General features: G+C 35.0%; 39 protein-coding genes and 12 long non-coding RNA genes across 75 annotated transcripts; 12 read left to right on the forward strand and 39 right to left on the reverse strand.

The window, feature by feature from the left end:
• Positions 1-31,434: 31,434 nt before the first annotated feature.
• LOC136998256 (uncharacterized) lies at positions 31,435-35,926 on the reverse strand. The gene is made up of 3 exons (XR_010888870.1): positions 34,123-35,926; positions 33,706-34,002; positions 31,435-32,597 (listed from the first exon to the last, which is right to left on the reverse strand). It is a non-coding gene; the product is annotated as an uncharacterized lncRNA (long non-coding RNA).
• Positions 35,927-37,025: 1,099 nt separating this feature from the next.
• On the forward strand, positions 37,026-39,739 carry LOC105670841 (natterin-3). Its single transcript, XM_012364579.2, has 4 exons — positions 37,026-37,181; positions 37,761-37,960; positions 38,992-39,135; positions 39,234-39,739. Exons 1-4 carry the CDS (start codon positions 37,175-37,177, stop codon positions 39,318-39,320), a joined length of 438 nt encoding a protein of 145 aa, XP_012220002.1. The 5' UTR covers positions 37,026-37,174; the 3' UTR covers positions 39,321-39,739.
• Positions 39,740-51,990: 12,251 nt separating this feature from the next.
• Positions 51,991-56,141, reverse strand: LOC105670846 (odorant receptor 82a-like). Of its 2 annotated transcripts, XR_010888852.1 has the most exons (7): positions 55,211-56,141; positions 54,426-54,759; positions 53,595-53,825; positions 53,237-53,350; positions 52,990-53,145; positions 52,697-52,901; positions 51,991-52,619 (listed from the first exon to the last, which is right to left on the reverse strand). XR_010888852.1 is itself a non-coding variant. In XM_067350774.1 (6 exons), the coding sequence occupies exons 1-6, from the start codon at positions 55,486-55,488 to the stop codon at positions 52,854-52,856; spliced, it is 1,206 nt and encodes a 401-aa protein (XP_067206875.1). In that variant the 5' UTR covers positions 55,489-56,141; the 3' UTR covers positions 51,991-52,853. The 2 variants fall into 2 exon arrangements, 1 of the variants encoding a protein (XP_067206875.1); XM_067350774.1 differs by having other exon boundaries at positions 51,991-52,901; positions 54,426-54,804.
• Positions 56,142-56,268: 127 nt separating this feature from the next.
• Positions 56,269-58,670, reverse strand: LOC105670842 (odorant receptor 13a-like). Its single transcript, XM_012364580.2, has 6 exons — positions 58,240-58,670; positions 57,641-57,986; positions 57,169-57,405; positions 56,850-56,963; positions 56,569-56,724; positions 56,269-56,501 (listed from the first exon to the last, which is right to left on the reverse strand). Exons 1-6 carry the CDS (start codon positions 58,524-58,526, stop codon positions 56,451-56,453), a joined length of 1,191 nt encoding a protein of 396 aa, XP_012220003.1. The 5' UTR covers positions 58,527-58,670; the 3' UTR covers positions 56,269-56,450.
• LOC136998248 (uncharacterized) lies at positions 56,624-59,301 on the forward strand. The gene is made up of 6 exons (XR_010888861.1): positions 56,624-56,732; positions 57,754-57,990; positions 58,115-58,337; positions 58,411-58,529; positions 58,628-58,749; positions 58,893-59,301. It is a non-coding gene; the product is annotated as an uncharacterized lncRNA (long non-coding RNA).
• On the reverse strand, positions 59,155-61,453 carry LOC105670843 (odorant receptor 13a-like). Its single transcript, XM_012364581.2, has 6 exons — positions 61,023-61,453; positions 60,424-60,769; positions 59,950-60,186; positions 59,631-59,744; positions 59,350-59,505; positions 59,155-59,282 (listed from the first exon to the last, which is right to left on the reverse strand). Exons 1-6 carry the CDS (start codon positions 61,307-61,309, stop codon positions 59,232-59,234), a joined length of 1,191 nt encoding a protein of 396 aa, XP_012220004.2. The 5' UTR covers positions 61,310-61,453; the 3' UTR covers positions 59,155-59,231.
• On the forward strand, positions 60,535-62,149 carry LOC136998251 (uncharacterized). Its single transcript, XR_010888865.1, has 4 exons — positions 60,535-60,773; positions 60,898-61,120; positions 61,194-61,312; positions 61,412-62,149. It is a non-coding gene; the product is annotated as an uncharacterized lncRNA (long non-coding RNA).
• On the reverse strand, positions 61,914-64,091 carry LOC105670844 (odorant receptor 13a-like). Its single transcript, XM_067350776.1, has 6 exons — positions 63,805-64,091; positions 63,209-63,551; positions 62,737-62,973; positions 62,418-62,531; positions 62,137-62,292; positions 61,914-62,069 (listed from the first exon to the last, which is right to left on the reverse strand). The coding sequence occupies exons 1-6, from the start codon at positions 64,086-64,088 to the stop codon at positions 62,019-62,021; spliced, it is 1,185 nt and encodes a 394-aa protein (XP_067206877.1). The 5' UTR covers positions 64,089-64,091; the 3' UTR covers positions 61,914-62,018.
• An 852-nt stretch (positions 64,092-64,943) lies between these two features.
• On the reverse strand, positions 64,944-67,732 carry LOC105670801 (odorant receptor 4-like). Its single transcript, XM_012364519.2, has 6 exons — positions 67,092-67,732; positions 66,346-66,691; positions 65,901-66,134; positions 65,581-65,694; positions 65,291-65,446; positions 64,944-65,077 (listed from the first exon to the last, which is right to left on the reverse strand). The coding sequence occupies exons 1-6, from the start codon at positions 67,346-67,348 to the stop codon at positions 65,027-65,029; spliced, it is 1,158 nt and encodes a 385-aa protein (XP_012219942.2). The 5' UTR covers positions 67,349-67,732; the 3' UTR covers positions 64,944-65,026.
• A 118-nt stretch (positions 67,733-67,850) lies between these two features.
• Positions 67,851-70,790, reverse strand: LOC105670806 (odorant receptor 10-like). Its single transcript, XM_012364524.2, has 6 exons — positions 70,089-70,790; positions 69,372-69,717; positions 68,797-69,036; positions 68,579-68,692; positions 68,291-68,446; positions 67,851-68,106 (listed from the first exon to the last, which is right to left on the reverse strand). The coding sequence occupies exons 1-6, from the start codon at positions 70,343-70,345 to the stop codon at positions 68,056-68,058; spliced, it is 1,164 nt and encodes a 387-aa protein (XP_012219947.2). The 5' UTR covers positions 70,346-70,790; the 3' UTR covers positions 67,851-68,055.
• A 91-nt stretch (positions 70,791-70,881) lies between these two features.
• On the reverse strand, positions 70,882-73,776 carry LOC105670800 (odorant receptor 4-like). Of its 2 annotated transcripts, none has more exons than XM_067350787.1 (6): positions 73,740-73,776; positions 72,799-73,144; positions 72,353-72,589; positions 71,735-71,848; positions 71,422-71,577; positions 70,882-71,318 (listed from the first exon to the last, which is right to left on the reverse strand). In XM_067350787.1, exons 2-6 carry the CDS (start codon positions 73,117-73,119, stop codon positions 71,268-71,270), a joined length of 879 nt encoding a protein of 292 aa, XP_067206888.1. In that variant the 5' UTR covers positions 73,120-73,144; positions 73,740-73,776; the 3' UTR covers positions 70,882-71,267. The 2 variants fall into 2 exon arrangements, with proteins under 2 accessions (XP_067206888.1, XP_012219941.1); XM_012364518.2 differs by lacking the exon at positions 73,740-73,776 and adding an exon at positions 73,324-73,580.
• A 347-nt stretch (positions 73,777-74,123) lies between these two features.
• Positions 74,124-76,741, reverse strand: LOC105670799 (odorant receptor 10-like). Of its 2 annotated transcripts, XM_067350786.1 has the most exons (7): positions 76,650-76,741; positions 76,406-76,570; positions 75,612-75,957; positions 75,135-75,371; positions 74,811-74,924; positions 74,554-74,709; positions 74,124-74,459 (listed from the first exon to the last, which is right to left on the reverse strand). In XM_067350786.1, exons 2-7 carry the CDS (start codon positions 76,567-76,569, stop codon positions 74,409-74,411), a joined length of 1,068 nt encoding a protein of 355 aa, XP_067206887.1. In that variant the 5' UTR covers position 76,570; positions 76,650-76,741; the 3' UTR covers positions 74,124-74,408. The 2 variants fall into 2 exon arrangements, with proteins under 2 accessions (XP_067206887.1, XP_012219940.1); XM_012364517.2 differs by having other exon boundaries at positions 76,406-76,662.
• Positions 76,742-76,777: 36 nt separating this feature from the next.
• On the reverse strand, positions 76,778-83,327 carry LOC105670802 (uncharacterized). The gene is made up of 11 exons (XM_067349320.1): positions 82,910-83,327; positions 82,378-82,723; positions 81,816-82,052; positions 81,492-81,605; positions 81,207-81,360; positions 79,659-79,920; positions 79,057-79,402; positions 78,660-78,896; positions 78,345-78,458; positions 78,070-78,225; positions 76,778-77,839 (listed from the first exon to the last, which is right to left on the reverse strand). The coding sequence occupies exons 1-11, from the start codon at positions 83,164-83,166 to the stop codon at positions 77,789-77,791; spliced, it is 2,274 nt and encodes a 757-aa protein (XP_067205421.1). The 5' UTR covers positions 83,167-83,327; the 3' UTR covers positions 76,778-77,788.
• Positions 83,328-83,771: 444 nt separating this feature from the next.
• Positions 83,772-88,006, reverse strand: LOC105670804 (odorant receptor 10-like). Its single transcript, XM_067350788.1, has 6 exons — positions 86,158-88,006; positions 85,626-85,971; positions 85,070-85,306; positions 84,746-84,859; positions 84,459-84,614; positions 83,772-84,223 (listed from the first exon to the last, which is right to left on the reverse strand). Exons 1-6 carry the CDS (start codon positions 86,412-86,414, stop codon positions 84,173-84,175), a joined length of 1,161 nt encoding a protein of 386 aa, XP_067206889.1. The 5' UTR covers positions 86,415-88,006; the 3' UTR covers positions 83,772-84,172.
• A 139-nt stretch (positions 88,007-88,145) lies between these two features.
• Positions 88,146-91,544, reverse strand: LOC105670808 (putative odorant receptor 92a). 6 transcript variants are annotated; one of them, XM_067350779.1, is made up of 9 exons: positions 91,130-91,544; positions 90,790-90,960; positions 90,600-90,673; positions 89,867-90,252; positions 89,364-89,706; positions 89,013-89,243; positions 88,735-88,848; positions 88,499-88,654; positions 88,146-88,294 (listed from the first exon to the last, which is right to left on the reverse strand). In XM_067350779.1, the coding sequence occupies exons 4-9, from the start codon at positions 90,139-90,141 to the stop codon at positions 88,244-88,246; spliced, it is 1,170 nt and encodes a 389-aa protein (XP_067206880.1). In that variant the 5' UTR covers positions 90,142-90,252; positions 90,600-90,673; positions 90,790-90,960; positions 91,130-91,544; the 3' UTR covers positions 88,146-88,243. The 6 variants fall into 6 exon arrangements, with proteins under 6 accessions (XP_067206880.1, XP_067206879.1, XP_067206882.1 ...); XM_067350778.1 differs by having other exon boundaries at positions 90,790-91,544; XM_067350781.1 differs by having other exon boundaries at positions 90,020-90,252; positions 90,790-91,539.
• A 1,867-nt stretch (positions 91,545-93,411) lies between these two features.
• On the reverse strand, positions 93,412-97,120 carry LOC105670810 (odorant receptor 4-like). 3 transcript variants are annotated; one of them, XM_067350800.1, is made up of 6 exons: positions 95,138-97,120; positions 94,607-94,955; positions 94,179-94,403; positions 94,040-94,063; positions 93,702-93,857; positions 93,412-93,568 (listed from the first exon to the last, which is right to left on the reverse strand). In XM_067350800.1, exons 1-6 carry the CDS (start codon positions 95,383-95,385, stop codon positions 93,518-93,520), a joined length of 1,053 nt encoding a protein of 350 aa, XP_067206901.1. In that variant the 5' UTR covers positions 95,386-97,120; the 3' UTR covers positions 93,412-93,517. The 3 variants fall into 3 exon arrangements, with proteins under 3 accessions (XP_067206901.1, XP_067206900.1, XP_012219952.2); XM_067350799.1 differs by having other exon boundaries at positions 93,950-94,063; XM_012364529.2 differs by lacking the exon at positions 95,138-97,120 and having other exon boundaries at positions 93,950-94,063; positions 94,607-95,109.
• Positions 97,121-97,224: 104 nt separating this feature from the next.
• LOC105670751 (odorant receptor 10-like) lies at positions 97,225-100,160 on the reverse strand. The gene is made up of 6 exons (XM_012364452.2): positions 99,416-100,160; positions 98,944-99,301; positions 98,436-98,666; positions 97,942-98,055; positions 97,502-97,657; positions 97,225-97,348 (listed from the first exon to the last, which is right to left on the reverse strand). Exons 1-6 carry the CDS (start codon positions 99,667-99,669, stop codon positions 97,298-97,300), a joined length of 1,164 nt encoding a protein of 387 aa, XP_012219875.1. The 5' UTR covers positions 99,670-100,160; the 3' UTR covers positions 97,225-97,297.
• Positions 100,161-100,334: 174 nt separating this feature from the next.
• Positions 100,335-103,879, reverse strand: LOC136998241 (odorant receptor 10-like). 2 transcript variants are annotated; one of them, XM_067350793.1, is made up of 6 exons: positions 102,470-103,879; positions 101,792-102,143; positions 101,296-101,523; positions 101,028-101,141; positions 100,787-100,942; positions 100,335-100,464 (listed from the first exon to the last, which is right to left on the reverse strand). In XM_067350793.1, the coding sequence occupies exons 1-6, from the start codon at positions 102,724-102,726 to the stop codon at positions 100,414-100,416; spliced, it is 1,158 nt and encodes a 385-aa protein (XP_067206894.1). In that variant the 5' UTR covers positions 102,727-103,879; the 3' UTR covers positions 100,335-100,413. The 2 variants fall into 2 exon arrangements, with proteins under 2 accessions (XP_067206894.1, XP_067206895.1); XM_067350794.1 differs by lacking the exon at positions 102,470-103,879 and having other exon boundaries at positions 101,792-102,321.
• A 70-nt stretch (positions 103,880-103,949) lies between these two features.
• LOC105670803 (uncharacterized) lies at positions 103,950-113,089 on the reverse strand. The gene is made up of 12 exons (XM_067349321.1): positions 112,816-113,089; positions 112,137-112,482; positions 111,519-111,749; positions 111,238-111,351; positions 111,006-111,161; positions 110,582-110,628; positions 106,215-106,336; positions 105,743-106,034; positions 105,049-105,400; positions 104,750-104,977; positions 104,463-104,576; positions 103,950-104,388 (listed from the first exon to the last, which is right to left on the reverse strand). The coding sequence occupies exons 1-12, from the start codon at positions 113,061-113,063 to the stop codon at positions 104,134-104,136; spliced, it is 2,505 nt and encodes an 834-aa protein (XP_067205422.1). The 5' UTR covers positions 113,064-113,089; the 3' UTR covers positions 103,950-104,133.
• On the reverse strand, positions 106,965-109,579 carry LOC136998239 (odorant receptor 13a-like). Its single transcript, XM_067350791.1, has 7 exons — positions 109,118-109,579; positions 108,620-108,971; positions 108,068-108,298; positions 107,778-107,891; positions 107,556-107,711; positions 107,123-107,225; positions 106,965-107,043 (listed from the first exon to the last, which is right to left on the reverse strand). The coding sequence occupies exons 1-6, from the start codon at positions 109,369-109,371 to the stop codon at positions 107,175-107,177; spliced, it is 1,158 nt and encodes a 385-aa protein (XP_067206892.1). The 5' UTR covers positions 109,372-109,579; the 3' UTR covers positions 106,965-107,043; positions 107,123-107,174.
• Positions 113,090-114,087: 998 nt separating the features above from the next.
• On the reverse strand, positions 114,088-116,214 carry LOC105670752 (odorant receptor Or2-like). Its single transcript, XM_012364453.2, has 6 exons — positions 115,768-116,214; positions 115,223-115,559; positions 114,788-115,018; positions 114,616-114,729; positions 114,388-114,543; positions 114,088-114,223 (listed from the first exon to the last, which is right to left on the reverse strand). The coding sequence occupies exons 1-6, from the start codon at positions 116,034-116,036 to the stop codon at positions 114,173-114,175; spliced, it is 1,158 nt and encodes a 385-aa protein (XP_012219876.2). The 5' UTR covers positions 116,037-116,214; the 3' UTR covers positions 114,088-114,172.
• Positions 116,215-116,842: 628 nt separating this feature from the next.
• LOC136998238 (odorant receptor 10-like) lies at positions 116,843-120,095 on the reverse strand. The gene is made up of 6 exons (XM_067350775.1): positions 119,713-120,095; positions 119,086-119,446; positions 118,050-118,277; positions 117,684-117,797; positions 117,303-117,458; positions 116,843-117,041 (listed from the first exon to the last, which is right to left on the reverse strand). The coding sequence occupies exons 1-6, from the start codon at positions 120,000-120,002 to the stop codon at positions 116,991-116,993; spliced, it is 1,200 nt and encodes a 399-aa protein (XP_067206876.1). The 5' UTR covers positions 120,003-120,095; the 3' UTR covers positions 116,843-116,990.
• A 681-nt stretch (positions 120,096-120,776) lies between these two features.
• Positions 120,777-126,206, reverse strand: LOC105670753 (uncharacterized). Its single transcript, XM_012364454.2, has 12 exons — positions 125,710-126,206; positions 125,293-125,647; positions 124,689-124,913; positions 124,503-124,616; positions 124,109-124,264; positions 123,926-123,969; positions 122,735-123,019; positions 122,312-122,666; positions 121,707-121,940; positions 121,521-121,634; positions 121,123-121,278; positions 120,777-120,982 (listed from the first exon to the last, which is right to left on the reverse strand). The coding sequence occupies exons 1-12, from the start codon at positions 125,961-125,963 to the stop codon at positions 120,932-120,934; spliced, it is 2,343 nt and encodes a 780-aa protein (XP_012219877.2). The 5' UTR covers positions 125,964-126,206; the 3' UTR covers positions 120,777-120,931.
• Positions 126,207-126,480: 274 nt separating this feature from the next.
• Positions 126,481-128,794, forward strand: LOC136998249 (uncharacterized). Its single transcript, XR_010888862.1, has 3 exons — positions 126,481-126,996; positions 127,071-127,315; positions 127,479-128,794. It is a non-coding gene; the product is annotated as an uncharacterized lncRNA (long non-coding RNA).
• A 4,168-nt stretch (positions 128,795-132,962) lies between these two features.
• LOC105670798 (uncharacterized) lies at positions 132,963-138,372 on the reverse strand. The gene is made up of 12 exons (XM_012364516.2): positions 138,109-138,372; positions 137,540-137,894; positions 136,941-137,171; positions 136,651-136,764; positions 136,201-136,356; positions 136,034-136,063; positions 134,802-135,061; positions 134,246-134,600; positions 133,944-134,174; positions 133,756-133,869; positions 133,230-133,385; positions 132,963-133,075 (listed from the first exon to the last, which is right to left on the reverse strand). The coding sequence occupies exons 1-12, from the start codon at positions 138,360-138,362 to the stop codon at positions 133,025-133,027; spliced, it is 2,307 nt and encodes a 768-aa protein (XP_012219939.2). The 5' UTR covers positions 138,363-138,372; the 3' UTR covers positions 132,963-133,024.
• An 890-nt stretch (positions 138,373-139,262) lies between these two features.
• On the reverse strand, positions 139,263-144,937 carry LOC105670809 (odorant receptor 4-like). The gene is made up of 5 exons (XM_067350814.1): positions 143,908-144,937; positions 143,725-143,838; positions 143,129-143,284; positions 139,590-139,745; positions 139,263-139,450 (listed from the first exon to the last, which is right to left on the reverse strand). The coding sequence occupies exons 1-5, from the start codon at positions 144,037-144,039 to the stop codon at positions 139,400-139,402; spliced, it is 609 nt and encodes a 202-aa protein (XP_067206915.1). The 5' UTR covers positions 144,040-144,937; the 3' UTR covers positions 139,263-139,399.
• On the forward strand, positions 140,471-152,538 carry LOC136998247 (uncharacterized). Of its 2 annotated transcripts, XR_010888859.1 has the most exons (7): positions 140,471-142,088; positions 142,169-142,268; positions 142,390-142,500; positions 145,763-145,974; positions 146,319-147,113; positions 151,399-151,604; positions 152,386-152,538. It is a non-coding gene; the product is annotated as an uncharacterized lncRNA (long non-coding RNA). The 2 variants fall into 2 exon arrangements; XR_010888860.1 differs by lacking the exons at positions 140,471-142,088; positions 142,169-142,268; positions 142,390-142,500 and adding exons at positions 144,535-144,637; positions 144,853-145,050.
• Positions 143,166-143,884, forward strand: LOC136998255 (uncharacterized). Its single transcript, XR_010888869.1, has 3 exons — positions 143,166-143,306; positions 143,576-143,703; positions 143,781-143,884. It is a non-coding gene; the product is annotated as an uncharacterized lncRNA (long non-coding RNA).
• On the reverse strand, positions 148,605-151,406 carry LOC105670807 (odorant receptor 13a-like). Its single transcript, XM_012364525.2, has 6 exons — positions 150,566-151,406; positions 149,945-150,299; positions 149,402-149,632; positions 149,215-149,328; positions 148,963-149,118; positions 148,605-148,804 (listed from the first exon to the last, which is right to left on the reverse strand). The coding sequence occupies exons 1-6, from the start codon at positions 150,817-150,819 to the stop codon at positions 148,754-148,756; spliced, it is 1,161 nt and encodes a 386-aa protein (XP_012219948.2). The 5' UTR covers positions 150,820-151,406; the 3' UTR covers positions 148,605-148,753.
• On the reverse strand, positions 151,787-154,041 carry LOC105670754 (odorant receptor 22c-like). The gene is made up of 6 exons (XM_067350797.1): positions 153,689-154,041; positions 153,073-153,421; positions 152,584-152,814; positions 152,394-152,507; positions 152,087-152,242; positions 151,787-151,917 (listed from the first exon to the last, which is right to left on the reverse strand). The coding sequence occupies exons 1-6, from the start codon at positions 153,940-153,942 to the stop codon at positions 151,867-151,869; spliced, it is 1,155 nt and encodes a 384-aa protein (XP_067206898.1). The 5' UTR covers positions 153,943-154,041; the 3' UTR covers positions 151,787-151,866.
• Positions 154,042-154,844: 803 nt separating this feature from the next.
• Positions 154,845-157,662, reverse strand: LOC105670755 (odorant receptor 10-like). Of its 3 annotated transcripts, XM_067350770.1 has the most exons (6): positions 157,026-157,662; positions 156,480-156,834; positions 156,036-156,266; positions 155,851-155,964; positions 155,125-155,280; positions 154,845-154,969 (listed from the first exon to the last, which is right to left on the reverse strand). In XM_067350770.1, the coding sequence occupies exons 1-6, from the start codon at positions 157,265-157,267 to the stop codon at positions 154,919-154,921; spliced, it is 1,149 nt and encodes a 382-aa protein (XP_067206871.1). In that variant the 5' UTR covers positions 157,268-157,662; the 3' UTR covers positions 154,845-154,918. The 3 variants fall into 3 exon arrangements, with proteins under 3 accessions (XP_067206871.1, XP_067206870.1, XP_067206872.1); XM_067350769.1 differs by having other exon boundaries at positions 154,849-155,280; XM_067350771.1 differs by lacking the exons at positions 154,845-154,969; positions 155,125-155,280 and adding an exon at positions 155,447-155,583.
• Positions 157,663-158,006: 344 nt separating this feature from the next.
• On the reverse strand, positions 158,007-160,787 carry LOC136998240 (odorant receptor 4-like). Its single transcript, XM_067350792.1, has 6 exons — positions 160,031-160,787; positions 159,480-159,834; positions 158,889-159,119; positions 158,695-158,808; positions 158,349-158,504; positions 158,007-158,195 (listed from the first exon to the last, which is right to left on the reverse strand). The coding sequence occupies exons 1-6, from the start codon at positions 160,279-160,281 to the stop codon at positions 158,145-158,147; spliced, it is 1,158 nt and encodes a 385-aa protein (XP_067206893.1). The 5' UTR covers positions 160,282-160,787; the 3' UTR covers positions 158,007-158,144.
• Positions 160,788-160,962: 175 nt separating this feature from the next.
• LOC105670811 (odorant receptor 4-like) lies at positions 160,963-163,907 on the reverse strand. Its single transcript, XM_012364530.2, has 6 exons — positions 163,322-163,907; positions 162,760-163,114; positions 162,217-162,447; positions 162,036-162,149; positions 161,457-161,612; positions 160,963-161,292 (listed from the first exon to the last, which is right to left on the reverse strand). Exons 1-6 carry the CDS (start codon positions 163,570-163,572, stop codon positions 161,242-161,244), a joined length of 1,158 nt encoding a protein of 385 aa, XP_012219953.2. The 5' UTR covers positions 163,573-163,907; the 3' UTR covers positions 160,963-161,241.
• A 321-nt stretch (positions 163,908-164,228) lies between these two features.
• LOC136998242 (odorant receptor 4-like) lies at positions 164,229-168,106 on the reverse strand. Of its 2 annotated transcripts, XM_067350796.1 has the most exons (7): positions 167,981-168,106; positions 166,647-167,855; positions 166,085-166,439; positions 165,542-165,772; positions 165,361-165,474; positions 164,766-164,921; positions 164,229-164,601 (listed from the first exon to the last, which is right to left on the reverse strand). In XM_067350796.1, the coding sequence occupies exons 2-7, from the start codon at positions 166,895-166,897 to the stop codon at positions 164,551-164,553; spliced, it is 1,158 nt and encodes a 385-aa protein (XP_067206897.1). In that variant the 5' UTR covers positions 166,898-167,855; positions 167,981-168,106; the 3' UTR covers positions 164,229-164,550. The 2 variants fall into 2 exon arrangements, with proteins under 2 accessions (XP_067206897.1, XP_067206896.1); XM_067350795.1 differs by lacking the exon at positions 167,981-168,106 and having other exon boundaries at positions 166,647-167,894.
• Positions 168,107-169,106: 1,000 nt separating this feature from the next.
• On the forward strand, positions 169,107-173,029 carry LOC136998252 (uncharacterized). The gene is made up of 5 exons (XR_010888866.1): positions 169,107-169,233; positions 169,467-169,926; positions 170,345-170,654; positions 170,879-171,038; positions 171,550-173,029. It is a non-coding gene; the product is annotated as an uncharacterized lncRNA (long non-coding RNA).
• LOC105670812 (odorant receptor 22c-like) lies at positions 172,566-175,225 on the reverse strand. The gene is made up of 6 exons (XM_067350789.1): positions 174,819-175,225; positions 174,402-174,756; positions 173,861-174,091; positions 173,674-173,787; positions 173,251-173,406; positions 172,566-173,082 (listed from the first exon to the last, which is right to left on the reverse strand). The coding sequence occupies exons 1-6, from the start codon at positions 175,070-175,072 to the stop codon at positions 173,032-173,034; spliced, it is 1,161 nt and encodes a 386-aa protein (XP_067206890.1). The 5' UTR covers positions 175,073-175,225; the 3' UTR covers positions 172,566-173,031.
• Positions 175,226-175,985: 760 nt separating this feature from the next.
• On the reverse strand, positions 175,986-178,284 carry LOC105670820 (odorant receptor 13a-like). Its single transcript, XM_067350804.1, has 6 exons — positions 178,097-178,284; positions 177,684-178,026; positions 177,325-177,546; positions 176,847-176,966; positions 176,498-176,653; positions 175,986-176,239 (listed from the first exon to the last, which is right to left on the reverse strand). Exons 1-6 carry the CDS (start codon positions 178,249-178,251, stop codon positions 176,189-176,191), a joined length of 1,047 nt encoding a protein of 348 aa, XP_067206905.1. The 5' UTR covers positions 178,252-178,284; the 3' UTR covers positions 175,986-176,188.
• A 1,000-nt stretch (positions 178,285-179,284) lies between these two features.
• Positions 179,285-181,950, reverse strand: LOC136996909 (odorant receptor 22c-like). The gene is made up of 6 exons (XM_067350802.1): positions 181,279-181,950; positions 180,846-181,188; positions 180,474-180,695; positions 180,065-180,178; positions 179,642-179,797; positions 179,285-179,436 (listed from the first exon to the last, which is right to left on the reverse strand). Exons 1-6 carry the CDS (start codon positions 181,524-181,526, stop codon positions 179,386-179,388), a joined length of 1,134 nt encoding a protein of 377 aa, XP_067206903.1. The 5' UTR covers positions 181,527-181,950; the 3' UTR covers positions 179,285-179,385.
• Positions 181,951-182,135: 185 nt separating this feature from the next.
• On the reverse strand, positions 182,136-184,248 carry LOC105670816 (odorant receptor 13a-like). Of its 2 annotated transcripts, XM_012364537.2 has the most exons (6): positions 183,992-184,248; positions 183,374-183,707; positions 182,999-183,226; positions 182,825-182,935; positions 182,404-182,559; positions 182,136-182,344 (listed from the first exon to the last, which is right to left on the reverse strand). In XM_012364537.2, exons 1-6 carry the CDS (start codon positions 184,246-184,248, stop codon positions 182,294-182,296), a joined length of 1,137 nt encoding a protein of 378 aa, XP_012219960.2. In that variant the 3' UTR covers positions 182,136-182,293. The 2 variants fall into 2 exon arrangements, with proteins under 2 accessions (XP_012219960.2, XP_067206902.1); XM_067350801.1 differs by lacking the exon at positions 182,136-182,344 and having other exon boundaries at positions 182,440-182,554.
• On the forward strand, positions 183,143-184,070 carry LOC136998250 (uncharacterized). The gene is made up of 3 exons (XR_010888864.1): positions 183,143-183,234; positions 183,378-183,832; positions 183,964-184,070. It is a non-coding gene; the product is annotated as an uncharacterized lncRNA (long non-coding RNA).
• Positions 184,249-184,975: 727 nt separating the features above from the next.
• LOC105670815 (odorant receptor 13a-like) lies at positions 184,976-187,527 on the reverse strand. The gene is made up of 6 exons (XM_012364536.2): positions 186,858-187,527; positions 186,312-186,666; positions 185,920-186,150; positions 185,735-185,848; positions 185,397-185,552; positions 184,976-185,325 (listed from the first exon to the last, which is right to left on the reverse strand). Exons 1-6 carry the CDS (start codon positions 187,112-187,114, stop codon positions 185,275-185,277), a joined length of 1,164 nt encoding a protein of 387 aa, XP_012219959.1. The 5' UTR covers positions 187,115-187,527; the 3' UTR covers positions 184,976-185,274.
• A 1,452-nt stretch (positions 187,528-188,979) lies between these two features.
• Positions 188,980-190,970, reverse strand: LOC105670817 (odorant receptor 13a-like). 2 transcript variants are annotated; one of them, XM_067350773.1, is made up of 6 exons: positions 190,693-190,970; positions 190,196-190,550; positions 189,756-189,986; positions 189,576-189,689; positions 189,216-189,371; positions 188,980-189,118 (listed from the first exon to the last, which is right to left on the reverse strand). In XM_067350773.1, the coding sequence occupies exons 1-6, from the start codon at positions 190,947-190,949 to the stop codon at positions 189,068-189,070; spliced, it is 1,164 nt and encodes a 387-aa protein (XP_067206874.1). In that variant the 5' UTR covers positions 190,950-190,970; the 3' UTR covers positions 188,980-189,067. The 2 variants fall into 2 exon arrangements, with proteins under 2 accessions (XP_067206874.1, XP_067206873.1); XM_067350772.1 differs by having other exon boundaries at positions 189,576-189,986.
• Positions 189,980-192,430, forward strand: LOC105670822 (uncharacterized). Its single transcript, XR_001100493.2, has 4 exons — positions 189,980-190,537; positions 190,666-191,179; positions 191,249-191,425; positions 191,807-192,430. It is a non-coding gene; the product is annotated as an uncharacterized lncRNA (long non-coding RNA).
• LOC105670814 (odorant receptor 13a-like) lies at positions 191,508-194,307 on the reverse strand. 3 transcript variants are annotated; one of them, XM_012364533.2, is made up of 6 exons: positions 193,351-194,303; positions 192,895-193,243; positions 192,402-192,632; positions 192,128-192,241; positions 191,859-192,014; positions 191,508-191,774 (listed from the first exon to the last, which is right to left on the reverse strand). In XM_012364533.2, the coding sequence occupies exons 1-6, from the start codon at positions 193,629-193,631 to the stop codon at positions 191,724-191,726; spliced, it is 1,182 nt and encodes a 393-aa protein (XP_012219956.1). In that variant the 5' UTR covers positions 193,632-194,303; the 3' UTR covers positions 191,508-191,723. The 3 variants fall into 3 exon arrangements, with proteins under 3 accessions (XP_012219956.1, XP_067206878.1, XP_012219957.1); XM_067350777.1 differs by lacking the exon at positions 192,402-192,632 and having other exon boundaries at positions 193,351-194,304; XM_012364534.2 differs by lacking the exon at positions 191,508-191,774 and having other exon boundaries at positions 191,877-192,014; positions 192,106-192,241; positions 193,351-194,307.
• LOC105670813 (odorant receptor 13a-like) lies at positions 194,307-203,109 on the reverse strand. Of its 3 annotated transcripts, XM_012364532.2 has the most exons (9): positions 202,712-203,108; positions 202,031-202,371; positions 200,005-200,235; positions 199,223-199,336; positions 198,895-199,050; positions 195,477-195,707; positions 195,282-195,410; positions 194,675-194,830; positions 194,307-194,448 (listed from the first exon to the last, which is right to left on the reverse strand). In XM_012364532.2, exons 1-9 carry the CDS (start codon positions 203,088-203,090, stop codon positions 194,398-194,400), a joined length of 1,788 nt encoding a protein of 595 aa, XP_012219955.2. In that variant the 5' UTR covers positions 203,091-203,108; the 3' UTR covers positions 194,307-194,397. The 3 variants fall into 3 exon arrangements, with proteins under 3 accessions (XP_012219955.2, XP_067206861.1, XP_067206862.1); XM_067350760.1 differs by having other exon boundaries at positions 195,282-195,707; positions 202,712-203,109; XM_067350761.1 differs by having other exon boundaries at positions 195,282-195,707; positions 202,031-202,358; positions 202,729-203,108.
• Positions 197,039-200,366, forward strand: LOC105670821 (uncharacterized). Of its 2 annotated transcripts, none has more exons than XR_010888858.1 (5): positions 197,039-197,648; positions 197,737-198,191; positions 198,913-199,125; positions 199,205-199,463; positions 199,981-200,366. It is a non-coding gene; the product is annotated as an uncharacterized lncRNA (long non-coding RNA). The 2 variants fall into 2 exon arrangements; XR_001100492.2 differs by having other exon boundaries at positions 197,042-197,648; positions 199,235-199,463.
• Positions 203,110-203,666: 557 nt separating the features above from the next.
• LOC105670819 (odorant receptor 13a-like) lies at positions 203,667-205,941 on the reverse strand. 3 transcript variants are annotated; one of them, XM_067350784.1, is made up of 6 exons: positions 205,466-205,940; positions 204,898-205,249; positions 204,537-204,770; positions 204,337-204,450; positions 204,034-204,151; positions 203,667-203,919 (listed from the first exon to the last, which is right to left on the reverse strand). In XM_067350784.1, exons 1-6 carry the CDS (start codon positions 205,720-205,722, stop codon positions 203,852-203,854), a joined length of 1,143 nt encoding a protein of 380 aa, XP_067206885.1. In that variant the 5' UTR covers positions 205,723-205,940; the 3' UTR covers positions 203,667-203,851. The 3 variants fall into 3 exon arrangements, with proteins under 3 accessions (XP_067206885.1, XP_067206884.1, XP_067206886.1); XM_067350783.1 differs by having other exon boundaries at positions 203,996-204,151; positions 205,466-205,939; XM_067350785.1 differs by lacking the exon at positions 204,337-204,450 and having other exon boundaries at positions 203,996-204,151; positions 205,466-205,941.
• Position 205,942: 1 nt separating this feature from the next.
• On the forward strand, positions 205,943-206,531 carry LOC136998254 (uncharacterized). Its single transcript, XR_010888868.1, has 2 exons — positions 205,943-206,130; positions 206,346-206,531. It is a non-coding gene; the product is annotated as an uncharacterized lncRNA (long non-coding RNA).
• Positions 206,532-206,533: 2 nt separating this feature from the next.
• LOC105670818 (odorant receptor 10-like) lies at positions 206,534-208,699 on the reverse strand. The gene is made up of 6 exons (XM_067350790.1): positions 208,430-208,699; positions 207,845-208,196; positions 207,412-207,642; positions 207,224-207,337; positions 206,887-207,042; positions 206,534-206,704 (listed from the first exon to the last, which is right to left on the reverse strand). The coding sequence occupies exons 1-6, from the start codon at positions 208,684-208,686 to the stop codon at positions 206,654-206,656; spliced, it is 1,161 nt and encodes a 386-aa protein (XP_067206891.1). The 5' UTR covers positions 208,687-208,699; the 3' UTR covers positions 206,534-206,653.
• Positions 208,546-211,748, forward strand: LOC105670782 (uncharacterized). Its single transcript, XR_001100485.2, has 3 exons — positions 208,546-208,675; positions 210,490-210,728; positions 211,049-211,748. It is a non-coding gene; the product is annotated as an uncharacterized lncRNA (long non-coding RNA).
• Positions 211,258-218,124, reverse strand: Etf-QO (electron transfer flavoprotein-ubiquinone oxidoreductase). The gene is made up of 8 exons (XM_012364500.2): positions 217,956-218,124; positions 217,063-217,170; positions 216,642-216,990; positions 216,239-216,545; positions 215,912-216,153; positions 215,438-215,832; positions 215,137-215,358; positions 211,258-212,076 (listed from the first exon to the last, which is right to left on the reverse strand). The coding sequence occupies exons 1-8, from the start codon at positions 217,987-217,989 to the stop codon at positions 211,913-211,915; spliced, it is 1,821 nt and encodes a 606-aa protein (XP_012219923.1). The 5' UTR covers positions 217,990-218,124; the 3' UTR covers positions 211,258-211,912.
• Between the last annotated feature and the right edge of the window lie 13,520 nt (positions 218,125-231,644).

Here is a 231,644-nt window from a genome sequence, read left to right on the forward strand (position 1 = left end):
TCATTCTCGATTTCTAGCCGTTTTAGAGTTTTCCTCGACTATTCTAACTTCTGAGAAAAACCTGAGCCGTTTGAATCCGAACCGTGTACTATGTCCATATTTGAACATAAGAATTTAACCGACTTGTCATTTATTTTCCTCGGTTTTCCTTCAAGAACAGCATGGTGTGATCAGCCAGTCATTTTCGAAGTTAACACCGACTTCCGTTAAGATATCGTTTTTCCGACGCTAGTTCTGTTTGCATGTAAAGAACTGTGAACAAAACGAAACTCAATACAGCTTACTTCTTTAATTTATTTTTCGGTACGACATTCACAATATTTATCCTCTCGCTGCGGGAACGCTTTTAACACTACTACTTTGCTTGTTAACTCTATATAGACTCACTACCGGAAAAATTACAGAATTTTATTGTACGATGAAATAAGGAATAGCAATACTTGTTGAATAGCGCTCTATGTGAATAATCTGTTCAAAAAAACGAGAATTTCGATTTGTTTCGCCGTAATGCTACACGCGTAGTTGCAATTTCCATTAATTTTAAATGGTTTGCTATCATTTAGATTCTTTCAATTTATGCATAAAATTATATAAAAATGACATTTGATATTTTGTTATAGTTTGAGAAAAAACTAAATTGTATTAAAATTATACAAAGTATGGAAAAAATCTATTTTTTTTAATTTGTGATAATTTTTATACATTACTTGCTATTTTAAGAATTTCGCATTTCAGAGATAACGCTTAATTTTCCACGAGAAATTGCAATATCGCGTGATGCATATGTAACATGTTTAACACGTGTCAGATATACGATGTAGATAGGAATGAGCTCAATAGCAGAAAGGAATTGTCCAATTGTCTTAACTCAACCTGCAGTGTTACTTGCCTGTCCTCAATACTAATTTCATTATTTTAAAAACATTAGCATATTTTTATAATATATAAATAATCAGAAATTTTTCTATAATTATTTTTAAATGTAAGAATTGTTCTTGCATTTTTGTAAGCAATTTTTCGAAAAATTGGAATTCTTTTTTAAATGACCATAAAAATAGTAACGCTTTATCAAATCATTGAAATTAATGATTTGATGAATTAATGATCGTTTTGAAAATATTTTTAATATCAATATTAATCTTAGTGTAGATTATTGCAGTAATGCTACACACTGTTGCTATTCCGCATTTATTATAATGTTTGTTTAAAGCGCGCATGAAGTGCCCTTAAGTTCCGTTCGTCGCGTAAATTATGAACTGTGCTTTAATCGAACTCGCAGCCTCAGCGACCAAATTCATCGAAGTTCGATATTAATGCATACAAATACTGTATTTTGGTCTTGTAATTTCGTTACAGATAGCGTTTTCCGTTTTGGTTATACGCTCCGCTTGTTGACTTTTGTGTTATCGCGCTTGACACGTGAATGCATATCTATATGTTAGATATATTAATATGAAATGGTTATGAATTTAGAACGCGCAAATTAATACGTTATTGTTCTCTGTCACCGCGATTACTTTTTAATTCTGCAAAATGGTTAATTGATTGATATTTTGTGGTTTTTTATTTATATTTTGCTACCCGTCGAGAAATTACATTTCCAAGCATTAAAGGTAATTGTTAAAATTGTAGCAGCATTACGTTAAAAGGTTTCTATCGCTTACGTAGTAAATATAATTTTAACCATCTTTCTGTCGTATCTACAGAGAGCATTATTGGACTTTATAGAATTTTGTCACTTTATTCACTCCAACAACTTATCATAAAGCAGCAATTTTAATGTTTTTCAAATGGAATCGTTTTTTATCTAAATACGTTATATGATATAACCGCAAATAAACAATTAAACAATTGAAAAATTGGGAAAGTCGGTTTACCATTTGTTTTTTCCGTTGAATCTCAAAATTAAAAATTGATATAGTGCGCGAAAGAACGATCGATGCACCACGTGTAAGTCGTGAAATGTTTTTAAAATAGAGTTTTTAGAATTTTGATCTTATCTTTTGAATTTTTGTATCTTGCAGCTCTCTTAAAAATAACTGTCTCCAAATTCATTTGGCAATACGCAATTTTATCGAGTGCATAGCGCTTGTACAAACAGTTACGAGCATATCCGAGCGCTTTGTTCTCTAGTAGCAGAGGCGTTTAGCTCCATCGTGCAGTCTGTCCTATCCAGAGCGCCTGCGTCTCTCTGGCCTCCGGGGGTGGCGGCGATGGTGGGGACGGCGGTTTTCGGAGGGTGGATGGCGAATATTGACGTGTCGCAGGCGAGCCAGGGGTTAGCAGGTGGCAGGAGCTTTAGCGAGGCCAAGGGCTCCTGGGGGCAAACGAGGGGTGGAAACAAACTCGAGAGGATGCGGCGTTTACTACTGCGTGTAGGGGTGGGCCCCTCTTGCGCGAGACGCCGGTCGTAAGGTCGCCGAGGAATATCTTGGTGCGTCGATCGATTTTGTTTTGCGCATTATACCAATTTTCAGTCCGCGAGTTCTAACAAGAGAGAAAATTGTAAACTGACTTTATATCAACTTCTGATTGGTGAATTATAATATTTATTTAGTTGCATCGCAAATGTATTTTACGCAGAATGTTGGAACTATTTGATAGGATTTGTTTAAAATTTTCAATTTTAATTCCGCGAAGGGTAAACAATTGAAGAAATCTAAATAACGTTGATATTGTAATCGCTGATGTAATTAATTGGTAATTTTTGCACGTCGAATTGGAACTTAAAACGCTTGTGCCTTTATTTTGGGGAGCTTTACGACTGCGTTGCAATTTTTGCTTTCGGGAGAACGGGAGAAAATCGTTATTTATTTGGCGAATATCCGTTGTTGCGTAGCGAACTTCTATTTTTATTTGTAGCCGGCTGGTTTATCGTTTGCAATAATCGTGTTTTGCGCACAAAAACACGTATAGCGGGTATACGCATCTGTATTTGTTGTCGAATCTGTCAGATATGTTCGATAGGATATTCATAGTGAAATTACAGAGGCGGAGAAGCATTGAGATTGACTGGATTGGCTTGAGGCTTCGGAATAAAATTTTCTATGCTTAGGAGAAAAAAAAATAACGTAACATCATATTACCGACGTGAATCGAGCTTTCAAGCGTCTGTAATTAGGCAAGGACAACTTTGATTTTTCGCTTGTGTAACGAAAGCTGTACTCGAACGAGGAATATCAGATTACTACTAGCATGAATCATTTGAAAACACCTCGTCAGTATGATATTAAATTTCCAATTATGATACTCTGTTTTGCGTGCATACACCTCCGCACTTAATCATGTTATCATTTTATCGATTCTTGTAAGTATCTATTGTCACATGTTATAACAGATGCAATCATAATATCGAACGTCAACATGCAGGGCAGCATGTTGTTGTCGTTTAGAAATAGTTCCTTAATAATATCATATTGCCGCTGCGTAAACTTTACTTTAGGTAATACTTAATGCTGCAATTTTTTTTATTAGTGATACGCGCAAGAATTCTGCTTTTAATTATCTTGCCCTAAAAACCGTCACGGAGGGTTTGTTCTATATTTTTACGGGAAATTGTTCTCAGGTCAATGTGTCCTAATTCATCACAGCACACCTCCCCGTGTTCTTACAACTTTTTTACAACGCCTCCCGCATTGCAGATAAGCACCTTGCGTGGCAAAAGTTTTTCTTTTCGAAAGAAAGAATGCCCTTGCAGCAAAAGGGAGATGTGTTTTCTTAGGACTGACGTGGATGGAGGGATGAGCGAGGGGGGGATGATCATGCGGCGAGCAGTGAAGTCCATGTGTGAAAGTGATCCTTTAGCGGCGAATGCAATTCGAAACGCTCATGTTTCCCCGAAAATCCTCGTAACGAGCTGTCATTCGCAGGCCTGCGGTTCGCTATAGAAGGAAGCGTGCAACATGCGTACAATTCCACTGAGACGAACAACCGTGACAATATACAACGCACAACCCCCACTCACTGCCGGGTCCTTGAAACACCCTAATCGTTCCCGCTTCTGTCGACGGCCATTTCCTCGATTGCCATATTCCCGCCTTTCGCTCTCGCGGCTTTCCTCGCTTCGAATCGATCGTTTCTCTTCTAGTAATTGATGTTGTGTCGCGAAGCTCGCTAAATGTATTAGTAAAAATGTATTGAGTTGATGATTGAATAGAGGAATATTACTTAACACTGAGTGCTATTGTGTAATAGCAAAATAAACTATAATAAAAATGTGATAGAGTTTCGACGATATAAAATAATTCGGTGATATTTCAAAGATCAATCTTTTTTTTACAAGTATAAGAAAATAAAAATTTAATTTTTACATTTACTTATTTTTTGCTTCTTTTATTTTTAGTTTATAATAAAAACAGATTTTTTTGTGAACGAGAATGTGATGAATGCGTATAGTACAGCTTTGTACGAGTGTTTTATGTATGAAATAATAGTCTAAAAAGAATTCACATTTTTTTGATAAATATTCTGTTATTATATTAGTAATACGCACAAATGATATTAAAATATAAAGAGAATTTTCCGAAATTCCGAAAATATAAACTCAATGTGAAAGCGTGCAAGCTGCTTCTACGTTAGTTCTAGAATCTTGCTAACAAGCTAGCCGTGTAGCAAGTAGCAAGTGTTGTAGGATACATTATCTTGTAGCAACTTTGTGAAACTCTATTAGTACTCGAAATTCGGTGCCTGATTGAAAGATTGATCATTAAATTCCTGAGATAGATTTACCGAAGTCGCTTACTAAACTATTTTACCTTGTATCTAAATGTTCAATTTAAAGTAAACGAAAAATTTCACTGCTTTTTTTTTATGTCGAAATCAGCGTCGTTAAAATATTGAAGTCCGATGATCTTGTAGTACATTGTACCTATATTATCAAAGTTCATTGTTCAAGCTCTTCCGCCTTCCCGACCTACGATATACTCCCGATCCTTTATGCTATGACCTGTAATTAATGTCGATCTTGTGGGAACAATTCGGTCTGTCATTTAGAAATTAATTATGGGGACGAGATAAGTACTTTCTCTTTCCGGGAAACTTTATTTTTGAACTGATATCGGATGACGAGAAAGAGTAGATGATACTTCCAAATTCTTCAGAATCGATAAAAATCTCGGGGGAAGCGTCTACGGTTTTCGATACTTTAATTTACCGGGTTCTTTTTATCCTGTTATTCGGTGAATCTTGCCTCGCCAAAAGATGGATATGCGTCTCATTCCTTTCCTTTCGTTCCTACATCGGCTTTTCCACCGTACCGTCGCGCCACCCGCATCTCCGCGCCGTATCTCGTCTATCTCGCGGAAAAAGAGAAGACGAATGTCTAATGGATTTAGTTCCCCACGGAGACCGACGGAGCTGCTTTTGAAAGGAAGGTAAGATTCTCTTCGGCGCTCGCATCGCTCGCGCCGGGCGCGATTCGATGTGCGAAAGGGGAGTAAGTAAAATCGTGAGAAATGCTACGCGTCTGGAAGCTATTCGTGCAATACGATGACGGTACGTCTCGAAAATTTGGCTTAAGAGCTATTCCTTGCGACTTGTTGCTCGTACTATATGTGATTGAAGGCGACGATATGCCGATATGCTCTAGTGCACAGGCTAGATATATAGAATAAATATAACGATTTTTTATACGCGAATTGAATATTATTTTATAATTTTTTACGCAAATTTAAATTTAACTGTACAACATTTATTTACATTAACTTAAATTGTAGAGCTCAAACATTTTTTTTCAATTTATATTTGCTAAACAAATTTGATAATTAATTAAAGGTATCTCTAGAATATTATGATAATATCGAATATTTTAACTTATAAGATTTTCATTTTATTGAACATTTATTTATTCTCCATATATTTGTATAAAACGCATACGTTGTCAAATTTTAATTAAGCGAATGGCGATAAAAGACGACGTTACAGTCGTGAAATATATTAGGGATATTTCATTGATAATAAACTCCGTTTCGGTTAGAATCATTCATTAAATTTTGGTACGACCCCCGGGAATTTACCCAGCTTAAATTCCCTTTGACGTATTTATATACGTCATGTACTTTTACGACTATGTTCATATATTTAGAGGATTCGCTAAAGAAGAGAAATGTTTCGAAAATGTAGGATAACTTGAGGTACACAGCGTTTTCGATATATCACGATGGCGGATTGCTACGTGTAAATATTAACTGTTTGGTATACATAAGTACATATTAATGATGTGCTAGAAGCTCGAAGAAGTTCCGCCACATACTCATTGCTATCATATATATTCTAAAATATATGAAATCGCTTTGAATAATATTTAAGTATTATTTAAAAATTATTATTACCTTCGTTATTTCAAAAGTTTATTAGTACATTTGGTTAAATATACCAAAGAATTACTACACGATTTTTTCTAAAGTTTGAAATGAGATTTTGTTTTGGTATCGCTTTCAAAGCATTCGCATTAAGAATGTAGTTGAAACAACGTTGCATTAAATGGAAAAGAGTTGTCCGGAAAGGGTTTAATCCAAGCGTAATAAAACTGCTGTCGGAGTTGGCGGGAATGAAACATCGAATTTTCCGTCTTTCCTTGATTTGCGCGAGAACGGCGGCACTCCTCGACGATTTATCACAGACAGAAATGCAATTTTCCGCAATGAGTCCACCACGGTTAAGTGACCTGAGCTGTTGGCAGCTAGCAGTGTACGATCCGTGAAAGTAATAGGATCCTTTAACTTTTCATTACGAATTATGCGCGTACATTTGCGTCTATATATCTGTATTAGAGCATACGTTGTCTTTCAGATAAAGAAATTTTATATTGAAATCCTGATATATTACAATATGAATTACGAATTTAGACAGACAGTATGAAACAAATTCTGAAACTTTTGCAATGTATCGGAGAAATTGACTAGTTAGAAAAGTCTTTAAGATATTTGTTTAGAAATGATTATTAAGTTATTAGAATTATATACTATAATTTTACTAAGGAAAAATATTCTAAATTTTTAAAAATCTCATCAAAATATTTTCGTAGATAGTGTTGAAATATCTTACATTATTGTAATTTTTGGCTTTAATGGATATTATTTTAATATCATGATAGTAATAAGAAAGATATTTGTTTTGTGGGCGTATTTTTCCTTTTGTACGTTATTTAATAAAAACGGACGTTGTTTACAATATTTTACAGCGCAGGATTTCACAGGACAATAAAATTCAGAAATATGAAGGAATGTAATTAAAACATAAGAAATGTAATTAAAAAATTGCGAATAGTTATAAGAAATAATATACAAATGTTTTTTTTTTATTAAAGGGTTGTATATGATACACGCAAATTAAACAAAATCTAAAAATGGCAAAGGAAAAATCGTAAAATCACTTACTGTATCTACAAAGCCTTTGTTGTCAGCATCAAAATATATGATCTTTCGTGCGGCTATTCCAAACGACTAGATTTTGTACGTCAATCAGAATTAGGAACACATGAATGCACGCGTACAGAAGCATTGCGTGAATACATCAAAGAACAGATAATTTCTGGAGCGTACTAAAGCATTCCTGCAAGCGTTTCCAAGTTGATTGAAGTTAATTTTTGTTTTAATCGATTTTAAACTTTCATTTTTAGGGAAATTCCTCAAAGACATTTTTTAGAAGTGTTAAACAATTTGACGAAAAATATTATTACGAAAAATATTACAAAAATTTCATCTCTATTTGTATTCAGTGGATTTATTTTCACTAAAAAGATGATACAGTTTTTTTTCACATCGCACATTACACAAAATGTGAGGAGTACATTTACGATTTGTTGGGGCGATTAAAACGTTGCGGAAGTACCAAACGCGGCATCGGATTTAAAGTGTTAAGTTACTCATGAAGAAATAGTTAGCAACGCCGCTCCCCTGAATCGTTCTAACCCCCGGGGGCTAAACGGGGCAGCTCGGTAGCGGCTCGAAATAGCAGCGGTTACGAACATGGTGCCGCTTGCGCCGAACGTACTGCACATAATTGTATGTGCGTCGCGTAATTGCACGTTATTGTGTTCTGCGCACCGAAAGCGTGGAGGCTCGAGAATTAGGGTGGAAAAGAGAGCGTGGCAAAGCGGAGGGGAAAGAGAAACTTTACGAGATAAATTACAAAGCTTCGTTCTTCCGGCGCTGGAAATGAGCCTTGCTGGACGTCTTCTTTATCCCGCAGCACAACACACCGACCGCGTCTCTCGTGCGGAATAAAATCAAATTACGCCGCAGCACGGGCGAATCGTGTGAACACCGAAGATTCGCAATTATCTGACGAAATTTCATTCCGTCCTCATCGGCGTGGCGGCTCTCGCAAAAACGCGCCGCGCGACGTCGTTATTTCTTATTTGCGACGACCGGATTTGACAAGTTTGACAGCGACAGTGAACGGGGATGATGGAATAAAGCGCGCCTCGTTGGGAAAGATATTTAAGACACGGAAAGATATTTAGGACACGGAGCGAATAATCACGGATTCGCAAAGGGAGGGATGTTCGCTCGCAGATGAGCCGGGTTTTAAAGTTTAAAAGAATCGTCACGGGATTTATATTTCTCGCGCTGTGTTTTAATGATTTCACACGCGCGTATATATTTCATATATAATTAATTTTTGGTAATATTGAAATATTCATGATCTGAGTATTCTTTCTAAGCATAGTATCTTTTTATTGCACGATGACGAGAACTTACGTTAATCGATGAAGAATGGTCTGTTTAATTTTCGATGTTTTGCACCGAAGGAGGTAATTCAGTTAAGTACTGGGTACAATATTTTATCGTTAATTAACTTTACTTTGCTGAAAACTTGGTATTTTACTCACGAACAGGATTGCTGCGAGTCGCGTGGTAATAGAATACGGACGATTATTTATTCCCTTAATGTTTGAAAAACATCGTCCGGCGTTTAAAAGAGAGAACGGGGTATTTTGTATTAGCAAGGAGGGGAGGAAACAATGTGGTAGAAAATAAATGGCGCCCGAGGCGGTCCAAGTTGGGAAATAATTACATAAAATATCGCTCTAGTTGTGTACCGGCGTATTTCCAGTACGGAAATGCGTCTATTACGAAATTGTATCAGCTGCTTGAAAACTAATTAGTGATCTTCAATAGACTGTCATACGTTTTAATAAATCTTATTGCAGTCTTATTTCTGAGACGATTTGTAACCATTTAGAAGCGTAAATAAATATTTATAGTTTATTAACGACTTTATATATTATACAATTATCTTGTAATTGCAATAATTTTGCGATCAACTTTATTAATTTTATTCTGCAAATATATTTTTGACATCGCGCGTCTCTTGGCGTTCATTCTAACTGACCATAACATATTCATTTTGCGTGTTTTGAGCTCGATCGACCCGAGAAACCGGTGGAAAATTTATCATTTGCGGTACCTTTCATTTTTATTTTCTCTCCCCGCCGGTTTCCTGCCCGCCATATATTCGTGCGGTTCGCTATTTTCGCTCAAACTCGTCAAATATTTCGCGAGGGTGTCTTTTCATTCGCCACGAGAAATTCTCGCCCCCGCCGCTACAAGCTATTCGATTCAATTTGGTTCGAGTCGACTCGATTCGAAGGGTAGTCTGATTAAATTCCTTCCGGGATAAGAGCGTAGCAAGAGGACGAGGGAGGTGCGCGGGCGACAAACCCTCGAAATCACTGGAGCGAGGCAGCTGCCTGCTTCAAGTACCTCCGGCCTCCTCACGTCGATCGTTTCGGCGCGACGGACGCCATCTAAGAGCGAGAGGTGTGTCGTTTCGGTGTCTAATCGAGATCCCTCGTGCGATCCGCGCGACCTGCCGACCCTCATAAACGAGCTTATCTATGTTCGAAAGTCGGCTTCAACTCTACGAAATTGTTCATTTCTGACCTTCTTGCGACAAGTGACTCTTGTTACACGTCGTTGAAAGTTCTTCAAAATTTCGAATTATTTTATTCAAAGAGAAATTGTTTCAGTAGTCGCAATTATCGCACAGGCGGTATCGCGGAGTCATTAAAGTTAAGTTCGGATTTTGCATTAGATTAATATTTTATGATATTCAGCAGTATTGAAAATATAATCGCCTTTATGGAGCAAAAGGCTTTAAATAATTACCATTTTAACCGATATATAAGGATTGCTTTTTGAATATAATGCACATACGAGATCGAACAATTTCGCTGCTCCGATAATTAGTCTGCGAATAGATTGTGAAGTCACGAATGCATCCAGCTGGCTAATGATCGATCGGGAACGTTTTGCTTCGTATAGAAGCGATTATCGGGCATGTTGCTACAGTGTGTCGCACTCACGACGGAGCTTCGGCTCTCGAGTGGTTAGCTGAGCGTGCGGTACTATATGGATAGGGCACGCTGTATGTATTCCAAAACAATGGCTCATGGTTACGCCGTTAATTGAGGCGATTCCCTGACATTGTATCGGTACCGGTTACGCGAGACGATCGCAGAGAAGCTACGCCACGGGGACGGATCTCTCAGTCCGACAATACGGCGATTCTCTCTTCCTCGCAATTCCCGCGAGACCCGGCGAGATTACATACCTACCGGAAAACAAAGGACTATTACTGCGGATTATTATTCGCGGTTAAGAAGTCATGTAACCCCGCTATATGTAAAGTGAAACAATTCTTCATCGCTAATGCCGATCATGGTTTAGGTCGGGCTACCTCGTTGCGAAACAAATTACTCTTTTCATTAAAAGATCAAAGAGTAAAACTGCTTGTTAAAGAAAACAAGTTTTTTTAGAAATATACGAATAACGTTGTAATACATATGTTTACGTTTTGCAGATTTTATTTCAATTTGGAATCGTATTCCATATCAAAATGATTAAATTGTTAGTTCAGTATTTTTATTTTAAAAAAAACTTGCCAGTCGAACGATTAATTCGTGATACTCGTTATTGATAATGGTTGGAACGGCAAAGTGTATCTTTTACTTTTTTCAATTGGCTAGAAATTTGCATGAGAATTTATTTAAATTCGCTTAAATCTTTTAATTCAATAAAATGCAGCGAAATACGCGGGGGAAACGACATTTGTGGTAAACTATACAGTGAGATTGTGATCGAGGAGAGTTTTTTCTCGCAGTGCACTTTATCCGATAAGGTTAACGACTTCTTGAGGTGTAGACTTTCTACATCTGCATTTCCTCGGCAGCTTACGCGCTCCGCTTAAGCCCCGGGATCCGCGAACACGGCTTAAAGTTGCGGCCGGAATTTCAAGGCTCGCTACCGGCGTAACGTCCGGTTTCTTTCATTGGCTCGCACGTGCATACCGCACTGCGACATCCTGACGTAGTCTGCGATCGGGGTGGCGGGACACGGGCATGATGCAAAAGAGCGCCTACATGGAAATCCCTACACTAATGAATATTTCAACGATCCTATCGAAACAGACGACGCGTACGTAAATCTTATCCGCGAATTTCTATGAAGAAATGTGAAAGTGAAGCAAGTAAAAAATTTACATTATTTTTGGTAGATAGAAAATCATTATATAAATGATAAATCAGTGAACGCAAGTAATCATTTGCTTACTCTTTTTATGATTTTCATTATTTTATTACTTTTATTGCTTACTCAATTTAATTATGATTTTATTTGAGTAGAAAAGCCGATTAAATTGGGCGCATTAAAATTGTGCTCGGTGTGAAGATTATCACATAATCGATTGGCTAATATGCATGATACATACATACGTGCATGTGTAATTTAGATATCACTAAGCCAGATTTTCCGGTTGAATTATATTCATCCGGTTACAAAAGACTAAAGCAAGCGAAGATAAGATTCTGTATTTCGAAGACAATGTTCTACTTTAGAGATAGTCGTGACATGTCATCACAAACAACATTTGAGTACACGAAGAGTAATATTGACTAAACTTGGAACAGTGCGCATTTCGACTTTATGTTCCTTTTGTTCTTATCCTTGAATCATACTGACTAGAGCGCACTCTTCTATAAAGGTATATTGTATATCCTCTTATAACCGAATACATTTGTTTGAGAATAGAAGCAAATTTTTTTTACAAACAATTTTCAAAAAAAAAATTTTAAGTCTATATTCTTTTGATCGATTTTAAGAGTGAATGATTCTTCTAGCAATCTCTTTCCATTTAATATTTCCGTACAATTTAAGAATATTGAGAAAAATCTAAATATAAAAGGAGAAGATACGAAACAAAAGTGGGTTTCGTCAGGTGCGCGTTTTGACCGATACCGCATGTATTAACCAACATGAATTAATGACAGATAACCCAATGTGACATACAGAACCACTCGCTTGTCAATGCAACGGGAGATTTGATTTCAATGCGTCAAGCGAATTCGGACACAAATGCGAATATCACGCCAGAGAGTTGTAAATTATCCAATTGGTATAATTAGACCGCCATTGTGCGCATTATTCCGTTCTCAAGTAAGGTTGATAGAAATGCACACATTCGCAATTCGTTTTTTGTTTGTTGAAGATTGTTTTGGAAAATATATATAATACATTCTGTTTGTGAGTTATTCTATTTGAGAATTGTTCCGAAACTTTTGGAATTTTCACATATTTTTCCCAGAGATAGTTTTTCTCTATGTTTTTCTCTATTCTATAGATATTTTTAACTCTTTTCGCCGAGATCTTTGAAAACAATGTACGTACATCTATTACGGCATTCTCGACTGTTGTGCACTGTGGAAATCGATACCTGTATCCTCATTCTGGAGTGAAGCAGAAACATAGGTTTACACATTCGTACTTTAAATTTAACCCATTAATCAAAGTTCAAAATTTATCCTGTTATCGCTATAGTTTGTTGAAGTTAAAGATAAGCTAAACTCATATAAGTCTTGTTACGTTGCACTTAATAATTCGTATCGGCTCATAATTCCGTAGGGTAAACACATTCAATCGGTTATTTGCTCTGCGTGATTATCGGAGCGCGAATTATACTGGAAGCACACGAAACACGGGATCAATCGATACGCAATGCACGGCGTTCCGGCCAAAATGAGTTTTTCAAGAGGAAAAGAAGAGCGACGGTTCGAACCAACAGCGACGGGGATCGTGAGCGGAATACGTGATTTCGCAAACCACAAAAGCGTTTGCTCCTCTCTTGTCGGGGTCATAACTTTCTTGACGGATGAAGCACGAAGGGACCGTTTGTCCTCGGGGAATGTAGCTCGAAAATTCAATTGTATCTACTTTCATAAAGAATTCTTGACTGTTAAATCAGAATTCGAAAATTTTCGATTGTCGATGGTCGTCGCGATTATACACGAATTGAAAACTGCAACTTTATGGGTGACGGTAATTTTGCGCAGGTTATTTATTTTCGTAATACGCATCTTTTCCCCAATTGGGAATTGCAGATATGAAAAGTAAATAGGATGTTGGAAATAACAAAATTTGCAATTATATTAGAGCGGGAAAAATGTTTCTGTCAAATAAAACTGGACTTTAAATATTGTAAGAAACACATTATGTGCATCTATTTTAAAAATATTTTTTAACTGCGGCTATACATGAAATAGAAGCAAGAGTTAATTCAGAAAATTTTTTAACAATAGAATCATTATATTTTTATCTTTTCTAAAAAAATGTCAAGTCCAGATTTGTTTCGATTGGAATAAAATAAAAGATAGATTATTGAAATTTTCTTCGTAGGAAGGTATTAATAAGAATAGGCGAGATAAACGGAAATGCGAATAGTTGGAAAGTCTCTTCTCGAAAAACACCTTAAATGGCTGGAGTATTGACTATTTCTTGTCGGAAAGGACCGACTACGATACGAGCTGTTCTCTCTTTCTCCCGCCCTCAGGGAGCGGAATCCCATCCACGAAGCAAATAAAGGTGAGAGCGCCGTCCACCCTCTCTATTCAGTATCCAGCCGGAAGTTGCTCGCTCACGTCTGACTTCCCTACGAACGGAAAAGGGAAAGTCTGCCGGGAGCTAACTCGCTATCTTCCCTACCCCTCGGGAGTCTTTTCTCTGAGCGCACAAAGAGAAAGGGAGACATAGGAAAAATGACCTTCACCGCGCGGCGACCTTCGACCCGACACTCAGTCTCATCTATCTAACGAAGTTGGAGCACCGCCCGCGCTTTTTCACCGTCAAAGAAATCCCTTTATGTTCCGATTGAGAAATTTATTTAAGAAGGAGAATGTTATTCTAAAACTTTCTGCGATAGATTCAACGCAGTAGAGTTTATAATAATATCGCTCAATGTTACATATTTATACTTGAACAATGTCTTGCTTTTTTAAGTAGATTGCTTAAACTAATTTTTTTAAAGTGATTCCATTTGTATTAATTATAAATTTATTCGTGATTTCTTTTTCAAAATGCTTTGTGACAATGTCATTTGTGTAATCGAATGCATAATACAAAATTAATAACTAGCAATTTGCGATATAATCAGTCGCGGTGAAAATTGCTCGTGGAAAAATATGTGTGATTTTCGGCCGTGAACTACATACACACTGCGATGTGACTGTGGGATCTTGGTGTCGCGAAATATTTAAACACATGTCACTATAGGTTACTTTGTGGTATACATAAAATATGAGCCAGTCTTTCTGTCGCTTAACATTTGCGTGCATTACCGGGTGCGCCCGGTAACGACGCGGTGGACGCAATTAAACAGGTTTGGCAGACCGTCTAACTATGCGCGCGCGCGCAGAAATAATTTATTGCGGCCCAGTAACACGTCCATCAATCTGTCCGTCGAATTCGGTAATTATTGCAACCGCATTACAATTCGGCGTAATCTCGGCATGGTCCTTTTATTAATCGGCTCGTCGATTCTATGAGCCAGCGGAAAAGCTCAATTATCATCCCGACATCGATTTCCTGCCTTTCAAGCTACATTTTCAAACCTGCTTATTGCTCGACAATGGAATCATTAATGATTAATATTAAATTTTACCCTGATTTCTATCGCCTCATTTCAAAGAGTAATCATCGCCGGAGGCATCTTATTACTAATCACATTTGTCATTATCGAGCTTGGTTGCCTGTAACGGAAATGAAGTCTCTTAGGTAGTTATTTCTTCATTACAATCGTGGTTAGTACTAAAATATGTGCAATAACTAACTTTCGTTTCGAAGACTTTGATTAGTAAGGAAGAAGTGGATAATTCACATGTGTATATAATTATCCTCAAAATCCATTATAAATTTTATTACTTTTATGATGGGATTTATTAAATTTTCTAAAATTAAAAATTCTCTCGTTAACAAGCGGTAGATACTCCACAGTTTGTCAATTTTTAACGAGATTTTAAAAAGAGAAACGTTTTTATCGCTGCATGACAGTGCATTTTAATGGATATTTTATTATCAAATTATTTATTTCTACATAACGATAAATATCGATGAAGCCTTGCGAATAATTGCATGTCTATTAAAGATTTAACCAATTATCTGCCTCGTTACAAAATGTCATTAAAAATTTAACAGATTGTTCTCCCTGCCTGTATTATCTGCTTTAATGAAACTTATTTGCTAGTGAAATTGGTCAGAAATATATTGCAATATAAAATTTAGTTATAATAAACTTTACTTTGAAATTGAGTTTGTTGCACTAAAAATTTTGTTAAAACAAACTGTCACATGTTATGACATTTTTTCTGTGAAAGAATTAGAGACTCTACACTCTCGTTCTCAATTGTAATGTTTATTGTTAATCATATAATTTATTATATCATTCTCATTTACATGAGAAGATTGTATATAGATAGATAATGACGGAAATCGATATATACATTTTCATCGTTCCTGCTCAGACAGGTACTCAAGCCGTTCCGAAACTTGGCAGATGCAATGTGAAAAGTACGCGCGACCGAGCGACGAGTGCTCTTGAATTATGCCGAAACTTTCGCGGGCTGCAGCATTCCGCTCAATATGCATATTGCGAACTACATACGTCTCGTTTCTCTCGTCCCTGCTCGACAATCCTACACGACGAGGACGAGGATCATTCATTATTAATGAAGTAATTTTTTCAGTTTGTACACACATGCTTCTCTCCAAACCGCTAAAATCTGAACGTGAAATGAAACATTCCTTTGCGTATTATTACGTAATCGTGTATTTGTGTATTATTATTATTATTTCAATTTTATTTATGAGAAATTATATTAGAGTCGAAATGTATACACAAACGGAATTATTATCGGAATGAAAGAAATTCTTTTAATTATTCTTTTAATTCTTATAATTTTTATTATTTTATTTATAACATATATTTTCAATTTATAATTACTTTAGTTGACATTTGATATGGGAAATAAAAGATTATAATAAATTAAATTACATTGGTCGGAAAATATTGTTCGCGAAAATATTACATTGGCGAATATTTTACATTGTGATATTTTAGAGACGATGACAAAAACAGTAGATATTCATAAATCTCATAATGTATCGCGCGATGAATGTAAAATAAATTGAAATTCACGATGATAAAAGTATAATGAAAGTATAATTGTATGCCGTGTAATATCGCAATGACAAGAAATTGTCTTACGGACCGTTATAACTGACAATTAAAATAAATAGAGCGAATTTAACATCGGTGAAAGACAGTTATCGAATCGGCTTTATCGCAACGTATTCCGCTTTCCGCTTCGTTTCCGGTGACAAAAAAAAATTTCTCAATACGCTCACGACGGATGAAGAAACGTTTTTGTCTCCGTTTCTATCAGGTCAACTCGAAATCCTACTTGGTAACAGGATCAAATCTACTCCCGTCGGGACGCACAACGAGACGGACATACAACGTACTTACTCATAAAACGTATGTTTCGGTGTAAGAAGCACGGAAGCGAGGAAGACTTAATAACGTCTGCGGGGACACTGTCGCGTTATTATCTTTAAGAGCATATTCCCTCTAAAGTGGCGCGAGTCCGCGCACAATGGCACAACACCGCGAACGAAAGAAGGACAGGGCTTGCGGGACGACAAGTCCTCTCTGCTGGTAATCACCCCGGGAGGATAAAAGTGACCGAGCTTCATCGTTCTTTCTCAGCACATTACGCTCTACCGAAAGCTTCTACGCTGTTAGAAGACTTCAATTTCGTGAGCGAGATCATATATAAAGCGTTTTTCTTCTCAGTGCACGAGCTTTAAACAGTATTTAGATCGATCTGAGGATGCTTCGTCCAACGAAAGCTTCGCTAATCATTTTGAAGACAATTTCGAGGGAGATTATTATTTATCGCGTTCTTCACTCGTAGAGTTTAAAAAATTGTACTTGTTTTTATTTCCGCAATGATTACACTGTCATATATTTAACTTGATGTTTACATCATTTATTAGAATGACAGATTCTATCATTTAAGTCGACGAATTTCCCACGCGTAGCACTAACTCTTAAGGCCTCTTATCTCAACCACCCACGAGGGGCTTTAAACTGTTTCCCCGCTGGTGTAAACATTGTGCCACATGCTACATGTGCGGTGGCTGCTGCGTAAAAAGAAATTCTATTTTTGTGGCACCATCGTCTGCCGCCTGCATCGTCGGGAAGAAACGAATGGTCAATCTCAATCACGGAGAATTTTTCAGATTCTAATATTAAAACTCGAATTTATTATACATGTATACAATGTTCTAAATAGATCCGACAATTGGTTTTACGCGCTCAAACATATTAACAGTTTCGCATATGCCACAAAGTGGTCGGTATTCTGTCAGCGAACATTCGTTCGCTGCTTCTCGTTAAGTGATTAGTAGACGCAACAAATATTCTAGTTAACAGTAGGTAGCATTAAATCCAATTCGCACGTGATAAACTGCTTGGAAATACGTTCTACTCTTGTATATACAAACGTTAAAGAGCAGCACAATGGATTTATTCGCACAGGTGACCGTAATTGACATAATCGAAATACACATGTAGACTTATACGTATCGCACGTATTATATATGCGTGCTTTCTCCGTTCTCTCTCTCTCTCTCTCTCTCTCTCTCTCTCTCTCTCTCTCTCTCTCTCTCTCTCTCTCTCTCTCTCTCTCTCTCTCTCTCTCTCTCTTTCTCTCTCTCTCTCTCTCTCTCTCTCTCTCTCTCTCTCTCTCTCTCTCTCTCTCTCTCTCTCTCTCTCTCTCTCTCTCTCTCTCTCTCTCTCTCTCTCTTTCTCTCTCTCTCTCTCTCTCTCTCTTTCTCTCTTTCCTTTTTTATCTATCGACATGTGCACGAACATACGCGTGAGAGGTGGCGACCAGCAACAACTGCGACAGCTGCAACGCAATGCACCGCCTGCATTGGACGGTGCAATTTATTGTTGAAACGACAGAGCTGGTTTGTCGTCCTTTCGCGGATCTCGATAGAAATGATAATAATTAACGCGACAGTTTGTGAAGACCGTACGGTTTGAACGGCCGATAAATAACTAGAGCGCAGACAGAGATTCGAGCAGTTGCACGGTCGAATTGTTTTATACAATTCGAGCATCGCAGAAAATTTCGGTGAAAAAAATGGCAATTATGATTAGCAATAAAAATAACCATTTTTTAATTTTATTATTTTCTCATCGCGATTATTTCCTCACTGCTCAATTTTATTTATTGATATTTTATATGGAAACTCTACTTGTCAATTGTTCTCTTATCTGTTTGAACTTTTCTGTGCTTCAAACGGTATATTTTAGATTTAGAGTAGTTTTATTTAAGTGATGAATAAATTGTTTCTTTTATTTCTTTTACTGATTCAATAGTAGGTTTATCCATTCGCGATCGAAAGAAAAGTTGAAGGATTGCGCGCGACACAGGGAGAAAGATAAATACGATTGAGTATCGACATGCATGAGATTCATCCGATTGTACAAGTGAAATACAGAGACCACCCCAAAATCCGTGGAAGCGACGACGACGAGCATGATAATTGCTTTACGTCAGATAGATACGGCGTCACGCCGTTTCATTGTGAAAGCGACGTCGCTTGTTTACCACTGTCTGATAGCCCGACGAATGATTGCAATTGTCGGCGACGTTGTTAGCGAAATAGACGATCGGTCGGTATTCCGAGTAATGCTAAGAAATATGCGGGGAGGGAAGGGAGACGCGGAAGAACGGAGAGGGCGAAGCACATCGGAACACATTAAGAGATTCATCGGGCGGATAATGGATTATCCGCGTTATTTTAAACGGCGAAATGGGACAGTTAACATTTTATCATTAAGACGGTCGCGTGTTTTCTTAATGATTAATCACGAGGGAATTCATACAAACTTTTCTTTCGATTTTAACGAGGATTGGCTGGTTCGTAGAGTAGACTTTATTTGTAGAAAAACGAAAGAAATATACAAAAGTTATTTTTACTCTACGAATCTACCACACTTTATCGATATCGAAAATACAGAGTTTACGAACAATTCTTGTTATGGGGGAAAATTTTGTTTCGCGGAACGTGCAAAACTTTTGTAGTTTAAAACATTTCTCATTTTAACTGCAATTACTTGTTGTAGGGAATCTCGGCAAGTTTACATCGACTTTGTCGCATTCTCTTAATTTATTAGTTTCGTGTTGTACGCAAATTTCGCGCGTATGCGCGCAATCTACATTCAAGGCGGATGCACATCGAGAAAACGGTGGAGCGATCGATGAAACTAGGGCAGCTCGTATTAGCCGTACATATCCGCCATAGCCTCAAGGAGATACCTGTCACACGCAAATGACTTTATCCCTTTTCAATTCGTGATTACACATTGATAGTTCTTCACTTTGTTTGATAAAAGCATCCATTATATATGCGTTATACGACATTAGTGAAATTTAATGTGTCTGAATAAGTACGTAATGTCAAGAATCTCTAGAAAATTGTTTTATTTTCTTACGGAAAATGTAACGCTTAGAAATGTTATTCTTTGCAAAAAATAAATTGCTAGAATCTTTTTCAAATATAACAAATGAGTATCTAGTGATTAAAACAAATTATTATATTTAAATACTTGATAATTAAATTTAGTACCAAAGAAAGATTAGCAATACATATTTATCTATAATTTCAATAATTGCAAACCATTCTTCTTCGCTTAATCAAAGAATACCGTATTATTAATAGACTTGCGATTGTCTCCGCTTGCGCGGAGAAAGATTTGAGGTCAGGGAGTTATTGGAACGTTGCTCTTTCACTTTTTGTCTATATGGAGATGCGTTAATCGGTTTTCCGTGGCTATTGTCTCTACCATCCTTTACAGATCTATAGTCACGTCGCGTCGGTCGAAGCTCTCGGAGACGCAAAGCTCTACCCACTTGTTGCTAGCTACTTTTACGGCCGATTAAAGTCTCTAGGCCTTCGCTCGTACGTGTGTGGGTGACAAGAGCCACGTCTGTGTCACGTGCAGCACTCACGTTCCCACGAACGCGCACCGCCGTGATACAATTTCTAAGCATTTAATTATAGCGTCCCAGCTCATCTCCGTCAAATCGATTTTATCGAGCGATTTGCAGCTATTATCCTTGGTTACTGTGTGTAGACCTCAACGGATTAAAGACAGACTGTGATACCATAATTGCACATGATGTTTCTTCAGTCTTTCGTAATTGTAGTTCTCAAAATTTCTTTATAATTTTATTTCTAAATATATTGAAAGACAACTGGGCTAAAATTTGCGATGAAAATGTTTGAAAACATTTTTTCATCGTAGTTTATAATTTCTTTTATGCGAGCTATTACTGTAATATTTTTTGCAAATATTGTTGTCACTTTATTTTCTGAAATTTAAGCATATTTATTTTGCGGCTTTTAAGATTATATTTTATGATGAAAAATGTATTTACGAACATTTATCAGACTTGTCGGTATAAAAGAGGCGATGTCAATACTTCTTTCGTTCCTCTAAAATTATTTGAAAATCTCGATTAGTAAGCTCGAATAAATATCGTTTTAATGCTCCGGGATGTAACAGCTATTAACCTCGCCTTTCCTTCGCGTAGAATCCCAACAATCCTTTCTCGAATTATCAGAAATCGCTCTTTCCTGTGTAATGGAGACAAATAAATAAAGCTTCTCACGTTTCATGCTGGCAATAATATCGATAAATTGCTATCGACGTAGCGATTCGAACATCCTTTCACTTCTCTTCTTGTCGACTCCGCTTAGATCATGATATGAAAGTATCTTGATATTACATGCCATTATGCATAATTATGCAAAGTGACTTGAGAGAATCACTGCAGAATTATTTGAATAATTAAAATAAAGAAAAAAATTGTTATAAAATCAATTAAAAGAAATTGATGTGTTGCATTTATGTGAGCGCATCCGCGAATGAGATCAGATTTGAAAGGAATATAATTTCAAAGTTGGAAGCCTACTAAACAAGTTCTCACAGATATGGAGATGATATCTTCTAATTGTTTAAAGCAGTGTAGTTTCGCCTCCAGTATCCTGATTTTACAGGAAGGTTCGTCTTCTGGGAAATCATCCTGTGTAGTATCTCGCTGATATAATAATGAACTTCGAGGGTTTGAGGAGCACGAAATCTGTGCGCAGCAGTACGCATACCAAAACGCGGAGATTATTCGCGATCGAACGGCGCTATTTCTGTAACCTGCAGAATGCAGAAAATAGCGCGAATTTTGAGCGTCGCGGATAGAAAGAACGACGGGGATGGGAAGAGACAGGTAGTATCGTAAAATCCTCCGGGCAGCTACGGGCGTAACAACATTTTCCCATGTTTATGGACCACCGTAAACGCGAAATGACTTCGCTGGGAAATTTTACGGGTCGCGGTTCCTCCCTGCGGCTCTCCTCGCATTTTTCCTCGCGCCACCGCACCAACTTTGTTGACGTACGAGGCACGATGTTCAATGGATTTATTGGTTTCCGCGATGGCGTCGTCCTCCAGTCATAGTAGAAAAAAAGAGCAAGGGAAAAAGAGAGAGAGAGAGAGAGAGAGAGAGAGAGAGAGAGAGAGAGAGAGAAAATAACTTTCTGCGAACGAAGGGAGGGATATAATTGACGGATATAATCGAGGGATGGAAAACGTCGGGCGATGTGTCGTCCAAAAGCCCAAAACGGATGAGATTTTAGCGAAGAGAAAACAAAAGGGAAAATGGCCGAGTTTGACGTGGATATTTTCGTAATATTAAATTGAGAAATTTTCTTTATTAAATTGTAGAGAATCCTGATAAAAGGATTTCACGGACGGAGAAGGAAATGTGATGCACGGCACATTTTGAAGCTATGATAGGAATGCACGCGTTTAAGATAATCGCAGCGTGGGTGAAGTCTTTATCTTTCATGTAATTTTATAAAATTTTGTGAAAAAATATTAAATTTATCAGTATGTGCACTTTTTAGTTGTATCAGTATTTTTGCATCGAAACGTTACATCTAAAATTTAATATTTGAAACATTTCTCTCTTGCTTCCTATTAGGAAGTTCATTAATTATGTACGTGTCGATGATGTAATCAATATTATGCTAATATAATCAATATCATATTAATTACGCAGTTATATATCTCGGCTTCGTATCTGAAATATATATAATAATTACGGAAAATACTCGATTTTATTTTATTTAATTGTATATTTTTGAAGTAAAAATATTTTATATACGTTCGTGATATACATATGTGTGTGTGTGTGCTAGATAGAATTTAATAAGATGGAAGCGCCGTGGAAATTTTTTGAGATGATAGTGCTAATGAATTCGCGAAAAAAGAAGGGCAATATGCACTTCAATGATGATATAGCTTTCACAATATTAAACTGAAGTGTTTATGTAAAACTTGTATCATGCAACGACACCGCGCGCGCGAATGCATGACCTTTTCTTTATTGTGAATGTAATCTTATATTTTTGAAAATACAAGAAATAGGGTATCAATGATGTTCTCCCGGAGGTGAAATGCGAAAAATTTATAACGTTATCAGCGAATAGTCATAACACGCGATACGCTTTTGACGTTGAGAGATATTTATTTCTTTACGCCCGTCATATTTCCTCCGCTGCGGGCAACGCGGTCTTTGCCGAGTAAAGTCGAATCCGTTTGCCGTGTAAAGTCATGTGAGTAAAAATGCGCGGATTCGACGTCAAGGTTTAGCAGTTTGCGATACTTGAACGATTGGAAATATTTGCGCGTCTAACGGTTAATTAAGCATAATCAGCCGTCGGCGATTTGAAATCAGAGAATCTCTTGATGTTCCGAACACTCGAGTATTTACTCGAAAACACGTTTACCGATTTATACGCGCCCATCTCAAGCGTAATCTTGCAAAAGATGAATATCCAAGCAACAAGTAGAACCGTCACTGCGAGTGCAGTCAATAATATAACGAAATGAGACGCATCAGCCTTGCCGTGAACTCGACATGAATTTACTATGTAGCTTTTTTTCTGATACACGTCACTTACTGCGAACGCCGACGCGACTTTTAAGAGAAGACTCGTCGGCGCAGAGGGAACGCACGTCGTCCCGAGGCGGGTGTGCTTCTAGACCCGTCGACTAATTTGCATCTCGCGCGGCGACAGATGTCTGTGCAACCTGAATTACCTCTCTATGCAAGTCGCTCCTCCCCGGGTTTTTGCGTCCTCCTCGCTCTTCCGCTCTACCCTGCTCGGGCTGTTCTTCTTTTTTATTCAAATTCCATCTCGCGGAATAATAAAGCACCGGAACCCTTGTACCGAGAGAGAAATCGCGTCGACCCCTTGATATTCTCAACGTCGAGGGGTGACTCAAAATTGATCCAGCGAGAAGTCAGCGACGATTTCGATAATGATCATCGCAGCGTGAATAAACATTACATTACAATTGTACGACATTTTGATAATGACGACGAAAGTAGAGAAGTATGTCGCTGACTATTGACTGAGAATTAGTTGATTGTTTGTGTTATTTGGTTAATTATTTTATCAAAATTAGCTTCTTTCTTCATAAATACATGTTTTGTAAGTATAAATTTTAGATTATTATTATATCAAATTATAATCAGCACAAATTCGTGACGTTGTCCCTGTAATTTAAGTGTGACGAGCGGGTAAGGATGCTAACAGTGACACAATATCCTGTCATGTTGGCGGACAGGACCGGTTCATCGGATTACAGGGCGTCCCGTGAGATACGATCCAATCGCGGCCGCTGCATCATGCATCATCGAGTGACATAATTAAGGCAACACGTAGCGTTGAGAAATGCATAAATTCATGGAATAATTCTCAGATTCCAATATAATTCCATGTGTATTCGTATAAAATTATATATTCTGAACATTTCTGATAGTGAAATATGCGCATAGATTTTATAATATAATATAATACCGCTCATTATATTCTGGGAATAATCTTATGGATAATATAACGCAAATCACTTTACAAATTAGTATACAAATGTAAATTTAATTAGAATAAGATATTTTGAACATAATTTTACTACAAATAAGCTTGTTCAAACTAATGATCCTAATTAATCCTCAATTAACTGACACGAAAATATTCATTACTATTGATTGTATATTCAACAGTTTAGCTTGTATCTACATATATAAACTATTGTCAGTAACTTGAGTTTAGAAACCGGGCAATATTTGCGATTTACCGAGCTCGGACGACGGTATCTCGTAATCGCCGCAGTATCTCGTAACAGAAAGAGAGAGAGAGATTTCAGTTGCATCGGCGATGCACCGCCGCGCCGCGTCATACGGTGCAACCGCACACGCCTACTCGCGTCTATACGTTCTCGGAGCTTCGAAGGAATCTGGTCCCGAGTCGGACGAGTGCAACGAGAGGTCGCCGAGGTCAAGGCAGCGAGGGCGTTCACCAGAATTATTCTCCCCTTTTCTTCCTCCTTCTCCGCCTCCTCTTTTACTGCCTCCGCCGTCGTCCTCGGGCGGCAGCGCGGCATGCCTTCGCGCGCGCGTGTACAGCCTGTTTCAGAGCCGGTAAAACCTTCTCTTCCGAGTAGTGGAGAGTCCCTGAAAGGGAGCCGTTTGCGATCGCGGTTCCGCTATGATGAGAGACGTTCAATTATAATAAGGAAATTAAACATTCCTCATCCAATACGAACTTGATTACTTTCCGAAGTCAAGCAGTTTGTTGTTCGCGACGGGAATTTTTGGGACGGTTTTAAACATTTTGCACTTTTACTTTTTTCTGGAAATTAAATGTGTTGTTTGATCTTACGCGAATATAAATCCTGTCAAACAGCGTTTTGTCAAACGTACAGTTTTGTTATTTTATATTTTTTGTGACTTTTTTTTTAGACAATTACATTTCTATGCGAGATGCACGAGTATGCGTGCAGGCTGCGAAAGTCCGCGATATGTTTTAATCGAGCATATTAGTGTTTGTTGAAAAGTTATTCCCTTCGATCACGAACCCCTTTGCTGTTGAACGCCACGGGTCCGTGTCGTGATTACGCCGCCATAAAGTTGGCAAACTGGGTTTGCGAACTACAGCGAACCATCGTAACTCCGCGCCATCGCGAGCATTAAACTTATTGTTTATCGACTCATTACCGCCGCGGCGGCTCCTACATTAATCGACTTATCCTTTATAACTTTTGATTAGCTTCGCGATTGTGTGCGATGCTCCCGTTTAGAATATATCATACACTATGTTTGACATAGATTGCGGTAATTAAAACATCATCGAAGGCTTCGCATGAAAAGGGACGCCCACGGGTTGTCCCGCATTTCGCAACGAGGGACACGAAGGGATAGAAATAATATTTCGGCGAATACTGTATATTCTATGGCCGCGCATCTAATCGGCCGGACTGCGCATCGATTTAATTATCTAGCCGTCCTCGGTCACGCTTTAATTATAATCAAGCAATACGCGCTGAACAGGATCCGGAAATTAATATCCTCCGGATGCATTCTGTTATATAGGTCCCTCTGTGTGCGCGCGCGGCGCAATTTGCGCGAGTTGATACGTATGGATTATCTAATTAAATTTGTACTGGAAATTTCTACGCGTGGGTGCAGTCCGCGCTTTTACAAACGTTTGCGTACAATTAATTAATTAATTTCTCATAGCTAATTCACAATTTTAATGCACAATTTTCTCATAGCTAATTCGAAACCTGCTCACCGGCTGAGTACAGTTTAACTCTATTTTGAGATGTCGCGCTTGAGATGTTACTATTGGAAACGCGCTATTTTGGAACAGACTTGTTATCGCAACTGTGTACAAGTTCTCGTGCCATCGCGCAGCAATATTTGCCGAGATGCTTAATTTGTAATAACGCGTTTGTGGAAAATATACGGAATAAGTTGTACGGTTTCTTGTGGGGAGATAACCATCCTGTTGGGAATAGACAAAGATCCATTTTCGCGGGATGCGTTGGCCTCGCGAACCGGTTTTCTCCGCGGAACCGTCTCGAGATATTTCCTGGAAGGAAATTGCAGAATTCTAATTCGCAGGCTGCAGGCCGTCCCTATCGGGGTTATCACGATGCAACTTTTCTCTGATCAGGAGTAGGAAAGTACTTCCACGATAATAATTACCTCTTCGGCTCCTCCAACGCGCGTTCAATTTTTTTTTACCGTAATCCGTTCTGTACAGCTATTTTCTATAACGAGCGATTGTTTTACTTTTTTTTTTAACTGCGACATAACGTTTCGTTTTCTTAATTGTGTAATACATTATGTTTACTGCGCACCTGCGATACGTGGAAATATTTTGAATGAATTCATTATATAAGCGCATACGTACCGCGAGATTTTTTCAATTATTGAAGAGATAAATATTTCAATTAATATTTCTTTAATAATTTAATTTGATAATATTTTACGAATCTTTAATGTCGATTATGAGACGCGGACATTTATGCTTCGCATGAAATTAACAAGTGGATGCTTTCTCAATAATTCTTATCGCTCGATCGTGATTCAATCGTAATTCTATCGTTGTTATTGCGCGGTCATTTTGATCGTTTATTCTAAACGAATTAATAAGAAATTTCCAACGCGGACAATCTTGGTCGTCGAATAAAACCGTTCAATCGCGCAAATGAAACGAAGAGCTACGCCAAGTACAATTTAAAATCTTTATCTTCAATGAAAAAGGAAGAAACGTCGATAGCATCTGGCTGAAAGGACGTGCTCCAATAACGGATCGTACTTCCTCTTTTTACGGGAAAAAAACCTTCGAGGAGAAGAATTGTCCCTTTCGACGCGAGCTGCTTTTACGCGCGAGCTAGCTTAAAGCCGCCCATGTTGAGACGCTTCCATGGAAATCCGCCGCTAAAGAAGTCGGTGGCGTAAATCCTCGGCCAAGAGTAAATACTTGAAAGGGCAATCGTAAATAAAAAAATCGCGATATAATATGAGAGGAGAGACTGTGTGTGTGTGTGTGTGTGTGTCGGATGGAAAAAAAATATCACGCGGCTCGGTTTCAATCACTATCTCGAGCGTCTTTTTCACATACCAAAAATCTTATCAAAGCAAAGTGCTTGTATGTAAGATCTGCTGGAAAAAAACGGCACGCTTCCTCTTGACAAAAAATTTGGCGTGGACTTTTAGATGTTTCCTTAACGCTATTTAATTCAGCAGCATGTTTCTCCGTGACTTCCTTCCTCCGACGAATTCGCCAATCCTTTTAAGGCGCTCGTTTGTTCGAAAGTCGATGTTACGATTAAACACAAGTAGATCGTGCAATACGGGGCAGAGCGAAAGGAGCGCGGCCGCCAGTAGTGCGCGTTACGTAAAGGAAGCGCGGTGCGCGCTGGCGAAGTATCCACTTGTAAAAAGAGGGAAGTAGAAAAAAAGAAATGACCGACCTGAAATGAAAGTGTCGGCCATTCTGGCAGCACTCTCTTTTTACAAGCTTTTCTTTCGAAAAGGTGGAAGACCACGATGATGATGTCCTAAGTTTTCGACTTTATACGCGTTTGACACTTTTCTTTTTATCAAATAACGTGCGTCGTGAGCGAAGCTGGTATTATTTCAAACAAATTGCGACAGTTTAAGTAATTTTTTAAATCCACTTTATTCCTGAGAATTCTAGTGAGAAAATTCTATTCATAATTTTATACGTCGTGTATAATAGAGGAAATGTTTTTAAAGAATTAAAATACGCACGCACAATAGAATATACGCTAAAATTATAAATTCTATTTCAGATTCTAACGCGAATTACAAACGGTCTAAAATTAACTAAAGTAATTCTATAGCTTTCCGACATATATAAATGTTGAAAATAATAACCGGATAATAAAATAGTAACCCGATCATTTTAGGCAAGATACTTATAAAAATATTTATAATAATATTTATAAATCTTAAAATATTTCATCAGTTGTATTTTCCACAAAAGTATTCAAAAATTTAAAAATTACGCAATGATTCTGACCGATATCACAACACCTAGAAATTACAAATTAATTAATACGTCATAATTACGCTGCTTAAAGACCGTAACAGCGCACATTGTTAACTCAACTACTAGTAGTATTACAACTAATGTAAGGAATATCAACTTTCTATAGTGACCTGAATTGCCGTTACCTTACCGGGTAATAGATCCTTCAAATGCTGTCGATGACGCAAACTCACCCGCTTATCCTCTATAATATCATACAGTCTCTTCCAAAATTACTCTTATATATCTTTTTATTTTAAGAATTATCGTCATTTGTACTCAAGAAAGATTAATTATCTTTGAAAACATTAAGGAAAAATATCTTATATATTTATATTTAATTAAATACCGGCTATAAAGTACTTTTTTATTAGCACTTACTGAAATTTACATACATTGTTGGAATTAAAATATCTGTAAATGAACAGGAATAGAAAATGTAAATGAACATTAATATCGAAGCGTCATAATTTTCACGCCGATATTAACATTTTAACTCGAACGTGCGTAAATATCAATTCGATTCCAATGAACTTTAGCTAGATGAGGAGAAACGTGATTGCGAAACACTCTTTCCCAAGATTGTCGTTAGCGAAAGAGGTTACCTCGTAAAAAATATGAAAGAAGATATTGCACTTCAGTATTGTCAATCTTGGAAATGGTTCACATAGTTTGCACAACTGACGATCATTGTGGATATTATGGCTATCATGCTGAGAGTTCTTGCTTTAGAAGTGAGTTTTGTTACGTTGTAACTTTTCTCTTGGCACGACGCAGCATCGCCGCAATATATCTCTTTTGTATTTTTTTCCTTACGTTTTGAGGAAACATTTTTGCGATGACTGGAACAATTTTAATAAAGATGAAAAAGTCATCTGCAATCACTTTATAATCTTATAATTCATAGTGCATTTGAATTTTATCAAAAATGTAACATATTATTATTATTTTATTGCGCAAAAACGAATTAATATTGAATTTTTTATTACTGAATAAATAGTATTAACTCAATATAAAAAATGCTTTTTGACACGTAGATATAAAAACTTGATAAGATAATCTATTAGACATTTCACTGCACTTTTTCAGACAAATTATGATATCTCCTTTTCTCTTTCTTTCACTTTTTGCGATTTTCTCGTAGACAGAGAGGACAGGAATATTATGTCTTACAATAGAACAATAATCTTACGGTGAAATCACTTCCGCGGCAATTCAGGGAGGAAAACGACGCGGTTAAAGATCGGTCTTGTCGACAAAACGACCGAAGTAATCTCAAGTAAGTGCATATCGGGGCGAAAGATATGAAATCCGGCTGAACCAAGCCAAACTGAGAACGGCGCGTCTGATCATATTGTGCCACCAAATGCATGCATTAAATGCTAAATTACGCACATGCCAGACGTTTGAGTACCTTCAAATTGCACGAAGCTGCGCTGAATGACAATCGAATAATAGGGTGAATTAATTAAGCGGAGAAAATTGTTTTCTACATTTTTAATGGAAAATCGATGATATTAATTTTCAAATTTCAATAATTTAATATGATTTTATTCCTGCTTATCAAAAATTATAAAAAGCTTAAGAAAGTCAACACGTAATTAACATATTGGACGAAAATACAAAATAAAACATATTCTTATTAGGGCAAATTATTAATTTAATTATGTAAATTAATCAATGAAGTGATTAAATAATATATAAAAATGTATGCTAGCAAAATTATAATTTTTAAGTTACATTGCCGTTTTGTTTGTTAACGATAAATTTATTGGAGCATATAGCCGTGATTTAGCTGAATATGCAGCGTTATAATGAAATAGGGGCGTCCTTAGCGAATGTCCTGAAAATAACCGTAATAGTCGTGACGTCAGGATCGCCTGTGGGAATTGCGGGATAAGGCGTATCGGTGAAGTAGGAGCCGGCAAAGTGCAGCACGGGAGGTGTACAGGGGGGTTAATGCATTTAGAATGGAACGTAAGCTCCATAGAAGCTTTCGGTACAAAAGCTACCACAGGGCTGGCGAGAGAAAAGATGGTGCTTCGAGGAAGCCGGCTGTGACTAAACCTGGTTTAAATTCCCGTCTCGTAACCGGCGTGTATTCCTTCCTCTCCGACGTCTAAATACGTCTCGTCGGACCATCTGTAATCACAATGTCGCTCCGCGCGAAACTAGTAAAATTACAATGTCCTTCGTACAATCAGAAATATATCTGCAAATTTGTCTTTCAGTTAGAATCAGTGCTTTTTTAAAAAGTTGACATACATTAATGCATGTAATATTGCATTAATAATGGCACACAGCGTTTGAAAATTAGGATTTTTACATAAATTATTTATATAAAAACGTTACTTTTTTTCATATAAAAACTTTTTGGCTGCAATAAGCAATTTAAAAATTAGTCGAGCATTTCATTTCGTAAAGCTATTTGTGTTTTGCTAAAATTAAACACGCCGCTGCACTTTAAAATCAGCTTCTGATTAGAGCGCTGCTGCAAAGGAGCCGCGCAGTTAACGAGGTCGGCGAATGATAAGGCGAAAATTGCGTATACCAAGGATCCTAGTTCCGTTTCTGCGGGATCATAAAAAATAATCATCGTTCCGGTGTCATGCACTTTCTACGAAGTCTCGCTCGCTTACCGTTGTCTTTTATCTTTCTAGGTTTATTCTATTGTTAGACAGTGCACTTCGCGGCAACTGTACCAGAACGCTGCCGCCGGTATTCTCTTCTTTGTTCGAGCAGGTCCAAGAAACTTCATGACCTGCCGTTATGCGCGATGAAACGTCACTACGAACGCAACGCAAACCGCCGAGTTTTCCCGAGGCTTTAATTTCATAAGCGAGCGCATATCGGAAAGCACTGCGAGGTCGCCTCGTTCATCCTTGACCCGCAACCGTAGCGAATCTCTGATTTCACATAATGGCTTATGAAATAGTAAAATGATATAGAAAGTTATAACATATAATATAATAATAGCGATAAATAATGGATTTTAATTTTCTGCGGAAACAAACAATAAGCATTAAAATTTAAACAATAAAATTAGTGAGAAAATAGCAACGAGCGATAATATTTATGAGTGAAGAATATTTAATGTCTGCAGAAAAGAGATATCAAGTTTTAATTATCAGTTTCATTATTTATTAATGCGATCAGATTTATTAGAGTAATTGTAGAACAAATGTTCTCAAATTGAACAATAATACACACAATAGCGAAGCGAGACGCATCCACATAACCATTGTGCAACTTCGACTGAGAGCATTTATGCGTATCGCAAGTCGATGCGTGCGCAAGTAGTAAGTTCCGCGATTTAGTCAGACCGTCTGGCGATGACTGCTATTTCTCTCCCGCGCTTAAGCGCATTAATCTGATTGTTAGTATGTATTTGCTTTTCACTGGCTTCGAAAACATTCATTTTCGATTACGTGTTCTTACTCTGGAAATAATTTATTGCATTATCTCTAAAGGTAAATTCATTGAAGTATCAGTAGCAGCCGATAATTTGGAAAAAAAAGGATCGAGAAATTGCATCGCAAGCTAACAAAACAACTCCGTGGCTAAAAAAAGAAAGTGGCCTACTGAAATATCTTTATTACGGATAGTATATGTCGACAGATAATTAGGATCGGCAAAGGATTAGATAGATAGAGGATTTACCGCGAGACGTGTACCGAGGTATCGGGCTTGTGCTCACCTCAACGTGAGGCTTAAGCGCAAGGAAATGAGACACGCCAAATCTGCCGTAATTAAGAACGCGCGCGGAAGTAGGAGGAAACGGTTAAGGGATATATGGGTCCAGGAGCGCGGAGGCTGGGGAGGTCGCGCGTCGGTCGACTGGAAGTTTAACGAACTCGAACAAAGAGAAAGAGCCTTTAGCGACGAGGGACGAGGATTGACGAATGGGGTGCTGGCGCTAGTCTCCCCTCCGTCTCCCGCGCCAGGCTAGAGCGGAGGGTGCGCGCGTACATTTTCTCTCTCTCATTCTGCCATCCGCCCCCTCGTACTCGCCCCCTCGCCTCTTCCGCCACAGCCATCGTGGAATAGCGGCGAGCCCCCGTGTATTACGAGCCAGCCACCCCCATAACACTACCCCTTGGTGCTGTATCGATCCATCGCAGCGCCGGCTTCGAGCCCTCCCTCCACAGCGCCGGAGACTTCGGTGCGGCGCGGCGCGTTGCGTGGCGGGATTGCTTGAACAAAGGAAATGCGATGCTGTCGTGGATCCTTTGCGACGTTTCTTTGTTTCGGCGATGTTCACCAGATCCTTTACGATTGTATCTGCCGAAAGAAAGAATGTTGAGCGATTTTAACATTTTTCCTGAAATTTTTCTTTTTTTCTTAAATTAATTAAATCGATTAGCGCATGACAAGAATCTTCAATTATTATTATTAAAGGAGTATGATTCAAATTAAATAACAAAATATTTAGAAATTGTTGACATTTCTCTAGCAGGTCAAGTTATAACCTTTTGTCTTTAAAATAGCATTTGCTGGAGAATTTCTGGCTAGCTAGAATTTTTCAGTTAACAATTAATCACGAAAATTGTTGAACAGGAAAACGATTGTGCTTAAAGCTATCAAATATTTATATATTTAAAAAGATTTGAGCAAAATCAATTATCTAAGTAAAAGCAAGGATTAATAAAATTTAAATAAAGGTGTATTTTCGCAAGATTATATATATATATATATATATATGAACTTTTCGTTTTACACAATCTATGATCGAAGTGGATAGAAAACTCAATTCGCGATCATATAAACAGACATTTAATCGAAACGTAGCTTAAACCGACATCGAAGTTTTGACTTCAACCTTTCCATCTCAAGCATTCCAGATATATGCTAACGAATTTCGACGAACTTTTACATTTAATTCAAAGTACACAGTTACGTTTCTATTCTGTTCGAATATTAAAGAGTCTCCATTAAAGAGGATCTCCATCTCGGAATAAAGGGACCGCCGGAGCAAAGAGACGCACATTTTGCTTAATCTTCTTTGTCGTCAAGGAAGTTTCGCGGTTTGTTCTCCGACTCTGTGGGGTGAAAATATGGCGTGGGCGCGGAATAGCTAGCTTATTGCATATATTTATTTGAGAAAACACTTCACGATCTTTTTGCGTAACATTTTTTAGCTCAGAGATTATTATGATCGTCTCGTAAAAAAATTTATTGCTGGCATTATATGCAAGTAGCGTATGAATCAAGCTGCGAACATTTATAATATAACAAATGCCGACGAAAGAATGTAGTATAAAAATACAAAAATGTCCGAAAAATCAGGAATTATATGGAATGGACCTTTTTATTATGTATAATGTATTAACATTCAGACCCGTTTCAAATAGGACGGAGGATCGCACTTGACGCGTTAACATCGCGTTACCTGTCGTGATAACATGTTGAATGCAACGCGAGGAGCACGATGCGGAATAAGCGCGGGGTATCGCGCGCGCTCGACCCGACGTTTTGTCGGGCGAGACAAATGGATCCTTTTGGAACATTGACTGCCGGCAACGTATTTGCCAGCCGCCATTCTGCCGGCGGAATTGTTTTGTCAGCTTAAAGCGCCGGCCAGAGAGTGTTTTGTTCGGTTCAGCAGCTCGGCGCTCCCTTGTTCAGCGTCTACCGCTGTAGAAACCGGCCCGACATCGCGCTCGCGTACGGTACTTCCGCTTGAATCCTGCGATTTAACATTCGTTAGAAAGGAAAGCACGTTCGTTAACCGTTAAGCAAAATTAAGCAACTTCTGACGTCATGCTAATCAAAGCCGAGGGATTGAAACGTACCGTGAGATACGTACCGTGAAAATATAATATATCGTCTCTTTGTATAAGATGACTTCTCTCGCAATCGATAAGCGCTTTGTGTAACACTGCAATAAATATTTCTTATTAAATATTGTAACACTTTTCATTGCACATATGTTCGAAAAGAACTCTCCTGTGAATCGAATCGTTTTTACGTTGAAGTTTATACGGTCGTGTTTATAATTAATAGTTTATATAGAATTCATATTTTTATGTTGTTTATCGATGCTTGTGAAAGATTTCTGCGATCTTGAAACATTTCACAGTGAAATCTCTTTCTATTTTATTCTATTCATATATAACTCTTTATTTTTTTTTTAACGCAACAGCTTCGATGTACATTGATAATCGCCGACGGGAATTTTCAAATAAATTGAACGTAGCAATATCTTTCCTGTCATGTCAATAGCATTCGGCAAATAGCGACGTGATTCCGATATTTTATGCCGGCCTTTGGTTACATAGCGTATATATCGGGTAGGAAAAGAAAGGGACGATCGTTCGCGGTGCGAGCGAAGGCATTATTCACAAAGGAAAGAGAGGGAGTATATCCGGGAGATACCACTCGCCTTAGCAAATCCATTAAAGCACCCTCGTCGAGCTTAAATCACCCTTCTGCGCAGCGTTCTTGCATAGAAGAGAAACGCGAAGGACACTCCTATCTCATCTCGCTCGATTAAATATCTCAGTTTTCGGACAATGTCCGTCAGGTGGTTCGAACACGACCGGTCGAACGCGCGTCGCGTAATTAATTCGCATGGCATTACGAGAGAAAACAACGAGTGGAATTTTCAAACGAGAGATTCCTCATTAGGCGCTCGCCTCCTTTTTACGCTCGAAGCGGCACGCGCCCGTTACACGTCTCATTAAACGAACAGACCGCCTCTGCTCTAAACGCATTATCTGTGGCACAATTAACTACGGATCAGCGATTAGAGGAGGCAAGCCACGGCGATTCTGACGAAAGAACCTTTTACCTTACTAGTTTTATCGTAGCTTTAGCGGAAATAACACAAGCAGACGTTTTTCCACGCATATCGTTCAAGGTAAATTTGCTTCCACTGCTTTTCAGCAAATTGTCATTATATATTTCTTTTGCCATTTGAAGAGACTTTCGTGGAATTGTGTCATTTAGAGCGATACGCTTCCAGAAAGAAAGATCTTACGATTAGATCAAGACATCAAGGACGCGTTGATGGAACTCAACTCGGAATTCGCATTCGCTGTTTCTTGCTTTCTGCATTTTAGTTTTAATAAAACTGGAAATTAATATATGAATTAATAGAACGTGAATTAGCAAATATAAATTATAAAAAATGTAAATTTAAATTATTTTGCGATAATATTGATTTTTATGTCAAAGAATTATAATTTTTACGTTGATTTTGCAGCGAAAAATTGCACAGTATATAATGTAAATTTTACGGAGGATCTTACGTCATTACGTACCTTCGAGAACTCGTCCTTTTTACATTCTTTCCTTTTAAACCGGGCCAAGCTTGTATTTTCTCTCATTACGTGATACGCGCCTCGGAGCACGATTTTACCTGACGATAATGAGCGAGTGCTCGGTGCAGACGGTCGCCCGACGCGCGAATCGCGAGGACGTAACACGTATTTCTGTACGAAGAGGATACATAAGAGCCGGGTCTCTCCTCGTTTGAGCGATGAGTGCGGCAAATCGCTTGCTTCCTGCTGCGCGCGAGCGAGAAAGTTCGTTCCTTCGCCGACGCATTCCTCGCGATGTATCACGGCGTTTACAGCGATGGAAAAATAGCAGATTTTAGCTTTACGCGATCCAAGTTTTTTCTTTCTCTTTTCTTATTTTTAGTGCATATAATGCACATATTGCGAAGTAATATTTTACGAGTTTTCTGTTAGCGATGGATAAAATGCAATCGTTAAACTCGTATTGTGCGATAAATTGCTCGGTCCTGGAAATCTATTTTCATTTCCATTTATCAGAATTTTAATAGAGAATCCTGTATTTCGTGTGTCGAAACTAGAGTAGATTTAAATCGTTTAGTAAGTCAAATATATATCTCGCCTTTCGACTATTTTATTTGTTTGCGCTGACACGCGCGATTTTATATTGGATCAGTTATATCGGATTTGTCTTATCTCGCGCGCAACGATAATTAATACATCACGTATTGCAGAATTTGCGCTATTTGATATATATATCAAAATATTTTGTCCTAAAATTGCGAAATTGCGAAATCAAAGTAAAAGCTATCCCTGGTAGAAAGTGCCATGCTAGATCCTAATGTCTAGCTAGCTCCCATCTTGACTCTCTCTGTCATGTATCCCTATTTAATATAATAAATTTAGTTTTGACGTGGCGCGAATCAGCGTCAAGCTATTTCTAGCCCTTTGCTATACTATGTTAATAATGTCTGACTAGAAGTAGCCTGGCGCTAGTTTACTTCAGACTACTTTTAATCAGGCGCTATTCAAGGCTGGGAAAAGATCATTTCTGACATGGAATTTCTGGCATGGCTAGATAGTACAATATCAGAACTAGCCACACCACGGCTAGATAGCACTATACTAGAGCTAGCTAACGCCTGACTAGTCGATTAAGTCGGGTATCAGACTGGAAGAATGTGATGATTTTGTGTCTGGCGCTAGTCTGTATGCCATACTAGCTCCTTATCAGGCAGTGGGGCAAGTAAGTTAGCGCCAGCCTAGCACCATGGTGATTTTTCTATCAGAGTATAATAATAACGACATTGATATTATGAAAATTATGTCACATGTAGAAGCACGGTATGTAATATGGCAAATAAATAGCAAAGTGTCGGCTATATGGTTAGGTCTTTCGCGTGCCACATGCGCGACAGAAATTGAGTTTCCGTGCTGATAAGATTGATAAGGTCTCAAATGGTGGGATCGCAGCCCGGGCTCGTTTACGCCCAAAGCATCGACACGTTCAGTTGATAACTCTCGCTTAAACGCGTTGCCACGCAAGCTGTCATTCGTGCCGCTTAATTATTCATTATAGCGTGATTGTGCGCACCAACCAGTTTTGATTAAGAAATAATAATGCCTGGTAAGCAGTGATATTGAATATCGTAAAATCTAGGTTTAGAAATAAGTGGATGAAAATGCGATTACATCGTGTGCGTATAAAGTTTATTTTATTTTGATCTTGATTAAAGAAAAAAGATATGTCAATTACGAAACATTATCTGTCAAAAAATGTAACAATAATCGTAAAATGTTGATTTCTTCTTGAATATTTTTTTCACTCTTTTTTAAATTTGAGGATTGTATGATAAGGAATTATATACATATTTCAAGATCTGTCATGATTTTATAATTACAACAATAATTTTGCCACGGTGTATCTTTTTTTTTTCATTTATTTATTAAGAAAAATAGGTCGACAATTATGATAAATTATAGAAATATGTTACATTTTATTGTTTTAATTTTTTTATGATAGTGAAGAAAATATCTAAATCTCTTAATGACGAGTGTGAACAATAGAGTCAACAATTATGTAACTGACTTGCGAGAATCGATGGATTTGATAAGCGGCGTGATAATTCATCGAAGTGTTTTTATCAACGTTGCAATCGCATCGCGGTTTCGCGGAAATAGCGATCACACGTACGAATATTCACAGGATACAGATGGGTCAGATGGCCGACGTCCTACGCCGATTCTCACATGCTTATCACCATCGGTAGGGATCTGGACGGCCTGAATCTCGTTGTCGGGCGCGCCATGCACGCCGGTGACATGCTGCCGGCGAAAGTGAAGCCGGAGCACAACGTTGCTTACGTATGTTACGGGGGCATCGAGCACACGAAGCACAACTTCGAGGTATATATATGTTTAATTCGCCGTCGCGAGAACTGAGAAATTTAATCAGCGGTTTCATTTGTCACCGAACGTCGACATAATCAGAATCCCGAGCGGCATATCGGCATGTTTCTATTGCAATTATGCGAAATGAACAATCGAATGCAATATGCGATACACAATCGTATTAATATTAACGCTAATTATTTTGATACTTTTGCAATTTAATCAATTCGCAATTATGCAACGCGCGTTGCACTTTTGCGCTTCTGCTTTCGCATAGACGATGCAGACGTAATCGTTTCATAACGCTATCGTGTTTCTTCCGTTAATAATCTTTCCGTTAAGCGAATTAGTTTTGCGCGAAAGCTTACGCAACGGACACTTCATCTCGACTCTCTCGGCGCATTTTGTTTCGACGATAAAGATAAGATTACGTGGCACCAGCGGTGCGAGTTAATCATAGATATTTACACGACGATAACCCAGAAACGATTGAACATACATTATTATTCCAATGAATTTTCCGCTTCTCCGTATTTTCGTATCATTCTATATTCGCTATTTTCTGAAACCAGGACAAACCCGAGATATCTTGCATACGCGCGAATCGATACGGATAATTTTGCCAATAGCTATGATAGCATAACAATCAGTGTATTCCTTCGCTTCGTCGAAATAGCGATGATATAACTTCCGACAATTTTCCGAAGATGTCGGATAAGCCGGGGATAGCGAAGGTACAGCGGGACATCAAATGCGGTATTGATCGGCGGGTTTCGACGCGGTATCGAAGCGTGTCCCTACGAGTCCGCATTAGACGAACCCTCTGTTTGCCGTGGCGTGCACCCGATCTCTCTCGCTCGTTCGAATCAATTTCTTTCGGTTCGACTTATGGCCGCGCGCGATCGCCCGCGGCTTAATCTGTTTGCCTTCGCGGGCGGGATCGAGAGGGGAAGCGCGAAGTGTACCGCTTCGTTGGGCGATTCTAGTCCTCCACCGAGCGAGATCGGCGCTAGTATAATCCGAGACACGCTTTCTTGGTACCTTAGGTACTGATGCCCGCCCATTTCAACTGGATCCGATCGGGTCACGGTCACGTACCCGAACACGCGGTGGAGGCTGGTAGAACCTCGAACGGGGAGATGCTCTACGTCGGACGTACTTTTCACAATGGTATATCTTGCGTAGGAAAGGTACGCTAAGATCGGAGTCAAAGTCTGATCCGATGCTCGACGGCATCGTTGATTCAGCACTTGTGCGAACGGTCACGGATATATTTCCTGTTTGGCAGGTTCAAAGGAGTCACGGAGTCCTCTACATTCCGTTCGACGGCAAGGAAATACCGTGCAAGGAGTACGAAGTTTTGGTACAGCAATGATTTCTCTTTCCACGGTTGCATTTAAAAATAGATAACTTTCATTTCTATGCGCTGAGAGAAAAGAATAATTGCAGTAACCATAATCTACAGTGTTTTGGCGCCAACCATATTTTTATAGGTATTTTAACTATACGGTTGTATGATTGGCAATATTATACGTATAAGATTATTATTGATAGCACATTATAATAACAATTCCTGTAAAAATGGGTATTCTTACTATAATTATAGAGTCCCATGTAATTATAGTTCCAAATATTACATACTTTTCTCTCAATGTGCCAAATTATTGAATAATAAGATTATCTCTCAATCGAAAAAATTCTTTCTACACAAAAATCAATGTTCTGGGTTCGTACATTTCACATCGTACTGACAGATGAAAAATGTGTATAATTAAAATATTCCATCCAGTATAATTTCATTTTTTTTTATTTATTTGTATGCGTTGTAACGAAATATGAACCAAAATTGCATCGCAACTGTGTTTCAAATCGTATCGTCGCATCAATTTATGAGATTTTGCCTAGAAGTTAGATTAAAATTTTACGAAGTTGGCGGCTGAGAATATCGCGTTCTTATCTACCCTTACTTAAGTTCTATTAGTATGCAGGGAAAAGTAATTTATATTTCGGCCTTTAATGCGCGCGCGGAAGGAAAGAGCATAACGAGCCGTGCCAGACCATGCGACGATCAGCAATGGCTTGCACGCGCCCTTTTCTCATAGCCTGAATCGTAACTACGGGCGCGTTACGGCCGAATCACGATTCGTCATGTCATTCTCTCGGGTCTTTCGGTTTTATTCTACGGTGCCGGTGAGAACGCGAGCATCGAATGATTCAGCGATACGTAAAAGCGTGAGTCAGAATACCATCATTTTTGCTGGAATTTTATAACAGGCTCATCTCGCACTGTCGCGATTTTTAATGTAAAGACATGATAAATACTTTAATTAAACTTTAACTTATTTTATCTACAGATAAGATTTCGATTATAGATTTAACACAAAGCAAAATTTAAAGAGGGGAATAATATGATTTAAACAAAATAATTGCATTTGTCGCAAGCACGAAAAGGTAATTCGATTTTAATATTAATATTGAGAAGAGTTTTATTAAATATAAAAAATAATAAATTGCTCGCAAAGACCATTTTCAGCCCAAGTTTAAAATAACGCAGCATAAAATACGATTATTATTTCATATATAATTATGCTATTATTTCTGACAAATTATTATTAATATTTTATTTGAACAAAATTTATTTTATCCCAATTCACTCATCGACACTGAGTGTACCTTCTCGTACACTCTGTATAACTACGGAGTTACTCGAGTCAATTATCACACATTAACTTAATCACGAGGGTGAGGACACAGCGGCTCCCTGTTTTCTCATTGGTGGCCATTCAATTTTCACGGCTCCACGGCTAAGATCGCTCGAAATAGATCCCAGATGCAAATAAATATATCTACCGTGCGGAGGGGAAATTAGAAGGGTAAACGATCGCAATGCAACCAGTGGTCGTTTTCTGCTGGTACACCCGATAGGTGGTGGGCACGTGGCCAGTTCGCTCCTTCATTTCTACTTCCTTCTCTCTCGGTTTTTCTTTCCCCCCTTTCTCCACTTATTGTTCCAGGTCTGATGCCTCGAAGCGGAATTGTCAAAGGAGAGGGACGGGCGGTGTAAGGGGGCGGAGGGGCGGGGGGGAAGGGCTACGCTATTTAATATTTTGATTGAGGAAAAGCGCAGGGGAGGGGAGGCTTGCCCACGTGCGGCCGATCGTCCCCTTTTGATTAATTTCGGCTCGGATCGACTGGCACGAATGAGGATGGCGCTCGACAAAGGAGCTCGAGGGGGCGAGCACGAGCGAGGAGAGACAAAAAAAAAATGGCAACAGCTGGCACGGCGAAACCAGAATCGGCGGACAATGCCGCCTAGATCGAGGGTGAGGCACCCCTCTCGCACCGTCGTTACCGACGCGAGGAGGACGTTCGACACGCGCGCGATCATCCTTGCGTAATATGCGCGTTTGTTCCAATTGCGGAGGACGCGCGAAAGGGGAGCGACACTATTAGGCCGGCGGCGGTGTTCATTAAATCGGTCGGAGAAAATTTTCAATGAACGATAGAGCAACGATGTGGCATATTTGGTGATGTTCGAACTTCGAGAGTGTATTTTACAAAAGATTTAATAGAGAATGATTCTGAAACGAGAATTGGGACGTCATCTTTTCTCGAGTTTGCAATTTTAAAAATTAACTTTTTAAGGAAAAAAAGATTAGTGAATAAAATTGAACCTCGTATGTAGATCGCCGGATGTACATCCGGTTTTAATATTTTATCAATAATCGACTGTGCCTAACGTTTCCAAGATAAAAAGAGTTCTCCGAGTTTACTTTTTGCGTTATCGCATCGGTTTACGAGATATCGATATGGAGATAAGCGGATAGGGACTTTACATGCAAAATAAAAGGCTTCGGCGCCGATCGTTTTCACGTCCGTCTGCAGTTTTCATCGTTCCCATCGAAACTCCTTTACGCTGTCGGTGGTCTTTCTCCTTTTTTTTTTTCCTTTTCCACTCGCGTCTACGGCCTGGACAACATTGCTGACGCGCATCGTCGATACCGGCTCGATAAATCCGCGCTTATTGCGGTTTACGTCAATCGTATCGGTCGTCACATCGTCCAAAGGCAACAAGGGGAAACGAGTTATAGAAATATCCACTCATAATATATATTGTTGTTGTTCGGCGTTGCTAGAAGTTCTCGCACGTCCTTGGAAAGTACATTATCAGGAGTGTACTTCTTAGAAAAGTTAGTAGCGAATATTTCTCGGGCGAGAATTTGACCGCAAACGTTGACTCCAATTTCTGAAACGTATAATATATTAATATAAAAAAACACGACTCATTAATCTGTTATAAAATTTGCAATTATAAATTATTATTATCTATTAAATTTATATATATATATATATATTTTTTTTTATTTATTTTAGATTAGAATAGAAAAAAGCACGCCTCACTGATTATTATAAAGCCTAAAAATTGTAGTTACAAATTTGCTACAATTACTTGGAAAGTTACAATTTGTATTTTGATAGCAGAGATTGAAATAAAGTGTTATCGCGGGGACGCGTTCAATCTGATTTGTTCGTGTGACGTTTCGCACGTCGAAAGTACTATTGCAAGTGCGACGCTTATTTTATTTAGGCAAATCCGCTTTCTGGAAGCTGTGCGAGTCTTCTACGAGGCGACGTAGCCACCCATATGGCGCGACAGATACGCCGAGCAGAACCAGAATTGGGATCGTCAGGTTCGAGAGCGAGGCGGGAAAGAGAGAAAGAGAGAGGACAGCTGCTCTCTCCCCGCTGCGTCGAGAGCGTTGCAGCTGCTGCTTCGAGGATCCACTAATTCCGCGGACGAGCCTATGGCCGAACGATACATACGAGACTGCAGTCGCAACTGGTTTCGACACGTCGCGCAATAATAAAGTCCCGTTTTATCGAGTGGAACGTTAAAGGAGTCAGCGACAGTTACCGCTTTCTGATACATCGACATCCATGAATATGAGCAAAACCGAACGCCTGTGATTCCCATCTATGTCAAATGGCTGTGAATTCGTTTGTGAAATATTATTTATTTTATTTCAAGAGGTAAAGCGATGAATTTCAACGCCAGGAAATTATCTTCTTTTCATAATCCCGCCATAATAATCATGTGCATTTAATCCGTTTGAAAGATTGAATAAGGCGTTTCGCGCGAGCACAGCGGATGATGCAATAAATTGTAATAAATTAAATCATTCTCGATCAGATCCGCGTAATTGAAATGCGTTTCGTTCCGTCAGTTGGGTGGAAGTCAATTTTCGAAAATCTTGATGTACGGTTAGCTTCGAGCGCTTCGTTGCTCTCTGCTCTAATCTGATTACGCTGCACTACCGATACTAATCAATTTACTAAACGACAGAGCGCGCATTTCCCATTTACAGACTACATCGAACCGCGTCGGACGAACGTGGGTGGAGCTGGGGGAGGGGATGAGCGTGCAGGACGACAGCTCGTTTCGCGTGCTTAACGCGCATCCATTTACTCGCACCCGGTGTGCGAGCTTTTCACCGTCGTTCGCAACAGGCGCACAGCACGTCGCGGGTAACGAGATACGCGTTTCTCCCGTATACGCGTCGCGGTATCAAGAGCTCGTTCCGGTTTTTTGACGATCTCCCTTTTTCCTCGTCGGAGTAATAATCGTCGAGTTGGCATGGGCCCAGCTACACCAACAGGTTAGCATTCCCGTTCGGCTCCGGAAAGCAGAACGGAGATAGGGGGGCCCCTACCGGTCGGTTACCGGGGGGTTGGGTGGTCCTCGCGATTCCGCGGCGTCCCTCTCTCCTCCCTCGATCCCCATGCCCTTTCCATATGCAGCTGCGTCGCACGCGGGCCCCCGGCACCATCTGCCATTAGAGGCTGCACGCGTGCACGCGTCGCGTCGGGCCCCTTTCCCCTCCCCGGCCACGTAATGGTCTCATAACAATACAGAGTGTGCTAAGGTTTCGATTGCTCGCGACGACGGTTTGTCCCGCCTGCCTGCCGACTCGGAATTATAAACAGATACCTACTACCCGAACGACTGATATACGCGAGATTATTGCGATTGTGTTTGACTTCCGATCATTTATTAGAGTAGCGAATAATAGCATTAAGAAATAATGCAAACAAATAGAGTAAGACGAAAGTTTTATGAGAAATTAATCATGTTTGTCAAGTAAGCAAAGAGAAAGAGATTTATTGATAACATTTTTTTTTACCTACTTATTTTTTAACCGATAATTTGTTATAAGATTTCAAAGAATCCGCTTAGTTTCATTTGCGAAATGCTTCTCTGGGAGTTGATATATGTATAGCACGTATATGTTGAATAAAATGAGGCATTTATGCAACTTATACGCATATACATAAATGGGCGCGGCAAAGTCTACGAAATCGCTTTCAGCGTATTCTTGCATTTCACGTGCGCGTACGATTTCGCAGAGAGAGCTGCGCGAAAATTAGCATGACGAAGGGCGAGAATAAAGGGGGTGCGAGCGTGACAGAGAGACGACACGCGACATAAGGGGTGTAACAATAGTCGAGGTGATGATCCTGCGTCTGTAGCGCACGGGCGTGGCTCCGGGCGGTTTCGAAAAAAAGCTTCGTCCTCAGCCGTGCAATAACAGACCGGCTTTATAAAAAAAGCTTGCTTTTTTCATTGTAGCCTGGCACGCTATTCAATACGAGACATTGAACGGGGCAGATGTGAGAGTGGGAAATGTAATAGCGAGCGGTATTAGTGTAGCGGAAAAAAAAAGAATAATGATTAATCGATATGCAAATTTGGTTTCAAAGAATTATAAACGAATATGAACGTATAAATTTTATCTCATGCATGTTGAATTTAATATATCTTTAAATTTATATATCTCAAATAATTATATTTGATATTTTTGTACAAATTGCGGTATACGTTTGTGTTTAGTCGAATTATACATTATTCAGAATTCTGTTTTACGTGAAAGTCAACATTCATTGGAAAGCATCGCTCGTCGTCTACTGCATTTCGTTTTTCGACCACTCGTGTTCTCTATACACGATGCGATCACGCACACAAATTGTACCGGCCATCAGAAGGTAACTGCTAGGCGCTTTTACGGGCTTCGCGCATCTGGCTCTCCGGAAGCGGTTCCGCGTTTAAAAAATTAAAAGTTAAGACCTCTCGTGTCCGCGCACTCTTCCCTGTTTTGTTAGTGCTTCGCTGGAAAATACGTGAAAGGTGCAATGTAGTCGATTTTTTTTCCCTTCAGCGCGTTATCAAGCGATGAATTGAGAAATTAAACAAGGTAGGATTGATATTAAATGTTATCATTTTTTGTACGATACAATTTAGAAATTACTCCATAAATTTTGAATAAAATGAAGAAATTATCAGTCAATAATATTATATGCCGATCTTTTATTTTGTCTAATGCGATAATTCTGTTTTTGCCAGCTGCATTTCCTTCGCCAGTAGAACGCGGTTGAATTTTCGTCGCGATTTAATTAAGCCGTAACTTAGAAACACAATTAAAACTGAAGTGTAGCGGAAGTCGGTTGAAGCGCGGCGAGTTATCAGATGCTAGTGGAATCGATTAGTCAGAATTTTTATTTTGAAACCTTTGAAAACCGCGCGAGAGCGACGGTCGTCAATACACGGTGTGATGCAAACGGATGACGAGTCGAAATATCCGTATTGTTTTTGGCGGACTGTCACAATCGCGCGCGGAACTGCAAATGAAATCTTGCTGACTCCATATTCCTGTATCAGATCCGGAGATCGAATATCGCGACGACACTCACAATTGGAACGCTATCATTGGAAACTGCCAGATGTACACACGAGAGACCCTCGCTCTCGTGCCTGCTGTGCGTTTCACGCTCGCATACGTGCACGCTCGTACGCTCCGATCGGTTGTGTGGGTGGCATCGTGCGTATCTGTCACGTGGAAGCCAATCGATAAGGGCGTAAGGGAGCGGGAGAACAAAGAAGGAAGCCCGCATATGTCGCTCCGCCCATCTCTTTCGGTGTAAACGGGCCCTTTTGTGGCCGAGAGAACGGGGATCCGTCTTAGTTGTTTGCTTGCAGGCAGTCTTTATGAATGTATGAGGGATTTAAGGGCCCCCCCTGCGCGTGCAGGAGGGACGCGCAGGGATAGGGGATTGTCTGTATCGCCGAGATAAAATTCGATCCCTTCGATTACTCTGAATTCGCGTACGCGAACAATTTGTCAAAGGATATATTGCATCCGGTTGATTCATCTGAAAAGAAAAGAAATTTGCTCAATCCGATGAACGCAATAATATAGAGAATATTTTTCAAGAAAATAAACCGAAATTTCACCGTGTATATGTTCTCTGTTAATATTTTATAAAATATCTGCGCTTGATTCTGAATTTTAATTCGCCATAATTATTATATAATTAATATCACATACAGAACTGTGAATTTAATTATTAAAATATTTAATCCTGAAGACAGAAAAAAACCACGATATTAATTGAAGCTTTATTTACGAAAAGCGGAGAAATTGCTTTGAAATTCTTTTACCACACAATTTCAATGCTTGTATCTTTGTCACGATATTATACCTTTATAGCTTTTGAAATATTAGTGTAAATTGTGAATAGTTCATTTTCTGCATAAAAAGATTTCCGGCTAATTCTTCAATATAATCTCTCTGATGGACGTCGCGGTGATGTTCACAAGCGTCGCCGTAATTGAATAATTACGGAAGCGGACGTTTTCGCGACGAGCTCGCGCTCGCTTTGTGCGAGCGCTCATTAAAACTCGCGAAAGTCTCGGCGTCATACCTTTGATCTCAATCGTGGAACGATCGCGACGAATATTCCGAAAGAAGATTGAGGAAAAGGAAGGAAGGGTTACGTGGATTTGTGCGCGCGAGTGTACACGCGACGGGCTGAAAGGCAGGGATAGAAAAGAGAAAGACAGATCTTAATTAACTACCCAACCCTCTCGCTGGTGGCTGCTCGAGCGACCGAAGATGTCTAAGTCTCGTTATCGTCGCGTCTACGCGGGGGACAGAAGTCCCTTTCAGTCGGTGCTTGCACTTAATAAACGCGCACTTCGTAGCTGAGGTTGAGTCGCTTCACGATTCGAATGTAAATCGCGCCGAAATTGGTAGGGTGCGAGTCGAGCGACCGACTTTACGAAGTGTCTCGCTTTTGAGCCGAGATAGATCGCGGGCTAAACTGCACCGTAACCGGCGTGTTTGCACTCAGAATTCAACGACAACATTTACGAGGAAACGGTATTCAGATTGGTGCGACGCAATTCTCGAAGTCACGTTCGCCGGCGAACTATATTTTTAGTCGGTAAAAATAGAAGACGAGAATCACGTGTTATTTCCGCCTCGCGCAATTAATTAGTTTCACGGAATTAGAATGATTGTGTAACATCGACGCGTGAAGGCACTCTTTTCACGCGTAGTATTTTCCACATGATAAATTATATTTGTTCACTTCAAATAGCTGTTATTATGCAATATTAATATCGCTCGTTTAACTGAAATTGTGTCATCAGCAGAGCATTTATTTTCTGCCGATGTTTACGCGTAAATCTTACGCGAATAATGCATTGTCGGAAAAAAATTTTTTTTTTGTTCAAAACTTTTCCCGAAAGAGTTAGGCAAAACGTTTGCGCGCGCAACGTTTATGTCATAGAAAAAATTTTATCAACATAACAATGTCCGTGCTTTCAAGCTCGTGAACTTTTTATCGGGTTGTTGCGCAAAAACCGATATAATATTTTAAAAGTGCTCGGCACCGGGATGTTTCGAAACGCGACACACCCACAATTTTAATCCGCATTATGAAACAACGGCGACCACGACGGTACACGGATCCGTGGCGGCAATTTGAATTTAAATTGTTTCAGAATTACGAAGATGTAGCTCCGTGTGTCGGATCTAACAGAGCCTGCTCGTCGATGAATTTTCAAACAGCTCATACGTAAGCGGATATGATTTGAAAATTCAATTGAAACTGGGATTTGTATTTGACATTCAAGCGATCTCCGAAACGTAAAATTGATGCTGAAAACTTTAGCGCAAATTTAAACGTGTGCCAATTTTTGCAACTGCACATTGATATTGGCAGATTGCGAATAATATTTATTTCAAGAATCGATATTATCAATAGCAGTTTGTCGATTTCTGCGCATCGGCCTCGCACAATTTCCCGCGCTATCAAGTGATACTAAATCGGCAATTTTGTTTTTGCGTTACAGAGCGTTTATTTTAGAGAGAGAGAGAGAGAGCTAAAATTATATTATATAATTAAATTTTTACACAGAACGTACTTTTTGTCCACAATTTATGAATGCACCAAACGGCAGCGTCATTTACAAGTGACATCGAAATATGAATATGGCTGTAATTGCAGCTTCAAAATGAATGCAGAAAACACCGTTGAATAGGAATCGGTAAGCTCGAATAATACCGGGATGGTCGCTCTCGAGGTTTCTTTTCGAGTATCGCGTATAATGAGTGCGAGGGTAAGAGCGAGGCTTTAAACGTAGGTGGCTCATGCAGTGCAACATAGTGTGTTTGCACACTCACGGCCAGGCGCATGTGAGAAACGTATCCCATACGATCGTTGTGAATCTCCGGGCTTAACGCGAGCCAAGCGCTCGTTCTCACGATCCGAGCCTCGCCTGTGTGCCAGTGCGCGCGCGATAGGGATCGGCGCGGTATCGCCGTCGCATATGAACTCGGCGTCTCTACGAAGCATAATGGAATACTCCGCGTTGCGTGGCCGCCCTGGGTTTCGAATACGCGTCTATAATGTATGTACTTAGATTATGCACAGACGTTAATTGTGTCGCGCGTAGCCGGAGGGGGGGGGAAGGAAAGGCGGTTACATGGGTTATTCCCGTCCGACCGCGCGGTGAAAAACTGCCTCTGGTTAGCATTAATGCATGTTAATTGCGGTCAGATAATGCACGGTATGAATTTTAATTTTACCGATGCCTGTTAAAAGTAAAGGGGCAAGTAGAGATGCAAGCGTTCTTTTTCCCTTACATGAATGGTAACCGGAGGGTAACGCATGAATTATAAATCAGTTTTTTTTCTTATCACGCTCGTTTCCATATCAGCATTATATTATATGAATTATGAACGGCAGTTCTCGCTCTCTCTTTTGATCGCTCCTGAGAGTCGTTTTCAGACGGAGTTAAGTCGGCCTATAAATTGTGTAACATTAACAGCTTGAAACTGGGGTAACTCCGTGGAGTTTTGCGCTTTAAAGGTAACATTAAGTCAATCGCTATTCATCTCATTCCGACTGTTAATATTTGTGCACGAGAAGAAGTATTTTACTTTCGCGATTTCTTATCACGGAGAAAAAATTGATTTATCATTCGCGCGTTACACTTTCCGACTGCTATTCGTGAAAAAAAGACCTTTAGACTTCTGCAGTCCGATATATTCGCGTAGTCAAATAAAGTATTTTCGTAATTGCTACTTGATAAATCAGAGATTTCGACAAAGAAGAGGTTCTTTCGGGATTATCGAATGAGCGACGTCAAACTTCCTCCCGATACTTTCCTATTTCTACGCACGAGCATTACGTCGTTCGTTTTTCACGAGGGAACAAAGGAGTCGCGAGCCACGTGCTGCGAAGTGAGATTCGATTTACGTGACACCTCCCGCGAGCAAAGTTCCATACTCCGGAATCGATACCGTTGTCTGCTAAAAGTAATCCTTCTTCCATAAGATTTCGAGACTCGCTCGTGCTTGCTAACAGTATTTTATTGTTTGGCAGGATCAAAAATTTGAACTGTTTGTTTTTAAATATTCTGATAATGTATTGTACAATACTTTTAAATCAAATTTATATTACTTTTGACAAGTATCAATGCGAATGCGTCATGTAATTCACCGGTCTTAGACATTATAGTGTGGCGAACGAAGCACGCCCTTACGACTCGAATCGGATTGCTGATTATTCGGAGCAGGGGTAATGGGACACGTAATAACATCTGCGGGGGTCACATAACGATCGACATGTCATCGCTTAATGGATCTAACGACAGAGACGGAAATAAATGAGAGCTGAATAAAGTCGGTAAGGAAAAACGATACATGTCACGCTGAAGAACTCAAAAGCTCAAGAACTAAGAAGGAAAAATTGGGTGTCGAGAAAAATAAGTAATAAAGAGAATCTGAAACAATATGTCATTATGATAGGGAACAAAGGGAATCTTTTAGTAGCGAGATAATGATTCTAACGCAACAGTTTCAAGATGAAAGTTACACCTAGAGAGAAAGACAGAGAAGACATTAAACAAGAAATATATTTAAGTAAAGTTAAATATTTTACCCAAGTCTCTAATATCCCGTGTGTTCTCTGAGAATGCAGCAGCGTTGTCGCGGAAGAAGAAAATGAAACAGTCGCTGAAAGTTTTCCATTGCTGCGGAGAATGTTTAAATTATCCAAGTGTGTCTCGGGGTTGAAATGCGGCTCTTTCCGCTCGACCTATATTATAAAAGTATACGCCGGAATGATTTGATTATTGAAAGGCTATATTTTGGCGTGAAAAGAATCCATTGGCAGCATTAGCGTTTATTATGCGTCGGCGAAACCGATCGCTTTTTTCTTCGCAGACACTTCTTGTTGTCGCGAGTCGACAAACATGTTTAAATAGCGACGGAAACTTTATTCTGGGAACCAGGTGACATGACCACCCGAGCGCGACGGAATAAATGGAAGCGCGCAAATACGGCAAGACCGCGCGCGGTCCAGACAACAAAAGTGGATAAGGAATAAATAAAATGCGCGAAAAGGCGAGGAAAGAGAGATGGAAAGCGCGGTGAGGAATTGCGAACGCAAAAGCAACTTGATTCGGCGGACGGAGACCGGGGCAGACAGACAGAAAGTGCGAGAAGGAGAGCAGATGTCGGAGAGAGCGTAGAGCTGCGCGGGGGATGAGAGCGAGAGAGGGTGCGAGTTTATAGAGATGGAGGAGGGTAGCGCGGGAGGGGGTGCAGACGCGCCACGACAAGGGTAAATGTACGTACGAATGCACCCCGGATTGGCTTCGGGATGGTTTCCATGGAGACCAATTCGCTCGGCCCGGGGAAGTAGTCGCCGCCGCCGCCGCCGCCGCCGCCGCCGCCGTCGCTACCACCGTTGCTGTTACTACCGTCACCGACGCAACTCTCCCCGGAAAATCGTGCTGCTTCTAAACGCCAAAAAGTTGGAAATGACGAGTCCGCTTATTATCCGCGGAAATTCTCGCGCGCGAGAACTCCGTCTGCCGGCGATCCGCGGCGGAGAAACAAAATCGTCAGCGAGTCTACTTCGACGTAAAATTATCCCGTCGCAATTAAATTTGAGTGAAATACTTATTACGGTAGGATTAATTTCGGTCCCGCTAATGAATGAATCGCATTACATTTTGCAACGGTGAATGGCGAAACAATTTTGTCTTTTGATATTTTCAGAGATGTTTTTCAGATTATTATAATGAGCTGAAAAGGTGGAATTTTGTTTACTAGGAATTTAAAATATGAGTGGAAAAGGAGTATTTTTTCCTGTATTTTATGGAATATCTGTATCATAGCAAAATTTACAGTTCCTTTGATATCAATTTCTCATTAAGCGTACCTTAGACTTGCGTGTGTGAAATTTACGCGAGAAAGTCGACACGACTATGAAAAATATAGAATCCTCATAGCACGGCGATGAGACCCTTGAGAAGGAATTTGCGGCGCCAACATCGCGACGTCGATAATTTTGTACTTAGTAAAATGCGGCGACATCGCCGCTACTTGGAACCCGAAGTAAGCGAAAATTCATGATTGTCGGGATATAATTCTCAGACAAAATCGATATCTTACAGCGATGATCATCGGGAATAAAAGGTTTTAATTGGAAAATTGCACTGTCCAATAAATTTTATGTAAAATATTTCCTGACAGAGTTTTTAAACATAATATTTATAAATGACAAAATATACTTACTAAATATCAAAGAATTTTTAGAATTGAACAAAAAATCTGAAAACGAATAAAATAAAAGTATCTGATATTTAATCATTAAATTATATTATAGGCAAAATTTAAAAAATACGTGATAAGTAATGGATTACTTTTCAATTTATTTAGAGCACATTTCAACAAAAATTCAATTTAAGATCTAATCGGAAAAGTAAGTTAAAGTCACGTTTTGCGGAAAATATCACGGCAGGATTTTCTGACAGACGGCAAATTGCATGAAGGGGATAGAGTTACACTACTTACCGATACGTACTTTACCTTGGCATAGTCTGCGCAGCGAGATGTACACTTTTTCTCAAACAAGACAAGGTATAAACTTTCCTCGTTCGTACAAACTGTAAGTTTGAAGTTTGCAAATTGAGCGGTTGCTTGAGGGACGATAGGATTACAGAGTGCAGTTTGCGCGCACTGAGCACCGTCGCTTCTAATAAAATAGTTCCCTTTAGGCTAGTTGTCGTTCACTGCGCGAATGCGTTTTGATTACATGCGTGAAATAGCGCTAAGTAATCCCGGTATAATTTCGCCGACGTTGCGATCTGTTCGCTGGCCATCTGTCACGATCGTGCAGTACGGAGCGGAGCGGAGTGAAGCGGGGTATAATCGAGTACGAGAAGGGGGGAGAGCCATCCCTCCTTGCTTGGTAAGGAACTTCCTCAATTTAACGCGATACGTTCCAAACTTCTTTCGGGGGATGAAAGCCCGTGACGAGGCTACAAGCACGAAAAATATTTTCCTCCCCACAGAAGCAACAACGTACTTTCAGCAAGCTGGCAGTAAATTCACTCACGCGTTTAACGATATTTGCGCTAATATTATGGCAATAGAGAGACGGCAGTCGAGCGAATATTATTCTCGGTTGATATTTAACTTTTATTAAAAATAGAGTAATCTTCAATTATGCAACTTAGCATTTTGCAGCGATACATTAATATTAATAGCTGTTGTTACAACGCGAGAAGCACGGAGATGTACGACGCTGACGATTTAATGATCTACGACAGACATAATTTTGTGCTTGTAAATGTGCATGAGCATCATAATATACAAGGTCTGATGCATAATTTCGCCGATAAAGCTTACGTTTGCGAATTGCTGCAAAGAGAGATTCGTGAATCTGCCGACTGTAATTGTCAATTGTTTTTGCGATCTCATTATCAAGAACAACAGTATTCGATTCTCACTGGGAGTCAAATCGTACCACAGAGATTCGTATGCCGCGTCGCCGATCATTTTACTCTGGAAATCGGAACAGAAATTCGAAACGCGGAGAGCGGAAGGGGTGAAATTAGAAGGAACATGTGATAAAGTCGAAGCAGCGATTGCCCACCTTTATACTTAGATATTCGCCGGCGTAGCAGAAAATAAACGCTTCTAAATTGATGACGATATAAAACAAGAGGGTTCTCAATAGCATAGAGGAGCCATCATCGGCGCCAATTGACTGTAATATTGGAATTATATTAATGCGCGCAATCAGGTTTATTCTATTACATTTCAATTTGCATTATATATGGAGAGATGTCAAAAAATCATAGACTATTAAAAATTCAAAATGTAAAAGATGATAACGTCGTTTATAGGATAGCTTGATTTACATATGTTCGCAATATATTATCGAAATAAATCGGAAATTTGACTATTAATTAATATTGATCTATATAATGAAAGCTGTTGCGATTACTTACATTCACGATGATGAAGCCCAAACAACAAATAACGATGGTGTTCGATATGAATTGCGCCAATGCAATATACGAGTACAAGCTCTCGATTCTCTCCGTGAAAATAATGATATTTTGATGCCTTCGAATTAAAGAGCCTATCGTGACCATAGACACAGTCGGTTTTTTATCCTTTGGTAAAATTTCTAATAATCTGTCACGCAGAATGTCTATCTGACCACCTACGTGAAGCACCTGGAAATTCAATCCTCGTACGTGACAGTTTTGCACTGACAGCACATTTTCAAATTTTTTACTAGAATAGTTTTCAATGAATTTCAAACTTATTTATATATTTAGAATATTGCAGACAAGAATAAATAATCTTACTATAAAAAGCATGTTTATTAACATCATGCAATATTAATATTAGTTTAGAAGAGATAGATAAAACATTCAACATCGAACTTTGTTGAATATACGATTTGATAAAAAAACAATTGATTTAAAAAAATTTTTTTATTTGATAGAACTTTCCATCTGCTTTGTTAAAAAAGTAAAGAAATGTAATTTTTTGCGTATCAGGCCGTAAGATACTATATGTCAAATTTCGAGAAATTAGAATTATTTTACTAAAATGCGTCGTTATTTTTGGTCAAACAGTGTAATTGCAAAAAAATTAGTAATTAATTTTCTAAGTTATTTCTTTTCTTTATTTTTCCCGAATAAAATATTATGAACAATTTCAACGATCATGGAACGGAACAACCCCTCGGGATAAATCCCCGGAGGTAATCTTGTACGGGGAATTCGAAAATCCCTCAGGGAGTGGCAGCTCCCGAGGTCCCAACTCACCAGCGTAACGAGCAGAGCGCTGAGCACGCCGATCATGGTGGCGGCTGTCATCTGATGAAGGAACTGCGTGGTCATGACAAGCTCGTAAGTCGGCGATGTGCCGCTGTCGAAGGGTAATTCCATCTTGAGAAAGAGCTCGCGATCGGCGGGGTCGCTACGCAGAGCGACGACGCCGATACAGTAGACGAGCACGGCCGTCGAGTGCAGACCGATGATCAAATTGGAGAAACGATGGGACAGATTAGCCACGCCGCTCATGCTGCACAGGGCGTCGCCGGCGTTCCCGCATTCTTTCCAGTCCGCCGCGATGCTCGCTACCACGTCGCTGAATACTCTAGGAAGAATCGATTTCGTGGAGCACCGCGTTCCTCCTCGATGACTACGATTAGGAAACTATTTATCTGTATGCGGTGATAAATGATGGCGAGGGCGGGCATATCAACATGCGAACACAGATATCGGGATCATCGTTATTAATAGCGATACTTTGGTGTAATAATGATTGCGATAAAAAAGAGCGATGGAGTGGCAACTGTGTTAAAATACATTATTCATAAGTCGTTTATTTTGCGTGACGAGAAAAAAAATTTTCTAAATATACATATATTATATTTAAATAATAATTTTTGAGTGCTTGCAAAGTTCTCTTACTGATGAATGCAATTAATTTTCCAATTATTTAATTTCGCTATCTGCGATGATAATTACGGATGCACACTTCGTATTACCGAATATTCAATTTTCATGATTCGACGAAATGCGAAAGACAATCTCCAACGACATACCGTTGTTTCGTCCAGAAAACAATCAACTTGACACACAACAAACTGTACGACAGCGTCGCGCTCAGGCCATCCATCAGTCGCGACAAATCCTCAGAATTGAGGTGCACCACCACGTGGCGATATTGAAAAATCTGCGCGGTCAGCATCGTCGCGGTCCAGAAGAGTCGACTGATAATTGCGTAAGACGCGCTTGGCCAGATGCCAACGACTCGAAGTCCGATCTCGACCGAGCGGGTAATCGTGTTTGCGGACATCATTAGACAGCGTAACTTTAACATGTGACGCGAATACACTGCATCTTGACTAACGACGCGAAGCTAACGAGGAGTGTGTAAGCTATGTGATTCTCTTTGAAATTTCTTTCCTCGGAGAAGGGAAGGACTTATCACTCCGAGATAAATTTTTAAATTAACACTTCAAGAAACAATCAATAATTTCCTTTTTTTAAAAACAGCTTATCAACATTGCCGAAAATGAATTAATTGAGAATAAGGGAAAAGATGCTAGCGCGTCACCAGTCAAGAGGCACGTTAATGACATTGACGAACAACGCTCTCGGACACTTGATCGAGGCGCACGGAAGGCACGTCAACGTCGAGTACGAACGGATCTATGGACGGAAACGAGAGACGCGCACCTGTAGACGCTACGGATAGACTGAAGGATGCGGAGGGTCACTTGCCGGGAGCCCTACCTTCGTCCACTGTCGACCGGGCAGGGGGCACGGCTCATTAAATATTTTCATCGTTTCACGTAAGACAAAGTTGCAGCGCGCGCGTTGTCGGCGATTGCCGGATTTTGCGGATGGAAGGGAAATCGTGGGGCCGCCCTTCCGCCTTGAGCGTGCACGCGGTGCCGTGCAATTTCCGATTAAAAATGTACGATCTCTCTCGCAGGACAGACGGTCGACGTGTAGCGCGGACTTATAGTCCGTTGAAAAATCATGCGCAATGATCCGAGGAAAATAAAGAAGTATCGAGGGGTCGCGTCGAGGAGGAAGGAGAAAATCGCCGAAGGATTTGTAGAAATGAGGGATATACTGATATTTTACCGTGATATAGTTTTTCGACCACATTTTGATATTATTCTTTGTACACTATCTTATTGAATTATTTTCTATTACCTCGAAGGATGCATTCGGAAAAATATGATGCATTATAATGTGCGCTTGTCTAATTAGTGGTTTACACATTACATACTTTACGTCAGATGAGAGTCGACGAGATGAATTTTTTGGTGTTTATTGCATCGCCAGCAGCACTGATAAGTATGATGCCGCAGAATTCATGATCTATAACAATAATACATATGTATATTATATAACCAGCAATTATCTCTTATGTGTGAGCAAATCTTACACTTGCGAAGCATCGCAACGAGAGATCTGTCATCTTTCCAACTGTTAGTGTCAGTTGCTTTTGTGATCTTAGTAGTATAAATAACAGTACACGACTTTGCTTAGGTGCCAAATCGTACCACTGACAATTATATGCAGCGAGTCCGATTGCCCTGCTCTACAAAGGTAAAAATAGTCATATTATTTTATAATAAATTTTTCGTATTTTGTTGCAATTTTCTTTTACGATTTAATGATGATAGAATTATTTGTCAGATATTCAACATTATAAACAACGCTAACCTTATTGATCAAATATTCTCCGGCATAACAGAATATGAACGCTTCGATATTTGTTACGCTATAGTACGAAAGAGATCTCACTATTTTCCCCGTCGCTCCGGGACTACCGAGCGCCTGCAATGTATCGAAACGTCAATGCATCGAATAATTTGAATGCGAACTCATGAATAATTGTTTTTATCAGCGCGATATTTATAACATATTTAATGAAACAAGAAATTAACACGCACGCATAACAAAAATAGGCAATTAACTTAATAATTAATTTTGCACAAACATTTAATTCTATTGATTACATTTAATATTGACCGTTACTCACTGTTACAACCAGAAATCCTAATAAACAAATCATCACCGTGTTAGATGCAAATTGCAACAGTGCAATGATTGAATACAGATTCTTAACATTTTCCGAGAAGTAAATAATTTTCTGATGCTTTCGAATGATTTTATTCGTTGCAATAACGAAGGATTCGCGTTTGTTTTCATTGGTTTCAGGCTGAAGTTTCGTGATCCAGCCACGCAAAATGTTTATTTGGCCACCTGTATGTAGAACCTAAAAAGAAAACTCGCCGCCTATAAAAACGAAGATTTATGTTCTAGCAGTAAAATTGAAAAAGAAAATAATTATGATTAATGAATTTGGCAAAATATTCAGATACCGACATATTTGACAAAAAAATGTGGCAATTAATTTTTTATCAATTGCTTTCAAATACAGAGGCATTTCCATCTATTTTTACTAAGATTGCACATTATGTATTAATTGTTTACATATATTTCTTACTTACCAAAGTTAACAGCAAAATGTTTGGTATGTTGATTCCCACGCCAGCCGCGAGCATGTACATTACTTCCGTAATTAATACAATTTTGTACGTGCGTTGTGTGTTTATGTCGAAAGGAACTTCCATTTTGTGAAGGTGAGGTAGCTCGATTGTGCGATTGGTCACATCGACATCAGCCAGGATGATACTGGTGCCGTATGAGAGCAGGGCGAACGAGTGAAAAGCGATGAGGGCATTAGTGACATAATCCGATGTCTTTGCTTTGTCTGCTGTCTCGCGCATTTCGATATCGTTGTTAGAGCAGTCGCTCCAATCTTCCGTCATCATCGTCAAAATTTTACCGAATATTCTATGTACGATTACATCTTTACTTTACAAAATTATACAAACGATGCGAGAGAAAAGGGGCGTATAAAAGATATCGTATTGCCAATATTACAATATTAGATAGAATATAATAATTTGTTCGTTTAATAGATGCACACGAAGCGTCCACGTTCTAGCAAGCAAACAGTTTACAATTTATGGCTTTTGTTTATCGCTATAGAAGTTCTTTGCCTATTGTTTACTTCATCAGTTATGCACCGTATCGCATTACTTACCGCTGATTCAGCCAAAAGCAAACGAACTTAGTGAATAGTTTCCAGTATCCTAGGAAGCTACTAAACCATTCCGTGAAGTCAAACATGTCGATAGAGTGGTAATGTGTTAGAAAATATCGATAATGCCAAAATTGAACGATTGCTATTGTAATGCTCCAAAATATTCTGCAGAACGTGACGCACGACGCATCCGGCCAGACACCAAGCGAGATGAGCATGAATTTCACTACACGATTAACAGTATTCTTACGGCCTACAACGTTATATTTCTTTTCTGTTGCGTTCATGGTGTACGTATTACGTTTATATATTGGAAAAGGTACACTTGAAAAAGTGCAATACAAAAAAAGTAAAAGATTTTATGTCGCAATGTATTTGTCACTGACAGATCGATGTTATATCATGAAATATCTGCGTGAAGACTGGGAGGTCGGAAGAGGTCATCAGACGGGTGTACCCCTGGGCGAGCGACCAATAGAAGCTACTCATTAAATATTTTCATCGTTTCACGTAAGACAAAGTTGCAGCGCGCGCGTTGTCGGCGATTGCCGGATTTTGCGGATGGAAGGGAAATCGTGGGGCCGCCCTTCCGCCTCGAGCGTGCACGCGGTGCCGTGCAATTTTCGATTAAAAATGTATGATCTTTCTCGCAGGACAGAAGGTCGACGTGTAGCGCGGACTTATAGTCCGTTGAAAAATCATGCGCAATGATCCGAGAAAAATAAAGAAGTATCGAGGGATCGCGTCGAGGAGGAAGGAGAAAATCGCCGAAGAATTTGTAGAAATGAGAGATATACTGATATTTTATCGTGATATAGTTTTTCGACCACATTTTGATATCTTCTCTGTACACTATCTTATTAAATTATTTTCTATTACTTCGAAGGATGCATTCGGAAAAATGACGTTATAATATGCGCTTGTTTAATTAGTGATTTACACATTACATACTTTACGTCAGATGAGAGTCGACGAGATGAATTTTTTGGTGTTTATTGCATCGCCAGCAGCACTGATAAGTATGATGCCGCAGAATTCATGATCTATAACAATAATACATATGTATATTATATAACCAGCAATTATCTCTTATGTGTGAGCGAATCTTACACTTGCGAAGCATCGCAACGAGAGATCTGTCATCTTTCCAACTGTTAGTGTCAATTGCTTTTGTGATCTTAGTATTATAAATAACAGTACACGACTTTGCTTAGGTGCCAAATCATACCACTGACAATTATATGCAGCGAGTCCGATTGCCCTGCTCTACAAAAGTAAAAATAGTCATATTATTTTATAATAAATTTTTCGTATTTTGTTGCAATTCTCTTTTACGATTTAATGATGATAGAATTATTTGTCAGGCATTCAACATTATAAACAACGTTAACCTTATTGATCAAATATTCTCCAGCATAACAGAATATGAACGCTTCCATATTTGTTACGCTATAGTACGAAAGAGATCTCACTATTTTCCCCGTCGCTCCGGGACTACCGAGCGCCTGCAATGTATCGAAACGTCAATGCAACGAATAATTTGAATGCGAACTCATGAATAATTGTTTTTATTAGCGCGATATTTATAACATATTTAATGAAACAAGAAATTAACACGCACGCATAACGAAAATAGGCAATTAACTTAATAATTAATTTTGCACAAACATTTAATTTTATTGATTACATTTAATATTGACCGTTACTCACTGTTACAACCAGAAATCCTAATAAACAAATCATCACCGTGTTAGATGCAAATTGCGACAGTGCAATAATTGAATACAGATTCTCAACATTTTCCGAAAAGTAAATGATTTTCTGATGCTTTCGAATGATTTTATTCGTTGTAATAACGAAGGATTCGCGTTTGTTTTCATTGGTTTCAGGCTGAAGTTTCGTGATCCAGTTACGCAAAATGTTTATTTGACCACCTGTATGTAGAACCTAAAAAGAAAACTCGCCGCCTATAAAAACGAAGATTTATGTCCTAGCAGTAAAATTGAAAAAGAAAATAATTATGATTAATGAATTTGGCAAAATATAGACAGATACCGACATATTTGACAAAAAAATGTGGCAATTAATTTTTTATCAATTGCTTCCAAATACGGAGACATTTCCATCCATTTTTACTAAGATTGCACGTTGTGTATTAATTGTTTACATATATTTCTTACTTACCATAGTTAACAGCAAAATGTTTGGTATGCTGATTCCCACGCCAGCCGCGAGCATGTACATTACTTCCGTAATTAATACAATTTTGTACGTGCGTTGTGTGTTTATGTCGAAAGGAACTTCCATTTTGTGAAGGTGGGGTAGCTCGATCGTGCGATTGGTCACATCGACATCAGCCAGGATGATACTGGTGCCGTATGAGAGCACGGCGAACGAGTGAAAAGCGATGAGGGCATTAGTGATATAATCTGATGTCTTTGCTTTGTCTGCTGTCTCGCGCATTTCGATATCATTGTTAGAGCAGTCGCTCCAATCTTCCGTCATCATCGTCAAAATTTTATCGAATATTCTATGTACGATTACATATTTACTTTACAAAATTATACAAACGATGCGAGAGAAAAGGGGCGCATAAAAAATATCGTATTTCCAATATTACAATATTAGATAGAATATAATAATTTGTTCGTTTAATAGATGCACACGAAGCGTCCACGTTCTAGCAAGCAAACAGTTTACAATTTATGGTTTCTGTTTATCGCTATAGAAGTTCTTTGCCTATTGTTTACTTCATCAGTTATGCACCGTATCGCATTACTTACCGCTGATTCAGCCAAAAGCAAACGAACTTAGTGAATAGTTTCCAGTATCCTAGGAAGCTACTAAACCATTCCGTGAAGTCAAACATGTCGATAGAATGGTAATGTGTTAGAAAATATCGATAATGCCAAAATTGAACGATTGCTATTGTAATGCTCCAAAATATTCTGCAGAACCTGACGCACGACGCATCCGGCCAGACACCAAGCGAGATGAGCATGAATTTCATTACACGATTAACAGTATTCTTACGGCCTACAACGTTATATTTCTTTTCTATCGCGTTCATGGTGTATGTATTACGTTTATATATTGAAAAAGGTACACTTGAAAAAGTGCAATACAAAAAACAGTAAAAGATTTTATGTTGCAATGTATTTGTCACTGACAGATCGATGTTATATCATGAAATATCTGCGTGAAGACTGGGAGATCGGAAGAGGTCATCAGACGGGTGTACCCCTGGGCGAGCGACCAATAGAAGCTACTCATTAAATATTTTCATTGTTTCACGTAAGACAAAGTTGCAGCGCGCGCGTTGTCGGCGATTGCCGGATTTTGCGGATGGAAGGGAAATCGTGGGGCCGCCCTTCCGCCTTGAGCGTGCACGCGGTGCCGTGCAATTTTCGATTAAAAATGTACGATCTTTCTCGCAGGACAGAAGGTCGACGTGTAGCGCGGACTTATAGTCCGTTGAAAAATCATGCGCAATGATCCGAGGAAAATACAGAAGTATCGAGGGGTCGCGTCGAGGAGGAAGGAGAAAATCGCCGAAGAATTTGTAGAAATGAGAGATACACTGATATTTTACTGTGATATAGTTTTTCGACCACATTTTGATATCTTCTCTGTACACTATCTTATTGAATTATTTTTTATTACCTCGAAGGATGCATTCGGAAAATATGTTACGTTATAATATGCGTTTGTTTAATTAGTGATTTACACATTACATACTTTACGTCAGATGAGAGTCGACGAGATGAATTTTTTGGTGTTTATTGCATCGCCAGCAGCACTGATAAGTATGATGCCGCAGAATTCATGATCTATAACAATAATACATATGTATATTATATAACCAGCGATTATCTCTTATGTGTGAGCGAATCTTACACTTGCAAAGCATCGCAACGAGAGATCTGTCATCTTTCCAACTGTTAGTGTCAATTGCTTTTGTGATCTTAGTATTATAAATAACAGTACACGACTTTGCTTAGGTGCCAAATCGTACCATTGACAATTATATGCAGCGAGTCCGATTGCTCTGCTCTATAAAGGTAAAAATAGTCATATTATCTTATACTAATTTTTTCGTATTTTGTTGCAATTCTCTTTTACGATTTAATGTTGATAGAATTATTTGTCAGCTATTCAACATTACAATCAACGCTAACCTTATTGATCAAATATTCTCCGGCATAACAGAATATGAACGCTTCGATATTTGTTACGCTATAGTACGAAAGAGATCTCACTATTTTCCCCGTCGCTCCGGGACTACCGAGCGCCTGCAATGTATCGACACGTCAATGCAACGAATAAATTGAATGCGAACTTATAAATAATTGTTTTTATCAGCGCGATATTCATAACATATTTAATGAAACAAGAAATTAACACGCACGCATAACGAAAACAGGCAATTAACTTAATAATTAATTTTGAGCAAACATTTATGTCTATTTATTACATTTAATATTGACCGTCACTCACTGTTACAATCAGAAATCCTAATAAACAAATCATCACCGTGTTAGATGCAAATTGCGACAGTGCAATGATTGAATACAGATTCTCAACATGTTTTGAGAAGTAAATGATTTTCTGATGCTTTCGAATGATTTTATTCGTCGTAATAACGAAGGATTCGCGTTTGTTCTCACTTGTTTCAGGCTGAAGTTTCGTGATCCAGTTACGCAAAATGTTTATTTGGCCACCTGTATGTAAAACCTAAAAAGAAAACTCGCCGCCTATAAAAACGAAGACTTATGTTCTAGCAGTAAAATTGAAAAAGAAAATAATTATGATTAATGAATTTGGCAAAATATTTAGATATCGACATATTTAACAAAAAAATGTGGCAATTAATTTTTTATTAATTGCTTCCAAATACGGAGACATTTCCATCTATTTTTACTAAGATTGCACGTTGTGTATTAATTGTGTACATGTATTTCTTACTTACGAAAGTTAGCAGTAAAATGTTTGGTATGCTGTTTCCCACGCCAGCCGCGAGCATGTACATTATTTCCGTAATTAATACAATTTTGTACGTGCGTTGTGTGTTTATGTTGAAAGGAACTTCTATTTTGTGAATTGTTAGATCGATCGTGCGATTGGTCACATCGACATCTGCCAGGAGGACACTGGTGCCGTATAAGAGCACGGCGAGCGAGTGTAAAGCGATGAGGGCATTAGTGACATAATCCGATGTCTTTGCTTTGTCTGCTGTTGTGCGCATTTCGATATCGCTGTTAGAACAGTCGCTCCAATCTTCCGCCATCATCGTCAAAATTTTATCGAATATTCTATGTACGATTACATATTCACTTTACAAAGTTATACAAACGATGCGAGAGAAAAGGGGCGCATGAAAGATATTGGATTACCAATATTACAATATTAGATAGAATATAATAATTTGTTCGTTTAATAGATGCACACGAAGCGTCCACGTTCTAGCAAGCAAACAGTTTACAATTTATGGTTTCTGTTTATCGCTATAGAAGTTCTTTGCCTATTGTTTACTTTATTAGTTATGCACCGTATCGCATTACTTACCGCTGATTCAGCCAAAAACAAACGTACTTAGTGAATAGTTTCCAGTATCCTAGAAAGCTACTACACCATTCCATGAAGTCAAACATGTCGATAGAGTGGTAATGTGTTAGAAAATATCGATAGTGCCAAAATTGGAGGGTTGCTATTGTAATGCTCCAAAATATTCTGCAGAACGTGACGCACGACGCATCCGGCCAGATACCAAGCGAGATGAGCATGAATTTCATTACACGATTAACGGTATTTTTACGACCCACGTTACATTTTTTCTCTATCGCGTTCATGATGTACGTATTACGTTTATATACTGGAAAATATACACTTGAAAAAGTGCGATACAAAAAAAAAATAAAAGAGATTTTATGTCGCAATGTATTTGTCACTGACAGATCGATGTTATATCATGAAATATCCGCGTGAAGACTGGGAGGTCGGAAGAGGTCATCAGACGGGTGTACCCTTGGGCGAGCGACCAATAGAAGCTACTCATTAAATATTTTTATCGTGCTGCGTGCAGACCACATTTGCTTCTTTGCTCCTCCCCGCTCGGGACAAAAGGAAGGAATAAGGATTATTTCTCCCTCTTGTATCGGTGATGTGATCGCAAATTGTTTATCTTAAATATGCAACGGACTTATGCGGACGTAGGTAGGGCGACGTATATCCGATGGTAAGACAAGCCTCGAGAGCTTTCAAAAAGTTTTCAAACTTAGAAGGTAAAGGGACTTCGACGAAGAAACAGAAAACTGAATTGTGCGGCGCTACGGAAACGTTTCTGTGTACGTAATATTTACTTGGATGTGTATTTTTATATAAATATTTTTGGCAATATTTTGATTAACAATTGCATAAATCTGCTAATAAATGTAAAAATCACTTGTTTGTTATAAAATAAAACTGTAGTATATTGCATGATGTTGCATGATGTGATAGGAAACAATTTAATAGAATTCCAGTATAGGAGAGATATCTTTATTTGAGAAATATTAATCCCCTTTGGATTTGCATTATCTAAATTTAACTAGAAACATCTCTCAATTTTAGATCATAATTATGAACAATTAGACTTTATATTGTCTTGTAAATTATTCTTGTTTTAAAGAATGCAATTGAAAAAATATAACTTAATGTTTTTCTAACTGGTGATTTAATTCTTGATGTAATTCTTTGTGTGCTTAAAAAACAGAAGTATTGGTTGAAGATCGACATGGTGGATTGCTAATTATTGCATCGCCAACATCACTGATAAATATGATCCTGAAGCATTCATGATCTACAACAATGTCGCTCTTTATATTAAAGATAACTGTCTTCATAATTATAAGTAAAAAATTAGAGATAAAGTGCATGCTGTTGCAAAAAAAAAATTATGTAAACCAATAAATTCTAGAAAATGATATTTCACTACGAGCATTATTCACTAGCATTTCACAGGCGCGTCCAACTATTGTGCAAAATTATTACGTATGCTGTGCATAATTCTTACAGTTGCAAAATATTCTAAGGACAGATTCATCATCTTTCCAACAGTGAGCGATAATTGTTTTTGCGATCTTAATATTATAAATGTCAAGATTCGAGTATCTTTGGGTTTCAAATTGTACCATGTGGAATTATATGCCGCTAATCCGATCGCTTTGCTCTACGAAGGTGAAAATAAAATGAGAAAATTGTTATTATACTGATGATGCATTTTATAATATCGTTTTAAATACGGCAAATATAGAATCATCCATTATTAATGCTTCACGTCGCAAATGTCATCGCGTTGCTAACCTTGTTATTCAAATATTCTCCAGCGTAGCAGTATATAAACGCTTCGAGATTTGTTATGGTATAAAATAAAAGAGATCTTATTATCTGCTCAACCGCATCGGGTGTACCGATTGCCTGTAATATTAAAGCGACGCGCGAAAAATCGTTAGCGTGTTGGCGCCCTCATAAGTATAATCGCTTTTATTAACATATCTTATCTACGTTATAAAATGTAACGGAATTAATTAAAATAATCGCGTCTTATTATAGTAAATTCACAATATAGAGCAGCAATTATTCTTATCGCGTATACAATGTTCTAATTTTAATTCTGTACTCACGCTCACGATGAGAAATGCCAGCGAGCAAATCATTATCGTATTTGACGCGAACTGCAGTAACGCGATGTATGTGTAGAGATTCTCGATGGTTTCCGAAAATTTGATGATTTTCTGATGCTTTTGAATAATTTCATTTGCTGTGACCGATTCAGTTTTTTTCTGCGAATTCTTCTTAGGCGTGAGATTCGTTAACCAATAATGCAAAATGTCCATTTGGCCACCTACATGTAAAGTCTGAAAATAAAGATATTCCGTGACTTAATTAAAGCATTAAAATATTTTATGAGAAAAAAATCAAATCTGATGTGGGCTAAATATAAAATTTAAAGCTTTCTTCTAATTTTAATATTATACACACGCTTGGAATAATTAATTTTTTTTATATTTATTATTATTTCATTATTTTATGCATGTATATAATCGTGTTTCTGCATTTGCAATTTACCAGAGTTAAAAGCAGAGCGTTTACGGTGCCAGCAGCCAAGCCACCCGTGATACAATATATAAATTGCGTGATTAAGACCATTCTATATACTCGTTGTGTGTTCACATCAAAGGGAAGTTCCATTTTGTGGATGTAGAGTGGCTCAGACATACAATCGGTGATATCCACATCTGTCAGAATAATGCGTGTGCTATATGCAATGACGCTCATCGTGTGAAGAATGATCATCGCATTAGTAATACGATCCGATAATTTTGCTTTGCACATCGTTTCGCGCATGTTGATTTCACTGTTAGCGCAATCATTCCAATCTTCCGTCATCATCGTCAAGATTTTAACGAGTTTTCTGTGGATGATTGGTTTCGTTGATTATCCTATTGATCACAAAAAAGATTATTTCGGGTTTTTAAAAAGCAGGTCGCTTTCGAACGTAAAAGAACAGCTGCGGGGATAAACTTGCATATTGATGTTATATCGCTTAAACGAAATTTTAGCTTTTCCGCTTTTTAAGTTTCTTGTTTTGCGAAGAAGCAACACTGTCGGGCCAATTAATTAAATACGCATAAACATATAATTTAATTACTAAATGTAACCGTATCCTAGCGTGTAATTTAATTAGTAAACGCGCAATGCAATTACATAAATCAACAATTAGTTTATAGAGTCTCTTTTACTGTAAAAAAAAACATCACGTTTAAATATGATTTTTATATTATTATTTTTATTAATTCACGCTTATTACTTACCCTTGATTCAACCAAAACACAATGAACTTACTCATCACTTTTGCATAGGCTAGTAAGCTACTGAGACAGTCCATTAAATTAAAAAGATCACCGGAATAAAAGTGTGTCGATAAGTACCGATAATGGTAAAATTGACATAGTATTATCGTAACAATCCAAAATATTCTGCAAAACAGAACGCACGAAATACCTGGCAAAATTCCGTAAAAAGTAAGCATAACTTTCATTGTGCGATTAATCGTGCTTTTTCGGATCATGATTTTTTATCTTTTTTTATTTTTATTTTTCTTGCACGAATGGATACATTAAAATGTATGTAAAACAGCAAATTTGGTTAAAAAAGAATTTGAGAAATTAAAATATATATTTTCGTCAAATATATATATATATAATCTCGATGACAAGTTGATGTATATTACAGAATAGCTGGGCAAAGACTAAGCGACCCTAAGAGGTCATTGTTTCTACCCGTAGACTCGCCGACCAATGAAAACTGCTCATTAAATATTTTCATCATAGTGCGTGCAGACCACGAATACATCTGTCGTGGGTCCTGACAATTTTTATGAAAAGACGGGAACAGGTGGGGTCGTGTCTCCCTTCCTGCAGGGCCGATGATGCGGTCGCAAATTGTTTGCTTTAAATATGCAACATGTATACGTGCAGACGTAGATACGATATGTACGACGGCGGGTCGCGTCCAGCGAGCTTTGAAAATATTTTGAAGTTTAAAAGGTGCAAAGAAATAAGATAGAAAAATTGTGCGTTACTACGAAACTATATTTTCTCTCTCAATGTAATGTGTTCTGCTAACTTGATCTGAGGGAAAAATTCACAATTTTTTTTTTTATGGAAATCATGACAACCATGTGTTAGTGTAACTAGTGAAGACACAATTACATAAAATACGCTCTGTATATGCTTCACGACTATTGATTAAAGGTCTTCGAGATGAATGTGATGTTCATTGCATCGCCAACAACACTGACAGATAGGATCCCGAAGCATTCATGATCTATAAGAATGTTTAGCATTAGAAGTTCTTGTATATTAGTGTGTTATTATAGTGCAAAATAGTTTAATCAAAGATTAAAACACACGTGAAAATTAATGAAGAGAATTTTATCTAGTGAGTTTCGAATAATAAACATCGTGTAAAACTGACGTTTAAAGTTTGTGTATTGTGAAATTTGTCTTACACTTGCAAAGGATTCTAAATTGAGATCCATCATCTTGCCGGCTGTAAGTGTCAATTGTTTTTGCGATCTTGATATGATGAATAACAAAACGCGACTGTCTTTAGGTTTCAAATTGTACCATGCACAACTATACGTTGCAAATTCAATTGCTTTGCTCTACGAAAATATAAATGATGAACATTTTTAACATAATGTTATTATCTTATTTATTTTTTTAATCTAAAATAGGTAAAATTATTATCTATTTGTTGTTGATTGTTATTATGAAAATAATCTTTTGTCGCTAACCTTAGTCTTCAAGTATTCTCCAGCATAACAAAATATAAATGCTTCTAAATTTGTTAATGTGAAAAATAAGACACATTTTATGATTTGTTCTGCGGCATCATCAGTACCAATTGCCTGAAGGAATTGAGAAGAATTATAATTATTTACAAATGTTTGAAAAATTGAAACTCAATTTTTAGCGAAAGTCTCTGTTCATAGTATTTGATTATTTTACTTACTGCTACAATGAGAAAACCTATTGAGCAAATTAGCATCGAGTTCGATACAAATAGTATTAATCCGATATATGTATATATATTTTCAATCATTTCCGTAAAATTGATAATTTTTTGGTGTTTCAGAATAATTTTTCTTATCGCGATAACAATTGATTGTTCTTCTCTATTTTCGATATTTTTGACTGTAAGCTGCTCTAACCAACATTGCAGAATTTCTATTTGACCTCCTACATGTAGAACCTAAAAGTGTAGTTTTGACAATTTTTTAAATTTAAATTATTTATTATTTTTAGTCACATATAAAAATTATTAGATCTTGGTAGTGAAAAAAAATATTTACATCTTGCAAATATTATTTGTAAAAATAATTTTGGCAAAATGTGCATGTTTGTGCATGAATAATAAATTTGACAAGATAGATGCATTGTTTTAACTTTTCAATAATATTTTCTTTACTTTAGAATCTTGGATATAATTCTTAAATATTTATTAGAAAGATTACAATATTTAATGATTTTTATTATTATTATTCTACAGTTTGTTATAATCGTTAATGCGGTCGTTTGGTAACTTACCAAACTTAAAAGTATAGCGTTTACAACGCCAGCTAAGCAGTTAGAAAGGATCAGATGTAGAAATTCCGACATTAACACCAATCTATACATACGCTGTGTGGTAACGCTGAAAGGAAGGTCTAATTTGTTGAAGTAAGGCAATTCGGTCGTTTGATTGGTAACATCGGCGCCGGCAGTGATCACTCCAAGGCAATACGCAACGATAGCCGTCGTGTGAAGAATGACCATTCCATTAGTAATATGAGCTGATGTTTTGGCTTTGCGTGTTATCGTGCGCATGCTGGTGTCACTGTTAGCGAAATCGGTCCAATCGTCTGTGATTAACTCCAAAATTTCCATGAGTTTTCTGTGAATGATTGCGTTTCTCAATTATGTTGTCAATTTAAGTGAAAATCGCGTCACAGAGAATTGTATCTAGAAATATGTCGCTAGCGATTGATATGAAACAGTGTTGACTTCATTTTTCTTACACAAAAAAAATTTTATCCTGCATATTTCTGAAAATTTTTTTTGTTGAATAGACAACGATAAAAAAATGTATGTAAAAAATCGCACAGAAAGAAAAAGTAACTGTTGAATGACGGATATTACGCATTCGCTGCAAATAATTTATCTCGCATTTTAATTAAAGAGCAAATGAATTAAGTATTATTTAAATATATTTTAATTTTTGTAAATTGTCTACAGTGCCGCAAATGCAATACTCGATTTACTTACTGTTCGTTTATCCAAAACGCCACAACCTTAGCCATCACCTTTACGTGTGCCAAAAAGCTAGATAGACAATCAATCAAGTTAAAGAAATTCTCAGGCGTTAGGTGCGTTAAAAAATAGCGGAAATGACAGTATTTGATGAATGCTAAGGTTACGATCCAAAATACTCTGCTGATTGTTACGCACAATCTGTTAGACGAGACACCAAACAGGGGAAACAGAAGAAATACCGTGCGATTGATCGTACTTTTACGCGTCATAGTTTTTTATTTCTCTCTGCACTTTGTTCGCATACAAGCAGAGCGCATCGAAAAATATATGAATGTGTACAAAAAATATAAGATCAAGCACTTTCGGAAAGGTAGAAGAAAAGTACGCTGTTGCTAAATTTATCTTCCAATGACAACACGATGTATATCATTGGATACTCGCGTGAAAACTGAGGAGATGGTAGGGGATTCTTCAAAAGGTGTACTCTTAAGCAATCGACCAATAAGAAGTGCTCATAAAATATTTTTATCGCGGTGCGTGTAGACCTCAAATACATTCGTCATGTTCACTTTTGCAGGTTTGACAAAATAAAAAAAAAAGCAGACTAAAGAGAATACGTAAAATGATTTTCCTACGCTTTGGCCACTGGCGATACACTCTTTCATGCAATCATGAAGTATATGCGTTAAATACGTAATGACTTGTACGAAGGGACAAATATATTCGTTCAGACGAGAGAAATTTCTTGATTTTTATACATTATAGTCGGTTCTCTCTCTCTAGAAACTTATTGAGGAATTTATATAACATTTATATAAGAAATACTGACGGCAGTGTATCGGCAATACATTGGTGATGTAACGGTATCATTGATTTTATCTTTCTAGCATTGTATTGTATTATTATTATTATTTAAAATTAATTTGTTTATTGTGATGCACGACTGTGATACACAAGTCTTTGAAGAAACATAAGTATTTATTTATTTATTTTTATATTGTACGGAAAATCCATTAAAATAGTATTAATGTGCGTTTGCTATTATGTGGTGCTTTCTGAGGATAGATATATAATATATAGATATATTATTTTATATTTATATTTGGAAAAATATGCTGTATAATATGCGTTTCTATAACTAGTGGCTCACGATACTTCTTTTCACTATTAAAATTTCGACGACGAAATTGTTTATTGCATCGCCAATAGCATTGACAAATATGATCCCGAAGCATTGATGATCTAAAATAATGTTGCTTTTTACATTAATATTTGTCTATAATTAAAATATTAAAAAATGTGCTCTGAATATTGAAATAAAATGTCTACACATGAAACATCTTACACTTGTGAAGGATTCTAAAGAGAGATCCATCATCTTTCCAGCTGTAAGCATCAATTGCTTCTGTGATCTTTTCATAATAAATAGCAGAACACGACTGTCTTTAGGTTTTAAATTGTACCACGGAGTATCATACACTGCAAGACTAACTGCATTACTCTACGAAGATGAAAATAACGCAAAGATTTTTAATGTTTATAGTTTATATTTTGTATAGTAATTTTTGATTAGTAAGAGAAAACTTTTAGGATTATCCATCTTTCATTGTGCAGGATTATCAATTGTTTATTAGCATTATAATTATTTTTTTGCTAACCTTGTTCTTTAAATATTCTCCAGCATAGCAAAATATAAATGCTTCAAGACTTGTTATAACGTAAAATAAAATTGATCTTATTATTACCTCTATCGCATTAGGACTACCTATTGCCTGCAATATCATCCAGAAACGGCATACACAAAAAGTTATTCAATAGATAAAATCAACAAAAATTTATAAATATAAAATTTATGCGAATTTAATACATCAGAGATTGTATTAAATTTATATAAATAATAATTTATATTTATAATTAATAAATTAATAATTAATTTTAATTTTGAGTAATAATTAATTCTTTAATGTATAAAAAAAAATTAAAACTCATCTACTGCATATTTTGTTTGTAATAATCTTCAAGACAATTGTTTAATCTTTAGAAAAATCTTAATGCTATCTATAGCAAAAGTATTTAATTTAAATATATTTAAATTATCTTTGTGTTATTTGAGTTTTTGCATATCTTTATTATTGAGTTATGCGTCCAAGTTGAAGAGAAATTAATGTTTTATTATATTTATATTTTATCACTTGCAATTAATTGAAGAATTACAATATCTTCATTTTTAACAATCTTACAAACGATTGTCATTACTTTTTAACAATTTTACTCACCGTTACGATGAGGAAACCTAATGTACAAATCATTATCGTGTTTGATGTAAATTGCAACAACGCAATATATGTATAAAGACTTTCGATTTTTTCCGCAAAATGGATAATTTTTTGATGCTTCTGAATAATTTTATCCGTTGTAGGGACGATTGATTTGTGTTTATTTTCATTTTCATAAGGCACAAGTTGCGTCAACCAATAACACAAAATTTCGAATTGGCCACCCGCATGCAAGGTCTGAAAAATGTTTATTGTAAATTATAAAATTATAAAAGTATATAACATAACAAATCGCATAACATAAATATTTAATTTTTGCATTTATTTGTTCGAAGTTAAAACGCATGCAATTTAATTATTTTATGAAAATTAAATTCATGTGATCTCTTTCATTCCAGTTATATATAATTCTACTATTACTTCTTATTGATATATTCTTAACTTACCAAACTCAATAGCAAAGCATTTGTTATACCAGCCATCCAGGCGCACAAGAGCAAATGGAAGAATTGCGTAATTAATAAAAGTCTATAAACGCGTAGCGTTTTTATATCCAATGGAATATCTATCTTGCTGAAATGTGGTAATTCTGTCGTTTGATCGGTGACATCGACATCGGCGAAAATAAGGCCGACGCAATAGGTAACTATAGTCATCGCGTGAAGAATGAAAATTCCGTTTATAATACGATCCGATATTTTCGCTTTGCTCATTGCCTTCTGCATGCTGATGTCACTATGAGCGCAATCCTTCCAATCATTCGTCATTATTGCTAAGATTTCGATGAATTTTCTGTGAATTATTGTATTTATTTGATAGAATAGATATTTTAACTTCTGCACAGAAATTTATCTTTCTAGAAATGTGTGTCATTTTTTAATAACAAAAATTATCACTGGTATGAGCGCATTAATCGAAATAATTTTGTAGGACGTTCCGACACTTTATACACTTGCAATCACCTTACTTACCGCTGATTGAACCAAAACACAAGGCATTTAACAAACACTTTTAAGAATGCCAGAAAGGAAGATAGACAGTCTATTAAATCAAAAAAATCGGCCGTATATACATGCGTCAGAAAATAGCGAAAGTGACAAAGCAGAATAATTATCGACGCAATGACCCACAACATTCTGCAGAATAGAACACATGATGCGTCTGGCCAAATACCACACAGAGTGAGTATAAATTTCCCCGTTCCGTTCAGCGTACTCTTACGAGCCATAATTTCTTATGGCTGTATATTTCTCTTTGTTCTTACGTATATAAGCAAATGTATCAAAGTGTATAATAGACGGCTAAGAAAAGCTTTTACGGAAGGGAAGAAATATGCTTTACATTTTTCAATGATAGAGAATTTCGAGATATAAAATACCGTACGAACCCACGTGAGTCTAAAAGGTCATCAAACAGCTGCACTCTTGGACAATTCTCTAATCGAAGTTCCTTATTAAATATTTTTCTCGTGCTATACGCAGAAATCACAAATGCAATATGTTTTACAAGTTTGATGCAGAGCTTAAGAAAAGAGAAATATTTAGGATCGTTTTTTTCTTTACTTCGCTCTTAAAATCGCGAATTCTGTAATTTAAATATTCAACGATTTGTGCGCAAAGGTAGATACAAGGATGTATAGTCCATAGTCAATGATGTGCGTGACCCTCCGTAAAAGTTTCGAAGTCCAGAGAGTGCACAGTCGTGCAAGGCACATAAGGGACATATTTTATATTGCATTTTCTATATGCACAACTTTATAATATTGACTTTTTGTAAAAAATGCCGCAAGTGTCGAATTTTGAATTTAATAATCTAAATAATATTGTCAAAAATACAAATACATATATGATTTAGTTTATGTGATAAAATGTAGGTATATCGATGCATAAATACATTGTTTCATATTTGTATTAAATATACTATAAAATATACTATATTAAAATTTTTTTATAGATAACTATATTGTATATTTTTATAACTAGTATTTCACGGATAATTTACGTTACTTTATAACTATAATTTAAAAATTGGCCATCTGAATGACCTATTCAACAATTTATTGCATTGCCAATAGCATTGACAGATATGATCCCGAAGCATTCATGATCTAAAATATCGTTGTCGCTTGTATTAGAAATCAATATTTATAATGAAATAATAAAATTTTAATGTCAAGATAAAAGTATATGTATAAATCTTACACTTGTAAAAGACTTTAAGGAAAGCTCCATCATTTTTCCAGCTGTGAGTGTCAATTGCTTCTGCGATCTTAATATAATAAATAACAAAACACGACTTTCTTTAGGATTTAAATCATACCATGCGGCGTTGTATGCTGCAATACCAATTTCTTTGCTCTACGAAAGTATAGAAAAATATTAAAAAAGTACAGAAATATCAGAATGTAATTGATATTTATATTTTATATATTTTTTAAATGAATTTACTTATTGCCAACCTTATTACTTAAATATTCTCCAGCGAAGCAAAATATAAATGCTTCAAGATTTGTTATAGTATAAAATAAAAGACATTTCATTATTTGCTCTGCCGCATTTGGGCTGCCGATTGCCTGCAATATCGTAGAAGCAGCATATAGAATGCAGTTTGCATATATAAATGCTTTTTATTGTATATAAAAGACAGAATTTATAAAAATTAAAAAAATAAATAGTAGGATATTAAAGAATAAAATAATATCTAATAATATTATATCGCACTATGATTATTATGACAGTTACTTAAAGAATGAAAGTATTTACTTTCTAACAATTTTACTCACCGTTACGATAAGGAAAGCTAACGAACAGATCATTATCGTATTTGACACAAATTGCAGCAACGCAATGTACGTATAAATGCTTTCGATATTTTCTGAAAAATTGATGATTTTTTGGTGTTTCTGGATAATTTTATTGGTCGTGATAGCGATTGATTCATGTTTATTCTCATTTTCACGGGGCACAAGTTGCGTCAACCAATAACGCAAGATATCGATTTGGCCAGCTGCATGTAACGTCTGAAAATAAAGATGCCGTTGCCTGTGGAATTGATTAGAACTCGTGAATGGTTGGCATTCAAGCAGTAAAAAATGCAAAATAATATTTTCAAAGTAAATATGACAAATCTAATAACATAGATGCTTTATTTAAATTTTTTGCACTTGTGTTGGGATTATAGAACGCATATTATGCATTTCCTAAACTGACAAAAATATATTTTTATTTTTATTATATTCAGCTTCGATTATTTAATTTACCAAAGTTAGTAGTAAAGAGTTTGTTATGCCAGCCGCCCAGCCGCACATAAGCATATTTACGAATTGCGCAAGTAAGACACATCTATACATGCGTAGCGTGTTTATGTTGAATGGCATTTCTAGCTTGTTGAAAAAAGGTAATTCTGTTGAGCTGTCGGTGATATCAACATCGATCAGTACAATACCGATGCAATATGCTATAATTGTCATTGTGTGAAGAGTGATAATTGCATTTGTAATGCGATCGGATATTTTCGCTTTGGATACTGTCTCGCGCATGCTGATGTCACTATTAGCGCAATCATTCCAATCTTCCGTCATCGTTGCCATGATTTTGATGAATTTTCTGTGAATAATCGTGTATCTCTCGATAATAATGCCAATTACAAGATAATTTTAGTTTTCGCGTTATGTTGTCATCTCTGAATGTTATAAATTTTTTTTGTTTTGACATTGATAAAAAATATCATATTTTTATAGAATCCATACAGAATATCATAACTATTTTTGAACAGAAATGTGTTATGACAGTTTTTTGCCTAAAGCCAACTAAATTGCATATATGAAAATATATCGTTTCAGAAAGAAAGTAATTTATGTATAGAATTTATGATAGATTAATTTGAATATAATTATAAAATTTTACAAATTCTACATTTGGTAAAAAAAAAACTATAAATAAACTATAAATAAGTTTGTTTAAAAAATATGGATTCTATTTGCCGTCGTTTGTTGCCGTTATTAATGCTGATATTTTTGAAGAGTTCTGAAACATTCTGCATGACGTTACTTACCGTTCATTTAGCCAAAACACAAAGCATTTAATAATCACTTTGGAGTATGCCAGGAAACTAGATAGACAGTCCATTAAATCCAAAATTTCGGCTGAATGCACGTGCGTCAGGAAATAGCGGCAGTGACAGAACAGAATAATTGCCGTCGCAACGATCCAAAACATTCTGCAGAATAGAACATATGATGCGCCCGGCCAAATACCACACAGAGTGAGCATAAATTTCAATGTGCGGTTGAACGTACTCTTGCGTGCCATAATTTCTTATTTCTTATTTCTTTTTGCTCTTGCTTATGCATACGAGCGAGCCCATCAAAGTGTACGTAACGGAACAAAAGCCGTCGGTAAAATAAAAGAAATATTCTTTGATGAATTGTATTTTTTGAGGTAATATGCTGTAGAATATGCTGCGAAGAAGACTGAAAGATCATGAAAGGTGCACCCTTGGACAGTTGATCATTCAAAGTCCCTCATTAAATATTTTTATCGTACCGCATGCGGAGACCACATATACATTTATTATTTTCTCACAAGTTTGATGTAAGAAAAGAAAAAATACATAGGGTCATTTTTCCCCTTCTTGTGCACTGGAAATATAACTGTGTATTGCGCAGTTTAAATATGCAATGATTCGTGCGAAGATAGATATGGCGATGTATGTCCGATCATGATCGCGACTCTTCAGAAAAGTTTCTAAAGTCTAGAGAGTGAAGAGCCGAAACGAGAATAAAGATTGTTAACTGTGTTGTCACCAAAAAGTTGACATTGTTTTGCTTTTTTAATTAAAAGTGGATTTAAGAAAATATTTGTACTGCGGAAATATAATAGAAAACTAATAAGTGTATAGATTTGTATGTGAAAGTGTTAATATTATGTTGTAATATTTTATATTATATTTTCTGAATATATACTGGCAATTTTTTTCTGACTGTGTAAGCGGCATTAATTTTTCATAACAAGTCTTTGTATTTTAAATTATTTAGTTTTTTTCTCCAACTTTTTTACGTACGATTTTTTTCGTACGATAAAAAAAGTATATAAAAAATTATGACATATAAAACGTAAAGGAATTTTATCAAACTTTTATACTTTTTATACAATAAATTTTTAGTATTAATTAAAGGAATTATTGGCATAATATAGCACGTAGTTTCTGAAATGATTATTGAGATTCGTAAAAAATTTATTAAAGTATTTTGATATAAAAAAAAACAACTTACATTTTTATATTTTTTTTTTGTAAATTTGTTATCTTCTTAGAATACATATGCTTTTTAGAAAAAATATGTTGTGTTATTAATATTTATATTTCTACTACTAGTGAAAATGTATTTGCGTTTTGGTACATACTTTATGACTATTGTATAAAAATCTTCAAACGTATTCATTGCATTGCCAGCAATACTGACAAATACGATCCCGAAGCTTTCATGATCTATAATAAAAAGTATATACTCTTTGTATCAGAGAGTATTTTTTAAATTAATTTTTTATTAGAAAGCAAATGTATTTTTATTATATAAATTACAATAAAAAATAACACAAACCAATATAAAATAAATTTATATAGAGAGAAAGAAAATTTGATATATATAGGAAGAGTATCTTGATTTACGCATACAACTACTGTTCGAATTAACTATTTTATGTGCGTATGAATCTTACACTTGTAAAGGATTCTAAAGAGAGATCCATTATTTTTCCAATTGTAAGCGTTAATTGTTTCTGCGCTCTTAATATTACGAATATCAATTTACGACTGTTTTCAGGTTTTAATTTATACCACGCGGAATTGTACGCTGCATTCCCAATGGCCTTGCTCTACAATAAGGTAGAAACAGTTGCAAATCAAAATCGACAATGTTAATTATTATTTTTTAATTTAACAATTTTATAATAATCCATTATTAATTATTGTTACAAATTATTTTGTTTCTTACCTTATTTTTTAGGTATTCTCCTGCGAAGCAGAATATAAACGCTTCTAGATTTGTTACAGTGTAAAATAAAAGAGATCTCACTATCTGTTCCGTCGCGTCGGGATTGCCAATCGCCTGAAATATTAAAGTTTAAATAGTTATTAAACGTATTTACAAAATTGTATACAAATGCTTTTGTCGACTTAACGCGCGTAAAAAATGCGCGAAAAAATAATTAAAATATAATAAAAAACTGTGAATTACGTATGCAAAAATAAAAGCACAGCGGTTAATCTGATAAAATAAAATATTTATGTGATATATATTTTCACTCACGGTTACAATGAGAAAACCCAACGAGCAAATTAACACTGTGTTTGATGTGAATTGCACTAGTGCGATATATGTATACAAATCTTCGATATGTTCTGAAAAACTGATAATTTTTTGATGCTTTTGAATGATCTTATTCGTTGTAATGACAATAGACTCGCGTCTTTCTTCGTTTTCTTTAGGCACAAGTTCATTCAACCAATTACTCAGAATATCCATTTGACCACCTACATGTAAAGTCTAAAAATTACAATTCTATTGTTTATGAAATTTATTAAAAATCCAAACGATGTGTTGCTTACAAAGTACGAAAAAATTATTACAAGACAGCATTACTTGTTTATTATTTTTATAATGATATATTATATTATTTTTATAGCGCTCATAGATTGCAACTTACCAACGCTAGAAGCAGAGAATTTAGCAAGCCGGTCCCACAGCCGGACATGATGAGGTGCACAAATTGCATTGATAAAAACAATCTATATGCTTGTTTTGTGGTTATATCGATAGGAAGTTTCACCTTTAAAAGTAGAGGTAGTTCACCCTCATGATTGGTAACATCGACATCAGCAAAAAGGATGCCAACGCTATATGCAACGATAGTCAACGTGTGAAGAGTGAACATCGCGTTAATGATACGATCTGCTAATTTAGCTTTACATGTTGTTTCATGCATGCTGACATCATTGTCAGCACAATCGTTCCAGTCTTCCGCCATCATGGTCAACAATTTCATAAACTTTCTGCAAATTGTTGGAATTATCGATCATTCTTCCGAAAAAAACAAATTATATTTGTTTGAGCTAATCAATGAACTTTGTCTCTACAGGGTAATTATACTAATTTATTTTAATAATATAATTTATTTGCGATGGAAATGTAATTAATTGTAGCAAGTGTAAACGTTTATTAGCAAAGATAAAAAAGGAAATTTAGTCGATATATATCTATTTTTGAATTTTGTCGCTTGTAACGTAACTCACATGCAGCATTACGTACCTTTCATTCATCCAAAATATAATCAACTTAATCATGAATTTCACCTGTGTTAGGAAGCTACTAAAACAATCCATCAAGTCGAATAGGTCATTAGAGTGCAAATGCATTAAAAGGTACCGGTAATGGCAGAATTCATCTGTCGCTAATGCAATGATCCAATATGCTCTGCAGATTATAACGCACGACGTGCCCGGCCAGACACCACACAAAGTAAGCATTAATTTCAACGTGCGATTAATCGTACTTTTACGCGTCATAATTTCTTATTTTTCTTTGCTTCGGAGGTTTTATGCGGAAAAAAGCATCAAACTATAGCAATAGGACAAACACTTTCAGGAAGATAAAGTATGTTTCAATGTATTTCCCCAATGACAAGCTCGAGACATGTATTCTAGAATAACTGCGTAAAGACTGGGAAGCTCTAAGAGATTATCAAATGGGCGATCCCTATAGTGATCGACCAATGAGAGACCTTCATTAAATATTTTTATGCAACATGCAATCCTCGAGCACGCTTCTCATGGCTAATCACTAGTTGTAAGAAGAGGGAGCGTGTAGGGTCATCTCTCCTTCCCTCGTATGTTCGTGATGCAACCGCGCATTGGCTAGTTTAATATGCAATGATTCGTGCGCGAATGTAAATGCGATGTACGTCCGATGTTCAGTCATACGGCAAGGTACGTCAGGAAAGTTTTGAAGTTTGAACGGGAGAGAAGCCAAAAACGGCAAAGAAATCTAAACGCGGCGTTACGGAAATATAAATTTTTTCGCGACAGTTTATTTGTGCATTTGTGAGAATATTTATGAGAAATTAACAAAGAGTGTAGATTGCATAAGTAAAAGTGAATGCGAAATGATGTAACGTGTGTTAATACGTGCAAAAATATGTTTCAGATATCAGAAAGCTGTTCTAAACAAAATGTCTTTAAATAAAAACCGTGAATGTGTAGTGTTACATCAACAAGACGAATATCACAATTGTTTTTGATATATGAAAATGGGGATAAATTATAATAATTATGAATTAAGTATTATAACGCTACATTATTATTTTATATTAGATAATTCTCAGCATTTTCTAAAAATATATATTTAAAAATATATATATATATTGTGTTTTAATGTTATCTAATTAGTGAAATATGTTCATATATGTTTATCTAATTAGTGAAATTATGTCTACATTTTATTTTCTATATGGATTATTTCATAATTGTTGATAAAAAATGACAAAATGGATACTTGTCATTTGACATTATCGACGTTTATTTCATTGCCAGCAGTACCGACAAGTACGATGCTGAAGCCCTCATAATCTATAATAATGTTACCTTTTGTATTATTGATTGCATTATATTAACATTACTTTTTGCATTATTTATAAAAAATATATGCTTAATGCAATGTCTCAATATCAATATTTTTATGATGAAACGTTTTAAATATTGATTTCAGTAATTAAAACAAATACATGCAGATATGTAACTGTGTATATGTAAAATCTTGATCTAAATAATGTTTTTTTATAAATATTTATATATCTTACACTTGTGAAGGATTCGAAGGAGAGGTCCATCATCTTGCCTGCTGTAAATTTCAATTGCTTCTGCGATCTCAAAATTATAAATAATAAAATATTACTTTCTTTAGTCTTCATGTCGTACCATGCGGAATTGTACGCTGCATTTCCAACTGCTTTGCTCTGCAAAGGAGAAATAATGAAGAGATTTTTAGTATTTCTTTGTGTCATATAATATTTTTAATACTACAAACGCAAAATTATTTACTTATTAGCTGTTATCGTTATCATAATAATTGTCTTTTGTCTCTAACCTTGTTGCTCAGATATTCTCCAGCGAAGCAAAATATAAATGTCTCGAGATTTGTTAGAGCGTAAAATAAGAGAGATCTTCCTATCATTTCAGTGGCATTTGGATTGCCGATTGCCTACGATATTGCAACAGGGACTTGAAGAAAAAATTTATTTACAAAATTATAAATAATAATTATTTCTATTTATGCACGATATATATTAAAAAGTGACAATATTAATGATGATATATCGTATACGTTATGATAACATGCGATTAAAAATACTTGGAAAATTCTTATATCTAATTTTGTCTTCATTTTTCAGATTTTTATAAATTTACGTACGGTTACGATAAGAAATCCTAATGAGCAAATCTGTAGTGTATTCGATGTAAATTGCAGTAAAACGATATATGAATAGAGACTTTCAATATTTTCTGAAAGATTGATAACTCTTTGATGTTTTTGAATAATGTTTGTTATAGAGACGACGAATGATTTATTTTCTTCTTTAATTTTATTAGGCTCCATTTCCGCCAACCAGCAAAGTAGAATATTTACTTGACTACCTAAATGTAGAGTCTAAAAATAAAGATTCTATCAGCTATGACAATGATTAAAATTTATTTAGGATTTATGTATATGTTTCTTAATTAAGAAAAAAGAGATAAAGATATCGTTATCAGAAAATAATTTAATGAAGTATTGAGAGCACATTAAATGCTTTGATATTTAATTTTTTAAACTTGATGCTTGGTGTATGCCCATGTTGGTGTATAATATTTGTTAGAATATTTGTTGGTATATAATATTTGTATAATATTTGTTAGAATACTTATAGGATATTAATTATTTGTTATCTTTGTAATGATATTTTGCTTATGATACTTGCTTATCTGCAGGTTACCAGAGTTAGAAACAGAGCGTTGAATAAACCAGCTCCCCAGCTGCACACCATCACATACACAAATTGTGTAGCTAACACCAGATCGTACTTGCTTCGCGTGTCTATGACGAAAGGATATTCCATTTTCATCATGAGGGGCAGCTCGGTAGTTCGATCGGTGACGTCGACGTCGGCCAGGAGGATGCCAGCAACGTATGCAATAGCGCCGATTGTATGAAGAATAATTAGCCCGTTACAAATACGATTCGAAGCTTTTGTTTTGCGTATTGTTTCGCTCAACGCAACACCCCTATTGCCACATTTAACCCAGTCCTCCGACATCATGGACAAGATTTCGATGAATTTTCTATGAACGATTGAATATTTTGTGTCTTCGAAATATTTCGAAAGAATTTTACAGTGACATATTTTTCTTATGTAATTATTGATGACTTATAAAATTTTTCTTTTTCCAGATTTCAAGGATTGTTCTTTCTTTGTACAAAATAAAAAAGGAAAATTAATATCATTTGTATGTTAAACTGTCACTCACTGCTGTTGTAACGAAAAAACGATGAGCTTCGCGGTCAGTTTGACATGCGCCAGGAAGCTACTCAGACAGTCCATCAAGTTGAAAAGATTGTCCGCGCGAAAATGCGTTACAAAATACCGATAGTGGAAGAATTGACTAATTGCTAGCGTAATTATCCAAAACACTCTGATGACTAGAACGCATGATATACCCGGCCAGACGCCAAACATGGTGAGCATGAGCTCTACCGTGCGATTGATCGTACGTCTGCTAGTCATAATTTCGTATTTTTCTTTGCTTCGGGAGTTTTATGCGGGAAAAAGCATCAAACTATAGCAATAGGACAAACACTTTCAGGAAGATAAAGTATGCTTCAATGTATTTCTCCAATGACAAGCTCGAGACGTGTATTCTAGAATAACTGCGTAAAGACTGGGAGGCCCTAAGAGATTATCAAATGGGCGATCCCTATAGTGATCGACCAATGAGAGACCTTCATTAAATATTTTTATGCAGCATGCAATCCTCGAGCACGCTTCTTATGGCTAATCACTAGTTGTAAGAAGAGGGAGCGTGTAGGGTCATCTCTTCTTCCCTCGTATGTTCGTGATGCAACCGCGCATTGGCTAGTTTAATATGCAATGATTCGTGTGCGAATGTAAATGCGATGTACGTCCGATGTTCAGTCATACGGCAAGGTACGTCAGGAAAGTTTTGAAGTTTGAACGGGAGAGAAGCCAAAAACGGCAAAGAAATCTAAACGCGGCGTTACGGAAATATAAATTTTTTTGCGACAGTTTATTTGTGCATTTGTGAGAATATTTATGAGGAATTAACAAAGAGTGTAGATGGCATAAATAAAAGTGAATGCGAAATGATGTAACGTGTGTTAATACGTGCAAAAATATGTTTCAGATATCAGAAAGCTGTTCTAAACAAAATGTCTTTAAATAAAAACCGTGAATGTGTAGTGTTACATCAACAAGACGAATATCACAATTGTTTTTGATATATGAAAATGGGGATAAATTATAATAATTATGAATTAAGCATTATAATGCTACATTATTATTTTATATTAGATAATTCTCAGCATTTTTTAAAAATATATATTTAAAAATATATATATATTGTGTTTTAATGTTATCTAATTAGTGAAATATGTTCATATATGTTTATCTAATTAGTAAAATTATGTCTACATTTTATTTTCTATATGGATTATTTTATAATTGTTGATAAAAAATGACAAAATGGATACTTGTCATTTGACATTATCGACGTTTATTTCATTGCCAACAGTACCGACAAGTACGATGCTGAAGCCTTCATAATCTATAATAATGTTACTTTTTGTATTATTGATTGCATTATATTAACATTACTTTTTGCATTATTTATAAAAAATATATGCTTAATGCAATGTCTCAATATCAATATTTTTATGATGAAACGTTTTAAATATTGATTTCAGTAATTAAAACAAATACATGCAGATATGTAACTGCGTATATGTAAAATCTTGATCTAAATATCATAATGTTTTTTTATAAATATTTATATATCTTACACTTGTGAAGGATTCGAAGGAGAGGTCCATCATCTTGCCTGCTGTAAATTTCAATTGCTTCTGCGATCTCAAAATTATAAATAATAAAATATTACTTTCTTTAGTCTTCATGTCGTACCATGCGGAATTGTACGCTGCATTTCCAATTGCTTTGCTCTGCAAAGGAGAAATAATGAAGAGATTTTTAGTATTTCTTTGTGTCATATAATATTTTTAATACTACAAACGCAAAATTATTTACTTATTAGCTGTTATCGTTATCATAATAATTGTCTTGTGTCGCTAACCTTGTTGCTCAGATATTCTCCAGCGAAGCAAAATATAAATGTCTCGAGATTTGTTAGAGTGTAAAATAAGAGAGATCTTCCTATCATTTCAGTGGCATTTGGATTGCCGATTGCCTACGATATTGCAACAGGGACTTGAAGAAAAAATTTATTTACAAAATTATAAATAATAATTATTTCTATTTATGCACGATATGTATTAAAAAGTGACAATATTAATGATGATATATCGTATACGTTATGATAACATGCGATTAAAAATACTTGGAAAATTTTTATATCTAATTTTGTCTTTATTTTGCAGATTTTTATAAATTTACGTACGGTTATGATAAGAAATCCTAATGAGCAAATCTGTAGTGTATTCGATGTAAATTGCAGTAAAACGATATATGAATAGAGACTTTCAATATTTTTTGAAAGATTGATAACTCTTTGATGTTTTTGAATAATGTTTGTTATAGAGACGACAAATGATTTATTTTCTTCTTCAATTTTATTAGGCTCCATTTCCGCCAACCAGCAAAGTAGAATGTTTACTTGACTGCCTAAATGTAGAGTCTAAAAATAAAGATTCTATCAGCTATGACATTGATTAAAATTTATTTAAGATTTATGTATATGCTTCTTAATTAAGAAAAAAGAGATAAAGATATCGTTATCAGAAAAAAATTTAATGAAGTATTGAGAGCATATTAAATGCTTTGATATTTAATTTTTTAAATTTGTTGTTGGTGTATAATATTTGTTAGAATATTTGTTGGTGTATAATATTTGTATAATATTTGTATAATATTTGTTAGAATAATTATAGAATATTAATTATTTGTTATCTTTGTAATGATATTTCGCTTATGATACTTGCTTATCTGCAGATTACCAGAGTTAGAAACAGAGCGTTGAATAAACCAGCTTCCCAACTGCACACCATCGCATACACAAATTGTGTAGCTAACACCAGATCGTACTTGCTTCGCGTGTCTATGACGAAGGGATATTCCATTTTCATCACGAGGGGCAGCTCGCTAGTTTGATCGGTGACGTCGACGTCGGCCAAGAGGATGCCAGCAACGTATGCAATAGCGCCGAATGTATGAAGAATAATTAGCCCGTTACAAATACGACTTGAAGCTTTTGTTTTGCGTATTGTTTCGCTCAACGCAACACCCCTATTGCCACATTTAATCCAGTCCTCCGACATCATGGACAAGATTTCGATGAATTTTCTATGAACGATTAAATATTTTGTGTCTTCGAAATATTTCGAAAGAATTTTACAGTGACATATTTTTCTTATGTAATTATTGATGACTTATAAAATTTTTCTTTTTCCAGATTTCAAGGATTGTTCTTTCTTTGTACAAAATAAAAAAGGAAAATTAATATTATTTGTATGTTAAACTGTTACTCACTGCTGTTGTAACGAAAAAACGATGAGCTTGGCGGTCAGTTTGACATGCGCCAGGAAGCTACTCAGACAGTCCAACAAGTTGAAAAGATTGTCCGCGCGAAAATGCGTTACAAAATACCGATAGTGGAAGAATTGACTAATTGCTAGCGTAATTATCCAAAACACTCTGATGACTAGAACGCATGATATACCTGGCCAGACGCCAAACATGGTGAGCATGAGCTCTACCGTGCGATTGATCGTACGTCTGCTAGTCATAATTTCGTTTTTTTTTTTCCTATCGCCTATGCGCTAAACCGGGGAATCAAAACGTGTACGCGGCACAGCAAGCACTCTCGTCAAGGTATGAGAGACATATGCTCTTGCTGAAATTATATTTTCCAACCGCAAGGTATTTGATATGTCTTATGAAAAATTTGCGTGGAGAATAAAAGTTTCTGAGCGATCACCAAGGGTGGGTAGCATTCTAGGAATTGGTCGACAACTGACCAATGGCAAGAGCTCATTAAATATTGTTGCGCATTAAATATTTTTATTCTGCAAACGATAAAGACGGTATCTCTCTTGCAAGGTGAAAAAAAAACAGAGAGCAGGTAGGGTCATCTTGCCCTTTCTCCGATGCTAATGATGCACTCATGAATTTACTGTAAATATGTAATGATCTGTACGAACGCATACGGCGACGTATATGCGGTGGCGATCCGCATCTAGCGATCCTTGAGAAAATTTTAAAATCTAAAGAAAAGGGAGCAAGTAAGAAATGTGCCACGTAATTGCGTGCGAAATTGCGTTATTTAGCTGTTATAAAGTCTCAACTTTTCGCGGAAAACCATTTTCATGAGGAGAGAAAATAAAGCACCCGCCGACGGATTTCTTACAGACTGTGTAGAGATACTGTGCATTCACCGCTTATTTGTCTTAATAATTCAAAGTATTGTATAACTCTGCGTCGTATGTAAGTTATACCAAAATCAAACTTGCGTGCTGAAGTCCCGGTAAAATTGATAATGAAAGGAAAAAGGCACGAAATATTCAATGTGCATGTATATATGATTACTCGTAACGTTTTTCGCGTTGGCTCAGATGGACTAAGGCATGGAATATCGAGGGAAAATAAAATTGCTTTTTCACGTAGACGTTCACATCAGTAAAACGATGGCTGAAGAAAATTGAAAATTCAAATAATAAACCGCAACATAAATGCACAAAACTATAGAAAAATAGTAGATCAAAATTTTTGATTTTAGCGGACTTTAGTGTAAAGTCGCGCAATTATTATACAATATTTCGATAATTATTGCTCGCATAATCGTAACGAATTGCATTTTCACAAGTCAATGCTACGAAGAAACAGCCGTCAATTGACTGTTGACAGAAGGTGGTTCGGAAAGCTCTTGTAGGAAATATAATGAATATGAGGATTCGATATTGAAGAAGTATGTGAGAAAGATTTATATTTATAAAATTTAATAATATTTAAAACATATTTTTTGATTTTTAAAAAATAATAATTGGTATAAAATACTCGAAAAATCTAGTTATTACATGCAAAATAGGTAATGACAATTTCATAATCTTTTTAATTATAATCGTAAACTGTGTTTAGCACATCATAATTATAGTTGTCACTTTCAATTGTCACTCTGAATTATTGGTTGCGAGTGATAATTTTCTTTATGCAGACACGCTTTAATTTACCAAAAACGCAACATGTTCAAAGCAGGATGATAATTAGAGGGTTCGATAATCATTAAATATTCTCATTGCGCCAGGCATAAAATACAATTGCAACCGTGAACTAATTATGGGTTTAAAACACAGGAAAAAGTTTATATCGGGACTTCCTCTCGCTGTGGTTTGCCCTTATTTTCAACGAATAAAGGGAATTTAACATCGATCTGTTATAATTGACATGATGTTTCCAGTTATTGATGTGCACATATGTGCAGAGTTGCACGATTTATTTGAAAAACGGAAATGAGACAAAAATATGATTACAATTATCTTTACTCAATATGTGCAGATTTTCTCGCATTGTTACAATAGTCAAATTTTAACATTTATTAGAAGCAGACGCATTTTTTTCTTCAATACATCGCTAACATGACTGATACGTAAGATGCTGCACCTCTTACAAACTATAACAATATTAAATATTTTTTTTACTAAATTTGTTTAAAGTTATTTAAATTATTTAAAATTACAGATTGTTAAAAAATTATCTATCGTAAAAATTATAATATTAATATTAAACATGGAATCATGAATATCATATTATATATATAACATCTTAAAAAATATATATTTTCAGCAAAATAAAATATTTTTATGGTAAAACTCACACTTGCAAATCGTTCTAAGGAAAGATCCGCGAATTTCCCCACTGTAATCGTCAATTGGTTTTGCGATCTCATTATCAACAACAAAATAATTCGGCTGTCTTGAAATTTGGTTTCGTACCACTGAGAATTGTACGCAGCGTCTCCGATCGTTTTACTCTACGTACCGAAAATTAACAGATTACATTATCTATTTATTATTAATAACTTAATACATAATAATAATAAATAATGCTAACCTTAACGCTTAAGTATTCCCCAGCGAAACAAAACATAAATGCCTCTAAATTTATTACGGCGTAAAATGCAAGAGATTTTATTATAGTTGCAACAGCATTAGGTGTCCCAATTGACTAAAATATAAACATAAAAAACATAAAAAAATATCTTTATAATAATGATTAACAATTAAAGTCGCTAGATAGTGCAATATAAATATTACGGATAAATTTTTTATCTAAATTCTTACTTGAATCAAATTAACTTTTTCATAGTAAAATTTATCACGATTACTTACCGTAACGATTACAAATCCAACACAGCAGATAATCAAAGTATCCGATACGAAGAGCATCAGCGCAATATTGGAATAGATAGTTTCGATGTTTTCTGAAAAATCAATAATTCTTTGATGCTTCTTAATTAGTTTTCTTATCAACGTTAAGCTTGGCTTAAATCCATTTTCTTTCGAATACATTTCTGTCAACCATTTATCAAGAATATTGATTTGCCCAACTAAATGCAGTACCTAAAAGTGCATTTCTATTTATTATGATTTTTTATAATCATAATTATCGATGATATTAATTAAAATCAGTTTGAGAGCGCAATTCTAATAACAAAATACTTCAGAGCAAATTTAACTTACCAAAACAATAAGGAGAGCGTTTAACGTGCTAAGAGCACAGGAAGTGATCAATAAGTAGGAAAATTGCACTATCAACACTAATCCATAAGAAAATTGTGTATCACTATCAAACGGCAAATCCATCTTTAAAATGAACGGTCGCTCGGATACCTTGGTCATTTTGTGGTTATTTGCGCCGAAAACAATCATAATACTGTACAATGTTGCAGTTAACATATGGAAACCGACAATAATGTTGGAGAAATAATGCGACAGAGTGGCTGTGTTTATTGTCACACTGAAATCGGTACTATTCTTTTGCTCCCAATCCGCCGCCATCATCGCTAATATGTTGTTGAACGTTCTATAAAAGCGATTTTTTTTCAAAAATATTGATTTTACAATATTGAATACGTATAGTATATGCGCAGGAATTTGTACAGTAATTATAATTTCATTAATTGATCGAACGAAAGTCTGTACACAAATATTTTCCATAACGTTATTTGCACTACGTGTCTCACCGCTGATTGAGCCAAAAAATAATGAATTTAATAGACAATAGAGTATAAGATAGAGTTGCACCGAAGCCGTCCATCAAGTCGGAAAAATCAACGGCGTACAAATTCGTGACAATATATTGGTATTGAAAAACTTGACCTGCGATAAGCACAAACATCCAAAATAGTCTGCAGAGCAAAACGCACGATGAGTCCGGCCAGATGCCAAAAATGCGAAGCGAAATTTCTAGAGTTCGGCTAATGGTGCTTGTAGGTTCCATACTTTTTTTCACTTTCATCTTTTTATAATTCTTCACTACTTTTTTTATACTATGGAAATACCCGACACTATCAGATCGTACAAAATTAATCGATCATACGATGTGCAAAACAGAACTTTTCTTCAAGAACTGAAAGATCCGGAGAAAAGTTAAATTAAAAGTAAGCATTGATCTATGAGCAGAAATTAATAATTAAACATTTCTATACGCATTCGAATTACTCCCACTATCGTGTCTCTCCGCTATTTGTAGTAAAAAAAAAAAAAAATTGTGCTTCCTAAACTGACAACCGCGCAGACAGTACAGAAGCGAGTAATTTTCTTTAAAAATTCAAGCAAGCGTAGATGCGACACACGAACGCACATTGAATATTAAATTCATCGCGGTGGTCGTAAGAGAAATCTTCGTAGAAATCGCATGTTCAGAGAAAACCACAATGTCTATCACGATCGCCTTTATAACATAGGATCACTCACCATGCAAAATACGGGGAAACAGGAAAAAAAATTTTAAACTCGATATTTCACCCTACTTGTCGTTTCCTTCAGCTCTGTAAAATGTAAGACGCGTTAACGTAGATAAACCCGTCGCAAAAAAAGAAAAAATTTTACCTTCAGATCAAGTTTTCTACTTTCTACCAGTATTTTACACAGATGTGATACTTACACGCTATGAATAAATAATTAAGTCTCTCCTTCCTGAAGTGATGTCTCTTTCTGTTTTCTGCTCCAGTAAACGATTATATTGCTCTTTGGCACTATACATCGTTTCCTAGTTGGAGGAACCAAACGGAGAGTAGGAGGACTTTATTAATCACGATTTAGCAATTGAAACTAGCTGGAAAAAAACGAAGTATTTAATTTTATTAACAATATTACACAATAAATAATATGAGACAAATACTATAGATCGTCATCTGTTTCATTTTAATTTTTGACACTGCGAATTGTTCTTTAATGAAATCGTCAATGTAAATATAAAAAAGAGATTCAACATTATCACTTACATTTATATGTATTTATTGCACACTGCTGTTTCTCATTATGTAAGACATGCGTGTGTTGTCATCAAGATAATACGCCAGAGAGAAGGAGCGTGAGAATGCGCATTAATTTCGTGAGCGCGTTGCGACATGTGGTGGGGGTTATTTTCGCGTAGGCTACGGCTTACATCCCTTTTCTCTCTCACTCTCACACTTTCTCTCTCATCTGCGTGCTTATTGGTACGCACATTATTGTTCCCCCTCTACGCATTCTCCCAAATTGGAATGTGAGCGATCTTGTCTTTACCGTTGCTTTCTTATTACTCGCACGGAATCAGGCCGTACGTGATGTGATAAATCGTTCATATTAGTGCGTTATCTCGTCCAAAATCACTATTCTTGCTCTCCTTGCTGTCTTTCTAGCATAATTCTTCTTCGTAATTACAATCACGATAAATATTAATGTTGTTTCCTATAAATTCTTATGTATTTAGAATTTGCGTTGTTATTTAGTTACCGCGTTTACAATATTTTACTCTGCGGTTTCCTATTCTTTATTCTAACATTTACATATATTCATATTCATGATTTTAACTTCAACTTTTAGTGTATTCATATTATAATATACGAAATAGAAAGTTGTACACACATGTCGCAAATCGCGATTGTATTTTTCGCGTGAGAAACAGCGCTCAAGTAGTGTAAGCGTAGCATAACCGCGACGACTAACATGCAAAAAATTATTCCGTAGCTTCCGATCTCTTTATCTTTTTCGTCGTTACCTGTTTTGAGTGTCGAAAGTTCCGTGCGATAATATTTAAGTTTTTATTTTGTTCTAATGTGACAAATACGTGTCGGGATTTAAAATATCAGGCGAGTTTCATGTCGCAAACGCGTATAAGTGCTTTAAAGGAGCAGATTGCTGAGAGAAGGCTCGAAAGGAGCATCGGGCATTGGCGAAGCAACATTAAGGTGAACAACATTAATCATTTATTTATTATATTATTTGTAAAACGTTATTAAATATTATGTAGATAAAACGTAAAAAACTGGAAATGTCTGTGCTGGAAGTCGAGGTAGGATTCGAAGTAGAAAGAACTAACAAAAAATTGCACGAGTTTGATTTCATTTAACAAACTTTGCGTATTTCGAATTATTGATTTTCCTTTCGAGTTTATTTTTCCTCTCGATGAAAACACATATACACGCGCCAATATGTGACGCACGTGAGGAACGAGAGAGTGATAAATAACATTGTGAGAGTTTCTACTAACTTTAATTTATGCGCAAATTCTCTGCAACTAAATAATAACCAACTTTTAATTCACTAGAAGTACCTACGTACAAAATTGTTTCAGTATATTGCAAGCAGCACCGATATAAGAGATTTAAGGTTTTACAATTTAATAATGTTATTTGTTCGTCATGATATTACACTAAAGTTGTAAATAATAAAATTAATGTCTATATTTAATGTTATCGATTTAAAATATTACGTCGATTTATATATATACTGACCGTTATTATATAAAAGCATAAAAAATGTAAAGTATTGAGCAATGCATATATAAATTAAAAATGTAATGTTGTTAAAATAATATATTTTTATAGAAGAATGTGTGTGTGTGTGCAAGATAAATGCAGTAATCTTACGTCAGTAAATCGTTTTAAAGAACAATAAAGACAAATCCGAGATAGACAAATGGCCGATAGAAGGTATTCATAAAATATTTGCATCTACGTGCAGATAACATGAGAGTTGCCATACTTCTTCCTCGGTGCTTGTAATAAAAAAAATAAAATAAAATTGCAACAAAGGCCACTTGCTCACAAACTGATGGCCACGCAAAGCACTGACCGATTTGCTTTAAAAATGCAAGAAAGCAAGCGTAGATGCAACACGCAAGTTGGATATTAAAATCATCGCGGTACCATAAGAGAAATTTTGATCTTTTATAGAAATCGCATGTTCGGAAAAAATAATACGAATCTCTATTACGATTACAGTTGTACCATAGGATTACTCGTTATAAGAGAGAAGCATAAAAAGAATTTACATCATTTACATGCGGAATCGGAGTTAAACGCGCAGAAAATGTATATAATATTCGAATAAATGTCGATAAGACTTGCCAGATAGAGGAAACCAAGAGAAAAGAAACTGCAAGCTCACTTCGTTCGACTTCATTTAACAAACTTTGCGTATTTCAATTTATTGATCTTTCCTTCGAGTTTATTCTTTCTCTTGTCGAAAACTCATATATGTACACGCGCGAACATGTGACGCAGGATGAGAAAATGGTAAATAACATTGAAAAATCTTTTATCAAACTTATGTGCAAATATTTTAGAATTAAACAACAGTCAACTCTTAATTCACTAGAAACGCAATGTACAAATTTTAGCTTTGCTTCAGTACATTGCGAGTAGTACTGATACATAAGAGGCTGAAGCTTTTATAATCTGTAACAGTGTTATTTGTTTATTACGATTAATTGTATTGTTTTATTTTCCATTATTTTCTAATATTAATATTCTGAGAAAATAACGTGTTTTATGAAAGTTTGTGCGTGCGGTAAAAATACGATAATCTTACATCACTAAATCGGCTTAACGTCAAATCCATGAATCTTCCCACCTTTAAGGTCAATTGATTTTGTGATCTCATTATCAAAAACAATATAATTTGATTGTCTTTGGAATTCGATTCGTACCAAAGGGAGTTATACGCAGCATCTGCAATGGCCTTGCTCTATATTGAATAAAACATTTTATATAACTTCTAGAAGTATTAAAAATATTACGTTTATTATGTTATGGATATAAAATAATTTTAATGTTAACCTTATTACTTAAGTATTCTCCGGCAAAACAGAATGTAAACGCCTCCATGTTCATAACGGAGTAAAATAAAAGAGTTCTTATTATAATTACCAATGCATTGGGCGTTCCAATTGACTGAGATATTAAGAAAGAAAGAAAAAGTATAAGTTTTTAAAGTTTGAAAAATCTCAACGTTTTTGCAATTTAATCTAATTTTTTTTTTATTATAAAATTTGTCGAGATTACTTACTGCAACAAGTATAACTCCCAAGCTGCAAGTAATTAAAGTAATGGATAGCAATTGAACCATCATTACAAATGAATATAGATTTTCGATGTTCTTTGAAAAAACGATGATTTTCTGGTGTGTCGTAATCACTTTCTTTGTCGTACTTTGGGCGGATTTTTCTTTTTTTGGAAAAATTTCTAGTAACCATCCACAAAGAATGTCGATTTGATCGCTTACGTGTAATATCTGAAATATATGATTACATTGATTGCTTTAATTATTGAAATTTATTATAGAATGTGTAAAAAATTAACAATTTTTGGTAAATAAGCCGTTTGTAATTTAAACAAAACAATTTAATGCAATATTTTCATTTTGAAGATACCGGCAAATGATTTTTTACAATAATAAAAATAATATTAACAATTTTTTAAGATATCAGAACTCACCAAAGCTATGAGCAGAGCATTTAGTGTACCATCCAAACAGGCGCACAGCAACAGGTGAAGAAACTGGCTAAACATAACAATTTCGTATACGAGTCGTTTGTCGCTATCAAATGGCAAATCCATCTTTATAATTAGTGGTCGTGTAGATTCCTCAGAAATTTTATCGTTGAAGAAACCAATGATAAAAATGGCAGCACTGTACACCGTTGCGGTTAATGCATGAAAACCTATGATAAATTTAGACAAGTAATCTGACAGAGTTGCTTTGCTTGCCACTGTAGACGCATTGAAATCCGTATCAATATTCTTCCAGTCCATTACTATCATTGCTAATATCCTGTTGAGTGTCCTGTGAGCGATGTTGTCGATTGTTACAATAAATGTAGAAAAATAACGATTTACGTGAATTATTATATGTGCAGAAATATAATAATTAATATAACGTAATAAGCATTATGCCACATAACTATTTAATATTAATTAATTTTTAAATAATGCGCTATTTATATTACATACTATTGCACTTCTCACCGCTGATTGAACCAGAAAATGATGAGTTTAATGAACAATAACAAATATGCCATAATTACGCTCATATCGTCCATTAATTCAGCCAAATCGATAGAATGTAAATTTTTAATAATATATCGGTATTGAAAGATTAGAATGACCACAAGAGAAATTATCCAATAGAATGATGTGTGCAATGAGCCTGGCCAAAGGCCAAAAATGCGAAGTAGAATTTCAATCGGTCGACTAATCGTGCCTGTAGCTTTCATACTTTTCTTATTATTTTCCCGTTTAATCTTTTTTATTTTATTTTGCTTAAAAAAATGTTATAGTTTTGGAAATTGTCAATTTTTGCAGAAGGTAAACTTAATCGACCGTACGATGCGTAGTATTAAACGTCTCTGTGCGAACTGAATGGTGGTGACAGAAGACAAACTAAACCAATCCTCCCCTTTTGCGACCAATAAAAGATGTCCATTAAATATTTGCACCCGCGTGTAGATCGCATGCAGAGTTGATATAGTTCTTCCTCAGTGATGAAAAAAATAAAATTGCATCAAAGGCCACTTGCTCACGAATCGATGGCCACGCAAGGCAACGACCGATTTGCTTTAAAAATGCAAGTAAGCAAGCGTAGATGCAACACGCAAGTCGGATATTAAATTCACCGCGGTGACTATAAAAAAACTCTTAAGTTTTCGTCGAAAGTATGTTTTAAAAGGAAACTGTCTGTGTCGAAGGAAATTTTTTTTATGTATGATGAGACGGATCTTTTTTTTGTTTAATTATGCAGGAAACCACGCAACGTTATAGATAGCATGCCGTAATATAGAGAATATTGAAATGAATTGCGCATTATAGTTCTTGCAAACTTGAAGACTAAGAAACGAAATATCGAGAGAAACTTAAGATAGAAAATTATAAGTTCTTTCTTCCATCATTATTACTTTTTCTCCGTAAGTTTATGTGTCTGTGAGCAATTGTACAGGTTACAACATAAATAATTGTTTCACTATAAAATGGAATACGACGGAGCTCTCGATATAGAAAAATAAGTCAGTCATTTACTTGTATCGTGAAAGACAGTAGTTTATCTCTTAACAAATAAGTCGGAGTCATTTATGGTTCTTCTCTTATAACATAATTTAGTCATTAAAAATATATATAGATTTTGTTTGACATTTTTAATTAATTTGTAAAATAAATCTAATCGAAATCTAATTCAATAATAAATTATTAAAGCTTTTTCTTATTTCTGAATAAAATATTTTTTATCTAATAGCATGCGTTCTATTTGAAATAATTGACTCATTTATAGTATATTGCAATATTTAGTATTAATACTCACTAAAGTTGTAACAAATTATAGATAATCTTAAATTTTTGTATTATATAATATTAATTGTAATTTATATGTTAATCAAGAAGAATGATATTGTGTTATTAGGTGATAAATTGCGTGAAATTATTAATCTGCGAATAAATGAAGATACTAAGCGAAAAGTGATGTGCGGTTATGAAAATTGAGGGAAAGAAAGGAAGGATTAGAAGCAACAAAGGAATTAGAGAAGTAGGGAATAAAAAATACACGGGAAACGGAGAGAAGAATGAGAAAGTCGAGATATGACAGAGAATACGGAGTATTAAGCACAATGGGGGGTGCCGAGGTATCTTAGCGACACACGCCGGCAAGAGTAAGTTGAAGAGGGTAGTTCAGATTGGAGAATAAACTGAGAAAATAAAAAGAAACACAGGGGAGAAGCATAAAATAAACGAAAAAACAGTAGGGAACGTGGAAATGTGTATGGAGAATGATAGATGAAAGGGAAAGAAGCAGGCAATGAAGGAAAATATTGACGAAATTAAGGAAAAGAAAGAGATACATGAGATAAGTTACAAATGGAATTAGATAGAAGACGGCTAAAATCAGGCTGACAATAAACATGTGCGACGCAAAGCAAAACAGTTAGGGATTAAGTAGAATAAGATGGAATGAACGCGGCCGGCGAGACGCGCGGAATAACGATGAGAAATGGAAAAGACGTAATAAACGGAGAGAATGTAAGAGAGTTGTTAATTCAAAAAACGCAATTGAAATGCTTGAATGCTTGAATGCTTAAACGCGTAACTAACAATATATATTACGCAATTACAGTCTTTTACAACAATCAATTTCTTTTTTTAAGACATAGCCAGCAGCACAGATATATAGGACGCCGACGCCTTCATGATCTATAATAATCATGGAAAAGATTGATGTATTTACAACGCGTGAAAATGCAATAGAAACAGAATTTTAATATGTGTGTGATATTAGCGCAAAAGTACGATAAGTTATCATTGGCAGTAAGGATTGCGCGTGCGAGAAAAGTGGTGAGAGCTTACGCTAGCGAAACGTTCCAGCGACAAATCCGCAACCTTCCCGATCGTAATCGTTAATCGTTTTTGTGACCTCAATATCAAAAATATTATTATTTGACTCTTGTTCACGTGCACGTTGTACCAAAGAGATCCATAAGCCGCATTGGCAATATTCTGACTCTGAAGAGCAAATAATGTAAAAAAATTATTTATCATAGAAATACAATTTATATATTGTGCGAAACGCAAAAGAAAGATTCAAGTGACAGCTGTTTATCATTAATGCGTACGTAACGGTGGCCGTCAAGTTGCTTTAAATTACGAAAATTACGAAAGACGCTAACTGTTGCAAAGTTGAAAAGGTTACGAGATAATCGTATTTTGTAACGTTTGTAGACTTTGGAATAAATCTTGAGTGGCATTACAAAATCGATTTAGTGATATCCGACGAGTTATACGCTGACCTTACTACTCAGATATTCCCCGGCGAAGCAGAAAGTGAACGCCTCGAGATTCATAACGATGTAAAACATCAGGGTCTTCACCAACATCGTGGAAGCGTCTGGGCTGTCTAGTGACTGCAACACCATTTGAATAATGTTCTTACTGTCTTACACTCCTACTTTACATTTTTATCCCTTAAACCACGCATCCGCAGCGATTTTCTAGAAAGCTTTTCCTTTCCGATATTATTATCCAGAATAATAAGTTTGAATAGAATGATTATCAAATATAACTTTTACGATTCTCTGCTATTTGAAATATAAATCAATATTTAGCTATTTAACAAATTAATTTTAATATTTAATTAGTCTAAATAATTTTTTTACTTTTGTTGTTTGCTAGAAGATTTGTGTTCAAGATTTAAGAAATTGCATATTCGAATAACATTTTTGTTTTTGAAAAATTAATTATTTTATTTGATAGCAATTAATTCTTATCTTCCGATATTACTCACGCTGACGATGACAAACCCTATAGAGCAAATAATCAAAGTGATTGCTATAAATTGCATCAATGCGATGTAACAGTACAGGTTCTCGACGTCTTCGGCAAATAGAATAATTTTTTGATGTTTTCCTATTAAATTTTTTATGGTAGTCCCAGTCATGCCGTGTATACTGTCCTTGGAAAAAATATTTGTTAGCCACTCTTGTAAAATATCAATTTGACCACTGACGTGAAGTACCTAAAAATTATAACACACATGAATGACTAGCAAACATAATTTATGTATTATCTTTCCTTCGAACACTATCAATTATAGCAGTGAATCACATATTAATGCAATATTTTAAACATTTTACTTTCAGAAATTAATTTGTAATTAAGAACACTATATTTATATTCAAATATTGAAAATTGATGATCAGCTCACAAAGTCATATTATACTAACGACAATTATTTCGCGTAAAATGTTTGTCTTGATATGTGGCAATAAATCTTTTGCATATATGTGGCTTACCAACGTCATGATTAAAGCGTTTATTACGTCGATCGCACAAGCGTTCAATACCAATTGGATAAATTGCATGATAACTACGAGTTCGTACACGGGCGAGCTGCTGCTGTCGAAGGGATACTCCATATTGATGATAAATACTCGAACGGGGATAGTTGATGCGTTAAAGGTCTCATCGCCGCTATTGGACAAAAACGCACCGAGGCTATAGGTCACCACTGCGGCCATATGAATGCCGATAATCGTATTCGAAACGCGATGCGACAGGCTAGCCATGCTCGCCGTTACCTGCATGCTAAACGGATCGTTTGCGCATTCTTTCCAATCCGCGGCGATTCTTGTTAAAATATTGTGAAACTTTCTATGCAGGGACAAAGCAAATTTGAGAACGAAATAACGTAACAATATAAAGTCTTAATTTAACTTCTATATTACGTTAAAAAGAATATCTTGGAAAGTAATGAGATTAACTCACCGTTGATTAATCCAAAAAATAATCAGTTTGATGAACAACAGATTGTAAGCCAAACAGGTGCTCACGGTGTCCATCAAATCAGTCAGACTGTCAGTGTGGAAGTGTAATGCGACATAAGTGTATTGTAAGATCAGAGTAACGGTCAACAGCACGGTCCAGAATAATCTGCGTAGAGCGAGACACGACGTGTCGGGCCAAACGCCGAAGATATAAAGAATGGACTTTATAGAAAAGCACACCGTGCTTGTAGTCATTTTTGTAATTGCGAGAAAAAAGAAACTTCTCCACCGACGATCTATAAAAGTATCGGCGAGCGCCGTGTGCGTGTTCTTCGTATGATCGAAGTGTATCGCGAAAAACTAGCTGATGATTGAAAGGTCGTTGCAGACGCGCACCACAGCCGACCGAGATCGATTAATGATTAAATATTCTCACGGTGTGGAATATAAAATACGACTACAATTCTATAGATCTACAATTATGGGTTTGAAAAGTAATAGGAAAAAAAAAAATTTACAGAATATTAGCTCCCTTGTGCTCCTTCATTTTTTTTTCTTTCTCAACGCTAATGCAATAGAGGCGAATTACGTGGTTTAAAAATGCAAAGACGCAGTGTGCGCAGAAAGTGCATAATATCCAAATGGAAGTTCCGCGAAAAAATACAAGGGAAATCGGCGAGACTCCAGGCGGAACGAACAATGCTGATGAGAAGGGAGGGGGGGGGGGGGGATCATACGCTTGCATTGTTCGGTCTCATTTAATAAACATTGTGCATCTCGAGTTATTGATTTACCTTCCGACAACCCCGAGTTTATTCTCGTTCTCGGCGAAAACGCACATACGCGCGTAAATACGTGACGCATGCGGAAGAAAATGATGGGTAATTCTGTTACAGTTTTTGACAATTTTAATTTATGTGTGCAAATTTTATACATTCAAGCAGTAGCCAGCTACAAACTGTTAGCTTCTTCGACGTATATACAAGATGTAGTTTTGTTTCAGTTCATTGCGAGCAGAACCGATACATAGGAAGCTGACGCTCTTAGTAACTATAACAACATTGTCTGCTTATCGGAAAAATCTTTATCGATATAGTAAGTAAACAAATATACAACTTTTTATCTTATTGAAAAATAATTTAGTAACAAAAAATAAATACTTATGTAAATTCATTGATGCTTTTATCATTATTTTATTAAATATTAAAAAACTAAGTAATACTAATAAACTAAGAATCAATTGATGATAAAATGGAAAATAATATTTTCTAAAAATATTTTCTTAGAAGAGAATTTTTCATAAAAGTAGCTAAATCGACAAAACAATTAGCGTTAAAAGGTTCCGCATGTAAGACAAGTGCAGCAGACTTACACCAGTAAATCGTTCCAGAGATAAATTCATCACCTTTCCAATTGTAATGGTTATTTCAGTTTGCGATCTCATTATCAGAAATAATATAATCCAAATGTCTTTGGAATCCGCTTCGTACCAAAGAGAATTATACGCGGCATCTCCGATGCTTTTGCTCTATTGAATATAATAGATTTCACAGGAGCAAATAGTATTGCACGTTTATTTATAGCAAACACAAATATTCATCCCGTTGTCTGACCTTAGCGCTCAAGTATTCTCCAGCGAAACAAAATGCAAACGCCTCCATATTCATAGCAAGGTAAAATAAGAGAACTCTCATTATAATTTTCAAACCGTTGGACGTTCCAATTGACTGGAATGTTAAGAAAAGACCTAATGGCAACGGAAAGGCGATAAAATAATGAATAATTAAAAGCAATTAACGCTGTGTACTTTACGGACTCTTCAGTGGATGTTTCTGTGGCATACGCTCTCTTTTCATCGTAAAATTGATCGAGGTTGCTTACCGTGACGAGTATGAAGGCCAAGCAACAGATAATTAGAGTGTCCGACACGAACACCACCATCGCGACACTCGAGTACAGGTCTTCGATATATCCTGAAAAGATGATTATTCTCTGGTGTTTCCTAATTATTCTTTTTATCGTACTAAGACTCGGGTGCTTCCGTTCCTTCGAAAAAATTTCCATCAACCACCGACGAAGAATATCGATTTGCCCACCCACATGCAGTATCTAAAATATACGATTCTCTCAACTGCCACGTTTATTGGAAACCGCTAAAGAATATTTTAACGCTTAGATTAAACTTGTGATACAAATTCTTGAAAAATTTTAAAAAGCAGCTCTGCATGTGAATCGAAATTGTCGATAAATGTTTTTGCTGGCGTAAATAATGCACGTATACATTTTGTTAATTCGTTGATATTACGTACAATATTAATAAATCTATAAATAATAAACATAAATAATATGTAATAATAATTAATAATAGTGAACTTACCAAATTTATTAGTAGAACATTCAATAAGCCAATCATGCAGGAACATAAATGTAAGTGAATGAATTGAACAATTATGATCAATTCGTATATGAATTTTCTGTTTATGTCAAATGGTATGTCCATGTGCAGAACGAGCCGTCGTGTGGAAACATTGAAAGTCTTATCGCCGTCTGTGCGATTCACGAAGATATGGCTGCTATAAAACATTACAGCCATCGTATAAAGAACCAGTGTCGAGTGAGCGAGACGTTGCGACAATTTGGCATTGTATATCGTTACAGACATACTAAATTCCGCGTCAGAACACCTTTTCCAATCGATTGCCATCATCCTTAATATCTTGTCAAACATTCTACGAATGGTTTTCATTGATCATAATCGTGATAATGATCGCAACAAAGCGCTGTACAAACCGATGAAAAAAAAATTTATCTTTAATAATTTCACCAATAGCCACATATTTTTTTTAAGTACAAAAATTAATTTGTCATTAATTTTTATATGTCTTATTACATCAATTTAATTTTATCGCATTGTTTATTCTTATAATTGTGAAATAAAATAATGCATGTTAATGCTCAGATGAAACCAAAATTTCAATAGTAAATGCTGTGAATATTGAACTGAAATATGACAGCTTAATGTTGCTAGACAGTTACATACTGTTGCGTATCTCACCGCTGTTTATACCAAAAAATGCCCAGTTTAATTACTAATAGAGAATATGACATTATTGAACTAAAAATGTACATCGCTTCGGAGAACTCGATGGAATCGAAATGTACTATTAAATATTGGTATTGAAAAGTTTGCTCGATCATGAGCGCAATGGTCCAAAATAGTCTGCGTAAGAAAAGGTACGATGAGTCTGGCCAGATGCCAAAAATTCGGAGCCAAATTTCTATCACTTGGCAAGTTGCGTTTTTTAATTTCATGTTTTAAATAAATAGGATATATCGATTCTGGTTAGACAACAAGTTTAAAAAAGTTACGGGAAAAGTTTGATTTGTACGATGTGCGTGATGTTATGCCTTCGCACAGACTGAAAGCTTGATATGAAATACGAATAGAACGCTTTCTATCTCTCTCTTTCTCCACCTTTCTCTCTCTCTCCCTCTTTCTCAGAGCTTATTAAATATTTTGATCGCAACATGTGCACAGATTGTCGTGATACGTGAATAGAAAAAAAGTTTCCGCCAGGCGAACCCCCTCGAATTGTCGGATAAGTTGGCGATGTAGCGCGGCGCGTTATTTCCTTTAAAAATTCAAGCAACAGAATAGACAGCGGCACGCAAACATATACCGGACGTTAAGCCATGCTCGGTGACCGCAAGAAAACTGTGGAAACTTTTGTGGTTCCGGGAGCGAGGGGACTTTTCGAGGAAGGTAGGGAAGGGAGGGCGAAAGTTTCTGTTGCCGAGATTTTGCTCTCCCCCGCTGCACGCGAAGAAAATACTTCGTGTCTTATAGCGAGCACGCATTTGCAACTTATTTTCTTGAAAAATGTAAATCGCGCAATATCCGATGAAACATCGGTGCACGTCTGATACAAGGTGCGCAATAATCGTGAAAAAGTAAGTCAGAAGCTGAAGACGGGAAAACGAAGTATTGAGAGAAGTTTTATTTCAGCGCTACATAGTGTTCTTTTATCGCAGTTGACAAGCATAATGTAAGACCTGAAGAACATTATAAGAAAAAAAAAAAGAACTCGATCTTTTCAAAAGGGCTGTTTTATTCAACATAACTTCGTTTAAACATTGAGAGAATCTAAAATAACATCTAATTGCGCAAAGAGAACTTTTACTATGCAGTTGTTCTTATTGGTGTTTTATCGGATATTATAAAAATTTTTTTTACGAAAAAAATGCAATGTGATTAAATAATAAATAAAAATAATTATAAAAAATAAATCCGACAATATTCGAAATAATGTAATAATAATAATTATAATACTGTAGCTATTGAGTTCTATTATTTGTATAATTATGTATTTCATACTATTGATGCAGTTGTTACTAAATATTACGTCATCATGAGGAATGATACTATCGTAACACTGTCATCAATCAAGTTTGAACTTACAATTTGTTGTCAGTACATTGCCAATAATACGGAAATGTATGATGCCGATGCCTTTACAACCTACAATTTTAATCGTTACTGATAAATTATGAATGTATGATTGTTAATATTAATATATATTGACCATGAAACCACAAATATTAATATACATTGACCAGAAAACAAAACTAATAATAATTTAGGTTTAAAAAAATTGAATTATTGTTATTCTAATGTATCACTGCAATTATTCGATAAAATATCATATTTTTATTTATTTTTTAACATTGATTAAAATTTTGATGGTTTGTTGGATTAAGCTTGAAATTTATATTATGAAGTGAGAAAGTATAAAAGGAGCGCAGAAAGTGAAATCTTACGCTAGTAAAACGTTCTAAAGAGAGGTCCATAATTTTTCCAATCGTGATGGACAATCGTTTTTGCGATCTTAGAATTACGAGCAGTACAATTCGATTTTTTTTTAACGTAACGTCATACCAAAAAGAATCATAGGCTGCATCTCCGATCATTTTGCTCTAAAAGGGAAGCAAGATAGACTTCAGATTCTCGTAAATTATAAAGCAGTCACTGCAGTATTCTTGGTGCTAACCTTGGCGCTCAAATATTCACCGGCGAAACAGTATATGAATGTCTCGAGATTCATCACCACATAGAATAGCGCAGACCTCACTAAAATTGGCGGGCCATCGGGTGTACCGATTGACTGTAATATCGAACGTAGTAATTTAAGATAATTTGTATATTTCTGCGGCGCAATATTGACTCACGCGAGTGGTAAGTTAAGTATTAACAACTATTAATTTTTTTTTTAATTCTTGTTGATAAAATCCGCATTTATAAAATAATGAACACGTATTTTTTGCCGACGTTACTTACGGTGACGATAATGAATCCTAAACAGCATATAATGAGGGTGTCCGATACAAACAGTATCAACGTGATATACGTATAAAGATTCTCAATATTCTCCGAAAACATAATAATCCGCTGATGCTTCGTAATTAACGTTCTTATTGTTACGCTGTCTGTGGGCCGCACGTTTTCAGAAAAAACTTTCAGCAACCAGTCGCAAAGGATATCGATTTGACCGTCGATGTGCAGTATCTAAGGTTGTTACTTTAACGATGAAAAACCGCGATTGCGTGTCATTTCATTAAGTAGGATTGCGAACTCACCAGAGTGACGATGAGCGAATTCACTATGGAAATTCCACAACCGCACATCACCAGATGAAAAAATTGAAGAATCGTAACCGCCACATAAATGGGTGATGTGTTAACTTTGAATGGTAGCTTCATTTTCAAAATATGCTCACGCGCAGACACATTCATGCGTGGAATTTCACCGGCGTTTACAGCGAGAACGCCGCAACTGTACAGAACTATTGCTGTCAATTGAAGACCGATGATCCAGTTTGAGAAACGGCGCGACAGTTTGGCCTTGTTCGTCGTAATGCGCAGACTGTGGTCAGTCAAAACACAATTCTTCCAGTCCAATGCCATCATTTGCAGTATATCGGAAAACGTTCTACGGAGAGAAGAAAGATTTTTTACTAAGGTTTTTAAATTTAAGTATAATAATATATGTTTAAGTGCATATATACAATAAGTTCTTAGTATAAAGAATGATTTATATATCATGTCACATATACATTTTGCTGTTAATAAACTTCCGAAATGATAGATATAATACTCGAGATAAATTCTGATATACAGGATTTTCTATTGACATTATTAATAATGCAAAATAATAATTATTAATGTTTTGAATATTTTATTAATATTGATATTTTCACTTTGCTTTATGATTTTAATATATATTTAATATAATCTGATTGCAAAGAGTTGCTTACGCGATATATATCCTTACCGTTGATTGACCCATAAAATAGTGAGTTTGATGAACAGTAGACTGTATGCCATGGCGCTACTCACTCCATCCATAAAGTCGGAGAAATCATCACCCTGATAATGTATTGCCAAGTACTGATACTGAAGAATCTGAGGCGCGCTCAGCATCAATATCCAGAACAATCGGTAGAAAACGGTCGACGGTAGATACGGCCAGACACCGCACGCGTGAAGGCCGATCTTCACCGCGCGGCTGACCGTACTTGTCTCCATGTTCCCTGAAAACGACAAGGTGCACACGCCACGAGGATCTCACGGTGTGGGCGTGCGTTTCTCAAATAGCTTCGCGTACGTTGAAAAATCTGGGGAGGTGGAGCCGATACAACCGCACGCAGCCCCGCGTCGACCAATAGTACGGCCATTCATTAAGTATTCCTGTCGCCACGTATCGCGAACTTTGACAAACTTTATGTCACGTGCAACAATCTCACTCACGATCGCGGCCTCGCCGCCTGAAAAGTAGCGGGCCGCAGTTCCACCCTCCCGAGTTGAGTTTCCGACCGTGGTGTCCGCTTTAAAAATGCAACAGGCCATAAGCCTGGGAGTGCAGCTTCTACAACCTGCGCGACGCGAGGTCGAAAAGTTTCGTTGCTGGGGACGCGTCACCGGAAGGAAGACGAAAACGTATCGCGGGAGTTGTTTCGACGGAACGAGCTGCGCTAAGATTATATGCTTCGTATTGCGAGTAGTCGCGAACAGACACGAACACGACGGCGATATACGCCAAAACGCCTGGCGAAGATAGATAAACTTTAGCGATTTCTCTCGGACGATTTTTCCTCATAATCAATATGACTGATTTGAAAACATTATTTTTACGTTGCATTAAAAAAAAATTTATAAAATAGAATAAATAAGTTTAAAATAATAATAAAAAGTAGAATTTAATTATAAAAAATGCAAATCGCGCTGTGTTTCAGATGAAACATGAATATACGTTAGATGCAAAGTTGTACACGACACTATAAAAAAAAGTAATTTAAGACTCGAGGATGCGGATCCGAAGTACTAAGAGAAAGCGAAATTGCGAAAGTTTTTTTCCAGCGTTGCAAGAGATTTTCTTGCTGTAGATGAACAAATTAAAAGCACTAGAAAAAGGAATGGTAAGAAAATTAATTAAAATTTAAGTTATTAATAATATTATGAGAAACACCTGTAATATCTGACCGGACAAAAAGAACTTTCGCTTTATGATTTTCTTCTTTATTTTACATTAACGATTACAACATTTTTTCGGATGATAGAAATAATTCTATTTATCTGCGAAAATTAAATAGAATGAGAGTATTATTTAAAAAAAAAATTTATATATTTTTGTTTTATTACTAAAGTTACTCACTGTATTACTCAATATCATTGTCATAGCACTCATCAGTAAATTAATTACATTTTCAGTGCATCGCCAACAGTACTGATATGTATGATGCTGATGCTTTTACAACCTATAACATTATAACATTTCATATTATTATAAATATACATAATTATAAATGATAATAAGAAATAGTAACAAGAGAAAACTGTAAAATTATAATATATAATAATTAAGATTTATATAAGAGAGCTGTCTGTGAATTTTATTTTCATTTAACGTGTGCCATTATAAATGATACAAAATAACAAAATTTTTTTTTCAATGCTATGCTTTTAATATTAATCAACACTTTTCGAAGATAATGTTTATAAAAATGGAAAATCTGAAAACAGATTCGAATTTCATGTTTCATGCAAAACGAACACAAGTCAAAGTAATGCAATATATTGAATCTTACACTAGTAAAACGCTCCAAACAGAGATCCACGACTTTTCCGCTGGTAATCGTCAATCTTTTTTGCGACCTTAAAATGATTAGCAGCATAATTCGACTCTCTTTAGCTGGAAAATCATACCAAAGAGAATCGTATGCCGCATTTCCGATCATTTTGCTCTGAAAGAAAAGCAAGATATATTCGAGATTTAATAAAACCGTCATAAATTTTGCCAGTCAACTAACCTTGGCGCTCAGATATTCACCACAAAGGCAGTATATGAACGCCTCGAGGTTCATTGTGATGTAGAATAATACGGATTTTACTAAGATGGCTGCAGCGTTGGGATCACCGATCGACTGAAAATTTTTATATACGTGGATAGTTCAGTAGTTTAATATGAGTTTGTTCATACATACGTTCAGCCATCTTTAATATCAATTTTTTCGAATTGATAACTTTTTACTAGATGTGCAATATTCACGCGCGTCTATAAAATATCAAAATATAATATATTTTTATCCATATTACTTACGGTGACGATAATATATCCTATACAGCATGTGATAAGCGTGTCTGATAAGAGCATCATTAATGAGATATACGTATAAAGATTCTCGATGTTTTCCGAAAATAGAATAATTTTCTGGTGCTTCGCGATCATTGATCGCATCGTGATTTCGTCCGTCGAGTGCGCCGCACTTTTGGAGAAGGCTTTTATTAGCCATTCTCGAAGCAAGTCAATTTGGCCACCGATGTGAAGTATCTGAAGTTTATAGGTTGATGATCTTCAGGAAAATAAAATACCATTTCTTTTTCAATATTTTTAAAAAATATAAAGAAAACATTATTAATTAATTTTTGAAAAATTAAACAAGTTTACGGTTTTAAAAAATATTTTGCATTTTATAATTCTCTTAAATTCTTAATAATAAATTGTGATTTTTACGGAGTTTATATAATTCTTTTAATTAAAGTTCTATTTTATATTATATGAAAAATTTAAAAGATTGCGCAGGGATAGAATCCATCTTATTTCAGGTTCGAGAAATTTAATTGAGGTACAGATTGCGCAATTCTGACTTACCAGAGTGACGAGAAGTGAATTGATAATTGTAATACCGCAACCGACTAGTAACAAATGGTAAAATTGAACTATTGTAACCGACATGTAAATAAATTCTGTACTAATATTGAACGGAAATTCCATTTTCAGGATAAGTTCTCGCGCGTATGGTTCTATTCTTTCGGGATTGTTTGCATTAGCGGCAAGAACGCCGGTACTGTAGAAGATTACGGCGACCACTTGCAGGCCGACGATCAATCTCGAGGCGCGACGTGCAAGATGCGCCGTGTTCGTCATTATGCGCGAGTTATAATGCCTCGCGGTGTAGTCTCGCCAGTCCGCATCCATCATTTGCAATAAATCGAAAAATATTCTAAGGAAGGTCGAGTTTGCGTTAACGTCTGCTTTAGCTATCATAAAATCAGATAAAAACTAAATCCGGGCGCGAACACGTTTTATAAAATATCAGAAAATTCTTCGTTAATGATATGTAATAATTCATTGATAAATATCTCTTACCTTTGATTGATCCACAGGATAACAAGTTTGATATAAAACAGAGACCATGCCAATGCGCTACTCACTCCGTCCATGAATTGCGAAAAATCGTCCATACCGATGTTTACCATTACGTATCGATACTGAAAGACTTGAGCCATGCCTAATATGACGATCCAGTACAATCTAAAGAACACGGTGGACGATACGTAGGGCCAGACACCGTAAATGTGCAGTCCGATTCTGACCACCCGGCTTACCGTCGTCATTTGCATTTTTCCTCTTCAAAAGAGATGCGCAACGCTTCGAGAATTCAATTGCGCCGACGAATAACACTTGGAATAACATTGAAGTCCGATCGCGGAATTCCACGTCATTGACCGTCGACCACAATCACTGCTCGTTAAATATACATTTTTGCCGTAGCATGCACGAAACTGCAATTGTACTTTCATGAACAGGTGAAAAGTGGGGGCGTCTCCTCCCCTCCACGTCGAGCTTCAGAAAACGATGTAAGCTCTCTTTAAAAATGCAACAGGCAGGGTAAGAAGGAACGCAGCTTCCACGAACCGTCTGCCGCGAGCAGTTGAAAAGTTTCACACGTGGGGGAGCGTCATGAGGGAAGAAGACATAAACGTGTCGCGGGAATTTGTTTCGATGGAAACGAGCTGCGCTAACATAACAGGTCGTGCTGCAAGTAGTCGTAAACAGAAGCGCGCACGATCATGACGGCGGTGTATGTCACATTCAGCGAAGAGATAAAATTCAATGGTTTTTTAAAATAAGTTTTTATAATTAAAGTATATAAAGAGATATTGTGTTTTTCCGTATTGCATTGTCAAGCCGACATTTGATGAAACTATATATAAGTGAATTTAAAGTTATATTACCAGTAAGAAATGAAATTTAATTATAAAAAATATAGGTTGCACACAGATTGTTTTAAATAAAATATGACTGTACATCAGGTGCAGAACTTGCACCATGAGAAAGGAATTCCAGACTTGAGAATGGGAATTCGATATACCAACAGAAAGCGAAATTGCGAAAGTTTTTTCCAGCGCTGCAAGAAAGTCCTTTCACTGCAGATAAGCGAACTAAAGAAAAGCTTTAGAAAAACTGGTAAGAAAATAAAACTTAGATTGATATTGGCGTTATTAATAATATTAGATAAGAAATCAAAGAAATATTTGACCAGATAAGAAGTACTTCTGCTACATAAGTTTAATTTTTTTAAACGATCTCTTCTTAGTCTTGCATTAACAATTATAATATATATTTTTTCGTTTAAAAAAAAACGCCAATAGTTTTAATTATTTTCAGGTTTAAAGAGATAAGTTAAATAAAAAAATATTATTTATAAACTTATATATATTTTTGTCTCGTTAACGTTATTGAAATCTACTGTGCTCTCACACGTGATTGCTTCATACTATGATCATCGTCCATATTTATAATCATTGTCCATACATCATCTATCTTTACTGCATTGCTAATAGCACTGATATATATGACGCCGATGCTTTCACAACCTATAACATTGTTGCATATGATTTATCATAAATATGTACAATTATACATAATAATATAAGGAAACAATAATAATTAAAATTATATGCGTGTTATATAACAATATCGGCATGTCAATCTATGTGCAAACTATTTTTAAAATCTGCGAAAAATTAATATTAATATTAAAGTAGCATCAATAATTTATCTTCCAAATTATGCATATGAATTTTATCTAATATATGCTGTTGCAATAATATATACTTTTCTGTTTTTAATATTAATTGAAATCGGTAGAAGATAATTAGAATGTTTGCGAAAATATAAGATCTGTTGTAAATATTCAAATTTTTGTTACAAAGTTAAAACGTGCCGAACAACATAATTGTTTAAATCTTACGCTGGTGAAACGTTCCAAAGAGAGGTCCACAACTTTCCCGCTGGTAATTTTTAATCTTTTTTGCGACCTCACAATGACGAGCAGCATAATTCGGCCCTCTTTAGCCGGAAAGTCATACCAAAGGGAATCGTACGCCGCATGTCCGATCATTTCGCTCTGAAAGAAAAGCGGAATATATTCCAGATATGTTCGCAAATTGAAAAGCTCACTATAATTTCTGCTGCTTGCTGACCTTGGCGCTCAAATATTCACCGCAGAAACAGTATATGAACGCCTCGAGGTTCATCGTGATGTAGAATAATAGAGACTTTACCATGATTGCCGCGCCATTGGGTTCACCGATCGACTGTAATTTCCATATACGCGAACGGTTTAGTAGTTCAGCATGAGTTTGCGCATACACAGTATTTCCAGCCGTCTCCGATATCAACCGATATCGACAGCCTTTTACCGGATACGCGATATCTGTGTCTATATAAAATATCGAGCATCATTTTCGTGCATATTACTCACGGTGACGATAATAAATCCTAAACAGCATATGATGAGCGTATCTGACAGGAGCATCATCATCGAGATGTACGTATAAAGATTCTCAATGTTCTCCGCAAATAAAATAATCTTCTGGTGCTTTAAGATAATTGATTCTATCGTAATTCCATCCATCGAATGTGTTGCGTTTCTCGAAAAAGCTTTCGTCAACCATTCTCGGAGCAAGTCTATTTGACCGCCAATGTGAAGTATCTAAAGTTTATACCTTGATGATCTTTAGGAAGACAAAAAATCATTTTTTTAGGATCTTTAAAGGATATCGAGAAAAAGGGAAATCAAAATTAAAAAAAAAAAAAAAAAAAAAAAAAAACTTTATATTTAATGTCATAAAAACTTATTAGGCAATTTTTAAGTTAATTAATTCTTGAAAGATCAAACAGCTTTGATAGATATTTTGTACTTTATGGTCTTTTTACAACAAAAAGTATTAAAAAAATTGAACTAAAGATATTTTTTATGATATAGGATTTCTTAAATTGATTGCTCGTTTTATTTAATGTGGGAAAAGATTGCAGAAATAAAATTTATCTCGTCCGATACTCGAAAGATCGAGTTGAAAGTCGCACAATTTGGACTTACCAGAGTGACGAGAAGTGAATTGACAATTGTAATGCCGAGGCCGACTAAGAACAAGTGATAAAATTGAACGCTTTGAACCGCTATGTAAATAGCTTCCGTACTAATGTTGAATGGCAATGCCATCTTCAGAATAAGTTCTCGTGTATACGGTTCTATTTTCCCGGGATCATTTACATTAGCGGCGAGGACGCCGAGACTGTAGAAAGTTACAGAGCCTATTTGGAGGCCGACGATCCACCTTGAGGCGCGATGTGCAAGGTCTGCTGAGCTCTTCATTATGCGCGAACCGTTCGAGGTGTAGTCTCGCCAGTCCGCATCCATTATTTGCAATAGATCAAAGAATATTCTGCGGAAGATTGAGTTCAGCATTTGCGTTAACACCTCCACTCTCAGCTAAGCCGCGCCAAATCCGACGTGAATAAAATATCAGAAAGAGGAGGGAATAAATTATGTAGCAATAATAGAAGATAAATAATACCATCTATATATCATTTTATGTGCGTTGCATATTATTCTCGATTAAATAATTAATATCGCTTGATTGATAAAAATTAAAAAGAAAAATGACATTATTGGAAAAATTGACATTATTGGAAACATTTCAGACTTTCGCTTAAAAGAGCAGTGCAAAATAATGCAAAAAAAAGCGACGCAATTTTTGCATTATTTTGCATCTTACCGTTGATTAACCCACAAAATAACGAGTTTGATGTAAAGCAGAGAAGACGCCATTGCGCTACTCACTCCGTCCATGAACTGAGAAAAATCGTCCATACCGATATTTACGAGTACGTATCGGTACTGAAAGACTTGAGCCGTACTCAGCATCACGATCCAATACGATCTAAATAGTATAGTAGACGGTAAGTACGGCCAAACGCCGAAAATGTGAAGGCCGATTTTAATCACCGGACTGAGCGTACTCATTTTGCGCTTCTTTTCTCGAACACTTCTTTTCGGACACGCGACGAGCAATGCAATGCTTCGTCAAATAGCTTTAACACTGAAATCTGCTCGCTTCGGGTCGACGCAATCCCCGTGTCATTGACCGTCGACCGCAATCACTGCTCATTAAATATATATTTCTGTTGTAGCATGCAGAAAATTGCAATTGCAATTTCACGAGCGATGAAAAGCGGGAGGGCGCGCGCGCGACCTCTCCCTCCGCGTCGAGTACAATATAATCTCTTTAAAAATGCAACGGGCCAGGCAAGAAAGAACGTAGTTTTGCGCAGCTTCCCCGAACTGCTCGCCGTGAGGTTGAGAAGTTTTGCTACTGGGGAAATGTATAGGTGGTGGGGATTGCGAGGGAGGAAAACGAAGACGTATCGCAGGAGTTTGTTGTGATGGAAAGACCAGTACGAATATCGCAGTTGGTGTTATAGGTGCTTGCGCGAAGAATCGGACAGTTTGAGGGCGACGGTGCAGGCACGTGGTGAAGAAAGGTATGGTTTAGTAGACGATTTTTCTTCGTAACTCGCCTAAGGCGAGTACTTTGCAATATTGCTTTCGTATATTATTGTCTTCCACTCTTGCACTTTTAATCGTAAACTCGAAATACGTAAGCGCATAAATATATCCTTGTGTTACGATAAACAGTGCGAGCGGTATGATGCAAATGCGATGAAAGAATAATTAAGTAGCTAAAATAATTAGAAAATGATTAAATTAATTCCTTGAACTGATGGAAATGTTAAATTGTGCAAAAAGTTGAAATCAGTACATTTCGTATTTCAAGAATAATCGCATCCTTTTATTCTACGTTATCAGATTTCATACAGCACATTGATCGAGAGAATCAACATTGTGTTTATAGCTCTGTGCTTATGCACTGCAAACCGAGTAAAGTTATCACGAGCCAATGTCTCGGTAAACGATACCCTGTCTCGTATACTTGCGCGTACACTTGATGCGATACCCCGTCGAGCCCCTGAATGGGAAAATTGCTAATCGTGCAAACGGCTTGGCGGCAGTAAAAGCACTATATTCTTCTGCACGCGAACATACAAGCGGCGCACGAGGCACGTTTTAAGGCTTCAATACATCGCGTGTAACACCGACACGTATGACGCCGAGGCTCTCACGATCTACAACATGATAGAAGCAATTACGGAGGTCGTACGCGAACGTCATGACGCGGCGAAGCGACTGGAGAACGTCGCCCCGGTTGTCAAAACATCATACGCGATAGCATGCGCGAGTACAACTTTTTTTTTCCTCAATCGCTTTCGTTATCTCACGAAATTCTTACGCCGGCAAACTGTCTCAAGGAGAGATCCACGACTTTCCCAATTGTAAGTGTCAAGTGTTTCTGCGACCTCATGATCATAAGAAGAAGGCTGCGATTCTGCGTCGGTGTCAGATCGTACCAAAGCGACTCGTACACCGCGTCGCCGATCATTTTACCCTGAAATGTATAGTAAACTCTCGTTGTGGAATAACGTATCGCGTCGCGTTATGATACATTATGTATACTGACTTTCATGGTAAGGTGCTCGCCGACGAAGCAAAATATGAACGCCTCCGTGTTGATAACAATGTAAAATAACACAGACTTCATCAGCATCGCCGATCCGTTTGGTATACCGATAGACTGAAATTCACGAGATATCTTGTATGTCGAGGGAGTTGCGGTATTTCAGTCTACTCACGATCACGATGAGAAAACCCAAGCAACAGATGACCAGCGTGTTCGATACGAATTGTATCAGCGCGATGTTCGAGAAGAGAGTCTCGATGTTGTTCGAGAAGGAGAGTATTTTCTGATGCCGCACGACCAACGTTTTCACAACGCTCTCGGTCACGCCGTGCTCGATTTCCTTCCGCGTGATTTCGCCCAGTTTTTGCCGCACTATGTCAATCTGCCCACTTGTGTGGAGAATCTTAAAGCACAACATTTAGTTTGGTGTGTTTTTTTTATATTGGTTTAAATAATGTGTTTGTGTGCACATTTTAATTCTTATTTTTTATACGTCATTAAAAAATTATTTTATTATATTTCTAAACCCTCCTTTTTGGTGTTACATAATTATATTTTTTTCAGAAACATTGGCAAATAATGGAAAAAAGTAAACACTCGGACTTACGAGACTTATCAATAAACAATTTAACACGCCCACCATACTAGCCGCGCTCGTCTGATGAACGAACTGTATGACAAGAATAGTTATATAAACTGATGTGCTCTCCATCTCGAAGGGCAACTCCATCTTGAGGATGAGCTCTCGAGCATCGGTCTGGTTGTCGCTTCTATTCCTCAGCAGGGTGCCAGTCGCGTAAAGGATCACCGACGTCGCGTTTGAGACGACTATCAAATTGGAAAATCGACGAGACATGTAAGCCATTCTGGTCATCGTGTGCTCGTCGGAAACGTCGCACTCTTTCCAGTCCTCGGCCACACGTGCTATGATTTTGTCGAGCAAACTATAACGGATTATTTCCAGAAATATTGACCGATATAATTGCGCGAGGACACGGATTGTTTCGCGAAATATCGTTGAAATTGAATTAATCAATGCAACAGTTCAATAACAATAAAAAATCCATAAGTTTTTTTACGATTTTAGATTTTAAAAAAGCATCTAGAATATCCTTATTTTACGCTCTCTCTACACATCGCGACGAAGCTTACCGAGTATTGAACGCGAAGATAATCAGCTTGATAAGCAGGAGACTATAAGCCAGAGTCGCGCTTAAAACGTCCATGAAGACTGAGAGATCTTGTTCGCCGAAGTGCATGATTATGTGACGATACTGGAAGATTTGAAACATCACCAATGAAGATATGGAAAAGACTTTGCGCAAAATTGCGTACGGCGTACCCGGCCACATGCCGATCATGCGAAGGCCGAACTCCACGGTGCGACACACAGAAGTCATCGGTTTCACTTCGGTCTTCATCGCGCCCGAATAAGTCAGATGACATCCGGCGACAGCAACGCGATTTATCACGGATTATTTATCACTGATCTTAATATTAACTCGGCTCTATTTCTTTTACAGGCAAGATTGTAATCTGAAAAGGAATATTGATTTGCCGAAACGTGAGATTATGCGATCCAAATGTTCGGCGCAACTCAAATATTTTCCACTGAAACTACAACACGCTGCAGCGACGAAACGCTGGGATTCGTGGCGTCATCGGCTAAAAGGGGAGCGGCGAAACTTCCGACTGCAGCATGATCGATAGTTATTGCCGAGTCTTCTCGGCGGATATGGTCAGTCGAGAGGTCTCAGTAAAACTGTAAAATTCCGCAGATCTGAAGCTCGAGCAACCCCCACCTCGGCTATAGTCGGCCAATAAAAATTATTCATTCTGTCGTGCTTCTTTCCACGAATAAAAATTATAAAGCGATGCCTTTATGATTATTGTGCTTGCAAGAAGAAAAAAATAAAGAACAGGTAGGGACAGCTGGGCAGACATTCGTACACCCTCGCGTACGTATCGCTCTCGATTGCTGTCTGTTATTTGCATAAAAAATGCAAGACAGATATACGTGCGTCGAATGCACGTGAGCACGAGATGCGTGCGCAGAATACTTAAAACTTTCGAATGATAAAAAGGAAACGAAGAATGGGAATTGTGGAGCATAAATTCATAAGGATAAATTGAAAGCGATGATGAAAGTCCGCGATGGTGAGGATTGGACGTTCTAGAAGGTCGAGCGGTGCATGGAAACGTTTATCTATAAAATTTGCAACGCAACTGTTCGATTAAGATATATTGAAACAGCATTTACATGTGTGGATACCGCACACGCTTGCGGAACGCCAATTAGAACCACGAGACGTTACGTTTCCAATAATAGCTACAAATGTACACAAGGGCATTGCCTCTTCGATTATTTGCGCTCTTCAAGACATAGCATGCAGCACGGACACGTAAGACGCTGACGCCTTAATGATCTAGAAAAAAAAAAAAATAGATCTTATCGTATACTTTGACAGCCATTAAAGTGCATAATTGCTGGTAAAAATTTGACGCAGAAGTTTAAAAAAGCAGCAAAAAATTAAAAGTTTCTATATAGACAAAAAAATTATATCTGCTATCAGTTCAAAAAATTGAATGCAATATTAACAATATGTACTTTCAGGATGTATTTTCGAAGCAAGTACAATTTTCAACTACACAATTAAGGAAAATGTAATTCTCGGAACACATCTTACAGTTGTAAAACGTTCTAGAGAAAGATCCATAAATTTTCCGATCGTAATAGACAACTTTCTTTGCGATCGCACAATTAGAAGTAGTAAAATGCGGCTGCGCGCCGGACTCGAGTCGTACCACTTAGCCGCGTACGCTGCATCGCCGATCATTCTACCCTGCAATCCAGCTAATTAAGAATTATAGCCATTATATTTTTCAATTTGTTTTATCATAACATTTCATTGAAAAATAGAACAACGATGAAAAAATTATATTGATGCAGAATGTTGCACGAGATTTGCAACTGCACGTGTATAATTTTTTCATATTATAACAATTATAAGGCATTATTATATGCGAATTCACGAAGACATCATTTGTAATTCTACTGGCATTCTGACCTTGGCGCTGAGATATTCTCCAGCGTAACAAAAAATGAATGCCTCCAGAGTGATGACGATGTAAAAAAAGAGAGACTTGATCAGCATCGTCGATCCTTCTGTGTCACCGATCGACTATAACGTGATCGAAAATAATAACACATGTCATACGTTTTAAATGGTGGATTAAATGAGAGTGCTTTAGAATCCGCACCTAAGCGCCATCAATTATTTCTGCTACTCTCGTGTGAAGTGTTTCGTCCATTTTATTGCATATCAATGTGCCATCAATTTCGAGTAAAAAATAAATATTTGGTGCAATTTATTTAACGATATCATTCGTATATAGACTGCGCGCGTTACAACGTTTCGTAAAGTGTTACTCACAGTGACAATTAAAAATCCAAGACAGCAGATGACCAATGTATTCCACAGAAATTGCATCAAGGCTATGTACGAGAAAACAGTCTCGATATCGGCTGACAGCGCGATAATTCGCTGATGTTGGCGTATTAGAGCTTTAATGGTCGTGGCTTGCAAATACGCGTCGTCGCCTGAGGAGATTTCTATCAATCCACGGCACATTATATCGATTTGCCCACCTACGTGAAGAATCTAAAAATAGCGGTCAACGCCCTGCAGGGTATTCACGGCATTGGGATGACTCAGTGCGAAGAAGAACTTGTGAATACAGAGAGTTTTCAATGATAAATAAATAAGATATATTTTTATATAGATTTGTAATTTTAGTATAAAACTACTCTCTAAGAACATATATTAATTAGAAATTTATTATACAAGTTAAAATTAAATGTAAAAAGTACTTGATAATGTATAAATAATATTTAAGAAAAAGAGAGTTTGTAATATTTTCAAGACGAAAATAGGGTTCATTACGAGAAAAGAAGGTAGTTAAAAGCAAAAATGTAGAAACGTTTATATTTAGCTTATCGATCGTGCACTCACTAGAGCATTTTTATTGCGGAAAAATGAAATGAATGAAGTAAGTTATTAATAGGACAAATAATGCAGGATATCTCATTATTTTAAAATTTTAATGCGGCGTAACGCGCGAGAAAAATCCAACTGAAATTATTTCATTATTCCGTAAGCTATGTTTATTTAAATTATGCATTTTTATTGCGCAGCACATTCGATAAGATACATAGTAATTCCATTAGCAACGATTCATAATTAAAATCCAACTCTGATAAAATCCAACTTTTGAACAAATATAAAATCAAGAATTCCTCTTTTATTATTCCTTTATTTTCAGATAAATTACGTATTTGAAAGATTCAACACCGTCAATCATATATTATGTATTACATCACAAAGATTCGCGAAAGTTATATGGATGGGTTTTATATCGATCGTTTTTTTTTTTTCGAAATCTAGGTCGTCTCAGAACTTATTCACTTACCAGTGAGACGATCAGGGCGTTCAGCACGCCGACTATCGTCGCCGCCGCGAGTTGATGAAAGAACTGCGTAATCATGACGATCTCGTAAACAGGAGAGGTGTTGGACTCGAATGGCAGCTCCATTTTGAGGAACAGCTCTCGTTCCGGTATCTCGAACTGTTCGTCGACGTCATCGGGATCGTCGGGGCGGGCGACCAGTACGCCGGTACCGTAGAGAATCACTGACATCGAGTAGAGACCGATGATCAGATTGGAGGATCGGTGCGAGACATAGGTCGTCTTCGTCATTAAGCAGATAGCCCAGTCGGTCGTGCACTCGCTTCGATCCCGAGCGATCGACATTAAGATGCCGTAGAATATCCTACGAAAAACTGCACTATCAAGGATCCTGTCGGATTTACATTTTCAATTCTTTCGCGATCATTATACAAAATATCTTTTTTTATTTCTTAGACAACTATGATATGTTAAAGATCACAAATTTATTGTTATTTCAGTTGTATCAATTTATTTCATATTGTTTTTTTAATCGATCAATCAAAATTTAGTTTAGAAATACTTAAAATGTATTGTTGGAATGCGTGTATGTCGTCCGTGTCAAAATTTTGGAGGAGAAACGGAGCTCACCGTCGATTGATAAAGAATATCGCCAGTTTCAGTAGTAGAAGACTATAGGACATCGTGGTGCTCAGACCGTCCATGAGATGCGACAGATCGTCGGTCCGAACGTGTATGACGAAATACCAGTATTGAAAGGTCTGCGCCATCGCTAACGTGATCATCCAGAACGCACGGCGGAGGATCGTGTAGGATGAGTCGGGCCAAACGCCGATCACACGGAGACCGATCTCGATCGAGCGGCTGACAGTGCCAATTAGGATCATCGTCGATCGATTCGAATCGGTCTTCCGGTCCATTTCCGCGGCTCTGCTTTCGAATAGAGTCACCGGCTGAAGCGCCTTCTTACATCGAACCGGCTGAAGCGCCTTCTTCACCGTCGTGAAACTTGGAAATTTCGTTGAAAAGCCGACCGTGCGCTCCGTACGTCGAACACATGGATGAACACGCGGGGGATAAACGTGGATGAATACGGGAGGATCGCCGCGCGTATCGGATCCCCACTACGTCGCCGTGAACCAATAGGAAGTACCGATAGGATATTCGACGGAAAAATTGCTGGATAAGGTTGCAATAGTTAGGTAAGATAAGTGCGGGTATAGATAACGACGGAGGAAAAAAAAAAGAGTGGGAGAACATTGTCTCCGGGATTACGCTGAGCCTTAAAAATTCAGGAGACGAGCGCGCGCAGCTCTCCGGAGATCGCGCCGGATAATGGTCAGGTAGGTCAAGACGCTTGAAAATGATAAAATGCAGAGAGCAACCGCGAGGAAAGTTAAATTAGTATGTCCGGATCGTCGGCGCAGCGAGGGAAAGAGAGAGCATTGTAATTACTCGCAGCGGGTATACCTGCCATCCCTAGCGAGCGAGTAAGTCCACGGATGTGTGATGAAAAAAGAGAATATGGTGTGTGAATTATATTTTATATAAATTTAGAACATTGAAAATTGTGAACAAAAGATAAAATTTGGTACAACTAATATTAATACCAAAAAATAGTTTACGATGTAAAATATATTTCGAATATTTTTCTCAAGAACATTTTGTGCGGGGATCGGAAGTCTTTCTTTAATAAATTATTGTAGATTGTCCGGAGGAATTATTGTTATATTTATTTATTTCTATGCTTTCTTACTAATACGTATAACGATACACTTGTTACTGTCCGATAGGTCAGTAATCACGATGGATGTGCTTGGCACAAGTAATTGTTATCCACTCGTCTTGCTTAATACATCGCGTGCAGCACCGACATGTACGAGGCGGATGCTTTCATCACCTGGCCGAAATAAAACGATAAATTTCATCCACACATTCACACGTGATACACTATATTATTTCCCACTTTGTCTTAATAAACATTAAAGCTCGACATTTTATCTTGTTATAGCATATATTTCGCTAAGGTGAAGTGCTTACGGTCGTAAATCCTTCTAGAGAAAGATCCATGACGTTTCCAGCGGTGATCGTCAATCTTTTCTGCGACCTGAGTATAATAAACATTAGAATCCGGGACTCGGTGGGCGTCATGTTGTACCAGAGCGACTCATACGCTGCATCGCCGATCGATTTGCTCTGAAAAAAAGCAACACGCAAACTCGAAAAGTAAGAGAAAGAAATTTATCAGTTTGTCCGACTTTTATTTTAAATTCCATCCAGCGTTATTACTTGCCCGAGAACTTTTAGACATTTAAGAATTACAAGCGTTGTATAAAGGAATGTACGTATCATAAGCTTGTAAATATTGAAATTTGACAAATAGTTCTGAAAAGTTTGAAAATTTATTGCACCAAAGTGAAACAAAATATTGCGCAGACCTTGGCACTGAGATATTCTCCGGCGAAACAAAAGATAAAGGCTTCCAACGTTACGGCGATGTAAAAAAAGACGGATTTCAATAGTAGCACGGAAACTCCGTCTCTGGCAAGAGCCTGAGTAAAGAAAGGAAAAAGTTCAGAAAAGTTTAATACAGTTATTTAATTGATTAATGATTCGCTACTTACACTTATTAAAGTGAGACCGATACAGCAGATGACCACGGTATTGGAAAGAAACTGCATCAGCGCAATGTTCGAATAAAGTTCTTCAATGTTATCCGAAAATGTTATTATTCTTTGATGCCGAACGGTTAGGAGTTTGATATCTGTGACGCTTGAATCACGCTGTAGAGATCCGTTGTCGCAGAATGTCAATAAATCTCGACGAAGAATATCGATCTGTCCGCTTACATGAAGTACCTAAATATGACTATTAATAAATCTATAAAAAGTAGTTTCTAATTATTTGTAGCGAAAATTCTCTTAAAAAAATATGTTGAAATTCTCTTCAGGTTTGAGTCAATACAGAACTGGAGAAGAATAAAAAGTCAGATAGTACTTTTGTTTAATTAATTAATATAAAATATAATACATAAAGCTTATTAAACCTACAAGATACAGAATCTATTAAAACTTTTGATACGATCTCAAACTCCACTTACTTGCTCATTAATTAAGCTTATTAAACAAATTTAGTAATTAACTATCTTTTAAACATATATTACAATCAAAATTAAGTAAATTGGGTTTAGAGAAAGTAACGTATCGTCCATATAATTAGTAAAACTTACCAGTGAGAGGATTAAGCAGCTTGTTGTAGCAGCTAAAGCGGCGATCGACACTTCATGTAGAAACATACCGGCCGCCAGAAGTTCAAAGAATGGAGTCGCGTTGACTTCAAAAGGAAGTTCCATCTTTATAGGTAATACTTTCGAGCTAACGTTGAGATTCTCCTTAGAATTAGTCGACAGATGTACGAAACTGGTCGCAGCGTAGCAAATCGCGGCGGTAGTATTGAGGCTGATCAATAGGTTCGAACAGCGACGCGACAGATTAGCATTGTTCGTCATGATACACAATATCGATCGGTTGCGATTGACAGTGCTCCAATCCTCATTCATCGTTAGCAGAATGTTATAAAATATCCTGCGAACAATCGTTCGCGTATTTTGTCGGAATCGTTGTGTCTGTTACATGGGAATTATTTTCCCTACCTACGATTCGACCATAGAGAGATCAGCTTCAGAAAGGTGAGGCTGTAAGCCAGCGTGTTGCTGAGCGCATCGATGAGATTCGAGACGTCGTTGACGTTGAAGTGACCGAAAATGTATACGTATTGAAAATACAGCACGACCGCCACGCTACTCATGTACGTGAACCAAGTGATGGACCCGTATGACAGGTCCGGCCAGATCCCGACAAAGCGGAGACCGATCTCGACGGAAGTGCTGATGGAAGTTGCACGCATTATCTCGCATGGAATCGGACCGCCGGTGTGCCTTCCGTCGGAAGTGAACGATTACCGAATGTGAGCAACGTGGCTCGGAAATTAAGCATGAGTTTCGATGGACTATGCGCGCTACGCGATGCAACAATGCGCTGCGTCCCCTGCGTTGTCGGCCCTTATCGATCAATTGCAATTATGCGCGTCCCCGCGCCGTGCTCGATGTACGGCGGCAAAAAGAAAAGCGTACGTTACATTTTGTCGATGATTACAGGTTGCAGAGAGGAAGGAGCATAATTCGAGAAGACGCATATTGAACCTTTACGAAGGGGGACGTGAGTTATTCGTTTAAAATATGTAACGTCTGTTCTGAGATAGCGCGCATGAGCGATGATGGATGCAAACGTTGACAGACTTGAGAAACTTGAAGGAAAGGGAATCTTGTGAGAACGATTTGCGGGAGACTCGTGGGAAGATCTAAATCGCGCAATATATCGTTTTGTGAATAGTATAGTGTAGAATTATATATATATAAATACAACAATATTCACGTAATTTTCGGAACTGTTAGGAAAAATGATTTATTAATTAAATATGAATCGATATTTTAATGTAAAAAAATGCATAATATGTTAATTTACGTTACAAAAATTTATTAATTAAAGATAATTTTATTTATAACTAAAAATAATATACAATTTACACAGACATAACATTTCTAGATAAAATGTATTTTTTTTGCAAGTGTGTGTGACTTGGTAAATTAATATCAGATAGTACGATGCTCAGGATCAGCTCACATGTGCTCCAAGAACATCGCCGTAATAATCAATTTATCATATTTTAAGAAACAGCACGCAATTTTCTACATTTTCCTACGTTCGTCCATTTCGTTTAGTGGACACGTTTACCAATAATATTTGTATTTGTATCACGTGGCAATTTTTACGAGTTCTAATACATCGCGTGCAGCACCGACATGTACGAGGCGGATGCTTTCATCACCTGGCCGAAACAAAACGATAAATTTCATCTATACATACATTCACACGTGATGGATTATATTATTTACCACTTTCTTTTAAGAAACATTAAAGCTCGATATTTTATCTTGTTATAGGTATTTCGTTAAGATGAAGCTTACGACTGTAAATGCTTCTAGAGAAAGATCCATGACGTTTCCTGCGGTGATTGTCAATCTTTTCTGCGACCTGAGCATGATAAGCATTAAAATTCGGGACACGGTGGGCGTCATGTTGTACCAGAGCGACTCATACGCTGCATCGCCGATCGATTTGCTCTGAAAAAAAGCAACACGCAAACTCGAAAAGTAAGAGAAAGAAATTTATCAGTTTGTCCGAATTTAATGTCAAATTCAATCCAGCACTATTACTTGTCCGAGAACTTTTAGACATTTAAGAATTACAGCACAAAAGAAATGTATGTATCATTGCTTGTAAATATTGAAGTTTGATAAATAGTTCTGAAAAGTTTGAAAATTTATTGCGCCAAAGAGTGAAACAAAATATTGCGCAGACCTTGGCACTGAGATATTCTCCGGCGAAACAAAAGATAAAGGCTTCCAACGTTATGGCGATATAAAAAGAGACGGATTTCAATAGCAGTACGGAAACTCCGTCTTTGTCAAGAGCCTGAGTAAAGAAAAGAAAAAGTTCAGAAAAATTTAATATACTTATTTTATTGATTAATGATTCGCGGCTTACGTTTATTAAAGTGAGACCGATACAGCAGATGACCACGGTATTCGAAAGGAATTGCATCAGCGCGATGTTCGAATAAAGTTCTTCAATGTTATCCGAAAATGTTATTATTCTTTGATGCTGAATTGTTAAAAGTTTGACGTTTGAATCGCGCTGCGGAGATCCGCTGTCGCAGATTGTCAATAAATCTCGACGAAGAATATCGATCTGTCCGCTTACGTGAAGTACCTAAATGTGACTATTAATAAATCTATAAAAAGTAGTTTGTAATTAGCTTAATTAGTAGTTTCTAAAGCGAAAATTCTCTTTAAAAATACGTTGAAATTCTCTTCAAATTTGAGTCAATACAGAACTGGAGAAGAATAAAAAGTTAGATAGCTCTTTTGTTTAATTAATATAAAATATAATAATTAAAGCTTATTAAATCTACAAAATGCAAAATCCATTAAAACTTTCGATACAATCTCAAACTCCACTTATACTCAATAATTAAGCTTATTAAACAGAATTATTAATTAAATATCTTTTAGACACATATTAGAATCAAAATTGAGTAAATTGGGTTTGGAGAGAGTAACGTATCGTTTATATAATTAGTAAAACTCACTAGGGAGAGGATCAAGCTGATTGTTACAGCGTTTAAAGTGGCAACCGACACTTCATGTAGAAACACACCGGCCACCAGAAGTTCAAAGAACGGAGTCGCGTTAACTTCGAATGGAAGTTCCATCTTTATAGGTAGCACTTTCAAGCTAACGTTGAGATTCTCCTCAGAGACGGTCGACAGATGTATGAGACTGATCGCGGCGTAGCAAGTCGCGGCGATAATATTGATAGTGATCAATATATTCGAGCAGCGACGCGACAGATTAGCATTGTCCGTCATGGCACACAATACCGATCGGTCGCGGTTGACGTTGCTCCAATCCTCGTTCATCGTTAGCAGAATGTTATAAAATGTCCTGCGAACAATTGCTCGCGTACTTTATCGTTGTGTCTCTTACAAGGGAATTATTTTCCCTACCTACGATTCGACCATAGTGAGAATAGCTTCAGAAAGGTGAGGCTGTAAGCCAGCGTGTTGCTGAGCGCATCGATGAGATTCGAGACGTCGTTGGCGTTGAAGTGACCGAAAATGTACGCGTATTGAAAATACAGCACGACCGCCACGCTACTCATGTACGTGAACCAAGTGAAGGATCCGTACGGCAGGCCCGGCCAGATCCCGACAAAGCGAAGACCGATCTCGACGGAAGTGCTGATGGTAGTTGCGCGCATTATCTCGCATGGAATCGGACCGCCGGTGTGTCTTTCTTCGGAAGTGAACGATTACCGAATGTGAGCAACGTGGCTCGGAAATTAAGCATGAGTTTCGATGGACTATGCGCGCTACGCGATGCAACAATGCGCTGCGTCCCCTGCGTTGTCGGCTCTTATCGATCAATCGCAATTATGCGCGTCCCGCGCTGTGCCTGATGCACAGCGGCAAAAAGAAAAGCGTATGTTACATTTTCTCGATGATTACAGGTTGCAGAATGGAAGGAGCGTAATTCGAGGAGACGCGTATTGAACGTTTACGAAGGGGGACGGGAATTATTCGCTTAAAAAATGTAACGTCTGTTCCGAGATAGCGCGCATGAGCGATGATGGATGCAAACGTTGACAGACTTGAGAAACTCGAAGGCAAAGGAAAGGGAATCTTGTGAGAACGATTTGCGGGAGATTCGTGGCAAGATCTAAGTCGTGTGATACATCGTTTCATGAATAGTATAATATAGAATTATATATGTGTGTGTGTATAAAACAATAATATTCACATGTTTTTCGGAATTGCTAAGAAAAATTATTTATTAATTAAACATGAATTGATATTTTAATATACAAAAAGACGCATGACATATTTATTTACGTTACAAAAATTTATTAATTGAAGAGATTACATTTATAACTAAAAATAATGTAAATAATTTATACAGACATTATATTTTCAGATAAAATGTATTCTTTTTGCAAGTTATTGATTTGCTAAATTAATACCAAATAGTACGTCGCGTATGGTCAGTTCACATGTGTTGTGCCCAGGATATCGGTAATAATCAATTTATCATATTTTAGGAAGCAGCGCGTGATTCTCTACGTTTTCCTACAATCCATTTTGTCAAGTAAATCAGCGGACACGTTTATTATTGATATCTGTATTTGGATCACGTGGCAATTTCTATGAGCTTTAATATATCACGTGCAACACCGATATATATACTATACGAAGCAGAAGCTTTCATGACCTACATACGGGCAGATACTTTTTATTGTAAGTATCATATCGTACATGTATGCAGTTACGAAGGCGACAGAATCATTTGCATTCGTAAATTGTTTGCATAGTCAGCTTTGAGATTCGCGCGAGATGCGTTTAATATCCATGAGCAACATTTTGTATGTATAAGAACGGATCTTACGCTGGCGAATCCCACTAGAGAAAGATCCATCACTTTCCCGCCCGTGACCGTCAATCTCTTTTGCGACCTCGCAATCGCGAATAAAAGAGTTCGACACTGACTGGGAGTCGCATTGCACCAGACAGACTCGTAGACGGCGTCTCCGATTGATTTGTTCTGAAAAATAACCAGGTGAATTCTGTGAATGGCGTAAAACCGAATTTTTTCTTTTCCTTTTTTCCATAAAATTTGCGATAAATATATATGTTACACCAATTGCAAGGAAACTTAAGCACTCACTAAATGAAATATTGTGTCTTTTATCGCAGAAATTTTTAAAAATTTTATCCCGTAGATAAAATACTGTTCGGACATTATGATAACCTTCGCGCTGAGATACTCTCCGGCGAAGCAGAAGACGAATGCTTCCAGCGTAATCGCGACGTAAAATAAGATGGATTTCGTTAATATTACCGCTTCTTGATTATTACCGATGGTCTGCAAGAGCGATGAGCACGTATATTACCAATAAATTGTAAGTAGCGAGGCAAGATTCGCGTTATTAATATTTTATGAGAATATTTATTACTCAATTATAATAATAATTATAATTATGGAATTTATTGAGGAGAAATATTAGTGAGAATTTTTGTTTATTTAAATCAAAGTAGTCGTGAGTGTTACTCGCGATAATTATCCATAAATCCAAGATCACAAATAATCAGGATGCTGGATAAATTGCATCAGTGCGATCCAGGCGAGGAGATCCTTGATATCGTCGGACAGCGTGATGATTCTTTGACGCTTTAATATGAGAACCCTCATCTTTGGTAGGCACGTAGAACTCTGATATCTCTTCGGTGATATTTTGACCAAATCCTCTTGCACTGGCCATTCACGTGAAGGATCTACAAACACTTTTTTTGTAAATACGATCTGTAATAAGGCGATCCGTTCTTATGACATACGAAAGCTTGGGAAGTGATCTTAAATGAAACATAAAAACGGAAACGCCGATTAATACTTACCAGTGTGACGACTAAAGCATTTATCATCGCGACGAAAGAGAAGGGAGATAATTCATGGAGAAATTGGGCTACTGCCGTAATCTCGAAGATGGGAGATTCATTAACGTCGAAAGGGAATTCCATTTTGACGGGAAGATCGAATCTGGTCCCGCGAGAATCGTCCTCGTTCTTCGCGGAGCGCCGAAGGAGGCCTCCGAGAGCGTAGAAGACGGTAGTTGAGGCGTTAATAGACATTAAAATGTTAGAACACCGACTATAGACAGATTGGCATAAATTATCATCGGTTACATCGGCGGTAATGTATTCCTTTCAGTCCTCGTCCATAGTTGCCAGAATCTCGTAAAACACTCTAGACGCAAAATAGCACAAGAGTACTAAATTGATGTACATGCAAACAGCACGAAAGTACAAAAGATGCCGTAAAGAACCGTATGGAAAATTGACACGTTCTGTAAACCTCTTTACGACGTCTTTTACATTCGTGTTGTTTGGAGCGGAACTCTATCGTTGAATAAACGCCAGACTCGAAAAAGCACTTGACAAAGCAACGCTTGCAGAAAATTTGTACACTTCACGGCGTAAAAGTAAATAGTTCTTTTACCGTGACGAATATTAAAATATTCAGAAACAAAAGCGAATTTGTGAGAAATTGTGAATACTATGTTTTCTGTGTTTTATATTTACGATTATTATTGTAAGCACAAAATGATAAGCACTCTATCACGCGATGCTATTGAATCAAAACGAATGGACAAACGTATTCACTGAGTAATCTTTTATTGACCAACCGTGCTTATATCGACGATTTAGCTAGAGGCCGATCAATTTCAAAAATGCTAGGCTATTTACTCAAAGCGTCTATAAGCATTGAGGTTTTGAAGATATATGTGTACTGAAAATACATTACTATCGCCACCGATCATATAGACAAATCACGAAAAATTACCGTACGCAAACTCGGCTACATGCCGATAAATCTTCATCTCAACCGAAGAATTCACGGTTGTCGAATTGAAGTCATCTCGCTTAGCTAGATAGTTCAGATGAGTGAGCAATATTATGCGAAACGTATATACGTCGTCGAATGATCGAATATGCGTCGCGCGTAATAATGATAAGAGAACTGACCGATCGCCGAGTGAGGGACGACAAACGACGACAAAGCGTGAGCAAGTTTGCCCGAACGGTTATCGATCAAACGTAATTGCACGTTGAACGACACAAGTGTGCTAGCTGTGCAATGATCGCAATTTTAGGGACAAAAACGATCAACAGGCTATCTTCAGCTATCGTGCAATAGCAAACGATTACCTTTAAAAATGCAAATCTTTTCTCCAGCGCTCGCTCGTCTATAATGATTATATTATCTATAAAATGCTGAGAAAAGAAAACTATTGAAAGCGAAGAAAGAAACCATAGACGCAGACATAAACCGTAGATTTTTTACGTCTATGACAGAAACCTCTTGAGACGGAAGAAAAATAGGGGGAAGAAATGTAATGCGCAGACCGACGAGAATTTCACGTTAGAAATGTTCGTGAAACGCGGTCTGAAGGTGGACTGCCTTTTCCCTGGTAATATTAGATCTTTTACTATACAATACAACGAAAAAGTGCAGTAATTTATATCTGTAAAACAACTTCAAATATAATTTGTAAATTTTAAGAGTATACTATATAATACTATACGTAATAGTTTTGTATTTTAACAAGTTTAACAAAATACTAATTTTTAATTAATAAATGTCTCTTTCGTAGCACTTAATTAAACTACAACTCTAATAATACTATTAATACATTGCATGCAAAATATGTATGACGTTGACGCTTTCATGATCTGAAAAGACGAGACAATTTATTGCTCGTACACGTTAATCGCATTTTTTACATTACAAGGTAAATTAATCGCAAAATTATGCGTCGGGAAAAAATTAAATCGAAGAAACTTACTACTGTGAAATCTTCCAACGATAAATTCATGATTTTGGCTGCCGTGATCGCTAATCGTTTCTGCGATCTCTATTATTATGAATAATATAATCCTAGTTTGCGAATGTCGTACCAATGGCGATTCGTAGGTTGCATCGCTAATTGATTTACTCTGAAAGCAAAATATAGAAATATTAAAATAATAAAACAAATAACAATAAAATGTTTTTATTTATAACACAATATGCTACACTGCGCTAATGGTAGCTGATGTATTACAAGTTATATTTTTTTATGCTCATTTTCAAAATAAGAGAGCTTTTTTATTAACGAATGCCGATCGATTAGCACGACGTCGGCATTTCAGAAATTTAAATCACAAATGGTGTTTTCATTACAATATATTACAGAAATACGTTAATATTCCCGCAAGGGTGACTGAACCGCACAGTCATTTGGGCTTAGCAACCCCACGGATCTGAGCTCACACACTGCGGTCATACATATACTTAAACTCACATTTACACTGAATAATTAAAAATTTTTAAAGAAAAACAGTTTAAAAGTGTAAATTACATTCGGATAATGTACGTGTTAGGTCTTGTTATAAGCGTCGGCCAAATAGCCATAGCTTTAACTGGCATAACATATAAATATAAAATCAATTGGCCACTTACGTGAAGTTTCCTAAAATGTGACTAAAATATTGGGAGCAACACAAATATTATAAAATTTGTAATCAAAAGTCGACTGACTGCAAAAAACTAAGTTTGTTTCTTTATATACTTAATAATCGTAATTTTTTTTGTAGAAATTTCTTACAAAATAAGAAATAAACGATAATGGTAATCAGTTTCATTCTTTATGAAAAGAATTGATAGATTGTTAAGATTATCAAATTTGTATAACACGACATTTAACATATTACGCGCAATGATATTTTCATATGATATTTCAACATTAATAAAGCAAATGTAGAAATGCCAGACTTACCAATATAAAGATAAGAGCATTCGCAATGGCGACAGCTGTTGCGTGAGATGTGACGTGCAGGATCAAGCCTATCTTCTTGCGAGAAGCTTCTCCTTTATCGCACTAAGTCGGTGACTGCTCGACTTCGAAGGAAATTTCCAGTTTAAGAAAAAGTTGTCGCAATATGCTGTTGCGTTTTTCCAACAAATTCAGAAAACGTATCGCATACCTCCCGAAAAAGTATAGTATTGCGGCTGAAAAGTATAGTCAGTATAACATTGCAGCAAAAATGTGAAATATTGGTAAGTGCTGATCGACGTTACCGCGCTCGTGCCAACCATCCTCCATCGTTATCAAAATTTTGTAAAACACTCTGCAATTTATTACTTAAATCGGTCACACAGATATACCAGATACAAATCACTGGTTGAAACAATGTTTTCCAAAAACATTGTTTTTCAATAATAGAGAATCGTAAATACTAGTTTAGAGTACTCAAATTGCAGGTAATAAATATCGATTGTGTACCGCTGCATTTAATAGCAATTTGACATTTATTGTATATTTTTGTTGTTATAATATTGACAGATTTACAGGCAGACGTAACGTTGTTTCAACCGCTCTTTGCGTTTATATTACACACTTTGCAAGCAGTATTTGATTATATTTTTTAAATCGCGAATTTACGATCGCGAAACGATGCAGTGTTTCACCGACGATGCATCCAAAGACTGTTTAATTTGAAGAACGTCAAATAACTGTAATTTAGAGTTACAGCTAAGCCATCCACGAAATTTGATAGATCGTTGAATTTGAAGTGCCTGAATATATACATATATTGATAATACTATAAGATATATAAACTCGACATATAAGTAAATCAACAAACAGTCGAGTGCGGCAAACCCGGCCGCACGCCAAGCAATGCAAGATCCGTTTTAAGCGGGCGACTTATGGTATTCACGTTCATGATTCCGCTCGGAAAAAGACGCGCGAGAAGAGACAATTTGGAATCACGTTAACGATTCCTGATACACGAGATTAGCATCGACACATTCATCTGAACTGTTGTGCATAATACACTGAAATTACCTAGCAATCCTCGAACGCTCAACGTGATGCATCCCCATCTGAGTGGCTATCGATCAATTGTAATTATGTGCAGCGTGGTCTAACAGTAATTTGAGATAGAGCTTATTATCTGTCTGTGTATCCTGTAATTACATCAAGACAATGTACCTGACCGTGAAACACAATAGAGCTTATGTCACACGATAAGTGTACGATAATATGCAATTTTTTTCACAAGGTCACCACGTGGACAAGTTAAATCCATGGATCGGGGAAATAAATTTTCCTCTATTTTTTACACAATATTCCACAGGTCAGAGGTCGATAACTGTACAATGTAATTTCCGCAACTCACGATTAATTAATTAATTATCGCAGTCATGTATTTGATATTCTAACCGAGAGAATAGAAATAAAAAAATGAGAGCTTATTGTAGTTTTAATTGAGAAAAACTGCATAAATAAGCGTAGTAAGTCATTTTCTTTAACAATTTGCAAGATGAAATTTCGTAAGATATTATGGAAAGAATAGTACAAATAAAAAATGCAAATGAAATGGATATTTCACAGAGCGTTCAATATTTTCAACAATAGTTTCAAGCAACAAAATATGCAAACACGTATTACACACGCCGACTTGTCAATGAAGATTCAGTGATAGATAAAATATAAAAAATATTTAAAAAATAATTTTATTTATTTTGTATGAAATTTAATTTAAAATTATATAATTTGTAAAAGTTAAATGAGAAGAGAGATATGAGTGACAATTATAAATTTTTAATAACAGTTTATAATTATTAATTTATTAATAATAGTTTAATCAACTAATTCATAATAGTTTGCTTTTTATGCTAATTATACTATGACTTTAATAATGTTGTTACCACATTTTTTTTACATCAATACATCGCATACAAGACAGATACATATGATACCGACGCCTTCATAATCTAAAATAATAAAAGTGAATAATAAAATTTATACAAATATATGCATAGAAACAAACAATTTTAACAAATGCTATAATTAATTATAAGTAAAACAAAATTTTTATTTATTTTATTTCTATATATATATGATAGTTTCTGCAGGCGACAAGCTTACGCTTGTAAAAGCTTCCAATGACAAATTCGTCATCTTTCCAGCCGTGATTGCTAATCGCTTCTGTGATCTCATTATTATGAATGATATAAGTTTACTTTTATTTAATGGCAAGTTGTACCACAACGAATCATACGCTGCATCAGCGATTGATTTGCTCTAAAACAATGCCAATAATGTTAATAATTATAGAGTATATCATTTTTTTATATTTTACCTAATTTAATCTTCTTTGTAAAGTAAAACTTTTTCTAATATAATGTAACTAGCGAGATCGTATTGACAAATCATATTTTCCAATAAAGCTAAAATAATATTTTATTAATTTTAATATATAATATCATAATCAAAATACTTGACATTGCTTGTTAATAAAAATATTATATATATTATATAATTAATATATAAAATGTACAATTCCTTTTTTTATTAGATAGCAGTGTTGAAAATTTTGATGAGTATGTATTAATCTATGTTTGCAAGGTAATATCCAAATAATTATATAAAAAGTCTTTAAATACTTACGAACCTTAAGACTAAGATATTCTCCTGCGAAGCAAATGTTAAAAATTTCTATCATTATACCAAAGTAAGCGAAAATCGTTTTCACTATCATGATAATACCGGCTCCATTATTAACAGACTATTTTGATGAAAAGTAAAAAAGAAAAATTATAATCATAATATCTATCATTGCGCATTTACTATAATACTCACTATTATAACGATGATGCCTAAACAGCACATAACTAAAGTATTCCAAAAAACTTGCATTAACGCGATAAAAGAAAAAAGTTTCTCCATGTTATCGGAAAGAAAGATTATTTTATTGTGTCGCTCGACTAGCATTTCTATTGTAGACGCGGAAGATTTGCGGAAAGAAATTTTTTCATTAATATTTTTGAAATCTTGACACATAATATCGATTTGTCCACCCAGATGAAGCACCTAAAATATACTTAAGTTGTGCAAAGATTATAAGTATTACGTTAATTGCAAATGTAAAATGTGAAACTTACCAGAGTAAAGATTAACGCGTTTATAACAGAAACTGTGCATACGTTTGATATAACATGTAGAGAAAGCATTAAAGCAAGCACCTCGAAGATCGGTGATTGCTCAGTTTCGAAAGGAAGTTGTATCTTCACAGGAAGCTGTCGTGAGGTATCATTGTAATCTCCCGCAAGATGCACAGCATGAATTGCATACTCGCCCAAGAGATAAAGTATCCCAGCAATGATATAAAAACTCAACATAGCGTTAGAACAAAAGTGCGATATACTGGCTTTGATTGTCATCAAATACAAATGGTGCTCAATGCCGACGCATTCTTGCCAGTCATTATTCATAGTATCCACGATTTGGTGAATAATTCTGCAATGTATTACTTTAAACGGCTATAAATTTTCAGCAGAAATGTTATACTTTCCATATAAAATCACTGACACACGAATGATTATGATTTAGATATGTTTAAAACACACATTTCGTTCAAGGTAAATAATCGATGTGTCATTCCTTGAATAGCGCGATTATATAAAGTTAACATTATAACATTAGAACGCGACAGCTTACCGGCGATTTATCCAAAGACTGGACAATTTTAGAAACGTCAAAGTGTAATTTAAAGTCGTAGGCAAACTGTCCACGAGGTTCGAGAGCTCGTTGAGTGAGAAGTGCGCGAATACATACAAGTACTGAAAGTACTGTAAAATCACTATACTCGACATATAAATTAGCCAAGAAATTATGGAATACGACACACCCGGCCATACACCAAGCAATCGGAGGCCGATTTTCAACGACGGACTGACGGTGCTCGTAACTATCATTCGTCAACAATTTTGTAGACACGTGGAAATAAAGATTAGCATCGGCACATCCGGTGCTCTGATGTAATACTGAGAAAGCACCAACAGGTTCTGCAAGCGCATCCCCACGCGGTGCATCCCCACTCAAGTGAGTATGGATCAGTTCCCATTACAGTTACATTAGAAAACAGTAAGAATTATCCGTATAGACATCCTATAATTTTTTGCAACGGTCTTCTCCGATAATTTGCATTTTCTACTGCAAAGTAAAAAAGATATCATGAAGGAACAATTGCACAATAGCCAGTTTTTTCTTTGGTTTTTTTTGCAAATTTCTCTGTGACAACGAAGTGCTGTGGACGAGAAAAGAAATGTATTTTATGTCTTTCCGGTGGCACAGTTCAATGATCGCAATTATGCATTACGTATTCAATGCGTACCGAACTAAATTCTGCGTATACTTGCGAGTTTTAAAAAAGATATATGAAGGAAGAACAAATTATATAATTAGAGGTAATTTTTTTAATGACATTTCGAAGAATGGAATTTTGCAAGGCACACATATGGTTACAGTCTCACAAGTAAAAAAGTTTAAATCAATATTGCATATTGTAAAAGCTTAGTTATAAACGTACGCTGCACAAATTACATATACGCAACTTTTCCAGTGAGTTTTTCATTGTAAATACATTTCACAAAGTCTGAAGATACATTTTTCTAAATAAAAATTCGCTTCAGTACACAATGTAGTAATGATGCAAAAAATTGTACAAGATAAAATTATATTGTATTCGCATAAAAATTTAAGGAATTATTAATAATTTTTTTTAATGACAATTTAATCATTAATTTATTAATAACAGCAAATAAGTACTAAATAAACACTTCTTGTTAATTATACCATGATTAAAATAGTAATTAGTTATATTATTAATATGTTATATTATTAATTATTTATATTATTAATATGTTTGATCAATATATCGTATAAAAGACTGATATATATGATGCCGATGCTTTCATAATCTAAAAAATTAGTCAAAAAATTAAGTTTTTAATATAAATATGCTTATATATAAAAATGCATGTTGTGACAAATGCGGAAGTTAATTATAAAAAAAAAGATTTATGTTTCAGAAAAGTTCCGAAAGCCTTAAGCTTACATTTGCAAAAGTTTCTATGGATAAATTCGCAAATTTTCCTGCTGTAATTGTTAATTGCATCTGCCCTCTCATTATTATGAACAATATAATTTTATTCTGATTTGTTGGCAAGTCGTACCAAAGTGAATCGTATGCTGCATCGGCGATCGATTTACTCTAAAAGCAGGGCAAAGGATGTTAAAAATGACAGAATGATATAGTTTCCGTTTTCTCATATATTTAATCAATGTTTTTGTCTAAAGAACAAAGTTTTTTTTTACTATTACCGGTGGTGCAATGTAGAATTAAAAAATAGTAGAATTAAAAAATCTTACCGTTTATTATAAGATCATTGAAACAGAATGTAATATGAATTTTTGAATAATTAATTGTGTAATTAATTATATAACAATGAAAGGTATCGTGTATACTTAGAATTAATAAATAATAAATGTTTTAATAATTACCAACCTTAAGGCTAAGATATTCCCCAGCAAAACAAAGAATAAAGTTTTCTATCATTATACTGGTATAAGCCAAAAAAGCTTTTACTATCACAAAGAGACTGGCTTCATTATGTAAAGACTATTTGAATAAATATATCAATTAATAACATATATGATAACGAACACATATTTATATTATCGTAACAAAAAATTTAATTAATATATTATATTGTATTGATATATTAATATATTAATATATTATATTGATATATTAATAAATTTAAAGTCATAAGCTTAATTATTTGCACTACTTACTATTATGATTATGAATCCTAGACAGCAAATAACCAAGATGCTCCAAACAACTTGCATCAGTGCAAAAAAAGATAATAGTTCTTCAATGTTGTCAGAAAATGAAATGACTCTGTTATGTCTTGCAATCAGCATTCCTAATTTCGACATAGAAGATTTATAAAGTCGAGTTTTTTTAGATATAGTTTTCAATTCTTGACATACAATATCAATTTGTCCGCTTACATGAAGCACCTAAAATACACTTAAATTTCTGCAAAAATTTCAAGTATCATATATGAGAGAGATTTTGCAATGAGAGATCACGTAAATGTTAAAGTGATATGGAAACGCAACATTTTCTTACTTGATGTGTAATGAATTACTTGATATGTACTTAATTATAAAATTCATCTCATAGTGATATAATTATATTTTTAAATTAAATTTCCAACGATAACAGTAATTTGTATCTACAAAATATTGCAACTTATGTAAGCAAAAATTGCGCTTATGTAAAGCGAAATTTTTACGAAAAAACATTAATATAATTAATTAAAGAATTATCTTATCATGTAATTTTTGTAGGAAATAAAAAGGTAATTACAAAATTTTAAACACACCAAAGAAAAGATAAATCCATTTAGAATTGCGACCGTCACTGAAGATGACATTAAATGTAGAGATAAAGTTATAACGAGCAGCTCAAAAATCGGTGATTGCTCAGTTTCAAAGGGAACTTGTATCTTGATAGGAAACTGCCATGAAGTATCGTTGTCATCTCCAATGACATGCACAGCGCGTAGTACGTAATCGCCCAGGAGATAAAGTGCGGCAGCAATTATGTTAAAACTCAACATAGCATTAGAGCAAAAATGCGATTTGTTAGCTTTAATTGTCATCACGTATAAGTGCTGATCGACGTTGATAGATTCGCGCCAATCGGTATCCATAGTGATTAGAATTTCTTTAATTATGCTGCAACATGTTATTTAAATCAGATTGATTAAATATTTATGTAAATATTATTTTTCAAAATGAGATTACACTTGTGGGAATAAAAATCTGCATAATAAAATTTAGTCGTACTCTTTTTGGTTAAAAATGTAGATATATTAATAAACAAATTGTGAGAATTAATTTTATTTTTCACAAAGCAGTTGGACCATTTTACAGCAATGTGATATTTTACCGACGATGTAGCCAAAGACTGGTCAGTTTAAGGAATCTCAGAGTGTAATCCAAAGTTACAGGCAAACTATCCGCAAGATTCGAGAGCTCGCTGAGTCTGAAGTGCGCAAATACATATAAATATTGAAAACACTGTAGAATCAGTATGCTCGATACACAAATCAGCCAATATATGGTGGAATGCACACCCGGCCACACACCGAGCAATCGGAGGCCGACTTTCAGCGATGGACTGATAGTACTTCTGACTAACATTTATCGAGAATTTTGAAGACGCGAGGAAATAAAGATTAGCATCGGCACATTTGTCCGATATTGTTGTACGAAGGAGCACTGAGAGGGGATCGTTTGTCTAGGTGCATCCTTACACGATGTATCCCCACTTAAGTGAGTATGGATCAATCGTCATTATGCATTGCGTAGTATGTTAATAAGTGGAGCTTATTATTCGTATGGACATGCTGTAATTCTATGAAAAGTCTGATAAATTTTACTTTAACCGTAAAGCAATCAAGATATTACGTGATGAAGGAACGGTTCACTGCGCAATTGCATTTTTTTGCGATTTTTTTCTGGCACTTTTTTTCTAAGATCCGATCGACGAGAAAAAATGTTCATTGTATTTTCTACGTGGAAGTCATTTTTACTCTGAGGATGTTCAGTTTCACAATTGTAATTGTGTATTCCAGAAAAAGGGAAGTTATTTCTAAGGTTTGATTGCAAATTTTAAAAATTATAAACAAAGGAAGAACCATGACTGACAGACGCAGTCTGTTGCGTAATGGCAAATAATTTTTTATCATTAAGGAACAAGACTCAAGTGTAAAAAGAATTTTAAAGGTTTTAGAAACGTGAACCAGTATACATCATATAAGCTTATTTATAGTTATGCTATACAAATGCATTTAATTAAATATGTCGTGCAATTTGCAGATGCATAAATATTCCGATGATACGTTTGATACTGTCTGAGCTTATCTTTTTCTTCTGGGTAAGAATATATTTTAATATATGATGCAAAATAAATAATAATAATATTATGTACATTTTAAATGCAGTTTTAATGTACTCTGTAAATTGTAAAACTATGTTACTTCTGGTTAAATCAACTTAAAGATTTAGGCTATTATTAATTTTTTAATAACAGCTTTATTATTAATCATTATTATTATTCTACATTTATTATATAATACATTTATTATTAGTAACATTTTCTAAATTATTGGTTTTATCAATTACAATTCTAATTACTTTCTAAGTAATTTCTAATTATTTTTGCATTTTTATTGATGTCAATATATTGCATTAAAGACAGATATGTATGATGCTGATGCTTTCAAGATCTAAAAAAAGAAGTTAAATTCTCAGTCTTTAGAAAATATATGAAAACACATGATAAAAGAGAATAAAAATTAATTATAGATAAAATAATATTTCTATTTTATATTTATGTATCAAGAAAATTTTAAAAGGTTGATTTACATTTGCAAAAGCTTCTAAAGACAAATCCATAAATTTTCCCGCCGTAATTTTTAATTGTGATTGAGATCTCATTATTATGAATGTTATAATTTTACCATAATTTGATGGCATGTCATACCATAAGGAATCGTACGCTGCATCGGCGATTGATTCATTCTGAAAGCAGAATGAAAATTATAACGGACGGTGAGTAAAGATTTTTCTTATTGACAATATAAAATTAACAATTAATTAAATTTAAAAAAAATTTTTTTTGTTTATTACAGAAATATAAAAACAGAAAAGGTATATTACAAAAATTTAATAACAGTAATATTGATAAAAAAATATTGGTTTTATATTACTCTAATTTTTGAAAAACGAAAACAAGTTTTAAGTTTTAATAAACGACTAAGAGGGTGATATTAAAACTAGAAATTCTATTTTATATGTGATGAATATATTGCATTACAAAGAATATATGTATGCATATATTATATACTTATATAACAAATATTTGAAACAAAAAACTGGTCTTAAAAAATATTAAAAGAAAATATTTCCTTTCTTAAGAAAGCATGTTATTAAGACTCATTTTTATGCTATTAGAATCTTATATCATGTTATTTGGCAACCCTATACTGGAATGAAATCTTGAAATCTTATATTCTAGAATTTTACATCATTTCTTTGTTTGAAATATAAGATTTCAATGTATTCACAGTAAAGTTATAGACCTGCCAAATGATATAATATAAGATTCTAAAACATCAAAATGAATAAAATATACATTAATCTTAATACGTTAACTCTGTGTTTAAAAAACAACATTAAACATTTTGATTACCATATTTGTGTAATTATGTTGCATTGAAAGATTGTGTGCTTGCAATTAATAATTTTTAAATACCTGCTCACCTTAAGACTGAGATATTCTCCGGCAAAGCACAGAATAAAAAGTTCCAACATTATCGTGATATAAGCTAAAATAGCTTTCACTAACACGAAGACATTGGTTTCGTTATAAATAGACTGTTTAAATAGATAATAACGTAGAGAACAAATAAGTATTAATATTAATCATTACACGTTTATTGCACTACTTACTATAATAAAGATGAAACCTAGACAGCAAGAAACTATAGTATTACAAAGAACTTGCATTAATGCGAAAAAGGATAACAATTTTTCGATGTTGTAGGAAAACAAAATAACTCTGTTGTGCCTCTCAATCAATATTTTTAATAGCGAAGCAGAAAATTTATAAAGTCGAATTTTTTCGGATATAGTTTTGAATTCTTGACATATAATACTCACTTGCCCGCTTACGTAAATTACCTAAAATATATTTATTTTTCTACAAAAGTTCTACATAAAGTTCAAATATTATCTTGTAATAAAAAATATTTTTATTATGAGAAATGTACTTGGAAATTGAAATTTTATGTGAGAATGTTCTAACATGTTATAATTAAGCGTCACTAATTGTTTTCTTGCGCAATTTTCGTAAGAAATAAAAATGGAAAGGTAAAATTTAAAACATACCAAAGAAAAGATTAATCCTTTAAGAAGAGGGACTAATGTGGCATTTGACATCAGATGTAGCATTAAAATTATAAAAAGCAACTCAAAAATTGGCGATTCTTCAACTTCAAACGGAAATTGTATCTTGGTAGGCAGCTGCCGCAAAGTATCATTATAACTTTCAAAAAGATGCATAGCACAAATTGCATAATTTCCCAGGAAGTAAAATATCGCAATAATTATAGTAAAACTCAACATAACGTTGCAGAACAAATGCGATATATTGGCTTTAATTGTCATCGTTTGTAAATACTGATCGACGACTCGCGCCAATCATTCTTCATAGCGATAAGAATTTTTTGAAAGACACTGTAATTTGTTACTTTGATTGATTAAATATTTTGAACAAAAAAAAACTTTCTACGCGAAACTATATACACTACGAAGATTTATATAATAAAAATAAGTCACACTTCCATCAAGTCGGCACATTCTGTATCAAATCTGTACATTAGAATATTAACGGCTATACTTGTTTGTCAAACAGGACACCTGGAGAAAGCTAGGAACGTGATATCTTACCGACGATGCATCCAAAGACTAGTTAATTTCAGAATTGTCAAAGTGTAATTCAAAGTCAGGGGTAAACTGTCCACGAGATTCGAGAGCTCGTTCAACGAAAGATGCGCAAAGATGTATATATATTGAAAGTATTGCATAACCAGTAAACTTAATATATATATCAACCAATAAATAGTAGAATGCACACCCGGCCAAGCAAGCGAAGGCCGATTTTTAGTAACGGACTGAAGGTGCTTGTGACTACCATTTGTTAAGAATTTTGAAAACACAAAGAAATAATGATCAATATCGGCACATCGGTTCGGTGCTCTGGTGTAATACTGAGAGAGCACCGACAGGCTTTCTGAGTGCATCCTCATACGATGTATCCCCACTCAACTCAATATGGATCAATTTTCATTGCGTTGAGAAACAGTAAGAACTTACTCATGCTTACGGACATCGTGTAATTTCGTCGACAATTTTTTTCCTGATAATTTGTCTTCTAATTATAGGGAGGGAAAATATCGTGAACGAACAATTCGTCCTAGCGTAATTGCAAGTTCTTTTTTCAAACATATTTTTCTGACAATGTAATACTAACCGGCATAGGAAGTAAATATCCATTGCATTTTTTTACGTATCATTAAAAGCGTTCGAACTCGCAGTAGTTCAACTAAATGTAATTATGCATTAAGCATTTATAAGCGAACAAAACTAAATTTTACTTTTAAAGGTAAATTGAAAAAAAGATATATAAGAAGTTTGTATCTCTCTGTGACCAAGGAAAAAAACATAATAGCGGGAAATTTTCTTTAATTACTCAAAGAAAATGGAACTTTACAAGGTACGCATGTTGTAAACGTGTCAGTGTAAGATCGTCAAAAGCAAGAAATATGAATCATTTAGCACATCATAGAAGCTATTGTTAGTCACAAACACATGCTATCAAACATTGTATATTTTACATATATATATATATATATATTTATTTTATTAAATCCTTTTTGACGATATATATTTTTTTCTTTTTTAAAGATTTATTATGCAATAAAGTAAATTAGCTATGAAATTATTTATTGTTATATTAAATATAATTCTAGATTCTGTAATTTGTAAGTCAAAAAATTCTATTAAATCTATTAAATTTAAATAATAATTACAAATTTATTAATAAAATTTTAATATTTATTCAACATTTTAACAACAATTTTAAGTTTTTTTTTACATTTATTCTAAGAAATTATTATTATATTTTTATTCAATTTAATACATTGTACGAAATACAGATATGTACGACATCGTTGCTTTCAATATCTAGAGAAAAAAAGTAAAAAGTAAAATTTTATATACAAATTATGCATACATATAAATGACAAACATTATAACACAAATGTTAAAAATAATTATAAATAAGCAAAATAAAAGTTTTATTACATAATTATATGTATCAAAATAGTAGGCACAAAACTTACATTCGCAAAAGCATCCAAGGACAAATCCATCATGTTTCCTGCCGTGAGCGTCAATTGCCTCTGAGATCTTAATATTATTAATAATATAATTTTACCGTCATTTGGCCTCATCTCGTACCACAACGAATTGCATGCTGCATCAACTATTGTTTTACTCTAAAAATGCAGGAGACATAAAGTATAGAAATCTTTTGTATTCTTCTATGTTCCATCAATTTTTCATTGTCTAAAAAATAAAATTGTTTCTGGTTCTCGTTGATTGTATATACAGAATTAAAAAGAATATTAAAATAAAGGATATATTGTTTATTATTAAAGAACTGGAAGCAATGTGAATTTTAAATATATCAAAATATCTAAAAATGCAATAAGAAGAATAATAATATGCATTACACATTTTTTTATTTTATTCATATTTTCATAATAAATGGAATATTGTATTTGTAGTGATCAAACACACACAATTATTATAATTGGTAACTACACGATTCTAATAAAAATGTTTATATGTTTGATGCTGCAATGAAAGCTACTAACAATAAGTGACTTATGTGATATTATAAGTTATGTTATAGGTACATATTATATTTACTCACTTTGACACTAAGGTATTCTCCGACATAGCAAATAATAAAAGTTTCTATTATTACAGCAATAGAAGCCAACATCATTTTCACTATTACAAAGAAACTACTATCATTGTAAAGAGACTATTTCAACATAAAAATTGAATTAATTACAATACAGAGTATCGCACACAGGTTTCTTGTACTACTTACTATTATAATGATGAATCCTAAACAGCACATAAGAAACGTATCCAAAACAACTTGCATTAACACAATAAAGGAGAAAAGTTTCTCGATATTATTAGAGAATAATATGACTTTATTATGCTTCTTGATCAGCATTCCTAATGCAGATGCGATGGATTTACAAACCCGAGCTTTCTCAGATGTAGTTTGAAATTCTTGATATATTATATCAATTTGCCCGCTCACGTGAAATACCTAAAATATGCTTAAGATTTTACAAAAATTCTATAAATATAGATAAAGATATAGTATCTAACATAATATAATAATAAATTTATACATAATATAATATAATAAATTTAATATTTTTAATTTTTTTCTTGAATTACTAAATCTTGAACTAAATTATAAAATTTTATTGTAATAATGTATATTTTTTTAATTTTTAAATTATGTTTGCAGTGATGCTGCAGTTTGTAGATAAGAAGCTTTTGTATTTTATGTAAAATGAAAATTTTATCGAAAGATTTAATATGATCTTGTTATAAAACATTAATATAAAGTCAAAGTACCAAAGAAAAGATTAATCCATTTAAGACGGCCATCGTACAGACATTTGCCATCGAGTATAGAAATAATGTTATGACGAGCAGCTCATAAATCGGTGATTGTATAGGTTCAAAAGGAAATTGTATTTTAATTGGAAGTGACGGTGAGGTATTATTGTAATTATCGGCAAAATACACAGTATTAAGTACGTAATCGCCCAGGATATAAAGTACTATAGCAAATGTATTAAAACTCAACATAATATTAAAGCAAAACTGCGAAATATTGGCTTTTGCTGTCATCACATCCAAATGTTTGACATCGATGCACTCGCGCCAATCATTATTCATATCGTGCAAGATTTGATAAATGACTCTAAAATATATTATTCTTATTTGATTATATATTTAAATATTTCAGACAATCATTATATTCTTTACACCACTGCTCGAACTAAGATTTGGGTGCTTAAGTCAATTGAATAAAACTAATATTATATATTGATTAAATATCTTACGGACGATGTACCCAAAGATTGACCACCTTCATAACTGTCAAAGTAATACTTAAAGTTGGAGGCAAACTGTCTACAAGATTCGGGAGCTCACTGAACATGAAGTGCGAAAATACATATAAATATTGAAAATATTGCATGATTAGTATACTTGATATACAGAGTAACCAATAAATTATGGAAAACTCATTCGGCCACAGACCGAGCATTCGAAGCCCGATTTTCAGCAACGGACTGATAGTACTTGTGACTGTCATTTGTCAATAATTTTAAGAACGCGACAAATCTGCACATTTGTCTACCGCCGTAGCACACACTGTGAAACCACCGATCAGTTTTTCAAGTACACTCCCCACTCTGTGCGCGCGTCCCCTCTCAAATGAATACCGATCAATTGCTATAGCGTAATGCGACAGTACAAGTTCATTTTCCGCACAGACATCGTATAATTTTATCGATAGCTTTCGATAATGTATATTCTGACCGTGGAGTAAAGAAGATATCGTGAACAGAAAATTCATCACGCAACTGTCAATTTTTTTTACTAATTCGATCTTTGACAACAATGCTGTCTACAAAAAGAAACCTTGTGCGTTTTGTAACTATTATTAAGATCGTTCAATGCGCAGTAGCTCAACTGAACAATCGTAATTACATATTAGATATTCAAGTCAAACGCAGCTTAATTCCCTGTTTGATCGGAGTGTGTTTTAAAAGAGATAAATGGGGAAGAATATTATTCTTTCTTATGGACTCAGAACGAAAGGCATAATAACACTCATTTTCTTTAATGATTCAAAGAATGGAATTTTGCAGGGCATGCATGTGACAATTTCTCAATAGTAAAAAATTGAAATCAATTGGACACATCAGACAAGTTGGAAGCATATACGACATGATATGCAATGAGTAAATGCGCAAATTTTTAATCAAGGTTCAACATTTATGTTTAGCGCGATATAAAGATGCATTCTTGTTCTGACAGAGAATGTAGTTACGTACGTAATATTTTAACAACGTAGAGAAAGGTATTTCGTACTTTATTTTACTAATTAATTTTTAATTACATTAAACATATAATTTTGGAAACACATATAATTTTGGATTGTGTAATACATAAATCATAGAAATTGTGTTAAATTAATTTGAAGATTTTAATTGACTTAATTTGACGATTATTAATTTATTATAATAATAAAGTTATTAATTTATTAATAAATGTTAAATTATCAATTTTTATTAATTACATTAATTTCAACAATTTAATGTCAAATTTTTTTAATTATTTTAAATTTCAATTAATATACTGCATAAAATACAGATATATATAGATATAATACTTTTTTAATAATCTATATTTGTGTATTTACAGTTAATCTGATCGCTTATCTTAAAACTAAGGTATTCCCCAGCAAAGCAAAAGATAAAAGCTGCTGTCATTACGGCAATGTAAGCTAAAGCAATTTTTGCAAACACGGGGACACTTCCTTCACTATTAATGGACAGTTTCAATGAAAGAATAAAGAAAAAGAATAAACAAGGAAAGTTGAATGAGTTGCAATAAACGGTTATCGTGCAACATCTGCATTATTCACTACTACGATGATCCTAGGCAGCAAAAGTATTCCAAGCTAAAGTATTCCAAACAACTTGTATCATCGCGATAAAAAAAAAAAGATTTTATATTATCAGAAAATGAGATAACTCTATTGTGTTTTTTGATTATCATTCCTAATGCAGGAACGGAAGATTTATAACACGAAGTTTTTTGAGATATACTTTTGAACTCTTGATACATGATATCGATTTGTCTGCTAACGTGAAGCATCTAAAATACACATATGTTTTACCAAAAATTCCAAATGTTATGTATAACGAAAAATGTGTTTAATTGTAAAAAGGATATGCAAAATATAAAATAAAAAATTTTTATGCTTGCGATTAATATAAATTTTAGTATTTCCAAACTGCAATAAATCTGATGCCACAGTTTATATAAAACGTGCAGATATAAAATTTGAGACTCACCAAGGAAATAAGAAATCCATGTAGCGACTGTAAGCTGCATTTAAAAACATGCACAAACTGAGGTATAACGAGCAGCTCAAAAGTCGGCGATTGCATCGTTTCAAAAGGAAATTCTATTTTGATAGAAAGCTGCCGTAAAGTATCCTTATAATCTTGGATAAGATACACAAAATAAATTACATAATCACTCAAATAGATAAATTAACGTAGCAAATATATTCAAACTCAACATGGTATTGGAGCAGAAATTCGAGACATTAGCATTAATCACATACAAATGTTGCTTGATATCGATGCACTCGCGCCAATCGTCATTTATAGTGGTTAGAATTTGATGAACGACTCAGCAATATGTTACTTTAATCGATCAGACATATCGTACAAAGATATTATTTATTGCGCTATGCGCATGCGAAACCACATACCACTGTTCAAATTAAGATTTAAAGTCGCACTCTAGTCAGAGAAAAATATTAATCATTGGTTTAGAAAAATAAAGAATAATAATCTAATTTTTTCAAAAAAACAACTCAACACAGCGGTTAAATAAAACCACATGCAACGTTGCGATATCTTGCTAACGATGTGTCTAAAAACTGATAAATTTAAAAAATGTCAAACTATAGTTTAGTGTTATTGGCGAACCATCTACGAGATTTGAGATTTCGCTAATTTCGAAATGCGCGAAAACATACAAATATTGAAAGTGTTGAACAATTGGTATAACATATAAATTAACCAATAAATATTAGAATGTGATACATTCAGCAATACACCGAGAAATTGAAGACCGATTTTCAGCAATGGACTGATACTTGTGACTATCATTCGGGAAAGATTTAAAAAATGTGAGGATATGAAGTTTAGTAATAGCACATTTGTCTTCTACTGTGGTATAAAACGATACTGAGAGAGCTGCGACTTTTCTGCCAGATGTACCCCCACGCGAAGCAATCCCCACTCAAGTGAATATAGAGATCAATTGTTATTATACATTCCGTAATGTAACAATAAGTCGGAATATGGCTTATTATACTTATGGATACGTATAATTCCATTGGCAGTCTGATAATGTACATTTAATTGTGAAATACAGAGAAATTGCACGGTGAACGAACGACTTGCTTTGCAATTCTCATTTTTCTACCAATTTTTTTAATCTTATAATTGCGTAGAAGAAAATGTTCATAGCATGTTCCGCACATTTTAACATGCGAGAGTCGATTCAGTGATCGCAATTACACATTAGGTATTCTAAGCGAACAGAATTAAATTGTGTTCGACTGCAAGTCTTGAAAAACGGAAGACAGACATTGCAATTATTTCTTGGAATTGCGTAATGGCAAACAATTTTCTTTGCCATTAAATTTTTTTAATCGTTTCTAATAAATGAAAAAATTTAATTTTGCCGGAAACACATCTGGAAAATATCTAAAACGTAAAAAAATTGAAAGAATAAGACTTACCACGTAGCAATTTAGTATTATGCGATAAAATATACTGTAGAGAAATTACTTATTCACAGAATTTCTTTAGGAAAAAATATGTTATAGCATAAGATGCAGTAACAATATAGAGAAAAACAATTATTCTTACATTTTACATTAAATATAATTCCAAATTGCATCAGTTAATCTGAATTGTTATGTTAAATTTAATATGGAAATTTAAGTGTGGATTATTAATTTATTAATAATAATTTTTTAATAATTTTATTAACAGTTTCTCAACTTTATTACACTGTAATTTTAACTAATTTTTCTCCCATTTTTATTGATATTAATATATCGTAAGAAAGACAGATATATACGACGCCGAAGCTTTTACGATCTAAAAAAAGTTGAGAAATTAAGTTTTGTACAGAAATATGTGTATGTATCAAAACATATTTTAACAAAGATAGAAATTAATTATAAACAAGACAAAGATTTTATTTCATAGTTATTTATCAAGAAAGTTGTCACTTTTCCTAAGTCTGACAAGCTTACAGTCGTAAAAGCTTCCAAGGATAAATTCGTGAATTTTCCTGCAGAGATTGTTAGTCGCGACTGGGATCTCATTATTATGAATGTTATAATTTTACTCTGATATGACGGCAAATCGTACCATAACGAATCATACGCTGCATCGGCAATAGATATACTCTAAAAACAATGCATAGATTCTTAAAAATAAAATAATAGTATGCTTAATGTTAATAGTGTCCTTACATTTAATAAAATTTAAATATTTTTATCAACCTTGTGACTGAGATATTCTCCAGCAAAGCAAAGAATAAAAGTTTCTGTCATTATGGCAAAGTAGCCGACAACGACTTTCACCAACACAAAGATACCGGCTTCATTAGAAAGGGACTGTTTGAATTAATAATAAATAAAAAACAAGTAAATAATAACATTAATCATCAAGCATGTTTGTTCCACTTACTATTACGATAATGAATCCTATGCAGCAAATAAGTAAAGTATTCAAAATAATTTGCATCAAGCAGAAAATAGACAATAATTTTTTAATGTTGTCGGAAAGCGAAATGACTTTATTATGTTTTTCGATTAACATTCTTAACATTGACGCGGAAGATTCATACAACTGAGTTTTCTTACATATGTTTTTAAACTCTTGACATATGATATCGATTTGTCCGCTTACATGAAGGACCTAAAATACACATAAATTACTGCAAAAATTTCATATATTTAGTATAAAAGAAATTTTTGTAATAAGAAATGTGTGCTTGTCGTAAAAAGTAAAATGCATAACGTGACATTTTCTTGTTGCTTAAATATTTAATTATTAAATTTTTTTTACAGCAATGTATTGTATATTCTGACATCTCTAATTTAAAATTTCATGACGTTACAGTTTGTATAAAATTTGGTATGGAGTAAAATTTTTATGCAAAAATATTACAATTGTTCTCATGTAACTTCAACAATAATTAAACATGCAAATATAAAATCGTACACTTACCAAAGAAAAGATTAGTCCATTTAGAATAGCGATTGTCAATGAATTTGCCATCACATGTAGAAATAGAGTCACAACGAGCAGCTCAAAAATTGGCGATTGCGTACTATCAAATGGAAGTTGTACTCTAATAGGAAGCTGCCGTAAGGTGTCATTATAATCTCCGACAAGATGCGCTGCACGAATTGCATAATCGCCGAAGAAATAAAATATCGCAGCAAAAGCATTAATGCTCAACATAGCATTAGAACAAAAATACGATATGTTGGCTTTAATTGTCATCGTACACAAATGTTCCGTGATGTTCATGCTTTCGCGCCAATCATTATCTATAGTGGTCAGGATTTCTCGAATAACTCTGCAATACGGTATTGTAATCGCTCAGATATTTTAAACAGAGAGATATTATGCTTTTTATACGCCGCACAAATCAATATTTAATTGAGAAAAATAAATTATTTTCCGATCAGGTGGACAATATATATTAAAAAATGAAGGATTAATTGTGTTTCTCACACGTATAAGAATTGGATAAAAATTTATGCATTAATAATTTATTGTATAAGGATTAACGGTGATAAGATTATGCTTACGCTAACGTTCTGCAGCGACACGATATCTTACCGATGTTGTATCCGAAGACTGATCAATTTCAAAACCGTCAAACTGTATTCTAATGTTACGGATATGCTGTCCACGAGATTCATGAGCTCGCTGATCTTGAAGTGTGCAAAAATATAAAAATATTGAAAGCACTGTATGATCAGTATACTCGATACATAAAACAGCCAATAAACGGCGGAATGCACACCCGGCCACACACCGAGCAACCGCAGGCCGATTTTTAGTGACGGGCTGATGGTACTTTTGACTAACATTTATTAACAATTTTGAAGACGTAAGAAAATAAAAATTACTATCGGCACATTTGTCCGATACCGTGGTATGACGGGGCACTGAGAGAACATCGACCGCTTTCTACAAGTGCATTACATCCCCACTCAAGTGAACATAAATGAACCATCAATACTCTCTGCGTAGAATAATAGTCAAAATAGCGCTTTCTATTATTCGAATGTCTATACTCTTGTTCCGTGTGTATAAGACAAATAATTTGTACTTTGACGATGAAATAATAAAGATGCCGCGCAGTGAATAAACGATCCGTTGCACAATTGTTACGTTTTTGCAACTTTTTTTACCCACATTACAATTTCATCGGCAAAAAACAAATGTTCGTCGCGTTTCCCACACAATACCAACATTTTTACCGTGCGGAAGTTTGATTACACGATCGCAATTATGCGTATTTGATATTCTAAGCGTGCGGTACTCTAAATTGTGTCCGTAGTTCGATTGCGAGTTTTTTAAAAGCCATAAATGAAGGGAGAAACATTGTATCTCCCTAACTGAAACTGAATCGTATAATAACGAGTAATTTTCTTTAATAATTTAAGGAAGGGAATTCTGCAAAGCACGCATGTGAAAAAAGTCTGAAAAGTAAAAAATTTGAATCAATCGGGTATATGATGGGAACATAGTTACCACCATATGTGCAACAAAGCATATTATACCAGTAGCATATATGCAATCTACCAATGAAAAGTCAGTGACAGTTATGTTCGAGGAAGTTTGAGACTACATTTTGGATAAAAATATGCTGGTATGTAATTAAAATAATACTATAATGAAAAGTAAATATTCATATTCACACACACATATTAAATATATTTATAATTTTAGATTGCATAATAGGTATACTTTAAAGTTTTAATAATAAATTAATATGTATGTATATAAATACATAAATGAAGATTTCTTATTAAAACTTTAATTATTAACCTATAAATTACAGTTACTAAATTTTTTTATCATTTTAAATTAATTTAAAATTTTAATAAACTGCTCTTATATTTTTATTGATATTAAGACAATGCATAAAAAACAGATATATATGATACCGAAGCTCTTAATATCTGAAAAAGGTTAACAAAATTAAATTTTATATACAAATATGCGCATATGTAAAAAAACATTGTAATAAAGATTTTAATTGTAAATATGTATACCAACATAAACCAAATACCATTTTTTTGCTTATTTAATAAATATGTATTAAAGAAATTTTGAAAATAACGAGCTTACACTCGCAAACGATTCCAAAGACAAACTTATGATTTTTCCTGCTGTAATTGTTAGTCGCGTCTGAGATCTCATTATTATGAACGCTATAATTTTACTTCGATTTAACGGCATATTATACCACAACGAATCGTATGCTGCATCGGCAATTGTTTTACTCTATAAATATTGAAATATTATTCAGAACAAAACATTTTTTAGTCTTCTTTATATAATGACATTAAAAAATTGTATCTTTAATTAAATTAATTGTATCATTAATTAAATTACTCAAATAAGTTACAAAGAAGATTAACTTGCAGATACTAACCTTGTGGCTAAGATATTCACCAGCAAAACAAAAAAGAAAAATTTCCATTAATAATGCAATGTAAGGCGAAATGACTTTCAATAACATGAAGGCGCCATCTTCATTAGAAAGGGACTGTAAGAATGGATAATTACAAGAAATAATAATAAAAACTAACAATATTGATAATTGTATTTACTGCGCTACTTACGATTACGACTATAAAACCTAGACAAGAAATAACTGAAGTATTCGAAACAACTTGCATCAATGCTATAGAAGAAACAAAATTCTCGATGTTCTCGGCGAATAAAATGACTTTATTATGCCTCTCGATTAGCATCCCTAATTTAAAAGCAAAAGATTCATGCAGCTGTATTTTCTTGGATATAATTTTAAATTCCTCACATATAATATCGATTTGTCCGCTCACGTGAAGTACCTAAAATATACTTAAATATAAAAGAGAAACAACAGTTCCTCTCTTGATATTTAATTATTCGATCGTTACATTTTATGCATAACGATGTATACATTCGTATGTCAAAATTAAGTTTGTGATGCAATTTGTATGGAGAAATTTTGCATTCTACGAATAGTGAAATTTTCATGCAAAATTATTATTAATGTTAAATGTTATAAGTTTATTTGTTGCAATTTGCATAGAAAATAAGGTGTAAATATGAAAATAGAGATTTACCAAAGAAAAAATAAATCCATTTAAAATGGCTATTATCAATCCATTTAACATCAGTTGTAGAGATAAGACTACGACAAGTAGCTCAAAAATCGGTGATTTGTCTGCTTCGAAAGGGAATTGTATTTTTACAGGAAGCTCCCGTAAGGTATCATTGTCATTTTCGGCAAAGAGCGTAATTCCGTAATTACCCAAAAGATAAAGTATTCCAGCAAATACACAAAAAGTTAACATAGCGTTAGAACAAAAATGTGATATATTAGCTTTAATTCTCATTATATACAACTGATTATCGACGTCAATGCACTCACGCCAATCATCATCCACAGCGACCACGATTTCGTGAATAACTCTGCAATACGGTGTTTTAATCGTTCAGATATTTTAAATAGAGAGACATTCTATTTTTTATACACTGCACACAAATCAATATTTAACTGAGAGAAATGAATTATCTTCCGATTAGATCGACAATATATGTTAAAAAATTAAGGATTAATTTGGTTTCTCAAACGTAAGAGATTAGACAAAAATTTATGCATTAATAATTTATTTATTGTATAAAGATTGTGATAAGATTATGCTTACGCTAACATTATGCAGCAACACGATATCTTACCGACGATGTATCCAAACACTGACTAATTTCAGAATTGTCAAAGTATAATTTAAAGTCGGAGGTAAACTGTCCACAAGGTTCGAGAGTTCACTGAGATTGAAGTGTGAAAATACATACAAATATTGAAAGTACTGTACGATTAATATGTACGGTATATAAATTAACCAATATACGGTGGAATGAACACCCGGCCACACACCGAGCAACTGAAGGCCGATTTTCACTGACGGACTGATGGTACTTGTCACTACCATTTGTCAACAGTTTTGTAGACGCGAGAAACTGAATATTAGCATCGACAGATTTGCCAAGTATTCTGGTATGAGACAGCACTGAGAGGATTTCGAATGTTACCCTCGATACATCCCCACTCGGTGCATCCCCACTCTTGTGAACAGGAATCAATCGCTATTATATATTGTCTGATATAAGTCGAAGTGAAGCTCACTAGCCATGCAATTATTCTATAATCGCATTAGAAAACCGGTGGTTTATACATTGACAATGAAATAATGAAGATATTGCGCAGTGTACGAATGGATCGTTATGCAATTGCCATTTTTTGCAAATTTTTTTTCCTTTAAAATTACCATCGATTTGACCGAGAAAAAAAAGATAATAGCTATCGCATTTTCTGTAAGCTGCAAAGATAATTTTTTACATACGGGAGTTGAATTAAATGATCGCAATTATGCGTTACGTCTTTTAAGGAAACGGCATTAAGTTGTGTCTAAGTTCGATCGCGAATTAAAAAACAGAGGAATAGTTTTTTATATCTTCTCGGCTCGTAATGGGGTTTTTTTAAATAATTTGAGGAAATGGACCCTATAAAGCACGCATATAGAAAGAGTCTCAAAAGCAAAAAGTTTAAATTACCGCATATCGTATCATTGTACTGTAAGTATATTTAACAAAGTATATTATACCAGTTACATATGTGCGGAACTTTAGAGTTCAATGATAGTATGTTTGCCACATTTTGAGGATAAATTTTTGTACAATTTAATACGCAATAGATTAATAATGCAAAGAGTGTTACTTATATTTATAAAATTCCAGATTGCATAAAAATGTATAAATTTTGATGGTAATATAAAATATAAAGTTTACATAAAGATAAAGATAGACAAATAGTTTAGTTACTAAATTAATTATAACAATTTCTGAACTATTGTTTTGTATAAACTGTACTATGATTTCAACAAATTGCTGTTGATTTTTTTGTTAACATTAATACATTGCATTTAAGACAGATATATACGATGCCGACGCTTTCATCATCTAAAAATATGCAAAACAAAAAATAAATTTAGAAACAAGAATTTGTGCATAGATAAAAGATACATATATATCGTAGTACTAGCTAATATAAGCAAAACAAAAAATTTATAAAATAATTTTAAATTAAAAGAAAGTTCTGAAAGTAACAAGCTTACACTCGTAAAAGATTCGAAGGATAAATTCATGATTTTTCCTGCCGTAATCGTCAGTCGTTTTTGGGATCTCATTATAATGAATGTTACATTTTTACCTTGACTTAACGGCATATCGTACCACAATGATTCGTACGCTGCATCAGCAATTAATTTACTCTAAAAGCAAACAACAGTATTTTTATATTCTTCCTTATTAAATCAACTTTATTATAAAAAAAAGTGATGTTTTTTTTAGTTCCCAATTGTGTATAGCTAAAAAAGGAAAGCAGATAGGCATACCATTATGAAATGTATTATGAAAAGATAGAAGCATATAAGTACTATGAATTTATAAATTGCAAAACAGTTAAGATATAGTTGAATATAACAATATCTATTATAAATTTAGCATTCCGTTTCTATTTTTGGAGTAAAAGAAGTCGTGAACTCGCAATAAACGGCTGATTGACTAGTGTGATACTGAAATATTAGATATTTTTAATTTAACTAATTGCTTATTATGTTAAGGAAATATTGTAATATTTTTATGTAATACGTATATCAAATAACAAATTAAAACAACGAAAAATATTTTTATTGAAAGATAAGTTTAATATTTTTATTTATATTAATACAGTGCAATATATTTTTATTAAAAAGCATTTCCGAAATTTTTTGATTATTATATTATGTAATTGTGTTTAAAAATTGCATATATTTACAGATAATTTCCAAATATTTACCAACCTTATGGCTGAGGTATTCTCCAGCGAAGCAAAAGATGAAAGCTTCTACCATCACGGCAACATAAACAATAGCACTCTTTACCAACATGAAGACACTATTTTCATTACCAACGGACTATTTAAATTGATACAAAAGGAATAAATAAATTACAATATTTATAATTGCATAGTCACTACATTACTTACTATTACGACAATGAATCCTAGGCAGCAAATGACTAAAGTATTCCCAAACACTTGCATTAACGCCATAAAGGAGAAAAGTTTGTCGATATTGTTGGAAAATAAAATGACTCTGTTATGTCTCTTGATTAGCGTTTCTAACGTAGATTTGGAAGATCCATAAAGAGAAACTTCATCAGAAATAATTTTGAGCTCGTGACATATGATATCGATTTGTCCACTTATGTGAAGCACCTAAAATACACTTAAATTTCTGCGAAATTTTTAACTATTATATGATATTAATATTTGTGCATTTAAATATAATTTATGACCTTAATATAGTGTGCATATAACAAAATTTTTCGATATTCATAGAACTAAGAATTAAATTAAGATCTTTGTTTTTTAAATTAAAGAAAAAGAGAGATTAAAAGTAACGATATAAATATAAAATGTAATACTTACTAAAGAAAAGATCAGTCCATTTACAATAGACAGCGTGCATGCATTTGCCATCACATGTAAGAACAGAATTACGACAAACAGCTCAAAAATTGGCGATTGTTCCGTGTCGAAAGGAAGTTGTACCTTGATAGGAAGCTGCCGTAAAGTATTATTGTGATCTCCGACAATATGCGCAGCACGAATTGCATATTCACCCAGCAGATAAAGCGCAGCGACAATTGTATTAAAGCTCAATATAGCATTAGAAAAAAAATGCGATATATTAGCTTTAAATGTCATCACATATAAATGTTGTTCGACACCGATACACTCGCGCCAATCATTGTCCATAGCGATTAAGATTTGATTAATAACTCTGCAACGTGCCGAATTGATTAAATATATTTCGAACAAAATTATTATTTTTCCAAGATTATACACTCAAAATAAGATTTAGATATGTTCAAGTTCCTATACGGAAAATAAACAATGCATGCTTTATCTCGCAAAAGACAATTAGATGAAACTAAAATTGTGCACTGACAAAATTCTACAAATTCTTCTTACCGACGATGTGTCCAAAGACTGGCTAATTTAAGTAACGTCAAGGTGTAATCAAGAGTTGCTGGCAGACTGTCCACGAGATTCGGGAGCTCGCTGAGCTTTAAATGCGCGGAGACATACAAATATTGAAAGTATTGTACGATGAATATACTCAAAGAATAAATAAAAAAAGTGAAGTGCGACACACCAGGCCACACACCGAGAAATCGCAGGCCAATTTTTAGCGACGGACTAATGGTACTCATGATTATTGTTCGTGAACAATTTTAAAGATGCGGAGAAACGTTAGCATTTGTCTGATACTTTGGTATGGCATTGAGAAAATATCAACTGTTTTTCCAGGCGCATCCCCACGCGGTTTATCCCCACTCGTCTAAATATGGATCAATCGTCATTATCGTTTTGCGAAGGAAACAGAGTTATTATTCGTATAGACATCTTATAATTTCATTAGCATTTTTTTTATCTGTTAATATGCATTGTAAGCACAAAAGAAAGTTATTGCACGATAAATGAACAGCAATTTGCTACGCAATTGTCAATTTTTTACAAACTCTTTTCCATAATAACATGCCACAGAAAAACGAATGTATTACATTTTTTGCACATTGCTAAGATAATTCAATGTGCAGTAGCTCAATTGAACGATCATAATTATACATTACATATTCCAGGCAAACGGAAGTAACTTGTGTTCATGGTTCAATTATGAATTCTAAAATGAAGGGAGAATATTATATCTTACTGGTTGCGATCGTTTAATGACGAATAATTTTCTTTAAAATTTCAAAGAATCGAATGTTGCATAGCACGCATGTGGAAGAGATCTCTGAAAAAGTAACAATTTTAAATCAATTAAACATGTCATAAAAACTGATAAAAAATGTCGTTCAAACCAGGTATACACAGACCTTGCAACGAGTATTCAGTACTATATTTGATGTAATACGCAGAGTTTCTTTTTTAGTACGAATATATTTTAATGTGCAATATAGTAAGTGTAGGAAAAAATAATTCTTGCTTTATTGATAAATAATAATTTATTTATAACAGTTTTTAAATTGTTGCCTTGTACTAATTATAATGTGACTTCAACAAATCGACTTTGTATTTATATTTATATTAATATATCGCATGAAAGACAGACATAAAAGATAACGATGTTTTCATAATCTAAAAAATAAATTACAAAATTTAATTTTAATATAAACATGCGCATACATAAAAACACAAACAGGTAGCAAAATTATAAAGAAATAAAATGTTTGATTAATAGCTAAATATCAACAAAGTTAAAAATCTTTTTTTTTTTAATCTTAAGCTTACATTTGTGAAAGTTTCCAAAGACAAATTCATGAATCTTCCTGCCGTGATTGTTAGTCGCATCTGCGATTTCATTATTATAAGCATTATACTTTTACCTTGTTTTGATGACATGTCATACCATGACATATCATACGCTGCCTCGGTAATTAATTTACTCTAAAAACAAAGTATGTTAAGAATCACAAAATAATATCTTTGTGATTTTTTATATATAATCATCTTCTTTGTTCAAGAAATATTTTTTCAAATCTTATTGCGGACTATAAGTGTAGAATATATATAGGTGCGATGAAAACCATATTTTTTATTATAAACAAATGACGATTAATAACTTTTAAATACTAACCTTAATACTAATATATTCTCCGGCAAAGCAAAAAAGAAAAATTTCCAACATTATAGTGGTGTAAGCCAAAGAGACTTTTGCTAACATGAAGAGACCGGCTTCATTGTAAAAAGACTATTTAAATAAGGAATAGACGATAAGAAATAAGTAATTAATATTATAATATTATTACAATGTCACTGTGCATTACTTACTATTATAATGATGATTCCTAGACAGCAAATAATTAAAGTATCCCAAAAAACTTGCATTAATGCAATAAAAGAAAAGAGCTTTTCAATGTTATCCGAAAACAAAATAATACGGTTGTGCTTCTTAATCAACCTTTTCAATGTAGATTTCGAAGATCCATAAATAGAAATTTGTTCAGAAACAGTTTTGAATTCGTGACATATGATATCGATTTGCCCGCTTAAGTGAAGCACCTAAAATATACTTAAGTTTCTGCAAAAATTTCAACTATTATATGTAAGAACTTTTCTAATTGCTGATCTGTGCGGTATTATACAATAGGCAATACTTCCGGTTGATATTGTATTATTTAATTGTATTGTACTATTATCCGGTTGGATGTTGTATTATTTAATCATAAAATATTTCTAGCAGTGATATTAATTTTTGTTCACTAATGAAGTTTATGATGATGCTGCATTATATATTCAACAAAAATTTACACAAGATGTCATGTGAAATGTTTACGTGATGTTGATTAATCTAAGTGTAAAAAATGTGTTTTATAATTTACGATGGAATAAAATATAGAAATGCTAAAATCTGTTACTTACTAAAGAAGAGATCAATGCATTCACAATGCCCAGCGTGAATGAATTAGCCAATAGAAGTAGAAGTAAAATTATAAGTAGCAGTTCAAATGTCGGTGAATGTTCAGCTTCAAATGGAAGTTGTATCTTAATAGGAAGTTTCCTCAAGGTAATATTGCGATCTTCAACAAGATGCACAATACGAATTATATAATCACCCAGGATGTAAAGCATCGAAGAAAAAACGCAAATGCTCAAAATAGAATTTGAGCAAAAGTGCGATAAGTTAGCTTTAAATGTCATCACGCACAAATGTTGTTTCACATTAATGCATTCATGCCAATCGTTATCCATAGCGGCCAGAATTTTATGTATTATTCTAAAATATTGATCAGATATTTTGAATAGTATTACTCTTATTTTCCAAATAACACACTAAATAAAAGTTCAAATGATGAGTATAACTTGTATCACAATTTTGTTGAAATAAAATTGACAACGTAAGCTATTTTTTTATATACAACAATTAAATGAGAATGAAATTATGCACTATCGGCATAAAATTGATATCTTACGGGCGATGTATCCAAAGACTGGCCAATTTAAGAAATGTCAAAGTATAAACGAGAATTGCCATCAAGCTATCCACGAGATTTGAAAGCTCGTTAAGCTTAAAATGCGTAGATATATATAAATATTGAAAATATTCTGTGATAAGTATGCCTGACATATAAATATAAATAATTGGGTGTGACTCGTTCGGCCACATTCCGAGGAAACGAAGACCGATTTTTAACGACGGACTGATGGTGCTTGTGACGGTCATGTCAACAATTTTAAAGATGCAAAATAAAGACCAATATCACTTGTCCGCTGTTCTGGTTTAAGGAATACTGAGAGAATACCGACTGCATTACCAAGCGCACCCCCACACAGTGTGTCCCCACTTAAAAGAATACGGATCAATCGTTATTTCTTGGTAGAATATACGAGTAAATCGAGATGGAGCTTATTATTCGTATAGACATTCTATAATTTCATTGGCAAACTTTTTTTGATAATGATTACTCTGAACACAGAGTTATAAACGCAAAGAACGAACAAAGTAATTCACTGCGCAATTGTTAATTTTTTTGCGTCCCCTTTTTTTCTGAAAACGTGAAGAACTATCGATGAGGAAACGTATGCCTATTAAACTTTTTACATACCGCTAAGAATGTTCAATGCGCAGCAGTTCAACTGAACGATCGTAATTATACATTAAATATTCCAGTTGAATGTAATTAATTTGTGCTCGTAATTTGTAATTCAAATTCTAAAATGGAAAAGAAACTCATTGTCTTAACAATTGAAGTAATTTAATGACGATAATTTTCTTTAAAATTTCAAGAAATTGAATTTTACATGGAGTATATGTGGAAGACATTTCTGAAAGTAACAAATTTAAATAAATTGGATAACATGGAAACTTAGCTGCAGCATATTCAACAAATAATGTCACTTAAACTACGTGTACACAGATCTTGCAATGCATATGCAGTATTATATTCGATGCAAACCAAAGATACATAGTTTTCTCTTTGTCAGTAAGAACATACTTCAATATACTACAGTAAGAACATACTACGATATTATATCAATGCGATAGAAGTTGAATATTTACAAATAAATTAAATGTTAACCTTAAAATTTTGTATTACACAAATCTAATTAATAATAGTTTTTAAATTGCCATTTTATAATTACAATATAATTTCTACAAATTATTGCTATGTATGAATTTATATTAATACATAGCGTGAAAGACTGACATAAATGACAACGATGACTTCATGATCTAAAAAGTAAAAGTTTCAAATTAAGCTGTAATTTTTATTAGTATGCGCATAAGTAAAAGATATTGTAATTGCCGAAATAATTGGATATCGGTATTAATTATTAACATAATGAAATTTTTCTTTAGCAAGCATATATTAACAGTTTTAAAAGTCTCGAACTTACATTCGTAAAAGTTTCTAAGGACAAATTCATGAATCTTCCTGCCGTGATCGTTAATTGCGACTGAGATTTCATTATTATTAATATTATAAATTTGACTTGCTTTGATGACATATTGTACCATAACATATTGTATGCTGCATCGGTGATTGATTCACTCTAAATGCAAAGCAAGTTAGAAACAATGAAATATTATAAATATTTTTTATACTATACGATGCGTGTACTTGAATTTTTAATATTATAAAATATTTAAATAACTGCAATGAATAACAATATGTATAGCCGATTGATTGATTAGCACATTAAAATATTAAAGATTATATATTATCGAAGATATATTGATTGTATAACAAATATTATGATGTATTTATATGATAAGTAATTAAAATAAGAAATTAGAATAATAAAAAATATTCTTATTAATATTTTAATATATTATTCATATTAATACATTGCAATTTTTTATTAAAATACTATGTAAAACGTTTTAATTCGTAAACTTGCATAAATAAGTTGCATTAAACAATTGTGTATTTAATATGTTCACACAAGTTTCATAAATTTCAAATTCTTACTAACCTGAAAGCTAAGATATTCGCCAGCAAAGCAAAGAATAAATATTTCCAATAATACGGTAAAGTAACTCACAGACATTTTCACTAACGCTATGATACCGGCTTCGTTATAAAGGGACTAATTAAATAAAGAATAAAAAATAAAATAAATGATATTCTTATTACTTTGTTTCTGTTCTACTTACTATTATGATCATGATTCCTATACAGCAAAGTATTAAGGTATTCCAAACAACTTGCATTAACGCGATAAAGGAAAAAAACTTTTCAATGTTGTCTGAAAATATAATAATTCTATTGTGTCTCTTAATCAGCATTTTTAATGGAGATTCAGAAGAGTTATAAATAGAAATCTGTTTAGAAACAATGCTGAACTCTTGACACATGATATCGATTTGTCCGCTTACATGAAGTACCTAAAGTATGCAAAAATTTTATCAAAAAATCCAACTGTGTATGAAAACTTTCATAATAGAAGATTTTTTCAGCACAATACACGAGATTTTTTATCAATATTTATAATTATTAAATATAAAACATTTTTAGCTAACATTTAAATAACATCAATGTCTACATTAGTGTAAATTAGCAACAATGTTTCATTATAAATATAACAAAAGTTTCCATATTATAAAAATTAAATTTTTATGCAATTATATTAAAAAGTTTGACAACATGTTAAAAATTGATTTAATATTACAATTTAAATAAAAAAATTTAGTACTTACTAAAGATAAAATCGTTGCATTTATAATAGCCATCGTAAGCGAAGTTGTGATCATAAGTAGAAACAGAATTATAAAAAGGAATTCAAAGATCGGCGATTGATCAGTTTTAAACGGAAGTTGTACCTTTAAAGGAAGCTGTCTCCCGCTTTCATTATGATCCTTGATAAAATGTATAACATGAATAACATAATCACCCAGGCCATAAAGTATCCCGGCGAAAATGGTAATGCCTAACATACAGTTAGAGTAAAAATGTGATATGTTGGCTTTGTTTGTCATCATATATAAATGCTGTTCGACATTGATGCATTCACGCCAATCATTATCTATAGCAGCCAAAATTTTATGTAAGACTCTGAAATGTATTACTTTAATCAATCAGATATTTCTTACAGCGTTATTTTTATTAAAAAAACAAACCAAAATTTAGACAAAAAGTTTAAATTGCATTTCTTATTTAAAAAGATTAATTACATTTATTATTCCTATTTTTTTACACATAATAATTAAATGGAAATCAAGTTACACACAATAAGCACAATTTCTTAAATTGATATCTTACGGACGATGTATCCAAAGACTAGCTAATTTAAGAAACATTAAACTGTAAAAAAGAGTCGACATCACGCCATCCACAAGATTCGAAATTTCGCTGAATTTAAAGTGCGTAGATATATACAAGTATTGAAAGTACTGTGCAATTAATATGCTCGTCATATAAATGTAAAGTGTTGGATATGACTCATTCGGCCATAGACCGAGAAACCGAAGGCCGATTCTTAACGAGGGACTAATGATGCTCGAAACAGTCATGTGTCAACTATTTTGAAGACGCTAGTTTGAAATCAAAATAATGTCGATAGATGTATCTCGTATTATGGTTTGAAAGAATACTGGAAGAACATCAACAGCATTGCCAAGTTTACCCCCATACAGTTCGTCGCGTCCCCACTCAAATGAATATGGATCAATCGTTATTTCTTGGTAGAATATACGAGTAAATCGAGATGGAGCTTATTATTCGTATAGACATTCTATAATTTCATTGGCAAACTTTTTTTGATAATGATTACTCTGAACACAGAGTTATAAACGCAAAGAACGAACAAAGTAATTCATTGCGCAATTGTTAATTTTTTTGCGTCCCCTTTTTTTTCTGAAAACGTGAAGAATTATCGATGAGGAAACGTATGCCTATTAAACTTTTTACATACCGCTAAGAATGTTCAATGCGCAGCAGTTCAACTGAACGATCGTAATTATACATTAAATATTTCAGTCAAATGTAATTAATTTGTGCTCGTAATTTGTAATTCAAATTCTAAAATGGAAAAAAAACTCATTGTCTTAACAATTGAAGTAATTTAATGACGATAATTTTCTTTAAAATTTCAAGAAATTGAATTTTACATGGAGTATATATGGAAGACATTTCTGAAAGTAACAAATTTAAATAATTGGACAACATGGAAACTTAGCTGCAGCATATTCAACAAATAATGTCACTTAAACTACGTGTACACAGATCTTGCAATGCATATGCAGTATTATATTCGATGCAAACCAAAGATACATAGTTTTCTCTTTGTCAGTAAGAACATACTTCAATATACTACAGTAAGAACATACTACGATATTATATCAATGCGATAGAAGTTGAATATTTACAAATAAATTAAATGTTAACCTTAAAATTTTGTATTACACAAATCTAATTAATAATAGTTTTTAAATTGCCATTTTATAATTACAATATAATTTCAACAAATTATTACTATGTATGAATTTATATTAATACATAGCGTGAAAGACTGACGTAAATGACAACGATGACTTCATGATCTAAAAAGTAAAAGTTTCAAATTAAGCTGTAATTTTTATTATTATGCGCATAAGTAAAAGATATTGTAATTGCCGAAATAATTGGATATCGGTATTAATTATTAACATAATGAAATTTTTCTTTAGTAAGCATATATTACCAGTTTTAAAAGTCTTGAACTTACATTCGTAAAAGTTTCTAAGGACAAATTCATGAATCTTCCTGCCGTGATCGTTAATTGCGACTGAGATTTCATTATTATTAATATTATAAATTTGACTTGCTTTGATGACATATTGTACCATAACATATTGTATGCTGCATCGGTGATTGATTTACTCTAAATGCAAAGCAAGTTAGAAACAATAAAATATTATAAATATTTTTTATACTATACGATGCGTGTACTTGAATTTTTAATATTATAAAATATTTAAATAACTGCAATAAATAACAATATGTATAGCCGATTGATTGATTAGCACATTAAAATATTAAAGATTATATATTATCGAAGACATATTGATTGTATAACAAATATTATGATGTATTTATTTATTATTGATAAGTAATTAAAATAAGAAATTAGAATAATAAAAAATATTCTCTTATTATATATATAATATTTTAATATATTATTCATATTAATACATTACGATTTTTTATTAAAATACTATGTAAAACGTTTTAATTCGTAAACTTGCATAAATAAGTTGCATTAAACAATTGTGTATTTAATATGTTCACACAAGTTTCATAAATTTCAAATTCTTACTAACCTGAAAGCTAAGATATTCGCCAGCAAAGCAAAGAATAAATATTTCCAATAATACGGTAAAGTAACCCACAGACATTTTCACTAACACTATGATACCGGCTTCGTTATAAAGGGACTAATTAAATAAAGAATAAAAAATAAAATGAATGATATTCTTATTACTTTGTATCTGTTCTACTTACTATTATGATCATGATTCCTAGACAGCAAAGTATTAAGGTATTCCAAACAACTTGCATTAACGCGATAAAGGAAAAAAACTTTTCAATGTTGTCTGAAAATAAAATAATTCTATTGTGTCTCTTAATCAGCATTTTTAATGGAGATTTAGAAGAGTTATAAACAGAAATTTGTTTAGAAACAATGCTGAACTCTTGACACATGATATCGATTTGTCCGCTTACATGAAGTACCTAAAGTATGCAAAAATTTTATCAAAAAATCCAACTGTGTATGAAAACTTTTACAATAGAAGATTTTTTCAGCACAATACACGAGATTTTTTATCAATATTTATAATTATTAAATATAAAACATTTTTAGCTAACATTTAAATAACATCAATGTCTACATTAGTGTAAATTAGCAACAATGTTTCATTATAAATATAACAAAAGTTTCCATATTATAAAAATTAAATTTTTATGCAATTATATTAAAAAGTTTGACACCATGTTAAAAATTGATTTAATATTACAATTTAAATAAAAAAATTTAGTACTTACTAAAGAGAAAATCGTTGCATTTATAATAGCCATCGTAAGCGCAGTTGTGATCATAAGTAGAAACAGAATTATAAAAAGGAATTCAAAGATCGGCGATTGATCAGTTTTAAATGGAAGTTGTACCTTTAAAGGAAGCTGTCTCCCGCTTTCATTATGATTCTTGATAAAATGTATAACATGAATAGCATAATCACCCAGGCCATAAAGTATCCCGGCGAAAATGGTAATGCCCAACATACAGTTAGAGTAAAAATGTGATATGTTGGCTTTGTTTGTCATCATATATAAATGCTGTTCGACATTGATGCATTCACGCCAATCATTATCTATAGCAGCCAAAATTTTATGTATGACTCTGAAATGTATTTCTTTAATCAATCAGATATTTCTTACAGCGTTATTTTTATTAAAAGAACAAACCAAAATTTAGACAAAAAGTTTAAATTGCATTTCTTATTTAAAAAGATTAATTATATTTATTATTCCTATTTTTTTACACATAATAATTAAATAAAAATCAAGTTACACACAATTAGCACAATTTCTTAAATTGATATCTTACGGACGATGTATCCAAAGACTAGCTAATTTAAGAAACATTAAACTGTAAACAAGAGTCGACATCACGCCATCCACAAGATTCGAAATTTCGCTGAATTTAAAGTGCGTAGATATATACAAGTATTGAAAGTACTGTGCAATTAATATGCTCGTCATATAAATGTAAAGTGTTGGATATGACTCATTCGGCCATAGACCGAGAAACCGAAGGCCGATTCTTAGCGAGGGACTAATGATGCTCGAAACAGTCATGTGTCAACTACTTTGAAGACGCTAGTTTGAAATCAAAATAATGTCGATAGATGTATCTCGTATTATGGTTTGAAAGAATACTGGAAGAGCATCAACAGCATTGCCAAGTTTACCCCCATACAGTTCGTCGCGTCCCCACTCAAATGAATATGGATCAATCGTTATTAGTTTTTTGCATAGTGTAGAAGTGAATTGAGATGGTGCTTATTATTCGTATAGACATTCTATAATTTCATGGAAAAAATTTTTTTTAACAATCTCTTTAACCATAAAATTGTAACGCGATAAAAGGACAGTAAGTGGTGCAATTGTTAATTTTTTTGTATACTCTTCTTTCTGACACAACGTGATGTCATCAAAAATAAATGCCCACTTACATTTTTTACATTGCTAAGATTGTTAAATGTTCGATAGCTCAATTGAGCGAGCATAATAGTATTTCACGAACGGCGGACGGAACTATAGTTTGTATTCATAATTCGTTTTGTAAATTCTACAATGGGACGAAGAGAACATCGTATCTTAACACAGTTGCAGAATTTCATGGCAAATAACTTTTTTAAATTTCTAGAAATGGAGTGTTACACACATGTAAAAAACGTCTCTGAAAAATAACAAAAGTCAGTAAGTTAGGCATAACACAGAAACTTAGTTACAAGCTAATTCAGAAATCCAGAAATGTCATTTCAACTACATATACATATATACAGACCTTGCAATGAACATTCATATATTTGATGCAAACCGAAACTTTTTTCTTTTTGAGAACATATATCAGCATAACATATTATATGCAAAAAAAAGCAAAATAATCTTTATAGCAGATAACAAAATTAATTAAAGAAGAAAGAAAATTTTTATTTAATACAAATAAATATTAAGAAAATTTACAAAATTCGTATTAACATCAATATATTGCATTAAACACAGATGTAAATGATAACGATGTTTTCAAGATCTGAAAAATAAGTTATAAAAATATATACACATATTATAGCAAATAGCAAAATTAATTAAAGAAGAAACAAAATTTTTAATTAACACAAATATATATTAAGAAAATTTACAAAATTTTATTCTTACATTCGTAAAACTTTCTAAAGATAAATTCATAAATTTTCCTGCCGTAAGCGTTAGTAGCGACTGAGATTTCATTATTATGAATATTATAATTTTACTTTGCTTGGTGGGCATATTATACCATAATATACCATACGCTGCATCGATGATTGATTCACTCTAAATGCAAGGAATATTAGAAGTAAAAGTATGATAGTTCTATTATTCATTTTTGATACAATTATATATCATTTTATATTAAAATTCACAGTTTTTTTGTAATTTTTCGATCAACAACATTTTAAAAATAAAACAAAAATAAAATTTTTAATTAACGGGTGATTAATAAGTATACTTACATATTCATATACATATATACTGAATAATTTTTAAATATTTACTAACCTGAATGCTAAGGTATTCTCCAGCAAAGCAAAGGATAAAAATTTCGAACAATATAGTAATGTAACTTAAAAGGCCTTTCATTAACATAAAGGTACCGGCTTCATTATGAAGAGTCTATTTGAATGAACAGTAAAAAATAAAATGATTACTTTTATTATTGTTCTGTTTCTGTTCTACTTACTATTATAATAATAATTCCCAAACAGCAAATTATTAGAGCATCCCAAAGAATTTGCATTAACGCAAAAAAAGAAAAAATCTTTTTAATGTTATATGAAAATAAAATAATTCTCTTGTGTCTCTTGATTAACATTCTTAATGTAGATTTAGAAGATTGATAAACAGAAATTTGTTCAGAAACAATTTTGAACTCTTGACACATAATATCGATTTGCCCACTTATGTGAAGCACCTAAAATATGCAAAAATTTTATTAAAAAATTTACTTTGATGTATGAGAATTTTTGCAGTAGGAGATGAAAGCAGTATAATAATACATGCCTTTTTATATTTATAATTATTTTACTCTAATCACATCTGGTAATGATATGAATTTTTACACATACAAATTAAATATGCTTCATTATGTATGTAACAAAATTTTGCGTATTATATAAAGTAATATTTTCATGCGACAATTTTGAAAATACTAAGAATAAATTAAAAATTGTTTTATATTGCATCTTAGATAAAATAGAAATATGCAAATTTTAAATTTAATACTTACTAATGAAGAAATGAATCCATTGAAAGTGGCCATTACGGAAGTATTTATTATGATGTATAGTAATTGGATTACAAGGAGAAACTCATAGATCGGTGATTGCTCAGCTTTAAATGGAAGTTGCATTTTTAAAGGAAGCTGTTTCCAGGTACTATTGTAATCTTCGACTATGTGCGAAGAGTGAATTGCCATATTGCCCACAATATAAATAATCGCAGCAAAAACATTTAAGCTCAACATACAGTTTGAGCAAAAATGCGAGAAGTTGGCTTTATTTTTCATTATATATAAATGACATTCAAATTTGATGCATTCGTGCCAATCAGAATCCATAGCAGCCAGGATTTCATGTATTACTCTAAAATTTTTTATTCTGATTAGTTAAATATTTTGGATAATATTATTTGTGCCATATGAAATGACTGAAATTTACATAACGAGTTTGAATCACGTTTTCGTATAAAAAAGTTTAGTTACGTACATTACTTTGCACATCGCAATTAAATAAAGGTAAGATCACACACACAAACATGTTTTCTTAAATTGATATCTTACGGGCAACGTATCCGAAGACTAAATAATTTAAGAAACGTTAAAGAGTAAACAAGAGTCGACATCAAGCCGTCCACAAGATTTGACAATTCGCTGATCTTCAAGTGCGTGGATATATACAGATATTGAAAGTACTGTACAATGAGTATGCACGACATATAAGTATAAAGAACAAAATGGGACACACCCGGCCATACACCGAGCAACCGAAGGCCGATTTTTAGCGACGGACTGATAGTGCTCGAAACGGTCATGTCAACAACGTTGAAGACGCTAAGTAAAAATTAACGTTGGTATATGTATCTCGTACTCTGGTTTGAAAGAACACTGAAAGAGCTCCGACTTCATTGCTAAGTTTACCCCTGCGCACAATGCGTCCCCACTCAAATGAATATGGATCAATTGTTATTATTTTTTTGCATAGTGTAGAAGTGAATTGAGATAATGCTCATTATTCGTATAGACATTCTATAATTTCATGGAAAAAAGTTTTTTTTAACAATTTCTTTAACCATAAAATTGTAACGCGATAAAAGAACAGTAATTTGTGGTGCAATTGTTAATTTTTTGTATACTCTTCTTTCTGACACAGTGTAATGCCATAAAAAAATTAAAGCCCATTTACATTTTTTTCATTGTTATTATCGTTCAATGTACGGTAGCTCAGTTCTCTCTGAGCGATCATAATTATGCATTAAATATTTCAGATAAATGGAACTAAATAGTGTTCATAATTCGCAAGATCTAAAATGAAGGTAGAACATCGTGTCTTATCAATTGAAGTCATTTAATGGTGAACAATGTCGTTAGAAATTTCAAGAAGTAGAATTGTACGTGACGCACATATAGAAGACATCTCTAAGAAGGAACAAGTTTAAATAAAGTAAATATATCGTAAAAATGTATAGTTTAAAGCATATTAAGCAAACAATGTCATTCAAACTACGTATGAATACATCTTACAATGAATATTCAGTACTATATTCAGTGCAAACCAAAAAAAAATAAAATTTTTTAGTAAGTATATATTTTAACATATAAGATCATGTTAATGCAATAAAAAAGTTATATGCAAAATTTAAATACGCAATATTAAATATAATTCAAAATTATCTAATATGTCAGTCGTGAAGTTTGTTATTTAAAAGTTTAAATAATAATTATTAATTTACAAGTAACAGTTTATTTATTAATAATAGTTTTTAAATTGTCGTTTTATACTAATTATAGTATGATTTCAGGAGTCTGCTGGCATTTTTTTTGCTGTCAATATATCGCGTGAAATACCGATGAAATGATAACGACGCCTTCATGATTTAAAAAATAAGTTATGAAAATAAATGTTAATACAATTATGTGCATACATAAGAAACATATACTACATCAATAGATAACATACATGTATGTATCAAAATTCCAAAATTTTCAAACTTACATTCGTAAAAGTTTCCAAAGATAAATCATGAATTTTCCTGCCATGACCATTAACATGTCTGGGATTTCATTATTATAAACAAAGCGACAATTTCGCTTTGTTTCGAGAACATATTGTTTAAGTTTCTGTAAAAATTTCAACTATTATATATGAGGACTTTTACAATAGAAGATGTACGCGGTGTGGTATTGTACAATACGTAATGTATATATATATATATATATATATAATTATTTAATCATAAAAGACTTTTAATAATAATATCACTTCTATTTATACAAATTGAGTTTGAAATAATGCTACATTATGTATGTAATAAAATTTTGCATATTAAGTGAAATAAAATTCTTATGCGGCAATATTGGAAAAAATTAAAAATAAATTAATAACTGTTTTATATTGCAATTTAGATAAAATTTAAATATATTAAATCTGATACTTATTGAAAAAGATTAATTATTTATTTATTTTGAATAGCTAATGTGAACGAATTTCTTATAACAAATAAAAATTGGATTATAATGAGTACCTCAAAGATTGGCGATACCCGAAAGACTGCCGACAACACGAATTGCAATATCACCCACGAGATAAAATACCGAAGTAAACATATTAATGTTCAATATACAATTAGAATAAAAATGCGATATGTTGACTTTATTTGTCATCATATATGAATGCCAATTGACATTGATACATTCGTGCCAATCATTATTTATAGCTGCCAGAATTTCGTGTAGAACTCTGAAATGTTTTATTTAAATCAATCAGATATTTTGAACTATTTTATTTTTATATAAGATTGCCAAATTTTACGTGAATTTAAATCACTTTTTTGTTAAAAACGATTTGTATGCTACTTCTTATATTATTAAATGAAGATAAGATTAAACATCACTAATATAATTTCTTACATTTTTTAAATTCTTACGGGCAACGTACACGAAGACTGGTCAGTTTAAGTACCATCAAAGTGGAAATATATAAGAGTCGTCATCAAGCTACGAGATTTGACAGCTAGCTGAGCTTGGCGTGCGTAGATATATTAAATATTGAAAATATTGTATAATAAGTATGAACGACATATAAATATAAATAATGATGTGCGACACACCTAGCCAAGAAATCGGAGACCGGTTTTTAGCGAAGGACTAATAATGCTTGTGACGTAACAATTTTAAAGATGCAAAGTGAATATCAATCCGGTACACTTATCCGATATTCTGGTTTGAGAGAGTACTGTGAGAGCGCTGTCTACTTTGCCAGGTGCACCCTCACAGTTCGTCCCCAAGTAAATTTAGACCAATTACCATTATGTGCGTTGCAAAACCGAAATAGAGTTTATTATTTAGATGGACAGCTTATAATTCTTTGATAATACCTCGACCATAAAGCAAGTGCCATTTTTTGCAAACTTTTCTTTCTGATTATTCATTGATAAAGAACGTATATATATCTTTTGCATTTTCTTTGTATTGCAAAGATTGTTTTCAGCGCACAGTAGTTTGACTAAATAATTTCAATTACGTATCTTAAGTAAATTAAACTAAATTGTGCCTAAAGTTTAATTGCAAGTCATAAAAAAGATAATTGAGAAAAAGAACATTTTATCTTTTAGACTAACAGAGAGAGTGAATCATATAATTCAATCAAATGTATCATTGAACCAAACAATTATTTACAAGGACATAAAACGAAACATGCCATACTAACTACACTTACATATATGCAGATCTTCTAATGAAGATTCAATATAAACACATTTGACGCAGTCTAAAGATTTCTTTTCCGTAAATAACAATATATCATAAGAATTTAATAAGACAATCATTTGTATCGATATTAAATATAATTTTGATTTTATAATATGTAATTGTTAATTCGTAAAAAATTCCAAATTACCATTCTATACTAATTATACTACGATTTCTACAAATCGCTATAACCTTTTTTTTTACATCAATACATCGCATGAAATACAGATATATATGATGCCGATGCTTTCATTATCTAAAAAAAGTTAAAAATAAAGCTTAATGCAAATGTACACAATATAATAGACAGAACGTAACACGACAAATAACACAGAAAGATATTAAAATTAATTATATATGAGCAAAATAAAATTTTTAATTAATAGTTTATATATTAAAAATATTCCAGAAACGTCAAACTTACGCTCGCAAAAGTTTCTAAAGATAAATCCATGATTTTCCCTGCAGTGATCGTCAGTCGTCTATAAGATCTCATTATTACGAATATTATAATTTTACTCTGATTTGACGGCAAATTGTACCACAACACATCGTATGCTGCTTCAGCGATTGCATTACTCTAAAAACAATCCCTTGTTAAAAATGACAAAATACTATTTTTTTAACTTCTTTATTTAATCAACTTTTTTATGCACAGAAGTTTTCTTTGAATTGTAATCATAAATAATATTTCTTGCATTTTTTGGTATATTTTAAATCTTTTTATAAAGAAAAATATTTCGATTATTATGTTTGAATAATTATATTGCCTAAATAATTGTGACGTTTGAATAATTAAAAAAGACCGTAAATTTAAATAATTAATAATTTTTAATTATTTACTAACCTTTAGACTAAGATATTCTCCGGCAAAGCAAAAGATAAAGGCTTCTATCATCATAGCGATGTAAGCCAAAATAGTTTTTATTAACACGAAGAGACTACCTTCATTATGAATAGACTGTTTCAATAAGAACAGTAAAAATCAGTAAATAAATATATTTAATCTCGAATTTCGCGCACTCACTACTCACTATTATGATAATGAATCCTAAGCAGCACATAACTAACGTATTCCAAACAACTTGCATCAACGCTATGAAAGAGAAAAGTTTCTCGATGTTATCGGAAAATAAAATAACTTTATTATGCCTCTCGATCAACGTTCTCAATGTAGACGCGGAAGATTCGTAAAGTAAAATTTTCTCAGATATAATTCTGAACTCTTCACATATAATATCGATTTGTCCGCTCACGTGAAGCACCTAAAATATATTTAGTCTCTGCAAAAATTTCAAGTATTATGTACAAGAGAGGTTACTATGAAAGATACTTGATACAAAATGATGAATGCGACACAATATTCTTTCTTGAAATAAAATTTTTTTGACTTCAATTTATATTTTTAAATTAAGTTTATAAAAACATTGTGATTTATTCACAATAGTTTATTATAAAATTGTACATATCTAAAATTAAATTTATATCTCGCGATATTGACATAAACTTAAATCACATATCTCCTAAGCAACCTTAATAAACAACAGAGATATAAATGTAAAATCTGAGACTTACCAAAGAAAAAATCAATCCATTTAGTAGAGCGATCGTGAACGAATTTGCCATCACGTGTAGAAATAGCGTTACGACGAGCACTTCAAAGATCGGCGATTGTTCAGTTTCAAATGGAAGTTGTACCTTCATAGGAAGCTGCCGTAAAGTATCATTGTTATCGCTGACAAGATGCATAATATGAATTGCGTAATCGCCCAAAACGTAAAATACGCCAGAAATTCCGTAAAAGCTCAATATGGTATTAGAGAAAAAATGCGACACATTAGCTTTAATCGTCATTACATACAAATACTGATTGACATCCATGCACTCGCGCCAATCCTTATCCATAGCAATCAAGATCTGTTGCATGATTCTGCAATACAGTTTACGGTATATATTCGGATAAAGATATTATTCAGCGACGCGATATCTTACCGACGTTGTAACCAAAGACTGGTCAATTTAAAAATCGACAAACTGTAATCTAATGTCATGGGCAAACTATCCACAAGATTCGAAAGCTCGCTGAGTTTGAAATGCGTGAACACATACAAATATTGAAAATATTGTATAATTAGTAAACTCGACATATAAATCACCCAGTAAACGGTGGAATACGAAACATCCGGCCATACGCCAAGCAAGCGAAGGCCGATTTTCAGCGACGGGCTGATAGTACTTGTGGCCATCACTTGTCAATAATTTTGAAGACACGAAATATGGAGATTAATAGCGGCGCACTTATCTCTTTTCTAGTACGAGAGCGCACTGAGAGACCACCGACTGTATTTCCAAGTGGACCCCCACCTGCGATGCCTCCCCACTCAAATAAATATGGATCGCTATTATGCGATAATAAGAAGTCGAGATCGAAGCGAATTTTTTTATGGACATTCTGTAATTTTACTGGCAATCTTCTCTCTGGTAATGTGCACCATGTGTAGTGAATAAAGGAAATGCTGAGAGAAATAATATCGCTCAATGAGGGCAAACAACTTCATGCGCAATTATCATCTTTTCTCTTTCGCTGTTTTTTTTCTTAGGCAGTGGAACTTTATCAACAAAAAATATCCGACAAATGTCCATCGTATCTTCTATATTTTGCAAAAATCGCTTTTAACGTACGGCTGTTTGATTGTACAATTATAATAATGCATTAGATATTCTAAGCGAAGAAAATTAAATTGCATCCGTTGGTCTAATGTGAGTCTTAAAAATATTAAATGTGTGTGGAGAATATTGTATCTCCCTGACACTGAAGACGAGTTGCGTGTAATTTTCTTTAATTATGCAAAGAATGGAACTGTGCAAGGCACGCATGTGGAAAAAATCTCGAACATAAAAAATTTAATTTAACCAAAGATGTCATAGAAGCTTTTGCAAGAAGTTACAAGCACATGTAACAAAACATGCTATATCAGTTTTACATGCGCAAACTTTCCAATGAAGATGCAATGAATACAGTTATGTTGTATGCAATCTAAAGTTGTATTTCTTTTCTAGTCTAGGTAAGAATATCTTTTAATATAAAGTGTAAAATATATTGATAAATATATTATTACAAATCATAACTCATAATTAATCTTCATAATCTCATAATTAATCATCATAATTAATATATTGATAAATATTTTATTACAAATCATAACTCCGATTTTCAATTTTACATTTCAATTTATCTAAAAAAATTACAACACAACGAAATCATTCATCTATAAAGTTTTTATGAGATTTAATGCTTTTATACTTTACATGTAATTAATGAGAGAGAGAAATTCGATATTGAGAATAAATCGGTTCAAGTTTCAATACATCGCGTGCAACACCGAAATATACGATGCCGAAGCTTTCATGACCTAAAAAAAAGATTTTTATACATAGATACTATAATAAGAAAAAAAATATATAATAGTCTTTTTTTAAATATAACAATCTCCAGAAATTATCAATGTATGTGTAGATTTTTAATAATTTTGCAATATTTATGGCTATTTGCTTTTATTATTTAGAGTATATTATTTATATATTAGATCAATATCCTATTTTTTGATTTTCACTGTATTATTATTTCTATATATAAAATAACTGTTATTTAAAATTGACGATAATCTTACATTCGTGAAACCTTCCAAAGTCAGATCCATGACTTTTCCAGCTGTGATCGTCAGTCGTTTTTGAGATCTGACGATTATGAACAGTAAAACTCGACATTCGTTTATTGACAAATCGTACCAAAGTGTCTCATATGCCGCATCGCCGATAGATCTACTCTGAGAAAGGAAAAGAACTGCATATTAAAATATTATATAAAAATATGAATTAGATACATCGTGTTAAACGTATGCAAAAGGAGCATGTAGCATCTTATTATAAATATTAAATAATAAAATGTTTTTATATAATGTTACAGAATAGAAGAATAGAAGATCAAAGTCAAAAACGTCTAAAATCTTGCATGCTAACCTTGGAGCTCAAGTACTCGCCCGCGAAACAGAAAACAAAGGCTTCTAACGTTACAGCTATATACGGAATGATGGACTGCATTAATATTCCCGATTTACCCTCCATGTCCGTGCCTAAGGACTGCATAATAATACACTAAAGTATATAACAAAATAAGTGAATTTTGCGCGTAATTGTGCGTTTAATTTATAATCAACATAATGTTTCATATGATCTAATTATAAAAACATAATATATTAAAGAAAAACATTATTCTAAAATAGTATTACTAATATAATATTATAACATTTTTTTTCTTTTCAGAATTGCTTTGAGTAAAGTTAAATATTATTATATCAATTATTTTATTTTCCAGGCAATTCAAACATAAATCAAACAACGATATCAAATACAATTCAACAAAACGATTGGCGTTCAGCAAATTTCTCCTCTTCGAGAGACTGCGTTTTTTTGTTGTGAGTGAAGGAGCTTTACTTACTATTACAATCATAAATCCTATGGAGCAGATAACTACAGTATTCCATACGAATTGTATCAAAGCAACGAACGAGAAGAAGTTGTCGATATTGTTTGATAAAGATATGATTCTCTGGTGTTTCTCGATGAGCGATCTCACAATTGACGGATAAAATTTCTTCACGTTGGAGATTTCTCTCAATTCTTGGCACATGATATCGATCTGACCGCTTACGTGAAGTACCTCGAAGTAAGAACTGAAGGTTCAAGGAATGCTCACGAAGTTTAATAAGCGCTCTAATAAGCTAGCTTTCTCGCAATTATTATCTGATAAATTTCAATATTCTTACTTATTTATTTATTTGTTTATTTAAAACTTACCAATGCCAAAATCAAGGAATTCATCATCGCGATCACGGTCGCCGTTTCGAGTACATGAAAAAATAATACCAGAACGACGAGCTCGAAAATCGGCGAGCCGGTGGCATCGAACGGAAACTGTATTTGCACCGGAAACTCCCGGAGATCACCGTCGACGGAAGCCGCGCGATGACTTATGTAGCTGCCGATGAAATAAAAAATAGTAGACAAACTGTTAAGACTCATCATAGCATTGGAGCACCGATGCGCCAGATTAGCCTTGCTCATCATCACGCACGCGGACGAGTCCGCGATGCAGTCATTCCAGTCGTCGTTCATCGCGCCCAAAATATCCGAAAATATTCTGTAATCGATAGATCACTCGTCTTTAATAACGTTTAAAAATTACGGTGGCTAATAATCGCAAATCTTACCGACGATTATGCCAGAGACTTAGAAGTTTCATGAATGTCAAAGTGTAATCCAGCGTGACGCTCAGACCGTCCATCAGCTTCGAGAAATCGTTCATGTCCAAGTGCGCGAATACGTAAGAATACTGAAAGTACTGCATAGCGACAAGGGTGGCCATGTAAAAGAGCCAAAAGAACGTCGCGTACGAAGAGCCGGGCCACATGCCGATAAAACTAAGACCGATCTTTAGTAACGGGCTTATGGTAGACATTGACATATTAATTTGTGAATTCACATCAAAATGTTACTTGACCGATCTGTGCGTGTCTTTCTGACAGATGAAATGGATCTCAACTGGGAGAGAGTCGTCGCAAAGGAAACACAAAACCGCGTCTTTCGATCAACATTGCACTCCCCACTCCTTCGTAAAAAGTTAGCAATTTTAAAGTAAAACCACCGTCGTAGAACATGAGCATTAATCAATTGCAATTATGTATCTCGCAGTACGACGACAACTGTGCGTATGATAAGTTAAATTGCAATGATAGATGATTATAGGTTTTTTTCGAGCTCAGAAAAAAATGTACACGTGGAAAATATCGTCGTCAATTTTGTTCGGTTTTAAACCAAATGCTGCAATAGCAGATAATTTTCGTTAAAAATGCAGTTGTAGTTGCTCCCCGATACAGATAAATATAGCTTTATTACAAAAAAGAAGCGCATTAAAAAGACCTGAAAATTAAATTTGAAACAAATAATGACATATAGTCTAGCCAGTCGTATTAACTACATTAATTGGTTAATTATTGTATTTGTGACAAAGGAAAATATCGCTCTCTACAGCTAAGATGATGGAAATAAAAATCATAACTTTCAGTTCAAAGGTTGCACATATAGTGACTAAGAACATTCCATGTGTGTAAATATATTGTTAATAATATTATTAAGCTATATGCATACTTCATCTTTTTTCCCAAGAATTTGCATAATTTATTCTTTGAAAATTGGGTAAATTTTAAATTGTTGTTTTATAATAAGTGCAGGATATATTGTTTATGATAAACAAAATATTTTTTAACCAAATTGCATTTGTTATAAAAAACAATTATTTATTTTCTATCCTATATAATGTGTTCGTAAAAAAGAACGACGCATAGAGATAAAATTTATATAAATAGCATTGTGTTCAATGGTTATCGAAAATAAAACAATTTGCAAAATCGGTATTAATATCTATTAGTATTTTTACAAATGTATATATTACTACTTCACTCGCGTTGATTCGACGATACACGTTCACATCGATTCGATTTCAGTACATCGCGTGCAAGACCGAAATGTAAGACGCCGAAGCCTTCATTATCTAAAAATATGCTCTTATCCAGACAATAATACTAACATAAACGATTCTTTGGTATTTGAACATTATTAATATGATGCATACGCATTGATATTTTTTAATTATATTAAATATTGTTTTAATATTAATATTTGATCGGCAATTATAATATATTATGAAAAAAAATAATAATGTGTATAAAATAATATGCTTAAAAGAAAGAACTTACTGCAGTAAAGCTTTCCAATGTCAGGTCCATGACTTTTCCAGCTGTAATCGTCAGTCGCTTTTGAGATCTGAGGATTATGAATAATAAAATGCGACATTCGTTGATGGGTAGATCATACCAAATTGCCTCATATGCAGCATCGCCAATAGAGTTACTCTGATAAAGAAAGGAAAGATCACAGATTGCGATATAATATATACAGATATTATAGTATACGAGAACGTAGCAATATTCTCAACTCGGATAAACAACATGGTTTAATTTCCTCGTACATTTTAAATTGAAAGGTATATACAATATTTCATTTCTATATACATAGACATGTACAATTGAAATTAAAAAAAAATATTAATAAATAAAAAAACATTATATTAAAATAGATATTAAAATTAGGAAAGTAATAAAAATTAGCACTATGCCAACCTTAGTATTCAAATATTCGCCAGCGAAACAGAAAACGAAAGCCTCTATAGTTACTGCGAGATAAGGAATGACAAATTTTATCAATATTCCGGATTTAGTCTCAAAATCTAAAGACTACGTAACAGAATATTAATTATATAACATTTTATTTAATATTATGATTATGACATATAATGATTTAAATAATTGTTTAAAAGTGCATTTCCAAAATGTTATTATATTAGATATCGCACATAACAAATTTTTATTTGCTTTGAAATAAATAAATATGTCACTTATTCTAATATAATAATATAACTAATATAATAATTTTGTATATTTCAGAATGCGCACTTTTTTTCTTTTGAAGAATTTTGGAAATGCGCTACGCAGTCTATTATTATAGTAAAATTGAAGCAGCCTTACTCACTATTGTGACCATAAATCCTATGCAACAAATAACGAAAGTGTTCCATACAAATTGCAACAAACCGACAAATGAAAAATAGTCCTCAATATTATTCGACAGCAATATAATCTTCTGGTGTCTTTCGACGAGCGATTTAGTGGTTAACGATTTGGGCTTGCACGGGGAAGAAAATTCTTTGAGCTCTTGGCACATGATATCGATTTGTCCGCTTACGTGCAACACCTCAAAGTAAAAACTGAGAGTTTAAGCAACACTTAAAAAAACTCGAGAAGAATTTTAATGAACTCGATCAGAAAAAGTTTGTAATATCACTGCGTTAATCTCTTACCTGATACAAGCCATTTATCCAACCGTTTTCGTTCCTTAACTTACCAATGTTAGGATCAAAGAATTCAGCATCGCGATCACGGTTGCCGTTTCTAACACATGAAAAAACAATCCCACGTTGACAAACTCGAAAATGGGCGATTCGTGGGCCTCGTACGGTAACTGTACCTGCACCGAAAACTCGCGAAACCGCCCGTCTTCCGAAAATGTACGGCGTCGAACATAGCTGTCGATGAAATAGAGAACGGTGGACAGCGCATTGATGGATATCATGGCGTTAGAGCAACGATGCGCCAAATTAGCTTTGTCCATCATCATGCACTCGTGCAATTTGGTCGCGCACTCGTTCCAGTCATCGTCCATCAACCTCAAGATATTCGCGAATATCCTACAACAGATCAAACTGTGAGGTGCATGATAAATCGAGCGCGCAGATCGAGAGATTATCGCTTGCCTGATACGAATTCGCTGGTCTTACCGGCGATTAAACCAAAGACTCAGTAACTTAAAAATCGTCAGACTGTAATCCAGAATGAGGCCTAGATTGTCCATCAATTTGGTCAAATTGTCGAAGTGTGCGTAGACATAAGAATATTGAAAGTATTGCATCACGATGAGGGTCGTCATGTAAAAAACCAAGCAGAGCGTCCCGTGCGAGGCACCGGGCCAAATGCCGATCCAGCTGAGACCGATCTTCAGCAACGGACTTATCGTACTCGTCAACATGTGGCGCGTAATTTCGCATTACACCATCACTCTAACAAAACGCACGCATGCATCGTCCTCGTCCACAACAAAGCAACAAATAACAACTGTGCGAGACGCGAGAGCGCGAAGAAAACACGGGATCGAATCTGTCGCTGTAATTCCATAATACATCTTTCCCCTTCTCCGATGTCACAAGAAAAAGACAGCAATTTTACGGGATAAAACTACTACAATATAATGTGAGTAACGATCGCAATTACGTGTGAACGGTACAACGGCAAACTAAATTGCGACGTTAGATCAACGATTATAGGTTTTGCAACACGCAAAAAAGGTACACGTGTACCTTTACGCAAATGAATGTTCTTCAAAATGCAAATGTAAATAATCACCATTATGATAAAAAATTCTTCGCAAGAAAGCGTTCTGGAAAAGTAATCTTTTACGTTCTCGATAGATCTGAAAATTGCATCTTGCCAAGCTCTACGATAAATTACGCAAATAACGTGCAGTAATCATCGAATGGTAGTCGGACATTTACGTCAATAAAATAAAAGAGAAATGTCACGAATAAGAAAAATGAAATGTAAGTAGACTGCACTTCAAGCAAAAATTCGACAAAATATATACTGAATACGAATATTAAATTCTAATGTTATTATTAAAATATTACAACATTATAATTAAAATATATATTCACACAAATCTATTTGTCTGTGAAGAATCATTTATCATCAACACGGAATATTTCTTAAGATTGATGTTGATAAACGAGATTTCTCGATTTAATACATCGCATGTAGCACAGACATATAAGAAGCTGAAGTTTTCATGACCTAAAAAATAAGTTTTGTTAAAAAGACTAGAAAAAATAAGGAATTTGTTTACATCTTACGCTCATAAATCCTTCCAGAGTGAGATCAAAGATTTTCCCTGCAGTAATAGTTAATCGCTTTTGTGATCTCACCATTATGAATAATAAAACGCGACTGTTAGATGGTTCCATGTTGAACCAAAGTGACTCATATATTGCATCGCTAATCGATCTACTCTATAAAAAATACATCTCGAATTTAGAATACGTAAATAAAACAATATTTAAATATCGTTCAAAAAAAATAAAGATATTATAAATTAATAAAGATATATAGTAGAAATTATTATGCAACGGCAAATATAAAATTATCTGCGCATTTCTTATTAAAATTTTTGCTGCACTATGCATCAATCATTATTTACGGCTTAGAACTGAAGTAGAAAGAAATAATTTCGCATATACTTTGTGCATACAAAATACAGGGGATTCGTTTACAAACCTTGGCACTTAAGTACTCTCCTGCGTAGCAAAATACGAAAACTTCTAACGTCTTTGCGACGTAAAGAAGCACCGATTTTATTAAACCCGCTGTGCTTTTGTGGCTAAGAGTCTACGAACAAATAAAGAAAAATGTCAGTTTGTTAATAATAAGAAGACAATTAATCTTTCTTACAATTATGATCATAAAACCGGCGCAGCAAATGATTAAAGTATTCCATAAGAGTTGCATCAGTGATATGGACGAGAATAGGTTTTCGATATCTTCCGACAAAGTGATAATTTTCCGATGTTTGTGAATGAGATTTCTGATTACAGTTAGAGATATGTCAGGGCTGGTGCTGCTGGACATTTCTATTATTGCTTGCCGCATAATGTCGATCTGGCCACCCACGTGAAGCACCTATAAAGGTAAAACACATCCGAAATAAACAAGAAACATAAAAGTATACATTGTAAAAAAAATTATAGCGCTTTTCGCAGCGCTTTATTACACTTAAAATTGTAAAAAAAAATTTGTTTAACTTATGATAAATATTTCTGTGCTTACCAAGGTGGCTAGTAACGCATTAATCATACCGGCCACAGAAGCCAACGACAATTCATAAAGAAACTGTCCAATCAGGAGACACTCGAAAAGCGGCGATTTGGTCACCTCGAAAGAAAATTCCATTTTTACTGGAAGTTCTCGAAAATCGTCACTCGCGCTCAGTGCACGAAACACATAAGCAGCAACTGATAAGAAGAAAGCGGCTAAAGCATGGACGCCGATAAGCACGATAGAGTAATGACGCGACAGACTCTTAACCGTCATCATGATGGACTCGCAGGAACCGCAATTGCTCCAGTCTCTCTCCATCGCCGTTAGGATATTATGGAATATCCTGTAGACAGTACATCCTTTCATCGAGAACGCATTAATCTTTCACCATGCAAAAAGTAGCTTCATTGAAAGTGTTTATGTAGAAAATAAATGTTATCTTCAATAAACACCATTTTATACGCAAATGTAAGTCGCACGCGTTTTGTTGTTCCACAAGAAATTTTTAAGACAAACGTCATTCAATATTTAAGTCAAATTTCTTAAAATACAATAGACAATTCCTTTTAATATTTATAATAATACCCTTTATTTTTCAGTCTGTCCATATATTGAAAAGCATCTTACCGACGATTCCACCGCAGAGTAAGCAGCTTAAGAAAAGCAAGCGTGTTCGCCAGGGCAAGACCCAAACTGTCCATTAGAAGTGAGAGATTACTAAGGTCAAAATGTGCAACAACATAGGAATATTGATAATACTGTAATGTCGCAATTGCCGTTATGTACACGGACCAATAAAGATCCGGGAAAGCCGAATCTGGCCACATGCCGATAAAACGGAGACCGATTTCAACCAAGCGGCTGATAGTACGTGCGCGGGTCATCGTTATTTCAGAACTATTGTTCTGTTAAAACTCGGTAGTTGTACTTATGTCGACGCGTAAAAAGCAGACAAGAATGTTTTTCAATGTGCTTTACATGATAAAAGAAAAAATACTGAATAATCATAGGGGAAGCGATAAAGCGCAAGCGACTCTTGCGCAGTGATCAACTCTAATAATTTTGTAATTATACTTTAAGTATTCTGAACGTATTAATTCTTGGAAGCTTGCAGGTAAATCGATCGGAAAACAAATCGATGACTATATTCGCTTCCCTTTCGAGGTAGCGAACAATTTAATGTTGCACGATAACACGCAATTGCTTAAAGGTAGAATAAAAGATCAATTTCACATGCAATTACATTCAAGAAGGAAAAAAAGAAAATTATGCGCTAAGTTTTAATGAAAACGTTAACGTTTGCGCAGTTTAACTGTAATCGGAAAGAAAGAGTAGTGGAGAACGTTTATTATAGTTAGATGTTTGTGATACAGCCGATCTCGCTATATTACTTTCTGTTTCTCGCTTATCTATCCGCTTACCTGTTCTCTCTTTTTGTGCAGTTATAGAATCAAGAGTGATGCCGGTGAAAACGTTAGACAAGAAAGATTACTAGACGATTAAAAATGTAAGTAATTAAAATAGCAAAATATGGAACATATTTTAGAAATTAATTATAGACTATATAAATAAGATCTGCACACATTTCAAGCAAAAGTTTTCTAAAGATATATTTAAAGACTATAGGAACGAACATTAAATATTACAATTAAGGTACAATTTCTTCTTTAAGTCTACAACAATGTTTTATAAATACCACAGAAATAAGAACCTAGAAATGTAGAACGTGAAAAAAAAATAATTTTTATGAATTTAATAAGTTTGTTAAAAATAATTTTTACTTAAATAATTTTATGTTTTACAATTTGTGTAATGAAGCTATTCTAACTAAGAACATGTAGATAGAAAAGTAGATATCTATTATACTAATTAGTCTAACATTGCGGAAACATTCAATACATTGCGCAAACTTAGTACATTGCATTTATTACTGATATGTAGGAAACAGAAGCTTTCATAATCTGAAAACAATTGCCCACGATTAATAAGGTGCAATATATTAGAAAAGCATGCTTACAGTATAATGTCTTACACTTGTAAATCCTTCGAAAGTCAAATCAATCACTCTTCCTGCAGTGATCGTTAATCGCTTTTGACATCTCACTATCATGAACAATATAATGCGACTGTCACTCGGCGGCATGTTGTACCAAACCGCTGCATATAATGCATCACCAATCGATTTACTCTGGAAGCAGAATAAACTGCTTAAAACATGCACTAACAGCGATTTTTTATTGCTCAGGAGACATTTTTTTACATCTTTTTAACAATAAAAATTAATTTTAATAGAAAAAATACACGCAGTAAATTATCACAGTAAATAGATATTTACAATTCTTTCGAAATATTAAGAACTTGTTTACGTACTTTTGCACTCAAAAATTCTCCAGCGAAGCAGAATACGAAAGCTTCTAAAATTATCGCTAAATAATAACTCACAGTCTTGATTAAGCCTAACGTATCCTGGCCGGTGCCAATAATCTATAAAAAAATAAAGGAACAATGTTATTCGTTCAAGACGTAAAACAAAAAAAGTGGCCAATATTACTTACTAATATAATCACAAAACCTGTGCAACACATGACTATAGTGTTCCACAAAAGTTGCAACAGCGACAGATGAGTATACAAACTCTCAATACTTTCTGATAAACTAATTATTTTTTGATGCTTGCAAATAAGATGTTTTATAACATTTAAGAATGTGTTCCGATCACATTTGCTATTGGCAATTTCGACCAAGTCTTGGCGCATAATATCGATCTGACCACTTACATGAAATATCTATAAATATAAAATAATATGTGTTATCTAAAACAATACTTCGTCCTGTTCTAATAATTTAGTTCGTATCAGACGGAATATAATTATTATTTTTATATTTTGTAAATTATTATAATATTATAATTTTTTAATCTCTTAAGACAAAATATTTGCGAGCTTACCAATGTGACAAGCAATGAATTGAACAAACCAACCAGCAAAGCTACCACCAAATCATAGAGAAACTGGCCAATTAAGAAACACTCGAAAGTCGGTGTTTTAGAGACATCGAAAGGAAATTCCATTTTTATAGGAAGTTCTCGAGAACTATTGCCAAATTGATTGGCATCGTTCATCAACTGAAATAAGTGGTCGCCGATTGACAGAAAAAAAGCACCCGAGGCGTTGAGGACGAACACTGCATTGGAAAAACGACGCGACATATCAGCCATGTTCATCATCGTGGACGCATACAAATCATTGATAATGCACTCTTTCCAATCTTCATCCATTGTCTTCACAATATAATGGAATATCCTACGGGAAATATATCGGGCATGTATGTTTTATTTCTTCATGTATAATAAATGTGTATGCGCAAAAAATATTTCCGCATACATTTTCATTTAAAATAATGGTGAACTTTTTTCGTCATTTTGTAATATTAATGTAATTGCATTGACACTAAGCACATTTTACATCGTATCCTGCGGAAGGATGTGTCTTACCGACGATTTCGCCACAAAATAACAAGCTTGAGGAAGAAGAGGGTGTACGCCAAGGTAAGACTGAGACATTCCATGAGGAGCGGAATGTTGTTCAATTCAAAATGTGTGAATACGTACACATACTGATAATATTGCACTATTGCTAACGTCGTCACGAAGCTCAACCAATAAAAAGTCGCGTAAGGCGAATCTGGCCACAAACCGATGAAACGAAGGCCGATTTCGACTAAGAAGCTGATAGTATTTGCACGTTTCATCGCTCTTTGCTGATCACTGAACGTTAGCTGAACGTGAAGCCAATGACTGCGGAGATGTCAGTGCGTGAAAAGTACAAGTATATTTTTCCTTTAATATGCTATGCATGATGATGACTAAAGCACTAGACGGTCGTAGCGGAGACGATAAAGCGCAAGCTTCTACCAACATAAATCAATCGTAATTACAGCACGGAAATGTTCTCATCGCATTAGGTCTTGGAAACTTATAGCTATACCAATTAGAAAAAGTAATGTAATTGCGATTATTTTCCTTACGGACGTTTTAATATTGTACTGATAGCATATAATTGCTTTAGAACTGTACATTTCTGTTGTAAGAGCAATTTTATTTCTGTCCACGTCCGGCAAAAAAAAGTTAGTCTGACGATTACTAACGTTCATATCTGTAGAACGCAAATGTGAGATGGCAAGAAAACGTTTATTGTAGTTAGACATAAATAATTTTGCCAATTTTCTTTGTTTCTTATTCACATAGTCTCTAATCATCTTTTTTTGCGAACACAAATGAGGACTTCTAGACTTATGACAAATAATCATAAGAGAAGATAGTAAATTTTGTAATATTGTTTAGTACCAAGAGAGAGATTGCAACACAAAAATGAGTGAATTCAATTGCGCAAATAATACTTTCATTGCTGATTTTGTCATATTAATCGACAAAGAAAATCGACACAAAAATTTTAACAAATTATAAAATGGAAAACAATTTACAAAAATTAGTTTCTATAGCATTCTTGATCTGTTACGAGAACTAAAAAAGCAGTTATAAAATGATATATATTAAGGATGTTTAGTACCTATTTTTAAAATATTAGGAATTTAACAAAAATTTTACAGATTGTTCTTACATATGTTCGGAGATTTGTGACAAAATCCGGAGTCGATTTACTGAAGCAATCAAAAGTTATAAGGATTTTAATTTGCAACGAATTTACCCGTGACTTTATGGAAAACGCGTAACCGTGTTGATTTAAGTGGCTAAAATGGATAGAAAAAAATTTTTTTTGTTGAAGAAGTTTCTTTTCGTACACTTTTTTGGTCACTATTTTTCCTTTTCATCGATAAGGGCCTACTTTTGGCATTGTGGATAAACACAACTAACCTTTATCCGCACGTCAAGCATAATTCAGAAAATTCGAAAATTCTCAGAAAAAAAACAACAGAAATTTAAAAGTACATTTCTGCACTCTACTTATGAATAAATGATAAGATTCTGTGCAATCTTTATTACTCAAACTATATGAGAAGAGCATATATTCATCAAAATCAAATTTCAGCAACTTTTTGCTACGATTGTACGTACAAAACATCCTTAAATAATTTCTATAAAAAAAATATCATTACACATAATTGTAAAAGACAAGCACATATTCATTACAAAAATATCGCATATATAAAGCTTCTTGATAAATATTCTTGATAAATATAAGATTCTAAAGAAGATTCCGAAAGAAGATAGCACAACATATCATAAAAATAGTAAGCAGAATTTTATGTTAATGAAGAAAAAGCAAAATGTCAATTGAAAATTCGATGATTGCAATAGCTGAAATTTGAAAGAGAAAAGAGAGAATAAAAGATTCATAAACATATATACGGATATGGACGAATCTTTGATATTATTACAAAACATGCTCGCAAACCTTCTTTTTTAGATCTGCAACATTTTTTTTATTGACAGCACAATGGAAATAAAAACATAACAATTGATATAAAAAAATTGCACATAGAAAAAGTTGGAGTGGAATTCTATTATCACATACGAAGAATAGTTATCCACTGAATTTTTAAAGGATAATTTACACTGAAATAATTTTATTTCACGACAATTTCATTCATTATCAGTCAACAATAATGATCGTCTGATAAAATTATTATATTTAAGCCAACAGTGAGCATGCACATATTGTGATCGACAGGCACCATCTGAAGTCAGTACGTCGCATTTAATACCGATACATAGGAGGCTGATGCTCTCATAATCTGAAAAGGTGCGCGTAAATAATGCAGTTTAATAAAAGTAAAAGTGCTACATATCGAAGAAAACTGAGAAGTGTTTATGTAGCATAAGACGCCTTACGCTTGTAAATCCTTCCAAAGTTAAATCAACGACTTTTCCTGCAGTAATAGTCAATCGCTTTTGCGATCGTAGCAACATGAATAACAAAATGCGACTGTCGGTTGGCGGCATGTTATACCAAAACGACTCATACACTGCATCGTTAATCGTCTTACTCTAAGAACAGGATAATATTTCATTTCAAATTGCAGATACAAACTCACGAACATTTTTTAATACACTTTTAAAATTTTAATTAGAAAAATTTTTTATGTTTATGCATTTTTATTTTTTATGAGTTCTTTTTTTTGTTTAAAACATGATAAAAAGATAAATAACCGCAATGAGTGCTTTGGATATACGAAGAACTCCTTTACAAACCTTGGCGCTCAAAAATTCTCCTACAAAGCAGAGTATAAAAACTTCTAGAGTTATTGCGATATAAAAACTTATAGACTTAATCAAAGTTGTCGCACCTTCGTCGGCACGAATGGTCTGCAATAAAACAAAGGAAAGATATTCTTCGTCGAAAATGCGAGGCAACAGCCTGCCGTTACTCACAATTACAATAACAAAACCAGTGCAGCAGATAACTAAAGTATTCCACAAGAGCTGCATCAGCGCGATATAACAAAATAAACTTTCGATGTTCTCCGATAAAGTAATGATTTTCTGATGCCTGTGAATGAGACCTTTGATGACAATTAAGGATGTGCTGGAATCATATTTACTGTTAGAAATTTCATTTAAGTCCTGTCGCATAATATCAATTTGACCGCTTACGTGGAGCACCTATAAAAATATGAAATCAAGTATCAATAAAAATTAATTAATATTATTTGAAAATAATTAATACCACATCGTATTTTATTATTAATTAGAAACTCGATTATATCGAACAAAAATGACAGAATATCTATTTTGTTATGAGGAATTGAATATAAAACGAAAATTAATTATCATACATATAAGAAAATATTTTTGCAAAGTCATAAACTTACGAATGACACGAGCAACGCATTCACCATACCAACCACAGAAGCCAGCAGCAATTCGTAGAGGAATTGCCCCGCCAAAAAGCACTCGAATACCGGCGATTTGCTGACATCGAACGGGAACTCCATTTTTATAGGGAGCTGCCGAGAATTATTGTCCACGCGATCGGCGTCGTTCATCGACTGGAGCAGATGCTCGCCGATCGAAAGGAAAAAAGCAGCCAAGGCGTTGATGCTGATCATCACGTTGGTGCAGCGATGCGACAGATCCGCCACGCTCATCATCGTCGATGTGTACGAATCGTTGATGACGCAGTCTTTCCAGTCACGATTCATCGTCGTCAAGATGTAAGAGAATGTCCTGCAGGAAGCAGCTTGTATATCGAGCATTGTACACATTAATAAATTTCTTATAAATTGCTTAGTAATTGCTTAATAAAGGAGCCGTCCTGACTTTCGTATTTGTCTGTTCTAAGTCACTTCTGCAACGGAACGCGTCTTACCGGCGTTTCCACCACAGAACAAACAGCTTGACAAAGGCGAGGGTGTACGCCAAGGTAAGACCAAGACAGTCCATGAGAAGCGGAATGTCGCTCAAGTCGAAATGCGCGAGAACGTACGCATACTGGAAATACTGCACTATCACCATCGTCGTCATGTAGATTAACCAACAGAAAGTCGAGTAAGCCGAATCCGGCCACATGCCGATGAAACGAAAGACAATCTCGATAGGACGGCTGATGGTGCTTGTGCGTTTCATCGCTCCGCGACAATCGCTGAACATTTCGAATCGGCTATCGAGATGTCAATGCACCAAAGCGCTTAAGAAACTTCATTCGACGAGGCGCACATGTGCGTCGTTCGCTGAATAATCGTAGAAAGAACGACAAAGCGCAGGTCTTTCTGAACATCGATCAGTCGTAATTATACGTCGACGATTTCAATCTCATTACTTCTTGAAAACTTATAAGTATACCGAATGAAAAACAGGTAGTTACCTTATCGTCTCTTCTGAAAAAAGCGCATTTGATGTCGTTTAATAGTGCATAATTGTTTCAGAAATAAACATTTCTAAACCCGAAGATTATTTCTATGCGCTTCTATCCAACAGAAAAAAAGCTTTGCACGATATCTTCAAACAAAATCTTAATGTCCATGGGCAGAAAACAAAGGTAGTATTGGAAGGAAAAGTACAGAAAGCGTCCAATGCACGGAGAAGGATTGTTACTATCTACGGTAACGTCTTATATTAAATATATAAATAATACTATTTTTTTCATACACATTTACGTACATGAACACACAGCAGACATAAAAATTTATATCAATATATATGTATTTTCTATTTAACGATATCGAACATTTGGCTAAAACTATCCCTGCCATATATTACATAGGAGCTACGACATTCTTGTGTATACGGAATACCTTTCTCGCAGAATATCCATTTAAACGACGTAAAAAATAAATTTAACTCGGCCTTCCGTTTTAATAAAGAACTCACCTTTCCTTAAGCGTGATCTTTTGTGCTTCTTTAATACAACGCACGCAACACGGATATGTACGACGCAGACGATTTCATAATCTGAAGTAATCAAGTATTTTAATTGCTTTTAGTTCCGCTTCAGCGCAGTCGGCAAGAATTTCTGCGCAATTCACGTAAACTTACGGTCGTGAAACCTTCCAAGGACAAATCCGTCATCTTGCCCGCAGTGATGGTCAGTCGTTTCTGCGACCTTAGCATCAGGAACATTAAGACCCGGCACTCGCTGGGCGTCAGATCGTACCAGAAACACTCGTATGCTGCGTCACTGATGGATTTACTCTGCAATGGTAATGAGCTTCCACGATGAATCACGTCTAATTACGCTTCTTTCAGATATCAACGCGGAACTTGAAAAATTCTACGACGCTACCATTACGCTTCCTTGCGCTGACCTTAGCGCTGAGATATTCCCCGGCATAGCAGAAGACGAACGCCTCGAGAGTTATCGCGACGTAAAAGATGAGAGACTTCGTTATCACCGTGGCGCCTTCATCCGTGCCGACGGACTGCAATGCGAAAATATATATAGCATTGCATAAATTTGTCGGTCATAAATTTATATCCATTGAAGTATATATATATCTATGTGCTTTGCAGTTCTTTTTTTTTTTTTATTATATCGTAATATCTTGTTAGTTATATATATATAAAAGAATCAAAACTCACTATTACAATTAAAAAGCCTATGCAACAGATGACCAAAGTGTTCCAGATAAATTGCAACAGTGCGATATTTGAAAAGAGATCTTCAATATTGTCTGATAGATCGATAATTCTTTGATGTCTGTTAATCAAAATTTTGATAGCGGCCAGAGAAGCTTCAGGTGTATTTTTCTCGGGAGAGATTTCTAACAATCCCTTCCGCATGATATCAATCTGACCACTTACGTGTAGAACCTAAAAAGTCCGATAGACTCTTATAGACATCTTAACTAGAATTTTTGTGAAAAATCAAGAAAATCGATTTTTAAAATACATTTGTATCTGAACATAAAAAATTGCAATATTCGCAGAAACTCATAATTCATTTCTAATATCATTAAAACAACAACAAAGATGAATATTTTTATAATAAAAAAAATAATAATCAAAAACATTGCAAAATTAAAGATTCAATTCTAGATTTTAAATATAATTTCAAGAAAATATCAAAACTTACCAGCGTGACGAGTAAAGCGTTCAGCATAGCAATGATACAAGCTACCGATAGATCATGAAACAACTGGATTACCAATACCAATTCAAAAATCGGAGAGTTATCAACGTTAAAAGGAAATTCCATTTTGATGGGTAACTCGCGAGTCGTAGTTTCTTGATTACTCTTGTTAATTATCGATCGAAGTATCGGTCCGCCGATCGTGTAGAAGAACACGGCCAACGCGTTCGTCGTGATCATGATATTGGAGCATTGACGAGACAGATTGGCGTGTCTGATCATCGTGGATACGTCCGATTGGATTCCGTCGCTCCAATCTTTGTCCATCGTGTCCAAAATGACGTACAACTTTCTGCGAAACGTTCCTCGCATTCAGTATCGTTCGCGCGAGACGAAAACGGTATCAAAACGACTTTCCACTAATGCAAAATACAGTTTGCTCCAGGAAAGGTATCTTACCGGCGATTGAACCAGAGATTGATCAGTTTAAGGAATGACAGGCTATAGCCCAACGTGATGCTCAGACCGTCTATGGTGACCGAGAGATCCTTCATGTCGAAGTGTGCTAAAATATATGAATATTGAAAATATTGCACTACTGCCACCGACACGATGTAAGTCCACCAGTTAATGTTCGCGTATATGCAACGGGGCCACATTCCGATAAAACGCAGACCCGCTTCAACCGACTCGCTGATTGTGCTTGCGCGGCCCATTGTACTTTTGCCTAATCCCGACATGATTTTCTTCGTCGGAGAGACCACGTCTCTGCACACCAGCCACGCGAATCTCGTCGGCGCAATAATGTCGGATGTGCGGCAAAAAATAGAGAAGGGTGGGGATGAAACTGACAACAATGAGACATCGATCAATCGCAATTACTCGTACTTTGTAGAAACGATGGACGTTTGCCAATTTGCTGTATTATAGACTTCGAAAGAAAATGAGATGTGGATAAAAAAACTTGGTTTTTTTTTGCCAGCTTCAGAACGTCAAGTTTTTTTGTTCATAAAGTCGCAAGTCATTTGCTTTAAAAATGCACAAAGCTATCTAACTGCTCGGCGTTCGCTGAGCAAAAAATTAAATATACTGAGACGTGAAGCGAACATCGAGGTAAGGATGAGCAAAAATGTAATGCAAATGGACGGCATGCTGGTTGTAATTCTGTAGACTGAGACTCTTCTGCCAACCATTGCTTTTACTTGAAAAAAACGGCGAGTATAAATATAAGTTATTAAATTATTTTTTGATATCAATATCACACACACGCACAAAGAGATCTATCTACATGCAAATACAGTCCTGAAAACCTAAGTTTTTTATTACAAACTGCGGAAGGTAAATTGATACCTCAGTCTACATTTAACTATAATTTGTATAATCATCGATTCATGATGGATCTGGAATAAATGCAGATAAAAAAGAACCGACAGAAAAAATCCTAACAAATCAATATTTTTCGTTGCATATAACAGACATCTAGATACGATGATTCGTCTTCGAACTTCAATACATCGCATGCAGTACTGACACATACGAAACAGAGGCCTTTATGATCTAGAAAAATCATATTAAACGATAAAAAATAAACTTAAATAAAGTACTGATCAATTAAGTGCTTTTACAAATATATTTTTTCATCAAGCGCATTAAAGTCATCTTATAAAATCAGGTAATAATTATAAAGTGTTTTTTTTTCTGAGTAATGTGAGTGTTGTTCAATCAACGTAAATAGAATTTTAGTACAATTCACACAGTGAATAAATTCATACAGAAATCTTACGCTCGTGAATGCCTCTAGCGACAAGTCCATAATCTTTCCGGCTGTGATAGTAAGCCTCCTTTGCGATCTCAACATTATAAGCAGGATGAGTTTGCTCTCGTTGGGATTCAAATTGTACCAAATTGACTTGTACGCTGCATCGCCGATCATTTTGCTCTGGAGAAGAGTGTCGCAAAGATGTCGTATTGTCAGTGAAATAAATGAATAAGAATTGGCATTAAAAATTCGTTCACATAAAAAAAAATAATAATAATTCGGGTGTAATGTGATCATAGAACCGAAACTATCATATATCCTTGAATTATCATAAATACGTTCTTGCTAAATAAATATAATATTGATCAAAACTTCATATTTAATATGCAAGAGAGCTATATCTTAAAAAAATTTGTATAAAACACATATATAACTTTTGCGAATGCATCATAATATATTCACATTGAAAACAAAAGAAGATTTAACTCTTCGCTTAAACAATTGTGCGTTTCTCATAAAGCAAAAATGATTGCCATTATCGGAAATCATTAGATAATGGTTGCCGAATTGCGTAAATCACACTGCGAGATCTCTATAATGTGAATCAAGCGCTTCGATTGTGCGTTCCGACCTTGGCACTGAGGTATTCCCCGGAAAAGCAGAAGATAAACGCCTCTACCGTAACAGCCATGTAAAACACTATAGCTTTCATCAACGCCGAGCTATCGACCGAATCGGAGTCTTCCATCGTGCCAATCGACTGTAACATCGAACGCAGATATAAATCGCGTCCCCGCACTTTCCACTTTGGCGAATGTTTACTCACTGTTACGATCATAAATCCTAAGCAGCAGGTCACCAGAGTGCTCGACATGAATTGTATTAATGCGATGTAACAAAAAATTTTTTCGATCTTATTCGAGAAGATAATAATTTTTTGATGCTTGCCGATCAGTTCCTTCGTGATGGCGACGGCTAGACGATGATCGTTCTTTTCGGGAGAGATTTCCTCCAATGCGTCGCACAAAATATCTATTTGACCGCTCGTATGAAGGATCTGAAAGCACATATTCCCTAAAAACGTGTGTTGTAAATATTTTTTAATTACAATGATTAATATATATTATTAAACGAAATGCATACTATAACATACGAAAGACATCTTATGATTTTGGATCTTTAAAACAAGAAGAAAAGTTTATAAACAAGTTAATTCGATTTTATCTTGTTTCAAAAATATAGCAATTATTAGAATAGTCCTCAGTTCTAATTATATAATCTAATTGTAAATTACACAAAACATTTGTTCAGAAATGTTTTTCGTATTAGCTGATAATTGCATTCTATACGTTAAGAAAAATTCTGTCTCAGGAAAAACTGCGTAATAGAACACATGTTTACGCGAACTCCTTTCCTTTAATTTGAGATTCTGAAGAAGCTTCCACATGTTGCAAAGGTTAATTAAAGCGAATGCGAAACTAGAAGAAAACAATCTCCTTTCCACTAGCAAAGAACGGACAGAGTACTTGTCAGTGCTCTACGATAATGGACACCCGGTGTTCTCATTCTCCCTCATTTGTATACAGAATGAAAATACCGTTGCCATGTAGAATACAGTGATCCCACACGATATCGTTCGCTTATGTACAGGAAAAATAGCCTAGAAATATTGAGAGAGAATGTTTTTCCCCGCAGATGCCACTCACTAACGTGACGATCAGCGAGTTCAGTATGCCGGTTACTGCGGAAGATGCCAACTGATGGAGGAACTCCACACACATAACGAGCTCGTAAAACGGCGACTCGTTGCACTCGAACGGTAGCTGCATCTTCAGCGTGAACTCGCGTTCCGGTGTCTCGGCCGTGTCGTCGTTGTGGGACACGAGAACGCCGATGCCGTAGGAAAACGCTCCCACCGAGTGAAGCCCGATGATCACGTTAGAGAAGTACCGCGACAGATTGGCCTTGCTCATCATGGTACGCACGTCGCCGGTGGCAGCTTCCCTCCAATCTGTAGCCATCGCAGCTAGGGCGTCGTAAAATATACTGCGGCAGTTTACTCTATCCGGTATATGGATGAATGATTCGCACTGAGATGGAAACAACTAGGTCCCGCGAAATAACACATCCTTTCAGAGCGCATTTGATAACATAGCTACACAATTCTTTGTGTAAAATCGAATATAAACTATACTTGTTATTAAAATATATTGTGATACTTGTATCACCTAACAAAACAAAAGCTGGACAACATTAAAGATCTTTTTGTCATCATAATTAGGATTTCATAATAGTAAATTCATAATATTTTATTGGAATTTTTCGTAATAATTGAGTTTAAACAAATCTGTGCAGATAAACTGGCGATCTCAGTTTCGACCGAAAAATGTTCTCTTACCGACTATTCAACCATAAAATAATCAATTTCAGTAACATCACGGTGTACTCCATGGTGACGCTTAAACCATCCATCAGATGCGACAGATCGTCATTCCCGAAGTGAATAATAATCCACCAGTACTGACAAGTTTGTATTATGCCTGTGGTCAGTATCCAAGCAGCCCGAAATAACAACGCGTACGGCGCGTCCGGCCAAATTCCGACGATTCGAAGACCGATTTGCACCGAAAGGGCGACGGTGCTCGTGGGCGTCATTTTATCGCGTCGTAACACCATACAATTTGTGCTAAAATACACCTATTACGCCAGGTTTGGTCTAAAGTTCGACACCCAAATTATCCAAAATACGCCGTACTTGTGACTTTGTTAAGCGCCGTAAAGCCACGGATTATAGCGTCAATAGGCTGCGTACAGCTCTAAAACAACTCTAGACCAGCGAGTCGAGCACGCAAGGGCCGAGAACTAAACGCAGCCATAGGAAGGTAATCACCGATCAATTACAGCCGACCGGGAACGAGAGTTATGGTGCTGTACGTGAGGCGGAGGGAATTAAAGTTGCAACAATCGAGCGATGATTACGAAGAGTTGTACGATCGAGGTATACAATTTTGTCTTATTGTATCGTAAAAAATGTCGAGAGGCGAATTAGTTGCTTGAAAAATGCAAAAGGCGGCTTTTTTACCCAGGCTTTGCGTGGGCAAGCGCGAATCCAGAATAATGACGACAGATTTTCCGAGAAAAATAGAGAAATATGGTGGAAAAGACATGGATCATGCGCGCCTAGGTGTTTTCAAGTGCATGCAGTATGATGGCAACTAGCGGTGATTTCTTGTGGAAGTGCCAAATATCACGAATTGCGAGTTTCATATTTTCATAATAATATTAACAATTTTTAAATAAATGTTGAGCTTTCCTTAATTAAAATATTAAATCGCCAAATTTTTGATTATTTTGAAAAATTCTCTATATAATATTCATTATATACATTCTTATTTTTTGTATTGTTCTCAGATATTTCACTCAACAAATCAAGAACAGAAACAATAAAAAAGCTGCTTTTTATGCTGAAGCAATGTTACAAGCGTAGAAGCATAATAAAATTCTACTAACTAAATAATTTCTTTGTATGCTACAAGATCAGGTAGAATATCATATTGAAAGAGAAAATCTAATGAATAACTAGAAAATGTAAATGAATAATTTTCGATATTGTCACCGTACCTGCGATGTTATTAAATTATTTAATATGGTCAATTTATAGTAATAAATAAATAATGCGTCAATTTTTATAATTAACAGCGTGTATATATACAATTCTAAGTTTTATCGGCATCAGTACATTGCATATAAAACTGATATATACGATGCGGAGGCTTTCAAGCTCTGAAAAATTAAATGGCATGCAATAAATTTTAATTCACCGTGTAAGTGCATCGCGCGCGATAAAATAAAACAGTTTTATGATTACAAACAATGTGAACGATATAAATCACATTTAGTTATTGCTTCTACAATGATTACAATGTAAAATAACTTAAAATGTGATATGTTATTAATTATACTGTCCTTAAACTCTATTGAAAATTATATATGAATTTAATTAATAATTCTTTCATAGTCGCACATTTAGTACTAAACACGTCTGGCGAGTTTTGATAATTTCGCACAAATAGTACATTATAAGATATAAATCTTAATATTAAATTATATTTAAAACATTTCAGATATTAAGTATAAAATTATTCTTAACGCCAACAATCACGAAAACGACAATCTATTATCAATGTATATATAATAATATGTTTAAAGGATCGACAATTTTATTGTTGCTGAAAAAATCTTACGGTTGTGAATCCTTCCAGGGATAAATCCATGAACTTCCCCGCGCTGATCGTCAGTCGTTTTTGCGATCTCATTATCACTAACAGCAGAGTACGGCAATCCCGAGGCTTGAAAGTATACCAAAGTGATTCATATGCCGCATCGCCGACCATTTTGCTCTAGAATGCAAATGAGAGACAGATGCGTGGAAAAACGAGACGTCGCCCTTGGCGCACACAGTGCTTCATTTCTACGTGAGTATCGGACTTTTTTATACCAGCAACACGACGTAGTAATTTTTTAACAGTCCAAAGTTGGAAAAATTTCTAACAGATGATTTGAGATACTCACTTTATTGCTAAGATATTCACCGGCGAAACAGAAGATAAATGCCTCCAGAGTGATGGCTATGTAGAAAAACACGGTTTTTACTAACATCCTGATGCCTTCGTCTGTACCTAACGACTATAAATCAGAGAGAGATTCAAGAAGAACGTTGATGACTATAGGCAGAGGCCTCAGACACGTGGCGTGCGGACGGGAAGCGGTCAGTTCCCCCCATCGCGCAGCCCGCAAGGGCCTTATGATAGAGGTAGTGTAAACGAAGGTATATCCTTTCACTTTTGTAGCTTTTCAGCTGAGAAATAACTCTTCGCTTAACAGGCAGCGTTATACCAACACGTTAGAAGAGAGAACGCTAATGCACCAACAAATAAATCTTTTTATTTGCGCACAAATAAAACTTCCGCGCTTGTGGATAAGTGGCGAAAATTTTCGTGCCTGCGTAAATATGTACGTCTGAGACCACTGCTGTAAGATAACAAATAATATCCAAAACGCAAGTTTATATAAAAAAAAAAAAGAAATAGCAGTGTCTAAAAATATGAATAAAAATTGTAAATATTATTTGTTTTTTTATTAAATGTAAAGTTAAATAGTTTTAGTTAGCTTGTTAAAATTCAAAGTGTGTATATAATTATATGAATAAATTCGGATGATGTTTACGCACGCGCTATAATTTTTTGTAAAGCACAATTAGTTAATGCGATGTCAAATTTTTAACATAAATATTTTTAACATTTTTCATAAAATTTCAAACATGTTTACAGGATGTTTACTGATCAGATACTCACAGTTACTATGAGGAATCCGATGCAACATATGATCAGCGTATTCGAGAAAAATTGCATCAGTGCGATGTGACTGAAGAGACTCTCGATGTTCTCCGAGAAAGAAATAATTTTTTGGTGTTTATTGATTAAGGATTTCATAATAGCAGTGGATAAATCGCGCTCATTATCCGTAGGGCAGATTTTTTCCAACTGCTGATGCATAATATCTATTTGTCCACCAATATGCAGCATCTAAATATTATAATAATTATGTAGTTATAAAACAGCTAAGAGACAAATGCATATTTAAAAAAAAAACAAGAACAAAAAATGTAAATATAAAAAAACATGTTAAAAATAATCTTTTATTTTCTATATTAAAAGCGTTTCAATTTTTTAAAATAAAAATGTATATTAAAACAGCATAAATGTATCCGTTGATCACAAACATCAAACAAAAGAAGTAAAAAACAATGAAAACAAGCGAAAACAACCGAGTGTTAGAAAACAAAAATTACCACGTCACTTTGAAATTTGTTATTAAGTTTAGTGTATTCAAATTTTCAATGTTTTACTATGCACCCAGTAATTCGCTACATTTACTATTCCTTTTAGTAGACCAAATAATTTGATTCTCGCGAGCTAAACATGAATGTTATTTGCGAATGAATAAGTATTCATATAAATTTATAATTGTTAGATAAGACTCATCTGTATTTTATAACCGATTTGCACTTTAAAGCGTTTTGTACTTTAAACATATATGGATATGTCAAAAATGTTTGCATTATGCATAAATATCAACGGCGTGTCAAGCGTAGAAAATCCATTTTTTACGCATGTCGCTACGTCAATTTTCTGCCGAATTTATAACGTTTCGAAAATCCGACGAGCGTGCACGCTATTTATGAATGAACGAGGCGTGGGTGTATACGTGTATTTTTGTGCCGCGCGTAAGCTATTGCGTAATTATTGCACTACTAGGATCACGCTGTGATCATGATTCAGCTGACCAGCAGTAGTAAGCTCAGCGAGGATCAGCGAGGGTGAACGAGGGTGAACGAGGGTGAGTGAGGGTGAGCGAGAGTGAGCGAGAGTGAGCGAGAGTGAGGGAGGGTGAGCGAGGGCGAGCGAGGATTGCGTGCACTGTCGGGAGGCTCCGTCTTATATCGGGATCACTCGGAATATAATCAATACAAATCGATAAGCATGCTTAAGCGATTGATAAGCCTTGATATTTTATTTAAAAAATTACAAGACAGATTGACATAAATTTAATTTGAAAGCTACGACTCGTGCGCTTTTGATAAACCGAGATTTATCTCGATTAAATGATTTGAGAGATATTATCAATTGATTGCAAAAATAAAATAAATCTTTTAGTATAGCACATTGAAGCTAAAAACAATTTCTATTAGTCGACGCGTTGAATACTGTGTTCGCACTATGTATCGTGTTGTTCAGTTTTCTTTTTATTTCATGTATATTTTATTTGTTTTTTTAAGCTAGTGTTTTTTTTACGTGCATTGCGCATATATTGCGATTTAAATATCGATGCAATACCGTTGTTCTTTTGTAAATTATTTCAACATTCAGCTTAAAATTTAATTCGATTGAAGTGCACGCTTGGCTAATTTTTGGTTGATATTCTTGTTATTTTGTAAAAAAAAATAAAGCATTAGTTTATTTAATTGCTAGTAGCTTAATTTTTATATTTGATGTAATGTTTTTTTTCTAAAATTCTCTTTCATGAGGCGTTAATTAGGAAAAAAAGAAAAATGTTTAAATACATTTTCCTTTAAAATCACGTATCATACGCACACATATAAAAATGAGCTTTATTTATCATATCTTTTCATAGAGATGTCTGTTAATTTAACGTTAATAAATACCGCACTCTCGCGTCCTGTGCTCGTGTTTTTATGTTAGCGTATAGGAACAATATAATAAAACGTTATAAAATTATAAAAATCATATCACAAGTAAAAATATGCAATTTAAATTTACACGGTAAAGAAAGTCATAAACACTATTGATAAGAACTTACCAGCGTAACGATTAATGCGTCGAGCATACCTATGGAGGAGGCAACCGCCATTAGATGAACGAATTGCACGCATATCACGATCTCATAAATCGGCGATTCGCAGAAAACGAAAGGCAATTCCATCTTTATAAGCAGCTCACGACAATCGTCGCCAGCCTGCCTGCGAAAACTGACGCTCGCGGTGCTGTAAAGTAACACCGCCGTCGAGTAAACGCCGATGATCAATTTCGAACAACGGTGCGCGATGATCCCTTTGTTGATCATGGCCTGCATGCTGGAGTACTCGTACCAGTCCTCGGACATCGCAGTCAGGATACTGATGAATATTCTGCAATGCAAGACTTCGCAACGTGTCGCAACACCGATGCACACTCTATATTCGCAAGGTACCGCGCAAAAGATACCAATTCGCAAAAGGAAACACGTTGATTGCCAAGTTCGTTTTTGCTGCTTTTTTTTCATTATCAAAAATGAAATTTCTGGTTCTTAAACTCTAGATTACGATGTATGTATTACTATTTTGCAGCTTAAATTGTAACATTTATGTAATATTTCTACTTCATAAAATATAAAAATGACAAAAACTAGATATTGTAAAATGTAGAGTATTTTACAGAAACAATAACTTCGCTCGGCAATCAACGTAACACACAACGTTTCTTAAGATTAATGAAAACTCACAGGAAAGAAATGCATACCGGTTATTAACCCACAGGACAATCAGCTTGAAAAAGAGCAGACTGTACGGCAAGGTGGTGCTTAAGCCGTCTATCAGATTGGGCAGCTCCTTCGTGCTGAAGTGCGTCAGGAGATAGTGATACTGGAAGATCAATCCTGTTCCCATCACCGCCGACCAGATTAGCCTGAAGAAGATACAGGAATTCGGCCATATCCCGGTAAGACGGAGACCGATTTCGACCGGACGACTGACGGTGCTGATCGGTATCATCGCAAAATTCGCTTCGTCGACGGACCGAACGAACTGAGCAAACGTTCCTGACAAAGCTTTGTGCGTGACGGCTGCACGTTCGCCGGAGGAAACGCTTCGAAATATTAACATAAAGATCGGATGCGACCCCACCTTGACATCCGCCGACCAATCGCAAACGCTAACCATGTATTTTCGTCATGTTCTTAAGAATGCAGGAAAAAGTTGCAACGATCGAACGATGATTGCAGGCTTCGAACGAGTGCTACTTGGTGACTTCAGGAAACAGGAAAACCGCCTCTTGCTGTTATTGTGGGTGATTTACTTTAAAAATGCAAGATAATGGGGAAAAGTGCGGTGCACCAGTACAACAGTGCGAAAATCGCCAGACTGTCCAGAAAAGTTTCCGAACAAAGAATAATGGAAGATCATTGTTCGTGAAAGATCGCTCGAAATGCATAAAGAAGCAGGCAAAGGCAGACAAAATAGCTTCCGAAATGTATATAATTTCGAATTACACGTGCACGATGTTATATTTTTAAAGTGATTTTGCATCAAAATAGTCAAAGGTAGCTTATAATATTTCAGCACAAGCTGACATATTTGTGTGTATACACAAATTTTAATATCTATATCTACTTGGTGGGCAAGAAATTTTAATAAGCGCTTTAATGAAATTTCGTACGATGCAAAAAGTAAATACAGCAAGGTAAATGTCACATATTATTAAACCACGAAAATGTATAACATGCATATCTTTGCACTCATTTTATTCTCGAAATTTATAAAGAAAGAAAAAAAAATCGGAATGTGTGTGAAATAGAATGAAAATAAAATATTCATATGTGTGACTTATACGTATAAAATATGTTAATAAGCGAATTTTGCAACTGTCAATCTTTTTTGCTGATTAAGACATTGCAAGCAGCACTGACACGTAAGATGCCGAAGCTCTTAAAATCTGAAACACAATATTGTTATATATCGATACGAATATATATTCTACATCTAAAAATTACAGTTATTTAATATCTTACACTCGCAAAAACTTGTAAGGACAGATCGTTAAATTTACCGATTGTTAAAGTCAATCGTTTCTGTGATCTCAACATTAAAATCAATAAATTTCGACTTTTGCTGGGTTCCGCGTTGTACCAAAAAGCCTCGTAAGCTGCATTCGCGATCGATTTACTCTACAAGAAAAAGAAAAACTAAAAAATATTATTACGTATTTATGCACAAATCTGTGAGAAAAATCCTCTTCCTTGAGATTACATTACTGTGTTGACAAACTCATGCAGGAAAAAAATAATCCTTTCCAAAGTAAATGTTATCAATCCTTATACGAATATATTTATGACAAGAAATCAATTTAAACCTTATTACTAAGATATTCGCCAGCAAAGCAAAAGATGAATGCTTCCAAAGTAATAGCAGTGTAAAAGAACAGAGACTTCAACAGCATAATGAATCCCTGATTTCCATCGATCGACTAGTAAAACGTAGAAAAAGTTATTGTTACAATAAGAGGATCAATTAATTCGTACGGTTTTCACAGAATATTCAAAAATAACTCACTGTTACAATTACGAATGCTATACAACATATGACGAGTGTGTTCGTAAGAAACTGCATTAGTGCAATGTAAGAGAATAGATTCTCAATATTATCCGACAACGCAATAAGATTTTGATGTCTGCGAATGATTGCGCCTGTTGCTTTTCTGTACGATTTATGCTCACACTTGTCTGAAGAGTAGAGTTCGAACAAACCTTGACTCACAATGTCTACCTGGCCGCTTACGTGCAGTATCTAAAACCGCGATGCTATATTTTTATTTTCAAATAATGTGAAAGAAGGAGTTCAAAATCATTGTTTATGCTACTATGACATTAATACAAATGTAGATAACGTTTATCCAAATAAATGAAAAATTTACCAGCGTGACGATCAGCGCGTCTAGCATCCCAATCACCAAGGCGTGTCCTAACAGTTGAACAAACTGAACGAACATAACGATTTCGTAAACAGGAGAGAATTCGTAAACGAAGGGGAACTTCATCTTAAGAAAGAGCTGCTGCCCTTCTTTTCCGAGCTCGTCGGAAACAATGCTATTAAATTCCATGATGACAGAGATGTAAACCACAACGGCCATGCAATACACCCCGATAATCAACATCGAGCAACGACGCGAGAGAATCGCTTTATTCGTCATAGTGCACACGTTAAAAGCGATAGCGCTGCAGTTGTGCCAATCCCGCGACATCGATGTTAAGATATCGTTAAATAATCTGAAAACATTATTTTCACAACACATCGCGCAAACTAAATCAAATTGGATAATTATTGAATTACAAATTATTATAAAAATTAACTCTACACTCTATTCGTACAATCAAGTTTTTAAATTTTCTACCTTATTTTTCTATCGACAAAATAATGCAAAAAATGTTTACTGATAAATAAATATAGAACACACTATATATATATAAAACACAATTTCTTACTTCTGATTTAGCCAGATGAAAATTAGCTTCAAGCAAAGCAAGCTGTAAGGCAGCGTGGTGCTCACGCTATCGACTAGATTTGAAAAATCATTAGTTTGGATGCAGCCGATGATGTATCTGAATTGAAACGTTTGAGCAAGGCCTAAAGAGACCGTCCAAAAGATACGGTATAAGTTGCTGCACGGGGTTCCTGGCCAAACACCAATGACTCGCAGCCCGAATTCCACTTGAGGGCTCACGGTAGTCATAAAACTCATTTTGCGTAAACTTCTGATTACCAGGATGACTTCTCGGGCACGTTTGACAAAATAAATTGCCTTAATGCCGCCCTTAATCGAAGCCAAAAGTTACCACATTGTTACCAGTTTGATGCGACGGAGAAATCTCGCCACGCAACGTCGAATAATCTTCAAGGATTCTGAAGGGGTCGTCGTCCAAACGGCCAACCCTCCGGTGGTCGTTGACCGAATGGAATAATTCATCACACACACATGGTATATTATAGAGGAAATTTCTCTTGCAACTATATGATTTCAGGTTCCGAAGAGAAAAAGATGTTAAGGCAATAAGTTTTGCGTTCTTTCACGTCGAGTGTCACCGGGGGTGCAATCACGACGTTATTTGCTTTAAAAATGCAAAGGAGTTAGATACGCTTGTGCACCATGGTAAGCTTGTACACTACAGTTACAATCGGAAACAAAATGGATAGCTCGCCCAAGGGAGGGAGTTGAGTCCCCGACGCGACCGATGCGCGAAACGCAACGCAGTGTTCTGTGTTCGCGACTAGTGTTAAGAGAATTTTGTTTTTTCATACTTACAATTAGTGTTGTGTGTCTAAAAAAATATCAATTATATATATTTCATAAATATTAATTTACAGATGTATCTCTCTCTCGCTATTCAAGAATATAAGAGCTGATTAGTGCATACATATCTGTTTGTCAATGTGTATGTCACCGAATAATTTTATTATAAACGGAAATCAGTTTCCTGAATTTTTATTAATTGATGGATTCTCCTGAAAACGAAATGTGTAAAGGTACATTAAAAGATATCCTTGCACAAATATTTGATTTATAATTATTTCTATTTTAGTTAAGATCATTTCTCAAAGCATTCATTGCACTGCAATGAATTAATTGTCAGACAACGGTTAATGTTTGTAGAAGATTTTGACGGTTTTGCGTTTCAATACATGGCATGTAGCACCGAAACGTAAGACGCAGAAGCCTTTAGAATCTGCGAGAAAAAGATATAATTTAAATTTTATTAACAATGTGCAATTTTATTGCTTAAGTCACGCTATTGCAATCACGTAAAATGAATTAATAAAAAATAGATAATATTCGTAACATTTAAGTCCTGCATTTATAATGTATGACTGTCGGATAGAAAGAAAACGAAAATCGCAAGTCTCTTACGCTTGTAAAACCCTCCAGAGATAAATCCATGAATTTTCCAGCTGTCATTGTTAATTGCCTCTGAGACCTCACCATAAGTAATAATAAGATTTTACTCTCACTAGGATTTAATTTATACCAAAGTGAATCATACGCGGCCTGACTTATAGTCTTACTCTGAAATAGTTTCAACAATGAATACGAAATCTGCATAGTAATAAATGCGACAGCTTGATATTCTCGCATAAATTCGACCATTTATTCCTTGGCCCATTCATATCAATGTGATTCCCGTTAGACAAATCGCACAGAAATGTGTTCACTAAATACGCGCTGACAAATTACGCCTCTTTCTTACCTTCGAGCTCAGGTATTCGCCGGTGAAGCAAAGTATAAACGCTTCTACGTTCACGACGACGTAATAAGGGATGACCTTTAGCAACACAGTATTCGCATCGACGGAATCCAGCGACTACGATTTAGAGACGGGTTCCTTCGAACAAATTGCAAAATGCTGTTCGGAAGGAAACGTATCGGATTACTCACGGTTACGATTACAAATCCTAGGAAGCAAATAACGAACGTATTTGAGAGAAACTGCATTAGCGCCATGTAACAGCATACATTCTCGATACTGTCCGCGAAGGCAATAATCCTTTGATGCCTGTGCACGACGCCTCTTAACGCGGCAGTACGCGAATCCCGTTTGTCGTCGGCCACCGGAATTTCCAACAATTCGTGACACATTATGTCGATTTGGCCGGCAATGTGGAGTATCTAAAAGCGTGATCCAGAATTGTCCCGGAGACTCTCGGAATATACGCCTTATCGACGATTTAGTGCTGTATAGTGTTAAGTCTAGTAAAATTAATACAAAATAAATTTTTCTACAGATAAGTAAAACGGTGACTAAAAACTTGGGTTTTTTTTTCTTTTTCAAGGAGAATTTCAACGTTTTTCGAGTGATGAATCAACTTACTAACGTCACGATGAAAGCGTTCAGCATTCCCGCCATAACTGCCGACGTGTATTGCAGAAGGAATTGCATGATCATGACAATTTCATAAACCGGCGACACAGTGTACTCAAACGGCAGTTGCATTTTAACAATAAGCTGCCGTTCTTCGACAGGTTGCTCAGAGCCCGCGCTCTTTTGAGCCAACATGTTACTCACCCCTATTAAAACCAGACACGCCGTATACATGCCGATGGTGCATTTCGAAATTCGATGAGACAAAATCGCTTTGCTTATCATTGCCTGCGTCTTCGAATAAGTGGACGCGCATTCGTTCCAGTCTTCAGCCATTGCCGCAAAAATGTTATAAACAATGCTGACAAGACGATATAAATACGTAAATTATCAATATTCAAAATAAAGCAACAAAAAAAGTTTCCAAAGAGATCAAATCAATCTTGAAAAAAAAAAATGGATTCCATTTCCTATTAGCGTAAATATGATATTTAAGAAAACCTGTCGTAATATAAAGTGCTTAAACACTTTACAATCAAGCATCTACGTCTCTATTCTCATTTTGCAATTAGCAATATCGCTAACGAATCTTACCGTCCGTTTAACCAAAGGATGTTCAATTTCAGGAACAGCAGACTATTCGACAAACACAGGCTGAGAGAGTCCAGGATATCCGGCAGAGTGTCGGAACCGATGTGACTGAAGAGGTACCAATATTGAAAGAGTTGCGAAGTGGCCATCGCCATTCCCCAAGCGACGCGCTGCAGGAATTTGCACGAGGAATCCGGCCAAACGCCGATCAGCCGCAAAGTGAATTCCATCGGACCGCCGATAGTACTGGTAGGTATCATTCTCCCTTCCCTCTTTCTGTACCTCTCGACAAATTGATTGATTCCGACAATTGCGCTGCAGCCGCAGGCATGCGAAACCGTCGCCGGTGTAATTCGCAGTTTTATCACGCGTCCGCCGAAAAAAAAGTTGGACCTTTCCTGATTAAGCGCGACTAATCCGTAAGTCACGTGTACTCCCGGCCACACTGAATGTCAGGTAGGATCTTACGGTTAGCTGAACGCCATGCTATGCCGTAAAAACTTTCCACGAGGGCTAGTTGATCTCATAGAGGCAGCAAATAAAGTACTGTTTGCGCGGGACTGCCAACTGCAATTACTGACTGACGACCATTACACGAGGCGCACGTAAATATATAACGACCGCTTGACGATCGCCGGAGAAAGGGACTATCGAAGGGAAAAGGTAGGGACTGATTGTGCGTATTTCATCGAGTTTTACTTTGCTCGATGCGATCACAAGACGTTTGCTTTAAAAATACACGGCTATAATCTGTCAAATCGCTCTACGACAATCATGCAATCGGGTAATCACGTTAAAATATAGTCATTTATGGATAATGAAGTATAATGGCGCACCATTCGCCATTTTATTTTCATGGCGTCGGATCAGTCGGATTCGTATAATGTTCAAGCAATGTTTGGTGTATTATTTCATTTAGATTAATATTTTTATTACATTTCTAATATAGTTAAAAAATGTAAATTTTATAATCTGTGTTCACATGTAAAACGTGTCCTAAAACTTTTCAGATGTCCTTTTTATAGCAGATTTTCGAAAGAATTTGGAATTGATTCTTCCTGAGCCTCTCGTGACCCGATAGTTTCCGATTGTACAAAAAGAGATTTTTTAAATTAAAAAGTTTTAGAGAAACAAACAAATAACAAAGCCATATTCTTCAATTAATTTGGATTTAGTTTTAATAAAAGTTCAACAATAAATAATGACTTCCTTGAATATTTTTCGCCGAGGAAAATTCGACTTCAAATTGGCCAGGAAATTTATTATTAAAAAAAACACGTGCGCGAACAAATATGTATAGAAATATGTTTCTACGCGAATGTGAAAGCGATATGAAAAACCGTCGAAGAAAACAACTTTTTCGAGATTATTCCCTCGGTTTTCATCAAAAATAGCTATGGTGGGTAAATAAACATTGTTGTGCGCGCATGAATTCACACCCGCGAGAATTCTAGCACCTCCGGTCGGCTTCCGCGATGATATAACATGACAATTTTACAACGCACATGCGGCAATAGCGCGGCAGCCGTTATACCTCCGCTCCTAAAGTTACATAGCGTAATAAATTTTAACCGTATCAACGGCAGTGGATCTGCCGCTTCCCGACGAACGCAGATGTAAGATTCGCGTATATTTCATATAAATGTATATATATCACTGCCGTTTTGAGGAGGAATGTATCGCGCGAAACAATTCCTTCCGAATAGCGCACTGGTGAATGTCATCTCTCGTCTCCCTCCGTTTACGTCTCCTGACTTTCCGCGTTTGAAAATAAGAGGAAACTTGGAAACAGAACCGGTGTATCGTAAAACTTGAATGTTGCGGGAATTCTCTCAGTGAAAACCAGCTTGATTCCGAGCGCGGTGAAAAATTGCGATATCTTCCGCGCTGCTATGTTCCTGCCGTATTTTGTAAACCAATGGCCGGCTCTATCGCTTGATATTATTAAATTCACTTTTCGAGAAGATATCTTACATAAGATAAATTGCGGATCGATGTAGCGATTTGCGCTCTCACTGCTCTCCCAATCGCGTCGTGATCGTTCATATAAATCATCCTTGCAGCTAACTTATTGCAAACCGTAGACGACGTTCAGTCATCATCCACGAACGGTCTCACAGGAAATCATGAATACCGGCACGTGGAAAGTGTTGCAGACAAATAATGCGAACGGTAAAAATTTACGCTCGCTTTGGGACACGAATTCCAGTGAAAAAGCAAGATTGAACAATATCGAGTCTTCGGTATCACAATCATGTGGAAATATGTTTCATCTATTTTAAAGAAGAACCAACATAAAAGAGTGAGCACATGTCATTTGAAATATAAATGAACATATTTTTATATCTTACGCTCTTTCGTAAAATTTTACTACCCTCTACTTGTTTTCTAAGATTTTTTAACTTGATCAAATTTGTCTTTTTTAAACATCTCATATTTATTGTATGAACATTTCATTATAATTGACAGTATTCTATTTTCTAATTTCTTTTTAAAAAGTTCAAAAAGAACTTTTACAATTATACGAAAAAATTGAGGTGCAAAAATATGAGATACCGATTTCACACTTTTGTGTTATATGAAAATGTTAATAATGTTTTAATCAAAATTAATTTCCAATAGATGTCTTAAAGGACCGTCTGGGACTTCTGAAAAACGTCAAACTTCTGAAAAAAATATCTACTCGTCAGAACTAAAAAAATTTCCCCTGCAATCACCGCTGACGCCATCGCTAACTATTATCATCAGGAAGGACTAGGAAGAAAGGATTTCAATTATTACGGAAGAAAACAACGATGAAGGAAAAAATTACATTCCACATGGCAACGCACTAAATTGTAAATATATCTATATTTCAATTCTCTTGTATAAAAATATAATATACAAATTGGCCATTTATATAAATTCTATCAAAAAGTAATAACAATACACTGTCACGTAAACAACGTCAAAAACATCCCTCTCTATATCTGAAGAAATATTTAATAAAAGTGTCGTGAAAAGAACGCGCAGCTTTTCGAGGTTCTCACCAAATTAATGCGCCACGTGATGTTTTCCAATCTGTTCAACGATACGTACGGTCCAATAACCATTATCCCGGCAAACGATAAATCTTGCAAACTGTCCCGATGGACGAAGAGTTATATATACTGTTACGAAATCGACGTGTGTGTGCGAGTATGAATAGAAAAGATAGATAGCCCGCTTCTATTGATCGAAATTAATCCCGTAACCGTATCAATACATTCGGAACAGAAATAATTTCATGTATTCAATGAATATATCATTATCTATGTTATCGAATCTAATAAGCAAAATTCAGCGTAATTGGAAAAAATCCACCTATTCGCAGGATTAAAAACACGATTACAATGCCATAATGTATCTATCCTCCCAGCAGAAGAGATATGAAACCGATATTGAACGATAAAATAAACCATCAAATATTACGCATTCGAAAAGATTCAAACAATCAGTCAATTTATTTTACATGCCGTTGTAGGCTGGTCCGCCACCGCCCTCCGGCACGACCCAATTGATATTCTGGCTCGGATCCTTGATGTCGCAAGTCTTACAATGGATGCAGTTCTGCGCATTGATCTGCAATCGTTCACCGTCCCCGCTTTCTAACGGCACGAATTCGTAAACACCTGCAAACAGATCACACACGCGCGTTTTGGATTGACAAGACCAACATGACCCCGTATCTTCCTCTCTAGTGGACTACAACGCAGGATCTAATTAGAAATACATCCGGAAACCACAAAGTATCTTCTAGTTTACCACACACAATTACTGTCGTACTGCGATCGTAATAAAGCGCTCTATAAATTTATTACTGTTCCAGGAAACTAATTGTTTAATCCATTACTGTTGCACGAAAACATTAATAAACTTCACAACATGCAGGACGATACATCTAGTGTATGATTTATTCAGCAGACGCATACATTCTGAGGAGTGTGAGATTTACGCCGCGAAGGTCATACCGTGCCCTTCTCGGCCAGACAGTCGATAACCTGGTCCCCACCATCTTCCAGACGGCGCAGGACTATCCTGTAGGAAAGCTTACAGACGAGATCCTTGCCAATGCCCAGACTGGTCGGGCTTGTGAAGGGGAACAGGAAGCAATCTCTCGGAGACGGAAAGGAGAAACGAGGGAGCGAACTCATCGTAAAAATCAAGAAAAAGTGTTGAAAAAGCAACAAAGCGAAGGAAGACGCATAAATTTGAAAATGTTTCGATAGTCGGAACGCAATATATCAGATGTCGGCCAGCTTTTAATCATAAGTCGTAAAATTTAAGTTAAAAAAATATCAGCTGTCGCAAAATTATAGCACTAATCGATCTTGAAACATGAGAGTTTCAGCTTCGAAGATTTAATCAGATAAAAAATAAAGTGTTTCTTTCAATTTAATTTTATAGATTTTACTTTAATAGAATTTTATTTTCTTTAGAGTTTATTCAAACTCCGAAAGAATGTTTACAAAATTATGTTAACACTAAAAAGATTAATTAATCTCAAATTGATAAAAAATCGATAATTTAATTGAATCACGACTCTATAGAATATAAAATCGTATCTTTATGTTATGTAAGAATGTTTAAAAAATTACATGTTAACACTAAAAAGACTAATTAATCTCAAATTGATAAAAAATCGATAACTTAATTGAATCACGACTCTATAAAATATAAAATCGTATCTTTATATTATATAAGAATATTTAAAAAATTACATGTTAACACTAAAAAGACAAATTAATCTCAAATTAATAAAAAAATATATAATTTAATATAATGACGACTCTATAGAAAATCTAATCACGTCTTGCATTATATAAGAACGTTAAATATTATTTTTCGTAACAATAACGGTCCTTCCATTCCTAACTACGTGTTTCTAATTCAAACCTTTGGCTCCACCCGCTATTCATTATACGAATTGTGAATGTAACTACCAGCTTTTGAATTTCTCACATTACGCGGCAGCAATGCCTCACTGATTTTACCGCAAGATTGTATTATTAAACTTAACGATAATTACAGTTGCTTTGTATGCGACGCAGAAATTGTCATTTTGTCGCTTAAAGATTTACTCCGTTTGCAAGAGATATATTTAATAACGACAAAATGCGAAATTCTCCAATTCCATCAGACAATTAATTCGAATATTGTAATTTGTTTGTAATCTTGAAACTAAGAACTTGTCTTTTATGTTATATCGATAGAATTAATTTGAGAAAATTCTTGACAAGTTCTGTGATCAATTTGCACTTATTACGTTTTGTTCCGGGATTAATAATAGATATTCTCAAAAAACAGAACGAAAAAAGATAAATTGACAACAAGGTTGTTAGCCGGGGCTGGGTACAGGGCGCTGTTCGATTTTGGGAGTTGAGCTTGGTCCGGGGTTGTCTAGCCATGCGGGGGTTGTCCGGGTGGCTCAGGTTCAAGGACACACCGGTCGATAAACCCCCGAGACTGAAAAAGGGGGATTGCGGGGAGAGCATGGAGGGCGGAAGAGGAAGGAAGCTGGGTTGGCTGCAGCTTACGGAAATTTACCGCAGACGAAATTGATCCCGTCGTGTTAATACTCAAACGCTAAATTATCTTGTATCAGGCAGATTTTCGCGAACATTATTTTTGCAGCAACAGCAAATGTTTAAACGATTCATAAAATCGTAATGTAAAATGTGTAAATGTTGAAAATTGAATAGATTCGTCATAAAGATGATGGATTTTATGTTTATCTTAAAATTGTGAGTTAAATTTCTCTCCATAAATTTCTCTTAATAATATTTCAAAAATGTGATTGCGGAAAAAATGCAAAAAAAAATTGTAAAATTAACCATTAATCATTCAGAAATAAAATAAAGTGGTGGCATACGTAAATTTATGTAGAATGTATATCAAATTCCGCAATGCGGTAAATGTACTACTTATTCATCGCTGAATTGAATTTTTTCGCTTACGTTAATAGCGTAAAATCATCCTTGAGCAAATTGATTTAAATGTTAATGAACACCTTTAGCATTCACACATAAAAAAGTCTCACTGTCTATTATATTATTAATTCATAAATCATGCAGTTGAATGAACAGAAATAATCGCGAAGAAAATTGTATATTTAGCGACTGATAAATTTGTGCAATAACGACTTTAGTACAACTATTATTTAATATTTTAAAATTAAATTTGTTAGAAGCTGTTTTGTTTAACATGCTTCAATCAAAAAATTGTAATAGTATAAAATTAACCTTTGGCATTCAAAAGAAAATTAAAAATATGTTCCTTGATAAATATAATTAAAGACTCGAAAATAGATATTAAAAAGAAATAGATAGATAAACATAATATGTAGAATAAACTTAATATTTTTTCCAAATATCTCATTCGTATCTCTTAAAATCTGTATTATTTCAGGAAATATAAATTCACTGAATGTATACACGCCAGGAGCACAAATCATTTCGTAAATTAATCGCATTGAAGTTGATTTGCTCTATAGAAAATGAAACAAATTTTACTGTTTTCAATTATTGGCGTAATTCATACGCGGAATCGTCATAATTTCGAAAAATTGTAATAAATATATCATTTGCAAATAAGATAAAATACGCCCATTACGCAATCAATTGAATTCCTTGATTGTTAGTAGTTGCCATATATTAATAAAATAATAATATAAATTGCATGCAATGACTCACCAGCAGGGCAGAATCGTCCTTCCGGGCCAGCAAATTCAGCTAAATTCCTCTTCACTGGAACGGTATCGTCCATCAAAGTTAGATGGGCTGGTTGATCAGCTTCGTGGTTGGTGCCTGTTAGAGCCACCGATGACAGAAGATCGAAGGATACTTCATTATCCGGTTTAGGATATACTATAGGCGTCGACTCAGCTGCCGATTTCAACTTCTTATAATCAGGACCTGTAAAAGTACAGAAATTTCAAAAATACTGCATTTAACAATTGACATTCATATTTTTCTTACAGGAATCTATCCTTACCTCCATGGGAGAAAGTCCACGGCTCCTTTCCGCCCACCAACATGGAAAAACCCGAGTACATTAAACCGCCATAAAGCCCGAGAGAGGTATGAAAACTGGGCCTCATATTTCTTACAGCTTTCAGCTCCTTATAAATCCAGCTGTTCTTTATTTTATCTGCGTACGTTTTCGGTTCTAAGCCTTTTGTCGGCGAAGTGTTACTTTCTGCATCTATAATTGCTTCAATAACGCTTTCTGCAGCGAGCATGCCACTTTTCATAGCGTTGTGAGTTCCTTTAATCTTAGGCACGTTTAAAAAGCCTGCGGTACATCCGATAAGGCAACCACCGGGGAATTGAAGCTTGGGAATAGATTGGAATCCACCTTCTACTAAAGCTCTCGCGCCATAGGCTATTCTGCAATAAAGAAAAATATAGATAAAGAATACGAAACAATGCATGTAATTAAAATACATTTCTTATTAAAGATACTAACCTCTTCCCTCCTTCAAACGTTGGTTTAATACTAGGATGCTGCTTAAACCTTTGAAATTCTTTGAATGGAGACAGATAGGGATTAGTGTAATCCAATCCCACAACAAAACCTACTGCAACCAGTGGTGTTTCTTCGTTCAGATGATATAAAAATGATCCGCCATATGTATTTCTATTAAGTGGCCAGCCAATTGTATGCTCGACTGCTCCGGGTCTGTGCTTGCTTGGTTCTATCTCCCAAATCTTTTAAAAACATGTTTTATGTTAATATATTTTATATTATACACTCATAATGTTGAGGTTTGAGATAAAACTCAATAATAATTACCTCTTTCAACCCGATGCCATACGTTTGTGACTCACAATCCTTTCTAAGATTCAATTTCGTTGACACTTGTTTTGTCAGGTGACCGTGACAGCCTTCTGCAAATATGGTACATTTTGCATGAAGTTCCATACCCCGTTCAAACGTTTCTTTGGGCGAACCATCTTTAGCAATACCAACATCATTCGTGGCCACCCCTTTAACTGATCCATCTTCGTGATACAGAACCTCTGCCGCTGCATAGCCAGGATATATCTCGACACCAGCAGCTTCTGCTTGTTCGCCTAGCCATGCTACAACATGTCCTAATCTGCACACAAAGGCACAAATTTTTACTATCAAAACAAAACACTTTATTACTTCTCGCTTATTTATAAACTTACGTTCATGTAAAATATTGTCTTACCTTACTATATAATTTCCATGATTGTACATTGGCATTCCTTTAAAAATAGGAATGGATAGCCTTTTATTTTCAGTAAGAAAGGCAAATTTATCTTCTGTAACAGGAGTGTTTAACGGTGCACCTAATTCTTTCCAATTTGGAAAGAGTTCATTTAAAGCGATTGGATCCAAGCAAGCACCACTAAGGATATGTCCACCGATGGTAGATGCCTTTTCAACAAGAGTAATTTTGAGTTCTTTGCCATGTTTCTCAGCTAGTCTACGAGCCTGAATAGCTGCTGATAATCCAGCTGGACCACCACCGACAATTAGAATATCGGTTTCGTCCACATATCTTTCCATGCTTACATCTAGGAGATAAAAAAATATTTTTATATTATCTATATAATTTTTGTAAATGAAAAACCAAGAAAAAATCATACCTTTCCATCTTGAATCTGTTTCTCTGGGTATTACTGTATAATGAGTTGTAATTTGAGGATATTTGGCATCTGAATAAGTTCTCTGGAAAATCCTTTGTAACCTCTGTACTGCCAAAAAAGTAATAATCAAAATTAAACTAAAACACAACGATTATTGCAATTAAATTAGTATCGTTACGATAAGTACATATTTTAAAAATTTATAATTGTCAAATAATGTACATTAAAATATCAATATATAGATATTTATATGGCAATATGTAGATATATGTAGATAAAGGAAATTTAATATTTAACAGTTATTACATAATTCTAAAACTTTTTAAATTTAATTTCTACATTTGTACATTTCATGTACAGACACGTATAATTTATCTATGTTAAATATAAAAATGTAGATTAAGGTGCATCTAAAAAAGTGTTTATATTCTGCAAGGGCAAAGTGCAATCTTATCTAACTGTTTACCTCTCATGTAATATATATACCAGCCAAGAATATAAAATTAATGACTTGCGATTCATGAAACAAAAGACGAAAGCTCTTTAATTGTATCAAAAATACAATTAAAAAAGTCAGCATTTATTTCAAATAATACATCTTTATTAGCGAAGTATGTAAATTTAGTCGAACAATATTTGCAAGACTAATAATAAAAGTATTTGCATACGATCGTATTGAACAAATAGAATACACTTTCTAAACAATATTATGTAATGTACAACATATTCGTGAAATTATTAATTAAGACACTCGCGTGTCTTTCAAGTCCGTTATCATCGCAATAAATAATCGTTCTATTACAAAAAGAAACAAAACATTCGGAGAACCTTAACCAACACAATTGTCATCGACACATGGTTGGAAAATTTTAATAAAACATCGATACACTTACTAGTTTTGGATGCACCAAACACCGCGGAAGCCATGATCACACACAGGCAATACACAACCACCGATCAGTGCTAATCAACGATGATTATTAAAAGAAATTGGCGGCACTTGCGATCGTTCTATCTAACACAAATAATGCCAACAAGTAAATACAAAGTGACATCTGTGCTCCATGAGCGAAGTTCGACAACCAATCGGAACGCTCGAAATCGTCGTTCGATACTCTCGATATTTTATCACTTCGAGAGCCGCAATTTCACTTTGTGATAGATTCGAACATCAGTTATGGAAGGCGTTGCAATGAATTGCTAAGCTGCGTATCGTTCCGTATCTTTTGGCATCGTTACCGTTTAAAAGTGAATCTTATGAAAGATCGTCGTGAGTGTTTCTTGTGAATGATCAGGCGTTATTTGTAACACGTTAAGCATCGCGTACAGCCGCTATGACATGCCAACGTAGCAGATCGCTTTCAGTGTCAATAGTCCACTCTTGCATTCCTGAATTTCTGTGTGCCCGGAATCAATCGAGATCCTCTTCGCATCTTTTGTACTTGTCGCATCCTGTTGCAGCTACTGTTGTTTCCTGGCCGGAGTACAGCGAAAATGCAGTTCATCGCCGATCATCGCCAGGTATGTGCATGCCATTGTTTTATGATCAACAGCGTCGATATTATTTCTTGTATTCTGATTACTGACAATAATATTTTTAAGTCGTCAATAATTTCTTATTTATTCTAATAAAGCAGCGTGTGAATATTTACATACTTATGTTTAAAATTGATACTTTGATCTTTACATCTGAAAATAACATTTTGAAATATTTTCTAACTACACTATTTTTATTTATTACGATTTTAATAATTTCAATTATTATTTTAACATTTTTCAATGATTTCCGAATTCACTGAATTTATTTGACAATCATAAAATAATATTATTTTTTGTCGATATAGTTATTATTTGTCGGTATGATTGTCATTTGTCGGTATAGTTATCATTTCAATAGCAACAGTCGATAAAGTACATTGCATCGGTAAAGTCACAATTGCACTGACCAACATTCTATTTATCTATGGAGCAGTTTTTTATAGGAGTAATAAAAATTGTCTATTAGTTTATATTTCTTATTGAAAAGTTTCATGTGTGTGTGTGTGTGTGTGTGTGTGTGTGGGTAATTTTTGAAGAAAATTATTTTATTAATTCACATATTATTTAGAAACCAAATAATATTTATACTAAAATATAAATATATAGTGGTGATAGAATAAGATTGCCTAAGAGTTCTGCAAACTTTCAAGCAGTCCTGACAGTTTCTAAAAGTAACATAGTAACACGCGATACTTTTGCGCACTTCTTGTCTGAGTAGAAGCTTTAATTGCTTCGTGGATGGAGCTTTTTATCGATTTTTAGAACAGTTAAGTGTTTAATCTAGACAGAGTCTGCGTCGCGTCGTTTGGCGCTGTAAAAAGGGCGATGACCAGAACATTGTGAGTTTTACGAAATTCAGCACGATGTATTTTTATCGCAGAATTTTAATTAAATGACGGCAAAATATATTCACGATACATTAGATAGTCTTGCTAGTTTTTAATTAATTACATAATGAACTCATCAATCTTCTCTGTCGATAGTTTCCCAAATTAATAGATAATCTAACATTAAGGCCATAATTATATATGTTCCTATAATGTTGTTAAAACCCGTTGTTGATAATCTTAAAAATAATTTTATATTTTAAAAATAAAAACGAGATAAATATAAAAAAAAAATATTTAAAATGATAAAAGCGAGGTCATAATTGTGCGCTTTCATTGTCCCATCATTTCTGAATCAAAAATTTGTACGCATTAACCGCATGTGTCACGTGTAACATTGCTTGTCTTGTTCCCGCATGCACCATAATTTTCATATAAAGCAAATTACAATGCAGTTATGAGATATTCAGGTATAACATTATGCGTATATACTGCGAACTGCACGTGGTATTACGCGTGACCCGTGCGACCACGTGGACTATGCAGTTATCAACATGACTCCAGTTTTGAATGCAGACACGAAATGGAGCCAAAACGCAATTATGATTCCGCTTGCATTGTTCCAAACATCTATTTTATTGTTGGCAATTTCGCTGAAAGGAAACTGCCGATGACGTTTTGGCACGTTCGACTCACGTTTAACATTAAACACGGGCACATGATAAATAAACAAATAGACATAACAGAAATCGACAAATAAACTGGGGCTTGTTATTTAATTTTCGCGTTTAGTTCTGAATTCGAGCCGTAAACACGGATAGGCAGAATGCCAAAAAAAAAAAAAAAAAATATGACGCAAGAAGAATTTTCCGCGCTCGAGCGACGAGTAACATTAAATTCTAATCGAGAACCACAACGAAAAACTCGTGTTTGCAAACAGGAAGGAGACACGCGATCGTTCCTAGATCGTATAGCGAGTGTTCATTCAGCACGCGTGTCTGTCAATCGTGGCTCGTTTCTCGCATAACGATAGAAATTCTCTTTTGCAGACCACCGACGATTTCCGCTCGTGCGTGAAATGTCGCTCGTTTAAATGCGAACTCACTCCGTGAAAGTCCAACGTGATCGTAAAACACGACACGCGATAGCTCTTCTCATTCCATGCGCTTTCTGATATTATATTTACGTATCGCCATCACGCGTTGCTTTCATTAATTAAGGAAGCTTGGCTATCTGCCGCCGATTCTCGCGACTGTAATGCGCATGCAACGGCGTTTATCGATTTTATCATACGCGATAAACAGGTTCTGATCTTTTAATATGATTCGCGAGTCATACCGCATATTTTGATCGATATTTGATATTGTTATATATACATAATGCATACAAGATACATATATCCTGTATCTCCTTTACTGCGTCATATTCATCAATCTTTTTAATATTGATCCTTTTAACAACAACTTGATAGATAGTTAAAAATTATTATACTTTTAATACTGAGCATTAAATGTTTTCTTGAACAAGATTCCATATAAAATAACATCTCCGACAAACAAGATAACGATTAAAAAAAAAGGAAATGACGCATTCATTTTTTGGATGATTATTTCTTTTCAAAATGACTAATTAACGAAATATTAACTTTTACTTTTTAATTATCATAGTTAATGCATACTCATTAGAATCAAAAAGATCTTGCTCGCTAATGAATAGTAATACAAATAATGAGGTTGCTTTTGTTTATCAGTGTAATCTGCTGATTATGTCGTTTTTAAGGATGAGTCATGTTCATGAGTAACGATAACTCCACGGTTGGAACTGTGTCATATATTTACGTTGTTTCCTACATAAAAATATTTAGAATAATATTACTATCGCATTAATTTTCTTTTATCCAACTGACATTACGAAATAAATATTTTCAAATAACTCCACGATTAAATAGTATCAAAGAGATGCACTTTGCATGGTTGATTTTTGCACACGACATTGTTCAATTGAATCCGAAGCAATTGATTTTAGTCAACGGAGAATTAGTATGTCATATAAATCCGAACTCGGGACTCGAGTTAAACAGATTTTGATAAATGACGATGTTTTTCTTGGAAGTAGCTCAATAACATGTATAATGCTTATTAATGTCCCGCCAATATTTTAATTTTCTGCCGTAAAATTAAAAAACCACTGAACTCTTAGCGTTAAAACGAGCACTCATTATTCTTCATTTTCCTTGAAATGTCCATCTTCGAGAACGGTGACAGTTCTGGGACGCTCGATGAGGATTACGTATTTTACGAAGAAATGATTCGTTTAAAGCGGAGTTCGTTAAGAACCGGGAACAGCTGACGATCAATAAATACCGATGAGTCTATCCGGGCAAACTATTTGGCAGCGGGACGCGCGAGTTCCCAGCTCTCTGAATCACGGCCTGTTAAAATTTGAGCAAACCCATTTCGAAGACCCGAGTGAAACACGGGAAACTCGGCCGGGCGCCAAAAGCGCTCTTCTGCGAAGAAAGCGGTGACAAACGGTGTCGCCGTCTCTCGAACCTTGCACCCGAAGGGATCGCGCTGGGTGCAACGACCCGATGCAACGATTAGAACGCGCAATAGTACGATAAAAGGCGAGGAAAAATCGTTGTCGGATTTTATCCGAATTGTCGCGTCAGCGATGAATAGAATCGTAATAGAATAATCCAATTGAGTAGCCACGTTTCTGTCAATTTCTATCGGCAGCGAATTACGTTGATGATTGAAATGCGCGACACGCTCGAGATTTATCGATTATCCGATTCGCCGTCCAACGGAAACCACTGGTCGCGAACCACCATGTGCCCAGAATAACCACCAGAACGACAAAATTGGAGCCTGGTAGCTTGATAGACCGGTTCTAATCGAGACGGATCGATATCTTATCGCGCTAATTGAATGGCGGGTCGAAGGCAGCATGTTACGTTACTTTATCATCTTTTTGCATGGAAAACTAATTAACTGTCGATTGAAAGTTCCAAAAATGGACAGAACTTCGTATAGAATATTTGACATGCGTTTCAATATCTAAAATATCTCGCGTTAAACTTTCAACTATTAAAATGCAATAAGAAATCTATTCCAATTACATACAATTTATGAAATATAGAAAAAATATGAGCATATTTTTTAATTTATTCTTAATTGATTTTCTAAGACGATCAATTTTTCTGCTTTGTTTTACCTCAATGACGTAGGAAACTTGATTTGTTCTTAGAGTTTTATGAAGTTAACGCGTTACCGAGTAAAAATGCGCAAAAACTCGATCGATCTCGATTTATTCGCGACGTTAATAAGCGTGTCGCACGCACGCACTGTTTCTATAAATAGGTGGTCGTTAATCGAAGTAAGCAGTACTTGAAAAACCTATTACGTGATGTAATACGTACAATTCCACGTAACTTGAAAATTGTTTTTTTAGGAAAAAGCGCTTTATTTCTTTGGTTTATTTTTATCGTAAAGTTTCTGTGCACCTATTGCGAGTCGTCAATTGAATAGTTACTTATGTGTAACAATATGTACATAAAATTTTTCTAAACTGTCAGAAAATATATACATAGTTTTATTCTTTTCTAGAGATATTTTTAAAAAATATACTATTAAAATGAATGATTCATATATTTTCGCAATACAATCATTGTCGAAGAGATATATTATATGATGCGGTGAAAACAAGGAAAGTGGAAAAAAAATAGCGGTAAAATGTCTGGCATAAGAATCGGGTCGCGACGTCGCTTCTATCTTTGCTGTTGACGAATTATAATCGTCACGCGATATTGTCACTTTATTTGTAACGCGTTTCAATGCGACGCAACGTGTCCCACGCAAATGCGTTGCACGCAGCACGAACTGCAGCGAAATGCATTCCATACATTCGCAGTCTCGTATATAGTCATTTTTTATTAAGCGACATATGACACATTAAAATTCAATACATACACTTTTCTGCTGTCACTTTTTCACTGTCACTATTTATTTACTGTACAATGTAAAATAAATTTCAAAAGAGAAGCTAAAGTAGTCAAAATGAGCATATATGCTAACAAGACTATTATTATATAACTATAGTTTATAAATAGCAAAAATGATAAATCATTAGCAGATAAAATGCAGTAAATAAAAATGTAAGATTATATATCTTGTATCTACTATTGTATAATCACTATTATACAATAGTGATTATACAAAGATGATACAATAATTAAAATAATTCTGCATAAAAATTGATACCATTTGTATATTCAGTGATTAATTATAAAATCAAATCTTAAGATGTTTGAAAGAAACATAAAAGTGCATAAGTAGATTACTTCATATAAAAAGTACTATTAATTTAAAATTTAATATTTTGTATGATATATAGAATTTTAACCATTAAAAAAATTAATACTGCAAATAGATATTTTATTATTCGTTATATAGATTTTGCTTGCATTTTTCTTAATTTTTCCATAGATTCTTCGAAATATCAAGACCTAAGCATTCAATTTTTAATTATATTATATGATGAAGAATTATTTAAATATTTTATACTATAGAGATATTCTCTCATTTTTATACTTTTTAAATTATTGTCTTTTCTTCTTTTTTATTTTCATGGCAATATGTAATGCACATAAGCATTCAATAACAAAATTATATTGAAAGAATAAATCTTAATTTACAAATATCTATGAAAAAAATAAAGCTATGTATAGATTGTTTCTGTAGCATTATTTTCAAAATTTTGTTGTTATGTAACTAGAACGATATATTAACAATGTTGCTATGCTCGAAGATGACTACTAAATATTACATCTCTCGGAAATATAATGTTGACAGGCAATATGACGTTTTTCCGGGAGAAAAAACGCGACGAAAAATTCTATAAAAAATCGATGTTGTGAAATTGGCGATATTGCGGCGTTTTCGATCGATGTCTCTTGCTACGACTTTGATTTACGACGTGTAGCCGCGTATCATGGACGTCGAGAGAGTCGCGGGTTCACGATGACATCCCTCGGAGCGAATTGCGAGCGTGGCGTAGCGCAAGCGCGACGTGCCGATACGCACGTACTATATAAATAGCGGCGGTGAAAGTTCTCGTGAACAGTACGTTGCGCGCAGTCGATTGATAACGTTCGTTCGTCGTCGCGAGAAACGAGACACACCGCGTTTACCAGGTTCCCTTTCGTTTCGCCCAAAACGCGCTTTCGCTTCCGTGGGAGACGAGCCGAGCTTTCGACGCCTCGCAAGGTTTTCGCGCACAGCGGTCGACCTTTAGTGTCATCGTCAAGGCGAAGTCGTCGTCAAGGCGAGCGAGAGAAGGAGAAGATAAGAAATCGCAGCGAAGGGAGACGAGACAGGATGCCGGCCGACGTAGCGATGCACACCAACTTCCTGCAGTTCAACCAGTCCAGTCTGAAGGACTCGAACGTGGACTCGTGCTGGAACACGGAGAATATGAGCGGCTACATGACCTTGGTCGGGCCGAACGGTCCGCGACAGGGCGTCCAAGTGAAGGTCTACCGCACCAGCGTGGAGCACTTCGCCGTAATCTATCCGCAGAAGAAGGTCTGCCGGCCGCTCGGCGTGCTGAATCTGCGGAACACGACGATCGAGCGATACGGCGACGAGGGCTTCCTGGTGAGGCAGAAGGGCTTCGACTCCCCGATCGCTCTCACCTTCCTCATGGAGAACAAGAAGGAGCTGGATTACTGGATCCTCGCGTTCACCGCCAGGACCAGCCCGCTGGTGCACCAGAGCAGCCTGCCGATCGTCGAGGAGGAGGAGATCTAAGGAGGATCACGTCGTTACGCAGTCACGCGCCGTGTCAGCTGTGTGTCGCGGCCACACGACGTGGATGGCCGAAAGCCAAAATCGAGCGAGTGCCAGTGCCCGGAGGAGAGGTCGCGCGAGGTTCTACGCGAGGACTCTCTTCGTGCAGCCTCCCGACGAATGTTTTCCCCGGACATTCCGGCGAGCGTTCTCGCGGGAGAGGGGAGGGAGAGACGTTACCGTGTGCAATTCCGACGATATACCACCGAGTGTAGACGCGCGCCGGCATGTATTCTCCTCTTCCTTCGGGAACGAACTCTTCCGGGCTCTTTCCAGACGTGTCTGGAATCGGCGGAGTCGTAGAGCTTGAAACGAGTGGACCTAAAAGCGCCGGTCCGATCGGACCGGTCAACAGATGCGAGTGTCGGCGAGGAACAATCGATCGAGAGAGAGAGAGAGAGAGAGAGAGAAAGAGAGAGAGAGAGAGAGATCCCGAGAGGCCTCGCTCACGGATTCTTGCCCGAGATCATTCGCGCACATTACCGCGCTCTCGGCGGCGAGGCCATGTTGGCGTTAAACCCTAGCAGCCAGCATCATCGATCCCGGCCAGCTGTGACCAATCGCGGCGGAGCCGGAGTGCCACGAGAAGGAAGCGGGAGAGGAGAGGAGAGGAGGACAGAGAGAGAGAGAGAGAGAGAGAGACGGAGAAGAAAGAAGAGGACGTGGAGCGCGACGGAGCAGGGAAGAAGGGAATGGGCCAGACGCGGCAACCGGCATTTTTCCTGCGGGACCGCCTGCGCGTCGACAACGTCGCGGCACGTCGACGTCGCTGCGTCCTCTTTCCGCGCGGTGAACAACCGTTAACTTCGACCTGGCAACCGCCGTGTTCTCGATCCGCTCCCCGGCCCCGCGGCCTCGAGACGCGGTCTCGAGTGTCAGAGACCCGGCGGGGAGCGCCTTCGTTTCCTTTCGTTCGCGCTTGGCTACCCCCGAGCACCTTGAGATGCGGGAGGCCTCGGTGCGCCCAATTATTAACGCAACCGGATCGAGACTCGGGCCTGATCTCGTTGAATGTTTAATGAGCGCCGCCGCCTCCGCGCTGCCTTTCCGCCCGCGTGAAGCCACGCTCGCAGTCGAGTTTCTTTTTTCCCTCGCGAAAGGTTCTTCCGGTGTCTTAGCGATGGAACAGGCGGCACCGTTGATTATCGTTGGCTATATATTTTATGCAAAGAATGTATATTATCGAATCGTTTGACGCATTTCAACGCATTTCTTTTTCCACCGAGAATTTATTGTTGAATTTGAATATTATTTATATATACATTTAAACATGAGATCAGGCTCGGTATTTGACAATCGTTCCTGGCAATCGAGGAAATTTCGCTGCGACCATCTATTCGGTTCCCCCCAAAAAAAAAAAAAAAAATATCAACGATCGACAATCGTGTATTATTCATTCATTTAGTCAATTTTTTTTTTTTTTTTTTTTTTCGGCCGATATCGTACACAATTATTTCACGAGATGTATTCGTTCAAAGTTAACCGTGATAATTTGTATTTAAACGACTGATTAGAATCAAAGAGTCACGTTTAGATTTAAAGACGAACTGCGGAAATACGGCGGATATTTCTAAATTTACATGAGCGCCGAATGGGCCGAATGGGCCGAATGTTACAGGATGGGAATCGTGTAGTAAAGTAATCGGGACGTTTGTAAGATCGATGTATCCTCTACCGTCATAAGTACCCGTCGTCTTGTGGTAAATCTTAAGAATATCTGTGATATTACGTAGACGATAACACTGTCGTTGCGATAGGCATCGAGATATCCCCTTATCGTAGAATAGCGAAGAATATCGATACGAAACTGCTGCACACCAATCCGGGGATTTCTTTTACAATCACGCGCGCACATTGTAACGTAATTGTAACGAAATCCTCGAGGATCAATAATAGAAGTCTGAATAGAAATCACGCCCAATCCTTCACTTTGCATTCGATTGTCGTTTCCTTTTACATCTGCGACATCGTTTCGTACACGGCATCCCACGCGATCTCGCAAAGCCGATTGCCGACGTGAAGGTTAAGAGTTCAGTGAAATATTGCATACGTGTCCTTGTAAATAGTAGCTAGTTAATGAGCGAGTGATTGCGAGCGTCCGAGAACGAATCGATTTCATCGTAATTTTTCCTATTAGATCTCTAGCCTACTCTAGATAGTCTTTTGAACTTTTTATAAGAGTATGACATACAACACACCATTGAGCTACTTCCAAGTTCTTCCGTTTAGTCTGACCTCCCAGATAGGATTCGTAGTAACGTAACGAAACACGCAACAAACAACATACATATATACATACGTATATATATTATATATAATATATATGCAATTACACACCTTTGTATATAAACATACTACGAAATAGTGCGAAATAGTATACTACGAAATAAATGTAGTCAATGTGTCTTAAAACTATTGTACTTCAATTTTCTATCCTGCACAAGTTATTCTTAATTTTGCGTTCTTATAGATATATTTTATCTATAAATATAACTAATAACTAATGATTTTTTTAAATCGCATCTTAAGCTTTATGACATGAAAGTAATTTTTATGGCATCAATTTAATTTTTTAATTATGGTTGCAAGAGTAATCATTTTTACAACATTTTTCTTATTAAACTTGTATAAATGAGGTATCTCTGAACATTATTGTTCCGGAGATGTGAGTTGTAACCGACAGAACATCCAGCCTGTTTCCAATCGATCGCAACCATTGCATGAAAGGCAGAAGGAAACCTTTCGGTCATTGTGCTACCGTGCACACTGCGCGATTCCTGTTCTAGAACCGGCTTGGTAACGTCACGTTTCCGGTTTGCATTTAGCAGGTTTTATGAGCACGGAAAATAAATGAGATCGTAGTCTCGATATTATTCGGTCTTACTCTCGAAGTATCTTATCATGCTGAATTAAGCAGAATACGTCGTCTCACGCGATAAACAGAAATGTTTTTCTCGTATTTACACATTCTAACAACTTCTATAAATAAAACTTTGCAAATTATTAACTTCGCGATACGTGGAATAAAAATATACGTAAGCGTTTATCGTAATCATGAGATAATTGCATAAACATACATTTAAATTATACGTATCTCTCATTTTCGTGTTCTTTTCTAAGCTGATTATTTGAGCCACATATACGCTGTTATTTATATTATACACATTTATGTTTTATTACATTTGAAGATTTTATGATAACAAAAAATTATATTATTTTTCTGATATTTTAATTAATTTTTTAAAAATTGTATTTTGTTCGTATTTTAAATCATATCTCAATCAATTGATGACTCGCGCGATTGTTAGTATATATATGTGCGCTACGGCCGATCGATACTTCATTTCTCGTGATTTCTGTGTATGTGTATTTTCTGTGTATTTTCATAGAAGTCGCGTGTAAGCGCATGTGACATTGGCGAAGATAATTTATTATTTTTGCCAAATGAAATCATGCAATAAAAAACATCAGATCGGAATATTTATTCGCTTTCATACGAAATTATTCATTACTCAATAACAACTATTTTTATTATTTTACTCAGTAAATCGTATATGTACAGTAAGTTTCAGATTGTTGAATCTTATTTTTGTTGAAATTCTGTTCTTGCGTATTTCTGAAGAATAGGGATTCTTTCTTTATAAGATGTCAACGGTTTATGCGCAGTTTAGATGTTTGGAAATCGGAAAGTAAAGAAAAGGCTGCTATTATTACCCCGCGTATCTCCCCCCCCCCCCCCCCGAAATGTATACCATATCGCACCCTTTGGAGAAACGGATCCATTGTGCAGGAATTCATACCGCATCTTAGGGTGCCTACGTCGACATATATGATACTCGAAAGATCATAAAACTTTATGATAGCTTAGCAAATATTCGAAAAAATACAATTTTTATTATACAAATTTGATAAGCTGAATCTGTGTTTTTCAAAAGTGGGCTGTTTTAAATTTATCGAAATATATGAACTCTTATATATTTAAATGGAATAAAATCTTTATATTACAAGGTCTGAATTAAATCAATATAAATGCGAATCAGAAAATCTTCTAATTTACACGTATAATGCTTACGTTGCGTGATTTAAAATTGTTACGCGGAAAAAGAGCAGGAAGTAAGATTCTCGAATATATTTCTCAGCTATCTAGAAAAGTGTTTCGTGCGACGGCAGAATTGTATAATCATGGGAATTTGTATCATATACAATGAGTATGCGAGACGGGTAAGAAAAATCACCGAGTAGAACATATAGAACGTCTCGGCAATGCACCTGCTTTTGACAGGTTTCTTCCGCAGGATGATGTAAATCGCCTGGTATGAAACGCAGAAAAGAAAATCGCAGTCACGAATATGGATTGTTTGTAAAACAAATCGTAAAAATGCCGGCACGATATAGTATCTCTTTTATGAATGCATAGATTATGCGATGCATTCCACGAATCGAATGGCGACAAACATGAAGTTTTGTGAATCGACAGAAAAACATTTGCGATATATATTTCCAGAAAGTGAGATAAGATTAGGGGACAGTCAAAATTAATAATGCAATCGGAAATAGTATAATTATACAATAGATTTAATAATATAATTTTTTTTTTACTTTCTATTTAAGTATTCGATAAACTACTAAAACTATTATTTTCAAACATAAAATTTTATGATCATTTATTATCATAAAATGGTATAATAGATAATATAATTCTATTTTATTTCGATTTATTCTTTCGTAAAAAATTATTTTATTTCTGACGTAAATAAATGTTATATAATTATTTAAGATTTATAATTTTTATCGAAAAGTCATATATTAAAAGAAGTTGCAGTTTTGTGCCATCGCCTCAATTTAAACTCAATTTACAAGTTATTCGATAAACTGAATTACGATGGAATAATGCAATTTGATTCGTGGAATAGCTTGTAAATTGAAAAAGTTTCTATGGAAGTTTTGCTATCGAAGTTTTTTACGCCGCACATGAATCGTAACTTATACTTAAGAAAATGGCTTTATACCGGTGTACCGCAGAATTTGTATTTGATTGCAGACTATGAAGACAATTCGCACTTCCGGGAGTCATTATTATACTACAATTTCATGACGAGATGAAATTTACCTGTCTCATTTAATGAATCTAGCTGTGATTCTCAGTAGAAATTAACCTCGTAACTTACCTTTTGAGACATATAAGATGCATAAAATGTCTAAGAGATATTTATGTATACAGAACACGTTTATATTATTACTTCAGATCAGAAATATTTTCTCTTTCATGCAAAAACCCAAGACCATTAATTTGCTTGTCAAAGCTGTATTTTTATAAATTGTGAATTGCTAATTTTCCGTATACGTAATCTTTAAACCCTTTTAACTGTGAAAAAAGTCCTTTATAAATTATAATATCACCTTTCACCTTTAGGCCATAATAGCTTTTACAATAATATACTCGCACGTGCAGCAACTTTGTTCGAGCCGCTCTCTTTCACGTACTTTTTAAATTTAATTATTTTCTATCGACCATCAATAAAAGCACGATTAATGTTTTCTCTCAACTAACTCATGCAAACATGTCTATATGTGTTATGTCAGCTGAAAAATTTTTATCTACTGAAGAACGCGATAATTCGTGAAGAACGATAAGGAGAATTTTCCAGAGAAAAAGATAACGAATAACGAAAACTTATTTTTTCTCGACCTATGATTATAATATCTTCGTCTTTACATTAGAAAAAGTAAAATAAGTAAAGAGACATACAAAAAATCAAACCCCATAAAAATGTTTTTTTAACTTTTTCTCGTACAAATGAGAATCTTTAAACAACAATAAAAAATCTAATATTTATTTATTATAAATTACGAATGAATGTGAATTCAGGAAACGTTATAATCGAAAATTTAACATAGTAATCTTATATGAAAAAACTTTGCAATTAACTTCAACAAATATAAAAAGAAACAGAAGTAAAAAGTTTAACGTTAAATATGTAGCATAATGATGATATGGAAAAAAATCTGCTTGTGTATCAGAAGTGTCACTGGCTCTTGCGTTCACATCTTGCTGTAAAATGGCAAGAAAAGCAAGAAAAATATTTAACACTGCTGACGTATCACTTACGTTCATTTTATGTTTTGAAGCCTTCGTATGTACATATTGATCATTCGAATACAATAACGATTTTATCCGTTTGCTCGCGCGTCAGAGATTTCTAGACAATATCGCAGAAAAGCGTGTTGTCCACAAAAGTATGTCTCCCACAAGGATGTCACGTGAATTGAAAGGTTGAAAGGTCTATGACATTCGTCTTGAAGAAATAGAGACGAAATGACAAACAACATCACGCGAACAATGAAAAATATTAGGTTTAGAAAACAG

Source organism: Linepithema humile, chromosome 2 (assembly GCF_040581485.1).
Source record: "Linepithema humile isolate Giens D197 chromosome 2, Lhum_UNIL_v1.0, whole genome shotgun sequence".
NCBI classification, from domain to species: Eukaryota; Metazoa; Arthropoda; class Insecta; order Hymenoptera; family Formicidae; genus Linepithema; species Linepithema humile.

Coding starts and splice junctions, on each gene's coding strand:
- LOC105670815 (XM_012364536.2), bottom strand. CDS start 187,114: ATGAAACGTGCAAATACTATCAGCTTCTTAGTCGAAATCGGCCTTCGT. Junction 185,849..185,919: donor CAGGTTTTGTGATTATATTA/GTAAGTAATATT, acceptor ATTTTTTTATAG/ATTATTGGCACCGGCCAGGA. Junction 185,553..185,734: donor GAGAATTTTTGAGTGCAAAA/GTACGTAAACAA, acceptor TTCTGCTTCCAG/AGTAAATCGATTGGTGATGC.
- LOC105670751 (XM_012364452.2), bottom strand. CDS start 99,669: ATGACTACAAGCACGGTGTGCTTTTCTATAAAGTCCATTCTTTATATC. Junction 99,302..99,415: donor ATTTTTTGGATTAATCAACG/GTGAGTTAATCT, acceptor GTCCCTGCATAG/AAAGTTTCACAATATTTTAA. Junction 97,658..97,941: donor GGGAATATCTGAGTAGTAAG/GTCAGCGTATAA, acceptor TTTGCTCTTCAG/AGTCAGAATATTGCCAATGC.
- LOC105670808 (XM_067350779.1), bottom strand. CDS start 90,141: ATGAAAGTGAAAAAAAGTATGGAACCTACAAGCACCATTAGCCGAACT. Junction 88,849..89,012: donor TTGGATTTGTAATCGTTACG/GTAAGTAATCGT, acceptor TTTATATTTTAG/TCAATTGGGACACCTAATGC. Junction 88,655..88,734: donor GGGAATACTTAAGCGTTAAG/GTTAGCATTATT, acceptor TTCGGTACGTAG/AGTAAAACGATCGGAGACGC.
- LOC105670812 (XM_067350789.1), bottom strand. CDS start 175,072: ATGGCCACAAGTACTATCAGCCCGTCGCTGAAAATCGGCCTTCGCTTG. Junction 174,092..174,401: donor ATGGATTGATTTTTTCTTTG/GTAAGTCTCAGA, acceptor AATATATTTTAG/GTGCTTCACGTGAGCGGACA. Junction 173,788..173,860: donor TAGGATTCATTATCATAATA/GTGAGTAGTGAG, acceptor TTATTGAAACAG/TCTATTCATAATGAAGGTAG.
- LOC105670806 (XM_012364524.2), bottom strand. CDS start 70,345: ATGACGCGTAAAAGTACGATCAATCGCACGGTATTTCTTCTGTTTCCC. Junction 69,037..69,371: donor ACGCTATACTTTTAAGTTTG/GTAAGTTACCAA, acceptor CTACACTTTTAG/GTTCTACATGTAGGAGGTCA. Junction 68,447..68,578: donor GAGAATACTTGAAGACTAAG/GTTAGCGACAAA, acceptor ATATTTTCGTAG/AGCAAAGCAATTGAATTTGC.
- LOC105670819 (XM_067350783.1), bottom strand. CDS start 205,722: ATGAGTTTTATGACTACCGTGAGCCCTCAAGTGGAATTCGGGCTGCGA. Junction 205,250..205,465: donor TTCATCTGGCTAAATCAGAA/GTAAGAAATTGT, acceptor TAATGTTTTCAG/ATTATTTAACGATATCTTAA. Junction 204,152..204,336: donor GCGAATATCTTAGTAATAAG/GTTTAAATTGAT, acceptor TTTTTCTTGTAG/AGTAAATCGATCGCGAATGC.
- LOC105670755 (XM_067350769.1), bottom strand. CDS start 157,267: ATGAGTACCATTAGTCCGTCGCTAAAAATTGGCCTGCGATTTCTCGGT. Junction 155,965..156,035: donor TAGGATTCATTGTCGTAATA/GTAAGTAATGTA, acceptor CAATTTAAATAG/TCCGTTGGTAATGAAAATAG. Junction 155,281..155,850: donor GAGAATACCTCAGCCATAAG/GTTGGTAAATAT, acceptor GTTTGCTTTTAG/AGTAAATTAATTGCTGATGC.
- LOC105670801 (XM_012364519.2), bottom strand. CDS start 67,348: ATGATCCGAAAAAGCACGATTAATCGCACAATGAAAGTTATGCTTACT. Junction 66,692..67,091: donor GTGTTTTGGTTGAATCAAGG/GTAAGTAATAAG, acceptor AATCATCCACAG/AAAACTCGTTAAAATCTTGA. Junction 65,695..65,900: donor TGGCATTTCTCATCGTGAGC/GTGAGTACAGAA, acceptor TTAATATTACAG/GCAATCGGTACACCCGATGC.
- LOC105670811 (XM_012364530.2), bottom strand. CDS start 163,572: ATGACTGTTTCGAGCATCATTAGTCCCTCGTTAAGAATCGGCCTTCGG. Junction 163,115..163,321: donor AGTCTTTGGATACATCGTCC/GTAAGATATCAA, acceptor AATACATTTCAG/AGTCTTACATAAAATTTTGG. Junction 161,293..161,456: donor CCTTAGAAACTTTTACGAAT/GTAAGTTCGAGA, acceptor TTTACTTTTTAG/ATCATGAAGTCATCGTTGTC.
- LOC105670846 (XM_067350774.1), bottom strand. CDS start 55,488: ATGTTAAAGTTACGCTGTCTAATGATGTCCGCAAACACGATTACCCGC. Junction 53,826..54,425: donor GCGCTCTGCTCGTTACGCTG/GTGAGTTGGGAC, acceptor TTGAATTTCCAG/GTGCTTCACGTAGGTGGTCA. Junction 52,902..52,989: donor CTTTGCAGCAATTCGCAAAC/GTAAGCTTTATC, acceptor TGTCTGTCGTAG/ATCATTAAATCGTCAGCGTC.
- LOC105670844 (XM_067350776.1), bottom strand. CDS start 64,088: ATGAACGCGATAGAGAAAAAATGTAACGTGGGTCGTAAAAATACCGTT. Junction 62,532..62,736: donor TAGGATTTCTGATTGTAACA/GTGAGTGACGGT, acceptor GATACATTGCAG/GCGCTCGGTAGTCCCGGAGC. Junction 62,293..62,417: donor GAGAATATTTGATCAATAAG/GTTAGCGTTGAT, acceptor TTACCTTTATAG/AGCAGAGCAATCGGACTCGC.
- LOC136996909 (XM_067350802.1), bottom strand. CDS start 181,526: ATGTTGACGAGTACGATAAGTCCGTTGCTGAAGATCGGTCTCAGCTGG. Junction 181,189..181,278: donor AGTCTTTGGTTTAATCGCCG/GTAAGACCAGCG, acceptor GATCTGTTGTAG/GATATTCGCGAATATCTTGA. Junction 180,696..180,845: donor ATTCTTTGATCCTAACATTG/GTAAGTTAAGGA, acceptor TTTTACTTTGAG/GTGTTGCACGTAAGCGGACA.
- LOC105670799 (XM_012364517.2), bottom strand. CDS start 76,662: ATGGCACGCAAGAGTACGTTCAACCGCACATTGAAATTTATGCTCACT. Junction 75,372..75,611: donor ACTCTTTACTACTAACTTTG/GTAAATTAAATA, acceptor CTTTATTTTCAG/ACGTTACATGCAGCTGGCCA. Junction 74,925..75,134: donor TAGCTTTCCTTATCGTAACG/GTGAGTAAAATT, acceptor ACGATATTGCAG/GCAATCGGCAGCCCAAATGC.
- LOC105670809 (XM_067350814.1), bottom strand. CDS start 144,039: ATGCTGATCAAGAAGCATAATAAAGTCATATTATTCTCTAATAATATC. Junction 143,839..143,907: donor TAGGATTCATCATTATAATA/GTAAGTAGTACA, acceptor ATGTTGAAATAG/TCTCTTTACAATGATAGTAG. Junction 143,285..143,724: donor GAGAATACCTTAGTGTCAAA/GTGAGTAAATAT, acceptor CTGCATTTTTAG/AGTAAAACAATAGTTGATGC.
- LOC136998239 (XM_067350791.1), bottom strand. CDS start 109,371: ATGCAAATGACGACGGTAAGCCGGGTGGTCAGAATCGGACTGCACATT. Junction 107,892..108,067: donor TAGGATATATTATCGTCACC/GTAAGTAATATG, acceptor AAAAATTTTCAG/TCGATCGGTGATCCCAACGC. Junction 107,712..107,777: donor GTGAATATCTGAGCGCCAAG/GTTAGTTGACTG, acceptor CTTTTCTTTCAG/AGCAAAATGATCGGAAATGC.
- LOC136998242 (XM_067350796.1), bottom strand. CDS start 166,897: ATGACTGTTTCGAGCATCATTAGTCCCTCGCTAAGAATCGGCCTTCGG. Junction 165,773..166,084: donor ATGCAACGATTTTCTCTTTA/GTAAGTACTAAA, acceptor TGCATACTTTAG/GTACTTCATGTAAGCGGACA. Junction 164,922..165,360: donor GCGAATATCTTAGCTTTCAG/GTTAGTAAGAAT, acceptor CTTTGCATTTAG/AGTAAATCAATCACCGATGC.
- LOC105670814 (XM_012364533.2), bottom strand. CDS start 193,631: ATGTCGGGATTAGGCAAAAGTACAATGGGCCGCGCAAGCACAATCAGC. Junction 193,244..193,350: donor AATCTCTGGTTCAATCGCCG/GTAAGATACCTT, acceptor AACGTTTCGCAG/AAAGTTGTACGTCATTTTGG. Junction 192,633..192,894: donor ACGCTTTACTCGTCACGCTG/GTAAGTTTTGAT, acceptor CGGACTTTTTAG/GTTCTACACGTAAGTGGTCA.
- LOC105670841 (XM_012364579.2), top strand. Junction 37,961..38,991: donor ACACGAAGCACAACTTCGAG/GTATATATATGT, acceptor TTGGTACCTTAG/GTACTGATGCCCGCCCATTT. Junction 39,136..39,233: donor GTATATCTTGCGTAGGAAAG/GTACGCTAAGAT, acceptor CCTGTTTGGCAG/GTTCAAAGGAGTCACGGAGT.
- LOC105670818 (XM_067350790.1), bottom strand. CDS start 208,686: ATGATACCTACCAGTACTATCGGCGGTCCGATGGAATTCACTTTGCGG. Junction 208,197..208,429: donor ATCCTTTGGTTAAACGGACG/GTAAGATTCGTT, acceptor TCGTCTTGTCAG/CATTGTTTATAACATTTTTG. Junction 207,643..207,844: donor ACGCTTTCATCGTGACGTTA/GTAAGTTGATTC, acceptor TCACGCTTTTAG/ATACTCCACATTGCCGGCCA.
- Etf-QO (XM_012364500.2), bottom strand. CDS start 217,989: ATGGCTTCCGCGGTGTTTGGTGCATCCAAAACTA. Junction 216,154..216,238: donor ATGGCATCGGGTTGAAAGAG/GTAATTATTATT, acceptor TGTTTTTAAAAG/ATTTGGGAGATAGAACCAAG. Junction 215,359..215,437: donor GTGGACTTTCTCCCATGGAG/GTAAGGATAGAT, acceptor GTACTTTTACAG/GTCCTGATTATAAGAAGTTG.
- LOC105670813 (XM_067350760.1), bottom strand. CDS start 203,090: ATGTTAATATTTCGAAGCGTTTCCTCCGGCGAACGTGCAGCCGTCACG. Junction 199,337..200,004: donor TCGGATTCCTCATAGTAACT/GTGAGTATCTGA, acceptor TCTGATTTATAG/TCGTTAGGTACAGACGAAGG. Junction 194,831..195,281: donor GGGAATACCTCAGTGCCAAG/GTCGGAACGCAC, acceptor ACTCTTCTCCAG/AGCAAAATGATCGGCGATGC.
- LOC136998240 (XM_067350792.1), bottom strand. CDS start 160,281: ATGACCGTCACAAGCACCATCAGTCCGTCGTTAAAAATCGGTCTTCGT. Junction 159,835..160,030: donor AGTCTTTGGATACATCGCCC/GTAAGATATCAA, acceptor TCAATATTTTAG/AATAATACATAAAATTCTGG. Junction 158,809..158,888: donor TAGGAATCATCATTATAATA/GTAAGTAATGCA, acceptor TTATTTAAATAG/TCTTTTTACAATGAAGCCGG.
- LOC105670752 (XM_012364453.2), bottom strand. CDS start 116,036: ATGAAGACCGAAGTGAAACCGATGACTTCTGTGTGTCGCACCGTGGAG. Junction 115,560..115,767: donor ATCTTCGCGTTCAATACTCG/GTAAGCTTCGTC, acceptor AATCCGTTATAG/TTTGCTCGACAAAATCATAG. Junction 115,019..115,222: donor ATTGTTTATTGATAAGTCTC/GTAAGTCCGAGT, acceptor TTGTGCTTTAAG/ATTCTCCACACAAGTGGGCA.
- LOC105670817 (XM_067350772.1), bottom strand. CDS start 190,949: ATGAAACGCACAAGCACCATCAGCCGTCCTATCGAGATTGTCTTTCGT. Junction 190,551..190,692: donor GTTCTGTGGTGGAAACGCCG/GTAAGACGCGTT, acceptor TGCTTCCTGCAG/GACATTCTCTTACATCTTGA. Junction 189,119..189,215: donor CTTTGGAAGGATTTACAAGC/GTAAGGCGTCTT, acceptor GCACCTTTTCAG/ATTATGAGAGCATCAGCCTC.
- LOC105670753 (XM_012364454.2), bottom strand. CDS start 125,963: ATGCGCGCAACTACCATCAGCACTTCCGTCGAGATCGGTCTTCGCTTT. Junction 123,970..124,108: donor CTCTAGAAGCATTTACAGTC/GTAAGCTTCATC, acceptor TGTTTCGGCCAG/GTGATGAAAGCATCCGCCTC. Junction 121,635..121,706: donor TCGGTCTCACTTTAATAAGT/GTAAGTAGCGAA, acceptor TTCTTTACTCAG/GCTCTTGCCAGAGACGGAGT.
- LOC105670802 (XM_067349320.1), bottom strand. CDS start 83,166: ATGACTAGCAGACGTACGATCAATCGCACGGTAGAGCTCATGCTCACC. Junction 81,361..81,491: donor GAGAATATCTGAGCAACAAG/GTTAGAGACAAA, acceptor TCTCCTTTGCAG/AGCAAAGCAGTTGGAAATGC. Junction 79,403..79,658: donor ATATTTTGGATGAATGAAAG/GTACGTAATGCT, acceptor AACAATTTGCAG/AAAGTTTATGAAATTGTTGA.
- LOC105670816 (XM_012364537.2), bottom strand. CDS start 184,248: ATGACCCGCGCACGTACTATCAGCCGCTTGGTTGAAATCGGTCTCCGT. Junction 183,227..183,373: donor ATGCGTTACTAGCCACCTTG/GTAAGCACAGAA, acceptor TTACCTTTATAG/GTGCTTCACGTGGGTGGCCA. Junction 182,345..182,403: donor CTCTGGAAGGATTTATGAGC/GTAAGATGTAAA, acceptor CTTATTTTTTAG/GTCATGAAAACTTCAGCTTC.
- LOC105670843 (XM_012364581.2), bottom strand. CDS start 61,309: ATGAACGCGATAGAAAAGAAATATAACGTTGTAGGCCGTAAGAATACT. Junction 60,770..61,022: donor TGCTTTTGGCTGAATCAGCG/GTAAGTAATGCG, acceptor AATCGTACATAG/AATATTCGATAAAATTTTGA. Junction 59,506..59,630: donor GAGAATATTTGATCAATAAG/GTTAACGTTGTT, acceptor TTACTTTTGTAG/AGCAGGGCAATCGGACTCGC.
- LOC105670810 (XM_067350799.1), bottom strand. CDS start 95,385: ATGAAAGCTACAGGCACGATTAGTCGACCGATTGAAATTCTACTTCGC. Junction 94,956..95,137: donor ATTTTCTGGTTCAATCAGCG/GTGAGAAGTGCA, acceptor CATCGCTCACAG/GACACTCAACAGGATATTAG. Junction 93,569..93,701: donor CGTTAAGCCGATTTAGTGAT/GTAAGATTATCG, acceptor ACACTGTTACAG/ATTATAAAAGCTTCAGCCTC.
- LOC105670842 (XM_012364580.2), bottom strand. CDS start 58,526: ATGAACGCAACAGAAAAGAAATATAACGTTGTAGGCCGTAAGAATACT. Junction 56,725..56,849: donor GAGAATATTTGATCAATAAG/GTTAGCGTTGTT, acceptor TTACCTTTGTAG/AGCAGGGCAATCGGACTCGC. Junction 56,502..56,568: donor CGTTGCGATGCTTCGCAAGT/GTAAGATTTGCT, acceptor TTATTGTTATAG/ATCATGAATTCTGCGGCATC.
- LOC105670803 (XM_067349321.1), bottom strand. CDS start 113,063: ATGAGTACGCTCAGTCCGGTGATTAAAATCGGCCTTCACATTTTCGGC. Junction 111,750..112,136: donor ATTCACTTCTCGTCACTCTG/GTAAGTCCAAAT, acceptor TATAAACTTTAG/ATACTTCACATTGGCGGTCA. Junction 106,035..106,214: donor CGGCGAGGCCGCGATCGTGA/GTGAGATTGTTG, acceptor CCACACCGTGAG/ATCCTCGTGGCGTGTGCACC.
- LOC105670804 (XM_067350788.1), bottom strand. CDS start 86,414: ATGACTAGCAGACGTACGATCAATCGCACGGTAGAGCTCATGCTCACC. Junction 85,972..86,157: donor GTTTTTTCGTTACAACAGCA/GTGAGTAACAGT, acceptor AATCGTTCATAG/AAAATTCATCGAAATCTTGT. Junction 85,307..85,625: donor ACGCTCTGTTTCTAACTCTG/GTAATCTGCAGA, acceptor CTTTATTTTTAG/ACTCTACATTTAGGCAGTCA.
- LOC105670820 (XM_067350804.1), bottom strand. CDS start 178,251: ATGGCCACCCTTGTCGCTATGCAGTACTTTCAGTATTCTTACGTATTC. Junction 178,027..178,096: donor AGTCTCTGGCATAATCGTCG/GTAAGATTTGCG, acceptor TATCGATTACAG/AATATTTTCGGATATTTTGG. Junction 176,240..176,497: donor CTTTGGAAGGTTTCACGAAT/GTAAGATTATCG, acceptor TCTTTTTTTTAG/GTCATGAAAGCTTCGGCATC.
- LOC105670800 (XM_012364518.2), bottom strand. CDS start 73,580: ATGGCTCGTAAGAGTACGCTGAACGGAACGGGGAAATTTATACTCACT. Junction 71,849..72,352: donor TAGGTTTCCTCATCGTAACG/GTGAGTAAAATT, acceptor ATGATATTGCAG/GCAATAGGTAGTCCTAATGC. Junction 71,319..71,421: donor CTTTAGAATCCTTCACAAGT/GTAAGATGTTTC, acceptor ACATTATTTTAG/ATCATCAATGCTTCGGGATC.
- LOC105670807 (XM_012364525.2), bottom strand. CDS start 150,819: ATGTTAGTCAAAAGTACCATCAGCCCGTCACTAAAAATCGGCCTGCGG. Junction 150,300..150,565: donor AGTCTTCGGATACAACATCG/GTAAGATATCGT, acceptor ACCGTATTGCAG/AGTTATTCGAGAAATCCTGA. Junction 148,805..148,962: donor CCTTGGAAGCTTTTACGACT/GTAAGCTTGTCA, acceptor AACTTTTTTTAG/ATCGTAAAAGCTTCGGCGTC.
- LOC105670754 (XM_067350797.1), bottom strand. CDS start 153,942: ATGGTAGTGACAAGTACCATCAGTCCGTCAGTGAAAATCGGCCTTCAG. Junction 152,815..153,072: donor ATGGATTTATTTTTTCTTTG/GTAAATCTCTAT, acceptor AGTATATTTTAG/GTACTTCACGTGAGCGGACA. Junction 152,508..152,583: donor TAGGTTTTATAGTCGTAATC/GTAAGTAGCGCA, acceptor CCATTCTTACAG/TCCCTTTCTAATGAAGATGG.
- LOC136998238 (XM_067350775.1), bottom strand. CDS start 120,002: ATGGACCGGAAGACCGATTCGAATCGATCGACGATGATCCTAATTGGC. Junction 119,447..119,712: donor ATATTCTTTATCAATCGACG/GTGAGCTCCGTT, acceptor AGTTTTTCGTAG/GATATTCTACGGCATCTTAA. Junction 117,042..117,302: donor CTCTAGAACGTTTTACAACT/GTAAGATGTGTT, acceptor TTTTTTTTCTAG/ATCATTAAGGCGTCAGCGTC.
- LOC105670798 (XM_012364516.2), bottom strand. CDS start 138,362: ATGTTAGTCAGAAGTACTATCAGTCCATCGCTGAAAGTCGGCCTCCGA. Junction 134,175..134,245: donor ACGCGTTAATCTTTACTCTG/GTAAGTTTCACA, acceptor AGTATATTTTAG/GTGCTTCATCTGGGTGGACA. Junction 133,386..133,755: donor GAGAATATCTTAGTCTTAAG/GTTCGTAAGTAT, acceptor GCATTGTTTTAG/AGCAAATCAATCGCTGATGC.
- LOC136998241 (XM_067350793.1), bottom strand. CDS start 102,726: ATGAAATTAAAAAACGCAACTTGCCAAGTGATAGAAATTTGGCTCCGA. Junction 101,524..101,791: donor ATGTTCTACTAATAAATTTG/GTAAGTTCACTA, acceptor CGTATATTTTAG/ATACTGCATGTGGGTGGGCA. Junction 101,142..101,295: donor TGGCCTTCATACTCGTCACG/GTAAGCAACCTC, acceptor TTAACATTCCAG/TCAATTGGAACGTCCAACGG.